This window comes from Hesperophylax consimilis, chromosome 7 (assembly GCF_061612785.1).
Source record: "Hesperophylax consimilis isolate HC1 chromosome 7, BYU_Hcon_1.0, whole genome shotgun sequence".
In the NCBI taxonomy this organism is placed as follows: domain Eukaryota; kingdom Metazoa; phylum Arthropoda; class Insecta; order Trichoptera; family Limnephilidae; genus Hesperophylax; species Hesperophylax consimilis.
Window position 1 is genome coordinate 23,083,896 of NC_142842.1, and position 288,358 is coordinate 23,372,253.

Sequence of the window (288,358 nt, forward strand, 5' to 3'; positions counted from 1 at the left end):
TTTATTAACTGGGTTAAGTAGGTTAGGTTAAAATTTTTTTTTTTCATAATTTCTAATGACTTTATGTCACCTTTTAAAAGTGTGTTGAATTGTCACTGTGTTGAGTTATCATGGAACCGTCAATAAGATATCCTGAAAGTAAAAACTAAAAGCTAGGTCTTAAGCCCAGTTGCATATACATAAAGTCTAAATATTATAAAGTTTCAGCACATGCACCATCTAATTCTTCTTCCTGTTCTATGATAAACACGTTATTTCCAGTCGGGTTCAATATCTTCAATAACTCTTGACATAATAATTCTACAGGATAGAATAGTTATGAAGCAAGTGAAGTTTGTGGTTTTTATATTTAGCATTTTTCTTTCAAGAATACGGTATTTGTTTCTTGATAGAATTGATTTTTTATGTAGATAAAACAATGTATTCATATTCTATATGTACACCCGCCAAAAATTCATCTTAATATTTTAAAGCATGTTATTTTAATTAGCGCCATCTATGGACGCAAAGTGTACAATTTGTATTACGTTTAACCTTTACTGCAACTCCATTTCTATTCCATACTAAATCGGAATGGATTATTGCATAACAATTGAATACGGAACAAAAAATAATATCCACATCTCAAAGTCAATTAAATCTATTTGGTTTAGCATTTATATACCAATAGAATACGTTGCTTAAAAATATGCACCTACTACAGTTTGGTTACAATATTGTTGATATTACAGAAGAACTAGGCTTCCAAAACAGTCCATTGTCTGTCTACAACATATCCCAAGATACTTAGGACAAGTAAATCGTCAAACTCAGAACTGGAACCTTGAGAGGCTCACGGTCGCTGGCAAAGGTTCGGCAGGAAAAGTAGAGGAAGATCAGTGTCACAAGCATCTGGAAAGTCAGTGTCTGCGGCCTTACAAGCAATGCAGGACCGTGAGAAGTGGAGAAACTTAATTCATCAGGACAATTGAAGTGGGGGTCACGCTGCTTTGTAATAAGGTGACACTCAAGAAAAGAAAGAACAAGAAAAATACATTTAATTTATGAGAGAATATCGTTTTTATTACAAAATTGTGTCAGCATTAATATCTCTTTCACCCTCTTTTCCGTTAACTCATCGAGCTTGAAAGATTCAGCTAAGAAAAAGGAGGAATTGCATCGGTTTTCATTCAGCGTTATTGCAGCAATAACATATTTGATTTGAGCACAGACCCCGAGGGAGAAGACAACGCCATCTTGTGAGAATTCTAAAAGGTCAGAGAGTTTGGGCTGAAATGCGGAACCATTCATCAAGGAAGATTTTTCTTTGAAATCCAATTCTTCGCAGCCTTTTTCTAAGTTTGCTCTTTTCCTTTCAAGGTGTTGGTGGTTTTCTTGTAAGGCAAGGCTGAAAAATTAAAACAGTAGTGATTACTTAATTCTCAACTATAATCAAGGACAAACAAATAACACACTATGTACAACCAAACCATCGCCCTTGAAATCATTCAATATTCAATGGGCAGTGAATTATTTATGTTTATTGCTATGAATAGGTTAAAAAATATGTTTATAATTATAATGTGTTTTAAAATGCGGTTTTATGTGTTTCCTAGCCAAACGTAATCTACACAAAAATAGATTTATATGTAAAATATATGACAATGTAACAAATTTTATGGATGTACAAAATTTATTAAAATATACTAAAACAAAATTATTGTGCTCTAGTCAGACACAATATAAGATTCTCACAGCCATCCGGGCAGGAAAGACATCTGGTGATGGACACTGCAAGGCTGTTCGAAACATTGACTCAAAAAGGAAGAAGCAGCTGAACCTTGCATTTTACCATCGACCAATTAATTCATATATTGATGCATTTTACCCCAAAAATTAACCGTTTGAATATGTAGAGTCGATATTTGTACGAACGAATATCTATCATAAATTGCGTGTCGTCGATATATCGACAGTATAGCTCTAGTTTCTGGTGCGCTGCGTCCCCGGTGTGTGGCTGCGTGCGTTGACAGTTCGGCGTGCGGAGTAGTGCGTGTGGTGTGAGTTATTTAAAAAAAAAATCGCAATTACGAAAACAGTGAATTGCGAGCCGTGATAAAAAATAAGCTCTGTTTCAAACTTCGTTTTGTTTAAAAATAACTTCTTATTTTATTTTTCGAAGTTATTTTTAAACAAAATTATTTTCAATTTAACAATACAATTTTTAAACAAAAAGATGGCTTGGCCATGGGGAACAGTACGAGTCCTTTGATTGCAGATATTTTTATTAATAATTTAGAAAATAAGATTTTCAATAGCGGTGCCTTGTTACTTAAAAATGTATATTGTTGGAAGAGATATGTGGACGACATTTTTTGCATTTGGTTAGGAACAGAAAGACAATTGAACATGTTCTTAAACTTTTTAAATAAAATACATAAAAATATTCAATTTACATTAGAAATAGGTAAAGATAAGAGTTTAAATTTCTTAGATTTAAATTTAACAATAATAGATAATAAAATAGATTTCAATATTTTCCGTAAAGATACGTACACTGATATTATCATACATAATTCATCAAATCATCCCTTTTCTCAAAAAGTAGCAGCTTTCCATTCTATGCTTAATAGATTAATTTCGATTCCTTTGTCGGATCCTAATTATACCTCAGAATTAAATATCATAAAACAAATAGCATCTAATAACGGCTATCCTTATAAATTGATAGTTGAAATACTAAATAAAAAAATTAAACATAAACTCTTTAAACTTTATATTTATCCTATTTATAAAGATACAAACAAACAATGGCGTAGAATTCTATTTGTAGATAATGATACTTCCAAAATTATAAATAAAAACATCCCCTTTACTATTCAACCGGCGTTTTATATGGATAACAAATTAAAAAAATATATTCTTAATAATAAAGATATTGATAGTCAAACTAAAAAATCAGGTGTTTATAAACTCAACTGTAATGACTGTAATTCCTTTTATATAGGAAAAACTAATGGAAACTTTGAGATCAGAATTAAAGAACATCTTAGGGCTTTAAAGGGAAACTGTGAATCAGAATTTGCGGATCATTTATTAAATAACGACCATACTTTCGATATTAATTCAGGTTTTAAAATACTACATTCTGGTTACAAGGTATCTCAAATCAATAATTTTGAAATCTTAGAAATAAGAAAACACGTGAATATGAAAGCAGATATTATTAATAAACAAAAATTTTTTATAAACCCCATTTTAAATATTTTCCCAATTACCCGGTCTTTCCCGTCTAATGACATTTTAATTCCTACTTTGAATAACCCTCCCCCACTCTTACCCCTCCCCGCTCCTTCTACCTCTTCTTTCTAGACCTAATTTTTAATTATAACTTTAGTATACTTGTGCTCCTGATGATGTGAACTTGGTTCACGAAACATGTTGAGATTTTGTATCGAAATAAAGTGATGTAAACTAAGTTATTTGTGTTTTAATAAAAAATAAATAATGCCATCACAAAGTGAAAAGCAGTTAGAAGAAGTTTTCTTCGAAAAATTAAACACAATTTGTTATAGCACATGTTTAGTGTAACTTCTAAATAAGTAGAACTTCAAAAAATGTTAAAAAGTAACACAGAAAAAAAGATAAATTGTTTATATTATGTAGTAACCTGTGTTTTTGTAACTCTGATAACTGCAAATTTATTTGTCGATTGATCTGGAACGTTAACATTTCTATAATATTATCATATTTCTCCAAAGGTGTGTTGATAATGTTTGCTCTGAAAGAAAAAAAATCCATATTAAATAAACAGAATTTTTTCAAAAAAACTTTTAAAATACTAACCGGACATGATGTTAAAAATATATAAAACATATGTGCGACCTCTCCTGGAATATGCTTTCCAAATATGGAGTCCTTACTTCGCAAAGGATATAAATCTGTTAGAGAGAGTACAGAGACGTTTCACTAAAATACCAAGAGCTCTGAAAGATCTACGATACGAAGATAGACTCAAGGAACTAAGATTACCAACCTTACAAGAAAGAAGAGAAAGGGGTGACTTGATCGAGACTTTCAAAACTTTATCTGGACATTACAGTTGCCCTAGCATCCAAGAAATCTTCACTACAAATAAAAATATAAATCTCCGTGGACACTCAAAAAAAATTACCAAAACGCCTTTTGCATCTAATCCTAGAAAACACTTCCTTGCAAATAGAGTAGTGGATGCTTGGAACAAACTCCCACAACATGTCATCGATGCAACAAATATAAATCAATTCAAAGCTCTATTGGATTCACATTTAGAGAGAAGACAGGACTTAGTTCAAACTTAAAACAACTCAATTACTGTCAAACTTGTTGTGAAATCAGATATAAGCGCATCAGCAGAATGCTGCCTGCTCATTACATAATAATAATAACCTCATTAAAATTTTAGTTACGATCATAAATTATGGATTCAAATTCCATTAAACTTGTTTATTTTATTAATTTCTATATGTATTAACTTAAAAAGACCGTCAACCCAGTATGCAAGGTAAATAGTAAAGTTGTTCATATGCAAATATGCATTCACTCACTTCTGTAGCTTCTTCTGTCTCTCCATCAACGAAAACAACTTAATTGTAACTTTATGACAATCCGACAATGTGTTTTTAAATGTGTTATATGCACTTTCGAGGCACATAAAGTAATCTAATACGTATTTTTGAACTTTTGAATCCATCGCAAACCACAAATAATAACATGAATGTCTCACATTCCACCCGTGAACCTGTCAACAACAACGATACAACAACTGCATGACAATTTAACAAAAATTACGATGCATTATGACAATCGATTACAACTGAACTGAACTGAACTGACAACAACTGTCAAAGTGCCAAAACAAGAATGGTTTCAGTATTACCAGTGTGAGAAATTCTCAGTCAACTTGCTTTTTTTTTTTTTTTAATTTTCTGTGTCTTTTTGAATTTTATTATTAAGTTGATATTAATTTATTTATTTACTAACGGACTATGTCCAATTAAAACATATTGCACGAAGTTAATCCTAGGAGTTAGTATTAGTGGTAGAATACTGACATGACAAAAATAGGGCACATAAGTCAAGTCAAGCAGGAACAAGATTTTGATGGAGTTTTGCCACATCAATATAAAATATTACTTGCGTAATGACTGACAAAAGTCATTAATGAGAGGGTGAGGCGGACGGCTATGCGATTTTGAGTCACGCGAATAATAGTGGCAAGTAGTTTAGTCGCATGTGTAATGTGTATGCCGATGGTATTTGAAACAAAGAATTTTATTCTTTCAACTGAACAATAATATTATTTCTGTATGGCCACATCGACTGAAGCTCGGGTGTTTCCGTAGTAGATCGGGTAATCCCGCATAGAAATTGATCAGCCCGATGTCAGGTTTATTCCGATTTCTCTTCCTGTCAAGTTTGCATGCTCGTGTTTGCGCGCCAGTATGGAAGTGTATATTACGCGCGGCGCGCACATTTTTCAAATCGAGGTCGACTTTGTTATTTTTCAAAATTGTGATGTTTCTCTGAATTGATATAACGTATTTTATATATATAATACTGGTGTTTAAAGTGTGAAGTGCTCCCGATATCACGACGAAATGAAAGGAAAGATGCACGGAAATCGCGGCTCGATGGCCGCGGACGATATTCGTGCCGAAATATTGAATCCGTTTGTACATAATGTTGAACTGGATACAACATTCGACAAAATTAAGGTAAAAATGATACCTACTTACCCATTTTATAATTTCTTTCATACAGCATTCTGGTTGTTGATTCCAATCCAATATTGACGTTTTCATGTTTATGTCAAGAATGTTTCGTTTGCGCATAACAGACATTTGACAGATAAACAAAAATATTCAAGTACCGAGGGAGCGAAAGAATTTCTCTTGTTGAATGTATGAAAGTAAATTACCCCTATTATTGGAATAATACATCATTATAAGGCAGCAGTTGAGTGGCCTTTTCGTAATGATTTCGTTCTCTTGGTCATGTTTTTGTTATTCTTTTGTGTTTGGGCGCACTACTAAATATAGCCGAACAGAAAACAGATGATTTTCTCTCCCACGTGAACTAGTGGCGTGATTTTCTTCAGTACCTACATCGTATGACCACAATATTTTATTCTCGTGCTATAAATAGTTTGTATTCGGCTTTATACATTGTACATTTATACAATCGGTACCTACCTATCTATATACACGGTGTCCGGAAACTCGTAGTACAAGCGGGAAACTGGAGAATCTACACCACATGGGAAACCCAAAAAAACATAAAGTTTTTTGATTTGAGCATTTTCAAAAAAAAAAAAAACCAAAAAAAAATATTTTTCGGCTATTTTAGGGTTAAAATTTTTTCTGGTGTTTAGGGTTGAATAACAGATGTTTTAACCCTGCAGAGCAGAAATATTTTATGATTACACCGGGTTAAATGAAGGGTGATTTCAAAATAATGCTTCAAATCCGAGTTTCTTCATTTGTTTTACTTTCAAATAGTTTTAATAGTTGGGTACTTTGATCTTCAGTAATAATTTATAAGAATTTGATTAAAAAAAAAAAAAAAAAAAAATCAACTTCAAACTCGATTTACTCGATAACGAAAGCTCAAATAAAAAAAAAATATATGAAATACGCTTTGAATTTTTATTATTAGAAATAAACATTTTTTAAATAAAACTTTTTGATTTACCTTAATTACTATAAAAGGAAACTGTTTGCATTTGGGAAATTTTTAATTTTAGCATTATAATTTTTCATTATTAAAATGAAAATTCGCTATCGTTGTATGGGATGACAGCCAAAATAATTTCTGTTGATGACATTTTCTAATTTTGGTATTTCTGATACCATACGAGTGGCTAGAAGAGACGTCATTACCAAGTACTCTATGCAAATTAGGCAGGTACTAATTTGGTCGAACTCTGAAAATAAAATAAAGGTTTTTAGGAATGTTTATAAAAAAAAATATTAAAAAAAAAACTTTGGGTTATTATAGGTTAGGTCAGTATATATTAGGTTAGGATAGTTTAAGTTAGGTTAGAATAGGTTAGATTAGATTAGGTTAGGTTAGGTTTTTTTAAAAGGAAGAAGGCTGCGAATAACCTGACAATATTTGAAAATCTCTTATTGCTATCACACTAAGCGGAATTTGTTGTTTGTTGTTTTATTTCATTTAATTACTATGGAAGATGTATTACTTCTGGAAGTTGGTTCTACAATATTTAAAATAAAATGATTAAGTAACAATAAAATTAAAATTCTTTCTTTGACTAAACATAATGTTTTTCTTATTTTTGTGGAGTGACAAATAAGAATTATGCACATAATATATAATTTTATATTTATTTAATCCTAGTTGAAGTACAACTTCTAACACAACAGATTTTCTGATGAAGTTAATCCAGCCAGTGTAAAAACTTTTGATTACATAGGGAACAATGTAAAAGAAACGTAGGTAATATGAATAAACGTAGTTAGGTTACAGTTATTCACATAAGGAAATGTGAAAGTATTGCAAAAGATAACGAAATCAGGTGATGTCTCTTTATATTTTTCTATTGTGTGTTATTTCTATAAATAATCTCCATTTTTCTTTATGTGGATATATATTTATATACAAAAGTCACATGTTTATTGTTTGCGTTCCGAATACAAAAAACAACAAAATACACGATGGATTCTTTGTTATTTCCCTTTGCGGTGGATATTTCCTTCGTTACTCATTCTATTGATAACGATAACAGATAATAACAAATACAAACATATGTGGGAATTAATAGACAAAGTGAATGCAGTACGTCGCATATTTCAATACTGATTATGGGAAGGTGGCCAAATATTATAATCTTTTGTACAGAGAAAAAAAATATTTGTATAACGTCTCGAGGAAAAGCTTTCTAATAGTTTTTCTCACACAAAGTTAATTTTCTTGCCAAGTTTTTATGTTTATTTCATTTATATGAGAGTTAAGGTTGAAATATTTTAATTTTATTTATTAATTTTATCTTACCTATTTATACATCAAAGTTTACGAATGTCTAATTAATACATTAGTGGATTTTATTTTATTGATATGGCTCCTACAATCCAGCTTGAATTTATCAATTGTTGCAGACTTTATGGTTTTCTGCAGCGAATTATAATATTTATTCCTTCGTACAGTAAATAATTTTGTGTATTGGTTTTGTCATTTTTGGTAGCCTTATTTCGTCGCACGTTCTTGTATTATATTTGCGAATGACCTTGTCGTGTATAATTTTCTTTGAAAAGTATTTTGTTAATGTATGGAAGTGAGGCATGGAACTGGCAAAGAAAGGATGAAAGTAGATTAAATGCTGTTGAAATGAGATCCCTGAGGCGTATGTGTGGTAAAACCATGTTTGATCGTGTGAGGAATGTGGAGATCCGCAAAGAGTGCAAGGCTGATGTAAGCGTAATGAGTAAGATTAAGAAAGGGATGCTTAGATGGTTTGGGCATGCAGAGCGAATGAGCGAAGATAGGAGTGTAAGGAGGATATATGATGCAAATGTGAATGGTAGCAGAAGTCGGGGACGCCCGAGGAAGACATGGCACGATCAAGTGAATCAGATACTCGAGTCGGGCCATGTCAAGAGTCAGAATAATAGAAGAGTATGTATGAGACGATGTATGAATGTGAATGAGGCAAGGAGTGTGTGCCAAGACCGAGTTGTTTGGCGGTCCGTCCTCTCTGCCTACCCCTGCGGGGAAACGGCGTGATGGTTAGTTAGTTAGTTAGTTAGTTTTGTTTATTATTTATGTATAAATATCATCGTGTTCAAGTCCAGCATTTTTTTCACGGTTAGCTCATTAATTCCTTTAAAATTATCGTCAATTTTTGAAAATTTATTGAGTATTATTCTCATCGCTCTATTTTGGAGAAGTTTTAACTTATTTTGTCATTACTTACATAAGAAAAACATCGTTTTTTTACGAACTCTTACCAAAAAATGTTTTTACGGGGTTCATCCAACTATAGTAGATCTTAGTTTGTCAGTCAGAAAAATAACACAGGTTTGCAAATTGACATTTTTGAATTTTTTTAAATGGTAATGGTTGAATTATATGTATTTCGGAATGCCGAATTCGAGAATGCCATCCATTTTGACCCATCACGTAAGGATTTTCCGCAAAGTGGAAATTAAAATATAGGCAAAACCCGCCTTACACTACTTCTATAGGGAATGTTCAAAAGAAAAAAATCATAAAATTATACAAATTTAATTAATTTTAAGTCATAATATATTTTATTTACATCATATGCAATTATAAATCTTTATAAAATATGCTTTTTTAGTTTGGAAGCTTCGTTTTGTGCTTTTTCGTTTGTGGGACGTTATATTTTCCCTATGCAGCATCCAGCAGTAGTCGCCCATCATATTTGTATCCCATCGACCTTGATACCTTCTCTCCATTTCCTTGATATCTTGGTGAAACCTCTCACCTTGCTCTTCACTAACTGCACCAAGATTTTAAATCTCGGATCAGGTCATTTATTTAATTCAGCTTGAGAAAATTGTTGAGGTCCACTGGAGTCGCCTACTTGAAACTCGTCACTAGAACTTTCTTCCGATTCACTTTCTGATGATGGCAAATCGTCCAGGCTTTGAGGTTCTTGTGGTGTAGGAATGCCAGGTCCGTGGGGGACTGGGCGGAGTGCTGAATCCATGTTTGGGTAGCAAATTTGTTTTTTTTTTTTTTTTTTGGTACTATACCCTTGCACATTGCACGAACAAAAGTAGCAGTCATCGCTGTGGTTTCGAGGCTCTCTCCCAATATATATGATTCAAAGCTGACTAATTTTATCGTCGTTTCAATCTATAAAACTTAATATTATCTTATAATAAGTTGTAAATAATAAAAAATATATATTTCGACAATAAACCCCGTTTTGCGACTTAAGATAGGCAATCCCACAGTATTTTGCGTTTTGCAGAAAAACCTTACGTGATGGAATTTTTTTTGATAATTTTCCCGAATTCAGCAACCAAAAATACATGGGAATTACCTCTTATTTCAAAGAAAAAAAAACGTTGCAGACCTGTGTAATTTATCTAGGTATATAAATAAAAATTCAAAAAATTCGATCGTTCAAAATCTTAAATCTACGAAAGTTCTTCACGGATTATTATGAAATTTTGACACAACTTGTGGGATTTTACTTTTTTTCAATTTATTATTATCTATTAAAACATCTTCAAATGTTTTAGTTAATTTTTAACGGTATTTCTGCATTTGCAAAATCTGCGGGCAATCATATTAGACACTATGCTTAGGCTTCTGCTTTGTCGTTCGATATCGCCTTCGTCAGATAGGTCTTGATTAATAATGTGCCCCAAGTATTTTACGTTCGTACATGTATTTATTCATGCCTCGTTAAGGTGTACGGGGAACATCTTACTCGTATCTGGATTTCGTAAAAAGTTATTTATATTTTCTTCTTCTAAAATTATGTAGAATCACCCCTCGAAGTGAGTGCACTTTACCCCCCGGACAGCCTGTATAAGAGTATCCATATTAATAATATTATAATTGTATTTAACTTGTCTGAGAATCTATTTTGCCCCGGTATTCTCAATACTGCAGTTGCGATTTGCGAGTCGCGACCCCACTAACTGCAATGTTTACTTATTGATCTGTACCTACGTCAAATGATCCGTGTGTTTTTTTTAGTACCATACATTACAGTGCATTATATACCACATTGAAATGTAGAAGTAACACTTTTAGTACCATACATTTCAGTGCATAATATACTACATTGAAACGTAAGAGAAACATTTTTAGTATCATACATTACAGAACGTAATATACCACATTGAAATGTAGGAGAAACATTTTTAGTACCATACATTACAGTGCATTATATACCACATTGAAATGTAGGAGATACATTTTTAGTACCATACATTACAGTGCATAATATACTACATTGAAACGTAAGAGAAACATTTTTAGTATCATACATTACAGTGCGTAATATACCACATTGAAATGTAGGAGTAACATTTTTATTACCATACATTTCAGTGCATAATAAACTACATTGAAATGTAGGAGAAACATTTTTTACTTTCACTATCATAATCATAATGATACCTAAGTATTACGAATCACACACACACACAAAATAATCTTTATATTCTCCACCTATACTATTATAAATATCTTCAATTTCCGAATATAGTCTCACTTCTTCCATTCTCTTACGTCGCGCGTCATGTTGTTGCTAAAAATACGTAGTCCGTAGGTAATGGAAAATGTACATTGTTCTCTCTCCCAGAGTTCTCTATACATGTGGTGACATAATTCTGTTCTTTTGGTGTTCTCACAGTATGTATGAAGTAGGTACTATTATGTTATATGAATTTTAGGTAAGTACCTACATCCCTGTTATAGAGTGGTTCATACACTCAATATCGCCTGGTCAAAGACTACCATTCAGAATCTAAACGTTGCTTGAAATGATTGCTTGGCTGTGTTTGGTGACTAGGTCTGAATATCCAGGTAATTCACCGTCTTCCTATTCTCCTTCCCCTTCCCATTGAACCTCACAATGCATTCCACGGGCCCCAGGCGGCGTTTTTACAAAGCCTATTATCTATACCATTTCAGTCACTGTGTCGTCTGTAATAGAGGTGCTTTTGTTTTTACAAAATCATTCAAAAAGCATGTGCCATTTCAGTCCATAGACTATGTTTTATTACTGAGATTGAAAGACTCATTACGAAAACAAAGAATAGTCTTAGGTTGGCTTAGGCTAGGTTAGGTTAAGTTTAGTCGGGTTGGGTTGGATTAGGTAAGGTTAGGTTTGGTTTGAAGAAACAAAAGTTAAGGCCCCGTAGTAAGCGTTCAAAGATGGTTGGAAATGGATAGAAATACGAATGTTAGAGGGATCGCGCTAATATTAAAAAAAACGATAATAATTCAGCGAAAATGGTGAAGATTCTTAATAAAACACGACTCGTTTAAAATAGAGCGAAAATCTCTCGACAAATGCTTTAGTTGCATTTAAAGATAAACTGCGAATTTTTTCATATCTATAACATAGTAAATAACAGAACAAAGCGTGTTTTTATTAATTTTCGGAGCTAACATTGCGATTTTTTTCTATGGGGGGAATTTCATATAATTAACGTTTCGGCTTAACAAATGCATAGATAATATCTTAAAAATAACTATTTTTTTAACTTAAAAACTTAAAGAGCGTCGATTTTTCTCTACTTTCTATAAATATAATATGTATGTATTATATATGTAAACCTTCCGGAAGAAATTCTCTAAATGATCATGAAAACCATGTTGAAATCTGTTGCGTATTTTAGAACAATTATTTTTAATTTTAACAATTTTGCCTAGGTTTAGGCGCACAAACAGTCAACGAGAGACTTGTTATAAATCGCTAGAAATTAGGTATGCGGGGCTTAAAGACTTTATTAATACGCCTCCGGATAGTTGGGAGCAGTTTGGACTATTGCACGGTATTAATAAAAATATGTTAATCTGTTTGAACCTTAAAAGGTGATATTGGCAAATCAATATTTTACTAATAATGCTCTGGCGTGAAAATTCTATTCCCAAACATTAGCAATGCTACTGTACGGATTTTAATTTCATCAGAAATCATTATAGTAATTTAAAAACGTTCTCTGAGTATTTTATCAGACAGAAGGCCACAAAATTTACATTGCCAATTTTTTTTTCGCAGTCGATTATTCTCTCGATTACTCATTCAGTTCCGGCCATGGTGAATAAAGCGTACAAGTGATTGGTTAGCAATCAAAATTTAATCTTGAATATCCGCGTTTTCTTGTGTTCACCTTTATTCTGGAAATTTTATATTCGAATAATCCATCTTTCATTATGTACTATTAGCGTAGACCCGTGAAAAATCACGGCGTACGTTTGTAGGATTTGTGAAGCCGAAGTTATTTACGAAATTATAAATCAAGAAACAAAAAAATAATTTGAGAGACAATCAAAAATTAAACTTTCGAATGAACACCGTTAGTTAGTAAATATTGAAATAATTGGTGATTCAGATTTAGATCTCTCAATTTTTGACAGATTTAATATTGAATTATTATTAAAATAAAATAATTTTGGTACCTACTTTATCGCATGGTTTCCACAATCACTTCCATTTTTAAAAATTAAAAGGTCATTGAAAGTGAATAATTTTAAGCAGTAATATTTCACATCACAAACAACTGAAATTATTATGTTTGATTAATTAAAAATACTAATTTCGGTTGTGAGTATGTCTGTAATTCCGGTTCTAAACTATACTATAGAACTTGGATTTGCTTTGAATTCAATTGTCATTTTCAAAATTAGAGCCGATTTTGTGAAAAATTCATACAAGCGATAAAGTAGGTACTTACCAAAATTATTTTATTTAGATTATGTATTTTTCATAAAATGTATTTCTTTTGTTTAATTTTTTTTACAAATATCTTTTTTTAAATTTACTAACGGTGTTCATTCGAATGGTTAATTACTGATCGTCTCTAAAATCGACAATATTTCAATTTATAAATACTCTTACAAATTCTACATTTTTAATTTCCCCTTGTTTTGTTGTTGTTCATCTTGCATCTTGTCGGTTGGCTCGTTGTAGCCGATGCGTGGCCAATGGTTGAGATGTTATTTCTTGTATCGAGCATCGAGGCGAAGTGAAAGGTGAATGTTGGAAGTTGGTACCAAAAAAGCGGCAGTGCTCGACACTGCGCTGAGTCGGCTTTTTATCTCATATCAAAACATGGAACACAGCAATTGATTCGTATTTGTTAAAAAAGTCTTCAAATTACATTAATATTAACATAGAAGTAAAAATAATAATAGTTTTATTTCCAGCTACATGAATGGTATCTACAAATGTATCCGTAATGGCGCACAGCAAAAAATAGAATATACAAATAATATGGGAACAAAATGAATCAACTTAATACTTGCAGGTTCAACAAATACAAAGAAAAGAGAAAAAAATATTACATACCTTACACATTAACAGAAAAACGTACAGATTAGCACATAATAATAATTAAACAAATTTTCGATTTATATTTTATTTTAGGGAATAAATGAAACCTCAACGGAACTGAATTTATTTCTAAGCCCACGAAGCCTTTAGACTGGAGAATGCGTGAAATACTTTGTTTTAGAAGTATAAACAAAGAACAACTCTGGAAGTCTCGTGTTACGATCTGTTTCTCGGAACATCATTAGCTCTGTTAAGTCAGGTGCATCCAATTAGTCATTAACGAATTTGTATAAAAGCACCAAATCATTCGTGGTTCTTCTGAAATCGATTAAATCAAGTAATTTCATTAAATTTGTTCAATGGGTATGAACAGTTGGAAATTGATGAACGAAAACGAATGACAAAATTAGGCACTGAAGTAAATCTGTAGGTGTTGATATCTGAAGATTTAGACGTTTGTAGTTTAGTGACGAGATCAGAATCGCCAGTGGGAGACTTTTTCGTTAACCGCGATTCCAGTTCTCTCGGATGACAGCGGAAAGAAGTCGTTAAGACGAGACAATACCCTAAAATAAAGTCAGAATCTTATCGACGTAAGTGAAGAAGCCGTGCACAAAAATATGCGACGTGCGGCCATGTGTATAGGACAGACCTGCGGTTAAATTTGCCCTATCAAATCTCCCTATCAGATCCCTCTGGAAAAATTCGAGATTTTAGTATTAGAGTTATGATTTTAAGGTTAAGGACAATTCTTTGAGGAAAAGAGGAGGTGCGATTCCTTAAGTAGAACCGGAATCGCACCTCCTCTTTCCAGTCTCCTTCTATTCCTCGTTTACTTTAGCCTCACGACATCCGACGATTTAGGAATGCTCAAGTCCCTCTGGTCCCGGGCAGTTGGGTCTCTTGTGTCTTTTGCGGTATTCTCATTAAAAGGTGGTTGGTAAATGATGATTCCAATCTTTAGATTTTTGATAGCAGATTATTATCCAAATCTTATGATGGTTTATAACTGATGAAAACTTTAGATGATTATGTGATGATCTTTATCTGCCGGTGGTTGAGAGCTGATGATCCAAATATTTCCGGTACGTAGTTTAAGCTCCGCATGTCTGGGTGATGATTTGATTCTTCCGGTGGTTGACAGCTAGTTGATGATCAAAATCTTTCCGGTACCTAGTTGATGCTCCGTATGTCTGGGTGATAGTCTGAATCTTACGGTGTTTGTCAGCTTATGATCCAAATCATTCTGGTACCTAGTTGATGCTCCGAACGTCTGTCTCGGTGATGATCTGAATCTTGTGGTTGATGAGCTAATTCTGTGGGTGTTTTAAAGATATCTGTAGGTGTTTTAAAGATATCTGTGGGTGTTTTAAAGGTATCTGTGGGTGTTTTAAAGGTATCTGTGGGTGTTTTAAAGGTATCTGTAGGTGTTTTAAAGATATCTGTAGGTGTTTTAAAGGTATCTGTGGGTGTTTTAAAGGTATCTGTGGGTGTTTTAAAGATATCTGTAGGTGTTTTAAAGATATCTGTAGGTGTTTTAAAGGTATCTGTGGGTGTTTTAAAGATATCTGTAGGTGTTTTAAAGATATCTGTAGGTGTTTTAAAGGTATCTGTGGGTGTTTTAAAGGTATCTGTAGGTGTTTTAAAGGTATCTGTAGGTGTTTTAAAGGTATCTGTGGGTGTTTTAAAGGTATCTGTGGGTGTTTTAAAGATATCTGTAGGTGTTTTAAAGATATCTGTAGGTGTTTTAAAGGTATCTGTGGGTGTTTTAAAGGTATCTGTAGGTGTTTTAACGTTTTGTCAAAACTCAAATACTTTTTTCTCTCCTCTACTTTAATATTAACTAATTATTTTTCCTTTTTCATTTGTTTCTTAGTCTTGATAATGTTTTATGTATTATGTGTCTTTTTTAGTTTATTTATATTCTCTCCTAACCATACAACTAGCACATTGTATTTAAGATTACCTGTGTGGTTTTTATTTATGTATTTTTTTCTAATAGCTATAAAATTTATTGCACACTGTATTAAATATATATTTTCAATACAATATATATTTGTTTACAAGAAGTTGCAAGAAGTAAAAGAAAACATCAATACAGGTTCTCGTGGTGAGGTGCTCGCGAAACACTGTAATTTAAAAAATATATATTTACACACATCAACAATCTGTATTCATCAATTTGTTTTTCTTGTAATATATTATAATATTCCTTAACATAATTATATAATCATTGTATTACTAACTACCTACAAAAACACGTGAAAAACTCAGCACAAGTTCTCCCAGTGGTGTGTTCACGAAACAATACAATATTTAAATGAATTACAGTAAACTTAATTCTTACTTTCTTATAACATAAGGTATACAAAATCTATATACACATATGTATAAGAAAATGTTTGTAATATTATTGTATGTGTTTGAAATAATGTAAGTGCAAATAGAAAGAACATAAATTTTAAATGTTTATTTTACAAATGAACCACCCTGTACCAAAATGTTGGTCTATCCGTCCTTATTTTATAATAAAAGTATGATTAATGATCGACAAAATATTTCCCAACAAAATATCAAGACTTTATCGGATTGTCAGAACAGGCTTCGTAAAAAGCAGAGTTCCGAAACGGTTAAAATGAAAGGCCTGGAATCTCGTGGTTTACCCGTGGTAACCACAGTTTGCAATAAGTAGAGATGAGGATAATCGAAACATTATAAGATTCGAATGATAGTTCGAATCAATGGCTGGGATAGACGAGGACGGTTTTGATGTTAGAAAAAACAAAGAATGTTTGAGTCCACTGTATATTTCTCCACTGAAGTTCTCTACTATGCATTCGTGTAGAGGGATTCGAAGGGCAAAATTTCCGGATATTGTTAATGTGGCCAGATAGGATCTTGGTACTACCCAACCACTCTCTTCCCCATCTTCTTCTCGCCACCACTTACTTCATCCTCACATAACATGTCCTTAATTTGGTAATGTAATGGCAATGATCTCTGTAATCTCACAATAACACTTTTCTGTTATTTTGTTTGTATTTCAAATATAGATTTTGTTTACATCCTAATGAATTTTGGACAGATATTGAAGTTTCGAAACATTATTTCGAATTCAACCGTTAACGGTTTAATTTAAATTGGAATATTATTTTTAAAAGATTTTTTAATCTTGAATGGTAAATAAAAAGGAATAGTGACAAAACAAAACATAATGAAAGAATAGGATTGGCTATATTCGGTTAACCGAGATATGTTAGGTTCGGTTAGGTGGGTTTTTTTTTTTTTTTTCTTCACTTTTAAGCTATGTTCTGTTTCGTCTTTGAACCATCTCGAATATACCCATTGCCAGTAACGAGTTATCGTGGTTTCTTGGGTAACCGCTGCCTTTGGATGGTAGCTGGTAAACCCAGTGGAATAGAACAGACTTCGTCATATCGCTGGCATAACTTGCGGTATCGCCATGCAACCGAAGAATAACTAACCGTTAAACCATGAAGCCAAGCAAGAGGTAACAGGCAACGCGTAACACTCCAGTTGTTTCGACACTCTTCTCGCTGTGATGCGGGTTGGATTCTATTTTCTATGCAGATTATACAGATTACATAATAATTATTATGCCTATAAAAAGAAACACATTTTTCCTGCTCATCATTCAAAATGTAGTCAAAACAAAAATTTCACGACTTTATTATTCCTGATGAGGATTCTTTTTTCAATGTGACATATATGTGTTTATTTGGATTTTCTTGTTTGCATTTGGTCAGCATTATGGTACCTACCTGCCTGAAGAAAGTTTTGAAAAAGAATAGTCATTAATTGACGTTTCTTTGGAAAAACTGTATAACTCATACTACGTAATTACGTAAAATTTTCGGTTTATAATTAAGTAGCTCCGTATTTAAGTACTTTCCTAAATACAAATCTTATGATTTTAGAGGAGATTTTGGTTTTGATTTATTGAATAAGAGAACTAACTAACCATCACGCCGTTTCCCCGCAGGGCTAGGCAGAGAGGACGGACCGCCAAACAACTCGGTCTTGGCACACACTTCTTGCCTCATTCACATTCATACATCGTCTCATACATACTCTTCTATTATTATGACTCTTGACATGTCCCGACTCGAGTATATGATTCACTTGATCGTGCCATGTCTTCCTCGGGCGTCCCCATCTTCTGCTACCATTCGCATTTGCATCATATATCCTCCTTACACTCCTATCTTCGCTCATTCGCTCTATATGCCCAAACCATCTAAGCGTCCCTTTCTTAATATTACTCATTACGCTTACATCAGCCTTGCACTCTTTGCGGATCTCCACATTCCTCACACGATCAAACATGGTTTTACCACACATATGCCTCAGGGATCTCATTTCAATAGCATTTAATCTACTTTCATCTGTTCTTTGCCAGTTCCATGCCTCACTTCCATACATCAAGGTAGGTACCAGCACTCCGTTGTGGACTGCTAACTTCGCTTCTCTGGACAATTTTTTGTTAGCGCCAACGGCGTTCAGTCCTCCATTAACGGAATTACCTGCATTTACCCTTCTTTAAATATCTCTGTCAGCCTTCCCATCTCTCGTAAACATACTTCCTAAATACACAAACTCATCCACCTGCTCCAAGTGTTCCTCATTCACAATTATATTGCACACTGTTTTCGTACTCTCTCTTTCAAACACCATTACTTTAGACTTACTTACATTAATCATCAACGCTTCCCTCATACAGACACGCAATTGCCTGAGTCAGATTTGTATTCACTCCATACTTGGACAACACCTTCCATAGCTTTTTCCTGTCGACTCGGTCGTATGCTTTTTGTAGATCTACAAAGGCACAGAAAAGTTTCTGGTTTTTTGCCAGAAACTTCTCAGTGAGCATACGCAATGATAAGATTTGGTCCATGCACCCCCTTCCACTCATAAATGCACCTTGCACATCCCATATTTTAACCTTTGTTTCCTTTCTTACTCTTTCAATCAAAATTCTACCATATAGCTTGCCAACTGAACTTAGCAGGCTAATAGCCCTATGATTCCCACATTCCATACGTGACCCTTTACCTTTGTATAATGGCATGATCACAGCCCATCTCCAATCTAAAGGCGTGTAACCTTCCTTTAAACATTGGTTAAAAATATTGCACAACCATGTGAGAATTATACCGCTACCTCCTTTAAAATATTCAGCAGTAATATTGTCAAACCCGACAATACCTTACTATTCTTCATACATTTAATCGAGCTTTCTATCTCATCCATGCTAATTTCGGTAACATTCACTCCATCATCTTTCATATCTGATTCGCCGCTGGAATACTGTCACTCACTTCGCTTTCGAAGACTTCCTCGAAATAATTCATCCATCTCTCTTTTATTTTTTCCTCATTCGTCAACATTTTTCCATCTTTCGATTTTATCACTTTCATTCTTCCGTTTTCTGGGCCACTCCGGGACCTTTTGACTTCCCTCCAAAACAACTTAATGTTTTCTTGGAAATGGTTCGTCATTTTCATTCCTTCTTCCTCTTCCAGGCGTTTCTTTCGTTCTTTCACTCCAACTCTTACTTTTTTCTCACATTCCTTATATACTTTTTTCGCTCGATCCTTCTCTTCACTGGAAGCACTGCCAGCCGCAATCAGACATAACCATGCTTTCTTCTTCTCTGAGACCAGTGCTTTAATCTCATCATCCCACCATGCATCACCTTTCTTCCTACCTTGCGTACTTATTCCACAAACCTCCCTAGCAGATTCACAAAGACACACTTTTATGTGGTTCCATGTTTCGTCTATGCTTAGACCATCCATTTCCTTCGCATTCAATCTTATCTCTGCATAATTCACATACTTACTTCTCACATTATCGTTTTGCAGTTTTTCTATTTTGACTCTTGTTTTAGTTAGTACCGTTTTCACTTTAGAGCGCCAACCGCGAAAGAGGTTTACTCTTGACACTACAAGAAAGTGGTCAGTATCGACCTCAGCCCCTCTGAAAACTCTTGTTTCCTCGGTAACAGCTCTCAACCTAGAGTCAATTACTACAAAATCAATAAATAAGAACCTAGAGTCAATTACTACAATTCAATTACTACGAGTCAATTACTACAAAATAATCAATTGAATAAAAGAAAATTATAAAAAATACTTTCTACTTATCTGTTCACAGAACTACAGAAGTTTTGTAGTAAGTTATGTTGGAATTGGAAATAGTAAGCCCCAATAACTTCTCCAACTAGTTATTTATTTATTTTTTCCATTATTTCTGGCTTTCACCCTTCAAGGGTGTTCTTGGCCATCATTTAAAATAATTGAGAAATGAAAGGTGAATTTAAATATTAATTTTATTTAAATAGGCAAATTTCAAAATTATAATGAAAATTGGAGTCGAGTTCAGACTTAGAAGAGATGAGATGTTGAATGGAGGGGAGGCAATTTTAGATAAGGCTTTATAGAAGAGAGGATATTTGTTTAGAGAGGGACAGCCAAAAAATATGTGATCTAAAGTTCCCACTTCTAGACCACAGAATGTACAATCTGGGGAGTCAAGGACGTGAAATTTAAAAAGATGGGAAGGAACGGAGCAATGTCCGATCCTCATTCGAATAAGTGAAGAAATTTCTTTTTTGGAAAAATTAGGGGATTGCTGAAATCACGGTTTTGATGGAATAATCCTTTGTATTGAGGCATAGCAGGCTCCCTTAGATTGACTAGCAATGTGCCAATACTCAGACCAAACATTGCGGGATCTATCTTTGATGATGGAAAAAATGTCAGATAGGGGAATGTGTTTTACGAGGGTAACAACAGGGTTGGACGCTCCTTGTTTTGCCAAGGCATCCGCAATATCATTACCCATGATACCAACATGTCCAGGAATCCAAATCAGAGTTACAGTTTTACCGGAGCTTTGAATGGAGGCTATCATCTCTCGAATAAGGCATACAAAGTGATCATCAGGATGAAGAAGAGGACTGGATTTAAGTTTTTGGAGGGAACTGAGAGAGTCAGAGAGAACGAGGGAATGTTCAAAATTATTTTTGATTATATATTTGAGAGATTCTATTATTGCAATAATTTAGTAATTTTTAAATAATACTATGAAAAAATAATTAATACTATGAAAAGTTATAATTTTTTTTTTCTCTAAATAGTATAAAACAAAGACGCTATTCTCGTCTGTCTGTTTGTGCTCTTAGTTCTTCTAAACTACACCACAGATTTTGATAGGGTTTTCAGTGTTTTCACTATGATTTAGGGAATTTCTTACGAAAGCTTTATTTATATAAAACATGCATGTTATGTTAAAGTAGAGATGCTAAAGTCGAGCAACGCCCGGGACACTTAGCTAGTTTCTTATTATTATAGGTATAGGTTTACGAAATAAACGTAATTCGAAGAGATCGAGATTTGAAATTTATATAAATAAATAATGATCAGAATCTTTTGAAACAAATTGTTTTGTTAGAAATGATTGATAAATTATGCAGTTAGTTGGAGGTACTCGTACCCTCGCTGTTTCAAACTAGGCGTGACAAAATAATTAGGAAACTTACTAATTTTTTGATCGTAGCCGAAAATAAACCGTTGAATTCTTCCGCATTATTCGCTGTTTCAGAACCGGATCTTTAAACATATAAATATACATATTTATGTATGTTAGTATCGCACAACTGCAGTCCCAACTACCCGGATCTGTCAATCTGTTGGAAAAGGGATACAACAGAACAGTGACAAAACGGAATATCATTAAATAATAGTGTAGGATAGGTTAGGTTAGGTTGCTGAGCAACCAACTCAGTTTTGTAAGATCTGTGTAAAATAAAATATGTATATAAAAAAAACTGGTTAAACGTAAGTTTTTTTCACCTAATTTCTCTTTTTTAAATGTTCTGTGTTGTAATTATTCTGTTTTATCATGGAACCCGGACTATGAGAATTGGCAGAATGTCGCGAGGTTGAATGAAGTCTTAGGAAGACATGGCATGATCAAGTGAATCCAATTATGAAAATTAAAAATCTGAAAGTCCCTGTAAGAAGTACGAGTATACTCGCACAGACGATATCTTCAACATGTCAATTAAACAACTCTATTTTATGACTCTACTCTATTACGATATCTTCATCATGTCAATTAAACAACTCTATTCTATGACTCTACTCTATTTGACGATATCTTCATCATGTCAATTAAACAACACTATTCTAAACCAATACTCAATTCTAACATTTTAGAAATATTTGATCTAGGGGTCAAAATCATATTCAACAAGCAAATACGAATAATTTAATTTTTGTTTGAAAGATGCCCTTGAACTATCTGTGTTTTTGTATCTATTGTGATATTTATGTGGATATTAAATAACAAAAAATAAACTTGAACAAAAAATCTTCTTATTCTATGTTCTAAACTCTACAAAAAAATTCCACCCTCATTAAAAATCACTTAAAAACCTTACATAATAATATGTTTATAATTCTTTCGCATGACAATTCAATTATTTTAATGTGTAAGTGAAATTATCAGCACGGGAGATCCCAGTTATGATATCGCTATCAAACAATTTATTACAAACTACCTGTACCCCGCCACGCGTTACTGTGGCTCAGTCTCTCTGTGCAGATATAGAAACAATAGCGCGTGTTGCTTTTAGGTCCAACAGATGGACCTGTTTTAAAAAAGCATGTTTCTCGGACAGTTTTTCAAAAAAATGCGTAATTTTTGAAAAACACACGCCTGTTCAAATGCAACATTGTGTCAAAATTTCAAAGCAATCTGTGAAGAACTTTCGAAGATTTAAGATTTTGTTATATCTATAAATAAATAGAATACTGGAGTCGGGACATAGCGTCAGAATAACAGAATAGTATGTATGAGATAATGTATGCATGTAAATGAAGCAAGGAGTGTGTGCCAAGATAGAGTTGGGAAGCGGTCAATCCTCTCTGCCTACCTACCCCGCTGTGAAACGGCCGGCACGAGGAAGTAGATGGGTTGGTTTTAAGTTACAAGATGGTTGGGTTAGGTTAGGTTAGATTACAGTTCCTACTTACTGCCTACGTACACAAAATATTATGTATTTTATCTATTACTAAAATTTCGAGATATATGAGGTGTTCAACTTTTTCTATGTGTGAATAAAAAAATGTATTTTCTCCGTTATTATACAGGGTGGGGCAAAAGTAATGACCCGATGTTCTATTGCTGTAATTTTTGAATTTTTTTTTTAAACTTTGTTACTGCTTGTTATTCCAAGTTCTTGCGGAGTAAACCGATTCATGTCTTGTCGATTTGTATTCTGCGTTTGTTTACTTCACAAATGTCAAAACTGAATTGACATTTGGCGCCATTTGCAAAAGTTATTGCGTTTTTCAATAGGGTGATTACTTTTGCCACATCTGTTATTATAATTTTATTATAAAGGTCTCGCCTAGGATAGTACCGATATGAAAGGCTTCGACAGGCGAATGTTAGTGTTATTATTTTACGTAGTCGCAGTTCAGATCACGCCGTATTTTGGCTTTCTCGTTTTATTTTATATAGTTAGGAGTGCTTGCATTTTGAATGCTTATTGATTCAAACTTTTTATCTTATTGCTACATGATTTTGTTTTCAAATAAGAGACCATTGTCATTTTGTATATATAATGTGTTTTAATTCAATTTGTTGTATTCAGTTGTGCTAGGTATACTGATTTTTCTTTTATACATAAAAAAATACATTTTATAAATATAATGTACTTGTAAAATGAAGGTACAAATATGAATAATAGAATACTCTCTTCAATAAGCCCGTAAAACATGCCGCAAAGAAGGAAAATAAAAGCTATACTTTAAAGGAAGTAGTATTGGTACCTATCAATTATGGAAATTGATTCTTAGGACGAGTTGTTTTTAGAGAATTTGAAAATTCTTCAAAATTAAAAGTTAAGTTATGTGAAAGATTTTTTCCAGTTCTGTCAAGCAACTAGCCTATAATGATATAATGACAAAACTTGAATAGAACTTTCACAGAACCCAAAAATGAACGTTTAAATTTTATGAATTGTTCAAATTCCGTGAAACAACCCGTCCTTAAACTACGATATTTTCCCGAAGGTGAAGGTGTGAAATTTTATCCCAATGAAGTTGTCTCGTAATTTTTTATTAATATTAAATATATTATATTTAAAGGGTTGATAACGACACTAAAATTAGTTTTTAGAAGTCTCCGAAAATGACGGAGTTATGACCTTTCAAAGAGTAAAATGTACGATTCAGTGCAGTTCATAATTCGAATAGCAGTTCTGCAGTACCTACTGCCGCGCGCGTACCGTGGTGTCACACGTTTTTCAAGAGGCCGGAAAAATCAACATTTTTTTCGATATTTTCCAAAAATTTCTGTCCTCTAATTAACAACATCATTATCGAAAAAAAATTAACAATTTGATTGAAATTTTTAAAACAATAATTTATTTTCTATTCAAATTTTTGTGTGGGGAAATTGAAAAACACTTTCTACAAAAAGATGAAGTTTTAAATTTTTTTTCGGGCATAATAAATATGTTCCAAAATCCGAATATTCTTTATAAATTTTCCGTAACTCCACACATAAAAATTAGTATCTATTTAAATATGTTTAAAAAGTTTCGTGAACAGAACACTCTTCTGTCTACCTTACGCATAGTTTCGATAAGATTCGCATCTCGATTCGAGTTTCCGGCATAGCTCACTGTTGGGGTGGCGCGGTGAGGGGGAGCGGGGACCAATGCCAATGCCAAGGTTGCGCCAACACACTCAGTGTGCAGTATGTATTATTGAACTCGTTCAATACACCTGTCAGTTCGTTAGTGTGTGGAATCTGTTTTCAGATGCATGTGCTTTCAATGTGAGGAAAATTATTATTATGGATTAACTATTGATGGATTGATTATTGATGTTTAAACCTCATTGAAAATAATATTGTTGAGGTTAATTTAAGAAATTGAAATATGACGGGTTTTAATTAGGTCTCAACAGCTCAATTCGTAGCGTTGGTTCTGGTAAAACTATAGGATCTGGATTCGAGTCCCACTTTCCGTATCTTTTCGTTTTCGCTATTCTTATTATATTTTTATAATTTCTTGAGATTTGTTAACATCATTTTCAATATTTTTTTTTATTCACGCCTGTTTTAAACTAGCGACTTCTGGGTTTATAGTAAATAAACTAAAAAATAATTATTGATTGTACTGATTTGTATTTGTTAGGAAATGGAAAATATTTAATTGAGAATACGTCTACTAGAAAAATGGTCAAATTCGCTCCTTGTGTGCGTAGCTATAGACTGATATCTTTAGATACACACAATACATAATATGAATGATAATAATTATAAAATTTAGTATACCAATTAAGTGCCTAAAACAATGCGATGTTATTAGTATTTAAACAAATAATTATTTTTATTGTTATATATAAAAGTAATATGGGAGTTGGTAGACAAATGTTATCATGTAATACTTTTCTAATAATACACAACCGATGTACCTCACATTTACAATGATTGGTAGGATCGATTTAGCCCAGTTTATTTTTCTGTATCCGGGTGATTTTATCCAAAAGCAGATATTTTTTTATATAAATATTAAAAAAATTATTCATAAATTAATTTCCAAATCCTGTTCACACCTAGATATTGAATGCGGTGAAATCTATATATTTATATTTGATTCGTATTTACTTTGACATCTTTAATTTCCGATTTTGAAGCGGAAAATGATTCTGTTTTAGGGGTCTTTCTGTTATTTTTGTTGTAAGAACAATTATTAACATCTTCATTAGAGTAGTTTTTTGAAACTATTATTAACCCCAAAAAGAATATTATCCAACGCTCCCCCACGCGAATTTTGAAAAGAGAAAAAACAAAGAGAAAAGGAAGAGAAGGAAGGAGATTTTTAGATCTAGTAACGAAATATAGTTAAAAACCATTTCACGCAACTTTTTTTAATTCACACTAATGCGAATAAAAAGCGCAAACATACTTTCTTAAAACTTTATATGCGATAAACTATAATACTCTTAACCTGTTTTGCTTGCACACCCGCACACTTTGCAACGGATATTATCAAACATAAATTCAAATTGTTGTAAATTTTACCACTGTTGGCAACCCTGTTTTTAGAGGTCGCGACAATCTGTGTCGAACTTTCTCCGCGGCACATTTCCTCAGTAACCGCGCTGTGGGTAAGGAACCGTAGGTAGAGTAGCTGGGTTGAGTTACATAACGTCCTCCATCTTGCCTGTCGTTGAGTTTTTAGCGTAAAATCCTATGCGATGACCAATGAGTTAGCGGGTCGAAGGGGTCTTGAAGTTAGAATTTATGCGAAGTATGTTATTATCATTTTTTTAAAAGTTTATACGTGAGATGAAAGCAGTGGTTGCCAAACAGGGACCTGTGAACGGAAAAAATATTTCGATTAATTTTAAATAATAATAATCTTTTTTTGTATAATTTGCATTTTTTGTGAAAAACCACTTCCATGGCGCTCATTATTTATTACTTTGAACAGAATAATACGGTGCATCAATTTACAAAGGATTCTTAAAGGCAAGATAGCCTAGAAAGAAGCCTCACTGAATCCAAGTTCTTTTTTTAATTTTTTTTTTTGCTTTTTTAAATAAATTATTTATTTATTATGATTAATTTGTGAATCTCGATTCCTTTTTAATTTTGGTTTAATTTTGTATTGATTTACTAATGAGTGACAGCTGTATCGCATTTCTGTAGCTTTGACCAACGGTGTCGAGGGTACTGTCGGACGATTTATGTATTGCATTTTGATTTTTAATAAATATTTCCAATGATTACGATATTATCACATTACCTAACCTAACCTAACATAGAATAAAGAATATCTAGTATTATTAATGAAACTACCGTAGATGCAAAGTTTCTCCTTTACTAGTTTAAATATTTATTGATAAATTGCTGATGACATGTTTTCTAATTGATTTTGTTGTTATATATTTTACGTTTACGAGTTTCACATTTTATACAGTATTGAGTAAGTAAAAATCCAATCAACATCATCAGATGTAAAAATGAGTTTACATCTGTCATACGGAAACGCCCATAGCCCACTTATGTTTTCAATACTTTTTCGATACCCACAAATACCTATTTATGTTACCTGAAAAAAAGGGGCGTAACGTTTATTGTGAAATCGCTTCTCTGTGTCACCTATAATTGTCCAAATTAATATCAGTAAATTTAATATTTCTTCACTTTGGAAATAGCTAAAGTTACGTCATAATATCTCACCATCTGTTGGTGATTAGTGCATAATCATCAAGATACTTTCTCCAGCCTGTATAGGGAGTCACGGAGAATTCCAAAAATCAATTTTACCCGTAAAGTAACTGAACATAAGTCGATCTAATGTGTCATCTAAAAAGTTCCATCTGGAGGATTGGACAATTATTGGACAAATCTGGCTTTCAATTTTGCTAAAAATCTGAAATTGCTTGGTGTCTCAGTGTTTGGTGGTACAATCTACAGTCGCAGACCCAACAAGATCTTTCTTCCTACCTCTTGTTCCACGAACTGAGAGAAAATAATCGTGAATCATGCCTTGCTATTTTTGCAATATTGTCATGGGAACATGCTGAACATGCTGAAAGTTATTTTGGTTACGTGTGATCATTCATTTTGTGGTGTTGTCTGATATAGCCATCCAAAAGATTATTAAAAATACTTGTAAATAATTATAGATGATTTCCAACATACCATTCATCACAATTGGCTCGTAACTGTGAGAGTTTTTTTTTGCTTTGACTACGAATTCATTAATAGTATAATTTATGGTATGAAGAATAATATAATGGCTCAGCGTTTACGATATAAATTGTTACGATAGGTTATGGTTTAATGGTTAGGTTAGGTAAGGCTAGGTTTGTGTTACTTGGTTAGGTACGTTAGGTTTTTATAGTTGGGGTAAGGTCAGGTTTTAGATGTGACTGGGTTAGGTTTTTGGTTAGTTTTTATTGCTTGGTTAGTTTAGGGTTGGGTCTCTATGTTTAAATTAAGTAATGCCTAAACTTAACCTAACCTAACCATGGGGTAGTAGGTAAACAATAATTTGAGTCCTATTTACGTCAATTTATTTTAACGAATGATCTCAAAATCATTTGTCTGTTAATGCCGCGCTTTATCCACCATAATTTAGGCCACGAATGTCTTAAAATAAAGAATGGAGTATATCTACAGCATTACTGCCAAATTCTATTTTAGACCCATTTTATTGGCAATTCGCAAAGCATAATGCAAATTTTCATTTACTTACGATTTGAATTCATTAAGTTTACTGCAAAATGCTATATTTAAGACGTCATCTATCTAATTCACTTTGTATTTCATCGTACTTATTTCTTACTTCTTTCTGTCTAATTTCGATAGCAAAACAGTTCTTGTAGTGCTTTAGCCCCTTTGATGATAATATCTCATTTGACAAATCATCATGATGCAAAATAATGCAATTTTAGTAGGGTTTTTTGGGAAACAATTTTTTCCCTACCGAGAAAACACAAGGCCTCTTAGTCTATAATAATAGCCAGGTAACATTTTAAACACCCATTTGAGGTAAAAATTGTGATGCGCAATGACGCTGTTCTATTTGTATAAAGAACAGTTACTTTAAATTCAGTAAATTACTTCATGGAAAATAAGAATCTATAAAATGAGAAAAAAAAATCATCGCTTTTTGCTCCCAGCAACCTCTCCCAGCCTCATCCCGGTTCGGCTACTCAGTGATTTGTCGACAAAGCTCTGACTTGGTATGTCTAAAGGCCTGCTACCGGGGATCTAGCACAGTGAAATCGATGACTTTACAATATCGGATCGAAAGGCTAACTAATATTAACAACAGACCGACGTTGATAAAGAGATAAATCAGCATTCGTTATACACTGGCAACATTGGCGCATCTCTATTAGAATTGAAATAATCATATTCTGACCGTGCTCGCAAATATCGCTAACTGACCACATATGCCATAGGGCTTTATCGATCGTCCGTTCTAGACCTCCAGACCCGATGGCTTTGCTTCGTACACCACTTTGGCTTTGACTCCATCACTTGGTCTACGTGACTCCAAGCTGGTCTGCTGGCTATCATACTGTACGTAACTAGGTTGACGATTGTCCAAAAAACCTATTCCTTGAGAAGCATGTCAAGCAAAAAACTGATATAAAGAGTTAGTTCATCGTTTATTTTATACATTTATCAAAAGTTTGCAAAAAGGAGAGTAAAAACTAATTTAATGTCCCTGGAGCCATGCTTTTTTCGGTAAAATTTCAACACTATTTTTTTATGTTGTTCTTATTATGTTGAAAATTTTATGACGCTAGCTATCACCATTGAAGTGTGTTTGCTGCTTCAGAAAAACGTGTGTCTGTAATGAACAATTAATTAATTAAAGTAGACCGGTCTGTGGCTGAGTTGGCATCGCGTTTGGTCCCGCCCATGCGTGGTGTGTTCAATTCCTCGGCTGGCTAAGTCCTCTATCACAACACAAGCAACATTTTACGCTTACTGTGGTGGTAGTAGGAGATTTTCAAATACTGTCAGATTATTCGTAACTCGTAACCCGGGAATGTTTGTCTTTCTTAAAAAGAAAAACCGGGAATTCCAACTTCCTACTGTTCTCCTAGAATTCCAGTTAATTAATAAAAATGCTTTAACGCTCGACTTAAGAAATTATCTAACTAAAAAGAAAAAAAACTAGATGAAATATATTTAAAAAAACATAAGTACTGCTTACGTAGATTTAAAAAGGAAATGATAAAAACTATTGAAAACAGTTCTAAAGCTGAAAATAAAGATTATGTAAATCGTTACATAAATTTCATGCGTTTTTAAAAATATTAATATTTACTTTATTTTTAGATAAACCTCCAATTATTATTACGAGTTCATCTTATGACCTCTTCTTTACCGATTTTTATTCCTTTTATTTCAAATAACTTTCATTTTTTCGCAAAAACAAGTTTATTTCTCATCGTGTGTTTTGAATAAATTCTTAAACGGTTAACATGCCGCTAAATACAGGTTATTTGAACACATTTTCACTTTCACGTGTTTCAAGTATTTATTTGTTTGCCAAATAAAATGTAAACTGGTCCATGGGCGTAGCGACCGCCCGGGGCCCCCCATTTTCAATTGTAAAATTTATTTACTAATGAAACCTACAAGAATATTACTCCTTTAAAAATTCTTTTACGGTTTTATGTTGGAATATCTGCGTATGCTCAGTTAGGTTATGTAGGTTGTGTAAAATTAGCCTAGTTTGCAGAAGTTTATATGTATGGTATTTTTGCTTAATCTTTTTTTTTAATTAACAAGGCACCTAATTAACATTGCTATTAGCATTTGAATGCAGCTTTATATCTTCCATGAAATGTAGAGGTTTTCTCTAAAGTGCGTTTGTGCGGTGAACCCCCGTTAAAAAGATGAAAAAAAATTATTGATTAAAGAAAAACTTGCATTTTAATAATATCAGTACATTATAAACAGTATGCCATTAAAATCTGCCAATCTCTCCAAGAGAGGGAAACAACCCGATATTTCCATTTGTGCGTTATAGAATCAGCACAAAATGCTTTGTACAAAAAGACAAAACAACACAATGTGCCTGAGGGTATTATCGCAAACCTATGTCAAATTAATACTATCGTTGTGCGCCGCGAAGTATAATGTTCGATGCCTCGTGACCTCCGGAAATTGACGAATGGCGCAACAGAAATTTCTGCGCACAATAAAAAAAATGTATAGCTACTCGTACATCAAAAAACTTATCTGTATCCACTTTGTAAGCAGTAAATAATGTAAAATATAAAACCATGAAAAAGCCCGGCAGGGCGTTTATAATTAGTAAATAAATCATAGGTTTTTAGTATTATACATACTCTCAGTTACTACCCGATTTCACATGAGTTTCGACGCTTTTTTTATTTATGAACAAATAAAAAATATTCCATTTTTTAATTTACAAAGCTTCATAACTCATGGTGGAAATGATGAAGTAGGTAGATGAAAATGGTGGCGTTTACCTAGAAATACCGGACAGAAATAAAACCTGTGCAAATTTAATGAAGCCACAGATTTTATACTTTATTGTTAAAATTAACATAAACATCCATTATTAATTTCTCGTATTAATGTTAATTGATTGCCCAGGCTTCCGTGATTGCTGTCCCGCCACTGAGCAGGTTCACTACGGATATTAAATACAAATTATATTATAGGACAGACTGTAAATGTGTGTTCTCACACATTCTCAAGGGGTTCATTGGTATTAATGCAATATTACTACCAATGAACCATTTTTATATACCTAATAATAATATTTTTATAGTCATCATCGACGAACTAAGCCAACTGAGGAGGCAGTGTATTTTTTCTAATTCATTTGATATCGTGAGTACCTACACCTTTGTGTCTATAAAAATATACAAGATTTCTTTTCAAATCATTGTATGAACTCGCTTTTATGACACCTCATCCATTTAGCCGTACCAAAAAAAAATTCAAGAAATAATTAAAAAGTGACAAGATTTATTGGGACAAATTATTTTTGTGTAACCTCTCTGATTTTCACTGTTGCCTACCGACTGCGGAGAAATCGAAAATAAATAAAATATTGATCACTTCAAACCCATTTAATAGCCCCGACTGAGTTCATTTCCATCTCTAGAATTATACAATTTGTTACATCACGTCAATTAGAAAATATTTGAGAGTGAATACTTAAATGATCACCTATTGTAACATTTGTCAAAATTAACGGTTTGAAACGTGTATTTTTGATACAATTAATAAGCGGATTTGGATAAAATGAAAACGTATTAAGAGCTAGAAGCTCCCATGCTTATCTTGCTTACAGTTTTATAAGTTCACCAAGGTCATTATTGGGTATTCGGCTGTCTCGTGGTTCCATCGCGGGTCTTCCCAGTTATTTGAGCCATTTTGCCCTCAGGGTGAGAGTGAATTGGAGATTATTCATTTGCTTCACATAGCTATTCTTCTTATAGCTATTGGTTTCCTAATTTTGCCGGGCCCTGTTAGTAATTCTACTAGCTCCTTCGGCGAGTTTCCATTCACAATTGAAGTTGATTGGTTCGATTGGGGTTTACACCGCTAGTTCGGTACTTGAATATATATCGATTCATTCATTCGAACTTATCTGTTCCCTCCCTCAGACGGCGACCATAATAAAATTGACATTGTATGATTGATTCATTTCACAGTGAAAACTCAGATCAAGTTTCACCAATATTCTTTGAAAAAAAAAACGAATATATTTTCGAGATCAAAAATCTGCGCTGCAGATGGAAAATCTCAAGTTATGTATCGGGTGTAGTCTAAGTAGTGCTGCGCGGTGTGTCTAAAATGGAAATGTTATGGATATAAATTCACCATCGGGTGAAGAATAACATTGTAGTTGGACGGTTCGAGTTCCTCGGTAGTTTGGTTTGCCCACCCGCCTCTGCACGCGAGTGAAATGTCATGCTAATAGCAATAGCAATGTACTTCATTAGAAAGTGAGATTTTACAGGTTAACATCTCACGGTTCGGTTAACAACATAACGGTTTTGCCGTATAGGTACTAATGATAAGTACGAGGTGTTCATATTGTAAACACTCTTTTACGACTAGAAACATATGTTTATATTATTATCTTTATACTACCTAATGAGTATTCTTATCCTTTCTCTTATCAATCAGCTTCTTGTCCTTCTTCATATCAAGGATTTGTTTAGTTAGATTCCATTATTTTCTTTACTTTATTGGCCGCCTTTATTGAGTTTTCCTAAAACGAACTTGTGGGTCCATTATTTTTGTCCCATCTATTGAGAGTTGACAGGTTATTATGTTTGGTTTAAAGTTAAAGACACGTCGGACAAACTTTTCTAATGAATAGAGCGCCAAAGCATGATATTTCTATCATGCTATGTCTGTCCGACGCGTCGCCAGCTCCTTTCGGATCATGAAAGACTTACCTCTCGGGCGGTGGGCACTGCTGTCATGCTATTATGTCACAGGGTGATGTGATGATTAAATAAAACAGTTTAATTGTTTAAATTGCACACTGATTATATATTTAACTGTCTGATCATATCAATATTTAAATTAAGACACTCACCCGAGATCGACCGTGTTATGAGCTACTCTGACTATCTAAACTTGGCTAGGTATTCTTGATGATGGGAAATCCATGACGGTGAGGAATGCATCGGTACGATCCGAGGCAAGTCGGATGCCTCTCATCCCTCCTCCGGAATATTCTGCTGTTGCGCGCTGGCCCTCTCGTGTGTTAGGCACCAATCGACATCCGCCCACAGATTTGCTCGGCGAGATTAATTAAGGCTCGGCCCAGAATATTAATAACTTGCCTGCACAAGGCCCAGGATGATGAATTTATATCCGCGACCACGGTCAACCCAGAGATGGCTCCAATTAATTGTCGATTACCATCTACCGACATGCTGATCAAAATGTCGCCGTTATGGTTTTAAAATGTGAATCACGCACTTTCTCGATAACTCCAATATCATGTTGGATATATAAAATAACAAACCCATCAGGGTAAAAATCTATCGATTCACGATTGACTGTGTTACATTCCGTAATCCGGTTTTTAAATTAATAATCTCTGCGACTGTCGTTACCGAACCGGGGTCCCGCCGGCTCTCTAACAAGAGTGAGGAAACGGCCCCCCCCCCTTTCTCCTGACCGCTCATCTCTGTGTTGCCTGTCAAGAATCATAATTAATTTATTACCCTTTCGAAATTAGCCTACCTGAGCCTACTTGAGTTTATGAAATAATATTTCATAACATTACCCCCGTCACCACACAATTGTTTGCCCCCAAACATTAATTTACCTACAAACCTGAATTATAAAAACCTATGTCGATCCCGGTACTAAAAAGAAGAAGGTAACTCAAACAATTGTTATAAAACTACAAAATAGAATAAAATTAATAAGTTATACCGAATGGGTGTGCCGCAACTCCAATCGCACCCATCCTGCGTAAGGCAGGATGGCTGGGCTTGCGAAGCAACCATTCTCCGATCTGAAAATTTACAAAAACCATAGCAACTACACTTAAATATAGAAAACTTTAACTTAAATATCCTAAAATTAACAATATCTAAATAATGTTACGTAAACGGGGTCCACAAGCACCCACAGCATTGATGAAGCTGGGTGTTGAAAAACTGACTTATCGTCAAGAACTGCCGTTGACGTTACATCTACAATAAAACAGATAAACTTAAATTAAAAATTCATATATTATTACTACAAAATTACAATTTATATATATTTATATCTCCTTCTCACATCATCCGAATATTACAACATGCACTTTGGCAACACTGTCCCTAAAATAGGGTTTATATAGCCACAATAGGCAACACTTTAGGGTGGAAAACCAGCCCTCACTTTTCACTGATTTTACGCACTGAATGTACATCTTAGGAGATGGAAAAATGTTCACTCCGGAGAGTTGTAACTAATCTACCTAATTTGGTCGCTCAGGTGAGTTCACGAAGGGAAGTTATAAATTTAAGAGCAAAACATCATCGCAAGAAAGTTTTATCTTATTTGAGAAAACTATAACCTTTACACTCTCACAGGTGTGTAAGGTGGTTTAATAAATTGAAAACGTCATCAACCATTCCTATGGATATGGTGCAATTAGTAGAGGTATACCGCCATTTTTATGAATGGTGTAATTAGTAAAGTATACAACCATTGTTTTGAATGGTGTTATTTTTGTATGAGTCCCATATGTGATGGACATATCTTATATAATAAGTATATATTTGTAATCAGTTCTTATAATTAAACATTGCACTATACGAGAAGAATTTTCAAGCAATTTATACTTAGTTTAGCTAGATAGCAAAACAAGATTAATATTTTACCCAACTTTTGCGTAGATGAGTATTTAAATTTTCCAAGTACTCAGAGTACCAAGAGGTACTGGGATGGTATACATATTGAAAGTACATAGAATAATAATATTAACGAAATATGAACATTGTTCATAAAATTGTGCTTGAAATACAAGGGGATAGTGGACAAGTATCACCATGCATTTCCAGACAATATAACCAAATACATAACATAATTTTATTCATCTGTTCTGCTGAATTGTTCTTTAACATATTAAAGCTTAATATAACGATTATTTCAATAAACACGGAAAATAATGAACTCGAGCATTATCACTAGAGTTAAATAAAAATTGTGAGAAACAATTACTACTCGTTTTTTGATTTAATCATAGATTGTCAATGTCGGGTTGCTTCAACTCGGTTGATCAGGCCGGGTTGAAACTCTCAAGCATTAAACAATATTTTATTTACAGCACTTTATAGGGATGGCCAGATCCTTCAAAGTACTTAAGAATATAGGACTATACCGGGACATTGTCCGATTTTACAATATCTTTTATATGGAAATCACCGGTAACTTTCCCATTCATGTCAGCTAATGTATAAATTAGGTCTGATTTTTTCTTTACAACAACATTTTGTACAAAGCGAGGGGCTAGTTTTTGTGCAAAGTAATTTAAAGCGTTTGATTGGACGAAATTTCTACGCCAAACTCTGTCTCCGACTTGAAAACTAACATGTTTTCTCCGCAGGTTATAATGGCTTGCTCCTTTTTGGTAAGCTTTTAGTAAAGCATCTGAGACTTGCTCATAAACTGATGACAGTTCTTCTAATCTTTGTGCGTAGATTCTCTGACTAGTACAATTTTGTGAATTAGATTCAATATCAGCTATAGGGTTACGATGCAAATCACCGTCTAATATTTGCTCCCGACCATGCATTAGAAAATAAGGTGTAAAACCCGTAGCGCAATTTACGGAATTGTTCATAGCTGATTGTATTTGTGGTAAAAATTTTGACCAATTACGGTGGTCTGATTCAACTAATATCGATAATGCGGTGCCCAAAGTTTGGTTATATCTCTCTACCACATTGTTTTGAGGGGTATAATAAGAGTTATAAAACGGAGGTGGTATATTATAATTATTCAATAAGTCCTTAAATTCTTTGGATACAAACTGACGGCCGTTATCACAAACAATGGTGCGCGGTACGCCATGTACAAGAAAGATACTTTCTTCTAAATTTTTCACAATGCTTCGCGCGGTACCTTTGCGCAGCGGAAACAGCCAGGTAAACTTTGAAAAAACATCAACACAGGATAAAATAACGGTAAAACCAGAGTAACTTCTCGGTAATGGACCTACCAAATCCAACGACAACATCTGCATTGGACGTGTAACTTTTTTAGGATGTGATGAAATACCGTTAGGTGAGGCCGTACTGATTTTATGCGCCTTACAGACCGTACAGCGATTTACAAATTGTTTAATGTCTCTGTACATATTTGGCCAAAAATACCGTAATTGTGCTTTTTTATAAGTTTTAAAAACGCCGGGGTGACAAGATCGAATAGACTCGTGAACACTACTTAAAATGTCTAATCTTTTTTCTTGAGGAATTACTTTTTTCCACGCAGTGTCTTCACACAGTGCTAAACGAGTCTTCGTGTGACGAAATAGTTCGTTTTCCCGAATTTGGAAGTTCTGAAAACGTTGGGGAAATTCTTGACAACCCTTCCAAATATTTTGATACCACTCATCTTGAATATTTTCTGAATCTATAATGGAGATTTCGGCAAGATCCATTCGCGAAAGGACATCTGGGACTATATGCTGAGTACCTTTACGATGGATTACATCAAACGAGAATTGGGATAGACGTGAACTCCAACGCGCGAGACGACCGCTGGGGTTGGACAGAGAACCTAACCATTTTAGACTTGAGTGGTCGGTTACAACTGTAAAATGAGTTCCTTCAATGTATGGTCTAAAGTGTGTAACGGAGTCTAGTACGGCTAAAAGTTCACGCTCAGTTATTCCATAATTACGTTCGTGAACGTTTAAGCATCTCGAAAAATAAGCAATAGGGTGCTCCTGTCCATCTATAGTTTGAATTAATACCCCCCCAATGCCTACGGAGCTTGCGTCACAGTGTATAGCGAAGGGTTTCGAAAAATCTGGACAACTTAAAACTGGGGCAGAAGTAAGTGCTTGCTTTAGTGCAATAAATGCGGATTCAGCTTCCGGTGACCATTTAAAATTACTAATTCCCTTTTTTGAACCAGTAATACTTGTTAAAGGAGCTGCAATGCTTGAAAATCCCTTGATAAACCGTCTAAAGTAACCGCACAGGCCAACAAATGCCCGAATTTGTTTAGCATTTTTCGGTATAGGAAAATTTTTAATACTATCAATCTTACTTGGATCGGTGCGAAGTCCCTGGGAATCTACCATATAGCCCAAGTATTTAAGCTCGGCTTTACAAAATTCCGATTTTTTTAAATTAATGGTGAGACCCGCGTCTCGTAGACGTTTGTACACCCGATTTAACAAGTTTAAATGTGATTTCAAGTCTTCCGATACTAATATAAGGTCATCTAAATAGCAAAAAACATTATCATCGAAATCAGGTCCAAACAATGCATCCGCTAGTCTTTGTAATTCGCTAGGAGCATTTTTCAAACCAAACGGCATGCGAGTGAACTCAAAGAGGCCCCGCCCAGGAACAACAAATGCTGTCTTTTCGCATGATTTTTTGTCTAAGGCTATTTGCCAAAATGCCTTGGAGAGGTCAATCGAGGAAACATATCTGGCACCGCCGAGTTTATCTAGGATACGCGCAATATAGGGAAGAGGATAACTATCACGTACCGTGACGTTATTAATTTTTCGCGAATCAAGGCAAAATCTAGCTGTTCCGTCTTTTTTTGTTACAATTATTACTGGACTGGACCATGGTGAACGAGAAGGTTGAATAACCCCTAATTTTAGCATTTCATCAACTTCTGTTTCTAATTGATTCTGCCGTGCGGGTGAGAGAGGGTAATACCGCTGTTTGATGGGTGGTCCTGTTGTAATTATTTTGTGTTTAACTAAGTGTGTTAGACCTAACCCCTTCTTTTCAAAAGAAATTGACTCTAATTTTTTAACTATTTTAGAGAGTTCCCTGTTCTCTTCAATAGTTAGGGATGAGGCTGGCCGAATAGCCCGCAACCCATTTATATTTCCTTCCGAAACAGGAAGAGTAAATCTTGAAAAAAGTTCCGGTGCGATGTGGAACTCCTTCCAAAAGTTAACTCCTAGAATAATTGAAGGCGACAATGTCGGGATGACGTAGAAAAGAACCTCCCGGGTAACTCCCTTATACGTCACCGGCAGCGACATTGTACCTTTGACAGGCTGATTTGTACCGTCAGCTGTCGATACAAAAAGATTGGACTTAACTAATTCTATTCCTAATTTGCTAAAAATCTTATGACTATCTCCACCCAAACATGATAATGTAGCGCCACTGTCCAACAGTGCGTTGTAAAAATGATTTATTATATATACATTGGCATAAGGACGACCATCGTTTTCAATTTCCATCTCCTGTGGCAGCGGGCCCACTGTTCCAGATGATGGGACTGAAAAGAACTGGTGAACTAGACGGAGCCAACTGTGCCACTCTCGCTTCCTCTGCGCAAAGGAAGGAGCGCGACAAAGGTGACTCCCAACTAGTTTTTTGACTTATGTCCATTAAAAGCACCCAGTTTTGAATTTCCTGCGACTGCGGGTTTTTTCCTACAGTCGGCCACGACATGTCCCGGTGTCTTACAATAAAGACAAATAGGCGTCTTATAAAAAGTTTTAGAAGTTCCCTGATTATTAAGATTACCGTTATTAAAAGAAGACGAAGATGGTTTATTTGAGTTGTTACCTGTATTTGATGGACCGAAATTACGCCTATTATCATTATTCTTATTGTTGTATGACTGCTTAAAAGTGTTCTGGGTATAACCAGTGCGTCTAAAGTTATTATTATTATTAAAATTTTTACTAATAGGCACAAATTTCTCCGTTTTATTCGAGCTATTGTGCACATCTGATGCTTTAGAAAATGAAGACGATGACACAAATTCTTCTGGCGGTAATGCATAAGATTCTAATTTACCGGCATAAGTTGTTAATTGCTCAAAAGTAAATATGTCTCTAGACACTAATAGATTTGAATACATCGGTAGCAAAGCCTTCATTGCTAGCCGCAGCAGTTCCTGGGGCCTTAGCATGAGAAGTCGATATAGCCCTATAGCGATACGATATCGTTAAAATACGTCATCAATGAGCACTTAACGACATATGCTAGCACGATCAAAATATAACAACCGACGATTGTTAAAATTCCTTGTCTATGGTCAAAGTAGCGACGGTATCGTTAAAATTGCGAGCATGAGAATGTATCGATAGGATAACTTCCGACCGACGGTTGCTAAAAGCCCGCCGAATATAACGTGGGGTCTTGAGTGTCAGTTAAAACTTTGGTTGGCTGTCGATATACATATATTTTTTAATAATGTCGTTCATTATGCAAAATTTCTGGTTCAATGAAAGGAGGCAGGTTAGGGAAGATCGTAGGATTGAAAGGCGTCGTTTACGCGATCAATTGAATCCGTTCGAACTTGCAGAGACGGAATTCAGACAATTGTTTCGAATATCTCGCATTATGGCTAGAGATCTCATTGATGAATTAACTCCTTTTCTAGTGTCAAAAAATACATTAGGACTTCCAGTATACATTAAAGTGAGAGTATTAAACATTATTGATATCTTAGTAAAACAATAACACAATATAAATCTATCCACCACTGGAACGACCACGTGAAATAAATAAATTTGTTTCGATTGCTGATGATAATTTTTCACAATAAAGTGATTAAAATGATCAAAAGTGAAGTTTGTTAATTAGTTGTATTATTTATGATGTTGACAGATACTCGCACCCATCAGCTTCTTTGCTACAGGGAGCTACCAACGTGGAGTAGGCCAAGATCACTTCTTGGCGATAGGGCAAACTACCGTTAGCAAGTGCATAAAACTGTTTATGAAAGCAGTTTTAGAACATCTGTACAGAAGATGGATACATTTTCCGGCTACAAATGAAGCCCGCAAGCAAGTAGAGAGTAGTTTTAGGGAAAAATTAAACTTTCCACATGTTCTGGGATGCATCGATTGCACCCACATCGCCATCGTCACCCCTTCCAGACACGAGGAGCAGTACAAAAACCACAAAGGATTTTATTCGCTGAATGTTCAAGTGGTAAATATTTTTTCAGAAATAAAACAGCCGGATTGTTGTTTTCAAATTTTATTGAAGGTTTTTTATGTTTGATAAACAGGTCTGCGATGCTACGTTGAAAATATTGAGCATCAACACACGCTTCCCGGGTACTGTCCATGACCAATTCATTTGGAATAATAGTTTAGTCAAAACTGAAATGAACAGACTATACAATCAGAGAATTGGGACATATTTCTTGCTAGGTATGTATTTCAACAACTCATTTTAAAAAAAGGCAAAAAAATCATAACTTAGTAGTTATATGTACCTATTATAATGGGTGTTTTGTTTCAATCAGGCGATTCTGGATATACACTCGAGCCTTATCTGATGACACCAATATTGAATGCAGTCGAGGGGAGTGCCCAATACAGATACACAAAGGCGCACTGTGAGGCGAGATGTTCCATAGAACGCCTATTTGGGGCATGGAAGGCTATATTCCGTTGCCTCAGGAAAGACAGAGTTCTCCATTATGAGCCCGATGCTGCTGGTCAAATAATTATTACTTGTGCTATACTATACAACATGATGAAGCACTATAAGTCAGTTTCCTTGTTGAACTATATGCATTTAAAAAAGTAAGGCAACAGTACAAAATATTAATAAATTGTTCTCTATTTTCAGATTAACAGACTATTATAATGATAATGTAGAGTTAAGAGAGGTTGAGCTGCTGCACCAGCCTGAAGATGTCAGCAGGGTTGTTGCAGCCCGCAGAGTGAGAGACGAACTAGTGCGAAAGTACTTCTCCCACGAATGATAATATATTAAACAAGGAAACTGACTTATAGTGCTTCATCATGTTCAAACATTGTATCGTATGTACCTACATTGTAAAAACAATTCACGCCTCATAGAGACATTGCAAGAGTTTGAAGAACTGCTACTAATCAAGTATACATATATGCAAAGCGCTGCATGCAATATTTCTCAAAAAGAACTTCAATAGTACTTTAAAACACTGTATTGTATGTACCAACACTGTAAAAACAATTCACGCCTCACAGAGACGTTGCGAGAGTTTGAAGAACTGCTACTAATCAAGTACATATTCATATATGCAAAGCGCTGCATGCAATATTTCTCAAAAAGAACTTCAATAGTACTTTAAAACACTGTATTGTATGTACCAACACTGTAAAAACAATTCACGCCTCACAGAGACGTTGCGAGAGTTTGAAGAACTGCTACTAATCAAGTACATATTCATATATGCAAAGCGCTGCATGCAATATTTCACAAAAAGAACTTCAATAGTACTTTAAAACATTGTACTGTATGTACCTACATTGTAAAAACAATTCACGCCTCACAGAGACGTTGCGAGAGTTTGAAGAACTGCTACTAATCAAGTACATATTCATATATGCAAAGCGCTGCATGCAATATTTCACAAAAAGAACTTCAATAGTACTAATCGTATTCATCCTCTGACTCCAACTGCAACGTATAGTTGGGCGAGTTGGCAAATGATGTTGACCGTTGTTTCGATGGTTGAGTTCGTCTAGAATTAGAAATGTTTTATTAGAGATCTTATTCATTCTACTTTCATCGTACCTCCTAGCTGGACTGCTTGCCTCTCCAAGGACAATTGTTAATAATCGTGTTCCATCCCTTGTGAACATACTTCGCAATCTCTCAAGTGACATATTAAATAATGCAATATTTAATTTAATTTGTTCAGTTTTGTACATTAAATGTTTTTAAAAGCCTGTATAGATGTATAGCAAATAAATACCTCGCCAACTGTCGTTGGAGTAAACAAACCCTTTCACGTTCCACTGCCGTGTATCTCTGAAACAAGAGATGATAATTCATTAATTTACTAACTTAATTTACCTTCTATAGTAAATTAGTTATTAGTGCCAGTGAGACGAGACCAGAAAAGCACCATGTCTATGTAGACACTGTATCTTGCCCGGTCTCGGGGTGCCCTGACAAATAATTACAAAAAGGAACAGGAAATACCTCAAAAATGTCAGCAAATCGATCCATTGAACTCTGAAATGATAAATAACAACTCATTAATTTAATTTAAATAACAATAGGTAGTCGACATACTAAAAGGAAGATTATAAATTAATTTATTCATTTTGAATTTCTCGCCAAGCTGGATTTTACATGTTTATTAAATTTTTTTAACACAAAGAATATCTAAACAAACAGATCAATAAAAACTCCACCGCGCAAAATGGAAAAATAGTACATTGGGAATAGTACAATAAATAAATTAAATAAGTCAAAGCTGGGCATTTTATTTTGTTCTACTAAGATTTAATTCTAATTTAAAAGTACAGTGCCACACTTATAAGTTGAACTTACTCACACTTATAAATTGAATGAATTTAAACATGAATTGACGCTATTTCTTTATATTTTAATCTGGCAACTTACACGTGTAGCGCTGTATTTGGGAGTGATTCGAAGAGAAATAGGAAATACCTTAAAAATATTGGAGAAATTATTAATAGCTCCCACAAGCTCCTTGGATGATTTGTTGCTAGCCTCCTGCGCCATCACCATCCGAACCCCCACATCTGGCTTGTCAGTTAGCTTCCTCTTCTTGCTCGGGCGAGAAGGGGAAGCTAACTGCGCCGTCTGCAAATCTGTGGGCCCTTCTCCAACTTCATCGGAATACTGTAAAACACACAAATAATTTTCATTGATAATGAAAGATCAACTAAATTTTGACAGAATATATTATATTAACATTTTAAGACATTAGTGACCTCAACATCCTGCATTATGAGTTCAGGTCCATCTCCTATACAGCTTTCTGGAAGTCCGCTGCCCTCAGAACTGGCTCTGCCGATGATGTTGATGACCTTCTGTGTCAGGTCAGTTAACACCGGTATCTCGGCAGTGTTTCCAGTCGTGAGGGCAGCTCGCTTGGCATCGGCGTTTTGGGCGCGCGATTTGCATTTTAAGTCACGCCATGTCTGTAAAATGTAAAAATAATGTCAGGTTAAAAGTGATTTACGGTCTTATATCAAGTGTCTCGATGATAGATTATATTAGAAGGTCAGCAAAGTTTGCTGCAACCAGTTTGTATAGGTAGGTACAAATACTCACTGTTTTCCACTGCTCGGCTGACTTAGGAGGACCCAATTCTGCCAGTTGTTCCGCCAAATTACGCCACATCTCCTTATTTTTTTGGGAACCCTGAGGTCCCACAAACCTTCCAGCCGCGAACTCCGAATGGTCAGCCATATAGCTGGTTAACAAATCCATTTGACTGGTCGTCGACCTTACTCTCTTCCTGAAATCATAATATCAGCATTTTGAATATCTTAAAATACTGCGTATGATTGAAATATTAGTAAAAATAACTTCAAAATTTTGACACAATAGAATGTAAGTATATCTCTTTGATAATAATGGAAATTCTTTCACATAAAAAGATAAATAAATAACTTACCCAGCTACCATTGCTTGCGACATCGTAAAATATTAAAACAAACACGGCGGTTAAAATGGTCACGCTTGAAATCTGACGTTTGACGTCTATTCAATTCATAGACAATTCCGTCCCAGTATTGCCAGCGTATATCGATTTGTATTTATTGCCTTATCGATGTCGTTAGAGTTATCAATAGCATTCTCATGCTAGGGAAGTCGTTATAAAATGGTCGGTAGATACGCTTAGCAATCCGATATCGTTAAGTTCGATCGATTCTCATGCTAAGGCCCCTGCTCGGGAAGTTTTGCTTCGAGCATATTGTTTAGTGCTTTCATTTTTAGCGTGAATTCTAGTACTGACATTCCTTTTTGTTGAGACATGTTAAAAAGTTTTATTTTTAAATCGGTTTGAAGGTCGCTTGCTTCAAATTGGCTAAGTAAAAGTTTTGACAGCTCGTCCCACTTCAATTCTGGGTGGTAAATGGATCTGAACCACAACAACGCCAGGCCATCCAGAAGATCAGGGAAAACGCGCACCAGTTCATTTTGAGGAAAATTCCTGGTTCTACATTTTTCCTCAATAAGTAGGAGAAATTCTCTTACGCTCGATTTCCCGTCGTATTTAATGTTCCAATTAGTAACATTTGTGGATGATGATTCTTTATAAATAATTTTTGTATGTTTAATAATTGTTGGGTTTTTAACAGTATTTAGTTCTGTCTCCGAATCTGAATCTGACGAATCCATTTCTGTACTAGCTGTTGATTTTAACGTTTTATTGTACTCGCGCGCCTGTGAACGCAGCGCGTGAAAGGTGGACGCTGGTTCGATAGATCGTGTTGTAAGTTCCTTGGTAAGGTCTTCTTTAGAGGCATTGTTAATATTTGCAATTGGAGTCGACATTTTTATCAAATTGTACGTGAAGTTCTAATATGAAAAACTCGAATTATCTCGAAAATAATCGAAAGCGTATTGACGTTCGATGAATATTTTTAGCATTGAAAAACATAAATGTAAAAAAATATATTCATGAAATATTTATAGTTTTGAATTGAAACCAAAATAATGTTAATATAAATTATTTTTATAAAAGTGGTAATTAAATTCAAGATAATCATTCGAGATAATCGTCTGTATACTCGAGGTTAAATTTGAAACGTACATTTGATTTGAATCGTTATTTAAAAAAAATATATTAGAAACTTTGGAGAAATACATTTTTTTTTTAAATCAATAAAAATAATCGATGAAATTTAGTTAAGTATGTCATCTTAATCGGTTGTTCCAAGTATAGTAAGTATCTATTGAAGTTCATAAATTAATTATTCGCCGAAATGTTGACAAATTACCCATCTACGCTGGAGTATCTATGGAAATTTTTTTTTGTGTATAACAAATTATGCATCTATGCTAAAACTTCTATGGAATTGTTGGCGTAAGAACAATGGCGATGCAATTTACTCGTGAACGGCATAATAACAATATAATATTCACCATTAATAAACATTTTTATTACATGAATTTGATATGCAGATACAAGATTAATGTTCCGAATACGTCTATCATACGTCGAAGAAAGTCTATTTAATACGTATTGAAAAATAACCGTAAACAAATAACACATGAATGAAATCTTGTTGTTTATGTCATTCTGTTGCATGAAAGATGTATTTGGTTTGTACCAGTTTGACAGTTATTTTATAGGTTATGATATGAAGATATTATGTAGATATTACATATTATAAACATTGTATTGTATGACAAATGACACATCTATGCCGAAATATCTATGTGTTAATTCCAATAATAAACAACACTACCCACTTGTTATTCATAGTATTATCTATTGTGATGACAAATTGACATACCAGTGTAAATAAAACGTTTGTCATCCATAGTATTTCGAAACGTCAGAATAACAGAAATACAACATTATATATGAGGTTAAGGCATGACTACTTATTCACAGTAAACAAAAAGTAATCTCCCAGGATAGAACGCGTCGACACGACATTTATTATGTTTAATGGTAGTGCACTAGTTTAATTTCAGCAAAACAGATGAATATAACACTATAGATAATATAAATTATGTTACCAATCACTCTACACACAATAACATGACAAAATCGAGCCAAACCACGTTGCGCGCCAAATATTATGTTTGGTTTAAAGTTAAAGACACGTCGGACAAACTTTTCTAATGAATAGAGCGCCAAAGCATGATATTTCTATCATGCTATGTCTGTCCGACGCGTCGCCAGCTCCTTTCGGATCATGAAAGACTTACCTCTCGGGCGGTGGGCACTGCTGTCATGCTATTATGTCACAGGGTGATGTGATGATTAAATAAAACAGTTTAATTGTTTAAATTGCACACTGATTATATATTTAACTGTCTGATCATATCAATATTTAAATTAAGACACTCACCCGAGATCGACCGTGTTATGAGCTACTCTGACTATCTAAACTTGGCTAGGTATTCTTGATGATGGGAAATCCATGACGGTGAGGAATGCATCGGTACGATCCGAGGCAAGTCGGATGCCTCTCATCCCTCCTCCGGAATATTCTGCTGTTGCGCGCTGGCCCTCTCGTGTGTTAGGCACCAATCGACATCCGCCCACAGATTTGCTCGGCGAGATTAATTAAGGCTCGGCCCAGAATATTAATAACTTGCCTGCACAAGGCCCAGGATGATGAATTTATATCCGCGACCACGGTCAACCCAGAGATGGCTCCAATTAATTGTCGATTACCATCTACCGACATGCTGATCAAAATGTCGCCGTTATGGTTTTAAAATGTGAATCACGCACTTTCTCGATAACTCCAATATCATGTTGGATATATAAAATAACAAACCCATCAGGGTAAAAATCTATCGATTCACGATTGACTGTGTTACATTCCGTAATCCGGTTTTTAAATTAATAATCTCTGCGACTGTCGTTACCGAACCGGGGTCCCGCCGGCTCTCTAACAAGAGTGAGGAAACGGCCCCCCCCCTTTCTCCTGACCGCTCATCTCTGTGTTGCCTGTCAAGAATCATAATTAATTTATTACCCTTTCGAAATTAGCCTACCTGAGCCTACTTGAGTTTATGAAATAATATTTCATAACAAGGTGTAGATCCAATCCACGACATCCACTTGAGTTAAATGTTCTTTTTTGCCGCCATCTTAGGCTGATTTTAGTGTCACGCCGACCGCACGCGCACCGTCGGCGCTGATGGTCGAGATATATGAACTTGTAGGAAGCGTTTTTGAATGACGCGTAGCTATCAGCGCGCAAGGTGGTCAGCGCTGATGGCTACGCGGCCGTACGCGTCGCGCGTCGGCGCCGCGTAGCTGTCAGCGCTGACGATCGCACGAACGCCTCTGCTTTCAGCGAGCGTTCTAGTGTCGAGCGGAGCAGACATCATCGCGTGTACAGTCATGGCGAATAGCGAAGTGGATACAGGTCGAGTTATCGATGAAGTTCGCCATATAACAAGACAAAGTCTCCAGCAACGGCTCTCTGCTCAATCAATGGATGAACATGGAGTCTTCGTCGTCGCCGGTTTTTATTTTTTTGGGATAGGTAGTACAAAGCAGTAATAACTAATACACTCCGCATTTTGGTCTTCGACTGTACAGTAAGGCGGTCAGTACGATACTGAAACGAGCCACGCTGAGCCTCAGCGCTGACGAACTACGCGCTGATCTATGAGCGCTGACGGTGAGCGTGACACTAAAATCAGCCTTAGGTTTTGTAGATCAGAAGACAAACATTTCTGTCTTACGACAAACCTAACAATGGTTGAACGCTCTCTCCTTCCGTCATAAAAAGCTATTGCGTGTATTATTCCTTCTCTTTTCTCTGCCATGTCAGCTGCCTTTTGTGGTATCCTAAAATATACAACTTCTTTAAGTTAGTAATTAGTTTTCTAACCTTATCAAACACATCTAGCAATTTGGCTCTATCTAGTATATTCAGTATGCGGTCAGTTGCGGAACGTTGGAACTATTTTAAATTTAAATCAAATGAAAATAACAAAGAATATGTTTATCCGAGACGCTATATACTATATAGCGTCTCGGATAATTTATTTGTAACCTATATATATATAGGTTACAAATAAATTCTTTAGAACGTGTAATCATTTTAAAAGATAGAATCCACAAATATTTGAATTATGTGTCTTTCTCTGTTTGTTTAGATTTATTAGTATTTTCTTTTTCTTCTATGATGAAAATAGCCAACTTTGATTAAACCACTATTTTTTAAATAAATTATCTACATGTTTCAAAGCGTTTGCTTCATTAGGGTACAAAGTATACTTGTATTTGTTTACCAAGTCTTGTTCACATTTCACATTATCCAATTAAGTTACCGTAGGTACAGATGAATTTGAATAGATATAATCACAAGTGTGCCAAGTTCATTTACCAAGGTAATTTAAGTTTCTTCCTCATTCCTACTCATTGCTACTTTCTTCTAAGAAAAAAATTGCTTTCTAAAGCCAGACGCTTCTTCAGTTTTTCCATGGTTGTTTCCGACTTCTTCGGTGATCCATCATCACCAGAACTGTTTTTCCATCGATTTCTCTATTCTCATTTATGGAACATCTTTCGTTTTTTATTAGTTCTCTTAATTCTTATGTAAATTCATGTCCTCGTTTGTCATCAACAATGCGAATAATGTGGGCTAAAATTTTTTACATCTGTTTTAGCGACTTGTGTTCAATTATTTTACTTCAGATGAAGGGTGTCGATAGAAAACAATAAAAGTCACACTCCTTGGTGTAACTATGCAATCTGCCATAGATGTATAATAGTTTTATTGTGCATTTACAGACTTGGTGAAAAAGATAAGATGTATGTTAACACAAAAATAACTACTGTCCGAGAAAAAGATAAATGTCCAACGCATTTTGGGAAAGAAAAATTAATGCCCCTTCTCAGTATTACTCTCATTTTTACCCTACACACTAACTTGTTGGTTTTTGACTTTGAACGATGAACACAAATGCGTCTATTTTTTTAAGTTACTTATCGATAAAAAATAGTTTTAAATCTGCGAAGGTGGGGCGGATGTGCGAAGTAATGAAGTCATCGAGACTACAGCCTCATGAATTTAGGAAATTTTGTGATAGCAAACGTTTATAAGGTCCATGTAAGTATACTTGTGCTCCTGATGAAGTGAACTTGGTTCATGAAACATGTTGAGATTTTGTATCGAAATAAAGTGATGTAAACAAAGTTATTTGTGTTTTAATAAAAAAAATAAAAAAAATAAATAATGCCATCACAAAGTGAAAAGCAGTTAGAAGAAGTTTTCTTCGAAAAAAAAAATATTATTTGTTTATAAGGTACTGATAAAGTGAGTGACATTGAAAGGCTACATAATGTATTGAACTATTTATAACGTATTATACATACTTTTTTAAATAATCTAAAATGTACAATTTTTTTATTCTTCTTTATTCTTTAAATAAATAATAACAAAGTGTGAAAATTATGAATTTGTTTTATTTAAACTATTCCCATACTATTTATAGCATTTTAAACTAAATCCAACTACCTCAACGATGACTGAATGCTGTTGAAATGAGATCCCTGAGGCGTATGTGTGGTAAAGCAATGTATGATGTGTGCAAAATGTGGAGATCCGCAAAGAATGCAAGGCTGATATAAGCGTAATGAGTAAGATTAAGGGGCGCTTAGATGGTTTAAGCACGTAGAGCGAATGAGCGAAGAAAGGAGTGTAAGGAGAATATATGACGCAAATGTGAATGGTAGCAGAAGTCAAGGACGCCCGAGGAATACTTGGAACGATCAAGAGAATCAGATACTTGCGTCGAGCTATCTCAAGAGTCAGAATAATATAAGAGTATGTATGAATGTGAATGAGGCAAGAAATGTGCCCCAAGACCGAGTTGTTTGGGCGATCTGTCCTCTCTGCCTACTCCTGCGGGGAAACGGGCGTGATGGTTAGTTAGTTAGTTAGTTTCTCCAGAGACCCTTCAAACCAACAAAATAATTTTTGTCTCGCAACGTATATTAAAAATAAATTATTTATATCGCTGTTTATTCCGCAATCAATACACCAAGGATGCTAGATGGTACTCCTTTTTTATTTTATATAATGAAAACATTGTATTTTGCATACGTTTTTTCACTATTTAAAAAATAAAGCTATTTTTAGATACTATTTTCTACTCTCGATTCGTCACTCTATCACATCACAAATATAATATTATAGTGCAATCTTAAATAAGTACCTATGTTACAGGCAACTTACTACAAGAAGATACACAAAACCCACCTGCGTAAACAATCCAAACAGCCGTTTTCTCAATATTTTTTTTAATGAATACAATATTCTTTGTGCAGTCTTCGCAAAAGGAACAAAGATTTAACCTGGTCAAAATAAATTAACGATTCTTAGTTTTGCACCTTTCCACGCGTAAGTCAAAAGCGCTGATAAAAAGCCGTTGTAATTCCCACCTGGATAAACCGTTACTTCCTTACTTCCTTCTTCCATGAGTAGGCAGTAGGTAGATTGTACCTCACGCTCTGGTTGGCCGGTCTCTGCTGTGACGTATCACACTGGTTGGCTACGTGCTTTATCCGAAGTATCGGTACTTTTTGTAATTAAAAACATGACTCCTATTCAAAGATTCTGCCAATAGACCAATTCTCGCTTTACTGGTGATAAACGTTATTGGAAAATCGTACATATATAAGGTATAATTATACCTCAGATAGATTTATACACTAAAAAATTAACACACTTACATTTTTCTAAAATGTAAAGTAAAAAATATTTTGAAACTTTCCATATTCCTTTCCAAAGAACCAACGTAACTCTTCCCAACCTCTCGTGTTGACTGTAGAAGATCCACTGAAGTGGCAAGATTCCGGACATATTTAGCGATGACTTGAAGAACTTTACTTAATTTCACGTAACAAATTATTGTTTCTCGTTTTCTGCTGTTGTTATTTTACAGACTTAGCCTTACTAATAAACGTGTTTTAAATTTCACCAACTGATGGTTGTTTATGTATGTGTAAAATTAAGAGGGTTATTGTTTTAAGTATTCGTACGAATTGTTGTACACGTTCTTTGTAATTTGATGGTTTATTATTTAATATTTTTTTATGTTTACCCTCTGTCTGTTGTATAGGTTATGTACAGTACATAATAAATAAAATCAAATCAACCATTATGGCTTGAAAATCTTTTTTCTTATTGAACGGAGTTTTGTCTAATTTTTTACAGTTATTTGTTTATATATGTCAAACTGAATTGAAAATTACATTGGGATGTCAGTAACTTGAATTTCCCTTGACCCAACATTCTCCAATAGGGTATTTTCACTGTTTTTTTCTAGAAAAAAATAATTAAAAAATCAAGCCGTAAAAAACAAAGTTTTTTTTACTAAAACACATATATTTTCAAATGCGTTTTAAAACATAAAATATTTAAAAAAAATGGTTTGACTGAGGATTGAACCCTCCCACCCAGGATCTGGAGTCGATAACTCTAACAAACGAGCCAAATTCCGATTGGATAAGACCGACATTTATTGCGTATATTAACTGATGTAACGTCATCGTATTTCAGAGCGTGTATGTTTGATTGCCACCAAAAGTTGATATTGTCATCGACAACGAGTCTATCTGCCGACTTTCAGCTCGATCGGATGTCGTGAATTGGGGTAATTTCCACTTCGATTATTACTTTCATTCACATAAATGAAAGTGAAATTCAAAGATTAAAAAATTGATTGATTAAGGTATTTTTATTAGATGAATAATTTTTCTATTACGATTTGCCTCCGAAACGACACTTTCGTTTTTATTCGTGGATTCGGCGGCGGTGACGTCACGCCGGGCGACGTTGGTGACAACCGTCTTACCAGACATTGACGGTTTCTAAGTCATAATGAAATCGTAGCTGGTTTTAGATTGCGAAAGAAAATATTTAAATTACATTTTCTCATAACGATAATCAGAACAATAAACTTAAAATCTTCTTTTAACGTTATTCGTAGTTTATGAAAATACCCCATTGGGGTGTCGTAGTCCTACTAGCTCCGGATAGCAGAATCTTGTGTTGTATTCACATACAAAGGCGAAGAAATGGCACACCAATGCTACTGACTTCCTACTTACAAACTCATATAAGGTCGTATAAAAAAATGTTTAGTTACGTCTTTTATTTATTTTTTTTCTCTTGAATAAACGGTGACCGGATCACCATCACAATGATAATTCATCACATCTTTAAAAAGTTATTTAAAGTCATGGAAAGTGATTAAACAAAAACTTTATTAACTGGGTTAAGTAGGTTAGGTTAGGTTAAAAAAAATATTTTTCATCGTTTCTAATGACTTTATATCACTTTTTAAAAGTGTGTTGAATTGTCACTGTGTTGAGTTATCATGGAACCCCTAATAAACAAACGCACATCAATAATATCTAAGAATTTCCCAAACTAAATGTGGATTGTATCAAACTGTAATAAATGCTAGCAATTGTTACGCTCAGAACAATAAATTATGCTAAATACCTAGGTATTTTTTGCGACACCATCATATTAATGCACTGAACGATAAGATTTTGCGTGCAATAATTGCAACGGGCATAACAAATTTGTTTAATTAATCTGAAGCGATTAATAATGGGCCGAATGTTAGTGATTGATGACTGATGATTGTTTGAAATTAAGAATCCATTGTGTTTTTTGTTTGGAAAATTAATGAAACGGAAAACGTATTCTTGAATGTGGATCTTCAATATAAAAGATTCAACAATACGATGATGGCCATAATTTATTCAGAGTTGAATAACCCGGTGATAACAATGATAATATCGTATCAATTAATAATAATATCGTCTTTTTTGTTGTCTGGAAAATTAAAAAAAAAAGATAATTTTATTGGTTACTCTATTTGAATGTTTACTTAATCTATTTTTATATTTATTACTAGAGTTCTACATTGAGTAGTGCATTTTGAATACCACTGAAGAGTTCTAACTGATTCCAACCGTCTGGAGCCAGTGGGACTTCATCCCCAACAAATTGGGGTATGTCGTGAGGTGAGGAGGGGAAGGAGACGGGGAAGAACTGGTACTTGGGAAGTACCCTAGATCATTGTCGCCAAACATGAATAAATCCAATGCAAAACAACATATCGATTCTGAAAATGGTGGTCTTTCACCAAATACTTAGGAAGGGTTGTTTCGCAGAATTTGAACAAATTTCAACGTTCATTTTCGGGTTCTGTGAAAGTCTTATTCTAGTTCGGTTATTATATCAATATAGGCTAGTTGCTTGACAAAACTGTAATAATAACAGAACTTGATAAAATCTTCCACAGAACTTGAAAATATACTTTGAAAATTTGAAGAATTGTTCAAATTCTCCGAAACAACCCGTCCTTAGAGTTAGAGTATCTTTGTTATGACTGTTCATCTTAACAATGTAACATTTTTCTTTTATCGGGTTCGATGACAAATCAACCCTATCCAAAAAAAAACTTACCTAACCAAGTTTTTTCACTTTTAATGACTTTGTATCACGTTTCAAAAGTGTTTTGATTTGTCACTGTTCTTATTTGTCCTGTTACCGTTCGATTAGGTATTCAAATATTTTGAATGTGGTGGAATTAAATAATTTTATAGATTTTGTACAATTTTATTCGAGAATAAGATTTTGTCAGTCTTACTGGGGGTTTATGTTAGTAATGTTTTTAAATATTCATTTATCCAGGTTTTGCGAGACATTCTGCGTTATAGAGATGATATATTCTGAGTTGCATATTTGCATTGTGTACGAAACGTGTGATGGCCGCCGTTTTTACAATCTTCTATTACCTGTTCAGAAATTGCTTTTCAGTTATATTTACGTGTAAAAGGAGTATGTTTTGAATGCAGTCACGTCATAAGTCATGCATTGCGGTAACAACATTAAATATTATGATCGTTGCGGGTCAAAGAATGAAAAAATATTTTCACTTCATTCATATATTATTATATTCATATAGAGTAATAACCGTCGATTATCAACATTATGTATAAGTTTTATTGAAAGTTTACGGTTATTCGCTTGGAATAAAGAAGAAAACTAGAAGAGCTTTGCATACAAATTTGAATGGCAACAATTGTTCCATTTAGCACACTAGCCCAGCGCTATGCCTCACTTATGCTCGTCTAATATCGTAGATCTCCATCCCATTTGAATTTCGTAAAAACAGTTTTGTATTTGAAATTTAAATCCCGATTATGCAAATATTTGGGTCACGAAACACGTGACATTTCAAGGCATTTCTTGTGTTCTTGTTTCTTCTATGGTTATTCGTATAAAAATAATATAAGATTTCTTTTATAGCACCGTTTTGTTGAGAAAATCACTTCAAGGGCACGTTACAGCTTAATTTACGTATATAACCTACCACTTATAACTTGTAACTTCTTACAGTTAACATTTATTACTAGTAGCTTACAACTTAGATTAATAACTAGTGGCTCACAACTGAGACTTGTAACTAGTGACTTAAAACTATATGTAATTCCGTTACTTGCAAACGCGGTGTAAATATTACGCGGCGCTAAGTTCAGAACAGTGAGAAACTAGACTTATTAATCTGATTACCTTGGCGTTTGTTTGGTTAAGTCGGTCTTAAACCAAGCTCAAGGCCGGCTTTACAACACCAACGTTGAAAAGGCGTGTAAGAATATAATTAGTGAGGCTCTACATTACCGAGTGAGTATTAATGCAAAATACTGCTATAATAATGTGACTTTCAACCTATGCTTACAACTATGGCAAAACTAGAGACTTACAACTAATATAATTATTTACCATTGAAAAACAAGATAATACTTATAAATCTAAACGAACCATGAAACAGCACAAGACACAGAAAAATAAAAAATATAACGGTCACAACTAGGAATCGATCTTTTGTCCTACCGGAACAGGCGTCTTAAACCGCTCGACCAATATTATGTATCGTCGTTATTACTTTTGGTAATGAAAGTAATAATAATAAATAAATCTATTTTAAAAAAAGAGGAAAAACAGCAAATTTAAACGTTCCGGATCGGCTCTAACTCCATAGCGCCCTTGAGGTGATTTCTCACAAAAACATCGTTATGCAAATTATCTAATTATTAAGCACAATTAATTATATTATAATTGATTACGTGTTTTTTTAGTTTAGTATGGGTGAACAGTGTTGTCGACCCTTTTATTAGTGTGGTTTCATATGTCATACACGGAGAAAAAATAGTATTAGTATGTACTAACAATGGTTCATGGCCAATGGTCTGTGGATTTTTTTATTACAAGATAATACATTACAAAATGATAACAAAGTAATAATGTATTATTCCCAGTGAGTTTATAAAACTCATTTCGGGAAAGAAAACATTAGAAAGGACAAGACAAATAAATAAAATACATTAAAATAAATAAACGCAGATGTTATTATGGAGTTCCAGACAAAGATTGTGTTAGTCATTAATGAAACTGCTAAGGAAAGAGCTTTTGCCAATGTTTTTTTGTTGGTTGCCGGAAGTTTTAAATTACTAGGTAATGCGTTATATTGTTTAAGTGCAATGTATTGTAAGGAGTTAATTCCAAATTTGGTCGTGTAAGTAGATGACGATAAATGTATTTGATTTTGTGATCGTGTTTTGTGCTGGTGTATGTCAGAATTAAAGACTGGTTTAGTGTTGGTGTGTGAGGAGTGTTGAATTATTTGTATAATGGCTGTGTGATGTTATACTTTGGCAGGACTGTAAAAGGAAGTATTTGTGTCTGTGAGTATATATCTTTGACATGTGTATCCCATGGCAGATTATATATATTACGTACGGCTCTATTTTGAATTACTTGTATTTCGGAACTTTTTTTTTTGGTGATGGTGCCCCAGATACTAACTAGATAACTCAGGTGGGAGTGGATCATAGCATAATATGTTGCACGCAGTAAAGATGTGGGGAGCACACCTTGGAGTCGATAAAGTACACCGGTTATCGATTTAACTAATCTTTTCCTATGTTTTCAGACTGCAATCTTCACCGTGGTTCTTCTACCATTCAGGGTGATGGTAATATGCTACCTCCTGGTGACAGCTTGGTTCCTGGCCTGCATCGGCCTCTATGGCCTTAGCGAAGAGGACCTTAGAAGTCGACCCATGACCGGCTGGAGAAGGTATGAAACATGGATTATATTTTAAAATTTCCACTTAATTTACTCAATATGCCGCCTTAATTAGTAAATAATGTATAGGTTCATTTTGGCAACTTACTTTTTAAACTAGTATGAATCAAGAGGAAGGTGAGCAGCAATGTTCATACAAAACTTAATTTTAGATTTGAGGCTAAAATACTCAACCAAAGTGATTTTTATTTTAAATCAAAAATTATAGAAAACATCAGATGCGGATGCGAGCTATTTTATTTGTTTTCAATATTATAAAATAAATGTCATTAAATAATTCGATTTTTTATTATTTCAAAGCAACAATAAGATTTTTTGTGAGTTTATCGTAATTATAAAAAAAAATAAACTTGCCAAACCTACTTTTAAATAAAATCGGTTTTGTTTGGTGTTTTGGCCTGAAATATATTTTTTAATGAATACCTGCCGCGCAGCCTGCTTTATAAATTTATATATGCAATAAAAATATTTTTAAATACATAGTATTATTTTTTTAATATGAAGAATTCTAAGACTCAATCTAATACTACAGTTATGCTACCCTAACATAAATATTTTTCCAAACGAATTAAATTTCTTTGTTATACTTTTTTGCAAACTTATGATTATTGTTATATAGATTAATGTAATAAGATTTTTAATACATATATAATATTTTTATTGCTTCAAGGTGGCATTAAAATCAAATTTGTGTCAAAAAATTGCCATATATTGAAAGCAAATTATTTCTATTGCATAATCTGTGTTCCACTGTTTTATTTAGCATTTGATATTTATTTTATATGCTAGACATATAAAATTAATTATTGTTTGTATTTTATCTGAAATTTTAGAACATGTCTTACAATTTTTGTATAAAGTAATATTGTAAATTGTTCACTTATTATTGCACCATTGCATGTTGAAATGGTGGTGGATTTTTTAATATTTTGAAAATATTAACGCAATATTGGTGGTATTATGGAATAGTTTATATGTGTACAGGAAAAGTAATGAATATTTTATGAAATATCTGTGTATAAGGCGTACCGCTGATAACTCCGTTGTAATCTTTCCCTTTCGTTCATCCGCGAATTGTATGTAACAGAAAGGGACCTCTCAGCCGCAGGACCATAAAACTAGTGTTAATAATATTTTTCCTCCTTTTCTTCTCCCCAGAGAGGTTCCTTAGAAACTACTTTATTGAATCACGAATGAGGAATGGACTCAAAAATGATTCGTATACGGGTATGTCAATCAGAGTCGAACACACTACTCATAGAGATGCATTACTTCCATACAACACGTTTCAAACTCGCTTGTCGATTTCGGAAAAGAAAATTGCAATGCGAATGAACACATATATAGTCAATATAGGTACATACGTAGAAGAAATTACACAAGAAATGCCTTGTGGGCGTGTTTCGTGATGCCAAATCATGGCCTAAATTTCCAATTCACAACTGTGTTTAAGAAATTCAAATGGGATGGAGATTTACGATATCAGGCTTGTGATATGATATAATAAGTGAGACAGAGCTCTGGGCTATTGGGCTAAACGGAACATTTGTTTTCATTCATATTTGTATGGAAGGCAGTACTTGCAAGTTTTCGTCTTTATGCTATGGGTACATGTAACTTTTCCTATATTCAAATTCAATAATCGTGTAGACTTGCTTGTTGTGCCTTTCTCGCTAATAACAATAAGGAAGCGTAATCAAGATAAAATGCCGTTTCTCAGTGACGTTTGGCAAGCACATCATTGTCGCAGTGTTTAGACATGCATCAATTCACTCAATCATATGTTCGTATTGCTTGAGTTCACTCTAATCCAATCACGTGTACGCACGCATTTCTCTGAAAATGGATGACGTTGCAGCATAAATACAAAAGAAATTTCGGTCCTACCCAATCAGGATTTGGCTCACAGTTGTTAACGCGGTTGACTCCAGTGCCTGGAAAGGAAGGTTCAATCCTCTGTCAACTAACTAACTAACCATCACGCTGTTTCCCCTCAGGGGTAGGCAGAGAGGACGGACCGCCAAACAACTCGGTCTTGGCACACACTTCTTGCCTCATTCACATTCATACATCGTCTCATACATACTCTTCTATTATTCTGACTCTTGACATGGCCCGACTCTAGTATCTGATTCACTTAATCGAGCCATGTCTTCCTCGGGCGTCCCGACTTCTGCTACCATTCGCATTTGCATCATATATCTTCCTTACACTCTTATCTTCGCTCATTCGCTCCACATGCCCAAACCATCTAAGCGTCCCTTTCTTAATGTTACTCATTACGCTTACATCAGCCTTGCACTCTTTGCGGATCTCCACATTCCTCACACGATCAAACATGGTTTTACCACACATACACATAGATCCTCAGGGATCTCATTTCAATAGCATTTAATCTACTTTCATCCTTTCTTTGCCAGTTCCATGCCTCACTTCCATACATCAAGGTAGGTACCAGCACTCCGTTGTGGACTGCTAACTTCGCTTCTTTAGACAATTTTTTGTTAGTGCCAACTGCGTTCAGTCCTCCATTAATGGAATTGCCTGCATTTACCCTTCTTTCAATATCTCTGTCAGCCTTCCCATTTCCCGTAAACATACTTCCTAAATACACAAACTCATCCACCAGCTCCAAGTATTCCTCATTCCCAACTATATTACACACTGTTTTCGTACTCTCTCTTTCAAACACCATTACTGTAGACTTACTTACATTCATCATTAACTCATTCTTCATGCATACTTCGTTCATCCTAGACACGAGAGACTGTAGATCATCTAAACTATTACTTAGTCAAACCAAAAAAAGGTTTTAAAATACATTTTTTTAAAGTTCGCAGCAGTTAAGAGCCAGATCCTGGGGATGAGGGTTCAATCCTTAGTAAAAATGCATATTTTTAATTACTAGCAAAAATATTTGTTAATAAAAATAACCCTTTTTTTATGGGGTGATTTTTTTACTTCATTAATTTTTTTTAAGTGTATGCGTCGGCGGACAGTTTAGATAGTAGTATAATACAATATCAGATGTACAAGAGGTCTACATAACACATTGACATAACAGATGTTGAATATTTTTGCTGCGCTGTACGACACACCTCCACGGTTGTAGGTGGGTAGGTACCTTTGTTTTTCCCTTTTCCCATCAATTTACTTTTAACCGCTCTGCTGATGAATAGTATTACCACACTTATAGAAAGTTCACTTTGCGTGACCAGCCATTATTACCGACAGTTTACTGTCGAGGTTCAAATCTATTACCATAAATTTGTTTCTTCCAATCTCTAATTTATTTGCGTAGGTACTTGAATAATACCTTCAGTTTTCACCAACGAGGTAAAAAGCATGTAACAACACTCAATTACATTCTCTTATTAAAGTTTTTCGAATAAGGCTTGTATTTAACAGACGCCAATTATTTGCCTTTTACCATCCTTAATAGTATTAGAAGACCAAATTGGGCTGAAAAATCATAGATTCATTAAAGGTAAGCTTTTATCTGGTGACAATTATTAGATACACTAAGGACGGGTTGTTTCGCAGAATTTGAACAATTCATCAAATTTTCAAGTTCTGTGAAGGTTCTATTTTAGGGTAAAACAAATATTTTCGCATCTCGTCGATTATATTTATTCGGACAAGGCCACCTGCGTAAACACGTTATTAATAATATTTTATTAGCAAATGGTCATACAGTCACATTTTTAACAGTCTTGATAAAAAAGCCGTACTCATTTTTCTCCGTGCACGTTCTGATGTTTGCTTTGCAAACAATGATCAAAAATATGTTGTTGCTAATTTACGTAAATTAGTTCCCATTGAATAAAATAAACAACCTTTCCTTTCCAGTGCTGATAACTGAGTTGATATCGTCTCTATTTTTTTAACATCTTTGTAAAAAAATTGTATTATTTATCCGACCGAAAATCATAAAACTATAATTGTACATCGAGTGTACCTATAGCACCGAAGCGCACGAAAATTTCAAGCACCATAAGAGAAAAGGGAATGGTTACGTTGGAGGCGTCGGTTAAAATCCAATAGGCATATTTATGTAATCATTTGTCGCGAACCGTACAGTTTTAATCGTTTTCATTTATTATCGAATGTCTTTCGATCTGGTTATTATTTTTGATATTATAGTACTCTGTGAGTACTAAAATAAATTACATCCACGTGTTTTTAATTGATTCGAGGTTGTTCAATCGATTGCCGACGCTGTGCACAATAATAACGGCATTCTTTTCATTTGACGGGCCTATTTAAATTAGCTCTTTTTCCAAATCTTTTATAATTTTTCACTAACTGTCTGTATCTGGCCTTAAATTTACCGGTCGCACAGTGATTTTTTTAGAAAGGCAAACATTCTCGGGTGACGAATAACCTAATAACATTTGAAAATCTCTTACTACCACCGCAGTAAGCGCAAAATGTTGCTTGTGTTGTGATGGAAGACGTAGCCAGCTGAGGAATTGAACACACTACGCCTGGGTTACCCCAAGCGCGATGCCAACTCAGCGACTGAGTGGTATATCCGATTTTTCATTTTTTTATGTGTTATTTAAAACGTAATACCTGAAATGGTGCATGACTAATTTCTAATGTTTTTCCACGAAATGACTGCAAACCAACAATCATTACTTTATCATATTTAGTTCCTTCTGGTGACAAGTAGTTCTAATAACTAAAGTACCGTGTTAATGTATTACTTTATGTTTGTGATTACTCTATATTTACTTCACTGAAGTGTAAATTGCTAACCCCGATACAGGTACACGATATGGGTTGTTTCATAGAATTTGAACAATTCATCAAATTTAGACGTTCATTTTCGGGTTCTGTGAAAGTCCCATTCAAGTTATATCACTATGGGCTAGTTGCTTGAGAGAACTGAAATAATAACAGAACTTGAAAAAATCTTTCACACAATTTAAAAATTAACTTTGAATTTTAAAGAATTGTTCAGATTCTCTGAAACAACACGTCCCTAGCCCTAGTGACGTTGATTTTCGTGAGAAAAAACATGATTAATGGATAGAGAAAACAATTTCTGTTATTATTTCAGTTCTGTCAAGCAACTAGCCGAATTGGCAGGACGATCGTGAAATTAGGCTGAGTTCAGTAAGTGTGTTATCCCTGGGGCAAAGTTGAGGTTAAACCATGTACGACCGAATTATAATTACACAAGATCGATGTAAGAGCAATACAAACGACCAAGGAAAATATTAAAAGCGCTCGCGGATGGAATATTTCAAAGGAGAGCAGATGATTTCTAAAATAGGGTATTTTTACGAACTATGGATATCTTCCGATAAAATTGAATGAAAATTTTCATTTGTTTTTCCTATTCTAATCATCGTTCTACATATGCATGATTTAAATATTTTTATTCACAATTATTGGTTTTAAACGACATAAAACCGCAAATCTCAACGGTTTTAGCTGTATACAACGTCATTATGACGTAAAAAACGCTACTGACTGGTTTGACGGCTGTCACCAACGTTTGCCCGCATGACGATATAAACGCTATATTTACTAACAAAAACGAACAAGTCATTTTGATTACATAATTGATTACATACGATTTAAATTTTTACAGAAAAATTTCATAAAAATGCCATCTTTATAGTAATTTTTTACTTAAGGCGATGCAATACGTCGTGTAATATTTTTAATTGAGCCGCTATCAATAACAACCCTTACGTAGATGGCGATAAGGTTTAAATTCCCGCTTAACACCATCCACCTGTTTTGATTTATGCAAGAAAAAAAGTGCCTTTTATTTTATTTTGTGGATTTTCAGGAATAAATATTAATTTTTTTTCGATCATTTTAGAAATAACTTAATTTTCCACATTATAAAATAAAATCATAGCCGAAAATGGGTTCGTAAGTAGGAGATTTTGAACTTTAAAGCAGTTTTCATAGGCCTTATACATTATTTTTTACTGGGCTTATTAAAAGACTTATCTAAAAATATTCGATTATTTCAAGGGCCATGATGTATTCTACTCGCAGTATTTAATTAAAGCATCTGAAACATTTCTAGGCGACCAAATTTTGAAACCAAAAACACATGATTTTGCATTACTACGTATGGCATCGCCTTAATATTTTTCGACAGTGAAAATATGCTATTGAGCTTATTTCTGGCATAATGACACGCTTACAACATCTTTTATCATATTTATTAACACACATCTCTTTAGTGGTGTGTTTAGTAATTAGACCCAACCTTATTCTCCTTCATATACACAATTGTAATAATTAAATACGTGTGATATAAATATCATATACGCTCCGGAACTAGAGTTTGATACAAATGTTTAGGAATGTGTTCAATAAACCTACATATTTATGCCTTTGCCCTGGTTTCACGAAGATAATGGTCAACATATTTCTAATGGTTTTTTTTAAAGCTTTGCGTGACATCAACGATTCTCATACATATAGTGAGCTTAATTAATGAATACATCTGATGTATCTAACGTAGGTAAGTGGAATATAATTAATATAATATTAAGGTTTATTTTTTTTTTACATTTCGAGAATAAAATGTGCTGCATTTCGCATTGGGAGTGTAATGAACGTGCGACTGACGTCTTGTATGAGAGGAGACGGCATGAAAGCAAGACAACAACCACTGCAGAGTTGTCCGGCCTTTCTTCAGTCTTGTACGAGAGGAGACGGCATGAACAACAACAACCACTGTAGAGTTGTCCGGTCTTTCTTCAGTCTTGTACGAGAGTAGACGGCATGAAAGTAAGACAACAACCACTGTAGAGTTGTCCGGCCTTTCTTCAGTCTTGTATGAGAGGAGACGGCATGAACAACAACAACCACTGTAGAGTTGTCCGGTCTTTCTTCAGTCTTGTACGAGAGTAGACGGCATGAAAGTAAGACAACAACCACTGTAGAGTTGTCCGGCCTTTCTTCAGTCTTGTATGAGAGGAGACGGCATGAACAACAACAACCACTGTAGAGTTGTCCGGTCTTTCTTCAGTCTTGTACGAGAGTAGACGGCATGAAAGTAAGACAACAACCACTGTAGAGTTGTCCGGCCTTTCTTCAGTCTTGTATGAGAGGAGACGGCATGAACAACAACAACCACTGTAGAGTTGTCCGGTCTTTCTTCAGTCTTGTACGAGAGTAGACGGCATGAAAGTAAGACAACAACCACTGTAGAGTTGTCCGGCCTTTCTTCAGTCTTGTATGAGAGGAGACGGCATGAACAACAACAACCACTGTAGAGTTGTCCGGTCTTTCTTCAGTCTTGTACGAGAGTAGACGGCATGAAAGTAAGACAACAACCACTGTAGAGTTGTCCGGCCTTTCTTCAGTCTTGTATGAGAAGAGACGGCATGAACAACAACAACCACTGTAGAGTTGTCCGGTCTTTCTTCAGTCTTGTACGAGAGTAGACGGCATGAAAGTAAGACAACAACCACTGTAGAGTTGTCCGGCCTTTCTTCAGTCTTGTATGAGAGGAAACGGCATGAAAGAAAGACAACAACCACTGTAGAGTTGTCCGGCCTTTTTTCATTATCACATGTAGATAAGTTTGTAGATTTGACAAAAAATGAACCATATGTTTCAATAGGCACTGAAATAGCTGTTTTGGAATTTTTAAAAATTATTTATTCATTCATTGTCAGTTTGTACATGTGTAGTATATATTAAAAATACAACCAATTATAGATTTCCTCCTTGTGACTTTAGCTATAATAAGACAATATACAAAAATAAAAATAATACAATTTATAAAAAAATTATGTAACACAATGTTCGCTCATGACAAGTTAGAAAAATATTTATTTTATTGAACTTATTCGGGTAGTAATTGAAGACAATTGGATTTGAGTCCAAAATACTTAACCAAATTGAATAATTAGTTAAAAAAAAATTTAAGTTAACTTTTTTTTCCAAAGTAACAAAGATGTTTATAAACTAAACGTTTATTAACTACGTTTTTATTAGGCACTAGGCGTAAACCCACGCGTATGAAACAGCGTGTAAATGCATTTTAAGAACGAGGTATTATAAAATAATAGCATTAAATATAAATGCCTTTTAATAGATAAAATCCACGTGGTTTCATTTAATCTATTTTAATGTTACGTGTTTACGGTCAAATTCAACGTAATAGTTTTTTATGGGCGACTACAGTACTGTCCGTTTCTTCTCGTTAAATACTGTGAACGTAATACTTACATCTTTTTTTAATGGACTTAATTTTTTTTGGATTGGACTATGCAAATTTTTTTAGGCGAGTCTTAGAAAGTAGGGTCGATCGGTTGTACCTATTAGGTAACTACCTACCTTGCCAGATGTTACAAACTGTGAAGAGTGTAGGCTGTAGGCCCTTAAATTTTGACAGATTTATTATCCAATTTCAAGACGTATGCGACATATTTTTGATTTGAAATGTGATTTATTACCTTTCAAGTGGAAATGATTGCGATGCTTCAACATATCTATATATAAGATTGTTCGTTTGATTTTTATACAAATGTATAGTTTTATTCGGAGATTGATGGAATTTCGCACACAAAACAAAACAGAAGAAAGGTCGGCTGCATGAGATTTCGAAAACTATCCCGCACCCCCTTTCCCACCCCACCCTTTAATTCAGAATTTATACTTCTTGATGAAATTTTGCGCATTTGACGGTCAAAATAAGAGGAAAATTTCTGTCCACATCTGTCTTCGAAAAACTCTGCGTAAAAGCCCGGGCGGCGCCGGGGACTTCAGCTAGTATTTAGAATATTTAGTCCATTTATATTTAACGTTCAATTGTTAGGGCGAAGCTTAATGCCGAATCACAATTTTGATTAATCTTTATAACGAATTGGTGTACATTATGAAAACCAAAAATGCTATGCTTTAGTTAAATTGAAGGTTTTCCTATCGCTTCGCTTGAGTAGAATACAAATAAAAATATATATTTCTCAATAACAAAACATAAATGCAAACTACTACAAAAAATATTTTTTCAATAGAAATTTATGAACACATAAAGGAAAAATACAGTTTTATAGCTAAGATTATCTGTGACAGTTTCACTTGATCAACTTTTTTGCTTTCTTATAAAATTATTTACAAAATAAGTAAAAACCAGTTTTTTTTGCTTAAAATCGAACATTTCTAAACTCCGTTTGTCAAGCGATTTTAATGCCTATTACTTACGATATAAGATATACCAAGAATATACATATTTTTGGCTTGTAGCTTCCTCTTAACGTTTTGCTGTCGTGCTCGGTAACGATGACAAGTTTCCCAGATTATCGATGTGCTTGTGTTATGAGGGCTGGAACTGATCTAAATAGCTAAGTACTAAACCTTCATCTTTCTTATGGTTCCATTGGGTCTGTCATTTGAAGCTCTAGTGCGGTTTAACATTAAAAAAGGGGTTGGGTTTCATTACGTAGTTTTCATTATTTCGCCGGAAATTAGAGTAAAGTACTTACTTACATTATTATTTTAATAGTAATTAGATATACAATTTGTTTAGGTTTATACAAAACTAATGCATGTGTATTTAAAATATTATTTTATTTGCAGCCGGTATGTATCATTCGATTCGGTTAGAATAACAGTTTGCAGCCGGTGGGTATTATTCGTTTCGGCTAGAATAACAGTTTGCAGCCGGTGGGTATTATTCGTTTCGGTTAGAATAATAGTTTGCAGCCGTTTGGTATCATTCGTTTCCGTTAGAATAATAGTTTGCAGCCGGTTGGTATCATTCGTTTCGGTTTGAAAAATAATTTGCAGCCGGTTAGTATCATTCATTTCGGTTAGAATAATAGTTTGCAGCCGGTGGGTATCATTTGTTTCAGTTAGAATAATAGTTTGCAGCCGGTTAGTATCATTCATTTCGGTTAGAATAATAGTTTGCAGCCGGTTGGTATCGTTCGTTTGGGTTAGAATAATAGTTTGCAGCTGGTTGGTATCATTCGTTTCGGTTAGAATAACAGTTTGCAGCCGGTTGGTATCATTCGTTTCGGTTAGAATAATAGTTGAGTAAATAAAAATAATAACCCTTTTAGATTGGATTCTAAAAAACATCTTGCGGCACATTTTTATTTTTCCATAATATTAGATAATTATTAATGTGGAGAAGAAATCGTACATCGTAATGCCGATCTATATTCTAATTCGTGATCATGAGATAGATATCCATAATTTACAATAATATTTTGATTCCGAATATGATAAACATATTATACAAGTTTTTCTTGTTTCAATTTGTGTGTGTTTTTATGGAATGTTTATTTAAATTTTCCCACCTGCTAGAAATCGATATGTTTTTAAAAATATACACCATACATTTTTAATTATTATTTTGAACGAATTTTAATAGAATTCCTCATACGTTAGGCCATTTTGAAAGCTGTTCTATGTACTTGCTTAGATTTTTTCTGCTACTGGAAGCTACGTTGTGACTTCCCTTTCTGTTACATGAGTCGGTTTTGAGAAAGATAGAGAAATTACAACAGATCTGTGAGGGGTACGTAAAAGCTTTTTAGGTTAAGTTTTAGGGCGCTTTACAGAGCTCGAAAGGGCCAATTTTAAACTTAGATGTTTTTATTGAAGCTTTGTTGCCGTAGAACCTAGAACACAGACAGACGACTGGTGTGCATAGTAGTTTATGTGGGAAGGGATCGAACAATTGGAAAGGACGGTAGGACGACCGAGCCTTTCAACGAGCTGCCTGTTGACACCTAAGAGTATCAGTTCCACGGTTGAGACATTTACGAGTAGGTCCATCCTACTATCTAGGCACGCGTTTCCCGTGTATTTATCTGAACATATTGCGATGTGAAGATGAAGAAATTAAGGTACTTACTACATCTTTTTCGATTAATTACATCACGAAGATAGCCAACATGTTTGTATCTTCCAGAATGCGACGTTTACATATTGCTCAATAAAATTTTGCCTTCAGGCGCATTCCCACAGTTCGTATTTTCAAGTTTAGTGTAGTTTCCCACATTTGCAGATTCGACCCTACAATAAAACAATTCATTGGCCTGGTATTTTTATAAACATATTGCCTTGTTTGTATCATTTATGATTTAAGAATTAGTGACATTTTACTGCAAGCAGCGGCAGCTTTCAAATAGGGCTGTTCGCTTTATATTTTATGATCACCCTAGTTAAACCATTATGCCTAAAAATATTTGCCAATACCTTTCCCACCCCTGTCCCATAGTAATAAAAACCCCAAATAAAGTTTCATGTCCCTTAAAATAATCCCTTTAAAATATTTGTATTGTTTAAGTCACGTTTGTATCATTAAGAATAGTTTAGTGCATTTTATTTTATGTTAAGAATGTTGTTTGCCAACGAGCGGGTGGAACATCTTTATTTTGGTAAAATGTCCTTCAGAATTTAGCTTAAATACAGATACCTCCCAGAAAAAAAAGGCAGTATTGCAGTGTTGCTATGACGGGTAGGTACAGACGTACCTACGCAGTCAGTCGTGAGATAATTACTAGGTTTATGTAAACCTAGGGAAAACTGAAGAATAGAGGAAACTAGACCTTTATTTCTTTCAGTTTAAGTTTTAGCAGAGGAAAATAAGATCCTCTGCAATTATATTGTGAATTAATAAATTTATATGTCAACAAGAAGAAGTGTTTTCCTGCATTCCATCTGACGGCGTGTTCTCGTACCACGATAGCAGAAACAATGTTTCTTACAGCTATAAAACTATATTCACATATATGGTTAGATTAAATTGATATGTATGCATTTTTTTTATTCTAAGTGATTATTTTAACGACACGGTCTATTTTATTAGATTTAATTTCTTATTTTATGAATTTTAAATCGAAGATTTGATATATAAATAAAAAAAATGAAAAATGCATCTCTTCTACCATAAAACAATTAACCGAAGGTCCACCATACAACTCTATCTTAACAAGAACTATTTGCTTCATTCACAGTCGTGTGTCGTCTTCAAAATACTTTTCTGTCATTTTGACCTTAAGGCGATGCCATACGTAGTAATGTAAAATCATGTGTTTTTGGTTTGAAAATTTGGTCGCCTAGAAATGTTTTAGACGCTTTAATGAAATACTGCGAGTATAATACATGTTGGCCTTTAAAATAATCGAGTATTTTTTAGATAAGTCTTTTTATAAGCCCAGAAAAAAATAATGTATAAGGCCTATGAAAACTGCTTTAAAGTTCAAAATCTCCTACTTACGAACCCATTTTCGGTTATGATTTTGTTGCATAGTGTGGCAAATTAAGTTATTTATAAAGTGATCGAAAAAAAATTAAATATTTATGCCTGAACATCCACAAAATAAAACAAAAGGTACTTTTTGAATATGTTTTTTTCTTGCATAAATCAAAACAGGCGGATGGTGTTAAGCGGGAATTGAAACCTTATCGCTATCTACGTAAGGGTTGTTATTGATAGCGGCTCAATTTGATATATTACACGACGTAGTGCATCGCCTTAAATATTATGGTCATTGCGGTCAAAGAATGAAAAAATATTTTCACATCATTCATATATTATTATATTCATATAGAGTGACAACCGTCGATTCTCAATATTATAACTCCGATCCGACTCAATTTTTCGATTCACTTATTCGTGCCTCGGCCATCCCCAACCTTTTCTACTATTCTTATTCGTGTCTTATTCTCCTTACACAATGCATTGGCCCAACATGTACGAGGGTAGTCTGAAAAGTTTCCAACCTAACAAACAAATGAAACATTTATTTTCTATTACAAATTCTTATTAGTCTATACACTTCTCCCAGCGATGCTCTCATCTCCCGTGCAAATAATAATTGGTGTCTTTCTCTGCTAATAGTACCTAATTACTTCTAATAATTCCGGCAATCTTATTAAAAGTAATATAAAGTTGATAAAGTCCAGTTACATGGGCCCATAGACATATGAATATTAGTAGACCTGCCCTAAGTGATTAAAAGCGTATTATCCCCACTCCCCATACCGGTTCCATTGGAGTCGGCTGTGCTCGCGTATGGCCTCAAGTGAAATTTGAAAACGTGACGTCATCATTCTTGTGCGAACTATGGTCGAGGCATCATCGGTTCATTTTACGAAATAACACGGCAAAATGTTGACCTAATGCTATGAAAACTTGTAAAAATAGATGTGAAAAAGAGAATAAACCCAATTGTCGTATTACATTCCATATATAAGCATTATTTTACTTTATTTTAAGCATATTCACATCGTATAATATGAATCAGTTGTTACTATCACATCGAGAAACGTCTGGACGCGAAACACAAAGCTGGTTGGTTGCTGGGAAGTAAATTATGAACATTTATAAAAGTGTCTTAACTAAATACTTAAACGAAATATTCGACTCTGAAAATAGAACCGAATTTTTTTTGCCGAATTTGGACTTCGCAAATTTGTTCATAACGTGGCGAGTAATTTGCGCTCCCATGTTAAAATGTCTATTCATTCAAAAGCAGATTTTACTTTTAAGAAGTAAATGGTGATATTATAATGCGAGATGCCTATTTACTGTCAGATTGATTTATTGACGAATCACAGTCAGCTTCACTCCCTTCGTTCTTCAACAGTTGATTTTACCCCTCGCCATTATCTTCTCGTCTATTAATTCCTATGTCTGTGCATGGGCCTAAGATTTCCCCTTTAACGGTGTATGACCAATGTTTATTAGTTTATTAAAAAGAAAGTACGCGGGGTAATAAAACTAAACATTCCACGGTTATTGTCACTTTCGATGTCGAAATTTCGGCCCATTTTCATGTTCAAACAGTGAAGATGTGGGCTTGTAAATGTTATAACTTAATCACACTTATTAAATGACTTATGGGCGTGAAAACATTTTTATCACTATAGAATCAAATTAGATTTCGAGATAATATCATAGTATTGATTTAGGTACCTAGCTCTTATAAATAAATTTATTCCTAGTGATCAAAAAATTATTACCTACCTTTTACATCATGTAACAGACAGTGCTGTTGTTGTCTTATTTTTTGACAGCTGAATGGATATTTCAAAGCTTGGAGCTTTTATGAAAAATTCATTTATTGAAAATGATTAAAATTTAAGATGTCCTAATTTCGTGATGCCAAAACTCACCGTTAGAAAAAATTTGACTGTTTTCAACAGTTTTTCCGCAGAATGACTTCTACAGTTATTTATTTAATTATACTCTTCTTTTGTGTATTCGCATCAAGGATAACATACAATACTAGTACATTAGAGATTGATGAATTTAACGCAAATTTTGCTTTTAATTGTGGTTTACCTACTTCTAAGAATTTTGCGAAATTTGTCAGCTATACCTGTATTTTAATATTGTCAAATTGACTATCCTAAAATGGGAGTTTCCTAGAGTAGCCTTTATTGAGTCAATATTCACATAGTTTTCTATTTATTAATATGAAACTAATTATTACGTCAAGCACAATGCGGTTTAAGTTTATCATTTTGTAATTTTATTATTATTTCCGTGGTAGGGACCATTATTAGAAAGTTGCGTCAAGAATTTATGAATTTATAAAAAACATACCATTTTCGTAATGCAAGTAGAAAACTCAGCAAATGTGAATAGGAAAAACATATAAATACAAAAATGCTAATGCTCCGTTTTGATCTCATTTTTGTATATTTCATTATAATTGTTTTTTGTTTTAATATATTTATTGCATTTATCTCTTTCCAGCATGATTACTTTATGATTAATAGTAATTGTTGATTGAAGTACTTTTTTTTTTTTTTTTTTTACAGTAATACCGCACAAGAGTCCCAACTGCTCCCGTCTGGAGCCAGTGAGACTATGGCATCCCCAATTGGGGTATGTTGTGAGGCTGAGGGTATTGGGGAGGGGAGGGAGATGGGGAAGAGGAAGGTGGGGAAGTACCTGGCTATTCAGATCTGGTCACCAAACACGGCTAAAGCCATTTCAAGCAACGTTTCAATTCTGAATGGTGGTCTTACACCAGGGCGATACTGAGAGTATCTTCCACTCTGGAACGTGCCGCAAATATACTATATATTATTTTAAATGAATTAATTGTGAAATAACACAAATTAATCAAATAAAATTTATTTGCGCACGCCGGGTTCGAACCCGCGACCTTCGGATCTGTAGTCAAAAGCGTATACCACTAGACCACGCCGGCCGTCACTACCACTAGTACATATTGAATTATTTGGCGGGTTGGAAATAAGCGACGTGGCTCAGTGGTCCAGAGCGTCTGACCGGACATCAGCGGGTTCAATTCCCGTCGGCGGCATTTATTTTTACTCGGGAGATATTTTCAATTTGTATTGATATTACAGGCGACTAATTATTGCTTATAATAATTTATTATTACTTATCTAATTATCACATTCACTCATTCTCTTTATAAATGCTTGTATTACACTTAGTTTATAAATAAATTATCAGTTTTTGAGCAATGAATCCTAAAAGGGGGGACAAATACATTTTTTAATTTTAATTTTATTTACTAGATAATATATTGAACAGAGGCGTTTTTTATGAAGAAATTAAATCGTTAATTCAAAACTACATCAATTCATAATGTTTGTTTTTACCCCTTTACTAATGGGCGTGTTTTAGATATTGTGCAGCTGAGAAACAACGATAACTCTACATTAAGGGTTGGTTATCGGTCGTGGAAACACGTTTATTAGTAAGGCCCAAAATCTTACATTATATTGTTTTCACTTTATAGAAAATAACTATAACGTATTGGTCACCATGAAACAGACAGTTGCCTAGTATAGTGATTCAATGTATGAATGTCGTGTAAATGTCAATTAAATTCCACGTATTTTATAAATAAAAATATGTCTACATATACCATATATTGTTAACATACATTTCAATATCCTCTAATTTCCATCAGTAATTTTTAACATCCAGTTTCCCACTACAAAGCTTGCATTTTTACCTTCGATATAAAAAAATATTAATCATCCCGTGCGAGCGGATACAGCAACAATCATAGACATATGAATATTAGTAGACCTGCCCTAAGTGATTAAAAGCGTATTATCCCCACTCCCCATACCGGTTCCATTGGAGCCGGCTGGGCTCGCGTATGGCCTCAAGTGAAATTTGAAAACGTGACGTCATCATTCTTGTGCGAACTATGGTCGAGGCATCATCGGTTCATTTTACGAAATAACACGGCAAAATGTTGACTTGTGATATGAAAACTTGTAAAAATAGATGTGAAAAAGAGAATAAACCCAATTGTCGTATTACATTCCATAAGTAAGCATTATTTTACTTTATTTTAAGCTTATTCACACCGTATTATATGGATCAGTTTTAGAAACATATACTATCACATCACAATGTAGAGATTCTCAAGTGTGCTCATCGTTGTTTACTGGGGTAAGTAAATTATGAAACATTTGTAAAAGTGTCTTAACTAAATACTCTGAAACTAACTACGACTCTGCAAACAGAAGAAATTTACTTTGCCGAATTTGGACTTCGCAAATTAGTTCATAACGTGGCGAGTAATTTGCGCTCCCATGTAAAAATGTATATTCATTCAAAAGCAGATTTTACTTTTAAGAACTAAATGGTGATATTATAATGCGAGATGCCTATTTACTGTCAGATTGATTTATTGACGAATCACAGTCAGCTTAACCCCCTTCGTTCTTCAACAGTTGATTTTACCCCTCGCCATTATCTTCTCGTCTATTAATTCCTATGTCTGTGGCAACAATAGAATTTGATGGTATGAATATATTTTTCATACATAGTTGTGAATTTATCCAGACGATTGACGGGTTACTTCTCGGGCTATAAATGAAAGTGTGTATCGCATAGACAAAGATAATTTGACATTTTGAACCAGGCAAGTAGTCTGCACTTGCCTTTGTGTTACTACTCGTCGCTGTTACCAATTCTTGACTAGCCGATGTGACCTTCTGCTTCTGCAAAATGCGTCTATTCGAAGTATATTTGACCTTCACGAATTCGATCACATCTTCAAATATCGCGCGCGTTTACACTGGCCTCCCAACAAAGCGCTTCGCAAAAGACATATAATACACTTCTACTATACCCTTTAGAAATAAATATCGATTCTCCTTACTATCTTGTAGTCAATGTTTGTTGTATGGGCTCAGCTAATGAAATAATCCTTGAAATCCCTACCCACCTCCCTGAATCAGGGTTTGCATAGACCTACCATCTGAAACGGGTGACCGTTAAAACGTCACCTCCTGACGGACTCCTTATATTACCACCAGCTTAATCTGTTTACGTCCAACGTATTTTATTTCCTTTTCCTACCCCATCCCTTCCCTATAGAAGAACATTACCATAAGATTTTACTGGATTCTTGCACTTGATAATAAAGCATTATACATAACAAATAATTATAAACAATAATTAGTCGCCTGAAATATCAACACAAATTGAAAATATCTCCCGATTAAAAATAAATGCCGCCAACGGGAATTGAACCCGTACCTTCTGATGTCCGGTCAGATGCTCTGAACCACTGAGCTTTGTCGGCTTATTTCCAACCTGCCAAATAATACAATATGTACCTCAATCAACAATTACTGCTTATTATATTTTTTTCACCTGTAAACAACCATATTTATTTTTGTAGGAAAGGCTTTGTTAGTGCTAAATTTCCCACTAGATGGCGTCGAGACATATTATATCTACATTTGTTGGTGAAATATTTTGACTTGTCAAATATTATTATTTTTAATAATAAACCAATTTTTATAAGACAAGGTTTTATGCATAGCATAAAGGATAACAAATAATTATAAGCTATAATTAATCGCCTGAAATATCAATAAAAATTGAAAATATCTCCCGAGTAAAAATAAATGCCGCCAACGGGAATTGAACCCGCACCTTCTGATGTCCGGTCAGACGCTCTGGACCACTGAGCCACGGCCAGATATTTCAGGCGACTAATTATGGCTTATAATTATTTGTTATCCTTTATGCTATGCATAAAACCTTATCTTATAAACATTACTTTATCAATAAAAAAAAATCACTACACATAAAGATTTTTTTTAATTATTGAGGTTAGGCTCTAATTACTTACCGTGTGAAATCCGCTAAAAAAGCATAAAATTACTTTGAAAACCATCAAAATTTTATATTATTGCTGTGAAATTGTTTTAATGATTAACTTGGGTACTGGGTATTATACGAATCAATGAATAAACATTTTGTTTGTCTTGAAATCCCTTTCATTATTATTATTCTATTCGTATATTGTGCCTGTGTTTCCTTTCAGACCCCTCTCTTCTGTAACAAAAATAATTTGTGCGCATTTAAATTCAATCCCCCCTTTACAAAAGTGTATGCGTCATCGACTACCAATGTACGTAGATACGTATTCTTACCTTTATACTTTTCAGTAAGCTTAGATCATCTATGAAGGGGACAAAGAAACCGTAGCTTTTAATTCATCTCTTTGCCCTCGACATTTATTTTGGCCGATCTTCAATGGTCCTTTGTAATCCCTTTGTATGTCCTTTGTATTTAGGTCCGAGACGATTGTAAAGCCTCAAAGACAGCCGTAACTTTACGTGATTATGTTGTATTTTGAGAAAAAAACTGGAAAATGATAATCAGTCACTGAAAGAGTTATATCCAGACTTGCTCCTTACAAAAGGTTGGAATAGGAAAAAAAATATTTTCAACAATTATTGTTGTTTTATTTTTTTTTATATCCTATGGGCTTTTCACATTTGTTACATGAATTGGTTACAATTTTGCACACGAGGGTTAGTAACCGACAATAGTTGCTATTGGTGCATGAATATTGGATAATTTTTTTTTTAATTGTCTAAAATAATATTTCCACAGGAAAATTGCTTAGGTTTGTTTTAAACCTAGAATTTATGTTAAAAATTTAGATATAATTTCGCATACAATTCGTTTGCTAAACTATGTAGGCGAGGAATTGGCGAGTTGGCATAATTTGTTTGTTAACAGTGATAATGAAAAGGTTCCTCATGCCTAGTGCGTCGAATAGGTACTCTTATATTAGCTGTTATCTTATGTCAGCAGTTCGAAACCGAGCTCCAAAATTTAATTTAAAAAAAACGTAAAAAACAATGTTTTTTTTTCTTTTTTGATTGAGGATTAAACCTTCCTCCCAAGGGACTGACTAAAGTGTGTGTTTGCGTGAATGTCATTGATAGAATGCGCATTGTCATCAAAAACGAGTATCTATATTTGCCGAGTTTCAGCTCGATTGGATGTCGGAAAGTTGGCTAATTTCCACTTGGTCGAGGAGTAAGGCTCTCGAAAAGCAATTTGAAGGTCGCGGGTTTAAATCCCGGCGTGCGCAAGAACATTTTATTTGATTGATTTGTGTTATTTCACAGTTAAATCATTAAAAAATAATATAAGTTATATTTGCGGCACGTTCCCGAGTGGAAGATTTTCCCAGTATCGCCCTGGTGTAAGACCAGATCTGATTAGCCAGGTACTTCCCCACCACCCTTTTCCCCATCTCCTTCCCTTCCCACTACCATCAGTCTCACGGTATGCCTCAATTGGGGATGCCATAGTCTCACTGGCTCCAGATGGTTGGGAGCATTTAGGTTTATTGTGCGGTATTCACTTTACAAAAATCATTTATTTATTCATTCATGCAAGAAAACAAAATCGTAATTCAAATAGAATTACGATTAATATTATTGATACAATTATTTATTTTATTTATCGATTCATTGCAAAAGTTTACCAAACCGGACATTGTTTGCAATAAATAAAGGTGCGTGATTTAAAATTCATAATTAATATAATTAAATAATTCCGGTGCGTTTGGTTAATTGCGCTAAATACCGAACTTACCTACTTTCCCGGGGTATTCAGTTTAACGCGCTTAGGTTAGGTTGTCTCAAACACCATCACGATTTTATCGACAGCTGAAATGAGCCGAGAATCGCCGTTTAAAGCGGATCATTCAAACTTTATATGGTGCTAATCGTAAATTTGGTGGTCATTTATGTGCTGGAGTTTGAAACACCCCTGCCTTATTGATTAAATTACAGGCATATTTTTGTAGATGCTTCAATATCTACCTTTGTATATATTTTTTCAATCCACCATCTGGCTGTGTTTTATGTGGGAAGAGGCACCAGATTGCGGATTAATGAAATGGAATATCATTTTTAGAACTGCTGGCTGAACTAAAGGGTGATCCTAGTGGTAGTAGGTACGATGTTCGATTCTTCGATATGAATCGATACTCTTGAGTAAATATTTTTTTCATGATTCGTTCAATTTTTCTTGTAATGTTTTTTTTTCTTGTAAATACAGATTTAGTAATCTTATTATATAAAAAAATCAATATATGTTGCATTACATATATTTTACAGTTCATGCCTAAAATTACTCTCGAAACCCTCAAGGCCAATCTTGAAAATGTCAAAGAGACCTAGAGAAGAGGTCATTTAGCAGCACCATACTTGTCATGCTATGCTGTGCCAGCACGTCCGTTCTGCCATGTACAATAAAAGCAGGTCGCGGTGTCCACACTGGCAGTAGTTGTTCGGTACAAATAATTTATGTAATTCCGGGAAGTATGTAATTTGTTCCAGTAATTCTATGTTCTTTTTGCTGTTATGAGGACCAAACAGCGTATGCTACATCCATGACCGATTCATATTACAAGAAACGAGCGCGGTCTGCGAACGAAATTAAAATTCATTTCAACTGGGGAGGTAGAATATTACTAATACCCACTAAAAAGTGCCATTTACGTGAAATTTTAAAGATGCTTTAAAAACTAGATTTTAAAGTATATATACTAAATAACTTAAATTCTTAGATTTTCATACTAAATTAAACGATTAAGGTTCATTTACATAGATATCTCATGATGTGAATCAGTTCACTTATGTCTGTTAAATAAATTGATAAGGTTAAAAAGGGTAACTACCTAAATTAAATAAATACAAGTTTGTCCAAATTAATATTACAAATAGGCATATTTTGCAGAATTTAGGATCTGCGGACTATCAGAGAAATAAAGGTTTTAATTTTCATTCTGATATGGCGATTGCTATAAAAGTTCACAAGTTCTTAAAAATAAAAAAAGTAATTTTATACAATATTAATGTACAAAGCATTTAGTTCGATTAATTTCGAGGTTTACGTTCGTACATTATAATACGAGTATTATTATGAGTCGTTCAAACTCGAATATCACTAGTCACTCCCAGTCAGTTACATGCCCGGAAACACGTTGACTTTATGCCTACCCTCCCACACTGAAAAAATAATAACGCCTCTGATTCAGTATATTTCGTGTTAGAAATTTCTTATAATATAAACAAAAGAGGGTGTTCCCTCGTAGCAGTGCGATACTTACGAGAGAATTTTACAGAACTTATATGAAAGTGATTTTATTCGCATGTCGTGAGCGAATGTAAGCCAGTAAGACAATTGCGTTGTAAATTTGTTTTTTATATCCTTTCATTAATCAAATATCTTCGCAATAAACCTGTTATAATGGGTGATTTCTTCATGGGAGTCATGGTCAACCTCTGCACAGCAGTGGCGTAACATGTTACGTTTTTTGTTGGGCTTGCTTCAGGATTTACAATTTTTTTTAATTGCTTAATGTATTTATAGATGTAAAGTTAAATGTTTGTCTGAAAATACCTGCTAAACCACTCAGGTTCAAATAAAAACACTATCGAAAAATAGTGGCATATTAATATCGGCGTCTTTTTCTAGCCAACAGACAGTGTTGCCATTGTGGCAGCTTTGTTTTCGTGCTGTGAAACAAAAAAAATTAATTAATAAAATTGTTGGATATAGCTACGACTTGAGCTATTTTTAAAGACCCGATCAAAATAGGTTGGTACTTTCAAACCTTCCTTTTTGCTTTCTCCTTCCTCAGCTCCATTTCATTCTTCATTTAGCTATAGGGTTTTCCAATAAGAGGTGTTATTTTGAATAGCCTGCTATTTCGGTAGATGTTACTTTTGAAGCTGTCATTTTTGATATTTGACAAGTAAAAACTACGCCATTAATAAAAATGGAACGATACACGCTTAAACAACGCATTGAAATTATTAAAATTCACATGGTGAAAATTTGGCATAGACGGTTCGTAAAACTCGAACATTTTTGGGTCGTCGTGAAGCACCTTGTTGGACCGCAATACAGAAATTGGTGGAAAAATTCGAGTTGTTGGGACAACTTAGTGATGTGAAGAATAAAACCCGTGCACGTTGCTCAAGAACAGCCGAGAATATTGCTGTTGTAGCCGAAAGTGTTGAATAAAACCCAGGTTTGTCCATTCCTCGTCGTTCTTTGGAATAAGGCATTCCACAAACGTCATTACACCGTATTTTGTATGCAGATTTGTGTATTAAGGCTTATAAAGTTTAGTTAACACAAGAACTTAAGGTGGCCGATCATCAACAACACCTCTAAAATAAAATAACACCTCTTATTGGAAAACCCTTATATAACATTTTCTTCGGATATATAAAAATTTTGTGTAAGTTCACGTCAAAATGAAAATAAATCTCTTAAACCTTCCTACTAGTTTTACATGAAAATCTTGTTGTTAGTGTATTTACTTTAATTATAAAAACGCTCAGGCGACTGTTTGCAGAGGGGCGACGCCAGTGACCAAAAATTAGCCGAAAATTAGTTAGGTACATTATTCAGGTCATTAAGATTCCGCAACAAGTTTGACGCTCGTTTTATCTCAATAATCATTCGTTCTCGCACGATGTAAAAAAAGGTTTTATAAATAATTACAACCGATGGGTAATACGTATTACTAAACCTCTTTACGCCACTAACCTAACCTAACCTGGGAAGTATGAATAAGCTGCGAAGCCTTAGTAATTGAATGTCTAGCTACTGCAAATCAATGGTAGTTTTTTAGTCGGTTATGTCTTATTCTAAGCAACCCCCTTTACGAGCACAGGTTGGATATCGATCACCTATTTAGTTCTGTTTCTCAGAAGACAGGGATTTTGTAATGTGTAACCACTTTTATAAGAAAACTAGTGCAGACCCCCGAAAATCACGGAATATTTTAATTGTACAATTTGTGAAACTAAAAGTATTTATTTAAAAATAAAATAAAATTTCAGGCCAATTTCCTTTTCTGAAAAAAACCATCAGAAATTTACTTTTAGAATGAACACGTTTTTTAAACTTGAAAAATAACGACACCTTTTAAAAATTTAAACAAAATAATTACACATTTCACATATAGGATTATTAATTAATAAAAAAAAATTTCCTGCTTTATCGCTTGTCTGAATCGTTCCCAAAATCAGTTCCAATTTTGAAAATCAAAACAAATCCCAGTTCTAGAGGTCATTAAAACGGAGTTATATCGTGACCAACACCACCGAAATCAATGTCGGATTCTGTCTAATAGTAGACGATGTACGTTAACATTTTTTTTTACTGTAATACATTTATTTTGCAATGTTTTAAAAACAAAACAAATAATTAAAATTGTTTGATTCAGGATTGAACCTTCCCCAGTGACTGGAGTCAACCGCGCTAACAACTGCGTCAAATGTCGATTGGGTAGGACCGACATTTATTTCGTAAATTAACTGCTGTAATGTCATCCAATTTTAGTGAAATGTGTATAATATATGTCCGCGCATATATGCGGAATTGACACCGAAAGTTGATACAATGCATTGTCATCGACGGCGAGTCTATCTGATGAGTTTCATCTCGGCTCGGTCTCTTGTCGGGAAATGGGTTAGTTTCCACTTTAAAGATTTTCATTAATTCATTCACGAAGACATAAGTGAAATTCAAATAGAAGTACCTGTTTAAAGACGTATCGTTTATGCAATAGGTACCTACCTACCTAGTGTAAACTTTGGAATATTTTGCAGCTAAGAGTGAATGAGGCTTCAATGTAAAATGAACCCTGTGTAGTAGGTACCTAAAATACAGGGTTTTCCAATAAGAGGTGTTATTTTGAACAGCCCGCTATTTCGGTAGATGTTACTTTTAAAGCTGTCATTTTTTGACATTTGACAAGTAGAAACTACGCCATTAATAAAAATGGAACGATACACGCTTCAACAACGCATTGATATTATTAAAATTCACTTGAGTGAATCAAATGTAAATCATCTTGAGTGATGAGGCCCATTTCCACCTCGGTGGCTTCGTCAACAAGCAAAATTGTCGCATCTGGGGCTCGGAAAACCCAAGAGTTATTGTTGAAAAGCCTCTCTATCCTCAACGTGTGACTGTTTGGTGCGGTTTATGGTCCGGCGGAGTCATTGGACCTTACTTTTTCGAAAATGAGGCTGGAGCAATAGTTACGGTGAATGGATTGCGCTATCGAGAGATGATTAATGATTTTTTATGGCCGGAATTGGATGGTATTGATCTGGACAACGTTTACTTTCAACAAGACGGCGCTACGTGCCACACAAGCAACGAAACCATATCACCTCAAATAAGTACCGTGTTTATCTATGCTTATTAATCATTATGAATTGATAGTCTAACATAAATACCACGTAATCTTTTAATATTCCAGTAGATAACTACATTTTACATTATGTTAGAGGAGAATATTTTACTGTCCAGATTTTATGGGGTTGACATGAACATGTTAATAGAGAATCGACGAGGACAGATTTCAACGCTAAATACGTATTGTTCATAAAGATTAAAGATTCTTATTGGTTATTGGTTATGAAAGACTTCGCTGTTTATGTTTTAAAACTATTTATTTTCATAACAGAATGCGAGTATTTGCATTACGCACCTACCCTCCATTCTTGTATAACATCGAACGCAAAGTTGTATAAATATCAAATGACAAATGGTACAAACAATCGTGTTTTTGATTTTAGTAGATCTAATATCTATAGTGTTTATTCAAGAGAAAGTAATTTCAGGTCTGTGGAATGTAACATCATAATTTTTAAGATCACAGAATCTACGTACGATCATAATTTTGAGAGCTCGGTGCCTCTCTCTTCTGTTACGTCATACGTCGATTATTATCGACGTGTTAATGGCGATGGGTCGAGATACAACGGAGGTCTCAGAGGGATTCCTTTAACTAACTGTCCATTCCTCTTCCCCATCAGTGAAAGCTACCAATGTACATTTATTATTATTACTTTATTAACACCCTTTTAGGGGCTTTTACATAGCAAATATTATATATTAATACAGTACATGATTATTATACATAACTAAACTGCCTCAGTAACAATCTTTTGTATTTTTGTATTAGTGATAAATTAAAGATGTTCATGGACTCGGTATAATTATTCCCCTCCATAAGTATTCTGGGCAATTAGGATTACATATGGTAGTTAGTACCATAATGTTCATTGTTCTGCTGCTGAGAATAGCGCTATTTCCTCTTCTTTGGTTACATCTGTCGATTATTAATATGTTGACTATCGATTATTACGTAATCAACGCGTCGCTTTCGAGGTACGAGTAGGTATGATCGCCCTGCTTAACTGACACCAATACTTTTTTCAAAACTGACATAAATTAGACACAAATTCTAGGTATGATTCCGGGGTTGAGATTGCCTTTGCATCCCCTGTTTCTGTTACTTGGTCGATTATAAACGTGTCGATTATCGGTGTGTTGATTGTCAACGTATTGTTAATCGACGTGTTGATTGTAAATTAGTCGATTATCAACGTGTCGATTATAGGTGTGTTGATTGTCAACTTGTCGATTATTAACGTATTGTTTATCGACATGTTGATTGTAAATTAGTCGATTATCAACGTGAAAATTATCAAATTTCGATTATCAACGTGTCAACTATCAGCGGTATGCTTTTAAAATAGATAATAGAAACAAGGAGACGGGCTATAAACCACTATTATTATGAAACTACGCGCACAAAAGTATAGCTGATGTCGTTCACCCGGTGACCCATACAACTGCAAATCTTATCTACGTCTACTCACAGCGGCGCCTCGCCTTCGTTTCTACTTACACACCAACGACATTTGTCGTGTCTCGGCATCAGTCAGCACGCTCCCCTGCCATATCTCCCTATGTTTCTATTATCCATGCCTTTAACTGACTTAAGTTGGGGTGTTTCACATAAATTCAAATGTCCAGCCAGCGTCAACAAATTTTGATCAGCACAAAAACACAACTGTCATGTTGTTATGCTTGTCAGCTTATCACAATTTTATCGAGCTGAAACTGAAATCGATCTTGTACGGGGACCTTTTAAATGTCAAAAAACATTAATTACATTTGAATTTGTGCAAATCATCCCAATCCAACTTTCCATTTCCTCTTGAGGATAGGAAGCTGCCCGTGTGCGCCCTGATGCGCGCCATCTTCTACACGGGCGGGTTCTGCATCCGCACGACGGGCACGCAGACCACGCAGGCCGAGGCAGCTGTGCTGTGCGTAGCCCCGCACTCGAGCTTCTTCGACGCGCTCGTGCTCGGCTTTGCGCGCGTGCCGAGCGTCGTCTGCAAGGCGGAGGCCGCCACGCTGCCCTTCTTTGGAAGTACGAATGTCTGCTAAAACTGCCCGCCTTGTTGCTTGCTCTTTTGTGGCTGTTTGGTTTGTTTTGTTGTGATTGCCACTTGAAAAGATCATCAGAAAATAGAAATCTCTTTAAATGCTTAGTTTTTGCTTTCCATGCCTCTTCATACTTTCATCCTACTGTTCTTAAACTTATTTGTCTCACGTAGCTCTCTGTCGAAAGTGCATTTGTTAAGATCTGCCCTCCCGCTAACGACCATTTGTATTAGGTAAATTTTATAACCTTTTATTTGAAAAAGATGATCACCGATGTCGTTGCAGTGATCAAATATGGCAGGAACCACGAAGAGTGGAGGAGGCTTGACAAATAAGGAAATTGGAGTTGGGAGTCGCGATCCTTCCGTTGTATCATGGTTCCATGACAAATCATAACACTTTTGAAAAGCGATGTAAAGTCATTGATGAAAAATAACTAGCGTAAAAATCTAACCTGGTTTTTTTCATCAGTGTTCTGATTTTTCCGGTTACCATATAACAATAAACTTTTGTCGAACACTCAGCATGACGAAGGCATAGCGTACTTAAATACCAATCAGTGTTAAAAACCAAATCAATTTGTATTGCAAAGGATTTTTACCGAAACTTTTAAAAATTCTGACGCTTTTTTCAAGTCTTAAATGTTGTATTTGCAATTCAATTTAGTTTTGCTTTTATGTTACAATATTATGTTTCTGCTTTCAATAATACTGTTAGTTTGTTTTAATGTTATCCTTAATGTATTTCATTGTAGCTTTCTTTGCTTTTCTAAATAATTCATTACCTTTTATAGTGATTTATTTTTAGGGTACTATCCCGTGTTGCGCTACCTCTTTCTGTAGCCAACATTTCGAACAACATTACAGTGTCAATCATCAGGACAGATGTGAGAGAGAGTGACAGATGATGGACACTGTAACTATGTACCTACACCTCGAGGCAGATGTGAGAGAGAGTGACAGATGATACCCCAAAAGTACTTTGGCCGTGAAGATCTCATAGCATAACGTTCATTACCTTGGTTGATCTCGCTATCCCTTATCCCTATCTTTATAGGTTTATTATTGTTTGTGTCGGTTTTATTACCTTTGTGAATCTTTTATTTAAAATTCAACATATTGTTTGCCATTATTCATTACTTGTTATTATTACATTTATTACATTACATGTCAAAAACATCATTGACACCTTTTTTCACCCTAAAATAATAATCTCCATCTATATAGCATACTTTTTTTAATAGATATTTTGTTTACTTTTACAGCTAGCAATCAATCACTTTGTGGTTATTTGTAATTATAATTTGAATATAATTATTTTTTTGGAAACCACTTTATTAAGTATATACCAACTAGTTTCGGTTCAGACATTAATTTTTACACCCATAAAAGTAATTTTATAAAAATTATCATATTGTTTATAATGTATTATTTACGTAATAGATTGGGATGATGCGTTCGACGACTAAATCACTGATGTGCGCTAACTGTTCGTAGATCGTATTTTATTACGGTTCAGTTGCATTTTTTTGCCTTTGATATGGACTGCTTTGATTCAGGTTTTAATTTGATCACACTAACCGAGCCCGGCCATTAAAGTTTCTTATGCGATTTTAGAGTGCTCCAGTTCAATATATTATCCAATCACTCTGCATTAGCTGTGCTGTAAATAGAACTACATAAGTTGTTTTTTATTATAGGAGACGGTTGACGTAAGTTACCGTGAGCATCCTGTCTCCCATTTTACCTCATTCCTTTCACAGTAATCCGGTCTCTTTTATAAAGTTTACCAGGGTTATATCGGATATGTGGCTATGTCTTTTGGTTCTTCAAAATGTCTTCCCAGGTATCTGAGCCTTGTTCCCAACAGGGCGGGACATTGGCACCAAAGGTGAATTAGAGTTGCTTCATCCTCTTCACATTTCCTGGATCAGTTGGTATTTTTCACATCCAACAACTGCATGTGTCTCCTGAGATGGCATTGTCCCTTTAGTAGTCCTACCAGTTCCCTCAGTGAGTTTCTGTCCATATTAAGAAGTTGTCTGGTTCGCCTTGGGTCTGGCATTCCGGGTGCCCTTTCCCATTTCTCCCAGTGCCGGGATTTGACCCACCGTTCAATATGTATTTTGGTGTGGCAAGCTGCTACTCCTATAACCGGCTTGGATCCCGCAAGTGATGCTTTCACCCCCTTTCCTTGCTAGTCCACCAGTAGATAACTTGTTACTTCTTGTGGTTAAATTTATCAATACAGTATTTCATTTGGTAAACTTTTTTTGCGCTACGGTAAAAGTTCCGAAATTGGCCAAAATGAAAGGCAGCCGTTCGCAATATACTCTAATTGCTGAATGCTTCTATGCACCGAAGGTAAACATAAAAAACATTTTGTTGGTTACTATCGATTTACAGCTCAATTATAATCGTCATGATGGATTCGTAATTTGACCCGTTATGAACGAGCGCATGATACAATTTTATGAAATCGTACTTACGGGTTTATCATTGTACTCGTGTATAGCCTGTTGATTTATTTATGTTTTTTTAATGAAATTTTCCATCAATTTGCATAATACATAAAGGTTATCTTCGACTCACTAAAAATATATTATATTTTCCGTGCAATTTTATATCTGCTATTTAACAAATTCATTATTTCATGTCGAAAGCTCAATAAGTGTTATTGCAGAGCTTATCTATCTATCTAATAAACTTCTGATTATGAAGCCTTTGTGTACAACGTTATTCATAAATATCCCACACCGTACCTATTTTTGTTGCGTGTATCTTTTCATTATGACAAGTATGTATATTTCTCATAAAGTTTCTAATTGAATGGTGACTTCATTGTTTATTAATCATTTACCCTTTTAAAATAACTTTCACTCTCTGTTTATCTTTTACAAACATATCACATGCCTAATCTATATTTAAGATTGCTACTGTTATTTATTAATATTTATTCTTTTTTGTTCCCCATTAAAATAATCGGTATAATTATAGTTTTTCCAATAAGTTATGATATTATTAAAGTTTTTGCAGCTCTTGTAAACGTTGTCTGTAAGACGATTTGTATGCTTTTCTGATTATTTGTGCATATGTGCATCACGTGTCGTGCACGTTCTCTTACAATCTCTTTCGTGTGAATGTTTTTAAGCGAATGTTCTACTAACCACTAATAACCTTTTTATTGCATTACCCCATTACCATTACCTGTATAAAAACGGGTGCCTATTTTTTTATAAATGATGCTTGTTAAAAACACACTACACACCGATCAATAATTTCGTTCATATCTCCCTGACTGATTGAGACCACAATCGCTCACTCCAAATTTGCAATTATTATTTTATCATTAATATTTAATTAAACTTCGCAATGACATACTCGTTGAAACAATGTGCTGAAAATGCATAAACATAAAATCAAACAAAAAGTTTCAGCCTGGATCAAAACAAAAGGTATAACACAATTTTTCCAGAACTTAATAAAAACAAACCATTCATAACCCAACACCATTTTTTACATTAAATTATATTAAGAATTTGTTTTTCTTGTAATATTAAATATTTTTTATCTAATAAAATAACGTCGGTAATACGTTGTAATACGCATTCCGATGAACACCTCAGCAGAGCTTCTCATGGTTAGGTGTTCACGAAAACAAATACCATTTACAGAACTCATCATTCCTACCTTACACTTTACAATATAAATAATGTAATATGTAATACTATTTTCGCTTGATTTAACTGTAAACTCGATAGAAACAATTATTTCTACTTTTTACATAAGTTCTAAGTAATTGGATTGAAGGAAGAAAGCGATAATTATGATTCTGCCAATAATCTTTTGGATTCGGTAATCCATGTGAAATATTTATTCTAATAAAACTGGTTTTCTCTATTCCCATTTCTCGGAATAATAAGCAAGCAGCGGGTTGGGTCGGATCTCAGATCAAACTATTTACTTTCTACAAGCCGTATTTATAATAATAGTATCTTTGTAGTCGGATACATCGTGACCAACCTTTCCAATGTGAACTTAATTGATTTTATTATTTTTAAATTTATTTTCTACAATTTTGGTGATTTTCTCAACTACCATACTATGCTCATTCCCGCATTATTGTAGTCGTACACGAGTTATGTAAGAATATCAAAATAATATTTTGTAGAACAATAATAAAACATAAGGGAAAAGGAAATTGTTTTGGTAAAACAAAAATTTAAAAATGCATATTATTATAGAAACCAAATTAGAATTGTGTTTCTTTATTCATAAAAATTTAAATGATTGCAGTTTTTTGTTTTCTACAGCCACCATACTAGGCACATGCCAGTATTATGGTAGCCATATTTCTTTAGATTACAATGTTAAGATGTTAGGATATACATAAATAAGAGAGAGAAAAAAATATATAAAAATAAAAATAAGAAGAAAACATATGAATATAATGGAATAAAAGAGCAGTTAATTTAATTTAATGACACGAGACATTATTTGCAATAGTTCCTTCCCTTTACCAATAGCCTGAATATTTTTTATATAAAGATGTTCAGTTTCCGATTTTCTGGTATCTATATTGAGTGAATTGAATATCTTGGGAGCAATATAGGAAAATTGTCGCTGGGCAAATGCTGTTTTTGTTGGAGGAATTACACATTTTAGGTGTGACTAGTAACGCGTATGAATATTTTGTTGTGTTTTTTTGATGATATTTTTTTCCATATGTACATATATAAGAATAGTCTTAATGTATAATTGACAGTAAAAAATATATATTAATATATAAATATATATATATATTTTTTTTTTATATATATCTTAATGTATATTTTCTATAAAAATATTTTATAGAAAATAGAAATAAAAATATTAAAAGAAACATTAAAATAAATGCAAAATTATCCCAAATTATTATAAATCACAATTTTTTTCTTTAAAACAGTTTTTTTTGTATTAGGCAATTCACCCTAAAGAGAGTGCTATGTTTAAAATAGGTTAATCTTGGTACGTACTTATCTAGAAATTTATTTACGGTCACATGAATTTAGCGATATAATAAATTAACGAGTTAATTCTTTAAAGAGGGCTCGCCTCCTTTCAAATAGCCAATGTTAAACACAGATAGTAAAAAAGGATATAGAATTGGTGATTAATTTTGGGTTTTTATGACCTGTTGCGCTTCCTTCTTCTTTAGCCAAAGTTTCGGACAGCGTTAGAGTGTCCATCATCAGGGTAGAGTGTCCATCATCAGGGTAGAGTGTCCATCATCAGGGTAGAGTGTCCATCATCAGGGTAGAGTGTCCATCATCAGGGTAGAGTGTCCATCATCAGGGTAGAGTGTCCATCATCAGGGTAGAGTGTCCATCATCAGGGTAGAGTGTCCATCATCAGGGTAGAGTGTCCATCATCAGGGTAGAGTGTCCATCATCAGGGTAGATTGTGGCGAAATTGATGTACGTAGGAGTCGTACAAGCGTTAATCCTCTTAATTTATTTTTTTTGTTGTTGTTTAGTTTTGGTTTCTAATACCTGATACCGAGATCACTACTAAGCTTAGTCCCGTCGGCCACCTTAATCTTAACAAATTTAATCGTTCCTCGCAAATTCAATTGCACATGCTTTTGTTATTTTGGATATTTTGGAATTTACAATTGGATTTGCGTTTCTATTAGTGGGATTTTATTATGAACAATAATTCGAATAAAATACTTATTTGCGGGATACGTTCACAGTGAAACTAGCTACCAGACTTTACTTAAGATTTCAATAATATTTTTAAGATTCCCAACTGCCTGGAGTAGGGCTATATCATCTCTTTACGAAAGTAGGGAGGGGAAATAGATGAAGTGGAATAAACCAGGGGCTCTATTCCTGAATCGAGGGCGCTCGTAATCGCCGTCGAAAGTACGTTCGTTGGTCGTCGTTGCTATTCCCGAAATTGGTCGAAGGTACATACTTCGACGCCAAACGTCAAAAGTCATTCCACACAACAACTACTGGGTATAACCAGTAGAAACAGGGCAGCGAGTGGTAGGTTGTTTCTATGGAATTGGCTGTCAAAATCTAGTCTAGCTGTCAATTTTTTTTTACCGCGCGGATTCCGCAAATGTAAAAGTGGGTGAAAATTTCCCACTTACTAAGTCTTTATCGGAGCTTACAAGCTCAATTAAGAGTTGCTTTTGGCAATTTGTAATATGTCCCGCAGCCATTTCTGTTTTGAATAACGAATAACTGTTGTCTGTTTGACAGTCACACCATAGAAATCCCAAAAACATCAGGAACATAGACAATATTCACAGGGGTGCCAATATAATCATCTCTTCTACCAACTTCGACCGTTCGACGCTCAAGAATACGTAAAATTGAAACATTCGAAAAAGTTAGCCGCGACGACTAGTAGTTTTTCACTCGAAGACGGCGCAATATAAAACGATTGATCGTTTAACTCCAGAATCGCAGGCCAGGGAGAAGAGAAAGGTTGGCAAGCAGATCATGCCCGAGATATCCATTAGAGAGTTTTTGCTGATTCATATGGTCACTCAGATGGACGGCCAAGTTCGACATTCACTGCTGATAATTAACTAACTTACTCCCTTTTCGACGTTAGGTTAGTAAACTAGCTGAAGTCCCCGGCGTTGCCCGGGCTTCACACAGAGTTTTTCGAAATCAGATGTAGACAGTAATTTTCTACTCATTTTGAACGTCAAGTATCCAAAATTTCATCAAGAAATATAAAAATTCCGCTTTAAGGGGGTGGTTTTTCGAAATCTCATCTCATCAACCTCGGAATAAAACTGAAGATTTGTTTATAAAACAAACTCACACGGGACACTCATCTTTATATATTTAGATTGTATATAATATCTTAGGGCGGCGTATTAAAAAAAAAACAGACATAGCTAGGTACTGCATACAAACATGTATTACTTTGTATAATGACTTATTACGGTCAATGCGATACACGTTTGTATTATTAGTACCGTAATCGCTATAGTTAGAATGTCAAAGACGTGACTGATAATGGTACGTAGAAAACAAACTTATTGTTCTCGCCGTGATAATATATAACACTGCCAACTTATGCGATATCTTTATAAATATTTAAATAAGACGGCATACAAATGGATATTATTTTCACCAATGGTGCCATCGCGTTCAATGGTAAATATATTTCTACGGTGGTAACCGTAATCATTAACGTTAGAACTTCAAAGCCGTAAATAATGACACGTAGAATACGACGTTTTTTGTTCCCATGCCGCTCGTTTTTTTAAAAATAAGTAACCTAATTTGATAATCGTACCACGTCCAAGAATAAGGTAACCTTGTTAATGTTCAGTACAGGTGTGATAAATTGGCAACATTCCAGTTCTATTCACTTATGTTTTTTTTTTAATTTTAAGGCGTCATTCATCAATACCAGTTTTAATGAGATTGTCGTTAGGGTGATGCATATTCTGAAATGAATTAAAATTCGGGAGTGGCCACCTTTTTTTGCGCTAGTCGCGATTCGCGATATATGGTTGAAATCTCCTCGTCGCATTGGCCTAAAAAATATAAATAAGCGTATTTTTTATTATTCTGACAAGCTCAGGTCCAATTTTAAAAAAAATGATTGAATAATTTTCAGTTTTTTAAGAACTGAATTTAACACACTATAAAATAAAATTTAAAAAACTGGAAATAATGTTTGTTTGAAATACGATACCTCAAAGCATTTTTACAAGCCTAATCATGTTTATGCTGCATAAAAAATTTCTCTATCAAAATTTAGGCAAATATGTGTGTGCAATTTTTTTTTCATATTTCAGAAGTTTTTCGGGTCTTACAATTTTTACATTTTGTAGTAATGCAGATAACTAAAATGCATTATGCCATAAAATTAATATTCCTAAAATATAGATATTGAAGTTCTCTATAAAGTGTATGTGACATTGTACTCTAAACTCAGCTAACTTGTGGAATATGTATCTCTGTGGAAACGACGGGACACGTTGCGCGACGCCTTCCGACATAATAGCGCCGCGGCGCCGCTATGAATGTCAGAAGTGGCGTGACCAGTCGATAATGATGTGTGTGTGTTGTGTGCATTGCTTGCGACCTTACTACGCTTAGTGGTCACTAGTCATACGATGCAGGCATCTTCAACACTCATTCCCAAACTATTCAAAGCTGTTAAATATGAACTCATTGTTATTAAATAATGAAAATCGTCAAATTTAATAGCAATATTGGAGTAAATCTTTCCCATAAACATTCTAAATTTAAAACTATTAGCTCTTAGAGCTCCCGCAGACGAGAGACTTTAGACGCGGAGACAGTTGAGTTGCAACAGATGCGGGCATAAAAATCCATTTCGGTATATGTATCGGTAGTTGCTATGGGCGCACACGAGACTTTTTAGTTGCGGCTGCCGGCAACCGCAACTTTCTCCACGGCTGAACGATTATATCTAAAATTTTTGGGGAGTGCTCCGAATTCAAATATTACACATACTTCCACATTTCCTCCAAGTCCTTCATTTTCAAGTTCTGTGAAGGATTTAACATGTTCTGTCAAGCAAATATTTTTTTTTTTTATAACAGAACTTAGATAGGACTTTTGCAGAACCCGAAAATTAACGTTAAAATTTGATGAATTGTTCAAATTCTCCGAAACAACCCGTCCTTAGACATTACTAGTAATTCTAATAGAACCATTGTTCATTTTCCAAATCTTCTTGTTCCTCAATCCTGCAATTAATACTTAGACGAAATAGTTGCCGTAACTAAAGTCTCTCGCGTACACACTCTATTTGAAGACGGCGTGACTGCGACGAAATTGTGGTGCAATTAAAGTCTCTCGTCTGTGGGCTGTCTTAGTTTTATTATTTTTTGTGTTCTAGTTCCTTGAAAGTTGCACCTATCAGATAATATCTAGCCGTATCTCAGACTTAACTTCCTCCTGAGTACGCGAGTGTGACTACAACAACAACAAAAAATCATTATTCAACACATCGTTTGACATTCCTTGATTGTTTTCACGTCCGACATCGATGAGTACATTATTAATTTCAATTATTACAAGGAGGGTTGTGCCTTGTAATTTCCTATGAAAAATTAATGTTCTTCGTTCATGTGATGGGAAAATAAATTATAGGCTGGCCTAGGCCACTTCATAGGATAACAATAGCCTTCTGTCGCCGCCAATGTCAATATTAAACATTGCTTTTATTAAACTTCTAAAGAGTAGGGTCTTATTTAAACTATACATTATTCATAGCAGTAAATCTGTTTCTTTCAAAGCCGCAAAAATATTTTAAAAGATCACCAACTAAAAATTGAGATAATGCAGCATATGTTTTTGAGATCAACAAGAGTAGCATAGCAAAGACAATATTTATGTCGTTAATAATCGAGGAAAAAATACTGGTCCCAAATGGGTCCCCTGTGGAACACCGCTGAATGTTACAAATTGGTATTAAGTGTATTTAATTTTGATATTTAGAACCGATATTTTTCTTTTCTGTAGATAACTTTAAAACATATTTAAAACGAGAAAACTTCTATCTTATATGAGGTAGTGTAGTTTATCCCGGTATCTCTTGTTAGCTTAAACTTTTGTCCTTACGATAGAGAAATATTCTTCCGACACTATTCCAAACTTAAAATATATTTTGTGGTTAAAACAAAATATAACCTTTTAAGATGTCGTATTTCTTGACTAGCTGACGTGTTCCCGGCGTTGCCCGACTTTTCTCTACTTTCTATAAATATAATAAGCAAATATTATATATTATACTAAGACTTCCGGCAGAAATTCTCTAAATGATAGTGAACCCTATCAAAATCCATTGCGCAGTTTTGAAGAACTGAGCGCATAAACAGGTAGACGCGGAAAGTGGCTTACTTTTATATTATTTTAAGATTTTATCTATTTTTTTTAGTCCTGAATAATTGTATATTATGTAATTATTTTATGTTATGTTATTTTATTCTTTGTAAATTTGGTGGCGGTTTTAGTTTAGTGATTTGGTATTACACCACATACATAATATCAATATGATATTACTTATCCTTGAAAAGGCCCTTCGCAAACTACTTCCTCCGGAACCCCTTGATTCCTCCCATTCAAATAATTGGAAGCCTTAATCCCATATACATAATATTATGCCTTCACTTCAGCCCTTTTCTTGGAGCAGTATTAAATCAGAAAATTGAGCTAATATGTTCAGTCGTGTTACTGATTAACCAGGTATCTTTTTCAATGAATAGGCAATTAATTATAACTACTATAATAATTAATGACGAGGACTACTTACTCTAAAATAACAGCTTGTAATAATGAAGCAAATAATTGATTAACTAAAAGTGATAAAGCATGCATTGGTAGGAAATTTAATCAAACTGTGAAAGAAGAAAGTTTTACACATTATAATATAATACTACGTTAAAGCGCCATTTTCGAGAAATAACAGTTTACATAAGGGATCTGAAAAAAAGCTAAAAAATATTACTTAATTATTACTAAAAAAACACGCGAAAAATTGTTTTTAATTTTTATAAGAAACCGGGTTGTGAATGAGTTTAAAATTTATGCGATTCACTGTCAAGAATTTAAAAGTAAAAAATACACACAATGTCCATTTTTAGGTTTCGAGTGTCATTCAGATATTGTCGATTTTTTTATCCATCTTATTTCATGTGGGAGTTTATTCCAAACCTTAACTTAGGACCTGATAATCCGAAAGCCAACTGTAATAATGTCCCAGTTTCTAGAGATAATGTAATTTGTAAAAAATGTGGTGTTGGTTAAAGATGATTGTTGTAGCGTCGAAAGTAGTGGATTGTTTGGTGGTTGGATAAAAGAATATAAGCCGAAGGAAAAAGTTTTGATTTTGTAGCCAAACTTGGATGGGTTTGTACAAAGGGATACCCCAGCAAAGGGGCGAAGATGGATAACATGCCTGTATAACTCAATTGGTGGTTTAACAAAAAAGCAGGAATATAACTCCTGTGGTGGTTGAAGGAAAAAATGTTGAACTTAAATGGTCATTGAACAAAAATATGTACATAATACTAATCTAACTCAAGGTGATTAAAATCCAAATAAACTCCAGTTGTGGTTGTGGAAACTGGACATGTGTATAACTCAAGTGATGGTAAAAAAGGCATTAAATATCTATCTCAATTGGTGGTTGGATGAAGTCCACTGATGAGAAACAAAGTAAAATGAAGTTTATGTCTATTTGTGGTTGAAAAAACATTAAAAAAGTCTAACTGCAGTGGTGGGCAAAGTAGAACCATAACTTCCAACGGTGATTAATGAAAGGGGAGACAAAACACAAGCGGTGGTGGAAGAAAGGGGATGTTCAACTCCAGAGCAGTAGTTGATCAAAAATGGATAAAACAGGAATTTAACTGTTGACCATTTGTACCCAGAGCGATGCGGCCGGTCCTGTGCACCATCGGCAAGTGGTCCTACCTGGCGGGGGGCATGGCCATCACGATCAAGGGCAAGCAGGTGAGCCGTCACGAGGCGCCCATCCTGGTGGTAGCGCCGCACTCCACCTTCCTGGACAGCTGCATCGTCTACGCCACGCGCATGTCCTCTGTCATCGTGCGCCGGGAGAGTATGGACAACTACGTTGGAAGTAGGTTCAACTGATTGCTATGTAGGGGGTGACAGTGAAGGACAGAATAGAGGAATCATAAAATACATCCAAATCTGTAATACCACCATAGGAACATGTGACATTAGTCTTGAAAAAGTTATCTTCATAAGTCGTCTAAATATTTATTTGGTTTCTCACTTCCACTTCATAAGTCTTCTAAATATTTATTTGGTTTCTCACTTCCCGTCACTATGTTACTTTTTTAATAACATTATTGTTGAGTTCTGATTCCGTAACTAGCATGAACGAATTATGTATAAATAGTGAGTTAAAGACGTATGTAAGTAAGTCTAAAGTTTTTGAAAGAGAGTACGAAAACAGTGTGCAGTATATTTGTGAATACTTGAAGTAGGTGGATGAGTTTGTGCATAATAGTACATAACCGAGAGATTGGAAGGCTGATAGAGATATTGAAAGAAGGGTAAATGCAGGTGGACTGAACGTGGTTGTCACTAACAAAAACTGTCCAAAGAAGCGAAGCTAGCAGCCCACAGTTCTGGTACCTACCCTGATATATGGCAGTGAGAAAAGGAACTGGCAAAGGAAGGATGAAAGTAGACTAAATGCTGTAGAAATTAAATCCCTGAGGCGTATGTGTGTAAAATCATGTATGTGGTAAAATTTTAAGCTGTAATATATTTTTTCGTTTTAATTAGGTACCTACTTTGTTCGTAGCAATTATTTTTTACGATCCGTTAACAGAAGGTATCACATATCTGTTTTGATGTAGGTTCAGTACATGTAATCGGAATATCTACATCCAAAATTGCAATCCTTTTTTACATATCACACTTTACCAAATGAGTTTCTTGACTACCACTTTTAATTTCTAGCTATCACACAGCTGCCTATCTGCAGGCTTTATGATTAATTTTGAACATTTCCGAGCATTTAGAAACATCATTTGGATTTCTAATTCACTTGAATAAATTTGAAAACATACTTAGATTATTTAGAGATGGACATTATGATTAATGCGAATAATAAATAACTCCAGTATTTTGCGATGTACGCGCAGATAACACTAAAAAATATACCACTGCTAAACTTATGTGCAAAACTAGCAGAGCTTTAGAATAATATTAGTTGTGATTTAATATTAAATTACGAAGTATTTATCTCGGCGTCACACATGCTGCACTTGATGTAGTTTCCGTGGTTAATAATTCAAGCATAAAATTAACTCAAAACATGTGCGTTTTGCCTTCAAATTACCTTCGCAATCAATAACACTACTAACTTTACCTAAAAATTTCTCATTTTGTCGACCTTTTTCCAATTTGAATTAGCATAGTGTTTTAATAACCAATTAGGTCTTCCAATTAGATGAATTAAATGAAATTAGAAAGATTAAAAAGGAGAGTATTTAAATTTTATAAAAAATTAAGGCATTTAATATGTATACAAGTCAAAAGAGCCCAAGCGACGGATGACCTAAATCGGATGCACGCTATCGTCGACCCTACTGCAGTGTGAAATGTACGAAAACGTCAATCAAATGAAAATTATTTGACAATATGTGCATGTTTTTAAGTATCTTGTGGACCCGGATATTTTGTTTATTAAATCAGTTCTTATCAATACAACAACAACGACAACAAAAACTTCCTTAAAAAATACGGGCTTGGGAGGAATACACAAATTTCTTTCCTCCAGTTTTAATTTATTTTTATGCAAGACTACATATAGTATCAGTGAAAAACTTAAAACGGTCTTAAACCAGGCTCAAGGCCGGCTTTACGGCCGAACGTGCAATAATCTAACCATTAACAGCCATTGTACTTGCCAATGACTAAATAAAATACTAAATATATAATAACATTATTTACTGAAAATAAGAATTACATATTTTTGAATTCTAGAATGTTACCTATTTAATAAATTTTTTAATTAATAAAATACGTACAATAATTCAGGTTTTACAATAATTAATTTGTTATTTTATGAATTAAGATTTATACTACTCTTCCGTGAGATGCATTTGCTTGTGGATGGAAGAGGAGTGTACATTTGAAAAAAATACAGTTTAACAATATATTACATGCATAATTTAATTTGAACAGAAATTATGCATGTATTATATTGTTAAAAAAATACAGTTTAACAATATATTACATACATAATTTCTGTTCAAATTAAAAATTAAAAAAATAAATAAATATATATATATTTGTAGTTAATGTTTGTTTGTTTAACATTGTAATCATGATCGTGAAACTAAAAGCCACTCATATTTATGTTTTTAGAGAAGAAAAGATAATTGTGGACGTAAAATAAAATTTTACCGGATTATTTGTACGATTTTCTTGTTCAATAGGGGAAGCTATTTTTTTGTTTGTTAAAGATATTTATTTATAGATTTAAATATTTGTATTTTATCGTTGATACTTCTGATTTCTTCTGGTAATTTATTAAAGAAATATTTTTCATATTGAGTATATTGGTGTTGGGCAAAATAAGTGTTGAATTTAGGGCACGCCAATACAATATATTTATGTCTAGTACGATTTTCATTTACAAAGAGTTTTTTTCTCTTTTATAATTTGGATAATTGAATTGTTCACACGCATATTGTTTAATTGTGTCTGCTTTTGCCTTTGTTGATCTTCATCTTAGTACCTACATATATAAAATATTAACAATCATTTAAGTCAGTGACAAAGTAGTTTATTTAATTAAATTATCAATAGTTACCTTTTTGTGCTAATGGGAACAATTCTAATCTAGTCTAGCTTCTTGTAAGTACTTTTAAAATATATACTTGAATATTTCAGAATAAATGGTCGCTTTAAGGGTAAACTTAAAAGAATTCGTAATCTAGTCTTTCATAGATGGCGCTCATGTAATTATTTTATCCACAACTTTTTTGTAAAGTTTTATCTTAAATGCTGTAACCTTCTACATACATATGAAAAAAAATTTGTCACCGTAAAAAAAGAACTAATAAAAAGGCTAATGTCTCAACACCACAACATTGATTATTTTGAGCTTTCGATAGTAATGATTGGGTCAATTTTAAATAAGATATTACTGATTACAGAATTGATAAATTACACGCAACCTGTTTACGTGTGGAGAGATGACCCCAACTCCCGTCAGAACACCATCCGGGAGATCATCGAGAGGGCCACTTCACCTGATTGGCCGCAGGTGAGACATATAATATTATGCTCATAAGAGTTCATTGGCAAAACAGAAAATAAGACTTAACTTCTAATTTTATCATGTTCCATTTTGTAACTGTTCTGTTTTATCCGGTAACCCATTCTAATTGGCTATGGGGAGGTTAAAAGCTCGGTGGACCCAGTAAAGCTAATGTTTCCTGAAGGAAACACTCTATCTCTTTCTCTACTCATATCTACAGGTAACTAAATGAAAGGTAGAGAGAAACTCTTACAATTTTTTTAAATGAGATGTGTACATTTTCTAAAAATGAGTTTTTTTTTATTTTTAATTTACTCAATTAGGTTCATAGAATTTTTTAAAATAAAATTAGAGTATATAGATACCTACTCCACTTTCTATTTAATTTATCCAATTAGTTTGTATCTACCAATGAAATGTGATTGAAGATAATTACTACATATAAACATGACGAACGCAAGAAAGTGATTAAGTCCTTTCTTTTTAAGTTTTTAATATGTAGACAGCATGTATAAAATGATTGATAATTATTTATACCACATTAACCTCATCTGGTTGTCACATAATATATGTGAGCCATAAAGTTTTACTAACACATACATTGTGACAAAATGTGACATGTGGTTTTTTGTTGAAACCGATCATTGTGATCTTATTTTATTCATCGGGTTTATAATGTTGCATGCATATAATGTTAATGCATGCGAAAATATCTGAATTCCAGAAGAATTGATTTTCTTTTCAAATTTTTATAATATAAGATAACTGTACAAAATAGTTCAGTGACAAGAGACAAAACAGAACATTATAATATAAAAGGTTGTGTTCAGTTAGTTTAGATAAGGTTAAGTACTTTTAATTCCGTAACTTTTTAAAGTGAAACATCTATTGACGTGCCTAGGGTGTAAACCGACTCTTGTGTAGCAAGCGTGGCAAGACGGGACAACGCTCTTACATGGCACGATGCTTTATTCAGCAAGCCTCATAAAGCATCGTTCCATGCAAGTTCCATTACTGGTTGGCTCTTTCTGCCCGGCTGCCAAAACTATGTGCGGTATATTTGCTTCTATTCTCACTAAAATTGGCAATGAATCTATTGTAAATGATAATGATTTTTTAATCTATCTATAGTATAAATATAAAATGTAAATGTAAGTTTGTTCAAAATCTTTAATCTCCGAAAGTTCTTGACCGATTGCTTTGAAGTTTTGACAGAATGTTGCATTCGAATAAGCGTGTGTTTTAATACCTATATAATATAGATGTCACCTATGACAGGTAAAAACATGATTTTTTTAAATACAGCGCCATATGTTGGACAAACATGCGATTAAAAAAAACACAGAGCGAAATGTTGGACAAACATGCTTTTTAAAAAAAAACACAGCGCCATATGTTGGACAAAAATGCTTTAAAAAAAAAACAGTGCCATATGTTGGACAAAAACGCTTTAAAAAAAAAAAAACAATATAAAAAAACATATGTTGGACAAATATGATTTTTTTTTTTAAGTGCCATGTATTGTACGTAAAAGCAACACCCGCTATTGTTTCTCTATCTGCACACACGGCAGAGCCACAGCAACGCGTGGCGGTGTGCAGCTAGTATGTAATATATTTCTCTGTGTACATTTCAATAATAATAAAGTAATTGTTTTATTATCAAAAATGTAAAGACTTTTTTACTTGCCAGGCGTCATTTGAAAGCTATTTTTTTTGTGTTGTCCCTGTTTTGTTTTGACACCCTTCTGTTTTGTCGTGGAACCATACATAAAATATAATTGATAATAAAAACACAAATGAATATTACATTTGTGATTTCAGATTCTCATTTTTCCTGAGGGGACTTGCACCAACCGATCTTGCCTCATCACCTTCAAGCCGGGCGGCTTCTATCCAGGAGTACCAGTTCAGCCAGTAACAATCCGCTATCCCAACCACCTCGACACTGTCACCTGGACGTGGGAGGGACCCAGCGCGTGAGTCACTCCTCATTCGCTTCAACCATAGAATCTCGGCCCATCAGCGATTGAATTTATGCTGGGTTTGATCAGCCGTCATATATAACAGTCATCAAAATGAGCAAGAAACCTGACGTGCCGAGAGCGAAGTAAAAAAAATTTATTGTATTGATGGCCAATTTGATTACAATGTATATTAAGCATTACAATAGACGGATAACCATTCATTGGATAATCGACACCTCTTCCATAGGTCACCCAAAGTGGTTCGCTACTTTTGGTGACTTAGCAGGGGTCCCCTGGTTCATGGGGTGAGGTTTGGCGGTGGATGCATATGCCCATCAAGTGTGTGGCGGTCTGGATCGGGAGAGTCTGATTTCATCTCTCTACTCACCACAGGGGGAGGAATCCGTCACTCCTGGACATACTGTCCCCCAGATTCCATCCCACTCCTCATCCCCTTCTTCCTTCCCAGTACCTCATCTTCCTTATAATTTTCTTAAAAGGACTTCCACACAGCATCCCCACAGATAAATAATTTCTCCCGGGGTCTCCTGTATGGAACTAATATAAAAAATTTAAAAAAAACAATGTTAAATCTGACAGGGTTTTCAAACAACTTGGCCTTAGGCCTGGTTGTTTTGTTCCTTTCCTGTAATACATGGTTCGACTCGCAGTTTTTTCTCCTACTATATGCAGCATAACATGAACATTTTTGACTAAACGTAGTGAAGTCCTGTTTTAACTCAACTGTGTTTGTGCGTTCCATTTCCGATTTCGAAAATCTGCTAAATCCACTTTATTATTCAAGCAAGCCTTACTTAGATTAGATGACTAACTTTGACTAGGAGGCTAAGTTTGACCTAGCTTTTCAATATGTTCCAATCTGCCTAAATAAAGTTTGATAAAAGAATTATCATTGTGATGGCATCGTTTCTTACATTATAAAACTTTTTGACGCAACTATCTTCTAGTCTAGCATCGATCAAAATATTAGCTACAAAATGGCCAGTTGCATTTTTTTTTGCTTTACAAAATTTCACAGGTACGATTTCAATTATTTGACCATCAATCAATATTCAATTCAAGTATCTAATGTAGCAATTGTGAGGTACTTAGCTTAGTGAAACAATCATAAAACAATATTGAGGTGATTTGCAATTCGCTCACTACTCGGTTGTTTTTCTGGAATGTTGCCAACGGTATCTGATTGTATTTGCAATGACAAAAATACTAATCAATCAGTTCGTCTGACTTATAACATTGGGCACTTTCACCTAATCTTGTTGTAGGTATCTACATGACTTTTTAAGTGAAACTTTTTGTCACGCAAAAATAATGCAACTCAAATAATAAACATGTTTAGTGTCCATTGATTGCACACACTTTTTGCACTGTTTTTGTTTTGAAAACGTTAAATAGTTGGACTAATGAATTATTCAATACAACCATTTGTTAATATTTTTGCTTATTAACCCCTCCAGCCTCTTAGGGTCATATATGACCGGGTGTCCAGATTTTATTAAATTTTTTTTTTTTTTTCTATTATGCAGAAATACATAATTTTTTTGACGTTAGAAAGATTACTAATAATTCATTCCAGTTTATACTGGAAACCATTAATAAAATCCTAAAAATAACCAAAATGAATAATTCACATTTCGCTCCGCTATCGTAAAAATCGGTTTAACTTTAAAAATTATTTCTTATTTTTTATTATATGAACGAGATAAAAGTGAACTTACAGTTTTCTTATAAATTCCCCAAACAAAACGAATGTGTTTTCGAAATATCGAGTTCTCTCAATTTTTCTAAGATTGGAGTAAAAAATCAAGTAAAAATGTGGTTAGCGTTTTTGAAAACATTTTTCACATTTCATATTAAAATTTATTATTTCGAAATAGTTATGTTTATTTTAAATGCAAATGCCGGAAAGATAATTTTATCTAGTTTCTAAAAAAGTATTTGTTTTTACAGAAAATTAAAAAATATGATGTATATCGCGCCTTTGAAATACACAGAAAACATTGCAAACTGAACAAATGTGATGAAAGTACTGAAGTGTATTGTCGTGATTTTTTTTTGGGGTATTATGCCGTGTTGCGCTTCCTTCTACTTTGACCAACATTTCGGACAGCGTTACACTATCAGTTATCTGGACAGATTTATTTATTATTTATTAACGCCCTATTGGGCTTTTACATAATAAGTTGACAGTATATGTATATAAGTGTAACATGTACATGGATAAAATAGCTAAATATAATTTATTCATAAGGTAATTAGAAAATAATATGGTAAAGTAAATGTATGAAGGTATAAAAAAGTATGAAGGCTAGACCTTTTTTTTTAAAGCTAATAAATACTACAAGTTAATACTTAGCAAAAAGGTCTAAAATTAGTTGCCTTTTGAAACTCTCAAAGTTATTAACACCAAATATGTCGATAAGTTTACAATATTTGTTTGCAAGGTGATGAATTCTTGGAATTGGTGAGTACAAAGAGTAGTTAGTATTGAGGTTATTGTTACATTTAAAAGTGTCTATGCTTCGAGTTTGTCTGGCAGGTACATTCATATAAATTAATTCCAATAATTCAGGGCTGTCAATGAGAGATTTGATAATTTTGAATAAAAATAATATATCAGTTAGAACTCTTCTATCCGATAGTTTGAGAAGTCTGGTTTCGGTACGTAAGTTATTATAATTTATAAATTCGATGGGAATATTCATTTTAAAATTGATGTACCGAAGAAATTTATTTTGTACCTTTTCTAAGGCTTGAGAATGGACTTTGTAGAACGGTGACCATACTGTTGAATTATATTCTATTTTACTTCGTACTAATGAGCAATATAAATGTTTTAAAGTTAACACATTTTTAAACTTTGCCCCCATTCTCAAAATAAAACCGAGCATTCTCATTGCATCGCTAGTAGTTTCATCGATGTGTAAGTTAAACTGTAGACTTTCGTGGAATAAGATACCGAGATCTAGAATCTGTGAAACTCGAAGAAGATTAGCGCCATTAATGAAATAAGAAAAATGAAGAGGATTTTTACCTTTGTAAAAACTAATAATCTGGCATTTACTAATATTTAGTTGCAAATCATTTTCTGAACACCAAGCAAATAGTTTATTCAGATTCGACTGCAAAATAGCGCGATCATTATCATCTTTAATTATTCTGTAGATCTTCAAATCATCAGCAAATAACAGAACTTTGACTTTGCTAAAAATATTTACTATGTCATTGATGAACAAACAAAATAATATTGGGCCCAGATGAGATCCCTGCGGTACTCCACTTGATGCCGCAAATTTGTAAGAAGTGAATGAATCAACCTTTACCGCTAAGTACCTTCCCAACAGATAACTCTTAAACCATTCAAACATGCTCCCTCTCACTCCCAACAATTTTAATTTACGTATTAAGATTCTGTGGTTTACTTTATCAAATGCTTTACTGAAGTCAGTATATATGGAGTCAGTTTGATATGATGTGATAAAGCCATTAACGATATCATTAGTGTATAATATTAAATTGGAAAGCGTTGATCTTCCTTTAATAAATCCATGTTGAATTGGTGAGATTACTCGTTTAAATTGAGATATCAACTTGTCTAGTACTAGGCTTTCGAAAAGTTTGGGTAAAGTAGACATTATGCATATTGGCCTATAATTTGTTACTTCGCTCTTATTTCCTTTTTTGAAAATAGGCGTCAAATGACTAAACTTCCAAAGGTCAGGAAACACACCTGATGAGAGTGACTTCATAAATAACTTATGTATGGGATGTGACAATGAATGCATACAATTAACTAGGAATCTAGGTGGAACTTTATCGGGTCCTGAGGATTTGCGGGAATCGAGACTCTTCAGCTTAGACATAACGTCCTCTATAGTTACTGTACAGTCAGATATATCAAGGTTTTCAACCAAATTAGAACAAGAGTACTTACTGTCTACACTATTACTAACATATACACCACCAAAAAACTCAGCAAACAGATTAACAGTTTCCTGTAAATTTTGTGATTGTTTACAATCGAATGACATAGTACTAGGTATATAAGTTCCATTTTCTTTTTGGGATTTAATATATTTCCAAAAGAAATTTGAGTCCTCTATGAGAGAGCTTTCGACAACACTCATGTAACTGTTATAACATTTAGTAGAGAGCTTATTACATTCTGCCCTCATTTTTTGAAAGGCAGTATAATCGATAGCCAGGCGACTTTGTTTGAACCTCTTGTGCGATATTTTTTTGACGTAAATTAAGTCAATCAGTTCTTTTGAGAACCATTTCGGAAATTCAGTTTCCCTATAAACTGTCAAAGGTACAAAATTTTTGATTGCAGAATTAACAATGGAGTAAAATTTTACAAGCTGTACATTAATATCAGCATCAGTATCTAAAAATGACCAGTCACTCTGTTTAAGAAAGTTAGAAATTTGAACATAGTCTGCTTTTTTGAAATTGCGAGTTTCTTCTATCTTTTTTACAGTGGGAATTGGTTTAAGATTAGACATACATATTTCTAGTGGCGGATGGTAAACATCGACGGGCAAAAGTATTTCTGTGCTTCTCACAACACATATATCAGACACATTAGACAAGACCAAGTCCAATGTACGGCCACCTATGTTATGAACACAATTACACTGAGTTAGTCCCAAGAACAGGGCCATATCTCTAACTTCACGAATTTTAACATTGGAACAATAATTGTCAGTACTTATATTACACCAGTCGTAATGTGGGAGGTTGTAATCACCAACTAGAAGTAATTTTGTATGAGGGTATTGGGCGCAAATTGATTCAACCTCTTCACAGTGATTGCTGTAGCATTGAACGTCAGAATTTGGAGGTAGGTACGCACATCCCACTATTATTTTTCCGCCAGAAGTGTTCACTTTGACAAAAATTTGCTCGATGCTTGGGTTCTTCGTGGATATTTTTGAGGAACTGAGATTTTTTGAGATAGCAATGGCTACACCACCCCCTCGTGTTTTGGCACTTGTTTTAGAATTTCTGTCCGTGCGGTATATATTAAAATTAGGGAAGCCTAATTCAGCAGATTTAATTCCCGAGTCAAGCCATGTTTCGGATAGAAAGAAAATATCACTGCTGATGGTTGCTGCCGATGCTACCAAAATGGGAAGTTTGGTGCGGATCCCTCTCACATTTTGATAATAGCACTTTATTATTTGCTGTCGTAGTTTTTTGGTACACAGTAAATTGTAATGTAAAATTGTAAAATTGTAACAGATGTGTAAATTGTAGTGAAATGTGTGTTTAATTATCTACGAGCGATACTGTATTGCCATCTCCAATTGTCTTAGGGGTCGGTATTTCAGTATAATTAGTGAAAATTAATATGGTTTTCGGCCTTTAGTTTTGGTGTAGCCATCGAGTATCAACAAGTAACAACACCAATATTTGAATTGAATAGCTTGGTGTTTCCTGGCCTCTTTTCCTCTTGCCCCTCTCCTTATTTTTTACGCCGGCCTTTTGAGCGCAATCTATCCCACCACATGTCACATTTTGTCACAATGTATGTGTTAGTAAAACTTTATGGATCATATATGTGACAACCAGATCAGGTTAATGTTTGTGTGTATGAACTTGTAATAATACAGTGTTTTATATTTCCAGTTTGAAACTCTTGTGGCTGACCTTGACCAGAGTGCATTCGGCCTGTGAGATAGAGTTCCTGCCCGTGTACTACCCAAGTGAGGCAGAAACCAAAGACCCTAAGCTCTACGCTAGCAATGTCCGCAATGTCATGGCTAAGTGAGTTCAAAATGCCTACTTACGTTCTCACACTAAAATTATCTTGCTCTTTTAAATTATAATAGTTGGCAACAAAGGTTCATTGTACAATTAATTTAAGACGATCTCATATTCCAGATGTCCTTCGAATTCGGAAGGGGCGCGGCCTATTGGCATGGGTAATAGAAAACTTAAGAACCAATAAGAGAAAGCCGAACCCCAGACTTATATTTGCCCCTTATTTGCCCAATTACGCCCATAAACGCACACTGGTAAAATTTGTCAAAAATACGGTATAATATAATATCGGCGTAATGCATAACTCTTCCATTTATCAAATTTTACAGGAGGCACAAAAAACTGTTTTTTAAACTCTTCGTTTTTTTATGCGACATCTCACAAAAGCGCCTCTGTCTGTACAAATATATTTATATGTGTTGTATGGTATATATGTTGTATATCGCCACTGGTTGGGCAGGGTTGCAGGGCGGATTAATGAAGAGGTTCAAGGAAGGGTTTTATTAATGCGGGTCTTGAAGAAAGAAATGTACTTAAAATTTGTACAGTTTTTTGTAATAAAATTATGCAACATTTTTTAAATATTTTTTTATTAAGTAAATTTTTAGGTGGGTCCTAATATATAAGGTAGGTTATCTATACCAACATAATAGAAATAACATTCCAATAACATCACAGTAATGTTTTACAATACAGAATTAGAATCATTCGCTTTGGTTGGAAGAGAAGTGTTCATTAATGCGAACATTTTGTTAACAGTTAAATAATGGACGGAATGTAGCGAAGCCGTGTTTTAAGGAGATGCACTACGTCGTGTAATATTTTAAATTGAGCCGCTATCAATAACAACCCTTACTTAGATGGCGATAAGGTTAAAATTCCCGCTTAACACCACCCGCCTGTTTTGATTTATGCAAGAAAAAAACATGGCCAAAAAGTGCCTTTTATTTTATTTTGTGGATGTTAAGGCATAAATATTAAATTTTTTTTTGATCATTTTATAAATAACTTAATTTACCACATTATACAATAAAATCATGTACGAAAATGAGTTCGTAAGTAGGAGATTTTGATCTCTAAAGCAGTTTTCATAGGCCTCATACATTATTTTTTTCTGGGCTTATAGATTGATCTAAAAAATTCTCGATTATTTCAAAGGTCAAGATGTATTCTACTCGCAGAATTTGCCTGGAAATTTGTTGGATGAAATACTTACCCAAATTTAATTTAAAATAAACCAAATGCTACGCAAAGACAAATTATAAACATAAAAATGAAATAAAAGCCGAGGTGAAGTAAATCACAATAATAAATGCCAATTGTCTCAAAATTTTATTTGGAAAAGAATCAACTATGGTATCAATCTATCGATCAAAAGTTTGTCTTATTGGAGATTTACATCATTATTCTGGATAATTGTGATCCCTAAAAAGTATCTTAGGACTCTCATGGTCTTTTTTTAAGCCATTTAAATGAACTCACTCGAAAAATGAACAATTCCAAAACCTGCATTGACCATTTAGAATAAAAAATAAAACACAAGCAATCTGTAATGCGTGTAATTTAATGTAATGCAATCTGTAATTGAATTGAAAGCTATTTTGTATATATAATTTACAATCTCGAACCCAAGTGACGGTTTTATTTCGTTTTATATGCAACTTTAAAATTGAATTTTAAAATAAAATTATATGTAATCGATAAAAAAGTGAAATGACAGTTTAATTTTAAAAATTCTTAAGTAAAGGAATGTGTTTTCAAAATGTTTAGTTTCATAATTTTTTTAAGTTTTTCTACACAAAACACACGGGTAAGTTTTTTAAGCCAATATTAATACCAAAATTTAATTATTTATGAACACAAATTTTGATTCCTACTACACATCTAAAAGATTATTGGACCTAGTTTTTAGAACAGTTTTTTTTGGCGAAAAGTTATAAAATAACTATTTTATCGGAATGATTGTAAAATTCGGAATAATCTAAAAAAATACATTCCAAATGAAAGCTTCTGGAATGGTCCATGTTAAGAAATTTCTAATTTCAGACGGGTTAAAATAGGCCGTCGATAATAGAAAAATCTGAAACAAACCGTAATGCCGTCGATCAAATAAAGTATACTGATAAACTTCAAAATATTGATAATACGAGTGCATATAAATGATACATGGAATAAGTTCATAGATTTGATCCAACAAATCTTAGGTCCGATTCCAAAGAAATTGTAAAGAATATTTCGCATTAAATATAGACATTAAAGCCGAAATTACATTACAAAACTAGTTACGCAGAGGTAGTGTTATGACATTAGTTTCACTGCTAGTTTCACGTATAAACATATAGTTTCATCATGCATGCCTCAACATTTAGAATCGCATTAAGAAAATTAAATAAAAATAACACTGAAAGTGCCCATAAGAACTCCATCAAAAGGAATTTTTAACAACTTGAATGTTTTCAGTATTATGAAACTCTACTAAACGATAAATAAATTTTATTCAAAATTAAAGTACCTTACACTAAAAGGAGGATAACGTTGAAAAATTTGACGCGACAGCAGAAATCGACGCGACAGAAGAAGTTGACGCGACAGCAGCAGTTGACGCGATAGCAGATGTTGATTTCGTTGACGGTATGGACTCCGAAATTAAAATTTCTGCACTAGATTGTTCATCGAAGTCGAGTTTACGTTTAATTAATTTCCTTTTTAATGTTCTCCGTTCTTGAGCTTGTAGGATTTGATCTGATTCTCTAATGGGCATATTTCTTTTGAATCTAGAATCTACAATTTCTGGTAAAACACACTCCATATAAAAACGAACTAATTTTTCTTCCATTTGGTCTGTCCAAAATATATCGTCTTTTTTAATGTATTCCAATTTCAATGGCACATTACTTCCTGACCACACGCCAAAAAGACATATACTCTTTCCAGTTACCCGTAATTGACCTTGAATCTGGTAGTACCATGCATGGGCTTTATTGACGCTCCCGTCCTTCTTCCAAAAAGTGACCTTCTTTCTTTTAATCGCCTCTTCTAGTCCGAGTTTGAAGGCTGTAATGGGGCACTTTACTTCAACCACCATATCGTCTGTTATTCTGTCCGGCGTAGCCCCTAAAAATGGTATATTGCTATCGATAAACAGACCACAAGGCTTTATTTGAATACCTACTTGCATGCTTAATTCGGTTAAGGCAATTTTTTCATTCCGGATACCATGACTGATACTAGTTACATGGGACATGTTGTTTGCAATAATCAAACTACGAACAAGAGGGCCACAACTCGTACTCTCTTTTTTTTTTATAACTCTCCCAAAATTTGACGCCGTCAGCATCATGCGTCTGTGCTCACGCCATTCGTTAGAATCCCCTTGAAGAATAGTAAGTTCTTGAATTTGATTCCTTACCTGTTGTTTTTCGACCAACAAACTTAAAACAAGTTTTTTCCCTTTTTCCAATTCATCCAGTTCCATATCTACTTGTGCACTTGCATTGCCATATTCTTTGTTGCCCTTTTTAGGGTCAGTATGCCGAAACCTATTCTTTTTTCTAATAAAATTTAAATTATATTGCGTTTTTTTGTAACGTTTCTCTTCAATCTTACTAATAACATTAGATTTGGGACTCCTACCCAAGATTTTTTTTTGCAATGTGCTTATTGGCCTTCGAGTGTTAAATGATACAACCGCAGCATGGCAGCGGGCTTGATAGGACTGTCTACAGGAATAATTTATACGTTTTCCGCCTATAAATTTAGCAACTATGCTATTATATCTTTCAACAACATTGCTGTCAACGTCATGAATTAAACTTCGAGAGTGAGAAGCGACAGAGTTGTTGATCAAACATAGTCGTACCCAAATTGGATTACATTTTAAGTCCGACACAATATTTTTACCATTTGGCTTTGGTCCCGAACAAAAATAAGTTTTGCACTTAGCGTGATCACCAAATACATGACTTGTAGAGTTGATTATGTCAGAAAAGAGGTTATTAATTTTTTCAGATAATGGAATTGGCTGATTTTTATTGTACTTAATAGCCGAAGTAACAGCAGTTCTAAGGGACATTATTCGTTCCACAGTAATAAAATTTCGTAACTTTTTAGGATATTTAGTGTCAATTGTCAAGGCTCGTAATTTGTTGCAATAATTCCTTAGAACATGATTCCTGCATTCAACCTTCTCTACGGTATAATCGGTGTAAGGTCGAGCAGCAAGAATTTTAGAGTAAGTACTCGAATCACCATCTGAAATTATTCTAGCAAACAATAGATTGTACATAGAAATTGAACGCTTAAATCCTTCGAGTATGATGTCAGTTTCCATGCCTGAAGAAGACCCCGAATAATTTTTGTAACATACATGGTCTGAGACGGTTTTTTTCTTTCTTTCTTCAAAAGAACAAATCGAGCAAAATTTATTGCGAACCGCCATAAATAGGACTTTACCCGTTTTCCTGCCAACGATTGCAGCAGCACCAGATAACGATGAATAGTTTGACCTGTATGACCGTTTACCCCAACAACCGTCTGCTATTACATCGATCATTGGAACACCATTTTGATCTAAACGTCCTTCCTCTATAGCTGCATCACGCTCTTCAGCGGCAGCATCTGTCATTACATCTACAGAAGTATCTTCCCATTGCTTAGATATATTTTTATGAAATTTTTGGTAAGTAACTTGTGACATTGCTGGAATATCCAAAGCGCCTAAAAGCTCTTGCAATTGAGAGAAACCCCCCCCTACGGACATAATTCCTGCGACTGCAGAATTATTAACATCCAATTCAACACGATCCATATTATTATGATTTGTCGCAATCGGGAATCTTTCGTTACAAAAATTACACCTAAATATAATTTTCGATGATAGACCACATCTCTTTTCACCTACAACCTTTAAATTTTCATTGCGGCATCCTAATTTGGTTCCGTGTTCAAAAATCTTTTTTAGTTGATCAATCACGAACATGATGTCGACTATCCGAAGTCCACTTATCTTGAAGTCATCTTCAACAGAAGGCGCAGTTTCAATCTAAAACAAATAATTGTGATTGTAAGCACTCTCTGTTGAATGTATGGTTTGGTTACTCTACATGCTGCAAAATATCTAAACAATTAGTATCTCACCACAAACGAATGATTTTCGAAATCCGTGTCATCTGTCTCCTCGAAACAAGAGCTTCGTTTTTGATTGAGTTTTCGTTGCGGTGGCATATTCCCTCTGACACAATTGTTCTGCAATTAAAAATATATTTTATGACTTTTGCATGCATTTTATATTTTTATTTTTAAAAAATATTACAAGTTATGTACATACTACTTTAAATAGTAAACACTTAAAAAAACTTAAATAATATCAATATAAAAGAACCCTAAACTATGTTGTTCCTATTAAATTAACTATAATAATAATAATAATAATAATATTAGGATTAAATTTCAAACTAGGATCAGGAAAATTTTAAAATGCAATCTATCTGCTAAAAATTTAGTAAAAGCAATAAATACTTGGGCAATACCTCTATTAACGTACTCATTTGGCATAATTAAATGGTCTAATACAGATTTAGATAACTTAGAAAGATTAATTAAAACTACGCTAACAAAGTTTAATTGCCATCATCCAAATTCAGCTATAGAACGAGTTAATTTACCTAGAAATTTAGGAGGTAGAGGTATAGTCAAAATAACTTCTTTGAAACATAATCAGGTAGAAATGCTAAGAACTTTTTTCCATAGGAAAGCTCATAGCTCAGAAATGCACAAAATAATTTGCAAGGCAGATAGAAATATTACACCTTTAAATTTATACGATGAGAATGCCAACATTTTTATAAATCCCAACCAGGAATTATTAGATTCCTGGTCAAATAAAATTTTACACGCAAAACACTTCAATTATCTCAACCAAACGTATGTTGACAAAATTTCGTCAAACAAATGGTTGAGTATTGGAGAGTTGAGCGCAGAAATAGAAGGATTTATGCTTGCCATTCAGGATAGAGTCATTAATACTAAAAATTATAGAAAGCATATAATCAAAGATACAAATCAAATTGATGATTTGTGTAGAAAATGTTTGGCTTTTCCGGAAACTATAGAACATATTATATCGGGATGTTCTATATTAGCACCGTCCGAGTATACATTTAGGCACAATCAAGTTTTAAAAATAATTCACCAAAATTTGGTAATTAAACATAACTTGATTGACTGCCGTAATGTAGTACCATATTATGAATACGAACCAAATTCATTTTTAGAAAACGAATTTTATAAAATATATTATGATAAAACTATACTAACAGACCGAGCGATTAGTCATAATAGACCCGATATAGTTTTACATGACAAAATTAAAAAATAACTTATATCATTGATGTCGCTATTCCAAATTCCTGTAATATTCAAAAATCTGTTAGTGAAAAAATAAGAAAATACACAGATTTAGGAAATGAAATAAAAATAATTTGGCATTCTCAGACTATAAAAATATTACCATTCGTTATTTCGGCTACTGGCATTATACCTAGCTCTCTAATTAAAAATTTAGGCGTATTAGATCTATCAAAAAAATTATATATAAAGATGCAAAAGTCGGTCATTTTGAATACATGTAGGATAACAAAAGATTTTTTAAATATTTATGTTGAGGGATCAGTAGGATTTATAGGCCCTGTTAGAAGTTCTACCGAGCCGAACCCTCTGATATGAAAATATCTGGAGTCTGTGAATTATTTTCCCATTTGATCTCTGGTGAGTTGACGTGTTGTTCTTGTATTGTTTTGTATTTATTTTGCTTATATAATGCACTTACATAATGTTGATTGACTAGATGATCATTTGTGGAAAAGTGAGTGGAAGGGTTAAGTTTTTCCTTTGGGGAACCCGGACAACTAAATCGAAAGTTAAAAAAAAAAAAAATAATTGGATAATTTGTAGAGCGCCGTTTTTGTGAAAAATCACCTCAAGGGTATCAATGAACATTCAAAATAATTCCTAAATAAACTTTAATAAAAAATAACGTTACTATACATAACTCTACGAATCTATTGATATAACTGTTAATTTATACTCACGCTGTTAATTTAACCAATTGATTTTTTTTTAAAGAAATACAATATTCACGGGTTACGAATATCCTGACAATATTTGAAAATCTCCTACTACCACCATAGTGAGCCAAAACTTTTGCTCGAGTCGTGAGTGAGGACTTGTTGATCCGGCCGAGGAATTGTACACGGGATGGCTGACCGGTCATTTAGTCTAACTGTTAATTCATAATAATGGTAGAAGTCTTATCACTCTGTACTTTCCCCTCGAGCGATAAGCCGACAATAGGCTAAGGCGATTAAAATCCCAGGTAATAAACCACTTAACCGTAAGCATACATCTTTGCTAAATGGTTCTAGGTTATTCCAGTAATTTTTTAAGTAAACATTGATGATATATGGAAAATCGGCAATTATAAAAGCTTAAATAAATATAGAGTCAATAACACGAAAGCTAAATTTTTTTAATTTTGTTATCATTATTCCGTTTATTTCTGTATTATAATTAATATAGTTCACTCACCACAAGAGAATGATTTTCGAGATCCAAGTATTCTGTGTCCTCGAATAACGAGCTTCGCTTTTGATTCAGATTCTGTGTCTTGATCTGCAATTAGAAAGAAATTTCAATACTTGTGCATATATTTCACATCTCTATACATAATATTGTATTTACGGTGCCCCAATTAAATTTACTAATAATAACTTTGATTGCTTGAAATTCGTTGGGACAACATAGGCAAACATCGATATTTATATAATATATAAATAAATGAAAATAACCAAATTTAACTTTAATTTAGTATTCATCAATAGCTTAGCAGTAAAAACCTTCTCTTTGGGCTGTAGTTTTGGTTTAAATAAGAATTTATATTTGATCATTTCCTCGGAAAGTAGGAATTTGGCAATAAAAGTTATTTAAAAACATAAATCTTCTGTAGAGATTTCATATACATAATTATTTCCTCTGCCAGTGTCGACGTTAAAATGATTACATCAATCTAACAGCGGGAATTTAATAAATCAATTTTGTTAAGAATGAAAATGTAAATGGAATTCTCCAAAACGTGAAAATCGTTTTCATTTAATTTATACGGAAAATGAAACGAATAAATAACTACTAAATAATTTACAATTTCGTTAAATTTCACCACTGTGCGTCGCTTTGGTACGCAAAAGCCCGCGAGATTTAAAATTGGTAAACACTCGTTGTTTTGTTCAGCTGCGTTATTTACAAATTTTTGGCAAAGACATTATTGCATGGTTGTTTTCCAAATAGTATTATCATATAAATCGACTAAATTAAATAAATTACAATACCTAATTATAGTTAGGAATTAGGTGTAAAAAAAATACTTACTTGTACATTTTCATTGACAGATAAAAAACCCTCGGAAACAGCAGTATTTTTTAATTGTTTTTTTACGGAAAGATTACGTAGAGGCCTGTAAAAAAATTTAGATACATTACATTACAAAAGACCCTGCATACATTGAAAAAATAAAAAATAATTCCAACTCCATGAGTATATCTTACCTAATAGTCTAATCGTGTTCGATAATCGATGATGACCGATTTATAATAATTTTTTTGTATATTTAAATAATGATTGTAACTTATTTTATCGTGCGTTCATTTGCAATGTATATTTGTTATTATTCTTTATGTATATCTGTTTGATTTGTAAACATAACGTAAAATAAACAAATATTTCTTATTATATTATTGTTTCTAGGTATAATTATGAAAAAAAATATTTGAACTTACCCAAACATTCCAGCATGTTTTTTATTTCTTTTTAGGCTACTGAGCGTACCCTGTTTTTTAATGTCTTTCCTCCCCATTGTATAAAACTAGGAATTTAAAAAAAAAAACGATTACACGTAAACTGATTTTAGTTGAAAATTTTCAGAGAACAGAGCGGCACTAAGATAAAGAACGTCTTTATAGCGCCAGCGCTGGGCGTTAACTGAATACAAAAGCGTCTAACCCTTACGTAGACGGCATAGAGTTTATTTCACAATGGCAAATTCAATGTTTACCTCCCCGAAAATCGATCAATATTCGTGTAAAAATGAACAACGCGAAAATGCATATTTTGTTTATTTTGTGAAGTTCTGGTACATATATGAAAATTTCCTTCGATTATCAAATAAAAAAATGAATTTCCCACATTATACAATAAAAAAAAAATCCGAAAATGGGTTTGTAAATGGGATATTTTGCACTAGACAGTTTTTTTTAGGCCTGATACTTTATTTTTTTCTAGGCTTATAAAAGGTCTTATCAAAAAAATGATCGATTGCTGACAAGCCCAAGATGTGTTCTACTTGCAGTATTTAATTAAAGCATCTGTAGTATTTCTAAGCAATCAAATTTTCAAACCAAAAACATCTGATTTTGCATTACTTGGTATTGGATCGCCTTAAGTTAAGTCAATAACCAGTTCAAAAAAGGAATCAAATTCATTAAAATATTTTTTAATCATCGCTTTACTTTTTTGGTGTATTTTGTATTTTACTTATGTTTTGGAGTCTAATAGAAAAAATATCTACTAAAATTGATCAGCTGGGCGATGTTAATTTATCGTTAAATAGCTGACGTGTACCCGACGTTACTGGGGGTTATGCTTAGAAGACATCATGTACTTTTCTGTAGGCCTATTTAGATATACAATTCCGTAGTACATTATTTTGATGTATCTCATAGGGTTTAGCCAGCGTTAGCAATTTAAGCGCCCGAAAATATTCTTTTACGACTTGATTACAAAACATCGACTTTTCTCTACTTTCCAAAAATATAATATGCTTGTTTTATATGTATATGTAAACCTTCCGGATGAAATTCTCTAATTGATAGACAAAATTGTATCAAAATCCGTTGTGTAGTTTGGAAGAACTATGCGTACAAACAGACAGACGCGAGTAGCGACTTTATTTTATTCTATTTAGAGACTAGCTAACTGGAGTAAAGTTTTGAGTTTGTGAATTCTAGTGTAAGATGGTGATAATATTATTCTAAAGAATTGAAAAGTTTACTTTTATAAGTTTTTGTTTTACTTGATCGTGCCACATCTTCCTCGGCCGTGCCCGACTTCTACCATTCACTACTGTATCCCACATTGGTACATTGATCGTATTGAAAATATCTAATACAAATTTAGTAAACACCTATCTTATCACTTTAGTGATCATCGGTTTGACCCTACCGCTTTATATAAACCTCGAAAAATTTCTGATGCCCTATTCTTTTACAAAATCGTGAACAATCTTATTGATTCATCATATCTGTTAGAAAAGATTGCATTTTGTCGCCCTGAATATAACACCAGATTGAACGACTTATTTAGAACACCACACTGTAAAGCCAAATATGCACAAAACTCTTTAAGAGGAAGCTACAAGCCAAAAATGTGTATATTCTTGGTATACCTTATATTGTAGGTAATAGGCATTAAAATCGCTTGACAAACAGAGTCTGGAAACGTTCGATTTGAAGCACAAAACTGGTTTTTATTTATTTTGTAAATAATTTTAAAAGAAAACAAAAAAGTTAATCCAGTGAAACTGTCACAGATAATCTTAGCTATAATACTGTATTTTTTTAAAGTTGTTTCCTTTACGCGTTCATACATTTCTATTGAAAAAATATTTTTTTTGTAGTTCACATTTATATTTTTATTGAGTAATTAATTTTTTTATTTGTATTCTACTCAAGCGAAACGATAGGAAAAACTTCAATTTATCTAAAGCATATTTTTTGGTATTCACAGTGTACACCAATTCGCTATAAAGATCAAAATAGTGATTTAGCATTAAGCTTCGCCAACAGGACGTATCTGTAAAACTCACAATGCCTCTAGAGATGTACACATTTTCAAGTGTAACTTGAAAACATATAAAATGCAACTTAGTAAACTGATAACTTAATATTTTATTTTGTGAAATAATTCTATCATTGTAGTTTATTTTATTGTTTTTAGTATAATCATGCGAAAACTGTACTATTATGTACTACTAACTGTCTTTACTTATTTTATAACATTTTGTAATTCTTTGTAATGTTTATTTATTTTTATATTTCTTTGTAATTTGTAAATTTATCGTGTAGGTACAAATACTAAATCAATAACTAAACTTAATGGCACTTTATTGGTCTAGAACATATGAATAATTACTGTTTATGCTTAAATGTACGACTGTTTCTTACCTAAATAAAAATATCAGATTTATAAAGAATATTTCATCAATCAAAATTCACCCCTTAGATGGCATAAGCAATAGATTCAAAACAAAGGGCCTAATAGCCATTACAATGCTAAGAACGACAACGGCTCAGCACCAATACTTGTATTTAGGTGTGAGATGGTACAATATATTGTTGTCCAAAAACATAAATGAAGGTAACCGAAACTTTCAAATATTCAAAAAGCAAATTAACTCCCTGAAATTGGATAATGATATCGCACACCCAGATGAAGAGTAGTACAACTCAAAATACCTCTTTTTTCAGGAACAGCAAAAAATATTTTACTAGATTTTTATGTGACCGATTAAAAATATTTTTATATAATGTTGTATGTTATTTTACTAGGATATTTATTTGCTCCATTACTTATCATCAAATACACGTATCACTTGTTTATTAATTAATTTCGTGTTATTTTAGTATTCGTGACTAAATCATTGTTTAATAATTTTATCAACTCAAATTAATCAACTATTATGAATTAGTAAAATTAAAATTACTTACTTTTGTAAACAAAACCGGAGTATGTGGAGTTGATATGTAGAACGCCCGAGAAACAAGATAGGTTCAATCACGAATACCAAATCAACTAAAATAATTCACGCTTTATGACTGCAGTTAATCACGAATACAAAACTAAGTCGAAATAATCCAGTCTTTGTGCGTATTGACAGCACCCTACTGCTGGTATGTCGTAATTGGTGATGTGTTACTGTTGTTGGTGGTGGGTGTACGTGGAGCAACTCAGAAAGACTAACTTACATTGCCATCACATTATTATTGATAGAGATTTTAAAACAGGTGTCTTTGTAGTTTGTGTAGTTTTCGACGCAGATTCCGAAAATCGCAATAACTCAATTTTGAATTATTTCGAGTTGTGCTACCCTTTATCTAGGTGTGCGATATATTGTACCCTTTATATACCTTTACTTAATCTAGCATTTAAAAAATAAAAAACTTTGTCTATTGTTATAATATTAATTCTATAATTATGTTTGTAGTTAATTTGAATATTTAATTTGTATTTTGAATTAAGTTTGAAGTTATTTCTTAAGTATTTGAATATTGTTTACACATCGCCTTTTAAGCATTATTTTCTTTTGTATATATCCTCCCATAAACTTTTTATTTTGCGTACTGTTATAATTTCAAATCTGGTATTATTTTGCAATGAATAAATAATAAAAATTTATTTTTATTTAAAGTACAGCAACATCTTTAAATTATAATAAATATATAAATGTACTTAATGCTATTTTTCAGGGCTCTCGGAATCCCAGTGTCAGATTATACGTACGACGACTGCCGGCTGCTTTGCCGAGCCAAACAGCTAAACATTCCTCATTCCACCTCTCTTGTGGAAGCACAGACCAACAGAAAGGCTCTTGGGTAAACTTTTATTTTTATTTTATTTAATATATATATAAGTATGGTTACAAAATATATTTATATTCGCAGTCTCACCAAATAAGAAACTGGTTCTTGTGCTTGGTGAGCGAGTTACACTAATTATAGGGAAAATAGAGTAATTATTATTTTTTGGTAAACTAATGTTTAAGACAAGATTTTTGTATGCATAGCACAAAGGGTAACAATTATTTTATAAGCAATAATTATTAGCCTAAAACACTCATCCACATTGAAAAATCTCCTGCCGTTGGCGTCATGTATCCTTTATCAGGAGATTTTTCAATGTGGATGAGTGTTTCAGGCTAATAATTATTGCTTCTAAAAAAAATAATAAAAAAATAGAATAACATTATAGTAGGGTAAGGTAAGTATATATGTACATATAATAGGAACAATATAAATTTCTGGATTATCTATATATGTAGTTGTACACATATAGGATTCTGTTACATACTAATTATTGAGTAATTAGGAATATCTAAATACAGTGGAGATGAATAAGAATAGAATAGAAGTGGATATGATAATAAATATAAATAAAGGGAAAAACAGGCAATTATTTAGTTAATTATTTCTGAAAGTGTAACTTCAGTTTTAGTTTAAGTATGTTAATATCCTTTAATTTCTTTATTTCAATCGGAAGGTTGTTGAAATACTTTATTCCTAAATAGGTAAAGTTATTTTGTATTTGTTTGGTATTGATATCTTTTTGATAGGTGCGTTTCAAAGTTTTTGATTAAATTATCTTTATAAATTTGGATAATTGCATTTTTCTTGAAGATATCCTCTACTCGTGGCACCCCGAAAGCTGCAAATAGCGTTTCTGTTGGATATGTGAAGGGTTTCTTGAGGATTACTTTGAGGATTAGCTTCTGAACCACTTTGATCGGAGTTAGAATCTTATTGTATGACCCCCCCCATCCAATAATTCCATATTGAATTAACTACTGGATTAGTGCGTAGTATACTCTTTTTAGGTTACTTCGTTTTAAAATATTTCTTAATCTTCCTCTACAATATTTAATTTTATTCATATTACTATTAAGTTCTGATAGTTTTTAGCTTATGTTTATTGTAATGGCTATTCCGGCATTGAAGCAATTATCAGGAAACAAAATAATATGATGTTCTACAAATTAAACACAAAAAATATAAATACAATGATAATAATATTTTCTTCATGATATTTCTTTTCTTATAACTAGGGAGGACCTGAGAAATTGTTTTTGGGAAAAGCGGCATTATATTAAATGAATACGGCGTTGCCTACTTTTTTACTGAAATTGCAGTTAAAAAGTAGGCAACGCCGTTTTGTTTATTTTTCCAAGTCAGTATGTTTGCTGTGTTTTTAATGTAAAGTTAGCTGCTTTTCTCAGGTATACAAGCTTGTCAAAACCATAGGAAAAGTGTGTTTTTAGTATATTTGCCTGAAAATTGTGAATACTTTGTTATCTCATGAAAATGGCAAAATTCGCATGTAAAAAATTACTTATGGCTCAAACATTTGCAAAGAGAATGTGCTAATGATAATATTAAAATACCACTGATCAAATCTGTATTTGATTAGTTAAGTGGCACTACTTGTTGAAGCATACGCAGTAGCTAACTTTGCCTCCACTCCTCGTGGTTCTGGGCTGCGTGGAGAGCTGCGGACACTGACGTACCGGATGCCAGTGATACTTGGTCACTCCACCGTATTGGTGACTTTCTTATGCTTCTCCAAATGTTTTGCAAGTGACTATGAGTTTCTGCAAGTTGGAGTCCTCAGTTTGGTGAGCAATGTGTCCAAAGTATCCACCTATAAACCAATACAAAAACTACTTGTTGAATGGATGTGTTATAACCCCTGGGCCCACAATTATGATGGTTAAATTTTCTAAAATATGTTCCTTATTATTTGAATAGTGCTTTGTTCTTTGAAAAAATATTATGAATAATTATTGTGATTGATTTTTTGTGTATCTCGTTGCAGCCTGGACGCCATTCGCAAGGAGTGCTCCCTGCTGGACAAGGGGGGGCGCTTGGCGGGCACGGCTGAAGGGGGGCAGCCCGGAGTGGGCTTGAGACAATTTTGTGAGAGGCTCGGGGTCAGCGAGGGGGACCCTGCCAGTCAGGCTCTGTTCAACGTCTTTGTGGAGGTCAGTCAGAAATCAACAAATAATTATTATAACATGAAGGATTCTTCTCTGTTCAAATTAAAACCTACTTATTTTGTATTCATATTTTTACTGTTTCGGTCAGAGCTTAGTTTCTTAAGACGATGCAATGTGAAGTAATACAAAATCATGTGTTTTTGAAGTAGAAGTACACATCTTGGCCTTTGCTGTAATCAAGCATTTTTTTCACAATCAACTCAAAATATAATGAATCAGGCCTATAAAAAAATATTGGAAGTGCAAAAGCTTGTACTAATGAATCCCTTTTCAAATATGGTTTTATTGTATAATGTGGCAAATAAAGGTATTTAGATTATGAATGAAAAATTTTTTATACTTAAATAATGTCATTAATGTACGGAGTAATAAAGATATTTGGCGAATTTCTAGAAGAAAACGTTAACAAATTTATACTTAAATTATGAAAACATGCAATTGTTTTTTATTTTTTTTAAATAATACATAATGTATAAAGATATAGATTAGGACATATATAAATATTTATGCCTGGCAATGTTTTTTTGCATAAATACAAACAAGCGGCCAGTGTTAAGTGGTAATTTCAACTTTATCGTCATCTGCGTAAGGAGTGCGTGATTTCGCCCAATTCTGAATGTTACGCGACTAAGTGGATTGTCTTAGCTGTGCCAAAAATTATGTAATGTTGTGCATTGTACATTTTTCACCCGGAAATTCATCATTTATTTGTTTTATTTTCCAGAAAACAACTGGAGAAGTAGATTGGAGAGATTACCTGATGAGCGCTGCTTTCCTGTCACTGCCAGGAGCACAGACATCAGAAATACTAAGTTATGCATTTAAGGTAAGTACTTTTCTCAAGATCAAACTGTTTGTCATTTGGCACCGTGACTTTTAAAATATTGTTGATTCAATATCTCCACTGTTTACTGTCAAAATTGCACAAATCATTTCCACAAACATTGCCAAACCTTCTACCATTCTAAAATTTCTTATTCATCTCTTGGTCCTATTGCTTTTACCTCCCAAACAATTTATTTTTGCTAATAATCCACCCGTCAAAATTTATTTTTCTTAATTCAGAATACATTAAAAATTATACACAGTCCAGTAAGAAGAACCAAATTTATTGGCATTGATGTATACCTGACTTTTCTTGTCTTACCTCTTGTCAAATCATCATGTATTGTAAATACAATATTTGTATTTCAGATTTACGATGACTCGGGTGTTGGGCGCCTATGCCAGGATGATGTGATCATTGCGCTGTCTCGCTGTGCTGCTCTCGCTCACGAGGAGGGCTCCGCCGCCTTCCAGCAGGTGGACATGGACGCCCGCGGCTGGATCACTTCAGGTTACTAGATTATTATCTATTACTTAGATATTGTGCTCATTGCACTGTCTCATGAGAAGTTGTATGAATTTGAATGCAGCTGGGAGTGAAGAAGGAGAAATAAAGACACAATTTATTGCGAAATTTGCTATACTATGTGAAAAATGTGTTTACTTGTCACCTGCAAACCATGTTTTAACTCTTTGTGTGTCGGCGCTACGTTTTCACCTCCCGCCGGCTGATTCTATTTTCTTAGTAACTTTCATTTTTTTTTTAAATAATGTTTTTGTATATTGTACTGTCTTAACAGATAATGTGTTTATATATTTATAGAAATAGTATATAATCTACCGTAAGTAGTTTCCCCAGAATAACTACTTATGTTCAGAGAAATGATTTTTTTATTATTGTGCCTATCGGCAAAGGCGGTAGACAAGAGGTTAAGTTAAGTTAGGACGGGTTGTTTCGGAGAATTTGAACAATTCTTCAAATTTCAAAGTTAATTTTCAAGTTCTCTGAAAGATTTTTTCAAGTTCTGTTATTATTTCAGTTCTATCAAGCTACCAGCCTAAAATGATATAACAATAGAACTTAAATAGGACTTTCACAGAACCCGAAAATGAACGTTGAAATTTGATGAATTGTTCAAATTCTCCGAAACAACCCGTCCTTAGTGTAAGAGAAAGAATGTCTAAATATATGAAAGAGACAACCGAGTGTAAATGGGACAGCATGATAGTGCGTATTCTAATAAAAGAGTATGCCTGTTGTGTTTCATCGTCTTTATTATCCTACCTTCCGATCATGTAATTTCTTATAGTAACGCTTATTATACCAGTTAAATTCTACTGTATTCTTTACCTATCAAACTAAATTAACTTGGTAGTGATCGCCATTATTCCAAGACAAACAATCACCACAGTTAGTCATTTAGTTTTATTTGAGAAGCTCAACGTTCTGAGATGTGCTTAGCACTATATTGACCCCGAGGCTGAGCCACTGGTGCGGGCCCTACCGGGGGGGAGTTCGGGGGGTATCCATAATCCACAGGGGTCCGTCTCTAAAGAGAAGAAGCCGAAACCTTTAAAATTTATTATTAAATTGTAGAAAATTTTACTGTACCGTATTTAAAAGTTGATGAAATAGAAGATGAGATACAAATTAAAAGAATTGAAAATCGCTAAGGTATTCTATAGCAACTATATTGAAAGAAGAGCACAATATTGAGATTCATGTCTATGTTCCCAAATATGCAAAAATCAAAATGCATTGATTAGAAATTGTAGTCATTACATAAATAACTTAACTTGGAAATAGCTTAGTGCCTAATTAGTTTGCTCCTACACTTCAAACTGATGAAGCTACTTATAAAATCTTCACAACTTAACATTAAACAATTTGTGAAGCGACCCATAAGCTGCAGTCTTGATAGCTTTTGCATAAATACGGTCCTGACTAGAAGAACGACTTCGTCCAGTTAACCACCCCAGACGAAATTGGGAAACCAATATCAGAGGCTGGACTTGAATGGATGGAGGCCGCTGAAGTAGCACAAAGACTAGGAAAGGACAAAGAAAATTTTGATTTAGTTTTTCCACTTTAACAACTGTATTTTGTATGCTTTTCTTTTCAGAGGAATTCTTCAAGTTTGCCGAGAAGAAACCAGAGTTTGCTTTCCTCTTCCATTCTGAAGACGTCATCTCCAAAGTGAAAACGCAATGAACAGTGAATACTGGTTGGTGTTTGTGTAAGATACGAGAAACTCTGAGAAAGATATCATCATGCATTTGTAAATAGCTCATCTTCTTCACAGCGAGATCCGAAAAGACAATGTTTGTAAATGTAAGCGAAAGCCCTTCGGTGATTATAAAAACGTAAATAATTATTTTTGATGACTAGAAACTTAATGTTCACAAATCTCTTTAATGATCTGCTTTGGAAATGCATAATTTTAAACATAAATGCTTTGGTACTTTTTGATATTTGAACTTAATGACTTATATCATCTTATATTATACATACCACTAAAGCTCTACCTTGCAAAATGCTTTGAAAAATTTTTTTTATTTGAATTTCAAGTCTTTATATTTATACTTATTTACATACATACATACAAACTTCCTAACCTGACATAATTGTAAAATATCATGTTTTTTCAATGCAACTTATTTCTCCTGTGTAATGATTCATATCTTGTAGTTTTTTCAATGTATATATTTTTAAGAAAACTAGAGAATGTAATTTTGTTAATTTGCATATGAATGAAGATTTAATATTTTTCCATTTAGGTGTAATTAGAGATTGAACGTACTTAATTGTGTTAAGAAAGAGTATTATTTTTACTGTACACGGTGTTCGGAAACTCGTGGTACAAGCGGAAACTGGTAAATCTACATCAAATAGAGGACCTAAAAACATAAAAATTCTAGCATTTTGATTATTTTTTTTTGGTAATTTTTCCGCAAGTAAATGGTTACAAAAAATTTGGAGTGGGTTTTGTCCTTCGACACATTTTAAAAGAAATTCAATGGCCGATACTAACCCCCTAGCAACCAGTTTTGTTCAAATTTGACCTAAAAGATATCAACTCGATTTACTCGAAAACAAAAACTCAATAAAAAAAAGTTATTCTACAAAATTGACTCCAAAAGTGATGTATATTCACCAGTTTCCCGCTTGTGCTACGTGTTTCCAGATACCCTGTATATGTTATATCACCCTATTCTGGCAAAAAGCATTAACTCTTGTAGAAACTATAAAAAGTCAATATTTATTGCTAAAACAAGAGTGATATAAATATTATGCACGACTCGTAACTTTTTAGTGTGTTCGAGTGCTAAGATCGAAAAACATAGTTAAAAGATATTCTGATGTTGGATATAGTAAAAAAAAATTGTATCAAGATTTTCAGCAACATCAGGACAACACCACACAAAAAGACGAGTTAAAAAAAAAACTTTTCAACATCAATAATGTTGTATTTCTCAATCTAAGCCTTATAGCTACTAAAAAGTTACGAGCCGCCACTGATTTGTAAAGTATTTCATAAATATTGTGTTCATAATCCATTGGTACTAAAATAATTTTGATCATTAAATAAAGATCATACAGAATGAAATACAAAATCAATTTGAATTTCATTCATCTTCTTTATGGGTATATAACATACATATTTATAAATGTGTAATTAAGTACATAACATGTCATATATGAACCAAAAAAAATTTCAAGTCAAAAATGAGTTTTTGTTGGTGTGAGTATGTGCAGGGCCGGTCTTGTAGAAGCGCAATTGGAGCAGCCCGCTCCGGGCGCCGACTTGCCAAGGCGCCAAGGAGACAAGGAGACAAGACGCTGTTAGTAACATAACAACTAACACAGTGCCCTTAGCGATTTTTAATAGCGCCAGGCGCCGTTTGGCCCAGGGCCGGTCATGAGAATGTGAATATAATGTATTAGAAACTCGGATTTTTTATAATATGCAAGATTTTTTAATATGCATAATGACGTGAAAACATTATGCTACCTTTTTTGTTATTTGTTTTTGGGGTGTTATGCCGTGTTGCGCTAACTCCTTCTTTAGCCAACGTTTCGGACAGCATTGCAGTGTCCATCATCAGGGCAGATGTGTTATTTAATAAATAATAACACATCTGCCCTGATGATGGACACTGCAATGCTGTCCGAAACGTTGGCTAAAGAAGGAGTTAGCGCAACACGGCATAACACCCCAAAAACAAATAACAAAAATACTTTTGGCCGTGAAAATCTTAAATCATATTATGCTACCTATTCAAATGACATTATTGTTTGGAAATGACACGAAAACATTGTGCTACTTATTCAAAAGACATTATTTGTTTGGAAATGACATGAAAACATTATGGTACCTATTCAAATAACATTATGGCTTGGAAATGACATGAAAACATTATGCTACCTATTCAAATGACATTATGGCTTGGAAATGACTTGACAACATTATGCTACCTATTCAAATGACATTATTGTTTGGAAATGACATGAAAACATTATGCTATCTATTCAAATGACATTATTGAATTTTTTCCACTTTTTCTATTAAAATTTACTAAGCTTATACGCAGCCTTTTTTTAAATGGAACCGAAACCATTTAATTTTAAAAATTATCGACAGTTTTCTGATGAACAAATTTTCCAATGTTTAACATTTTGCATAAATCCAATCTAAAAATAGTAAATGTAATAGTCTAAAGCTGAGATGTAAATTTTCTTTACCTTTAGGCTGTGTTCAAATGTATGAGTGATTTTACCTCCACGTGGCACATATTTCGTCTCGTCTCGTCTCTCGTCTCGTAAACCAATAATTAATACTTTTTAAAACTGTAATTAAATATATTTCACATGATCATTATTTGTGAAAACCTTGGCTCAAACTACGCATCCACATCTTATCTAATCATAAATAATTCAAAATACCTACGTCTATTTGCATTTCAATTTATGAATCACATTTTTTTATTGTTATTTGAAGTTTATACAACAGATAAACAACCCCCTTTGACTGGATAAGCAATGTATATATCTTATGTATCTTTCCAAAAACTATTTTATGTTTCAATTAGTAAGGTTTTCATATACACTGTCGTTTATCAATTGAATAAAATTTTCACCATGTTTTTTAGTAAGACTGATTGTGTTCAAAAACACATAAATTCTCTAAAACACGAAACAAGATATAGCGTAACACACACTGTTAGCAAATCTCAAAAAAGACATGTATTATTAATGTTTAACAACTTTCTTAATATATTTATTTTTATTCCAGCAACACGAACTTATCAAAAAGTACTACCTAAAGCCGTACCGAAAATTCTCTAATCCTCTATTGCGCCTGCGTGCCGAACAAGACCGTTTGAATCTACGCGGTAAATTTGAAACGAGCTGAAGGGGAAACCTTTCTCGGGAGCTTAAAAGCCTAACCCAAAATAAACAAATGAATTTATTGAACATGTTTCTAGAGATGTCGCTAGAGATATGAATGGGGAATTTTTACAGCAAGGGCTCAAACCTAGAAATGACTTAAGAGGGCTCAAATGCGAGCGCGATGGTCGATGCTTCCCGCCGGCTGAGGCTTAAATTGTTTATTGAAACTGATTTACGGGTAGATTAATACATTTCTATATTGTTATCATACTTATGTCTTATCATTTTATTATAATCTCTAAATATTAGATTATTGAATCTCCTCATATTTTTTATTCAAATGACAATAATAAAATAACACCTTAAAAATTTTAACAAAAATAAGCACTCTCTTTTAGAATTGAAAACTTCTTACACTTTATCATTAATGTAGATAAACTGACTGAAGTTATATTATGGTCGTTTCCGTATGCCCAAAGAAAACTCAATGTTTTCTAAGTTCTGCTGGATTTTAAACATTTTTAAGTAACGAAATGAATGTCTCATATAAATAAGTTTTCTGCCAATTTGTCATAGATCACATAACATCTTTTGTCATAGATCACATAACATCTTTTGTCATAGATCACATAACATCTTTTGTCATAGATCACATAACATATTTTGTCATAGATCACATAACATATTTTGATCATATATTCAGTGTATCAATGTGGCATTTGAAAATATCGCCTACCCACTTATTATTGTTAAAATACGGATACAATGTAAATTATTAGGGTATAATAAAACGTCCAATGTTTTAATATGTACTTAATTTCATTATGGGGGTGTTTCACCATCCTCTTGATAGCTTATCTACAGGATAATGTTTAAATAAATAAACAAATAAATAATCGCAACATGTAGAAAACTCGGTTAACTATCCAATACATACATAGATACTATTCATAGACTCGAGCACCGAATAATAAACTCGGACTTTATCAATAAATAAATTGTAAAATGTATATTGAAAATATACTTTATCCTATGGATAAGCTATCAAGAGGATGGTGAAATACCCCCTATGTCTGAAACATCAGTTATTTAATGTTAATTTTAATTATTATTGTAAATTATTTTGTTATGTTTGTGTTTTTTGTCTTTGTACTTAAACTTGTATCACAAAATTGTATTATTGTACATTATAAATTTTAAGATAGGATTTTCATGGTCGTTTAGGTGTTGTAAAATATATTTATACAATAAAAAAAATAAAAGCAACACCCGACCGACCGAATGGCATAAAAATGCGGAACTGCTGTAATACTTTTTAAATATCCAAAAATTCTTGGATTAGAGCTTCCAAAACTTAACTAAACTAATGATTTTTTTTAATTAACATTTGCCGCCAACCAAATAATAATTTGTTCAAATAAATCCATGCCTCTAGCATTACTCACATATATTGTTAAGGTGTTTTATAAAAGAACACAAATAATAATATGCAAGACTGTTGAAAAGAGTGATGTCCACCTAATGATATCATCCAATTTCCGTATAAACGGGTTTCCAAATGAAAATTCTTCCTAACCATTCTTTCAACAATGCAACCATATCCATAAGTAAATCTAAAAAAATGTGCTTTTTTAATTTTCATAAACAGGTTTCCAGATTTTTTCATATTTGAAACAAAGTGAAGTCCACTGGATGATAGCACTGCTTATGCCTATTATGTTAGTGTAAATGTTAATTTTAATACAAAATACATATTTCTAATATTGTAAGTTACCATTTTCTAGAGTTAAGAAAAATTTGATGTTAGGCGATAGTATGTTTATCTATTTTACAGCCAATTATAATAAAGTGTGAGTTGATTGCGTAACATTTCATTAAATGTAGTCAGTTATTACAAATGTTTGTATTGTATTAAATTGGAAATTATTACTTACTATGCAAAACAATTGCAAATGATAATGCGCACAGAGACCAATCAATTATTGTCTATAAAACCTGAACCAATTGGTAAACTTTTAATCTTAATCGTCTAAGGAGGGTAAAATCTCTAAGAGAATCCATTTATCGGAAGAATGCTTCAACGACTTGCTTATGATACTAAGTATTTTAGGAATATGTACATATATAAGCTTTAAAACAATTTTTTGTAAGTTTAATATTCATATATGAATTTGTTTGTTTTGGTTTCATTTTGAATGAGAAACATATCTTATGAAATTGCGGTACTTCTATTATCAATAAATATTTCTATTCATTCGCTCCCTTACAAAGTTGGCAAACTTCTTCCAGAGTTTTGATTTTTTAAACCTGATATTTCTTCCGTTTTTTAAAGGCTCCAAGCCAGTAAATTATTTAATTTAATTTTGTAATCACATCACAATTATTTTGTTATTTGTCTGTATTTCAATACAAACTACTTACCCTAGATTTACTGTCAACTCTGCCATTTGGCCGTGTTCAAATGTTTCGAGAAACTCCTTATGTATAACTTTCATTGCTCAGTGTTCATCCTCATCTCAGACCTTGTGATTAAATGAATCCAAAATTGTTGTCCGCTCGCGGTGTTCGACTACCTACTTTGATTTAAAGTTACAGCGTGTTGAATATGGGTGACAAAGCTTTCCAAGTTTAGATGTCGGAGTTTTCCAAGCCTTCACTGTCCACGGCTGATAGTGAACCTGTTAACCTTTACAACGCTGGTCTTTTTAACGCAATCTATCCCATCACGTGGCGTATTTTGAAACAAGTTATATGTTTTAATGAAACTTCCTGGATCACATATGCAATATCCCCGTACAGGGATAGCCGCAGATGGATCACAAATATGACAGACGCGTAGATAAAGCTAAATAATAATCGTTTTGCATTATAACAGATTTAGTATGTTTTAATTCAATGTGTTGTTTCGAGAAAATCATTTACAAACTTAACTTGTTGAATGGTTTGTCTTGCAATGTTGTACTTATGATTTTATTTTAGCAAAAAAAATTTGTTAATATCCTTACTCTTGTTTAATTTGTTGAATAATTATAGTCTCTATTTATTTAATCTGCCTTTTATTCCGAAAAACCTTATCCATTACTAAACATGGTGTCCGAAAACTAGTGTGATACAAGTGAGAAACTGGTAAATCTACATTACATTTGGAGTCGATTTTGTGTAAACCTTTTTTGATTTGAGCTTTCGTTTTCGAAAAAAAACAGTAAAAAAAAAAAACAGTAGCCACGGGGTTACCATTAGCTGTTCATTTCTTTTAATGCGTCGAACGTAGATCCAGCACCAAAAGTTTTGTTTAACCCTCAGAATGCTGAAAAAAATTAAAAAATTAGCATAAATATCTTTTTACATAAAGTCAAAAAGCTTGGATTGAAAAGTATTTTGGGGTTTTTTTGTGATGTAGATTTACCAGTTTCCCACTTGTACCACTAGTTTGTGAACACTATATATAATTATTTGACTATGTTCACAACAACCCCATGTGGGATGTGTTGTGAGTACGAAGGGAGTGGGTAGGGGAAAGTGGAGGGAAGAAAAGTACCTTGCTATTGATCTAGTCACCAAACATAGCTAATGCCATTTAAAGCAATGCTTGGATGGTGACAATCTGAGAAGAATGACAAGTTCCAATCTTTCTTCTTTACCGACCTTCTGGGGTTCTTTGAATATATTTTTAAATAATTAAAAGTGTCCAGTTTTGCCAATCTTTGGTATCTGGCTTCTCACCTTATTTATGAGCAACTTCTGATCATCTTTGGATGCAGACGTAATTGGACCTGGGCAGTAGGGGACCCCAATATAATATAGAGGCGCTATATTTGTCAAATATTCCCGTGAAGTAATACATACGAAGCGTTTATTTGACAGATCTGCCTGCATCTGTCAAATATTAAAAAAAATATATGGTGCTAACTGCAATTTGATGAAAATGTTACATTTAAATTTCCGCAGTACACGCCAACCTTCCCGAATTATAAAAAAAATAAAATAATAATATACATGGTGTCTGGACACTCATAGAAGCGGGAAACTGGGAATCTTTGATTCTGGGAATCTTCAACCTAGAATTTTTTCTTTATATCAGATGTTGGGGAGGGTTGTGCAACCCCACGAGTTCCATAGAATATATTAAAGTAAAAATAAAAATATTGGAAGGTAATATATAGAAAAGAAACATAATAAAATATGTACAAAAAAAAATATGATGAAGAAAAAAAAGAAAATTAAAAAAACTACACTTTTAGACATCTATGACTGGAATTGGCTCCATCGCTTTTAAATTCTATAGCTGGTGATCCGTTTTCTGATTAGGTCTCAGAATCCGGGAACGCGACCTTTTTCGAACATCTCAGTGACACTCAAAAGCATTCGGTACGCAGTGTGGATATACAGACTGGTGAAGCTATAAGCTGACGCAACCCATTTTTTGTATATATATGTATATGTATCTTCCAGAATGCGACTATTACATATTGCTCAGTAAAATTTAACCTTCAAGCCAGTTCCCACAGTTCGTATTTTCAAGTTTAGTGTAGTTTCCCACATTTGCAGATTCGACCCTACAATAAAACAATTCATTGGCCTGGTATTTTTATAAACATATTGTCTTGTTTGTATCATTTATGATTTAAGAATTCATTTTATTTCAAGCAGCGGCAGCTTTCAAATAGGGCTGTTCGCTTTATATTTTATGATCACCCTAGTTAAACCATTATGCCTAAAAATATTTGCCAATACCTTTCCCACCCCTGTCCCATAGTAATAAAAGCCCCAAATAAAGTTTCATATCCCTTAAAATAATTCCTTTAAAATATTTGTATTGTTTAAGTCACGTCTGTACTATTAAGAATAGTTAAGTGCATTTTATTTTATGTTAAGAATGTTGTTTGCCAACGAGCGGGTGGAACATCTTTATTTTGGTAAAATGTCCTTCAGAATTTAGTTTAAATACAGATACCTCCCAGAAAAAGGACAGTATTAGAGTGTTGCTATAACTGGTAGGTAGAGACGTACCTACGCAGGAGCGAGTGTTGAAATAACTGGTAGGTACATGCGTACCTAGGCAGTCAGTCGTGAGATAATTACTAGGTTTATGTAAACCTAGGGAAAACTGAAGAATAGAGGAAACTAGACCTTTATTTCTTTCAGTTTAAGTTTTAGCAGAGGAAAATAAGATCCTCTGCAAATATATTGTGAATTAATAAATTTATATGTCAAAAAGAAGAAGTGTTTTCCTGCATTCCATCTGACGGCGTGTTCTCGTACCACGATAGCAGAAACATATGGTCCTTCGAGCCGCATCGGGAACAGCAGCATCATGGAAGCGGGACAACACACAAAGACGTCATCTGTCTGCGGCAGCAAGGCGGGAACCAGCAGGAGCTGGATGGAGGCTCAAATAAAAGCTTCAGCAACCAAGGTGCACATCACGAGACAAAAAGCCCGCCTACTTACGGAGATGGCCGAAGCAAAGATGGCTGCAGCAATGTCAATATTGGAAGCAGAGGAGCAACATGCGGCGCTCGTTTTAGAAGCTGCATCAAGGACTTCGCAACGGACTCTCGAGGATAGAGTCAATGACTGGGTGGACCAGTCACATCACAGTTCATCATCAGAACTTGAAGATCACGATGAACAGCCTCTTCGAGTTCAAATGGAGCAGCAACAGGAACTGCTCCATGATGGGCGGTTATCACTACAACCGCCCACAAGAACTGCACAGCAACAGCCCTTGGCAGGGCAGACTCTCCCATCGCAAATGGAGCCTCGGGTAGAGCAGGCTCATCCGCTGCAATTGGAACAGCGGTTGGAGCAGAACAAGGGTGGGCGGTACGCATTACTCCCACCAAAAGAATCCTCAGGGCAACAGCCCTTGGCAGGGCAGACTCTCCCGTCGCAAATGGAGCCTCGGGTAGAGCAGGCTCATCCGCTGCAATTGGAACAGCGGTTGGAGCAGAACAAGGGTGGGCGGTACACATTACTCCCACCAAAAGGATCCTCAGAGCAGCAGCCCTTGGCAGGGCAGACTCTCCCATCGCAATTGGAGCCTCGGACAGAGCAGGCTCTTCCGCTGCACTTGGGACAGCGGTTGGAGCAGCAGCGGCAGGGCGGGCGTTACGAGCTACTCCCACCCAGAGGAACATCGCATCAGCCGCCCTTGGTAGGGCAATCTCTTCAGCTGCAGTCGACGCAGAATCAGCAGCCAAGCAGTAGCTGCTGGGAGCTGCCTACATCAGAGCAGCCATTCAACTTAGCAGAGCAACGCGACGGGCAACAGTGGCCAGAGTCGCAGGGCCGATTCCAGGGACCAACACCTGCTATAACTGAAGACCGTCTCGCGGAATCAATTGGTAAGGCAATGTCTTTATATAATACCAGGCCCAAAGTCAATGATCTTCTCACATTTAACGGCAATCCAGTTGAATGGATTGCGTTCAAATCAATATTCCATCATACCACAGACTTTTTAAAAGTATCTGACAGCAAAAATTTATATACATTACAAAAAGCGTTAAAAGGAGAGGCGCGTGACGCGATTTCTTCCCTTCTTATAATTTTTGGCGCAAAATCATCACCTTGTTCGGCGCGATTCGTAAAAAATAAAAACGCGGATCAATTTTTATCTCAGTATCCCCAGGCCTTCGAAGCAATAAAAACAAAACATTACATGAACGACTATTTAGATAGTGTAAATTCAGTAGAAAGTGCGACGAAATTAATACTAGATATTACATACATACATGCTCAAGGCGGGTTTAAGGGTGGAGGTGAATGCGAAATTACCTACTACAACCATTTAGTCAGTCAGTAAGATATACATTTTTTACGGAATTTCTAGTTTTAAGACATTACCTACTACACAATTTTTAGTCAAAAGATTTACATATTCCACGGAATTACTAGTTTTAAAAGCAGCATAAATATTTGTATTTTATACATTTTCATAAATTTAACTGGTAATTTTTGTAGACATGCAGTAGGTACCTAATAAAGATAACAGTCGCATTCTTAGCCTATTTTGTGAAGTATCTTCACGGGAGGAGGTATGTATCTTCCAGAATGCGACTATTACATATTGCTCAGTAAAATTTAACCTTCAAGCCAGTTCCCACAGTTCGTATTTTCAAGTTTAGTGTAGTTTCCCACATTTGCAGATTCGACCCTACAATAAAACAATTCATTGGCCTGGTATTTTTATAAACATATTGTCTTGTTTGTATCATTTATGATTTAAGAATTCATTTTATTTCAAGCAGCGGCAGCTTTCAAATAGGGCTGTTCGCTTTATATTTTATGATCACCCTAGTTAAACCATTATGCCTAAAAATATTTGCCAATACCTTTCCCACCCCTGTCCCATAGTAATAAAAGCCCCAAATAAAGTTTCATATCCCTTAAAATAATTCCTTTAAAATATTTGTATTGTTTAAGTCACGTCTGTACTATTAAGAATAGTTAAGTGCATTTTATTTTATGTTAAGAATGTTGTTTTCCAACGAGCGGGTGGAACATCTTTATTTTGGTAAAATGTCCTTCAGAATTTAGTTTAAATACAGATACCTCCCAGAAAAAGGACAGTATTAGAGTGTTGCTATAACTGGTAGGTAGAGACGTACCTACGCAGGAGCGAGTGTTGAAATAACTGGTAGGTACATGCGTACCTAGGCAGTCAGTCGTGAGATAATTACTAGGTTTATGTAAACCTAGGGAAAACTGAAGAATAGAGGAAACTAGACCTTTATTTATTTCAGTTTAAGTTTTAGCAGAGGAAAATAAGATCCTCTGCAAATATATTGTGAATTAATAAATTTATATGTCAAAAAGAAGAAGTGTTTTCCTGCATTCCATCTGACGGCGTGTTCTCGTACCACGATAGCAGAAACAGTATATAATCTGCCTTATATATATATATATATATATTATAATTATAATATAATAAATAGGTATAATTTTATTTTTTTTTGGCAACTAAAGGGTTAAAAAAACTTTTGGAGCCGGGTCTACGCTTCAACACATTTTAAAAGACATTAAAGAGCTGATATTAAATCCCTAGCAATCTTTTTTTTTCAAAATGGAGTCGAATTTCCAACATGACTCGATTTACTCGAAAAATGAGAGCACAAATCAGAAACGTTTTGCCACAAAGTCGACTCCAAATGTGAAAAAGATTGACCAGTTTCCTGCTTGTACTACGAGTTTCCGGACTTTGCTAATCTTTTTAATTACCATTTTAAATAAGTGTTTTTGTGGTATTGATACGGGTTTAACTCAGGCGTTATGATTTGTAACCATTGATGTATTTTAGTCAATGTTTGTGACTTTACTTATTTTATAAATCAACTCCATGTACTTTTTTTATTTTTATAGTGAATACCTCACAAGAGTCCCAACTGCTCCCGTCTGGAGCCAGTGAGACTATGGCATCCCCAATTGGGGGATGTTGTGAGGCTGAAGGTAAGTGGGGAATGGAAAGAGGAAGGTGGGGAAGTACCTGGCTATTCAGATCTAGTCACTAAACACGGCTAAAGCCATTTGGAGCAACGTTTCAATTCTGAATGGTGGTCTTACACCAGGGCGATACTGGTAGTATCTTCCACTCTGCTTACCATTGTTACTAAAACAAATAGTTGACAAATACTATATTTTTATTTTTCTTTTACTGTTTGAATCCACAATATTTCTAATAATTACATTTTTTATTTATTTATAATGATACATAATGCATGATATATAATGCAGTGTTGTGTATAAAAGAGGTTAGTTCCGCAAAGCTGCCACATGGCTTATGGCTGATGGCTGCTTAGAGCTGCTTGTCTGCCGGTTTCAATTAATAAGAATAAGGAGAAGAATTGTACATATTACATTCATAGAAAACGGGAAAATATTATTTTTAATGTGTCAACACCATAAGAATCAACAGTTTTAGACTGGGTAATTATAAAAATATTTATTTTTTACAGATACATGAATTTTTCGAATTATATTTTTACGTTTGGGTTTTTTAAATTGGGATTCTCATTTTCCTCAAGTGAAAAGTTCTCAAAATCACTGGTACATAATCATATACTTATTAGATATTGGTGGAATTTTCAGACCTTTGTTTTCCGTAAAACGTGTGCTGTGCCCGATTATCCATAATAGTAAAGTAACATAGGAGTCCTTTAATATTGTAAGTAGACCCTCCGAACAAAACAATAGTTGTACATTGCTTCTTTGTCTGTATATATTAGGTATGACAATTTTTTTCACAATAGCGGTTTGTAAATTTAATTGTAAAATGTAGGTATTTGTATATAAGTATTGCTTGTATTTCCCCTTGTTTGTATTCCGTAGGTATCTAAGGATAGATTTCACCAAAGAAAAATGAAGAAGTTTAAATGTCCAATTGGGCAATATAATTTTTAATTATTAAAAATTATTCGCTATAGCTCTTGGCTGACTACATTAATTTAATGTAAAAGCCCACTAAGGCGTTAATAAATGATAATACAAAAAACAGAAAAATGGTTCGACGGCCCAAGCACCAGCCAGTGCATGCCACTGAACTTAAGTACCTCTACAAGTGTTTAAGGACCACCCAGGCTGATGGTAGAGTAGAACATGAGAAGGACCCTAAGGACATTAGTCAATTATTGTATTATACAAAACGACAAGTTTACTACAAATGGATCTTCCTTGTTATTATACCCTGACCAAACCATATGGTGCTCAAACTTTTTAAAATTGAGAATTCCAATAGTTTTTTCATGTGAATTTGATATTATCTGTAAAATAGATAGTTGCGTAAATACTGAGGTATAGATCTTTAGGGGTATCTATGTAGGCAAATAAAAGTAGAACTTTCGAAACACTGATAATTCTTTGAAAACAATTTCTTTAGTACCCACAACAGCGCCACCCTAACTGCAAAAATAATTAAATACTTACCTTCCCATATCGATCTGTATCTGTAATTTGATGAAGGCAAATGTCCACACAAATTAACTATGACTTGGTTCCGAAATTTGAAAAATAAGAAAAAATGGCCTGATTCGACTTTCACAGGGGTGATATTCAGATAGATGCTGTCTTTATACTGTTGGGATAACTCATTTACAAACAATCGGGCGCAATTATTATTTTTTACGAATAAATTTTGATGAGTACGGCAAAATGGTCTTGGGTAAATATCAAATGCAATATTTGAGAAAGCATTCCTGACCACAATGTTTACTGATAACTACGAGGTACTTACAAAAAAGAACATCGATTTGGAAGCCAGGGTTAATGTACTGGAGGACCGTCTTGAATTCCAAGAGAGAGCTCTAATGGCCAACAACTTAGAAATCAGAGGAATCCCGGAAAATAAAGGAGAAATATTACAAGACGTCATCTTTAACATATGCCAAAAAACTAAGTCCAACATCCAAATCAAAGACATAGACGCTATTCATCGAGGAGCAAAAAAAATAAATAACAAATATCCGAGAGAAATAATAATCAAACTCAAATCGAATATGGCCAAGGAACAACTGTTAGCGGATGTGAAAACATTTAACAAAAACAACCCGAATTTGGAAGACAAATTAAATACCTCTAACATTGGTATTGCTGGACCGACTTCTAGAATCTACGTTTCCGAGCAGCTGACATTTCGGGGCAAGCAACTATTTTGGAAGGCTAGACAAGAAGCGAAAGGGAAGGGGTACCGGTTCAGGTGGACACGTGCGGGCCAGATTTATGTTAGACGCGATACAGGTTCTAATGCAATATGCATATCTGATGAAAGCAAGCTTGCAGCGATGTAATACAACGGAAAGAATCAAAATTTCGAGGTATGTACCGTCTCGCTCGTTGGCAGGTATATGCAACAAAGCGTTAACTCGGCGATACAGCGAAGCTATCAGTCCCCAATGTACTATCTACCAAGATGTAAAACGATTAGCGTTAATTAATTACTTCACTAAAAAATTGTACGAACACACCCCATCCCGCCCATTTAAACTTATTATTTTGTTACCATCAACATATAATAAATTGCTATCACGACGTTTCAGCGACTTTAAACATTCTGCATTATTTTATCAAATGACTGTCAACTTATTTCCATACTCATCTATCTATGCAACTACATTGGGAATAGTCTTTAATTTTAATAACATATTATTTGAACGCTGTTTGATATTCTTCAGTCAACTAACTTTTAATTATGTTTGATTTACCTTGTGATACTAGTAACCATTCAGGTATATTCTGTACCTCGAATATTATTGATAGCTTGAATAAGTTAAAAAACTATGATTGGGGCTCCTACAGTCTAAAGATTATACATCAGAATATTAGGAGCATATCTAAACTTGACGATTTCCTAATTTTCTTAGATCAATTCAATAACGCATTCGATGTAATAATCTTATCGGAATGCTGGATAAATAAAGAATACACCTCAAAATTAATTAATAATTACTCAGAATATCACACTAGCATAAATTTAAATAAATCAAGTGGAATTGTAATTTACATCAAAGATGGTCTACAAACTCAAGTCGATGAAATACCACTACCACAAGCAAACTGTATGAAAATCGTATTGAACAATAACTTATGTATTTTCGCAATCTACAGATCACCCTCTTTCCAAAATATTGACACTTTTTTGAATTCCCTACAATCAATCATCAACAACTCAAAACAATTAGAACGGCAAATAATTTTAGGCGATTTAAATATTAACACGATTCCTGAGTACCATCGTCAATCCGATGATTATCTGTGTCTGTTAACGGAAAATGGGTTCATGCAAACAATTAACAGCCCTACTCGAGAACAGGGTTCAAGTAAATCTTGTCTTGACCACATTAACGTTAAAAAAATTAAACATTGCGACTCATTTGTTATTCACACCACAATTTCTGACCACTACACTACAGCTCTCTGTCTTAAAAATAAGCCTCCCACCGCAGCCAAAATTAAATACATACCTCGAATAAACTACCTTAACCTACTTGAGGACTTAAATTCAGAAAAATGGGAAAACGTTCTAAACCAAAGAGATACTGACTCAGCAATGACGGAATTCATCACCAAGTTACATGATTATATATCCAAACACACTAGTAAGAAACTCATATCCAATAAACAATTAAAACTTACACCATGGATCACCCCAGGCCTTGTCAAATCAATTCATAGAAGGAACCAACTACACAAAAAGGCGAAAAGTAGCCCAGAGAATAATATATTACAAACTCGCTATAAAAAGTATAGGAACTTGTGTAAAAAATTAATCATTTCAACTAAAGAAAACTATTTTAAAAACATTATTTACGAAAATAACTTTACACCAAAAAGGCTATGGGAAGCATTTCGCAATATTACTAAAACCAAAATCAATAAATCATCTGAAATTAAATCACTGCACATTGATAACACTATCACGTCAGACCTAAAAAAGATAGTAAATTTTGCAAATAACTATTTTACGTCAGTGGGAACCACTCTGGCACAAAAAATTCTCGATAAAATCAACACAACTGAAACTGATCTCGCTAAGGAAACAGGCCGTAATCCCGAGCATAAAATAGATAACATTCGAACTACGACACACGAAGTGATGAAAACTATTGACGAACTTAAGTCATCCAATGCGTGTGGCCCAGATAAGATCTCTACAAACCTGTTAAAAATTATAAAATCAGCCATAGTATCACCCATAACGTTCATTTGTAATCTAAGTTTTAACTCTGGAAAATTCCCCAACCATTTAAAACAATCAATTATTATTCTACACCACAAAAATGGGGATAAATTACAGATCAACAACTACCGACCTATTTCTTTGATCAACTCTGTGTCTAAAATTATAGAGAAAATTGTTAAGAATCGGCTCACCCTATACCTAGAAAACAAAAACATTCTTTCCAATAATCAATACGGTTTCCGTCCTGGTTTAGGCACTGAAAATGCTATTGCTAAATTGACAAACATTATCTCTAATAACATAGATAGAGGTACAAAATGCATTGCGCTCTTCCTGGATTTAGCTAAAGCATTCGACACTATCTCTCATAAAATTCTGTTAAAAAAACTACAGCGCATTGGTATACAAGGACAGCTCTTCAATCTGTTGTGTAGCTATTTAGATAACAGGAGCCAAAGAGTGCTTATCAACGACACTATAAGCGATTCAGCTAATATTAAATTCGGTGTACCCCAAGGAAGTACTTTAGGACCACTTTTATTTAATATATATATTAATGATCTATGTAACAGTTCCTTTGCTGACCACATCATCACCTTTGCTGACGACACAGTTTTATTATTTGAAGGCAAAAGCTGGAATGCTGTTCACAGTAAAGCAGAAGTAGGTTTAAATAAGGTTAAACAATGGTTAGACAACAATCTCCTCACTCTTAACTTAGATAAAACCAAATTCCTCCGTTTCAGTGCAACACAAGCAGGAAAACCAAAAGAAATACACAACATCCTTGTACACCATTGTAATGACCAAACCACTTGTAATTGCTTAAACTTAGAATGTGTCGATAGCATAAAATATCTTGGAATCATGATAGATAAATCTCTGAGATGGGACGAACATATAGTCTCAACTTCCATAAAGATCAGAAAACTTACTCATCTATTCATGGCTGTTAGAAATATTCTTCGCGTAAAAGATCTGAAACAAATGTACCATGCATTGTGTAACTCTTTGCTAGAATATGCATCCTTGGGATGGGGCGGCTGTTCCAAAACAATAATGGACCCTCTCGCAAAAGCACAAAAATCACTTCTAAGGGTCATCCTTAAGAAACCCTTCAGGTATCCCAGTGATTTATTATTTGGAGAGATGCGAGTTCTTGATGTACGGCAACTATACATAAGAAAAATTATTTTACACACACAAAAACACCGACACCAATATTCATCCATTGATCATCTCCACAACACCCGCCATGCAGGGAGGAATCCAGCAATCATACCCGATACATGGAAACTGAAAAGTGCAAGCACTTTACGGAAATGGGTTAGCAATTGGCTTCTAGACATGGGGAGAGTCAAGAGCGAACATATGCTAACGCAATCTCACATACCTAATATGTACTAAAAAGTCTAAGTTATGCAAAAAAAAAATAATATATATGTATGTAAGTATATATATGTATGTATATGTGTGTGTGTGTGTATATGTATGTGTGTGTGTGTTACATGTGCACACACATATATGTGTGTGTGTATGTACACACACACATGTGTGTGTGTGTATATGTATATATATGTATATGTATATATATGTATATGTATATATATATATATATTTTGCTCTGTTTTTTATTATCCTTGTGATATAACGAGTGTTCTTTGATTCTTGTAAAATAACGACTAGCCATTTCAAATATAAATTTTGAAATTCCCTTGAAATGCTCTATACAAATACATTGGATATTCATATGTCATAATTTTATTCTGGTTTATAAATGGGTTTTTTTTCTATAACTTACTTATGGTACTTACTAAAAATTAAATAGTCATAAATACAATGTGAACTAATATGTCATATATTGATTTAAAAATGTGGAAACTCTATTATGCAATTGTTAATAATAATTGTGTAATTTCTAAAATGCAATTGTTATGTTCTACAAAAAGACCTGAAAAGAATTTCAAAATTGTGATCGTCTTCTGAATGCAATTATCGATGTAATTAAATGTAGTAATTCTTTGAAAAAAAAAAGGACTTAACTCCTTATCTAAAATATTAAAATCCACAGTTCCGAACCCCTGCAACTACAGGAAGGTAGCGAGAGGTACCTAATGTACATAGGTACTCGACTCGTACCACAGCGCTTCGGCAGTTTGGCACTGTATGAGTGGTTTGGTATATTTATGGGCACTGTGATTAAATGTACTCGTGTTATTGAGGTTATTATTGCAATTTTGGAAACATATGATCACCTTACTTATTTCTTCTTTGTAGTATATATTTTAAATTATGTATATATTCTTTCTCATCTTAAATATTTGATAGAACATATCTCACTGTACCTTTTTACTATTTCCTTGTTAAAAATATTATGAACTGAATATACAATTTGGCTGTCCTGAAACGGGTATCATTCCCAGTTGGACAGACAAAGGATCATTTTGAAATGTATTGTAATATATATGTACATCTATGAATAAATAAATAAAAAAAAATAAAAAAATTAAAAAATTCGAAACGTAATACAAATGTCGATATTTGTATGGAGTAGGCAAATAAGACATTCATTATCAAATATAAAGAAAAAAAATGGAAGTTAGAGTGCTTTAAGCTACGAGCTTTTTAACCTTTGAAATTTTTAAGGATTTAAGCTTTTTACGGTTTGAGCTTTTAACACTTGACACTTTAAGCTTTTAAATTTTGAAGCTTTAAGCTTTATACGCTTTTAGCTTTGAGCATTAAGCTTTGAGATTAAAGCTTCGTGCTTTAAGCACTGAGCTTTTAAGTTTCTGTCTTAACATTGAGTGCGTGCATTTAGCAGCTGTCGAAGATGAGTTATATTTATTTAAAATGCCTAGATATTCTTTTCTTAGAAATAATTTATTACTGATTTGATATTATAATATAAAAATTGAGGTTTATAGTCATTAATAAGTAATGGTTAACGCGATGATATTTATACAAAAATAATAAACAACCTATTAACAAAATACTTTTCAAACAAAATTATATAGAACGAGGACATTCACAGACATAACACAAGGACGTGCAATGAAATTAGGCTACCAGAGGACCAAGCAAATTCACAAAAGAGTTAGAAAGTTAGCATACAAAAGAATGAAATATTATAATATGCTACCGAAAACTATAAAGACTGCTGGATTGTAGGAACGATATTAATCAAAAGTAAATGAAATAAATAATACAATGGAACTCTGTTAAATAACAAAAATGTTATTGAAATAAATAAAATAAATGTATTTGTATATAAGTAATAATAAAATAATAAGAATAAAATCAAGCTAGGTATAGACCTAGTTTGATAAAATCGATTTCAATCTAGACCTAGCTGGATATAACCATTTTATACCTATACCTAGCTGGGTAAGATCATTTTATAACTATACCTAGCTGGATTAGATCATTTTATACCTCGACCTAGCTGGATAAAACCATTTATACCTAGACCTTGCTGGGTGGAACCATGATTATATTAAGACCCAGTCGAATAAAATCCCTTTTATACCTAGATATTTTATAAATAAATATATATATATATATATATATATATATATATATATATCGCTGCATAAAACGTTTGATTACCTAGACCTAGCTGGATAAAACTCCTTTACACCTAGACCTACCTGGAAAAACTCTTTAATAAGTAAAACAGTAAGTAATAAGTTTTATACCTAGGTCCTAGACCTAGCTGAAATTTTTTTAAAATCAAGACCTAGCTTGATAAAACCCTTTTATATATACATAGACTTATATGGGTTTAAACCATTTGTATTTTGACCTTTCTGGGTGAAATCATGATTATATTTAGACTTAATTATGAAAACCAATATATACCTAGATATTTTACAAATAAATGGCTAAATGAAATAATTTTATACCTCGAACTAGCCGGGTAAAACCATTTTATACTAGACCTAGCTGATAAAACTATTTTATAACTATACGTAGCTAGAAAAAAACTATTTTTATTTAGAATTAGATTGATAAAACGTATTATACATAAACCTAGCTTTAAAAATCCATTTTATACGAGGACCTAGCTGGGTAAAACAATTTTAACCCTAACCTAGTCGGATGAAACCATTTTAAAAATATATATTACAGGATAAAATAGTTTTATAACTTGACCTAGCTGTATAAAACCATTTTATACCTAGACCCAATTGGAATATTTTTTTATAAGTAGACAAAGATTGATTAAACTTATCTATACTTAGGGCAAGCAATAAATAACAATTTTATACCTGGACCCAGATGGGTAAAACCATTTTAAACTTTGACCTAGCCGGATACCCTAACATATAATGTAAGATAACCTAACCTAACCTAACCTAACCTAACCTAACCTAGACCCAATTGGAATATTTTTTATATGTAGACAAAGATTGATTAAACTTATCTATACTTAGGGCTAGCAATAAATAACAATTTTGTACCTGGACCCAGATGGGTAAAACCATTTTAAACTTTGACCTAGCCGGATACCGTTTTATAAAAAGATATAGCAGGATAAAATGATTTTATACCTCGGCAAAACCCGGAAAAACCCTTTTGTACCTCGACCTAGCTGGGTAAATCCATTTTGTAGCTAGATCAAAATGATAAAATATAAAATATCCAAAAACAAGCAGTTGTTGAAATATCGTCATTTTTACCGGCACGACTCGGGTTAGAACATTTGAAGCCGTTTTCTCCGGATCTAATGGAGTGAAATTTTGGATTGGTACTGAGAAATATGGTCTGAAAATGAACCAATGATAAAATCGCCAAAAGCAAGCATTTGTGGAAATTTCATCATTCTATCAGGTACAAATGCAAGACTTGGGTTAGAACTTTTAAAGATGTTTTCTCACGATCTACACAACCAAATGGAGTGTAATTTTGGATATGTAATAAAATCTACAAACACCAGCATTTGTGGCATTATCATCATTTTTCCGGGCACAAAAGTAAGACTTGGGTTCGAACTTTTGAAGCAGTTCTTGATTTCGCTTGAGACCGTGATTTTAACCACGATTCAAAATTTAAGCCCTTTCGGCGTCACAGAACCAGAAAATATAGCTTTTTATGTTCGAATCCAAGTCGTCAATTACCCGTAAAACTGATGATTTATCTAGAAATGCAATTTTTTTGCAAATATTGTAATTAATTTCGCATAATTATTCCGAAATTTCAGCCCTTTCGGCAGAATAGAACCACATAAAATGGCACTTTAAATTCAATCCAAAGTCTTCAAATAGTGACCGTAAAAGTTTTGTTTTTTCTAGAAATGCAACTTTTATCAAATATTATTATTGTTTTCACTTGAGACCATGATTCAAACAACGATTCAAAAACTTAAGCCCGTTCGGCGGAATAAAACCAAAATAAATGATATTTAAAGTTCGAACCTAAGTCTTCAAATAATGCAATAAGACTTTTCTAGAAATGCTACTTTTTGAAAATATTTTTATTGATTCCGCTTGAGAATATAATTTAAACCACTTTTCCAAAATTTCAGGCCGTTCGGCGCCATAAAACAAGAAAAACAGCATTTTAAGTTCGAATCCAAGTCTTCGAATGGTGCCCGTAAGCCTGAAGATTTTTCTAGAAATACTACTCGTACTTATTGCAAATATTTTTATTGATTTCGCTTAAAATTATGAATCAAACCAAGATTCAGAAATTTCAGCCCGTTTGGCCTTACAGAACCAGAAAAAATAGTTTTTAATGTTCGAACCTAAGTCTTTCAACAGTGTCCTTAAGAATTCCGATTTTTCCAGAAACGCAACTTTTTTAAAATATTGTAAATGATCGCTTGAAACCATAATTTAAACGACGATTCCTAAATTTCAGCAAATGTCAGATTTTTTAAATTTTTTTTTTTTATATTAACTCCACACAGGAGGCCCTGAAGAAAATAATTTCCCTCAGGGCCTATGTCATCTTTGGGGATGCTGTGTGGAGGGTCTTTTTGTGGACAGGAAGGAGTGAACATGGGTCTTGAAGAGTCCCGTGTTGTAGGAGGGAGAAAACACAGAGGCCGGCAGTTCGTTACACAGCCGAGCTGTTGAACTTAAGAACGAATCGTAGAAGCGACCCGTTCTCATGTGACAAATGTCAACCGTGTACAAATGTTGGGCGCGCGTTTGGCGTGTATCCCGATTACGCACCGGTGCCGAAGGGATCAATGACGCTAGTTCCTCAGAGCATCTTCCATTGTAATACCGATAGAACAAGGACAGCATACCTACCTGACGCCTGTGCTCTAAAGATTGCAGTCCGTTTGTTAAGATTGGGGAATCTATCAAACGGACCGCCCGTTTCTGCACAGATTCAAGGGTTTTTTCAGGTATTTAGGGGCTCCGGACCAGAGATGGCTGCCAAATTCGACAGTAGGGCGCACTTGCGATTTGTACAGGGTCAGCAGTTGTGTACTATAAAATTATCTGCGGGCCCTGTACAGTACGCCCAGCTTCTGAGAGGCCAACTTTACTCTGGCTTCGATGGAGCCCCCGCACCTGAGCTGGTCACTTATAGTTACACCAAGCATATCAATGGAAGGCCTGTTCGGAAGATTGCTTCCGTTGAAGGAGACTAGATTATCATTTGGATCCCTTTTAGACATAATCAGACAGGATTGGGTCTTTGAAACATTGAAATCGACGAGATTATTTTTACCCCAGGAGGTAATACTCTCGAGATAACCGTCCATTCTTTGCTTCAAAGCCCTCCGAGCCGTTGGAGTTTGTGTGCCCTTTGGGGGCTGGTCAAACAAAAAGCTATAATGAACTGTACTGTCATCCGTGTGACAATGAATCGGTGCACATGTCAAAAGGTCATTGATGTGCAACAAAAACAAAGTCGGAAACAGAACCGATCCCTGTGGGACACCAGCATTTATAGAGTGTGAGGAAGAGGTGAAACCGTCAGCAACTGCCTGAACGACCTATCCCTTAAAAAGTCAGCAATCCACGTACACAGGGATGCGGGAGGTCCGTAAGAGGGCAATTTGTTGACAAGTCCTCGGTGCCAGACCCGGTCAAAGGCCTTGGATATGTCTCGTGCGACTGTTTGGGTCTCACCGTGACGTTCCAGGCACCGCCCCCAAACATGCGTCACATACGCGAAAAGATCACCGCACGAGCGGTTCCGCCGGAATCCGTATTGACGGTCGTTGATAATTTTGTTCTTCTCGAGGTATGTGAGCAGTTTGTCGTTGATCACACGTTCCATCACTTTGGACAGAACTGATGTGATCGCTATGGGGCGGTAGTTGACCGGGTTGGAGCGGTCACCTTTCTTGGGAATAGGGTGAATGACCGCTTTTTTCCAACCAGTGGGCACAGTAACACACTTCAGGGGTGGAGTACATCCCGATGCCGGATCCTCAGCTTTTTCATATAGAAGCCGCAGTGAGGAACCGATGGCGGAACAGCACCTCGGTCGTCGAGGGTCGAGTTTTCCGCAAACATTTTCCCTAATAGGTTGGCCTTTTCGGTGGCAGTCTTTGCTAGTGATCCGTCAGGTCTGGTAAGAGGTGGCAAACTGGGTTTGCGAAAATTCCGACCTATTGAGCCCGCAAGCGACCAGAATGCTCTGCTGCCATGCGGGCAGGCAGCCAGCTTTTTGCTGATCTGCAGGTCGTGTTCGAATTTTGACCTATTAATGATTCTCTTGCATTCCTTTGCCGATGTGTTGTATGCTGATCTGCTTACGGGCGTTCGAGATGTGTTGAAGGCTCGGTAAGCCGCGTTTTTTCGTCGAACTGCTTCGGAGCATTGTCGACTGAACCACGGCTTTGAGCCCACACCAGTTTATTTAGTAGTCGATTGTATGAAGCCATCCATCGCCGATTTGATGACTTCACCAATCTCCTGAGCAAATCTTGAAGAGTCTAAAGTCCGAAAACAAACAGCTGACCACGGAAAAGCGTTGAAATGGGCCCGCATACCGAACCAATCTGCTGACCAATAGTGCCACACTTTTCTCCTCAGCCTCTCATTGGTTGGTCTTAGGTTAACGGGGATTGATGTCGTCACTAGGCAGTGGTCGGATGATCCCAGAGGCGCTGTGACGTCAATCTTATAACCGTGTGGCACAGTAGTTAAGAATAGGTCTAACAGATTGGAGCGGTGAGTTTGGACATCAGGAACCCTTGTAGGCTCCTGAACCAGTTGCTCTAATCCGTAGCAAATGGCAAAGGATTCCGCCTGTTGGCCAGCCGAGTCCGTTGGGCCTGAGAACTTTAACCATGGTTCGTTATGAACATTGAAGTCCCCCAGAACATTAAACTCGGCCGAAAGGTAGCGGGGCAAGAGATCATCAATAGTATCGCTCAAATGTTTGAAGAGTTCGGAAGTGTCTGATTCGTTATGGTTCGGTGAACGGTATAGACATGCGTAGAATCTTGCCGTACTGGCAAGTTTGGCGCCATAGAACCAGAAAAAATGGCATTTTAAGTTCGAACCCAAGTCTTCAAATGGTGCCAGTAAGCAATGTGATTTTTTTAGAAATGCTACTTTTTGCAAATTTTTTTATTGATTTCGCTTAAGATTATAAATCAAACCAGGATTCCGAAATTTCAGCCCGTTTGGCCATACAGAACCAGAAAAAACAGTTTTTAGTGTTCGAACCTAAGTCTTTAAAAAGTGTCCGTAAGAATTCCGATTTTTCCAGAAACGCAACTTTTTGAAAATAGTGTACATAATTTCGCTTGAAACCATAATTTAAACCACTTAACCAAAATTAAAGCCAGTTCGGAGCCATAGAACCAGAAAAAATAACATTTTTAGTTCGAACCCAAGTCTTCAAATGGTGCCCGTAAACCTGATGATTTTTCTAGAAATGCTAATTTTTGCAAATAATTTTATTGATTCTGCTTGAGACCATGTTAAAAACCACTATTCCAAGTTCCGTTCGGCGGGATAAAACCAACATAAATGATATTTAAAGTTCAAACCTAAGTCTTCAAATAAAGCAATAAGACTGATAACTTTTCTAGAAATGCTACTTTTTGAAAATATTTTTATTGATTCCGCTTAAGAATATAATTTAAACCACTATTCCAAAATTTCAGGCCGTTCGGCGCCATAGAACCAGAAAAACAGCATTTTAAGTTCGGATCCAAGTCTTCAAATGGTGCCCGTAAGCCTGAAGATTTTTCTAGAAATAATACTTTTTGCAAATTTTTTTATTGAATTCTATTGAGACCGTGATTTAAACAATGATTCCAAAATTTCAGCCAGTTCGGAGAAATAAGAACAGAAAAAATATCATTTTTAGTTCGAACCCAAGTCTTCAAATGGTGCCCGTAAGCCTGATGATTTTTCTAGAAATACAACTTTTTGCAATTATTTTTATTGATTCCGCTTGAGACCATGATTTAAACCACAATTCCAAAATTTCAGCCAGTTCTGCGCCATAGGAACAGAAAAAATATCATTTAAATTTCGAACCCAAGTCTTCAAATAGTGCCCGTAAGATTTTAGTGCATCTGATTTTTCTAGAAAAACTACTTTTTGCAATAATTTTAATTGATTTCTCTTGAATCCATGATATAAACCACTTTTCCAAAATATCAGCCTGTTCGGCGACACAGAACCAGAAAAACGGCATTTTAAGTTCGAACCCAAGTCTTCAAATAGTGCCCGTAAGACTTATGATTTTTCAAGAAATGCTACTTTTTGTAAATATTTTTATTGATTTCTATTGAGACCGAGGTTTAAATCACAATTCCGAAATTTCAGCAAGTTTGGCGCCATAGGAACATAAAAAATATCATTTTAAGTTCGAACCCAAGTCTTCAAATGGTACCCGTAAGCCTGATGATTTTGCTAGAAATTATACTTTTTGCAAATATTTTTATTGATTCCGCTTGAGACCATGATTTACACCACTTTTCCAAAATTTCAGCCCTTTCGTCGCCATAGAACCAGATAAAACGCCATATTAAGTTCGAACCCAAGTCTTCAAATAGTGCCCGTAAGCCAGATGATTTTTCTAGAAAAACTACTTTTTGCAATAATTTTTATTGATTTCTCTTGAATCCATGATAAAAACCACTTTTCCAAAATATCAGCCTGTTCGGCGACACCGAACCAGAAAAACGGCATTTTAAGTTCGAACCCAAGTCTTCAAATAGTGCCCGTAAGACTTATGATTTTTCAAGAAATGCTACTTTTTGCAAATATTTTTATTGGTTTCTATTGAGACCGAGGTTTAAATCACAATTCCAAAATTTCAGCCCGTTCGGCGCCATAGGAACAGAAAAAAATATCATTTAAATTTCGAACCTAAGTCTTCAAATAGTGCCCGTAAGACTTATGATTTTTCAAGAAATGCTACTTTTTGCAAATATTTTTATTGATTCCGCTTAAGACCATGATTTGAACCACTTTTCAAAAATTTTAGCCAAGTCGGCGCCATAGAACTAGAAAAAATTGGCATTTATGTTCGAACCCAAGTCTTCAAATAGTGCCCGTAAGCCTGATGATTTATCTAGAAATGCTACTTATTGGGAATATTTTTATTGATTTCGCTCAAGATTATGAATCACACCACGATTCCGAAATTTCAGCCAGTTTGGCGCCATAGGAACATAAAAAATATCGTTTTCGCTTAAAACCACAAATAAAACCTTTTTAAAAAAATTTCAGCCAACTCGGCGCCATAGAACCAGAAAAAATTGAAATTTTAAGTTCGAAACCAAGTCTTCAAATGGTGCCCGAAAGCATGATGATTTTTCTAGAAACACTACTTTTTGCAATAATTTTTATTGATTTCTCTTGAATCCATGATAAAAACCACTTTTCCAAAATATCAGCCTGTTCGGCGACACAGAACCAGAAAAACGGCAATTTAAGTTCGAACCCAAGTCTTCAAATAGTGCCCGTAAGACTTATGATTTTTCAAGAAATGCTACTTTTTGCAAATATTTTTATTGATTCCGCCTAAGACCATGATTTAAACCACTTTTCAAAAATTTCAGCCAAGTCGGCGCCATAGAACCAGAAAAAATTGGCATTTATGTTCGAACCCAAGTCTTCAAATAGTGCCCGTAAGCCTGATGATTTTTCTAGAAATGCTACTTATTGGGAATATTTTTATTGATTTCGCTCAAGATTATGAATCACACAACGATTCCGATATTTCAGCCAGTTTGGCGCCATAGGAACATAAAAAATATCATTTTAAGTTCGAACCCAAGTCTTCAAATGGTACCCGTAAGCCTGATGATTTTTCTAGAAAAGATACTTTTTGCAATAATTTTTATTGATTCCGCTTAAGACCATGATTTAAACCACTTTTCCAAAATTTCAGCCCGTTCGTCGCCATAGAACCAGATAAAACGCCATATTAAGTTCGAACCCAAGTCTTCAAATAGTGCCCGTAAGCCTGATGATTTTTCTAGAAATACTACTCGTACTTATTGCAATTATTTTTCTTGATTTCTCTTGAATCCATGATAAAAACCACTTTTCCAAAATATCAGCCTGTTCGGCGACACAGAACCAGAAAAATGGCATTTGAAGTTTGAACCCAAGTCTTCAAATAGTGCCCGTAAGACTTATGATTTTTCAAGAAATGCTACTTTTTGTAAATATTTGTATTGATTTCTATTGAGACCGAGGTTTATATCACAATTCCAAAATTTCAGCCAGTTTGGCGCCATAGGAACATAAAAAATATCATTTTAAGTTCGAACCCAAGTCTTCAAATGGTACCCGTAAGCCTGATGATTTTTCTAGAAATGATACTTATTGCAATTATTTTTATTGATTCCGCTTAAGACCATGATTTAAACCACTTTTCCAAAATTTCAGCCCTTTCGTCGCCATAGAACCAGATAAAACGCCATATTAAGTTCGAACGCAAGTCTTCAAATACTGCCCGTAAGCCTGATGATTTTTCTAGAAATACTACTTTTTGCAAATATTTTTATTGATTTCACTTGAGACCATGATTAATACCACAATTCCAAAATTTCAGCCCGATCGGCGCCATAGGAACGGAAAAAAATATCATTTAAATTTCGAACCTAAGTCTTTAAATAGTGCCCGTAAGACTTATGATTTTTCGAGAAATGCTACTTTTTGCAAATATTTTTATTGAGACCAAGATTTTAATCACTAATCCAAAATTTCAGCCAGTTTGGCGCCATAGGAACATATAAAATATCATTTTATGTTCGAACCGAAGTCTTCAAATGGTACCCGTAAGCCTGATGATTTTGCTAGAAATTATACTTTTTGCAAATATTTTTATTGATTCCGCTTGAGACCATGATTTACACCACTTTTCCAAAATTTCAGCCCGTTCGTCGCCATAGAATCAGATAAAACGCCATATTAAGTTCGAACCCAAGTCTTCAAATAGTGCCCGTAAGCCAGATGATTTTTCTAGAAAAACTACTTTTTGCAATAATTTTTATTGATTCCGCTTGAGACCATGAATCACACCACTTTTCCAATATTTCAGCCCATTCGTCGCTAAAGAACCAGATAAAACGCCATATTAAGTTCGAACCCAAGTCTTCAAATAGTGCCCGTAAGCCAGATGATTTGTCTAGAAAAACTACTTTTTGCAATAGTTTTTCTTGATTTCTCTTGTATCCATGATAAAAACCACTTTTCCAAAATATCAGCCTGTTCGGCGACACAGAACCAGAAAAACGGCAATTTAAGTTCGAACCCAAGTCTTCAAATAGTGCCCGTAAGACTTATGATTTTTCAAGAAATGCTACTTTTTGCAAATATTTTTATTGATTTCTATTGAGACCGAGGTTTAAATCACAATTCAAAAATTTCACCCCGTTCGGCGCCATAGGAACAGAAAAAAATATCATTTAAATTTCGAACCTAAGTCTTCAAATAGTGCCCGTAAGACTTATGATTTTTCAAGAAATGCTACTTTTTGCAAATATTTTTATTGAATCCGCTTGAGACTATAATTAACACCACTTTTCCAAAATTTCAGCCCTTTCGTCGCCATAGAACCAGATAAAACGCCAAATTAAGTTCGAACGCAAGTCTTCAAATACTGCCCGTAAGCCTGATGATTTTTCTAGAAATACTACTTTTTGCAAATATTTTTATTGATTTCACTTGAGACCATGATTAATACCACAATTCCAAAATTTCAGCCCGATCGGCGTTATAGGAACGGAAAAAAATATCATTTAAATTTCGAACCTAAGTCTTTAAATAGTGCCCGTAAGACTTATGATTTTTCGAGAAATGCTAATTTTTGCAAATATTTTTATTGAGACCGAGATTTTAATCACTATTCCAAAATTTCAGCCAGTTTGGCGCCATAGGAACATAAAAAATATCATTTTATGTTCGAACCGAAGACTTCAAATGGTACCCGTAAACCTGATGATTTTTCTAGAAATTATACTTTTTGCAAATATTTTTATTGATTCCGCTTGAGACCATGATTTACACCACTTTTCCAAAATTTCAGCCCGTTCGTCGCCATAGAACCAGATAAAACGCCATATTAAGTTCGAACCCAAGTCTTCCAAAAGTGCCCGTAAGCCAGATGATTTTTCTAGAAAAAATACTTTTTGAAATTATTTTTCTTGATTTCTCTTGAATCCATGATAAAAACCTCTTTTCCAAAATATCAGCCTGTTCGGCGACACAGAACCTGAGAAAACGGCATTTTAAGTTCGAACCCAAGTCTTCGAATAGTGCAGTAAGACATATGATTTTTCAAGAAATGCTACTTCTTGCAAATATTTTTATTGATTTCTATTGAGACCAAGATTTAAATCACTATTCCAAAAATTCAGCCCGTTCGTCGCCATAAAACCAGATAAAACGCCATATTACGTTCGAACCCAAGTCTTCAAATAGTGCCCGTAAGCCTGATGATTTTTCTAGAAATGCTACTTATTGGGAATATTTTTATTGATTTCGCTCAAGATTATGAATCACACCACGATTCAGAAATTTCAGCCAGTTCGGCGCCATAGGAACAGAAAAAATAACATTATTAGTTCGAACCCAAGTTTTCTTCAAATGGTGCCCGTAAGCCTGATGAGTTTTCGAGAAATGCTACATTTTTCAAATGTTTATATTGATTTCGATTGAGCCCATGATTTAAACAAATTTTTAAATATATCAGTCCGTTCGGCGCCATAGAACCAGAAAAAAATTGCATATTAAGTTCGAACCCAAGACTTCAAATAGTGCCCGTAAGCCAGATGATTTTTCTAGAAAACTCGTTTATGCAAATATTTTTATTGATTTCTCTTGAATTCATGATAAAAACCACTTTTCTGAAATATCAGCCTGTTCGGCGACACAGAACCAGAGAAAACGGCATTTTAAGTTCGAACCCAAGTCTTCAAATAGTGCCCGTAAGCCTGATGATTTTTCTAGAAATGCTACTTTTTGCGAATATTTTTATTTATTCCGCGTGAGCTCATGATTTACACCACTTTTAAAAAATTTCAGCCCTTTCCTCGCCATAGAACCAGATAAAACGCCATATTAAGTTCAAACCCAAGTCTTCAAATACTGCCCGTAAGCCTGATGATTTTTCAAGAAACACTACTTTTTGCAATTATTTTTATTGATTTCGCTTAAAACCATAGTTAAAACCACTTTTAAAAAATTTCAGCCAAGTCGGGGCCATTGAACCAGAAAAAATTGGCATTTTAAGTTTAAACCCAAGTCTTCAAATGGTGCCCGTAAGCCTGATGATTTTTTTAGAAATGCTACTTCTTTCAAATATTTTTATTAATTTCGCTTGAGACCATGATTCACACCACTTCTCCAAAATTTCTGCCAGTTTGGTGCCATAGGAACAGAAAAAATATCATTTATATTTCGAACTCAAGTCTTCAAATAGTGTCCGTAAGACTTATGATTTTTCAAGAAATGCTACTTTTTGCAAATATTTTTATTTTATTCCGCTTGAGACTATAATAAACACCACTTTTCCAAAATATCAGCCCTTTCGTCGCCATAGAACCAGATAAAACGCCATATTAAGTTCGGACCCAAGTCTTCAAATACTGCCCGTAAACCTGATAATTTTTCTAGAAATACTACTTTTTGCAATTTTTTTATTGATTTTGCTTGAGACCATGATTTATACCACAATTCCAAAATTTCAGCCCGTTCGGCGCCATAGGAACAGAAAAGATATCAGTTAAATTTCGAACCCAAGTGTTGAAATAGCGCCCGTAAGGTTGATTATTTTTCCAGAAATACTACTTTTTGCAATTATTTTTATTGATTTCTCAAAAAAAACCACAAATAAAACCTTTTTTAAAAAATTTCAGCCAAGTCGGCGCCATAGAACCAGAAAAAATTGAAATTTTAAGTTCGAAATCAAGTCTTCAAATGGTGCCCGTAAGCCTGACGATTTTTCTAGAAATGCAATTTTTTGCAAATAATTTTATCAATTCCGCTTGAGACCAAGAATTACACCACTTTTCCAAAATTTCAGCCCTTTCGTCGCCATAGAACCAGATAAAACGCCATATAAATTTCGAACCCAAGTCTTCAAAAAGTGCCCGTGGGCCAGATGATTTTTCTAGAAAAAATACTTTTTGCAATTATTTTTATTGATTTCTCTTGAATCCATGATAAAAACCACTTTTCCAAAATATCAGCCTGTTCGGCGACACAGAACCAGAGAAAATGGCATTTTAAGTTCGAACCCAAGTCTTCAAATAGTGCCCGTAAGACTTATGATTTTTCAAGAAATGCTACTTTTTGCAAATATTTTCATTGATTTCTATTGAGACCGAGGTTTAAATCACAATTCCAAAATTTCACCCCGTTCGGCGCCATAGGAACAGAAAAAAATATCATTTAAATTTCGAACCTAAGTCTTCAAATAGTGCCCGTAAGACTTATGATTTTTCAAGAAATGCTACTTTTTGCAAATATTTTTATTGAATCCGCTTGAGACTATAATTAACACCACTTTTCCAAAATTTCAGCCCTTTCGTCGCCATAGAACCAGATAAAACGCCATATTAAGTTCGGACCCAAGTCTTCAAATACTGCCCGTAAGCCTGATAATTTTTCTAGAAATACTACTTTTTGCAATTTTTTTATTGATTTTGCATGAGACCATGATTTATACCACAATTCCAAAATTTCAGCCCGTTCGGCGCCATAGGAACAGAAAAAATATCAGTTAAATTTCGAACCCAAGTGTTGAAATAGCGCCCGTAAGGTTGATTATTTTTCCAGAAATACTACTTTTTGCAATTATTTTTATTGATTTCGCAAAAAAACCACAAATAAAACCTTTTTTATTAAAAAAGCCAGTTAGCAAAAAGCCAAAATTCAGCCAAGTCGGCGCCATAGAAAGAGAAAAAATTGAAATTTTAAGTTCGAAACCAAGTCTTCAAATGGCCCGTAAGCCTGATGATTTTTCTAGAAATGCAACTTTTTGCAAATATTTTTATCAATTCCGCTTGAGACCATAATTTACACCACTTTTCCAAAATTTTAGCCCTTTCGTCGCCATAGAACCAGATAAAACGCCATATTAAGTTCGAACCCAGGTCTTCAAAAAGTGCCCGTAGGCCAGATGATTTTTCTAGAAAAAATACTTTTTGCAATTATTTTTCTTGATTTCTCTTGAATCCATGATGAAAACCACTTTTCCAAAATATCAGCCTGTTCGGCGACACAGAACCAGAGAAAACGGCATTTTAAGTTCGAACCCAAGTCTTCAAATAGTGCCCGTAAGCCAGATGATTTTTCTAGAAAAAATACTTTTTGAAATTATTTTTCTTGATTTCTCTTGAATCCATGATAAAAACCACTTTTCCAAAATATCAGCCTGTTCGGCGACACAGAACCTGAGAAAACGGCATTTTAAGTTCGAACCCAAGTCTTCGAATAGTGCAGTAAGACATATGATTTTTCAAGAAATGCTACTTCTTGCAAATATTTTTATTGATTTCTATTGAGACCAAGATTTAAATCACTATTCCAAAAATTCAGCCCGTTCGTCGCCATAAAACCAGATAAAACGCCATATTAAGTTCGAACCCAAGTCTTCAAATAGTGCCCGTAAGCCTGATGATTTTTCTAGAAATGCTACTTATTGGGAATATTTTTATTGATTTCGCTCAAGATTATGAATCACACCACGATTCAGAAATTTCAGCCAGTTCGGCGCCAAAGGAACAGAAAAAATAACATTATTAGTTCGAACCCAAGTTTTCTTCAAATGATGCCCGTAAGCCTGATGAGTTTTCGAGAAATGCTACATTTTTCAAATGTTTATATTGATTTCGATTGAGCCCATGATTTAAACAAATTTTTAAATATATCAGTCCGTTCGGCGCCATAGAACCAGAAAAAAATTGCATATTAAGTTCGAACCCAAGACTTCAAATAGTGCCCGTAAGCCAGATGATTTTTGTAGAAAACTCGTTTATGCAAATATTTTTATTGATTTCTCTTGAATTCATGATAAAAACCACTTTTCTGAAATATCAGCCTGTTCGGCGACACAGAACCAGAGAAAACGGCATTTTAAGTTCGAACCCAAGTCTTCAAATAGTGTCCGTAAGCCTGATGATTTTTCTAGAAATGCTACTTTTTGCGATTATTTTTATTTATTCCGCGTGAGCTCATGATTTACACCACTTTTAAAAAATTTCAGCCCTTTCCTCGCCATAGAACCAGATAAAACGCCATATTAAGTTCAAACCCAAGTCTTCAAATACTGCCCGTAAGCCTGATGATTTTTCAAGAAACACTACTTTTTGCAATTATTTTTATTGATTTCGCTTAAAACCATAGTTAAAAACACTTTTAAAAAATTTCAGCCAAGTCGGGGCCATTGAACCAGAAAAAATTGGCATTTTAAGTTCAAACCCAAGTCTTCAAATGGTGCCCGTAAGCCAGATGATTTTTTTAGAAATGCTACTTCTTTCAAATATTTTTATTAATTTCGCTTGAGACCATGATTCACACCACTTTTCCAAAATTTCTGCCAGTTTGGTGCCATAGGAACAGAAAAAATATCATTTATATTTCGAACTCAAGTCTTCAAATAGTGTCCGTAAGACTTATGATTTTTCAAGAAATGCTACTTTTTGCAAATATTTTTATTTTATTCCGCTTGAGACTATAATAAACACCACTTTTCCAAAATATCAGCCCTTTCGTCGCCATAGAACCAGATAAAACGCCATATTAAGTTCGGACCCAAGTCTTCAAATACTGCCCGTAAACCTGATAATTTTTCTAGAAATACTACTTTTTGCAATTTTTTTATTGATTTTGCATGAGACCATGATTTATACCACAATTCCAAAATTTCAGCCCGTTCGGCGCCATAGGAACAGAAAAAATATCAGTTAAATTTCGAACCCAAGTGTTGAAATAGCGCCCGTAAGGTTGATTATTTTTCCAGAAATACTACTTTTTGCAATTATTTTTATTGATTTCGCAAAAAAACCACAAATAAAACCTTTTTTTTTAATTTCAGCCAAGTCGGCGCCATAGAAAGAGAAAAAATTGAAATTTTAAGTTCGAAACCAAGTCTTCAAATGGCCCGTAAGCCTGATGATTTTTCTAGAAATGCAACTTTTTGCAAATATTTTTATCAATTCCGCTTGAGACCATAATTTACACCACTTTTCCAAAATTTCAGCCCTTTCGTCGCCATAGAACCAGATAAAACGCCATATTAAGTTCGAACCCAGGTCTTCAAAAAGTGCCCGTAAGCCAGATGATTTTTCTAGAAAAAATACTTTTTGCAATTATTTTTCTTGATTTCTCTTGAATCCATGATGAAAACCACTTTTCCAAAATATCAGCCTGTTCGGCGACACAGAACCAGAGAAAACGGCATTTTAAGTTCGAACCCAAGTCTTCAAATAGTGCCCGTAAGACATATGATTTTTCTAGAAATGCTACTTCTTTCAAATATTTTTATTAATTCCGCTTTAGACCATGATTTACACCACTTTTCCAAAATTTCATACCGTTCGTCGCTATAGAACCAGATAAAATGCCATATAAAGTTCGAACCCAAGTCTTCAAATAGTGCCGGTAAGACTGATGATTTTCAAGAAATGCTACTTTTTGCAAATATTTTTATTGATTTCTATTGAGACCGAGATTTTAATCACTATCCCAAAATTTCAGCCAGTTTGGCGCCATAGGAACATATAAAATATCATTTTATGTTCGAACCGAAGTCTTCAAATGGTACCCGTAAGCCTGATGATTTTGCTAGAAATTATACTTTTTGCAAATATTTTTATTGATTCCGCTTGAGACCAATATTTACACCACTTTTCCAAAATTTCAGCCCGTTCGTCGCCATAGAACCAGATAAAACGCCATATTAAGTTCGAACCCAAGTCTTCAAATAGTGCCCGTAAGCCAGATGATTTTTCTAGAAAAACTACTTTTTGCAATAATTTTTATTGATTCCGCTTGAGACCATGAATCACACCACTTTTCCAATATTTCAGCCCGTTTGTCGCCATAGAACCAGATAAAACGCCATATTAAGTTCGAACCCAAGTCTTCAAATAGTGCCCGTAAGACTTATGATTTTTCAAGAAATGCTACTTTTTGCAAATATTTTTATTGATTCCGCTTAAGAACATGATTTGAACCACTTTTCAAAAATTTCAGCCAAGTCGGCGCCATAGAACCAGAAAAAATTGGCATTTATGTTCGAACCCAAGTCTTCAAATAGTGCCCGTAAGCCTGATGATTTTTCTAGAAATGCTACTTATTGGGAATATTTTTATTGATTTCGCTCAAGATTATGAATCACACCACGATTCCGAAATTTCAGCCAGTTTGGCGCCATAGGAACATAAAAAATATCGTTTTCGCTTAAAACCACAAATAAAACCTTTTTAAAAAAATTTGAGCCAACTCGGCGCCATAGAACCAGAAAAAATTGAAATTTTAAGTTCGAAACCAAGTCTTCAAATGGTGCCCGTAAGCCTGAAAATTTTTCTAGAAACACTACTTTTTGCAATAATTTTAATTGATTTCTCTTGAATCCATGATAAAAACCACTTTTCCAAAATATTAGCCTGTTCGGCGACACAGAACCAGAAAAACGGCAATTTAAGTTCGAACCCAAGTCTTCAAATAGTGCCCGTAAGACTTATGATTTTTCAAGAAATGCTACTTTTTGCAAATATTTTTATTGATTCCGCCTAAGACCATGATTTAAACCACTTTTCAAAAATTTCAGCCAAGTCGGCGCCATAGAACCAGAAAAAATTGGCATTTATGTTCGAACCCAAGTCTTCAAATAGTGCCCGTAAGCCTGATGATTTTTCTAGAAATGCTACTTATTGGGAATATTTTTATTGATTTCGCTCAAGATTATGAATCACACCACGATTCCGAAATTTCAGCCAGTTTGGCGCCATAGGAACATAAAAAATATCATTTTAAGTTCGAACCCAAGTCTTTAAATGGTACCCGTAAGCCTGATGATTTTTCTAGAAATGATACTTTTTGCAATTAATTTTATTGATTCCTTTTAAGACCATGATTTAAACCACTTTTCCAAAATTTCAGCCCTTTCGTCGCCATAGAACCAGATAAAACGCCATATTAAGTTCGAACGCAAGTCTTCAAATACTGTTCGTAAGCCTGATGATTTTTCTAGAAATACTACTTTTTGCAAATATTTTTATTGATTTCACTTGAGACCATGATTAATACCACAATTCCAAAATTTCAGCCCGATCGGCGCCATAGGAACGGAAAAACATATCATTTGAATTTCGAACCTAAGTCTTTAAATAGTGCCCGTAAGACTGATTATTTTTCTAGAAATGCTACTTTTTGCAAATATTTTTCTTTATTCCGCTTTAGACCATGATTTACACCACTTTTCCAAAATTTCATCCCGTTCGTCGCTACAGAACCAGATAAAATGCCATATAAAGTTCGAACCCAAGTCTTCAAAAAGTGCCCGTAAGCCAGATGATTTTTCTAGAAAAAATACTTATTGCAATTAATTTTCTTGATTTCTCTTGAATCCATGATGAAAACCACTTTTCCAAAATATCAGCCTGTTCGGCGACACAGAACCAGAGAAAACGGTATTTTAAGTTCGAACCCAAGTCTTCAAATGGTGCCCGTAAGACATATGATTTTTCTAGAAATGCTACTTCTTTCAAATATTTTTATTAATTCCGCTTGAGACTATGATTCACACCACTTTTCCGAAATTTCAGCCAGTTCGGTGCCATAGGAACAGAAAAAATATCATTTATATTTCGAACCCAAGTCTTCAAATAGTGCCCATAAGACTGATTATTTTTCTAGAAATGCTAATTTTTGCAAATATTTTTCTTTATTCCGCTTTAGACCATGATTTACACCACTTTTCCAAAATTTCATACCGTTCGTCGCTATAGAACCAGATAAAATGCCATATAAAGTTCGAACCCAAGTCTTCAAATAGTGCCCGTAAGACTGATGATTTTCAAGAAATGCTACTTTTTGCAAATATTTTTATTGATTTCTATTGAGACCGAGATTTTAATCACTATCCCAAAATTTCAGCCAGTTTGGCGCCATAGGAACATATAAAATATCATTTTATGTTCGAACCGAAGTCTTCAAATGGTACCCGTAAGCCTGATGATTTTGCTAGAAATTATACTTTTTGCAAATATTTTTCTTGATTTCTCTTGAATCCATGATGAAAACCACTTTTCCAAAATATCAGCCTGTTCGGCGACACAGAACCAGAGAAAACGGCATTTTAAGTTCGAACCCAAGTCTTCAAATAGTGCCCGTAAGACATATGATTTTTCTAGAAATGCTAATTCTTTCAAATATTTTTATTAATTCCGCTTGAAACTATGATTCACACCACTTTTCCAAAATTTCAGCCAGTTCGGTGCCATAGGAACAGAAAAAATATCATTTATAATTTCGAACCCAAGTCTTCAAATAGTGCCCATAAGACTGATTATTTTTCTAGAAATGCTACTTTTTGCAATTATTTTTCTTTATTCCGCTTTAGACCATGATTTACACCACTTTTCCAAAATTTCATCCCGTTCGTCGCTATAGAACCAGATAAAATGCCATATAAAGTTCGAACCCAAGTCTTCAAATAGTGCCCGTAAGACTGATGATTTTTCAAGAAATGCTACTTTTTGCAAATATTTTTATTGATTTCTATTGAGACCGAGATTTTAATCACTATCCCAAAATTTCAGCCAGTTTGGCGCCATAGGAACATATAAAATATCATTTTATGTTCGAACCGAAGTCTTCAAATGGTACCCATAAGCCTGATGATTTTGCTAGAAATTATACTTTTTGCAAATATTTTTATTGATTCCGCTTGAGACCAATATTAACACCACTTTTCCAAAATTTCAGCCCGTTCGTCGCCATAGAACCAGATAAAACGCCAAATTAAGTTCGAACCCAAGTCTTCAAATAGTGCCCGTAAGCCAGATGATTTTTCTAGAAAAACTTCTTTTTGCAATAATTTTTATTGATTCCGCTTGAGACCATGAATCACACCACTTTTCCAATATTTCAGCCCGTTTGTCGCCATAGAACCAGATAAAACGCCATATTAAGTTCGAACCCAAGTCTTCAAATAGTGCCCGTAAGACTTATGATTTTTCAAGAAATGCTACTTTTTGCAAATATTTTTATTGATTCCGCTTAAGACCATGATTAAGCCATAAAACCAGATAAAACGCCATATTACGTTCGAACCCAAGTCTTCAAATAGTGCCCGTAAGCCTGATGATTTTTCTAGAAATGCTACTTATTGGGAATATTTTTATTGATTTCGCTCAAGATTATGAATCACACCACGATTCAGAAATTTCAGCCAGTTCGGCGCCATAGGAACAGAAAAAATAACATTATTAGTTCGAACCCAAGTATTCTTCAAATGGTGCCCGTAAGCCTGATGAGTTTTCGAGAAATGCTACATTTTTCAAATGTTTATATTGATTTCGATTGAGCCCATGATTTAAACAAATTTTTAAATATATCAGTCCGTTCGGCGCCATAGAACCAGAAAAAAATTGCATATTAAGTTCGAACCCAAGACTTCAAATAGTGCCCGTAAGCCAGATGATTTTTCTAGAAAACTCGTTTATGCAAATATTTTTATTGATTTCTCTTGAATTCATGATAAAAACCACTTTTCTGAAATATCAGCCTGTTCGGCGACACAGAACCAGAGAAAACGGCATTTTAAGTTCGAACCCAAGTCTTCAAATAGTGCCCGTAAGCCTGATGATTTTTCTAGAAATGCTACTTTTTGCGAATATTTTTATTTATTCCGCGTGAGCTCATGATTTACACCACTTTTAAAAAATTTCAGCCCTTTCCTCGCCATAGAACCAGATAAAACGCCATATTAAGTTCAAACCCAAGTCTTCAAATACTGCCCGTAAGCCTGATGATTTTTCAAGAAACACTACTTTTTGCAATTATTTTTATTGATTTCGCTTAAAACCATAGTTAAAACCACTTTTAAAAAATTTCAGCCAAGTCGGGGCCATTGAACCAGAAAAAATTGGCATTTTAAGTTTAAACCCAAGTCTTCAAATGGTGCCCGTAAGCCTGATGATTTTTTTAGAAATGCTACTTCTTTCAAATATTTTTATTAATTTCGCTTGAGACCATGATTCACACCACTTCTCCAAAATTTCTGCCAGTTTGGTGCCATAGGAACAGAAAAAATATCATTTATATTTCGAACTCAAGTCTTCAAATAGTGTCCGTAAGACTTATGATTTTTCAAGAAATGCTACTTTTTGCAAATATTTTTATTTTATTCCGCTTGAGACTATAATAAACACCACTTTTCCAAAATATCAGCCCTTTCGTCGCCATAGAACCAGATAAAACGCCATATTAAGTTCGGACCCAAGTCTTCAAATACTGCCCGTAAACCTGATAATTTTTCTAGAAATACTACTTTTTGCAATTTTTTTATTGATTTTGCTTGAGACCATGATTTATACCACAATTCCAAAATTTCAGCCCGTTCGGCGCCATAGGAACAGAAAAGATATCAGTTAAATTTCGAACCCAAGTGTTGAAATAGCGCCCGTAAGGTTGATTATTTTTCCAGAAATACTACTTTTTGCAATTATTTTTATTGATTTCTCAAAAAAAACCACAAATAAAACCTTTTTTAAAAAATTTCAGCCAAGTCGGCGCCATAGAACCAGAAAAAATTGAAATTTTAAGTTCGAAATCAAGTCTTCAAATGGTGCCCGTAAGCCTGACGATTTTTCTAGAAATGCAATTTTTTGCAAATAATTTTATCAATTCCGCTTGAGACCAAGAATTACACCACTTTTCCAAAATTTCAGCCCTTTCGTCGCCATAGAACCAGATAAAACGCCATATAAATTTCGAACCCAAGTCTTCAAAAAGTGCCCGTGGGCTAGATGATTTTTCTAGAAAAAATACTTTTTGCAATTATTTTTATTGATTTCTCTTGAATCCATGATAAAAACCACTTTTCCAAAATATCAGCCTGTTCGGCGACACAGAACCAGAGAAAATGGCATTTTAAGTTCGAACCCAAGTCTTCAAATAGTGCCCGTAAGACTTATGATTTTTCAAGAAATGCTACTTTTTGCAAATATTTTCATTGATTTCTATTGAGACCGAGGTTTAAATCACAATTCCAAAATTTCACCCCGTTCGGCGCCATAGGAACAGAAAAAAATATCATTTAAATTTCGAACCTAAGTCTTCAAATAGTGCCCGTAAGACTTATGATTTTTCAAGAAATGCTACTTTTTGCAAATATTTTTATTGAATCCGCTTGAGACTATAATTAACACCACTTTTCCAAAATTTCAGCCCTTTCGTCGCCATAGAACCAGATAAAACGCCATATTAAGTTCGGACCCAAGTCTTCAAATACTGCCCGTAAGCCTGATAATTTTTCTAGAAATACTACTTTTTGCAATTTTTTTATTGATTTTGCATGAGACCATGATTTATACCACAATTCCAAAATTTCAGCCCGTTCGGCGCCATAGGAACAGAAAAAATATCAGTTAAATTTCGAACCCAAGTGTTGAAATAGCGCCCGTAAGGTTGATTATTTTTCCAGAAATACTACTTTTTGCAATTATTTTTATTGATTTCGCAAAAAAACCACAAATAAAACCTTTTTTTTAATTTCAGCCAAGTCGGCGCCATAGAAAGAGAAAAAATTGAAATTTTAAGTTCGAAACCAAGTCTTCAAATGGCCCGTAAGCCTGATGATTTTTCTAGAAATGCAACTTTTTGCAAATATTTTTATCAATTCCGCTTGAGACCATAATTTACACCACTTTTCCAAAATTTTAGCCCTTTCGTCGCCATAGAACCAGATAAAACGCCATATTAAGTTCGAACCCAGGTCTTCAAAAAGTGCCCGTAGGCCAGATGATTTTTCTAGAAAAAATACTTTTTGCAATTATTTTTCTTGATTTCTCTTGAATCCATGATGAAAACCACTTTTCCAAAATATCAGCCTGTTCGGCGACACAGAACCAGAGAAAACGGCATTTTAAGTTCGAACCCAAGTCTTCAAATAGTGCCCGTAAGCCAGATGATTTTTCTAGAAAAAATACTTTTTGAAATTATTTTTCTTGATTTCTCTTGAATCCATGATAAAAACCACTTTTCCAAAATATCAGCCTGTTCGGCGACACAGAACCTGAGAAAACGGCATTTTAAGTTCGAACCCAAGTCTTCGAATAGTGCAGTAAGACATATGATTTTTCAAGAAATGCTACTTCTTGCAAATATTTTTATTGATTTCTATTGAGACCAAGATTTAAATCACTATTCCAAAAATTCAGCCCGTTCGTCGCCATAAAACCAGATAAAACGCCATATTAAGTTCGAACCCAAGTCTTCAAATAGTGCCCGTAAGCCTGATGATTTTTCTAGAAATGCTACTTATTGGGAATATTTTTATTGATTTCGCTCAAGATTATGAATCACACCACGATTCAGAAATTTCAGCCAGTTCGGCGCCAAAGGAACAGAAAAAATAACATTATTAGTTCGAACCCAAGTTTTCTTCAAATGGTGCCCGTAAGCCTGATGAGTTTTCGAGAAATGCTACATTTTTCAAATGTTTATATTGATTTCGATTGAGCCCATGATTTAAACAAATTTTTAAATATATCAGTCCGTTCGGCGCCATAGAACCAGAAAAAAATTGCATATTAAGTTCGAACCCAAGACTTCAAATAGTGCCCGTAAGCCAGATGATTTTTGTAGAAAACTCGTTTATGCAAATATTTTTATTGATTTCTCTTGAATTCATGATAAAAACCACTTTTCTGAAATATCAGCCTGTTCGGCGACACAGAACCAGAGAAAACGGCATTTTAAGTTCGAACCCAAGTCTTCAAATAGTGCCCGTAAGCCTGATGATTTTTCTAGAAATGCTACTTTTTGCGAATATTTTTATTTATTCCGCGTGAGCTCATGATTTACACCACTTTTAAAAAATTTCAGCCCTTTCCTCGCCATAGAACCAGATAAAACGCCATATTAAGTTCAAACCCAAGTCTTCAAATACTGCCCGTAAGCCTGATGATTTTTCAAGAAACACTACTTTTTGCAATTATTTTTATTGATTTCGCTTAAAACCATAGTTAAAAACACTTTTAAAAAATTTCAGCCAAGTCGGGGCCATTGAACCAGAAAAAATTGGCATTTTAAGTTCAAACCCAAGTCTTCAAATGGTGCCCGTAAGCCAGATGATTTTTTTAGAAATGCTACTTCTTTCAAATATTTTTATTAATTTCGCTTGAGACCATGATTCACACCACTTTTCCAAAATTTCTGCCAGTTTGGTGCCATAGGAACAGAAAAAATATCATTTATATTTCGAACTCAAGTCTTCAAATAGTGTCCGTAAGACTTATGATTTTTCAAGAAATGCTACTTTTTGCAAATATTTTTATTTTATTCCGCTTGAGACTATAATAAACACCACTTTTCCAAAATATCAGCCCTTTCGTCGCCATAGAACCAGATAAAACGCCATATTAAGTTCGGACCCAAGTCTTCAAATACTGCCCGTAAACCTGATAATTTTTCTAGAAATACTACTTTTTGCAATTTTTTTATTGATTTTGCATGAGACCATGATTTATACCACAATTCCAAAATTTCAGCCCGTTCGGCGCCATAGGAACAGAAAAAATATCAGTTAAATTTCGAACCCAAGTGTTGAAATAGCGCCCGTAAGGTTGATTATTTTTCCAGAAATACTACTTTTTGCAATTATTTTTATTGATTTCGCAAAAAAACCACAAATAAAACCTTTTTTTTTAATTTCAGCCAAGTCGGCGCCATAGAAAGAGAAAAAATTGAAATTTTAAGTTCGAAACCAAGTCTTCAAATGGCCCGTAAGCCTGATGATTTTTCTAGAAATGCAACTTTTTGCAAATATTTTTATCAATTCCGCTTGAGACCATAATTTACACCACTTTTCCAAAATTTCAGCCCTTTCGTCGCCATAGAACCAGATAAAACGCCATATTAAGTTCGAACCCAGGTCTTCAAAAAGTGCCCGTAAGCCAGATGATTTTTCTAGAAAAAATACTTTTTGCAATTATTTTTCTTGATTTCTCTTGAATCCATGATGAAAACCACTTTTCCAAAATATCAGCCTGTTCGGCGACACAGAACCAGAGAAAACGGCATTTTAAGTTCGAACCCAAGTCTTCAAATAGTGCCCGTAAGACATATGATTTTTCTAGAAATGCTACTTCTTTCAAATATTTTTATTAATTCCGCTTGAGACTATGATTCACACCACGTTTCCAAAATTTCAGCCAGTTTGGTGCAATAGGAAAAGAAAAAATATCATTTATATTTCGAACCCAAGTCTTCAAATAGTGCCCATAAGACTGATTATTTTTCTAGAAATGCTACTTTTTGCAAATATTTTTCTTTATTCCGCTTTAGACCATGATTTACACCACTTTTCCAAAATTTCATCCCGTTCGTCGCTATAGAACCAGATAAAATGCCATATAAAGTTCGAACCCAAGTCTTCAAATAGTGCCCGTAAAACAGATGATTTTTCTAGAAAAACTAGTTTTGACAATTATTTTTATTGATTTCTCTTGAATCCATTATAAAAACCAATTTTCCAAAATATCAGCCTGTTCGGCGACACAGAACCAGAGAAAACGGCATTTTAAGATCGAACCCAAGTCTTCAAATAGTGCCCGTAAGACTGATGATTTTTCAAGAAATGCTACTTTTTGCAAATATTTTTATTGATTTCTATTGAGACCGAGATTTTAATCACTATCCCAAAATTGCAGCCAGTTTGGCGCCATAGGAACATATAAAATATCATTTTATGTTCGAACCGAAGTCTTCAAATGGTACCCGTAAGCCTGATGATTTTGCTAGAAATTATACTTTTTGCAAATATTTTTATTGATTCCGCTTGAGACCAATATTTACACCACTTTTCCAAAATTTCAGCCCGTTCGTCGCCATAGAACCAGATAAAACGCCATATTAAGTTCGAACCCAAGTCTTCAAATAGTGCCCGTAAGCCAGATGATTTTTCTAGAAAAACTACTTTTTGCAATAATTTTTATTGATTCCGCTTGAGACCATGAATCACACCACTTTTCCAATATTTCAGCCCGTTTGTCGCCATAGAACCAGATAAAACGCCATATTAAGTTCGAACCCAAGTCTTCAAATAGTGCCCGTAAGACTTATGATTTTTCAAGAAATGCTACTTTTTGCAAATATTTTTATTGATTCCGCTTAAGAACATGATTTGAACCACTTTTCAAAAATTTCAGCCAAGTCGGCGCCATAGAACCAGAAAAAATTGGCATTTATGTTCGAACCCAAGTCTTCAAATAGTGCCCGTAAGCCTGATGATTTTTCTAGAAATGCTACTTATTGGGAATATTTTTATTGATTTCGCTCAAGATTATGAATCACACCACGATTCCGAAATTTCAGCCAGTTTGGCGCCATAGGAACATAAAAAATATCGTTTTCGCTTAAAACCACAAATAAAACCTTTTTAAAAAAATTTGAGCCAACTCGGCGCCATAGAACCAGAAAAAATTGAAATTTTAAGTTCGAAACCAAGTCTTCAAATGGTGCCCGTAAGCCTGAAAATTTTTCTAGAAACACTACTTTTTGCAATAATTTTAATTGATTTCTCTTGAATCCATGATAAAAACCACTTTTCCAAAATATTAGCCTGTTCGGCGACACAGAACCAGAAAAACGGCAATTTAAGTTCGAACCCAAGTCTTCAAATAGTGCCCGTAAGACTTATGATTTTTCAAGAAATGCTACTTTTTGCAAATATTTTTATTGATTCCGCCTAAGACCATGATTTAAACCACTTTTCAAAAATTTCAGCCAAGTCGGCGCCATAGAACCAGAAAAAATTGGCATTTATGTTCGAACCCAAGTCTTCAAATAGTGCCCGTAAGCCTGATGATTTTTCTAGAAATGCTACTTATTGGGAATATTTTTATTGATTTCGCTCAAGATTATGAATCACACCACGATTCCGAAATTTCAGCCAGTTTGGCGCCATAGGAACATAAAAAATATCATTTTAAGTTCGAACCCAAGTCTTTAAATGGTACCCGTAAGCCTGATGATTTTTCTAGAAATGATACTTTTTGCAATTAATTTTATTGATTCCTTTTAAGACCATGATTTAAACCACTTTTCCAAAATTTCAGCCCTTTCGTCGCCATAGAACCAGATAAAACGCCATATTAAGTTCGAACGCAAGTCTTCAAATACTGTTCGTAAGCCTGATGATTTTTCTAGAAATACTACTTTTTGCAAATATTTTTATTGATTTCACTTGAGACCATGATTAATACCACAATTCCAAAATTTCAGCCCGATCGGCGCCATAGGAACGGAAAAACATATCATTTGAATTTCGAACCTAAGTCTTTAAATAGTGCCCGTAAGACTGATTATTTTTCTAGAAATGCTACTTTTTGCAAATATTTTTCTTTATTCCGCTTTAGACCATGATTTACACCACTTTTCCAAAATTTCATCCCGTTCGTCGCTACAGAACCAGATAAAATGCCATATAAAGTTCGAACCCAAGTCTTCAAAAAGTGCCCGTAAGCCAGATGATTTTTCTAGAAAAAATACTTATTGCAATTAATTTTCTTGATTTCTCTTGAATCCATGATGAAAACCACTTTTCCAAAATATCAGCCTGTTCGGCGACACAGAACCAGAGAAAACGGTATTTTAAGTTCGAACCCAAGTCTTCAAATGGTGCCCGTAAGACATATGATTTTTCTAGAAATGCTACTTCTTTCAAATATTTTTATTAATTCCGCTTGAGACTATGATTCACACCACTTTTCCGAAATTTCAGCCAGTTCGGTGCCATAGGAACAGAAAAAATATCATTTATATTTCGAACCCAAGTCTTCAAATAGTGCCCATAAGACTGATTATTTTTCTAGAAATGCTAATTTTTGCAAATATTTTTCTTTATTCCGCTTTAGACCATGATTTACACCACTTTTCCAAAATTTCATACCGTTCGTCGCTATAGAACCAGATAAAATGCCATATAAAGTTCGAACCCAAGTCTTCAAATAGTGCCCGTAAGACTGATGATTTTCAAGAAATGCTACTTTTTGCAAATATTTTTATTGATTTCTATTGAGACCGAGATTTTAATCACTATCCCAAAATTTCAGCCAGTTTGGCGCCATAGGAACATATAAAATATCATTTTATGTTCGAACCGAAGTCTTCAAATGGTACCCGTAAGCCTGATGATTTTGCTAGAAATTATACTTTTTGCAAATATTTTTCTTGATTTCTCTTGAATCCATGATGAAAACCACTTTTCCAAAATATCAGCCTGTTCGGCGACACAGAACCAGAGAAAACGGCATTTTAAGTTCGAACCCAAGTCTTCAAATAGTGCCCGTAAGACATATGATTTTTCTAGAAATGCTAATTCTTTCAAATATTTTTATTAATTCCGCTTGAAACTATGATTCACACCACTTTTCCAAAATTTCAGCCAGTTCGGTGCCATAGGAACAGAAAAAATATCATTTATATTTCGAACCCAAGTCTTCAAATAGTGCCCATAAGACTGATTATTTTTCTAGAAATGCTACTTTTTGCAATTATTTTTCTTTATTCCGCTTTAGACCATGATTTACACCACTTTTCCAAAATTTCATCCCGTTCGTCGCTATAGAACCAGATAAAATGCCATATAAAGTTCGAACCCAAGTCTTCAAATAGTGCCCGTAAGACTGATGATTTTTCAAGAAATGCTACTTTTTGCAAATATTTTTATTGATTTCTATTGAGACCGAGATTTTAATCACTATCCCAAAATTTCAGCCAGTTTGGCGCCATAGGAACATATAAAATATCATTTTATGTTCGAACCGAAGTCTTCAAATGGTACCCGTAAGCCTGATGATTTTGCTAGAAATTATACTTTTTGCAAATATTTTTCTTGATTTCTCTTGAATCCATGATGAAAACCACTTTTCCAAAATATCAGCCTGTTCGGCGACACAGAACCAGAGAAAACGGCATTTTAAGTTCGAACCCAAGTCTTCAAATAGTGCCCGTAAGACATATGATTTTTCTAGAAATGCTAATTCTTTCAAATATTTTTATTAATTCCGCTTGAAACTATGATTCACACCACTTTTCCAAAATTTCAGCCAGTTCGGTGCCATAGGAACAGAAAAAATATCATTTATATTTCGAACCCAAGTCTTCAAATAGTGCCCATAAGACTGATTATTTTTCTAGAAATGCTACTTTTTGCAATTATTTTTCTTTATTCCGCTTTAGACCATGATTTACACCACTTTTCCAAAATTTCATCCCGTTCGTCGCTATAGAACCAGATAAAATGCCATATAAAGTTCGAACCCAAGTCTTCAAATAGTGCCCGTAAGACTGATGATTTTTCAAGAAATGCTACTTTTTGCAAATATTTTTATTGATTTCTATTGAGACCGAGATTTTAATCACTATCCCAAAATTTCAGCCAGTTTGGCGCCATAGGAACATATAAAATATCATTTTATGTTCGAACCGAAGTCTTCAAATGGTACCCGTAAGCCTGATGATTTTGCTAGAAATTATACTTTTTGCAAATATTTTTCTTGATTTCTCTTGAATCCATGATGAAAACCACTTTTCCAAAATATCAGCCTGTTCGGCGACACAGAACCAGAGAAAACGGCATTTTAAGTTCGAACCCAAGTCTTCAAATAGTGCCCGTAAGACATATGATTTTTCTAGAAATGCTAATTCTTTCAAATATTTTTATTAATTCCGCTTGAAACTATGATTCACACCACTTTTCCAAAATTTCAGCCAGTTCGGTGCCATAGGAACAGAAAAAATATCATTTATATTTCGAACCCAAGTCTTCAAATAGTGCCCATAAGACTGATTATTTTTCTAGAAATGCTACTTTTTGCAATTATTTTTCTTTATTCCGCTTTAGACCATGATTTACACCACTTTTCCAAAATTTCATCCCGTTCGTCGCTATAGAACCAGATAAAATGCCATATAAAGTTCGAACCCAAGTCTTCAAATAGTGCCCGTAAGACTGATGATTTTTCAAGAAATGCTACTTTTTGCAAATATTTTTCTTGATTTCTCTTGAATCCATGATGAAAACCACTTTTCCAAAATATCAGCCTGTTCGGCGACACAGAACCAGAGAAAACGGCATTTTAAGTTCGAACCCAAGTCTTCAAATAGTGCCCGTAAGACATATGATTTTTCTAGAAATGCTAATTCTTTCAAATATTTTTATTAATTCCGCTTGAAACTATGATTCACACCACTTTTCCAAAATTTCAGCCAGTTCGGTGCCATAGGAACAGAAAAAATATCATTTATAATTTCGAACCCAAGTCTTCAAATAGTGCCCATAAGACTGATTATTTTTCTAGAAATGCTACTTTTTGCAATTATTTTTCTTTATTCCGCTTTAGACCATGATTTACACCACTTTTCCAAAATTTCATCCCGTTCGTCGCTATAGAACCAGATAAAATGCCATATAAAGTTCGAACCCAAGTCTTCAAATAGTGCCCGTAAGACTGATGATTTTTCAAGAAATGCTACTTTTTGCAAATATTTTTATTGATTTCTATTGAGACCGAGATTTTAATCACTATCCCAAAATTTCAGCCAGTTTGGCGCCATAGGAACATATAAAATATCATTTTATGTTCGAACCGAAGTCTTCAAATGGTACCCATAAGCCTGATGATTTTGCTAGAAATTATACTTTTTGCAAATATTTTTATTGATTCCGCTTGAGACCAATATTAACACCACTTTTCCAAAATTTCAGCCCGTTCGTCGCCATAGAACCAGATAAAACGCCAAATTAAGTTCGAACCCAAGTCTTCAAATAGTGCCCGTAAGCCAGATGATTTTTCTAGAAAAACTTCTTTTTGCAATAATTTTTATTGATTCCGCTTGAGACCATGAATCACACCACTTTTCCAATATTTCAGCCCGTTTGTCGCCATAGAACCAGATAAAACGCCATATTAAGTTCGAACCCAAGTCTTCAAATAGTGCCCGTAAGACTTATGATTTTTCAAGAAATGCTACTTTTTGCAAATATTTTTATTGATTCCGCTTAAGACCATGATTAAGCCATAAAACCAGATAAAACGCCATATTACGTTCGAACCCAAGTCTTCAAATAGTGCCCGTAAGCCTGATGATTTTTCTAGAAATGCTACTTATTGGGAATATTTTTATTGATTTCGCTCAAGATTATGAATCACACCACGATTCAGAAATTTCAGCCAGTTCGGCGCCATAGGAACAGAAAAAATAACATTATTAGTTCGAACCCAAGTATTCTTCAAATGGTGCCCGTAAGCCTGATGAGTTTTCGAGAAATGCTACATTTTTCAAATGTTTATATTGATTTCGATTGAGCCCATGATTTAAACAAATTTTTAAATATATCAGTCCGTTCGGCGCCATAGAACCAGAAAAAAATTGCATATTAAGTTCGAACCCAAGACTTCAAATAGTGCCCGTAAGCCAGATGATTTTTCTAGAAAACTCGTTTATGCAAATATTTTTATTGATTTCTCTTGAATTCATGATAAAAACCACTTTTCTGAAATATCAGCCTGTTCGGCGACACAGAACCAGAGAAAACGGCATTTTAAGTTCGAACCCAAGTCTTCAAATAGTGCCCGTAAGCCTGATGATTTTTCTAGAAATGCTACTTTTTGCGAATATTTTTATTTATTCCGCGTGAGCTCATGATTTACACCACTTTTAAAAAATTTCAGCCCTTTCCTCGCCATAGAACCAGATAAAACGCCATATTAAGTTCAAACCCAAGTCTTCAAATACTGCCCGTAAGCCTGATGATTTTTCAAGAAACACTACTTTTTGCAATTATTTTTATTGATTTCGCTTAAAACCATAGTTAAAACCACTTTTAAAAAATTTCAGCCAAGTCGGGGCCATTGAACCAGAAAAAATTGGCATTTTAAGTTTAAACCCAAGTCTTCAAATGGTGCCCGTAAGCCTGATGATTTTTTTAGAAATGCTACTTCTTTCAAATATTTTTATTAATTTCGCTTGAGACCATGATTCACACCACTTCTCCAAAATTTCTGCCAGTTTGGTGCCATAGGAACAGAAAAAATATCATTTATATTTCGAACTCAAGTCTTCAAATAGTGTCCGTAAGACTTATGATTTTTCAAGAAATGCTACTTTTTGAAAATATTTTTATTTTATTCCGCTTGAGACTATAATAAACACCACTTTTCCAAAATATCAGCCCTTTCGTCGCCATAGAACCAGATAAAACGCCATATTAAGTTCGGACCCAAGTCTTCAAATACTGCCCGTAAACCTGATAATTTTTCTAGAAATACTACTTTTTGCAATTTTTTTATTGATTTTGCTTGAGACCATGATTTATACCACAATTCCAAAATTTCAGCCCGTTCGGCGCCATAGGAACAGAAAAGATATCAGTTAAATTTCGAACCCAAGTGTTGAAATAGCGCCCGTAAGGTTGATTATTTTTCCAGAAATACTACTTTTTGCAATTATTTTTATTGATTTCTCAAAAAAAACCACAAATAAAACCTTTTTTAAAAAATTTCAGCCAAGTCGGCGCCATAGAACCAGAAAAAATTGAAATTTTAAGTTCGAAATCAAGTCTTCAAATGGTGCCCGTAAGCCTGACGATTTTTCTAGAAATGCAATTTTTTGCAAATAATTTTATCAATTCCGCTTGAGACCAAGAATTACACCACTTTTCCAAAATTTCAGCCCTTTCGTCGCCATAGAACCAGATAAAACGCCATATAAATTTCGAACCCAAGTCTTCAAAAAGTGCCCGTGGGCTAGATGATTTTTCTAGAAAAAATACTTTTTGCAATTATTTTTATTGATTTCTCTTGAATCCATGATAAAAACCACTTTTCCAAAATATCAGCCTGTTCGGCGACACAGAACCAGAGAAAATGGCATTTTAAGTTCGAACCCAAGTCTTCAAATAGTGCCCGTAAGACTTATGATTTTTCAAGAAATGCTACTTTTTGCAAATATTTTCATTGATTTCTATTGAGACCGAGGTTTAAATCACAATTCCAAAATTTCACCCCGTTCGGCGCCATAGGAACAGAAAAAAATATCATTTAAATTTCGAACCTAAGTCTTCAAATAGTGCCCGTAAGACTTATGATTTTTCAAGAAATGCTACTTTTTGCAAATATTTTTATTGAATCCGCTTGAGACTATAATTAACACCACTTTTCCAAAATTTCAGCCCTTTCGTCGCCATAGAACCAGATAAAACGCCATATTAAGTTCGGACCCAAGTCTTCAAATACTGCCCGTAAGCCTGATAATTTTTCTAGAAATACTACTTTTTGCAATTTTTTTATTGATTTTGCATGAGACCATGATTTATACCACAATTCCAAAATTTCAGCCCGTTCGGCGCCATAGGAACAGAAAAAATATCAGTTAAATTTCGAACCCAAGTGTTGAAATAGCGCCCGTAAGGTTGATTATTTTTCCAGAAATACTACTTTTTGCAATTATTTTTATTGATTTCGCAAAAAAACCACAAATAAAACCTTTTTTTTAATTTCAGCCAAGTCGGCGCCATAGAAAGAGAAAAAATTGAAATTTTAAGTTCGAAACCAAGTCTTCAAATGGCCCGTAAGCCTGATGATTTTTCTAGAAATGCAACTTTTTGCAAATATTTTTATCAATTCCGCTTGAGACCATAATTTACACCACTTTTCCAAAATTTTAGCCCTTTCGTCGCCATAGAACCAGATAAAACGCCATATTAAGTTCGAACCCAGGTCTTCAAAAAGTGCCCGTAGGCCAGATGATTTTTCTAGAAAAAATACTTTTTGCAATTATTTTTCTTGATTTCTCTTGAATCCATGATGAAAACCACTTTTCCAAAATATCAGCCTGTTCGGCGACACAGAACCAGAGAAAACGGCATTTTAAGTTCGAACCCAAGTCTTCAAATAGTGCCCGTAAGCCAGATGATTTTTCTAGAAAAAATACTTTTTGAAATTATTTTTCTTGATTTCTCTTGAATCCATGATAAAAACCACTTTTCCAAAATATCAGCCTGTTCGGCGACACAGAACCTGAGAAAACGGCATTTTAAGTTCGAACCCAAGTCTTCGAATAGTGCAGTAAGACATATGATTTTTCAAGAAATGCTACTTCTTGCAAATATTTTTATTGATTTCTATTGAGACCAAGATTTAAATCACTATTCCAAAAATTCAGCCCGTTCGTCGCCATAAAACCAGATAAAACGCCATATTAAGTTCGAACCCAAGTCTTCAAATAGTGCCCGTAAGCCTGATGATTTTTCTAGAAATGCTACTTATTGGGAATATTTTTATTGATTTCGCTCAAGATTATGAATCACACCACGATTCAGAAATTTCAGCCAGTTCGGCGCCAAAGGAACAGAAAAAATAACATTATTAGTTCGAACCCAAGTTTTCTTCAAATGGTGCCCGTAAGCCTGATGAGTTTTCGAGAAATGCTACATTTTTCAAATGTTTATATTGATTTCGATTGAGCCCATGATTTAAACAAATTTTTAAATATATCAGTCCGTTCGGCGCCATAGAACCAGAAAAAAATTGCATATTAAGTTCGAACCCAAGACTTCAAATAGTGCCCGTAAGCCAGATGATTTTTGTAGAAAACTCGTTTATGCAAATATTTTTATTGATTTCTCTTGAATTCATGATAAAAACCACTTTTCTGAAATATCAGCCTGTTCGGCGACACAGAACCAGAGAAAACGGCATTTTAAGTTCGAACCCAAGTCTTCAAATAGTGCCCGTAAGCCTGATGATTTTTCTAGAAATGCTACTTTTTGCGAATATTTTTATTTATTCCGCGTGAGCTCATGATTTACACCACTTTTAAAAAATTTCAGCCCTTTCCTCGCCATAGAACCAGATAAAACGCCATATTAAGTTCAAACCCAAGTCTTCAAATACTGCCCGTAAGCCTGATGATTTTTCAAGAAACACTACTTTTTGCAATTATTTTTATTGATTTCGCTTAAAACCATAGTTAAAAACACTTTTAAAAAATTTCAGCCAAGTCGGGGCCATTGAACCAGAAAAAATTGGCATTTTAAGTTCAAACCCAAGTCTTCAAATGGTGCCCGTAAGCCAGATGATTTTTTTAGAAATGCTACTTCTTTCAAATATTTTTATTAATTTCGCTTGAGACCATGATTCACACCACTTTTCCAAAATTTCTGCCAGTTTGGTGCCATAGGAACAGAAAAAATATCATTTATATTTCGAACTCAAGTCTTCAAATAGTGTCCGTAAGACTTATGATTTTTCAAGAAATGCTACTTTTTGCAAATATTTTTATTTTATTCCGCTTGAGACTATAATAAACACCACTTTTCCAAAATATCAGCCCTTTCGTCGCCATAGAACCAGATAAAACGCCATATTAAGTTCGGACCCAAGTCTTCAAATACTGCCCGTAAACCTGATAATTTTTCTAGAAATACTACTTTTTGCAATTTTTTTATTGATTTTGCATGAGACCATGATTTATACCACAATTCCAAAATTTCAGCCCGTTCGGCGCCATAGGAACAGAAAAAATATCAGTTAAATTTCGAACCCAAGTGTTGAAATAGCGCCCGTAAGGTTGATTATTTTTCCAGAAATACTACTTTTTGCAATTATTTTTATTGATTTCGCAAAAAAACCACAAATAAAACCTTTTTTTTTAATTTCAGCCAAGTCGGCGCCATAGAAAGAGAAAAAATTGAAATTTTAAGTTCGAAACCAAGTCTTCAAATGGCCCGTAAGCCTGATGATTTTTCTAGAAATGCAACTTTTTGCAAATATTTTTATCAATTCCGCTTGAGACCATAATTTACACCACTTTTCCAAAATTTCAGCCCTTTCGTCGCCATAGAACCAGATAAAACGCCATATTAAGTTCGAACCCAGGTCTTCAAAAAGTGCCCGTAAGCCAGATGATTTTTCTAGAAAAAATACTTTTTGCAATTATTTTTCTTGATTTCTCTTGAATCCATGATGAAAACCACTTTTCCAAAATATCAGCCTGTTCGGCGACACAGAACCAGAGAAAACGGCATTTTAAGTTCGAACCCAAGTCTTCAAATAGTGCCCGTAAGACATATGATTTTTCTAGAAATGCTACTTCTTTCAAATATTTTTATTAATTCCGCTTGAGACTATGATTCACACCACGTTTCCAAAATTTCAGCCAGTTTGGTGCAATAGGAAAAGAAAAAATATCATTTATATTTCGAACCCAAGTCTTCAAATAGTGCCCATAAGACTGATTATTTTTCTAGAAATGCTACTTTTTGCAAATATTTTTCTTTATTCCGCTTTAGACCATGATTTACACCACTTTTCCAAAATTTCATCCCGTTCGTCGCTATAGAACCAGATAAAATGCCATATAAAGTTCGAACCCAAGTCTTCAAATAGTGCCCGTAAAACAGATGATTTTTCTAGAAAAACTAGTTTTGACAATTATTTTTATTGATTTCTCTTGAATCCATTATAAAAACCAATTTTCCAAAATATCAGCCTGTTCGGCGACACAGAACCAGAGAAAACGGCATTTTAAGATCGAACCCAAGTCTTCAAATAGTGCCCGTAAGACTGATGATTTTTCAAGAAATGCTACTTTTTGCAAATATTTTTATTGATTTCTATTGAGACCGAGATTTTAATCACTATCCCAAAATTGCAGCCAGTTTGGCGCCATAGGAACATATAAAATATCATTTTATGTTCGAACCGAAGTCTTCAAATGGTACCCGTAAGCCTGATGATTTTGCTAGAAATTATACTTTTTGCAAATATTTTTATTGATTCCGCTTGAGACCAATATTTACACCACTTTTCCAAAATTTCAGCCCGTTCGTCGCCATAGAACCAGATAAAACGCCATATTAAGTTCGAACCCAAGTCTTCAAATAGTGCCCGTAAGCCAGATGATTTTTCTAGAAAAACTACTTTTTGCAATAATTTTTATTGATTCCGCTTGAGACCATGAATCACACCACTTTTCCAATATTTCAGCCCGTTTGTCGCCATAGAACCAGATAAAACGCCATATTAAGTTCGAACCCAAGTCTTCAAATAGTGCCCGTAAGACTTATGATTTTTCAAGAAATGCTACTTTTTGCAAATATTTTTATTGATTCCGCTTAAGAACATGATTTGAACCACTTTTCAAAAATTTCAGCCAAGTCGGCGCCATAGAACCAGAAAAAATTGGCATTTATGTTCGAACCCAAGTCTTCAAATAGTGCCCGTAAGCCTGATGATTTTTCTAGAAATGCTACTTATTGGGAATATTTTTATTGATTTCGCTCAAGATTATGAATCACACCACGATTCCGAAATTTCAGCCAGTTTGGCGCCATAGGAACATAAAAAATATCGTTTTCGCTTAAAACCACAAATAAAACCTTTTTAAAAAAATTTGAGCCAACTCGGCGCCATAGAACCAGAAAAAATTGAAATTTTAAGTTCGAAACCAAGTCTTCAAATGGTGCCCGTAAGCCTGAAAATTTTTCTAGAAACACTACTTTTTGCAATAATTTTAATTGATTTCTCTTGAATCCATGATAAAAACCACTTTTCCAAAATATTAGCCTGTTCGGCGACACAGAACCAGAAAAACGGCAATTTAAGTTCGAACCCAAGTCTTCAAATAGTGCCCGTAAGACTTATGATTTTTCAAGAAATGCTACTTTTTGCAAATATTTTTATTGATTCCGCCTAAGACCATGATTTAAACCACTTTTCAAAAATTTCAGCCAAGTCGGCGCCATAGAACCAGAAAAAATTGGCATTTATGTTCGAACCCAAGTCTTCAAATAGTGCCCGTAAGCCTGATGATTTTTCTAGAAATGCTACTTATTGGGAATATTTTTATTGATTTCGCTCAAGATTATGAATCACACCACGATTCCGAAATTTCAGCCAGTTTGGCGCCATAGGAACATAAAAAATATCATTTTAAGTTCGAACCCAAGTCTTTAAATGGTACCCGTAAGCCTGATGATTTTTCTAGAAATGATACTTTTTGCAATTAATTTTATTGATTCCTTTTAAGACCATGATTTAAACCACTTTTCCAAAATTTCAGCCCTTTCGTCGCCATAGAACCAGATAAAACGCCATATTAAGTTCGAACGCAAGTCTTCAAATACTGTTCGTAAGCCTGATGATTTTTCTAGAAATACTACTTTTTGCAAATATTTTTATTGATTTCACTTGAGACCATGATTAATACCACAATTCCAAAATTTCAGCCCGATCGGCGCCATAGGAACGGAAAAACATATCATTTGAATTTCGAACCTAAGTCTTTAAATAGTGCCCGTAAGACTGATTATTTTTCTAGAAATGCTACTTTTTGCAAATATTTTTCTTTATTCCGCTTTAGACCATGATTTACACCACTTTTCCAAAATTTCATCCCGTTCGTCGCTACAGAACCAGATAAAATGCCATATAAAGTTCGAACCCAAGTCTTCAAAAAGTGCCCGTAAGCCAGATGATTTTTCTAGAAAAAATACTTATTGCAATTAATTTTCTTGATTTCTCTTGAATCCATGATGAAAACCACTTTTCCAAAATATCAGCCTGTTCGGCGACACAGAACCAGAGAAAACGGTATTTTAAGTTCGAACCCAAGTCTTCAAATGGTGCCCGTAAGACATATGATTTTTCTAGAAATGCTACTTCTTTCAAATATTTTTATTAATTCCGCTTGAGACTATGATTCACACCACTTTTCCGAAATTTCAGCCAGTTCGGTGCCATAGGAACAGAAAAAATATCATTTATATTTCGAACCCAAGTCTTCAAATAGTGCCCATAAGACTGATTATTTTTCTAGAAATGCTAATTTTTGCAAATATTTTTCTTTATTCCGCTTTAGACCATGATTTACACCACTTTTCCAAAATTTCATACCGTTCGTCGCTATAGAACCAGATAAAATGCCATATAAAGTTCGAACCCAAGTCTTCAAATAGTGCCCGTAAGACTGATGATTTTCAAGAAATGCTACTTTTTGCAAATATTTTTATTGATTTCTATTGAGACCGAGATTTTAATCACTATCCCAAAATTTCAGCCAGTTTGGCGCCATAGGAACATATAAAATATCATTTTATGTTCGAACCGAAGTCTTCAAATGGTACCCGTAAGCCTGATGATTTTGCTAGAAATTATACTTTTTGCAAATATTTTTCTTGATTTCTCTTGAATCCATGATGAAAACCACTTTTCCAAAATATCAGCCTGTTCGGCGACACAGAACCAGAGAAAACGGCATTTTAAGTTCGAACCCAAGTCTTCAAATAGTGCCCGTAAGACATATGATTTTTCTAGAAATGCTAATTCTTTCAAATATTTTTATTAATTCCGCTTGAAACTATGATTCACACCACTTTTCCAAAATTTCAGCCAGTTCGGTGCCATAGGAACAGAAAAAATATCATTTATATTTCGAACCCAAGTCTTCAAATAGTGCCCATAAGACTGATTATTTTTCTAGAAATGCTACTTTTTGCAATTATTTTTCTTTATTCCGCTTTAGACCATGATTTACACCACTTTTCCAAAATTTCATCCCGTTCGTCGCTATAGAACCAGATAAAATGCCATATAAAGTTCGAACCCAAGTCTTCAAATAGTGCCCGTAAGACTGATGATTTTTCAAGAAATGCTACTTTTTGCAAATATTTTTATTGATTTCTATTGAGACCGAGATTTTAATCACTATCCCAAAATTTCAGCCAGTTTGGCGCCATAGGAACATATAAAATATCATTTTATGTTCGAACCGAAGTCTTCAAATGGTACCCGTAAGCCTGATGATTTTGCTAGAAATTATACTTTTTGCAAATATTTTTCTTGATTTCTCTTGAATCCATGATGAAAACCACTTTTCCAAAATATCAGCCTGTTCGGCGACACAGAACCAGAGAAAACGGCATTTTAAGTTCGAACCCAAGTCTTCAAATAGTGCCCGTAAGACATATGATTTTTCTAGAAATGCTAATTCTTTCAAATATTTTTATTAATTCCGCTTGAAACTATGATTCACACCACTTTTCCAAAATTTCAGCCAGTTCGGTGCCATAGGAACAGAAAAAATATCATTTATATTTCGAACCCAAGTCTTCAAATAGTGCCCATAAGACTGATTATTTTTCTAGAAATGCTACTTTTTGCAATTATTTTTCTTTATTCCGCTTTAGACCATGATTTACACCACTTTTCCAAAATTTCATCCCGTTCGTCGCTATAGAACCAGATAAAATGCCATATAAAGTTCGAACCCAAGTCTTCAAATAGTGCCCGTAAGACTGATGATTTTTCAAGAAATGCTACTTTTTGCAAATATTTTTATTGATTTCTATTGAGACCGAGATTTTAATCACTATCCCAAAATTTCAGCCAGTTTGGCGCCATAGGAACATATAAAATATCATTTTATGTTCGAACCGAAGTCTTCAAATGGTACCCGTAAGCCTGATGATTTTGCTAGAAATTATACTTTTTGCAAATATTTTTCTTGATTTCTCTTGAATCCATGATGAAAACCACTTTTCCAAAATATCAGCCTGTTCGGCGACACAGAACCAGAGAAAACGGCATTTTAAGTTCGAACCCAAGTCTTCAAATAGTGCCCGTAAGACATATGATTTTTCTAGAAATGCTAATTCTTTCAAATATTTTTATTAATTCCGCTTGAAACTATGATTCACACCACTTTTCCAAAATTTCAGCCAGTTCGGTGCCATAGGAACAGAAAAAATATCATTTATATTTCGAACCCAAGTCTTCAAATAGTGCCCATAAGACTGATTATTTTTCTAGAAATGCTACTTTTTGCAATTATTTTTCTTTATTCCGCTTTAGACCATGATTTACACCACTTTTCCAAAATTTCATCCCGTTCGTCGCTATAGAACCAGATAAAATGCCATATAAAGTTCGAACCCAAGTCTTCAAATAGTGCCCGTAAGACTGATGATTTTTCAAGAAATGCTACTTTTTGCAAATATTTTTATTGATTTCTATTGAGACCGAGATTTTAATCACTATCCCAAAATTTCAGCCAGTTTGGCGCCATAGGAACATATAAAATATCATTTTATGTTCGAACCGAAGTCTTCAAATGGTACCCATAAGCCTGATGATTTTGCTAGAAATTATACTTTTTGCAAATATTTTTATTGATTCCGCTTGAGACCAATATTAACACCACTTTTCCAAAATTTCAGCCCGTTCGTCGCCATAGAACCAGATAAAACGCCAAATTAAGTTCGAACCCAAGTCTTCAAATAGTGCCCGTAAGCCAGATGATTTTTCTAGAAAAACTTCTTTTTGCAATAATTTTTATTGATTCCGCTTGAGACCATGAATCACACCACTTTTCCAATATTTCAGCCCGTTTGTCGCCATAGAACCAGATAAAACGCCATATTAAGTTCGAACCCAAGTCTTCAAATAGTGCCCGTAAGACTTATGATTTTTCAAGAAATGCTACTTTTTGCAAATATTTTTATTGATTCCGCTTAAGACCATGATTAAGCCATAAAACCAGATAAAACGCCATATTACGTTCGAACCCAAGTCTTCAAATAGTGCCCGTAAGCCTGATGATTTTTCTAGAAATGCTACTTATTGGGAATATTTTTATTGATTTCGCTCAAGATTATGAATCACACCACGATTCAGAAATTTCAGCCAGTTCGGCGCCATAGGAACAGAAAAAATAACATTATTAGTTCGAACCCAAGTTTTCTTCAAATGGTGCCCGTAAGCCTGATGAGTTTTCGAGAAATGCTACATTTTTCAAATGTTTATATTGATTTCGATTGAGCCCATGATTTAAACAAATTTTTAAATATATCAGTCCGTTCGGCGCCATAGAACCAGAAAAAAATTGCATATTAAGTTCGAACCCAAGACTTCAAATAGTGCCCGTAAGCCTGATGATTTTTCTAGAAAACTCGTTTATGCAAATATTTTTATTGATTTCTCTTGAATTCATGATAAAAACCACTTTTCTGAAATATCAGCCTGTTCGGCGACACAGAACCAGAGAAAACGGCATTTTAAGTTCGAACCCAAGTCTTCAAATAGTGCCCGTAAGCCTGATGATTTTTCTAGAAATGCTACTTTTTGCGAATATTTTTATTTATTCCGCGTGAGCTCATGATTTACACCACTTTTAAAAAATTTCAGCCTTTTCCTCGCCATAGAACCAGATAAAACGCCATATTAAGTTCAAACCCAAGTCTTCAAATACTTCCCGTAAGCCTGATGATTTTTTAAGAAACACTACTTTTTGCAATTATTTTTATTGATTTCGCTTAAAACCATAGTTAAAACCACTTTTAAAAAATTTCAGCCAAGTCGGGGCCATTGAACCAGAAAAAATTGGCATTTTAAGTTCAAACCCAAGTCTTCAAATGGTGCCCGTAAGCCTGATGATTTTTTTAGAAATGCTACTTCTTTCAAATATTTTTATTAATTTCGCTTGAGACCATGATTCACACCACTTTTCCTAAATTTCTGCCAGTTTGGTGCCATAGGAACAGAAAAAATATCATTTATATTTCGAACTCAAGTCTTCAACTAGTGTCCGTAAGACTTATGATTTTTCAAGAAATGCTACTTTTTGCAAATATTTTTATTTTATTCCGCTTGAGACTATAATAAACACCACTTTTCCAAAATTTCAGCCCTTTCGTCGCCATAGAACCAGATAAAACGCCATATTAAGTTCGGACCCAAGTCTCCAAATACTGCCCGTAAGCCTGATAATTTTTCTAGAAATACTACTTTTTGCAATTTTTTTATTGATTTTGCTTGAGACCATGATTTATTCCACAATTCCAAAATTTCAGCCCGTTCGGCGCAATAGGAACAGAAAAGATATCAGTTAAATTTCGAACCCAAGTGTTGAAATAGCGCCCGTAAGGTTGATTATTTTTCCAGAAATACTACTTTTTGCAATTATTTTTATTGATTTCGCCAAAAAACCACAAATAAAACCTTTTTTAAAAAATTTCAGCCAAGTCGGCGCCATAGAACCAGAGAAAATTGAAATTTTAAGTTCGAAATCAAGTCTTAAAATGGTGCCCGTAAGCCTGACGATTTTTCTAGAAATGCAATTTTTTGCAAATATTTTTATCAATTCCGCTTGAGACCAAGAATTACACCACTTTTCCAAAATTTCAGCCCTTTCGTCGCCATAGAACCAGATAAAACGCCAAATAAATTTCGAACCCAAGTCTTCAAAAAGTGCCCGTGGGCCAGATGATTTTTCTAGAAAAAATACTTTTTGCAATTATTTTTATTGATTTCTCTTGAATCCATGATAAAAACCACTTTTCCAAAATATCAGCCTGTTCGGCGACACAGAACCAGAGAAAACGGCATTTTAAGTTCGAACCCAAGTCTTCAAATAGTGCCCGTAAGACTTATGATTTTTCAAGAAATGCTACTTTTTGCAAATATTTTCATTGATTTCTATTGAGACCGAGGTTTAAATCACAATTCCAAAATTTCACCCCGTTCGGCGCCATATGAACAGAAAAAAATATCATTTAAATTTCGAACTTAAGTCTTCAAATAGTGCCCGTAAGACTTATGAATTTTCAAGAAATGCTACTTTTTGCAAATATTTTTATTGAATCCGCTTGAGACTATAATTAACACCACTTTTCCAAAATTTCAGCCCTTTCGTCGCCATAGAACCAGATAAAACGCCATATTAAGTTCGGACCCAAGTCTTCAAATACTGCCCGTAAGCCTGATAATTTTTCTAGAAATACTACTTTTTGCAATTTTTTTATTGATTTTGCATTAGACCATGATTTATACCACAATTCCAAAATTTCAGCCCGTTCGGCGCCATAGGAACAGAAAAAATATCAGTTAAATTTCGAACCCAAGTGTTGAAATAGCGCCCGTAAGGTTGATTATTTTTCCAGAAATACTACTTTTTGCAATTATTTTTATTGATTTCGCAAAAAAACCACAAATAAAACCTTTTTTTTTAATTTCAGCCAAGTCGGCGCCATAGAAAGAGAAAAAATTGAAATTTTAAGTTCGAAACCAAGTCTTCAAATGGCCCGTAAGCCTGATGATTTTTCTAGAAATGCAACTTTTTGCAAATATTTTTATCAATTCCGCTTGAGACCATAATTTACACCACTTTTCCGAAATTTCAGCCCTTTCGTCGCCATAGAACCAGATAAAACGCCATATTAAGTTCGAACCCAGGTCTTCAAAAAGTGCCCGTAAGCCAGATGATTTTTCTAGAAAAAATACTTTTTGCAATTATTTTTCTTGATTTCTCTTGAATCCATGATGAAAACCACTTTTCCAAAATATCAGCCTTTTCGGCGACACAGAACCAGAGAAAACGGCATTTTAAGTTCGAACCCAAGTCTTCAAATAGTGCCCATAAGACTGATTATTTTTCTAGAAATGCTACTTTTTGCAAATATTTTTCTTTATTCCGCTTTAGACCATGATTTACACCACTTTTCCAAAATTTCATCCCGTTCGTCGCTATAGAACCAGATAAAATGCCATATAAAGTTCGAACCCAAGTCTTCAAATAGTGCCCGTAAGACTGATGATTTTTCAAGAAATGCTCCTTTTTGCAAATATTTTTATTGATTTCTATTGAGACCGAGATTTTAATCACTATCCCAAAATTTCAGCCAGTTTGGCGCCATAGGAACATATAAAATATCATTTTATGTTCGAACCGAAGTCTTCAAATGGTACCCGTAAGCCTGATGATTTTGCTAGAAATTATACTTTTTGCAAATATTTTTATTGATTCCGCTTGAGACCAATATTTACACCACTTTTCCATTCGTCGCCATAGAACCAGATAAAACGCCAAATTAAGTTCGAACCCAAGCCTTCAAATAGTGCCCGTAAGCCAGATGATTTTTCTAGAAAAACTACTTTTTGCAATAATTTTTATTGATTCCGCTTGAGACCATGAATCACACCACTTTTCCAATATTTCAGCCCGTTTGTCGCAATAGAACCAGATAAAACGCCATATTAAGTTCGAACCCAAGTCTTCAAATAGTGCCCGTAAGACTTATGATTTTTCAAGAAATCCTACTTTTTGCAAATATTTTTATTGATTCCGCTTAAGACCATGATTTGAACCACTTTTCAAAAATTTCAGCCAAGTCGGCGCCATAGAACCAGAAAAAATTGGCATTTATGTTCGAACCCAAGTCTTCAAATAGTGCCCGTAAGCCTGATGATTTTTTTAGAAATGCTACTTATTGGGAATATTTTTATTGATTTCGCTCAAGATTATGAATCACACCACGATTCCGAAATTTCAGCCAGTTTGGCGCCATAGGAACATAAAAAATATCGTTTTCGCTTAAAACCACAAATAAAACCTTTTTAAAAAAATTTCAGCCAACTCGGCGCCATAGAACCAGAAAAAATTGAAATTTTAAGTTCGAAACCAAGTCTTCAAATGGTGCCCGTAAGCATGATGACACAGAACCAGTAAAACGGCAATTTAAGTTCGAACCCAAGTCTTCAAATAGTGCCCGTAAGACTGATGATTTCTCAAGAAACACTACTTTTTGCAATTATTTTTATTGATTTTGCTTGAGACCATGATTTATACCACAATTCCAAAATTTCAGCCCGTTCGGCGCCATAGGAACAGAAAAAAATATTATTTAAATTTCGAACCTAAGTCTTCAAATAGTGCCCGTAAGACTTATGATTTTTCAAGAAATGCTACTTTTTGCAAATATTTTTATTGAATCCGCTTGAGACTATAATTAACACCACTTTTCCAAAATTTCAGCCCTTTTGTCGCCATAGAACCAGATAAAACGCCATACAGTTCGAACCCAGGTCTTCAAAAAGTGCCCGTAAGCCAGATGATTTTTCTAGAAAAAATACTTTTTGCAATTATTTTTCTTGATTTCTCTTGAATCCATGATGAAAACCACTTTTCCAAAATATCAGCCTGTTCGGCGACACAGAACCAGAGAAAACGGCATTTTAAGTTCGAACCCAAGTCTTCAAATAGTGCCCGTAAGACATATGATTTTTCTAGAAATGCTACTTATTGGGAATATTTTTTTTGATTTCGCTCAAGATTATGAATCACACCACGATTCCGATATTTCAGCCAGTTTGGCGCCAAAGGAACATAAAAAATATCGTTTTCGATTTAAACCACAAATAAAACCTTTTTAAAAAAATTTCAGCCAACTCGGCGCCATAGAACCAGAAAAAATTGAAATTTTAAGTTCGAAACCAAGTCTTCAAATGGTGCCCGTAAGCCTGATGATTTTTCTAGAAACACTACTTTTTGCAATAATTTTTATTGATTTCTCTTGAATCCATGATAAAAACCACTTTTCCAAAATATTAGCCTGTTCGGCGACACAGAACCAGAAAAACGGCAATTTAAGTTCGAACCCAAGTCTTCAAATAGTGCCCGTAAGACTTATGATTTTTCAAGAAATGCTACTTTTTGCAAATATTTTTATTGATTCCGCCTAAGACCATGATTTAAACTACTTTTCAAAAATTTCAGCCAAGTCGGCGCCATAGAACCAGAAAAAATTGGCATTTATGTTCGAACCCAAGTCTTCAAATAGTGCCCGTTAGCCTGATGATTTTTCTAGAAATGCTACTTTTTGGGAATATTTTTATTGATTTCGCTCAAGATTATGAATCACACCACGATTCCGAAATTTCAGCCAGTTTGGCGCCATAGGAACATAAAAAATATCATTTTAAGTTCGAACCCAAGTCTTCAAATGGTACCCGTAAGCCTGATGATTTTTCTAGAAATGATACTTTTTGCAATTATTTATTTATTGATTACTTTTAAGACCATGATTTAAACCACTTTTCCAAAATTTCAGCCCTTTCGTCGCCATAGAACCAGATAAAACGCCATATTAAGTTCGAAAGCAAGTCTTCAAATACTGTTCGTAAGCCTGATGATTTTTCTAGAAATACTACTTTTTGCAAATATTTTTATTGATTTCACTTGAGACCATGATTAATACCACAATTCCAAAATTTCAGCCCGATCGGCGCCATAGGAACGGAAAAAAATATCATTTGAATTTCGAACCTAAGTCTTTAAATAGTGCCCGTAAGACTTATGATTTTTCGAGAAATGCTACTTTTTGCAAATATTTTTATTGAGACCGAGATTTTAATCACAAATCCAAAATTTCAGCCAGTTTGGCGCAATAGAAACATATAAAATATCATTTTATGTTCGAAACGAAGTCTTCAAATGGTACCCGTAAGCCTGATGATTTTGCTAGAAATTATACTTTTTGCAAATATTTTTAATGATTCCGCTTGAGACCATGATTTACACCACTTTTCCAAAATTTCAGCCCGTTCGTCGCCATAGAACCAGATAAAACGCCATATTAAGTTCGAACCCAAGTCTTCAAATAGTGCCCGTAAGCCAGATGATTTTTCAAGAAAAACTACGTTTTGCAATATTTTTTATTGATTCCGCTTGAAACCATGAATCACACCACTTTTCCAATATTTCAGCCCGTTCGTCGCCATAGAACCAGATAAAACGCCATATTAAGTTCGAACCCAAGTCTTCAAATAGTGCCCGTAAGCCAGATGATTTTTCTAGAAAAACTACTTTTTGCAATAATTTTTTTTGATTTTTCTTGAATCCATGATAAAAACCACTTTTCCAAAATATCAGCCTGTTCGGCGACACAGAACCAGAAAAACGGCATTTGAAGTTCGAACCCAAGTCTTCAAATAGTGCCCGTAAGCCTGATGATTTTTCTAGAAATGATACTTTTTGCAATTATTTTTATTGATTCCGCTTAAGACCACGATTTAAACCAATTTTCCAAAATTTCAGCCCTTTCGTCGCCATAGAACCAGATAAAACGCCATATTAAGTTCGAACGCAAGTCTTCAAATACTGCCCGTAAGCCTGATGATTTTTCTAGAAATACTACTTTTTGCAAATATTTTTATTGATTTCGCTTAAGACCATGATTTTAACCACAATTCCAAAATTTCAGCCCGATCGGCGCCATAGGAACGGAAAAAAATATCATTTAAATTTCGAACCTAAGTCTTTAAATAGTGTCCGTAAGACTTATGATTTTTCAAGAAATGCTACTTTTTGCAAATATTTTTATTGAGACCGAGATTTTAATCACTATTCCAAAATTTCAGCCAGTTTGGCGCCATAGAACCAGATAAAACGCCATATTAAGTTCGAAACCAAGTCTTCAAATAGTGCCCGTAAGCCAGATGATTTTTCTAGAAAAACTACTTTTTGCAATAATTTTTTTTGATTTCTCTTGAATCCATGATAAAAACCACTTTTCCAAAATATCAGCCTGTTCGGCGACACAGAACCAGAAAAACGGCATTTGAAGTTCGAACCAAAGTCTTCAAATAGTGCCCGTAAGCCTGATGATTTTTCTAGAAATGATACTTTTTGCAATTATTTTTATTGATTTCGCTTAAGACCACGATTTAAACCAATTTTCCAAAATTTCAGCCCTTTCGTCGCCATAGAACCAGATAAAACGCTTGAGTTTTCGAAATTCGAAATTCCGCTTGAGACCAATATTAACACCACTTTTCCAAAATTTCAGCCCGTTCGTCGCCATAGAACCAGATAAAACGCTAAATTAAGTTCGAACCCAAGTCTTCAAATAGTGCCCGTAAGCCAGATGATTTTTCTAGAAATGCTACTTATTGGGAATATTTTTTTTGATTTCGCTCAAGATTATGAATCACACCACGATTCCGATATTTCAGCCAGTTTGGCGCCAAAGGAACATAAAAAATATCGTTTTCGATTTAAACCACAAATAAAACCTTTTTAAAAAAATTTCAGCCAACTCGGCGCCATAGAACCAGAAAAAATTGAAATTTTAAGTTCGAAACCAAGTCTTCAAATGGTGCCCGTAAGCCTGATGATTTTTCTAGAAACACTACTTTTTGCAATAATTTTTATTGATTTCTCTTGAATCCATGATAAAAACCACTTTTCCAAAATATTAGCCTGTTCGGCGACACAGAACCAGAAAAACGGCAATTTAAGTTCGAACCCAAGTCTTCAAATAGTGCCCGTAAGACTTATGATTTTTCAAGAAATGCTACTTTTTGCAAATATTTTTATTGATTCCGCCTAAGACCATGATTTAAACTACTTTTCAAAAATTTCAGCCAAGTCGGCGCCATAGAACCAGAAAAAATTGGCATTTATGTTCGAACCCAAGTCTTCAAATAGTGCCCGTTAGCCTGATGATTTTTCTAGAAATGCTACTTTTTGGGAATATTTTTATTGATTTCGCTCAAGATTATGAATCACACCACGATTCCGAAATTTCAGCCAGTTTGGCGCCATAGGAACATAAAAAATATCATTTTAAGTTCGAACCCAAGTCTTCAAATGGTACCCGTAAGCCTGATGATTTTTCTAGAAATGATACTTTTTGCAATTATTTATTTATTGATTACTTTTAAGACCATGATTTAAACCACTTTTCCAAAATTTCAGCCCTTTCGTCGCCATAGAACCAGATAAAACGCCATATTAAGTTCGAAAGCAAGTCTTCAAATACTGTTCGTAAGCCTGATGATTTTTCTAGAAATACTACTTTTTGCAAATATTTTTATTGATTTCACTTGAGACCATGATTAATACCACAATTCCAAAATTTCAGCCCGATCGGCGCCATAGGAACGGAAAAAAATATCATTTGAATTTCGAACCTAAGTCTTTAAATAGTGCCCGTAAGACTTATGATTTTTCGAGAAATGCTACTTTTTGCAAATATTTTTATTGAGACCGAGATTTTAATCACAAATCCAAAATTTCAGCCAGTTTGGCGCAATAGAAACATATAAAATATCATTTTATGTTCGAAACGAAGTCTTCAAATGGTACCCGTAAGCCTGATGATTTTGCTAGAAATTATACTTTTTGCAAATATTTTTAATGATTCCGCTTGAGACCATGATTTACACCACTTTTCCAAAATTTCAGCCCGTTCGTCGCCATAGAACCAGATAAAACGCCATATTAAGTTCGAACCCAAGTCTTCAAATAGTGCCCGTAAGCCAGATGATTTTTCAAGAAAAACTACGTTTTGCAATATTTTTTATTGATTCCGCTTGAAACCATGAATCACACCACTTTTCCAATATTTCAGCCCGTTCGTCGCCATAGAACCAGATAAAACGCCATATTAAGTTCGAACCCAAGTCTTCAAATAGTGCCCGTAAGCCAGATGATTTTTCTAGAAAAACTACTTTTTGCAATAATTTTTTTTGATTTTTCTTGAATCCATGATAAAAACCACTTTTCCAAAATATCAGCCTGTTCGGCGACACAGAACCAGAAAAACGGCATTTGAAGTTCGAACCCAAGTCTTCAAATAGTGCCCGTAAGCCTGATGATTTTTCTAGAAATGATACTTTTTGCAATTATTTTTATTGATTCCGCTTAAGACCACGATTTAAACCAATTTTCCAAAATTTCAGCCCTTTCGTCGCCATAGAACCAGATAAAACGCCATATTAAGTTCGAACGCAAGTCTTCAAATACTGCCCGTAAGCCTGATGATTTTTCTAGAAATACTACTTTTTGCAAATATTTTTATTGATTTCGCTTAAGACCATGATTTTAACCACAATTCCAAAATTTCAGCCCGATCGGCGCCATAGGAACGGAAAAAAATATCATTTAAATTTCGAACCTAAGTCTTTAAATAGTGTCCGTAAGACTTATGATTTTTCAAGAAATGCTACTTTTTGCAAATATTTTTATTGAGACCGAGATTTTAATCACTATTCCAAAATTTCAGCCAGTTTGGCGCCATAGAACCAGATAAAACGCCATATTAAGTTCGAAACCAAGTCTTCAAATAGTGCCCGTAAGCCAGATGATTTTTCTAGAAAAACTACTTTTTGCAATAATTTTTTTTGATTTCTCTTGAATCCATGATAAAAACCACTTTTCCAAAATATCAGCCTGTTCGGCGACACAGAACCAGAAAAACGGCATTTGAAGTTCGAACCAAAGTCTTCAAATAGTGCCCGTAAGCCTGATGATTTTTCTAGAAATGATACTTTTTGCAATTATTTTTATTGATTTCGCTTAAGACCACGATTTAAACCAATTTTCCAAAATTTCAGCCCTTTCGTCGCCATAGAACCAGATAAAACGCCATATTAAGTTCGAACGCAAGTCTTCAAAAACTGCCCGTAAGCCTGATGATTTTTCTAGAAATACTCCTTTTTGCAAATATTTTTATTGATTTTGCTTAAGACCATGATTTAAACCACAATTCCAAAATTTCAGCCCGATCGGCGCCAAAGGAACGGAAAAAAATATCATTTAAATTTCGAACCTAAGTCTTTAAATAGTGTCCGTAAGACTTATGATTTTTCAAGAAATGCTACTTTTTGCAAATATTTTTATTGAGACCGAGATTTTAATCACTATTCCAAAATTTCAGCCAGTTTGGCGCCATAGAACCAGATAAAACGCCATATTAAGTTCGAACCCAAGTCTTCAAATAGTGCCCGTAAGCCTGAAGATTTTTCTAGAAATACTACTCGTACTTATTGCAATTATTTTTCTTGATTTCTCTTGAATCCATGATAAAAACCACTTTTCCAAAATATCAGCCTGTTCGGCGACACAGAACCAGAAAAACGGCAATTTAAGTTCGAACCCAAGTCTTCAAATAGTGCCCGTAAGACTTATGATTTTTCAAGAAATGCTACTTTTGCAAATATTTTTATTGATTTCTATTGAGACCGAGGTTTAAATCACAATTCAAAAATTTCACCCCGTTCGGCGCCATAGGAACAGAAAAAAATATCATTTAAATTTCGAACCTAAGTCTTCAAATAGTGCCCGTAAGACTTATGATTTTTCAAGAAATGCTACTTTTTGCAAATATTTTTATTGATTTCTATTGAGACCGAGGTTTAAATCACAATTCCAAAATTTCACCCCGTTCGGCGCCATAGGAACAGAAAAAAATATCATTTAAATTTCGAACCTAAGTCTTCAAATAGTGCCCGTAAGACTTATGATTTTTCAAGAAATGCTACTTTTTGCAAATATTTTTATTGAATCCGCTTGAGACTATAATTAACACCACTTTTCCAAAATTTCAGCCCTTTCGTCGCCATAGAACCAGATAAAACGCCATATTAAGTTCGGACCCAAGTCTTCAAATACTGCCCGTAAGCCTGATAATTTTTCTAGAAATACTACTTTTTGCAATTTTTTTATTGATTTTGCTTGAGACCATGATTAATACCACAATTCCAAAATTTCAGCCCGTTCGGCGCCATAGGAACAGAAAAAATATCAGTTAAATTTCGAACCCAAGTGTTGAAATAGCGCCCGTAAGGTTGATTATTTTTCCAGAAATATTACTTTTTGCAATTATTTTTATTGATTTCGCAAAAAAACCACAAATAAAACCTTTTTTTTTAATTTCAGCCAAGTCGGCGCCATAGAAAGAGAAAAAATTGAAATTTTAAGTTCGAAACCAAGTCTTCAAATGGCCCATAAGCCTGATGATTTTTCTAGAAATGCAACTTTTTGCAAATATTTTTATCAATTCCGCTTGAGACCATAATTTACACCACTTTTCCAAAATTTCAGCCCTTTCGTCGTCATAGAACCAGATAAAACGCCATATTAAGTTCGAACCCAGGTCTTCAAAAAGTGCCCGTAAGCCAGATGATTTTTCTAGAAAAAATACTTTTTGCAATTATTTTTCTTGATTTCTCTTGAATCCATGATGAAAACCACTTTTCCAAAATATCAGCCTTTTCGGCGACACAGAACCAGAGAAAACGGCATTTTAAGTTCGAACCCAAGTCTTCAAATAGTGCCCGTAAGCCTGATGATTTTTCTAGAAATGCTACTTTTTGCGAATATTGTTATTTATTCCGCGTGAGCTCATGATTAACACCACTTTTAAAAAATTTCAGCCCTTTCCTCGCCATAGAACCAGATAAAACGCCATATTAAGTTCAAACCCAAGTCTTCAAATACTGCCCGTTAGCCTGATGATTTTTCTAGAAACACTACTTTTTGCAATTATTTTTATTGATTTCGCTTAAAAGCATAGTTAAAACCACCTTTAAAAAGTTTCAGCCAAGTCGGGGCCATTGAACCAGAAAAAATTGGCATTTTAAGTTCAAACCCAAGTCTTCAAATAGTGCCCGTAAAACAGATGATTTTTCTAGAAAAACTAGTTTTTGCAATTATTTTTATTGATTTCTCTTGAATCCATTATAAAAACCAATTTTCCAAAATATCAGCCTGTTCGGCGACACAGAACCAGAGAAAACGGCATTTTAAGATCGAACCCAAGTCTTCAAATAGTGCCCGTAAGACTGATGATTTTTCAAGAAATGCTACTTTATGCAAATATTTTAATTGATTTCTATTGAGACCAAGATTTAAATCACTATTCCAAAATTTCAGCCAGTTTGGCGCCATAGGATCATATAAAATATCATTTTATGTTCGAACCCAAGTCTAAAATGGTGCCCGGAAGCCTGGTGATTTTTCTAGAAATGCTACTTCTTTCAAATATTTTTATTAATTCCGCTTTGGACCATGATTTACACCACTTATCCAAAATTTCAGCCAGTTCGGCGCCATAGGAACACAAAAAATATCATTTATATTTCGAACCCAAGTCTTCGAAGAGTGCCCATAAGACTGATTATTTTTCTAGAAATGATACTTTTTGCAATTATTTTTATTGATTCCGCTTGAGACCATGATTTACACCACTTTTCCAAAATTTCAGCCCGTTCGTCGCCATAGAACCAGATAAAACGCCATATTAAGTTCGAACCCAAGTCTTCAAATAGTGCCCGTAAGCCAGATGATTTTTCTAGAAAAACTACTTTTTGCAATAATTTTTATTGATTCCGCTTGAGACCATGAATCACACCACTTTTCCAATATTTCAGCCCGTTTGTCGCAATAGAACCAGATAAAACGCCATATTAAGTTCGAACCCAAGTCTTCAAATAGTGCCCGTAAGACTTATGATTTTTCAAGAAATGCTACTTTTTGCAAATATTTTTATTGATTCCGCTTAAGACCATGATTTGAACCACTTTTCAAAAATTTCAGCCAAGTCGGCGCCATAGAACCAGAAAAAATTGGCATTTATGTTCGAACCCAAGTCTTCAAATAGTGCCCGTAAGCCTGATGATTTTTTTAGAAATGCTACTTATTGGGAATATTTTTATTGATTTCGCTCAAGATTATGAATCACACCACGATTCCGAAATTTCAGCCAGTTTGGCGCCATAGGAACATAAAAAATATCGTTTTCGCTTAAAACCACAAATAAAACCTTTTTTAAAAAATTTCAGCCAACTCGGCGCCATAGAACCAGAAAAAATTGAAATTTTAAGTTCGAAACCAAGTCTTCAAATGGTGCCCGTAAGCATGATGACACAGAACCAGTAAAACGGCAATTTAAGTTCGAACCCAAGTCTTCAAATAGTGCCCGTAAGACTGATGATTTCTCAAGAAACACTACTTTTTGCAATTATTTTTATTGATTTTGCTTGAGACCATGATTTATACCACAATTCCAAAATTTCAGCCCGTTCGGCGCCATAGGAACAGAAAAAAATATTATTTAAATTTCGAACCTAAGTCTTCAAATAGTGCCCGTAAGACTTATGATTTTTCAAGAAATGCTACTTTTTGCAAATATTTTTATTGAATCCGCTTGAGACTATAATTAACACCACTTTTCCAAAATTTCAGCCCTTTTGTCGCCATAGAACCAGATAAAACGCCATACAGTTCGAACCCAGGTCTTCAAAAAGTGCCCGTAAGCCAGATGATTTTTCTAGAAAAAATACTTTTTGCAATTATTTTTCTTGATTTCTCTTGAATCCATGATGAAAACCACTTTTCCAAAATATCAGCCTGTTCGGCGACACAGAACCAGAGAAAACGGCATTTTAAGTTCGAACCCAAGTCTTCAAATAGTGCCCCTAAGACATATGATTTTTCTAGAAATGCTACTTCTTTCAAATATTTTTATTAATTCCGCTTGAGACTATGATTCACACCACTTTTCCAAAATTTCAGCCAGTTCGGTGACATAGGAACAGAAAAAATATCATTTATATTTCGAACCCAAGTCTTCAAATAGTGCCCATAAGACTGATTATTTTTCTAGAAATGCTACTTTTTGCAAATATTTTTCTTTATTCCTTTTTAGACCATGATTTACACCACTTTTCCAAAATTTCATCCCGTTCGTCGCTATAGAACCAGATAAAATGCCATATAAAGTTCGAACCCAAGTCTTCAAATAGTGCCCGTAAAACAGATGATTTTTCTAGAAAGACTAGTTTTTGCAATTATTTTTATTGATTTCTCTTGAATCCATTATAAAAACTAATTTTCCAAAATATCAGCCTGTTCGGCGACACAGAACCAGAGAAAACGGCATTTTAAGATCGAACCCAAGTCTTCAAATAGTGCCCGTAAGACTGATGATTTTTCAAGAAATGCTACTTTTTGCAAATATTTTTATTGATTGATTTCTATTGAGACCGAGATTTTAATCACTATCCCAAAATTTCAGCCAGTTTGGCGCCATAGGAACATATAAAATATCATTTTATGTTCGAACCGAAGTCTTCAAGTGGTACCCGTAAGCCCGATGATTTTGCTAGAAATTATACTTTTTGCAAATATTTTTATTGATTCCGCTTGAGACCAATATTAACACCACTTTTCCAAAATTTCAGCCCGTTCGTCGCCATAGAACCAGATAAAACGCTAAATTAAGTTCGAACCCAAGTCTTCAAATAGTGCCCGTAAGCCAGATGATTTTTCTAGAAATGCTACTTATTGGGAATATTTTTTTTGATTTCGCTCAAGATTATGAATCACACCACGATTCCGATATTTCAGCCAGTTTGGCGCCAAAGGAACATAAAAAATATCGTTTTCGATTTAAACCACAAATAAAACCTTTTTAAAAAAATTTCAGCCAACTCGGCGCCATAGAACCAGAAAAAATTGAAATTTTAAGTTCGAAACCAAGTCTTCAAATGGTGCCCGTAAGCCTGATGATTTTTCTAGAAACACTACTTTTTGCAATAATTTTTATTGATTTCTCTTGAATCCATGATAAAAACCACTTTTCCAAAATATTAGCCTGTTCGGCGACACAGAACCAGAAAAACGGCAATTTAAGTTCGAACCCAAGTCTTCAAATAGTGCCCGTAAGACTTATGATTTTTCAAGAAATGCTACTTTTTGCAAATATTTTTATTGATTCCGCCTAAGACCATGATTTAAACTACTTTTCAAAAATTTAAGCCAAGTCGGCGCCATAGAACCAGAAAAAATTGGCATTTATGTTCGAACCCAAGTCTTCAAATAGTGCCCGTAAGCCTGATGATTTTTCTAGAAATGCTACTTATTGGGAATATTTTTATTGATTTCGCTCAAGATTATGAATCACACCACGATTCCGAAATTTCAGCCAGTTTGGCGCCATAGGAACATAAAAAATATCATTTTAAGTTCGAACCCAAGTCTTCAAATGGTACCCGTAAGCCTGATGATTTTTCTAGAAATGATACTTTTTGCAATTATTTATTTATTGATTACTTTTAAGACCATGATTTAAACCACTTTTCCAAAATTTCAGCCCTTTCGTCGCCATAGAACCAGATAAAACGCCATATTAAGTTCGAACGCAAGTCTTCAAATACTGTTCGTAAGCCTGATGATTTTTCTAGAAATACTACTTTTTGCAAATATTTTTATTGATTTCACTTGAGACCATGATTAATACCACAATTCCAAAATTTCAGCCCGATCGGCGCCATAGGAACGGAAAAAAATATCATTTGAATTTCGAACCTAAGTCTTTAAATAGTGCCCGTAAGACTTATGATTTTTCGAGAAATGCTACTTTTTGCAAATATTTTTATTGAGACCGAGATTTTAATCACAAATCCAAAATTTCAGCCAGTTTGGCGCCATAGAACCAGATAAAACGCCATATTAAGTTCGAAACCAAGTCTTCAAATAGTGCCCGTAAGCCAGATGATTTTTCTAGAAAAACTACTTTTTGCAATAATTTTTTTTGATTTCTCTTGAATCCATGATAAAAACCACTTTTCCAAAATATCAGCCTGTTCGGCGACACAGAACCAGAAAAACAGCATTTGAAGTTCGAACCAAAGTCTTCAAATAGTGCCCGTAAGCCTGATGATTTTTCTAGAAATGATACTTTTTGCAATTATTTTTATTGATTTCGCTTAAGACCACGATTTAAACCAATTTTCCAAAATTTCAGCCCTTTCGTCGCCATAGAACCAGATAAAACGCCATATTAAGTTCGAACGCAAGTCTTCAAATACTGCCCGTAAGCCTGTTGATTTTTCTAGAAATACTCCTTTTTGCAAATATTTTTATTGATTTTGCTTAAGACCATGATTTAAACCACAATTCCAAAATTTCAGCCCGATCGGCGCCAAAGGAACGGAAAAAAATATCATTTAAATTTCGAACCTAAGTCTTTAAATAGTGTCCGTAAGACTTATGATTTTTCAAGAAATGCTACTTTTTGCAAATATTTTTATTGAGACCGAGATTTTAATCACTATTCCAAAATTTCAGCCAGTTTGGCGCCATAGAACCAGATAAAACGCCATATTAAGTTCAAACCCAAGTCTTCAAATAGTGCCCGTAAGACTGATGATTTTTCAAGAAATGCTACTTTATGCAAATATTTTAATTGATTTCTATTGAGACCAAGATTTAAATCACTATTCCAAAATTTCAGCCAGTTTGGCGCCATAGGATCATATAAAATATCATTTTATGTTCGAACCCAAGTCTAAAATGGTGCCCGGAAGCCTGATGATTTTTCTAGAAATGCTACTTCTTTCAAATATTTTTATTAATTCCGCTTTGGACCATGATTTACACCACTTATCCAAAATTTCAGCCAGTTCGGCGCCATAGGAACACAAAAAATATCATTTATATTTCGAACCCAAGTCTTCGAAGAGTGCCCATAAGACTGATTATTTTTCTAGAAATGATACTTTTTGCAATTATTTTTATTGATTCCGCTTGAGACCATGATTTACACCACTTTTCCAAAATTTCAGCCCGTTCGTCGCCATAGAACCAGATAAAACGCCATATTAAGTTCGAACCCAAGTCTTCAAATAGTGCCCGTAAGACTTATGATTTTTCAAGAAATGCTACTTTTTGCAAATATTTTCATTGATTTCTATTGAGACCGAGGTTTAAATCACAATTCCAAAATTTCACCCCGTTCGGCGCCATAGGAACAGAAAAAAATATCATTTAAATTTCGAACCTAAGTCTTCAAATAGTGCCCGTAAGACTTATGATTTTTCAAGAAATGCTACTTTTTGCAAATATTTTTATTGAATCCGCTTGAGACTATAATTAACACCACTTTTCCAAAATTTCAGCCCTTTCGTCGCCATAGAACCAGATAAAACGCCATATTAAGTTCGGACCCAAGTCTTCAAATACTGCCCGTGAGCCTGATAATTTTTCTAGAAATACTACTTTTTGCAATAATTTTTATTGATTCCGCTTGAGACCATGATTAATACCACAATTCCAAAATTTCAGCCCGTTCGTCGCCATAGAACCAGATAAAACGCCATATTAAGTTCGAACCCAAGTCTTCAAATAGTGCCCGTAAGACTTATGATTTTTCAAGAAATGCTACTTTTTGCAAATATTTTTATTGATTCCGCTTAAGACCATGATTAAGCCATAAAACCAGATAAAACGCCATATTACGTTCGAACCCAAGTCTTCAAATAGTGCCCGTAAGCCTGATGATTTTTCTAGAAATGCTACTTTTTGCGAATATTGTTATTTATTCCGCGTGAGCTCATGATTAACACCACTTTTAAAAAATTTCAGCCCTTTCCTCGCCATAGAACCAGATAAAACGCCATATTAAGTTCAAACCCAAGTCTTCAAATACTGCCCGTTAGCCTGATGATTTTTCTAGAAACACTACTTTTTGCAATTATTTTTATTGATTTCGCTTAAAAGCATAGTTAAAACCACCTTTAAAAAGTTTCAGCCAAGTCGGGGCCATTGAACCAGAAAAAATTGGCATTTTAAGTTCAAACCCAAGTCTTCAAATAGTGCCCGTAAAACAGATGATTTTTCTAGAAAAACTAGTTTTTGCAATTATTTTTATTGATTTCTCTTGAATCCATTATAAAAACCAATTTTCCAAAATATCAGCCTGTTCGGCGACACAGAACCAGAGAAAACGGCATTTTAAGATCGAACCCAAGTCTTCAAATAGTGCCCGTAAGACTGATGATTTTTCAAGAAATGCTACTTTATGCAAATATTTTAATTGATTTCTATTGAGACCAAGATTTAAATCACTATTCCAAAATTTCAGCCAGTTTGGCGCCATAGGATCATATAAAATATCATTTTATGTTCGAACCCAAGTCTAAAATGGTGCCCGGAAGCCTGATGATTTTTCTAGAAATGCTACTTCTTTCAAATATTTTTATTAATTCCGCTTTGGACCATGATTTACACCACTTATCCAAAATTTCAGCCAGTTCGGCGCCATAGGAACACAAAAAATATCATTTATATTTCGAACCCAAGTCTTCGAAGAGTGCCCATAAGACTGATTATTTTTCTAGAAATGATACTTTTTGCAATTATTTTTATTGATTCCGCTTGAGACCATGATTTACACCACTTTTCCAAAATTTCAGCCCGTTCGTCGCCATAGAACCAGATAAAACGCCATATTAAGTTCGAACCCAAGTCTTCAAATAGTGCCCGTAAGACTTATGATTTTTCAAGAAATGCTACTTTTTGCAAATATTTTCATTGATTTCTATTGAGACCGAGGTTTAAATCACAATTCCAAAATTTCACCCCGTTCGGCGCCATAGGAACAGAAAAAAATATCATTTAAATTTCGAACCTAAGTCTTCAAATAGTGCCCGTAAGACTTATGATTTTTCAAGAAATGCTACTTTTTGCAAATATTTTTATTGAATCCGCTTGAGACTATAATTAACACCACTTTTCCAAAATTTCAGCCCTTTCGTCGCCATAGAACCAGATAAAACGCCATATTAAGTTCGGACCCAAGTCTTCAAATACTGCCCGTGAGCCTGATAATTTTTCTAGAAATACTACTTTTTGCAATTTTTTTATTGATTTCACTTGAGACCATGATTAATACCACAATTCCAAAATTTCAGCCCGATCGGCGCCATAGGAACGGAAAAAAATATCATTTAAATTTCGAACCTAAGTCTTTAAATAGTGCCCGTAAGACTTATGATTTTTCGAGAAATGCTAATTTTTGCAAATATTTTTATTGAGACCGAGATTTTAATCACTATTCCAAAATTTCAGCCAGTTTGGCGCCATAGGAACAGATAAAATATCATTTTATGTTCGAACCGAAGACTTCAAATGGTACCCGTAAGCCTGATGATTTTTCTAGAAATTATACTTTTTGCAAATATTTTTATTGATTCCGCTTGAGACCATGATTTACACCACTTTTCCAAAATTTAAGCCCGTTCGTCGCCATAGAACCAGATAAAACGCCATATTAAGTTCGAACCCAAGTCTTCAAAAAGTGCCCGGAAGCCAGATGATTTTTCTAGAAAAACTACTTTTTGCAATAATTTTTCTTGATTTCTCTTGAATCCATGATAAAAACCACTTTTCCAAAATATCAGCATGTTCGGCGACACAGAACCTGAGAAAACGGCATTTTAAGTTCGAACCCAAGTCTTCAAATAGTGCAGTAAGACATATGATTTTTCAAGAAATGCTACTTTTTGCAAATATTTTTATTGATTTCTATTGAGACCAAGATTTAAATCACTATTCCAAAAATTCAGCCCGTTCGGCGGCATAGGAACAGAAAAAAATATCATTTAAATTTCGAACCTAAGTCTTCAAATAGTGCCCGTAAGACTTATGATTTTTCAAGAAATGCTACTTTTTGCAAATATTTTTATTGAATCCGCTTGAGACTATAATTAACACCACTTTTCCAAAATTTCAGCCCTTTCGTCGCCATAGAACCAGATAAAACGCCATATTAAGTTCGAACGCAAGTCTTCAAATAGTGCCCGTAAGCCTGATGATTTTTCTAGAAATGCTACTTATTGGGAATATTTTTATTGATTTCGCTCAAGATTATGAATCACACCACGATTCAGAAATTTCAGCCAGTTCGGCGCCATAGGAACAGAAAAAATAACATTATTAGTTCGAACCCAAGTTTTCTTCAAATCGTGCCCGTAAGCCTGATGAGTTTTCGAGAAATGCTACATTTTTCAAATGTTTATATTGATTTCGATTTAGCCCATGATTTAAACAAATTTTTAAATATATCAGTCCGTTCGGCGCCATAGAACCAGAAAAAAATTGCATATTAAGTTCGAACCCAAGACTTCAAATAGTGCCCGTAAGCCTTTCTAGAAAACTCGTTTTTGCAAATAATTTTATTGATTTCTCTTGAATTCATGATAAAAACCACTTTTCTGAAATATCAGCCTGTTCGGCGACACAGAACCAGAGAAAACGGCATTTTAAGTTCGAACCCAAGTCTTCAAATAGTGCCCGTAAGCCTGATGATTTTTCTAGAAATGCTACTTTTTGCGAATATTTTTATTTATTCCGCGTGAGCTCATGATTTACACCACTTTTAAAAAATTTCAGCCCTTTCCTCGCCATAGAACCAGATAAAACGCCATATTAAGTTCAAACCCAAGTCTTCAAATACTGCCCGTAAGCCTGATGATTTTTCTAGAAACACTACTTTTTGCAATTATTTTTATTGATTTCGCTTAAAACCATAGTTAAAACCACTTTTAAAAAATTTCAGCCAAGTCGGGGCCATTGAACCAGAAAAAATTGGCATTTTAAGTTCAAACCCAAGTCTTCAAATGGTGCCCGTAAGCCTGATGATTTTTCTAGAAATGCTACTTCGTTCAAATATTTTTATTAATTTCGCTTGAGACCATGATTCACACCACTTTTCCAAAATTTCTGCCAGTTTGGTGCCATAGGAACAGAAAAAATATCATTTATATTTCGAACTCAAGTCTTCAAATAGTGCCCGTAAGACTTAAGATTTTTCAAGAAATGCTACTTTTTGCAATAATTTTTATTGATTCCTCTTGAGACCATGAATCACACCACTTTTCCAATATTTCAGCCGGTTTGTCGCCATAGAACCAGATAAAACGCCATATTAAGTTCGGACCCAAGTCTTCAAATACTGCCCGTAAGCCTGATTATTTTTCTAGAAATACTACTTTTTGCAATTTTTTATTGATTTTGCTTGAGACCATGATTTATACCACAATTCCAAAATTTCAGCCCGTTCGGCGCCATAGGAACAGAAAAGATATCAGTTAAATTTCGAACCCAAGTGTTGAAATAGCGCCCGTAAGGTTGATTATTTTTCCAGAAATACTACTTTTTGCAATTATTTTTATTGATTTCGCAAAAAAACCACAAATAAAACCTTTTTTTTTAATTTCAGCCAAGTCGGCGCCAAAGAAAGAGAAAAAATTGAAATTTTAAGTTCGAAACCAAGTCTTCAAATGGCCCGTAAGCCTGATGATTTTTCTAGAAAAAATACTTTTTGCAATTATTTTTATTGATTTCTCTTGAATCCATGATAAAAACCACTTTTCCAAAATATCAGCCTGTTCGGCGACACATAACCAGAGAAAACGGCATTTTAAGTTCGAACCCAGGTCTTCAAAAAGTGCCCGTAAGCCAGATGATTTTTATAGAAAAAATACTTTTTGCAATTATTTTTCTTGATTTCTCTTGAATCCATGATGAAAACCACTTTTCCAAAATATCAGCCTGTTCGGCGACACAGAACCAGAGAAAACGGCATTTTAAGTTCGAAACCAAGTCTTCAAATAGTGCCCGTAAGACAAATGATTTTTCTAGAAATGCTACTTCTTTCAAATATTTTTATTAATTCCGCTTAAGACCATGATTCACACCACATTTCCAAAATTTCAGCCAGTTTGGTGCCATAGGAACAGAAAAAATATCATTTATATTTCGAACCCAAGTCTTCAAATAGTGCCCATAAGACTGATTATTTTTCTAGAAATGCTACTTTTTGCAATTTTTTTATTGATTTTGCTTGAGACCATGATTTATACCACAATTCCAAAATTTCAGCCCGTTCGGCGCCATAGGAACAGAAAAAATATCAGTTAAATTTCGAACCCAAGTGTTGAAATAGCGCCCGTAAGGTTGATTATTTTTCCAGAAATACTACATTTTGCAATTATTTTTATTGATTTCGCAAAAAAACCACAAATAAAACCTTTTTTTTTAATTTCAGCCAAGTCGGCGCCAAAGAAAGAGAAAAAATTGAAATTTTAAGTTCGAAACCAAGTCTTCAAATGGCCCGTAAGCCTGATGATTTTTCTAGAAATGCAACTTTTTGCAAATATTTTTATCAATTCCGCTTGAGACCATAATTTTCACCACTTTTCCAAAGTTTCAGCCCTTTCGACGTCATAGAACCAGATAAAACGCCATATTAAGTTCGGACCCAAGTCTTCAAATACTTCCCGAAAGCCTGATGATTTTTCTAGAAACACTACTTTTTGCAATTTTTTTATTGATTTTGCTTAAGACCATGATTTATACCACAATTCCAAAATTTCAGCCCGTTCAGCGCCATAGGAACAGAAAAAATATCAGTTAAATTTCGAACCCAAGTGTTGAAATAGCGCCCGTAAGGTTGATTATTTTTCCAGAAATACTATTTTTGCAATTATTTTTATTGATTTCGCTTAAAACCACAAATAAAACCTTTAAAAAAAAATTTCAGCCAAGTCGGCGCCATAGAACCAGAGAAAATTGAAATTTTAAGTTCGAACCCAAGTCTTCAAATGGTGCCCGTAAGCCTGATGGTTTTTCTAGAAATGCAACTTTTTGCAAATATTTTTATCGATTCCGCTTGAGACCATGATTTACACCACTTTTCCGAAATTTCAGCCCTTTCGTCGCCATAGAACCAGTTAAAACCCCCTATTGAGTTCGAACCCAAGTCTTCAAATAGTGCCCGTAAGCCAGATGATTTTTCTAGAAAAACTCCTTTTTGCAATAATATTTCTTGATTTCTCTTGAATCCATGATAAAAACCACTTTTCCAAAATATCAGCCTGTTCGGCCGCACAGAAACAGAAAAACGTCATTTGAAGTTCGAACCCAAGTCTTCAAATAGTGCCCGTATCCTGATGATTTTTCTAGAAATGATACTTTTTGCAATTATTTTTATTGATTCCGCTTAAGACCATGATTTAAACCACCTTTCCAAAATTTCAGCCCTTTCTTTGTCATAGAACCAGAAAAAACGCCATATTAAGTTCGGACCCAAGTCTTCAAATACTGCCCGTAAGCCTGATAATTTTTCTAGAAATACTACTTTTTGCAATTTTTTTATTGATTTTGCTTGAGACCATGATTTATACCACAATTCCAAAATTTCAGCCCGTTCGGCGCCATAGGAACAGAAAAGATATCAGTTAAATTTCGAACCCAAGTGTTGAAATAGCGCCCGTAAGGTTGATTATTTTTCCAGAAATACTACTTTTTGCAATTATTTTTATTGATTTCGCAAAAAAACCACAAATAAAACCTTTTTTAAAAAATTTCAGCCAAGTCGGCGCCATAGAACCAGAAAAATTTGGCATTTATGTTCGAACCCAAGTCTTCAAATAGTGCCCGTAAGCCTGATGATTTTTCTAGAAATGCTACTTATTGGGAATATTTTTATTGATTTCGCTCAAGATTATGAATCACACCACGATTCCGAAATTTCAGCCAGTTTGGCGCCATATGAACATAAAAAATATCGTTTTCGCTTAAAACCACCAATAAAACCTTTTTAAAAAAATTTCAGCCAACTCGGCGCCATAGAACCAGAAAAAATTGAAATTTGAGGTTCGAAACCAAGTCTTCAAATGGTGCCCGTAACCCTGATGATTTTTCTAGAAACACTACTTTTTGCAATAATTTTTATTGATTTCTCTTGAATCCATGATAAAAACCACTTTTCCAAAATATCAGCCTGTTCGGCGACACAGAACCAGAAAAACGGCAATTTAAGTTCGAACCCAAGTCTTCAAATAGTGCCCGTAAGACTTATGATTTTTCAAGAAATGCTACTTTTTGCAAATATTTTTATTGATTCCGCCTAAGACCATGATTTAAACCACTTTTCAAAAAAATCAGCCAAGTCGGCGCCATAGAACCAGAAAAAATTGGCATTTATGTTCGAACCCAAGTCTTCAAATAGTTCCCGTAAGCCTGATGATTTTTCTAGAAATGCTACTTATTGGGAATATTTTTATTTATTTCGCTCAAGATTATGAATCACACCACGATTCCGAAATTTCAGCCACTTTGGCGCCATAGGAACATAAAAAATATCATTTTAAGTTCGAACCCAAGTCTTCAAATGGTACCCGTAAGCCTGATGATTTTTCTAGAATTGATACTTTTTGCAATTATTTTTATTGATTCCGCTTAAGACCATGATTTAAACCACTTTTCCAAAATTTCAGCCCTTTCGTCGCCATAGAACCAGAGAAAACGGCATTTTAAGTTCGAACCCAAGTCTTCAAATAGTGGACGTAAGACTTATGATTTTTCAAGAAATGCTAGTTTTTGCAATTATTTTTATTGATTTCGCAAAATAACCACAAATAAAACCTTTTTTTTTAAATTTCAGCCAAGTCGGCGCCATAGAAAGAGAAAAAATTGAAATTTTAAGTTCGAAACCAAGTCTTCAAATGGCCCGTAATCCTGATGATTTTTCTAGAAATGCAACTTTTTGAAAATATTTTTATGAATTCCGCTTGAGACCATAATTTACACCACTTTTCCAAAATTTCAGCCCTTTCGTCGCCATAGAACCAGATAAAATGCCATATAAAGTTCGAACCCAAGTCTTCAAATAGTGCCCGTAAAACAGATGATTTTTCTAGAAAAACTAGTTTTTGCAATTATTTTTATTGATTCCGCTTAAGACCATGATTTCAACCACTTTTCCAAAATTTCAGCCCTTTCGTCGCCATAGAACCAGATAAAACGCCATATTAAGTTCGGACCCAAGTCTTCAAATACTGCCCGAAAGCCCGATGATTTTTCTAGAAACACTACTTTTTGCAATTTTTTTATTGATTTTGCTTAAGACCATGATTTATACCACAATTCCAAAATTTCAACCCGTTCGGCGCCATAGGAACAGAATAAATATCAGTTAAATTTCGAACCCAAGTGTTGAAATAGCGCCCGTAAGGATGATTAATTTTCCAGAAATACTATTTTTGCAATTATTTTTATTGATTTCGCTTAAAACCACAAATAAAACCTTTTAAAAAAAAAATTCAGCCAAGTCGGCGCCATAGAACCAGAGAAAATTGAAATTTTAAGTTCGAACCCAAGTCTTCAAATGGTGCCCGTAAGCCTGATGATTTTTCTAGAAATGCAACTTTTTGCAAATATTTTTATCGATTCCGCTTGAGACCATGATTTACACCACTTTTCCGAAATTTCAGCCCTTTCGTCACCATAGAACCAGATAAAACGCCATTTTAAGTTCGAACCCAAGTCTTCAAATAGTGCCCGTAAGCCAGATGATTTTTCTAGAAAAACAACTTTTTGCAATTATATTTCTTGATTTCTCTTGAATCCATGATAAAAACCACTTTTCCAAAATATCAGCCTGTTCGGCGACACAGAACCAGAAAAACGGCATTTGAAGTTCGAACCCAAGTCTTCAAATAGTGCCCGTATCCTGATGATTTTTCTAGAAATGAAACTTTTTACAATTATTTTTATTGATTCCGCTTAAGACCATGATTTAAACCACCTTTCCAAAATTTCAGCCCTTTCTTTGTCATAGAACCAGATAAAACGCCATATTAAGTTCGAACCCAAGTCTTCAAGTAGTGGACGTAAGACTTATGATTTTTCAAGAAATGCTAGTTTTTGCGATTATTTTTATTGATTTCGCAAAAAAACCACAAATAAAACCTTTTTTTTTAAATTTCAGCCAAGTCCATAGAAAGAGAAAAAATTGAAATTTTAATTTCGAAACCAAGTCTTCAAATGGCCCGTAAGCCTGATGATTTTTCAAGAAATGCTACTTTTTGCAAATATTTTTATTGATTTCGCTTGAAAACATAGTTAAAACCACTTTTAAAAAATTTCAGCCAAGTCGGCGCCATTGAACCAGAAAAAATTGGCATTTTAAGTTCAGACCCAAGTCTTCAAATGGTGCCCGTAATCCTGATGATTTTTCTAGAAATGCTACTTCTTTCAAATATTTTTATTAATTCCGCTTGAGACCATGATTCACACCACTTTTCCAAAATTTCAGCCAGTTCGGTGCCATAGGAACAGAAAAAATATCATTTATATTTCGAACCCAAGTCCTCAAATAGTGCCCATAAGACTGATTATTTTTCTAGAAATGCTCCTTTTTGCAAATATTTTTCTTTATTCCGCTTTAGACCATGATTTACACAACTTTTCCAAAATTTCATCCCGTTCGTCGCCATAGAACCAGATAAAACGCCATATAAAGTTCGAACCCAAGTCTTCAAATAGTGCCCGTAAGCCAGATGATTTTTATAGAAAAAAGAGTTTTTGCAATTTTTTTTATTGATTTCTCTTGAATCCATTATAAAAACCACTTTTCCAAAATATCAGCCTGTTCGGCGACACAGAACCAGAGAAAACGGCATTTTAAGATCGAACCCAAGTCTTCAAATAGTGCCCGTAAGACTTATGATTTTTCAAGAAATGCTACTTTTTGCAAATATTTTAATAGATTTCTATTGAGACCAAGATTTAAATCACTATTCCAAAATTTCAGCCAGTTTGGCGCCATAGGAACATATAAAATATCATTTTATGTTCGAACCCAAGTCTTCAAATGGTGCCCGACCATGATTTAAAACACTTTTCCATAATTTCAGCCCTTTCGTCGCCATAGAACCAGATAAAACGCCATATTAAGTTCGGACCCAAGTCTTCAAATACTGCCCGAAAGCCTGATGATTTTTTAAGAAATGCTACTTTTTGCAAATATTTTAATTGATTTCTATTGAGACTAAGATTTAAATCACTATTCCAAAATTTCAGCCAGTTTGGCGCCATAGGAACATATAAAATATCATTTTTTGTTCGAACCCAAGTCTTCAAATGGTACCCGTAAGCCTGATGATTTTTATAGAAATTATACTTTTTGCAAATATTTTTATTGATTCCGCTTGAGACCATGATTTACACCACGTTTCCAATATTTCAGCCCGTTCGTCGCCATAGAACCAGAAAAAAAGCTATATTAAGTTCGAACCCAAGTCTTCAAAATGGTGCCCGTAAGCCACATGATTTTTCTAGAAAAACTACTTTTTGCAATTATTTTTCTTGATTTCTCTTGAATCCATGATGAAAACCACTTTTCAAAAATTTCAGCCTGTTCGGCGACACAGAACCAGAAAAACGGCATTTTAAGTTCGAACCCAAGTCTTCAAATAGTGCCCGTAAGCCTGATGATTTCTCAAGAAAAATCACTTTTTGCAATTATTTTTATTGATTTTGCTTGAGACCATGATTTATACCACAATTCCAAAATTTCAGCCCGTTCGGCGCCATAGGAACAGAAAAAATATCAGTTAAATTTCAAACCCAAGTCTTCAAATAGCGCCCGTAAGGTTGATTATTTTTCCAGAAATACTACTTTTTGAAATTATTTTTATTGATTTCGCTTAAAACCACAAATAAAACCTTTTTCAAAAAATTTCAGCCAAGTCGGCGCCATAGAACCAGAAAAAATTGAAATTTTAAGTTCGAACCCAAGTCTTCAAATAGTGCCCGTAAACCTGATGAGTTTTCTAGAAATGCTATTTTTTGCGAATATTTTTAGTGATTCCGCTTGAGCTCATGATTTACACCATTTTTCCAAAATTTCAGCCCGTTCGTCGCCATAAAACCAGATAAAACGCCATATTAAGTTCGAACCTAGTCTTCAAATAGTGCCAGTAAGCTTGATGATTTTTCTAGAAATGCTACTTATTGAGAATATTTTTATTGATTTCGCTCAAGATTATGAATCACACCACGATTCCGAAATTTCAGCCAGTTCGGCGCCATAGGAACAGAAAAAATAACATTATTAGTTCGAACCCAAGTTTTCAAATGGTGCCCGTAAGCCGAATGAGTTTTCGAGAAATGCTCCATTTTTCAAATGTTTATATTGATTTCGATTGAGCCCATGATTTACACCAATTTTTAAATTTATCAGTCCGTTCGGCGCCATAGATCCAGAAAAAAATTGAATATTAAGTTCGAACCAAAGTCTTCAAATAGTGCCCGTATGCCAGGTGATTTTTCTAGAAAAACTAGTTTTTACAATTATTTTTATTGATTTCGCTTAAGACAATGATTTATACCACAATTCCAAAATTTCAGCCTGTTTGGCGTCATAGGAACAGATAAAATTTCATTTAAATTTCGAACCCAAGTTTTCAAATAGTGCCCGTAAGCCTGATGATTTTTCTAGAAATGCAACTATTTGCATATATTTTTATTTAATCCGCGTGAGCTCATGATTAACACCACTTTTAAAAAATTTCAACTCTTTCATCGCCATAGAACCAGATAAAACGCCATATTAAGTTCAAACCCAAGTCTTCAAATACTGCCCGTAAGCCTGATGATTTTTCTAGAAATTCAATTTTTTGCAATTATTTTTATTGATTTCGCTTAAGACCATGATTTATACCACAATTCCAAAATTTCAGCCTGTTTGGCGCCATAGGAAAAGAAAAAATATCATTTAAATTTCGAACCCATGCCTTCAAATAGTGCCCGTAAGGTTGATTATTTTTCTAGAAATACTACATTTTGCAATTATTTTTATTGATTTCGCTTGAAACCATAGTTTTAACCACTTTTAAAAAATTTCAGCCAAGTCAGCGCCATAGAACCAGAAAAAATTGGCATTTTAAGTTCAAACCCACGTCTTCAAATGGTGCCCGTAAGCCTGATGATTTTTCTAGAAATGCTACTTTTTGCAAATATTTTTATTAATTCCGCTTGACACCTTGATTTACAGCACTTTTCCAAAATTTCAGCCAGTTTTGCGCCATAGGAACTGAAAAAATATGATTTATATTTCGAACCCAAGTCTTCAAATAGTGCCCGTAAGGTTGATTATTTTACTAGAAATACTACTTTTTGCAATTATTTTAATTGATTTCGCTTGAGACCATGATTTATACCACAATTCCAAAATTTCAGCCCGTTCGTCGCCATAGATCCAGATAAAACGCCATATTAAGTTCGAACCCAAGTCTTCAAATAGTGCCCGTAAGCCACATGATTTTTCTAGAAAAACTACTTTATGCAATTATTTTTCTTGATTTCTCTTGAATCCATGATGAAAACCACTTTTCCAAAATATCAGCCTGTTCGGCGACACAGAACCAAAAAAACGGCATTTTAAGTTCGAACCCAAGTCTTCAAATAGTGCCCGAAAGACCTATGATTTTTCAAGAAATGCTACTTTTTGAAAATATTTTTATTGATTTCTATTGAGACCGAGATTTAAATCACTATCCCAAAATTTCAGCAGGATCGTCGCCATAGAACCAGATTAAACGCCATATTAAGTTCGAACCCACGTCTTCAAATAGTGCCCGTAATTCTGATGATTTTTCTAAAAATGCTACTTTTTGCGAATATTTTTATTTATTCCGCGTGAGCTCATGATTTACACCATTTTTCCAAAATTTCAGCCCGTTCGGCGCCATAGGAAAAGAAAAAATATCAGTTAAATTTCAAACCCAAGTCTTCAAATAGCGCCCGTAAGGTTGATTATTTTATCAGAAATACTACTTTTTGAAATTATTTTTATTGATTTCGCTTAACACCACAAATAAAACCTTTTTCAAAAAATTTCAGCCAAGTCGGCGCCATAGAACCAGAAAAAATTAAAATTTTAAGTTCGAACCCAAGTCTTCAAATTGTGCCCATAAGCCTGATGATTTTTCTAGAAATGCAACTTTTTGCAAATATTTTTATCAATTCCGCTTGAGACCATTATTTACACCACTTTTCCAAAATTTCAGCCAGTTTGGCGCCATAGGAACAGAAAAAATATGATTTATATTTCGAACCCAAGTCTTTAAATAGTGCCCATAAGACTGATTATTTTTCTAGAAATGCTACTTTTTGCAAATATTTTTATTTATTCCGCTTTAGACCATGATTTACACCACTTTTCCAAAATTTCATCCCGTTCGTCGCCAAAGAACCAGATAAAACGCCATATAAAGTTCGAACCCAAGTCTTCAAATAGTGCCCGTAAGCCAGATGATTTTTCTAGAAAAAATTGTTTTTGAAATTATTTTTATTGATTTCTCTTGAATCCATGATAAAAACCACTTTTCCAAAATATCAGCCTGTTCGGCGACACAGAACCAGAGAAAACGGCATTTTAAGTCCGAACCCAAGTCTTCAAATAGTGCCCGTAAGACTTATGATTTTTCAAGAAATGCTACTTTTTGCAAATATTTTTATTGATCTCTATTGAGACTAAAATTTAAATCACTATTCCAAAATTTCAGCCCGTTCGTCGCCATAAAACCAGATAAAACGCCATATTACGTTCGAACCCAAGTCTTCAAATAGTGCCCGAAAGACTTATGATTTTTCAAGAAATGCTACTTTTTGCAAATATTTTTATTGAATTCTATTGAGACCAAGATTTAAATCACTATTGCAAAATTTCAGCCAGTTTGGCGCTATAGGAACATAAAAAATATCATTTGAAGTTCGAACCCAAGTCTTCAAATGGTACCCGTAAGCCTGATGATTTTTCTAGAAATGATACTTTTCGCAAACATTTTTATTTATTCCGCTTTAGACCATGATTTACACCACTTTTCCAAAATTTCATCCCGTTCGTCGCCATAGAACCGATAAAACGCCATATAAAGTTCGAACCCAAGTCTTCAAATAGTGCCCGTAAGCCAGATGATTTTTCTAGAAAAACTTGTTTTTGAAATTATTTTTATTGATTTCTCTTGAATCCATGATAAAAACCACTTTTCCAAAATATCAGCCTGTTCGGCGACACAGAACCAGAGAAAACGGCATTTTAAGTCCGAACCCAAGTCTTCAAATAGTGCCCGTAAGACTTATGATTTTTCAAGAAATGCTACTTTTTGCAAATATTTTTATTGATTTCTATTGAGACCAAAATTTAAATCACTATTCCAAAATTTCAGCCCGTTCGTCGCCATAAAACCAGATAAAACGCCATATTACGTTCGAACCCAAGTCTTCAAATAGTGCCCGAAAGACTTATGATTTTTCAAGAAATGCTACTTTTTGCAAATATTTTTATTGAATTCTATTGAGACCAAGATTTAAATCACTATTGCAAAATTTCAGCCAGTTTGGCGCTATAGGAACATAAAAAATATCATTTGAAGTTCGAACCCAAGTCTTCAAATGGTACCCGTAAGCCTGATGATTTTTCTAGAAATGATACTTTTCGCAAACATTTTTATTTATTCCGCTTTAGACCATGATTTACACCACTTTTCCAAAATTTCATCCCGTTCGTCGCCATAGAACCGATAAAACGCCATATAAAGTTCGAACCCAAGTCTTCAAATAGTGCCCGTAAGCCAGATGATTTTTCTAGAAAAACTTGTTTTTGAAATTATTTTTATTGATTTCTCTTGAATCCATGATAAAAACCACTTTTCCAAAATATCAGCCTGTTCGGCGACACAGAACCAGAGAAAACGGCATTTTAAGTCCGAACCCAAGTCTTCAAATAGTGCCCGTAAGACTTATGATTTTTCAAGAAATGCTACTTTTTGCAAATATTTTTATTGATTTCTATTGAGACCAAAATTTAAATCACTATTCCAAAATTTCAGCCCGTTCGTCGCCATAAAACCAGATAAAACGCCATATTACGTTCGAACCCAAGTCTTCAAATAGTGCCCGAAAGACTTATGATTTTTCAAGAAATGCAACTTTTTGCAAATATTTTTATTGATTTCTATTGAGACCGAGATTTAAATCACTATTCCAAAATTTCAGCAGGATCGTCGCCATAGAACCAGATTAAACGCCATATTAAGTTCGAACCCACGTCTTCAAATGGTGCCCGTAAGACTGATGATTTTTCGAAAAATGCTTTTTTTTGCAAACTTTTTATTGATTTCGTTCTAGATTATGAATCAAACAACGATTCTGACGGTTCGAACCCAAAATTTCAAATGGTGCCCGTAAACCTGATGATTTTCCGAGAAATGCTACATTTTTCAAATATTTATATTGATTTCGATGGAGCCCACGATTTAAACCAATTTTTAAATATATCAGTCCGTTCGGCGCCATAGAACCAGCAAAAAATTGCATTTTAAGTTCGAACCCAAGTCTTCAATAGGCGGTAAGTCGAGAGTTTTTTGTAGAAATGCTACTTTTTGCAAATATTTTTATTGATTTCTATTGAGACCGAGATTTTAATCACTATTCCGAAATTTCAGCCAGTTTGGCGCCATGTTCGAACCCAAGTCTTCAAATGGTACCCGTAAGCCAGATGATTTTTCTAGAAAAAGTACTTTTTGCAATAATTTTTATTGATTTCTCTTGAATCCATGATAAAAACCACTTTAACAAAATATCAGCCAAGTCGGCGCCATAGAACCAGAAAAAATTGGCATTTTAAGTTCGAACCCAAGTCTTCAAATAGTGCCCGTAAGCCTGATGATTTTTCTAGAAATGCTACTTATTGGGAATATTTTTATTGAGATCGCTCAAGATTATGAATCACACCACGATTCCGAAATTTCAGCCAGTTTGGAGCCATAGGAACATAAAAAATATCATTTTAAGTTCGAACCCAAGTCTTCAAAAAGTGCCCGTAAAACTTATGATTTTTCAAGAAATGCTTCTTTTTGCAAATATTTTTATTGATTTCTATTGAGACCGAGGTTTAAATCACAATTCCAAAATTTCAACAGAAAAAAATATCATTTATATTTCGAACCTAAGTCTTCAAATAGTGCCCATAAGACTGATAATTTTTCTAGAAATGCTAATTTTTGCAAATATTTTTATTTATTCCGCTTTAGACCATGATTTACACCACTTTTCCAAAATTTCATCCCGTTCGTCGCCATAGAACCGATAAAACGCCATATTAAGTTCGAACCCAAGTCTTCAAATAGTGCCCGTAAGCCAGATGATTTTTCTAGAAAAACTTGTTTTTGAAATTATTTTTATTGATTTCTCTTGAATCCATGATAAAAACCACTTTTCCAAAATATCAGCCTGTTCGGCGACACAGAACCAGAGAAAACGGCATTTTAAGTCCGAACCCAAGTCTTCAAATAGTGCCCGTAAGACTTATGATTTTTCAAGAAATGCTACTTTTTGCAAATATTTTTATTGATTTCTATTGAGACCAAGATTTAAATCACTATTCCAAAATTTCAGCCCGTTCGTCGCCATAAAACCAGATAAAACGCCATATTACGTTCGAACCCAAGTCTTCAAATAGTGCCCGAAAGACTTATGATTTTTCAAGAAATGCTACTTTTTGCAAATATTTTTATTGATTTCTATTGAGACCGAGATTTAAATCACTATTCCAAAATTTCAGCAGGTTCGTCGCCATAGAACCAGATTAAACGCCATATTAAGTTCGAACCCACGTCTTCAAATGGTGCCCGTAAGCCTGATGATTTTTCGAAAAATGCTTTTTTTTGCAAACTTTTTATTGATTTCGTCTTAGATTATGAATCAAACAACGATTCTGACGGTTCGAACCCAAAATTTCAAATGGTGCCCGTAAACCTGATGATTTTCCGAGAAATGCTACATTTTTCAAATATTTATATTGATTTCGATGGAGCCCACGATTTAAACCAATTTTTAAATATATCAGTCCGTTCGGCGCCATAGAACCAGCAAAAAATTGCATTTTAAGTTCGAACCCAAGTCTTCAATAGGCGGTAAGTCGAGAGTTTTTTGTAGAAATGCTACTTTTTGCAAATATTTTTATTGATTCCTATTGAGACCGAGATTTTAATCACTATTCCAAAATTTCAGCCAGTTTGGCGCCAAGTTCGAACCCAAGTCTTCAAATGGTACCCGTAAGCCAGATGATTTTTCTAGAAAAAGTACTTTTTGCAATAATTTTTATTGATTTCTCTTGAATCCATGATAAAAACCACTTTAACAAAATATCAGCCAAGTCGGCGCCATAGAACCAGAAAAAAATGGCATTTTAAGTTCGAACCCAAGTCTTCAAATAGTGCCCGTAAGCCTGATGATTTTTCTAGAAATGCTACTTATTGGGAATATTTTTATTGAGATCGCTCAAGATTATGAATCACACCACGATTCCGAAATTTCAGCCAGTTTGGCGCCATAGGAACATAAAAAATATCATTTTAAGTTCGAACCCAAGTCTTCAAAAAGTGCCCGTAAAACTTATGATTTTTCAAGAAATGCTTCTTTTTGCAAATATTTTTATTGATTTCTATTGAGACCGAGGTTTAAATCACAATTCCAAAATTTCAACAGAAAAAAATATCATTTATATTTCGAACCTTAGTCTTCAAATAGTGCCCATAAGACTGATAATTTTTCTAGAAATGCTAATTTTTGCAAATATTTTTATTTATTCCGCTTAAGACCATGATTTACACCACTTTTCCAAAATTTCATCCCGTTCGTCGCCATAGAACCGATAAAACGCCATATATAGTTCGAACCCAAGTCTTCAAATAGTGCCCGTAAGCCAGATGATTTTTCTAGAAAAACTTGTTTTTGAAATTATTTTTATTGATTTCTCTTGAATCCATGATAAAAACCACTTTTCCAAAATATCAGCCTGTTCGGCGACACAGAACCAGAGAAAACGGCATTTTAAGTCCGAACCCAAGTCTTCAAATAGTGCCCGTAAGACTTATGATTTTTCAAGAAATGCTACTTTTTGCAAATATTTTTATTGATTTCTATTGAGACCAAGATTTAAATCACTATTCCAAAATTTCAGCCCGTTCGTCGCCATAAAACCAGATAAAACGCCATATTACCTTCGAACCCAAGTCTTCAAATAGTGCCCGTAAGCCTGATGATTTTTCTAGAAATGCTACTTAATTGGGAATATTTTTATTGATTTCGCTCAAGATTATGAATCACACCACGATTCCAAAATTTCACCCAGTTCAGCGCCATAGGAACAGAAAAAATAACATTTTTAGTTCGAACCCAAGTTTTCAAATGGTGCCCGTAAGCCTGATGAGTTTTCGAGAAATGCTACATTTTTCAAATGTTTATATTGATTTCGATTGAGCCCACGATTTAAACCAATTTTTAAATATATCAGTCCGTTCGGCGCCATAGAACCAGAAAAAAATTGCATATTAAGTACGAACCCAAGTCTTCAAATAGTGCCCGAAAGCCAGATGATTTTTCTAGAAAAACTAGTTTTTGCAATTATTTTTATTGATTTCTCTTGAATCCATGATAAAAACCACTTTTCCAAAATATCAGCCTGTTCGGCGACACAAAACCAGAAAAAACGGCATTTTAAGTTCGAGCCCAAGTCTTCAAATAGTGTGCCCGTAAGCCTGATGATTTTTCTATAAAAACTACTTTTTGCAATAATTTTTATTGATTCCGCTTGAGACCATGATCTATACCACAATCCAAAAATTTCAGCCTATTCGGCGTCATAGGAATAGAAAAAATATCATTTAAATTTCGAACCCAAGTCTTTAAATAGTGCCCGTAAGATTGATTCCTTTTCTAGAAATAATACTTTTTGCAATTATTTTTATTGATTTCGCTTGAAACCATTGTTAAAACCACTGTTAAAATATTTCAGCAAAGTCGGCGCCATAGAATCAGTAAAAATTGGCATTCTTAGTTCGAACCCAAGTCTTCAAATAGCCCCCGTAAGCCGCATGATTTTTATAGAAATGCTACTTTTTGCAAATATTTTTATTGATTTCCCTTGAGACCATGTATAACACCCTTTTTCAGAAATTTCAGCCCGTTCGGCGATATAATTCCAGAAAAAATGGCATTTTACGTTCGAACCCAAGTCTTCAAATGGTGCCTTTTAGCCTGATGATTTTTCTAGAAATGTTACTTTTTACAATTTTTTTATTGATTTCGCTTGAAACCATGATTTAAACAGCTTTTCCAAAATTTCAGCCCGTTCGACGCCATAGAACCAGAAAAAATTGCATTTTAAGTTCGAACCCAAGTCTTCAAATAGTGCCTGTAAGCCTGATGATTTTTCTAGAAATGCTACTTTTTGCAAATAATTTTATTGATTTCTATTGAGACCGAGATTGAAATTACTATTCCAAAATTTCAGCCCGATCGTTGCCATAGAACCAGATTAAACGCCATATTAAGTTCGAACCCAAGTCTTCAAATAGTGCCCGTAAGCCTGATGATTTTTCTAGAAATGCTTCTTATTGGGAATTTTTTAATTGATTTCGCTCTAAATTATGAATCAAACCACGATTCCGAATTTTCAGCCGGTAAAAAAAAGTTTTAAATATTCGAACCTAAGTCTTTCAATAGTGACCTTAGAATTCCGATTTTTCCAGAAACGCAACTTTTTTAAATATTAAACATGATTTTGCTTGAGGCCGTGATTTGCACCACTCTTCCTAAATTTCAGCCCGTTCGGCGCCATAGAACCAGAAAAAACGGCATATTAATTTCGAACCCAAGTCTTCAAATGGTGCCCGTAAGCCTGATGATTTTTCTAGAAATGCTTATTATTGCAAATATTTTTATGGATTCCGCTTGAGACCATGATTTTTACCACTTTTCCAAAATTTCAGCCAGATCAGCACCAAAGGAACAGAAAAAATGTCACTTTTAGTTCGAACCTGATGATTTTTCTAGAAATGCTTATTATTGCAAATATTTTTATGGATTCCGCTTGAGACCATGATTTTTACCACTTTTCCAAAATTTCAGCCAGATCAGCACCAAAGGAACAGAAAAAATGTCACTTTTAGTTCGAACCCATGAAAACGCTGCCCGTAAGCCTGATTATTTTTTTAGAAATACTACTTTTTGAAATTATTTTTATTGATTTCGCTTGAAACCATGATTTAAACCACTTTTCAAAAATTTCAGCCTATTTAACGCCATAGAACCAGAAAAAATGGCATTTTAAGTTCGAACCCAAGTCTTCAAATAGTGCCTGTAAGCCTGATGATTTTTCTATAAATACTACTTTTTACAATTATTTTTATTGATTTCGCTTGAAACAATGATTTACACCACTTTCCAAAAAATGTCATCCCATTCGGCGCCATAGAACCAGAATAAACGGCATTTTAATTTCGAGCCCAAGTCTTCAAATGGTGCCCGTAAGCCTAATGATTTTCTAGAAATCTAACTTTTTGAAAATATTTTTTTTGATTTCGCTTGAAACAATGATTTAAACCTTTTTTCAAAAATTTCAGCCTGTTCGGCGTCATAGAACCAGAAAACAATGGCATTCTAAGTTCGAACCCAAGTCTTGAAATGGTGCCTTTAAGCCTGATGATTATTCTAGAAATGCTACTTTTAACCATGTTTTTATTGATTTCGCTTGAAACCATGATTTAAACCTATTTTCCTAAATTTCAGCCCGTTCGACGCAATAGAACCAGAAAAAAAATCGCATTTTAAGTTCGAACCCAAGTCTTTGAACGGTGCCCGTAAGCCTGATGATTTTTCGAAAAATGCTACTTTTGGCAAATATTTTTATTTATTTTGCTCTAGATTATGAATCAAACCACAATTCCGAAATTTCAGCCTGTTTGGCCTTACAGAACCAAATAAAAATAGTTTTAAATACTCGAACCTTACTCTTTAAAAAGTGTCCTAAGAATTCCGCTTTTTCCAGAAACGCAACTTTTTTAAAATACTAAACATGATTTTGCTTGAGGTCATGATTTGCACCACTCTTCCAAAATTTCAACCCGCTCGGCGACATAGAACAAGAAAAGGTGGCATTTAAAGTTCGAACCCAAGTCTTCAAATGGTGCCCGTAAGCCTGATGATTTTTCTAGAAATGCTACTTTTTGCAAATATTTTTATTTATTCCGCTTTAGACCATGATTTACACCACTTTTCCAAAATTTCATCCCGTTTGTCGCCATAGAACCGATAATACGCCATATAAAGTTCGAACCCAAGTCTTCAAATAGTGCCCGTAAGCCTGATGATTGATGATTTTTCTAGAAATGCTACTCTTTGCGAATATTTTTATTAATTCCGCGTGAGCTCATGATTTACACCACTTTTAAAAAATGTCAGCCCTTTCCTCGTAACCCTGATTATTTTTCTAGAAATACTACTGTCTGCAATTATTTTTATTGATTTCGCTTGAGACCATGATTTATACCACAATTCCAAAATTTCAGCCCGTTCGTCGCCATAGCTCCAGATAAAACGCCATATTAAGTTCGAACCCAAGTCTTTAAATAGTGCCCGTAAGCCACATGATTTTTCTAGAAAAACTACTTTATGCAATTATTTTTCTTGATTTCTCTTGAATCCATGATGAAAACCACTTTTCCAAAATATCAGCCTGTTCGGCGACACAGAACCAAAAACACGGCATTTTAAGTTCGAACCCAAGTCTTCAAATAGTGCCCGAAAGACCTATGATTTTTCAAGAAATGCTACTTTTTGAAAATATTTTTATTGATTTCTATTGAGACCGAGATTTAAATCACTATCCCAAAATTTCAGCAGGATCGTTGCCATAGAACCAGATTAAACGCCATATTAAGTTCGAACCCACGTCTTCAAATAGTGCCCGTAATTCTGATGATTTTTCTAAAAATGCTACTTTTTGCGAATATTTTTATTTATTCCGCGTGAGCTCATGATTTACACCATTTTTCCAAAATTTCAGCCCGTTCGGCGCCATAGGAAAAGAAAAAATATCAGTTAAATTTCAAACCCAAGTCTTCAAATAGCGCCCGTAAGGTTGATTATTTTTCCAGAAATACTACTTTTTGAAATTATTTTTATTGATTTCGCTTAACACCACAAATAAAACCTTTTTCAAAAAATTTCAGCCAAGTCGGCGCCAGAAAAAATTAAAATTTTAAGTTCGAACCCAAGTCTTCAAATTGTGCCCATAAGCCTGATGATTTTTCTAGAAATGCTACTTTTTGCAAATATTTTTATTGATTTCTTTTGAGACCAAGATTTAAATCACTATTCCAAAATTTCAGACCGTTCGTCGCCATAAAACCAGATACAACGCCATATTACGTTCGAACCCGAGTCTTCAAATAGTGCCCGTAAGCCTGATGATTTTCCTAGAAATGCTACTTAATTGGGAATATTTTTATTGATTTCGCTCAAGATTATGAATCACACCACGATTCCGAAATTTCACCCAGTTCGGCGCCATAGGAACAGAAAAATTAACATTTTTAGTTCGAACCCAAGTTTTCAAATGGTGCCCGTAAGCCTGATGAGTTTTCGAGAAATGCTACATTTTTCAAATATTTATATTGATTTCGATTGAGCCCATTATTTAAACCAATTTTAAAATATATCAGCCCTTTCGGCGCAATAGAACCAGAAAAAAATTGCATTATAAGTTCGAACCCAAGTCTTCAAAAGGCGCCCGTAAGTCAAATTTTTTTGTAAAAATGCTACTTTTTGCAAATATTTTTATTGATTTCGCTTGAAACCATGATTTAAACCACTTTTCGAAAATTTCAATCTGTTCGGCGCCATAGAAACAGAAAAAATTGGCTTTTAAACTTCGAACCCAAGTCTTCAAATGGTGCCCCGTAAGTCTGATGAGTTAACGAGAAATGCTACATTTTGCGAATATTTTTATTAATTCCGCGTGAGCTCATGATTTACACCACTTTTAAAAAATGTCAGCCCTTTCCTCGTAACCCTGATTATTTTTCTAGAAAAACTACTGTTTGCAATTATTTTTATTGATTTCGCTTGAGACCATGATTTATACCACAATTCCAAAATTTCAGCCCGTTCGTCGCCATAGATCCAGATAAAACGCCATATTAAGTTCGAACCCAAGTCTTCAAATAGTGCCCGTAAGCCACATGATTTTTCTAGAAAAACTACTTTATGCAATTATTTTTCTTGATTTCTCTTGAATCCATGATGAAAACCACTTTTCCAAAATATCAGCCTGTTCGGCGACACAGAACCAAAAAAACGGCATTTTAAGTTCGAACCCAAGTCTTCAAATAGTGCCCCTAAGACTAATGATTTTTCAGGAAATGCTACTTTTTGCAAATATTTTTATTGATTTCTATTGAGACCGAGATTTAAATCACTATTGCAAAATTTCAGCCAGTTTGGCGCCATAGGAACATAAAAAATATCATTTTAAGTTCGAACCCAAGTCTTCAAATTGTACCCGTAAGCAGTGGCGGCCAGCTTATATGTGCTCCCGAGCGCCGAACAACCAACAAGATTTCCGACATGACTAATCACAATACGAAACTCGGTTCGGTTATAATATCTCATTCAAAAGGTACCTACTCATTAAGCGCGCTTAACTTGCAGACCGACATTGACTTGTGCCTATGTTCGTAGCAGTTCGTTTTCGATTGCGATCCAAAATTTAACTGCTTTGTCGCATATTCTGTGGAACAGTCGAAAGCGTGGATACCAGTTCATACTATTCTTTGCAAATAATACCATATCATGGACGGCGTTCGGGGTTTTACCACCACATCAGAAGGAACGGTTTATTCAGTAGAAAGTTAAACTAAAACGCGTATGTTTAATGTTATTGTCGATATCGTGGTTTCAATTTACCATCTGCTATTTTCAGCGAATGTTTCGCTACTTCGATACAAGCATTTAAGATAAAATTTGTCATTAAGAGATGAGTGATGGTCAGATTACTTATTATCAGTTTAGTCAGTAGGTACTCGCCGTTGACGGGCACGGTCTGTTGAATTTAAAAAAATTCTTACTCTGCGAAAGTTTTTAAGTTTAATTGCAGGTTATATCGATCTTGTATATCAATTATTAATAAGGTATATCAATTGCAGGTTATACTAATTTATGATTACTTTTGTGTTTGTTCAAAGTATAAATTAAGAATGAGTTTGAATGTGGAATACATTAAGAACAATAGGTCGAGTTTTGAAAACAAAGTGATAATAAAAAATGCCGGTCCACCTAAAATCTGAACTGATAATAAAACAAGAGTGAAAATCTGGATCGAAGAAGTTTACTCGATCATTTAACAAAACAATGTATAACAAAGCTTCGTAGCTCTGTGCATGTGATCAATTGAATTTTTTATTTTGTTTTACGTGTTTAATTTACGACGTTGATTCAGTTTGGACAATCAGCGGTGTTACTGATGTAACTCACCTTTCTTAAAAAATCAAAAAACATAATTCTTGTCATTTACATTTACAAAAAGTTTTGAGCTTAAAGGTTTTAGGAAAAGTTGACATCAGAATGCAATTGGATTCAGGCTACCGTGCCTAAGTTAAACACCATAATGAGCTATTTAATAAAAATCGATACAGGTCAAATTTCCCAGAACATGATTTCAATGTGACGTTTGAAACGTATGACTTCCTAAATAAAGTTCAGTAAAAGTGAACTCTGTGCAATTTACGCCCGCGACGATTTTTCAAAAGCTAACGGCGCTTTATCAATTTTACAAATTTTTTATAGTACTTGTTTATTAGAAGACTTTCCCGAGACTGCTAAATTACTAAAACTTTTGTGCACCATTCATGACCTTTGGAATGACCTCAGTTGAAAGCTAAAGATGTTTCTCAACGTTAAAAAGAATAAAATCTTTTTTAAACACGTTGAGCCAGGACAGACTGAACGCACTATCAGTGTTAAGCATTGATAGAGGTCTTCACTAAACAAAAGGAGCAGAGAATATAACTTCTTTATAAATAGGTATGTACCTTTATTTAATTTATTTTATGACTTAATGTTATAATCCGGTGAACCCCCATATATGTTGACCACCGGCCGCCACTGCCCGTAAGCCTGATGATTTTTCTAGAAATGATACTTTTCGCAAATATTTTAATTGATTTCTATTTTTATTATATAATAACTATTCAAAAATTTCAGCCAGTTTGGCGCCATAGGAACATATAAAATATCATTTTAAGGTCGAACCCAAGTCTTCAAATGGTACCCGTAAGCCTGATGATTTTTCTATAAATTATACTTTTGCAAAAATTTTTATTGATTTCTCTTGAATCCAGGACAAAAACCACTTTTCCAAATTATCAGCCTGTTCGGCGACACAGAACCAGAAAAACGGCATTTTAAGATCGAACCCAAGTCTTCAAATAGTGCCCCTAAGACTAATGATTTTTCAGGAAATGCTACTTTTTGCAAATATTTTTATTGATTTCTATTGAGACCGAGATTTAAATCACTATTGCAAAATTTCAGCCAGTTTGGCGCTATAGGAACATAAAAAATATCATTTTAAGTTCGAACCCAAGTCTTCAAATGGTACCCGTAAGCCTGATGATTTTTCTAGAAATGATACTTTTCGCAAACATTTTTATTTATTCCGCTTTAGACCATGATTTACACCACTTTTCCAAAATTTCATCCCGTTCGTCGCCATAGAACCGATAAAACGCCATATAAAGTTCGAACCCAAGTCTTCAAATAGTGCCCGTAAGCCAGATGATTTTTCTAGAAAAACTTGTTTTTGAAATTATTTTTATTGATTTCTCTTGAATCCATGATAAAAACCACTTTTCCAAAATATCAGCCTGTTCGGCGACACAGAACCAGAGAAAACGGCATTTTAAGTCCGAACCCAAGTCTTCAAATAGTGCCCGTAAGACTTATGATTTTTCAAGAAATGCTACTTTTTGCAAATATTTTTATTGATTTCTATTGAGACCGAGATTTAAATCACTATTCCAAAATTTCAGCAGGATCGTCGCCATAGAACCAGATTAAACGCCATATTAAGTTCGAACCCACGTCTTCAAATGGTGCCCGTAAGCCTGATGATTTTTCGAAAAATGCTTTTTTTTGCAAACTTTTTATTGATTTCGTTCTAGATTATGAATCAAACAACGATTCTGACGGTTCGAACCCAAAATTTCAAATGGTGCCCGTAAACCTGATGATTTTCCGAGAAATGCTACATTTTTCAAATATTTATATTGATTTCGATGGAGCCCACGATTTAAACCAATTTTTAAATATATCAGTCCGTTCGGCGCCATAAAACCAGCAAAAAATTGCATTTTAAGTTCGAACCCAAGTCTTCAATAGGCGGTAAGTCGAGAGTTTTTTGTAGAAATGCTACTTTTTGCAAATATTTTTATTGATTTCTATTGAGACCGAGATTTTAATCACTATTCCAAAATTTCAGCCAGTTTGGCGCCAAGTTCGAACCCAAGTCTTCAAATGGTACCCGTAAGCCAGATGATTTTTCTAGAAAAAGTACTTTTTGCAATAATTTTTATTGATTTCTCTTGAATCCATGATAAAAACCACTTTAACAAAATATCAGCCAAGTCGGCGCCATAGAACCAGAAAAAATTGGCATTTTAAGTTCGAACCCAAGTCTTCAAATAGTGCCCGTAAGCCTGATGATTTTTCTAGAAATGCTACTTATTGGGAATATTTTTATTGAGATCGCTCAAGATTATGAATCACACCACGATTCCGAAATTTCAGCCAGTTTGGCGCCATAGGAACATAAAAAATATCATTTTAAGTTCGAACCCAAGTCTTCAAAAAGTGCCCGTAAAACTTATGATTTTTCAAGAAATGCTTCTTTTTGCAAATATTTTTATTGATTTCTATTGAGACCGAGGTTTAAATCACAATTCCAAAATTTCAACAGAAAAAAATATCATTTATATTTCGAACCTTAGTCTTCAAATAGTGCCCATAAGACTGAGAATTTTTCTAGAAATGCTAATTTTTGCAAATATTTTTATTATTTCCGCTTTAGACCATGATTTACACGACTTTTCCAAAATTTCATCCCGTTCGTCGCCATAGAACCGATAAAACGCCATATAAAGTTCGAACCCAAGTCTTCAAATAGTGCCCGTAAGCCAGATGATTTTTCTAGAAAAACTTGTTTTTGAAATTATTTTTATTGATTTCTCTTGAATCCATGATAAAAACCACTTTTCCAAAATATCAGCCTGTTCGGCGACACAGAACCAGAGAAAACGGCATTTTAAGTCCGAACCCAAGTCTTCAAATAGTGCCCGTAAGACTTATGATTTTTCAAGAAATGCTACTTTTTGCAAATATTTTTATTGATTTCTATTGAGACCAAGATTTAAATCACTATTCCAAAATTTCAGCCCGTTCGTCGCCATAAAACCAGATAAAACGCCATATTACGTTCGAACCCAAGTCTTCAAATAGTGCCCGTAAGCCTGATGATTTTTCTAGAAATGCTACTTAATTGGGAATATTTTTATTGATTTCGCTCAAGATTATGAATCACACCACGATTCCAAAATTTCACCCAGTTCGGCGCCATAGGAACAGAAAAAATAACATTTTTAGTTCGAACCCAAGTTTTCAAATGGTGCCCGTAAGCCTGATGAGTTTTCGAGAAATGCTACATTTTTCAAATGTTTATATTGATTTCGATTGAGCCCACGATTTAAACCAATTTTTAAATATATCAGTCCGTTCGGCGCCATAGAACCAGAAAAAAATTGCATATTAAGTACGAACCCAAGTCTTCAAATAGTGCCCGAAAGCCAGATGATTTTTCTAGAAAAACTAGTTTTTGCAATTATTTTTATTGATTTCTCTTGAATCCATGATAAAAACCACTTTTCCAAAATATCAGCCTGTTCGGCGACACAAAACCAGAAAAAACGGCATTTTAAGTTCGAGCCCAAGTCTTCAAATAGTGTGCCCGTAAGCCTGATGATTTTTCTAGAAAAACTACTTTTTGCAATAATTTTTATTGATTCCGCTTGAGACCATGATCTATACCACAATCCAAAAATTCAGCCTATTCGGCGTCATAGGAATAGAAAAAATATCATTTAAATTTCGAACCCAAGTCTTTAAATAGTGCCCGTAATATTGATTCCTTTTCTAGAAATAATACTTTTTGCAATTATTTTTATTGATTTCGCTTGAAACCATTGTTAAAACCACTGTTAAAATATTTCAGCAAAGTCGGCGCCATAGAATCAGTAAAAATTGGCATTCTTAGTTCGAACCCAAGTCTTCAAATAGCCCCCGTAAGCCGCATGATTTTTATAGAAATGCTACTTTTTGCAAATATTTTTATTGATTTCCCTTGAGACCATGTATAACACCCTTTTTCAGAAATTTCAGCCCGTTCGGCGATATAATTCCAGAAAAAATGGCATTTTACGTTCAAACCCAAGTCTTCAAATGGTGCCTTTTAGCCTGATGATTTTTCTAGAAATGTTACTTTTTACAATTTTTTTATTGATTTCGCTTGAAACCATGATTTAAACAGCTTTTCCAAAATTTCAGCCCGTTCGACGCCATAGAACCAGAAAAAATTGCATTTTAAGTTCGAACCCAAGTCTTCAAATAGTGCCTGTAAGCCTGATGATTTTTCTAGAAATGCTACTTTTTGCAAATAATTTTATTGATCGAGATCGAGATCGAGACCGAGATTGAAATTACTCTTCCTAAATTTCAGCCCGTTCGGCGCCATAGAACCAGAAAAAACGGCATATTAATTTCGAACCCAAGTCTTCAAATGGTGCCCGTAAGCCTGATGATTTTTCTAGAAATGCTTATTTTTGCAAATATTTTTATGGATTCCGCTTGAGACCATGATTTTTACCACTTTTCCAAAATTTCAGCCAGATCAGCACCAAAGGAACAGAAAAAATGTCACTTTTAGTTCGAACCCAAGTCCATGAAAACGCTGCCCGTAAGCCTGATTATTTTTTTAGAAATACTACTTTTTGAAATTATTTTTATTGATTTCGCTTGAAACCATGATTTAAACCACTTTTCAAAAATTTCAGCCTATTTAACGCCATAGAACCAGAAAAAATGGCATTTTAAGTTCGAACCCAAGTCTTCAAATAGTGCCTGTAAGCCTGATGATTTTTCTATAAATACTACTTTTTACAATTATTTTTATTGATTTCGCTTGAAACAATGATTTACACCACTTTCCAAAAAATGTCATCCCATTCGGCGCCATAGAACCAGAATAAACGGCATTTTAATTTCGAGCCCAAGTCTTCAAATGGTGCCCGTAAGCCTAATGATTTTCTAGAAATCTAACTTTTTGAAAATATTTTTTTTGATTTCGCTTGAAACAATGATTTAAACCTTTTTTCAAAAATTTCAGCCTGTTCGGCGTCATAGAACCAGAAAACAATGGCATTCTAAGTTCGAACCCAAGTCTTGAAATGGTGCCTTTAAGCCTGATGATTATTCTAGAAATGCTACTTTTAACCATGTTTTTATTGATTTCGCTTGAAACCATGATTTAAACCTATTTTCCTAAATTTCAGCCCGTTCGACGCAATAGAACCAGAAAAAAAATCGCATTTTAAGTTCGAACCCAAGTCTTTGAACGGTGCCCGTAAGCCTGATGATTTTTCGAAAAATGCTACTTTTGGCAAATATTTTTATTTATTTTGCTCTAGATTATGAATCAAACCACAATTCCGAAATTTCAGCCTGTTTGGCCTTACAGAACCAAAAAAAAATAGTTTTAAATACTCGAACCTTACTCTTTAAAAAGTGTCCTAAGAATTCCGCTTTTTCCAGAAACGCAACTTTTTTAAAATACTAAACATGATTTTGCTTGAGGTCATGATTTGCACCACTCTTCCAAAATTTCAACCCGCTCGGCGACATAGAACAAGAAAAGGTGGCATTTAAAGTTCGAACCCAAGTCTTCAAATGGTGCCCGTAAGGATGATGACTTTTCTAGAAATGCTTTTTTTGCAAATATTTTCATTAATTTCGCTCAAGATTATGAATCAAACCACGTTTCCGATATTTCAGCCAGTTCGGCGCCATAGGAACAGAAAATATAACATTTTTAGTTCGAACGCAAGTCTTAAAATGGTGCCTTTAAGCCTGATGATTTTTCTAGACATGCTTCTTTTTACCATTTTTCTATTGATTTCGCTTGAAACCATGATTTTAACCACTTTTCAAAAATTTTAGCCCGTTCGACGCCATAGAACCAGAAAAAATTCTCATTTTAAGTTCGAACCCAAGTCTTCTAATGGTGCCCGTAAGCCTAATGATTTTTCTAGAAATCTAAATTGATATAATATTTTTATTGATTCCGCTTGAAACCATGATTAAAACCACTTTTCAAAAATTTCAGCCTGTTCTGCGCCATAGAACCAGAAAAAAACGGCATTCTGAGTTCGAACCCAAGTCTTCAAATGGCCCCCGTAAGCCTGATGATTTTTCTAGAAATGCTACTTTTTGCAAATATTTTTATTGATTTCGCTTGAGACCATGATTTACACCCTTTTTCCGAAATTTCAGCCTGTTCGGCGACATAGCACCAGAATAAACGGCATTTTAAGTTCGAACCCAAGTCTTCAAATGGTGCCCGTAAGGATGATGACTTTTCTAGAAATGCTTTTTTTGCAAATATTTATTAATTTCGCTCAAGATTATGAATCAAACCACGATTCCGATATTTCAGCCAGTTCGGCGCCATAGGAACAGAAAAATAACATTTTTAGTTCGAAACCCAGTCTTAAAATGGTGCCTTTAAGCCTGATGATTTTTCTAGAAATGCTACTTTTTGCAAATGTTTTTATTGATTTCGCTCTAGATTATGAATCAAACCACGATTCCGAAATTTCAGCCCGTTTGGCATTACAGAACCAGAAAAAATAGTTTTTAATGTTCGAACCTAAGTCTTTAAATAGTGTCCTTAAAAATATCAAATTTTTTCAGAAACGCAACTTTTTGAAAATATTGTAAATGAGAAATCATTCAAGTGAAACTTGAAACCATAATTTACACCACGATTCCAAAATATCACGCTTGTTCAGCGCCTTAGAAGCAGAAAAAAGGCTTTTAAAAATCGAACCCAAGTCTTCAAACAGTGCTCGTAAGACTTTTGATTTTTGTATAAAATGTTAAAACAAGCTGTTTTTGAAATATCATCAATTTTACGGGCACAAACGTGAGACTTGGGTTCAAACTTTTGAAGCCGTTTTCTCAGGATCTACACATACCAATAGAGTGAAATTTTGGATACGTAATAAGAAATATTGTCTGAAATATCACCACTTTTACGGGCATAAAAGTAATACATGAGTTCGAACTTTTTAAGTCTTTTTTTCATAGAAAATCTGAAGAAAATAGCATTTGTGGAAATACCATTCGAACTGGCACAAATGCGAGACTTGGATTCGAACTATTAACGCTGTTTTCTCGGGATTTACAAAGCAGGACGACCTGAAATTTCGGATTCGTACTGAAAATTATGGTCTGAAGTTTAATCAACGATAAAATCTGCAGAAAATAGAATCTATTTTTTGAATATTTATAGCTGGAAAAATTATTTTATACCGAAACCTAGCTGTATAAAACACTTTGTGTTGATCCACCCTTCTACATTTCTACCCACGTTAAAATAATGATGATTTCTTCTGCCTGATCTGTAAAATGTTGTCACATCCTGGTCACTGTCCTTCGATTTTCCTAAGCTGTTGGTGGCGCCCTTTAGAAGGCATACCTTAAAAGGAAACCCTAGCTAAGCCTTTCGATCCCCGTATGGAGCATACAGTAACAAGTTCTTAAGAGTTATTTTCGCAATAATGCTCTTTTTCAGCTTTGTGTTTTTTTTGGCTTTGAAATTCATATGAGATATGAACGAGCTATTAATGCATATGTTTGTGGTAATCCAGTTTCGTTTGAATTAGAGTGAGTGATCTCTTTACCATTGAAATTTTCAAAACTTTTCTTATAAAACCGTGCGTTTAACCTACTCTCGTCCCCTACAGTACGCATAACTCTAATACAGTAGTAATCACTTGTATTTTTTTTAATCTTTCCGACCTTAAATAAATCCGAGAGCAAGAAATAGTTTCGTTATTGCACAAATTAGTATAATATAGTACCTACCGACATGCATAGAGCGTCGGTTTTCGGGGAATTCCCTGCCATCTCAGCTCCGGGGTCGCCTCCATCTGTTTTATTATATATTAATTTTGTTACTCGACACTTAATCTTTTAAAGGGAAGGAATGAGAGGGGGGGAGAGGAAGGAGAAGGGGTAAGCTATATGATCGAAATATTATTCAAACTACGTTGGCTCCTCCACTGACCAATACGATAACGGTGAATGGTGATCAGAAATCAAACGCTGACTCCGACGCGGCTAGACTATACCCCCACCGCTGGCAACCCATTTCATAAAGGTACCCTGACCTATTGTTCTATGGCGGATCTGTTCACGTCCGAGAGAAAACTAATTAAGTCATCACGCCATTTCCGAAATCCCTCCAACGCCCATACCTCCGGACGATCTACTTTACTGGCTCTAGATGGGGAAGGTAATTGCATCCCATATCATGATGCTAACGCGGAAAGTGTGTCATGTAGGTTTCGTCTGATGAAGCTCAAACTCCCACGTGCTGTCAGACCTACACTCCACCTCAAAGCAGCTGTTGTAATTCCGCCAAGGGAGCGTTCCAGTTGGCTTACATCAGCTTCCCGGTCGACACCATTGGATAATGTGATAGCGCTGCGGACTTATTCTTACGTGATATCACGTCGTCGCCCCCTCCATGTGGATTTTACAGACACCCCAAGGTGTCTCCATCCTAGACGCCCCGACCGCGAACCATGTTCCCGTTCATTACAAGGCGGCATCACAATTTTTCATTCTTCTCTCGCGCCCGTCACAAAACACGGTCCCGTCAGAGGGAATAGTTTTCAACATCCCGCTAGTCCGCTCCGTCCGCGTTGGCAACCCCTACCACATGATAGCGTGAGAAAAAAATCCTTCTGACTAGTCCATATTTGTGGGATACGAATTTACAGCGTCACTATCTGATATTAACCAACTATGAAGTTTAATCGTGGTTTAAATTCGGGAATGAGGTAAGGTTTGCGAATGATACTACCGAGATAATATCGGACTGGTTGAGAAATCCTGAAAAATTGACATGTTGGTTTTATATACATATTAAAATGGATTAGTGGTAATTGTTAGTCAACAGATGTCAGCATCGCTCGTTCTAAGTTAAACCGGAACACCTCAATTGGAAATGAAAAACACTTACCCTAGACTCTATTTCATGTGCGCAAATTATCAGGCGCGGACTGGAAAGCGGTTCCCGATTCCCATAGAGCGCTCTCTATATAATGCTTTAGTGAAAGCTGTTTTTTGAAGTGTGAATTCCGGACCTTTTATTTTAAAATGCTATTGTGTCCGCAAAATTGCTTTAATGACTGTCGTTTGCTTCCCTGATAGACGAATGTCTCTTTATACTGACCAGTCTAACCCGAGAAATGCCCATTGCAATCACCTTTGACTGAGGTCACAATCTAACGTAGACTTGCAGCAGTATCCCCTACCGTCTACAGTTGTTTATGATGTGGTACGCTTCGTTTTTAACGCTTTCACAAGCTTAGCTTTGATCATCAATTTGCCTCTGATAATAATAAAATAATAGCAGTAATTGGATGACTTGCACAGCGCCGTTCTTGTACAAAATCACCTCAACGGCGTTGTACAAACCTATAATACATCTCTTCAGTGAACTACGTCACTACTTAGCTATTTATGGAGACAATATACAGTACAACACTTACCTGGTAGGTCACTCGAGATTAGCACTCAATTAACATTATATAATTGTTCATTAGCGAAATTCAGATACAGGATCTAGGACATGATTGATAAAATTGAATATAACTGGACTAGACTTTCTCTTAGGAATGGTATATTTCGATGATTCACTCCCCCCCCCCCCTTTTCTACGTGAACCCAACACTCTTCCGCGATTTTTGTCTCCAACTTCCGATTTTTTTTCCTGATTGTACGTAATTTTATTGCCAAATATTATTGTACGCTCCTTCTTTTGGGCGGGTTTTTTTCCATTTAATCGGGGGTATACCTCCGTTTTGTCTCTTTCATCCACGAAAAGACATAAATAACTTATAATGTGCCAACCATCACTTGAAAATGTTAAAAAAAAGCTATAATTTTTTTTATCTCTTGCCATTAATTTTAATGGATTTTCTTCTCCTATACCCACCATGTTAAAGTCTAATGGGCACTTTAGACAAAAATTCTTGTAAATCTTTCCACTTGAATTTTAAAGAAATCTGAAATCTTTTTTCTCGAGTAACAGATCTGTTGCAACCAAATCTCGCGCCGTTCCATGTGATGCTACGCGTTTAAAAAGGGTTGTGGACCCCTCAAAATGTCAAGTTGATACGCCTTGAGTTTAGCTAGTGCGTTCACCTAATCATTTGGTGGGAATATTTTCAAGGTCGATGTCATATAAATCAAAGCTCAACTTTTAAACATCCCTTTGTCCTGTCAAAGTCGCACCTCCCCTTTTTCCTACCTGTAATACGATTGGGCAATCCAGTTCTTCTGTTGCAATCCCAATGGAAAACTCCCACCCACGTATGCAGTTCCCTATGATTCATATGCGCCTGTTCCGATAGATGGCTCTACTATGACGGTTTATATCATTTACCTTGGGAAAGACCTTGGTCCATCACAACTTTTATACCTAGATCTACCTGGAAAAAAACATTTTATTCTTCGACCTAGCTGGGTAAAACCATTTGTACCTATACCTAGCTGATTTAATCATTTCGTACCTATGTCTACCTGAAATGAATTATTTTTTACCTCGAACTAGCTCGGTAAAACAATTATTTATCTACTTTTATGGTCTACGCCAACAGCCCAGCGTCGATTCAAGACCTTAAAGATGGAATTCGTGAGGCTATCGAGGACATAAGGCAGCCACTTAGCGATTTGGTTATGGAAAATTTCACGTTATATACAATTGTATATAACGTGAAATTTCGTTGTAGTAAACAAGCTCATGGAAAGATGCAACCTCAGACTCTCAGAGACAGATCTCGGATTGTAGGGAAGAGTTGAAAAAATGTTGTTTCTAAATATCTATAATATTTTATTGTGATTATAATAAATGCATTATTATTCATTGTTATATCAACGGTGACCAGATAACTCATCAAATACATTTTGTTACCATGGGCCGGGAAACTACATAATAATCGTGTCTAGGATGAACGAAATGTTTATGAAGATGAGTTAATGATGAACAAGTAAGTTTAATATCATGGTGTTTGAAAGATAGAGTACGGAAACCGACTGCAATATAGTTGTGAGTGAGGAATGCTTGAAGCGGGTGGATGAGTTTACGGATTTAGGAAGTATGTTTACGAGAGATGGCACAGCTGACAGAGATGTTGAAAGAAGGGTAAATGGAGCGCTGAACACGGTTGGCGCTAACAACAAATTGTCCAAAGAAGAGAATGTAGCATTCCAGCACAATGGAGTGCTGTTACCTACCCTGATGTATGGCAGTGAGGCATGGATCTGGTAGAGGAAGAATGAAAGTAGATTGAATGCGGTTGAAATGAGATCACTGAGGAGTATGTGTGGTAAAACCATGTATGATCGTGTGAGAAATGTTGAAATCCGTAAATAACGCGTTAGATTCAGAAAGGGACGCTTAGATGGTTTTTGGCATGTTAGAGCGAATGAGCGAAGAAGGGATTGTAAGGAAAATATATGAAATGTGAATGGTAGCAAAAGTCGGAGACGCCCGCGGAAGACATGGCACGATCAAGTGAATCAGATAGTTAAGTCGGGCCATGTCAAAAGTCAGAATAATAGAGTATAATGAATGTGAATAAGGCAAGGAGTAGTGGGAGTAGTTTTCCTACATACCTACTTAGTGCAGTTAACATCTATCAAAATATCTCCCGATTTATATTGAAAATTGAAGTAATTTATAGTGAAAAATAAAATAAAAAACTATAGTAGTGAATAATCAAAGTTTAATACACAAAAGAGTGAATTTAAAATAAACAATATAATCAATTTAAAAACCTATCGGTCTTTTGAAATCTAATTTGTCAACACCATTTTTAAGTTTAAAATAGTGCAAAAACAATAGCCATCTTACTATAAACGTACTGCCCAATGCTTCTTTTGTTGACATTTTCGTACATTTGTTACTAAAATTTTGTTTATTTTTGTCTACCGGTCCTGACACAACCGTGTCATTAACTTTTCGTTTTTGAGTTTAAATTTAATGTTATTATTATGTTAAGTTTACATATATGTATTTTTTTAAATTATGTTCTTGTAAAGCTGCACATCTTGATACTTGATACAGGAATGCCCTAGTGAGTGCAGAGTATGTTTTTTTTATGTTATAAACTGTTTTTTGAATAAATAAATAAATAGTAAAAGTGAACAGTGTTTCCCCACTGCATCGAATTGCATCAAATCATCTGCTCATAAATTCAATATAAACAAAATAAAAAAGTGACACTTAAAAATACATAAAACATTCGTTATAATTTAAATAATTATTTGATTTATTATTCTCGTACTACACCATCTATCGACCAGTGGACAAAACGTAATCAGTCACCTACCGAGCAATATATTTCAAAAACTAGAAGTAAGCCGATATATGTCACTAGATTGTAAATTTAATAAAATTTATTATAAATATAAAATTTAATATGTAAAAATTATCAATATCAAAGTCAAACCATCTTTAAAAAATGACCCCGAAAAGTAATATGGTTCAAAAATTTGAAAGCTTCAAAGAACAATTATTACAAACAATGACTGATAGAATTGATCTTCAACTGCAAAATTTTATAAAAAAAAGAAATAAATAAACTATTTTTGGATAATATTATATTAAAAATATATTAAAAACGATAAACAAGACCTAGTTAAGAACGTAGAATTCTGCTCGAGCAAAATTGATGATTTTGAAAAAGAAATTTAAAAAAACAAACGACCACCAAAAAAAACGAAGCCAAAATTGATGAATTGCAAAAAGAGGTTAGAACCCTCAAACCATCTGTCAATCATATCCAACAGAGCGCGCTTGAAAATACTATCGAAATACAAGGAATTGAAGTGAAGAAAAATGATAACGTACAAAAACCCATTGAACTACTGATGTAGGCGCTAGACTTATTAAAAATAATTCTTTGATAAGCTACTACAATCCGGCCAAGCAAATTATTTCTATCCAATACAATTCAAAAGAAGCAAAGGAGAATTTCATTAGACAAAAAAATAAAGGAATTCTCATCCCTAAAGAAATTAAATACCTACTCGGAGTCAACGCAGAAAAATTTCATTAATGACAAGCCTACCCCACAAAATAGGCAGCTCCTGTGGTTGGCAAAGTCGACAAAAGCTTTGGGATACAAATATGTATAGACGAAGGACGGACAAATTTTACTAAGAAAGAGCGACGACTCCCCTAAAATACGAATTAAGGATGCAAACGACATACCATTACAGTCAACATGAACTGGGACAAGATGAAGAAATCTTATCAACTTGACTACTAATAATTAATGCACAACAAAAAACCAAAAAATGGAAGACATATCAGACAATAGATAACACATCACCAATCCCAGCGAATACAAAAATGTAATAAAGACTTGGATCGTTACCATGCCACAAATACTGCTATAACATCCTACCCGCTGTAACTTTACAAATTCTTAATTTTTATTTATTTGTTTTTTTTTTTAATTATATATTTTGTAAATACGGAATTATTTGTTTTATAAATATATTCTTAATATTTTAAAACATAATTTTATAATTTATAATCTTAACTGCATAATAAAACATAATTATACCCACGAACTGGCGATCCCTATATGGAATTTTTTGATATTATACCTACATATATGCATACTGTTGTATTATATTTTTTGTTTAATTGTATAATTGTTTTTATTTTTTACTTAATATAAAATTTATACATTTATATGTATGTAACAAAAAAAATGTATTAATAAATAAATTTAAAAAAGTAGGTATGTGCCAAGACATGGAACTGGAGGAAGAATGAAAGTAGACTGAATGCGGTTGAAATGAGATCCCTGAGGAGTATGTGTGGTAAAGCATCTATGATTGTGTGAGAAATTTGGAGATCCGCAAATAATGCGTAAGATTAAGAAAGGGACCCTTAGATGGTTTGGGCATGTAGAGCGAATGAGCGAAGAAAGGAGTATAAGGAAAATATATTATGGAAATGTGAATGGTAGCAGAGGTCGGAGACACCCGCGGAAGACTTGGCACGATCAAGTGAATCAGATAGTTGAGTCGGGCTATGTCAAGTGTCAGAATAATAGAGTTTGTTTGATACGATGTATGAATGTGAATAAGGCAGGGAGTATGTGCCAAGACATTATATTATTATTTATTCTTATTATTTTATGTTTCAAAGTATCTGTCAAATTAAAATTATACTACCAACCATGTAAAAGCCCTATGGGCGTTAAATAAATAAATAAATAAGACCGAGTTGTTTGGCGTTTTGTCATCTCTGCCTACCCCTGCGGAAACGGCGTGATGGTTAGTTAGTTATATTTTATATTAATGTAATAAATGTATTATTATTCAATACGGGTAGTATTAATTACATTATGTAAACTAACATAATATTTTGTTTTATTATGTTCTGTTTAGTCCGGTTATCTGTAGGTACAATATATTATGTAGATCATGTAGATTATGTAGATATTATGTAGAACCACAAAAATTGAGTACCTATGTTCGATAAATTTTGATTCAAAAAAACGCGTGGAGATGGCGCCACTTTCTTTAGCGGCTCGCAAGCGGACGCTTACAGCTGATCAATTTAAACTCAAAATTTCCCAACCATAGTATCGCTTCTCGGCCTGTTGGCTAAGATCAAAGTGTAGTATCTGTTCTTATCAGCTTAATATCTGATAGTTCCCGCAATGCGGGACCAGTATATTAAACTGATTTTTGGAATGTGACGGGATGTTCGGGGCTTGCTCCACTCTTGTCGCGGGTTGGCCCGGCATTGCAGTGCCGCCGGGATCGGCCCATCTTAATGTTTTCAAATTGAAGGTACCATAGATGGTAGATGGTTCCTGTTAGAGGTGATCAGGTGAGGCGCATACCTGATTCCAAAATACTCATGAGTATTTTATACCGGGACTAAATATTTTTAATAGATACTTTTACCAGGTATTTTTGACAAGTATTTTTAATAGGTATTTTTAGTAGGTATTTTCGATGGGTAACTTTTGTTGGGTATTTTTAGTATGTATTTATTGTTGGCTCTACACTCGCGCGCGAAGTCGCGCCGTGAATTCACGCCGCGATCCGCGCGTGAACTGTGTCCATCCACATTCCACACTCGCAAAGTTTCAGTCTTGTTCGCGACTTAAAACCGCAAACCCTTTGTCGCGGGCCAAAAAACCGACAAAAATCGGGGAATGGCGCGAAGCGCGAACGCGAAGATTGCGAAGGCGTGAACAAGATCCACACTCGCGTTTCGCGGCCTTCGCGGCCGTTCGCGCCGCGAGTGTAGAGCGCGCTTTAGATAGGGAATATTTGTGTAGTAGGTATTTTTTGACGGGCATATTCGACTGGTATTTGATCAGATATTTAGCGACGGGAAAAATGTGGGGAATTTTTTCTCGAAATATAGCTACCCCCCCCCCATGGTTTTTGAAAACTTATTGTGGGGAATCACATATGAATATTTTGCTTGTGCGGAATTTTTTTTCAATAAAGTTCCGTAACAACCCCCCCCCATGGATTTTCAAAATTTGGTGGAAAGTAGCGATTTTGTTTTTTTTTTACCCAGTAACGAAAAGTACCACCTCTAGTTCCTGTAGTAGTACGAACTTACTGTGTACCAAGGAATACCGGTGACAAAATACTGAAAAGTATTTAATACCGACCTGGGGATTGATTCAGTATAAGTAGTTTCTAAACTGCACTCACATATTCCCCACATTTTTTTACGTAAGCTTGATTCTCCCATTAAAATCGGGGGGGGGGGTTGTTAGAGAATTTCTGTGATACGTAATTCCCCACTAAAAAAATTTAGATATGTACTTCCCTACAAAATATTTCAAATCAATGAAAGGGGGGTTGTTACAGAACTTCTGAGAAAAAAATTTCCACACAAAAATTCATATGGTGATTACCCACAATAATTTTTCAATATCCATGGGGGGGGGGGGGGGGGGTACGAAATTCCCTGTCGAAAAGTTCCCCACATTTTTCCCATCAAAAATACCCACCAAAAATACCTGGTAAAAGTACCTATTAAAAATATTTAGTCCCAGTATAAAATGTTGCGAGTATTTTGGAACCAGGTATTTTAACAGGCATTTTTAAATAGGTACTTTTAACAGGTATTTTTGAGATGTGAGAAAGGTTTTAGAGTTTGTTTTGACTTCAGTAGTATATGTGAGAGAGACAGAAGATGAGGGAGATAGAAACACCTACATAACCCGCTGTAGTAGGTAGTTTGGATCTCTCTGTCCACAGCTCTACTTAGATACTAAACTCTGTAAAGTACTCGTTGTTACAATATAACATTATCAGTACCAAACCATTAACAGATAGGTACTTTTAATAGGTACTTTTAACAGGTATTTTTAATAAGTACTATCAACAGGTACTATTAATAGGTCTTTTTAACAGGTATTTTTAAGAGGTAATTTGTATAGGTATCTTTCGTACCCGTAGTCGTACCTAGTAACGAAAAAAATAACGGCAAAGCACCAGAGCCAGCCCCCCCCCCCCCCCCCCCCCCCCCCCCCCCCCCCTTGGATTTGGAAAAATAAAATAACTATTTGAGTCCAGTTACAAAAAAATACCTGTTTTCTAAATTTGCTAATTCCCAACTATACATAATTTCTTTCGTATACCTTTGATAAAAATAATACTCCCAGCTGCCCGAATCTGGATTATGGCAGCCGTCGAGTACGTTGTAAAGCTGAAGGTAAAGAGATGCGGAGGAGGAAGTTGGACTGTTTTTCCGATTATTCACATTTTGTAACTAAAGACATTCCAAACAACATATTTCGATTCATAGTAGGTACTATATCACCAGGGCGAAACTGACAGTATCCACTGTCTGATGTCTGACCTATTTACCCGATATTTAAATAATAACACGTTTCACATTGTTCCCTTTTATCGATGTAGTTGAAAACATTAACACGAAGGTAGGAACAAATGACCTATATTGCAATTTCGAACAAACTTCTGTTGCCAGGGGAACCTACGAATACGAATTTTTATTTGTCAGGAATTTTACCCGAAGTCTGTCAGTGCAAATAGGACCACGAATGTGTTAAATCTAATATTTTTCATTCAAATCTTATATGTGTGTCCTTATCTTTGGCGATTAAATCCTTTTAATTGTTACTTACAGGATTGCTGACGTGAAATTTATATGAATTTGCTATAAAATTTATGGATTTGTGACTTTAAAACGCGTAAGTACGATTTATTTACATTCTTATTATCAAACAACGGTTCAAGATTGATCCCAAAAAACGACTTTCGAGTTATTACTCTAAATAATATTCGTCCCTCTGCAACACTTTTAACCGTGAACATCTCAATGCCACTTATTTGAATTAGTTTATATCTTGATTTTTTTTATATTTGAATACCACACAAGAGTTCCAACTGCCAAAGCCAGTGGCATTTTGAAAGCCCTAATATTTTGGGTTAGGTTAGGTTAGACTAGTTTTGGTAAAATTTCGATCGCGCTGGCCTCGCTTATTATGAATATTTTTTAGATAAAACCTTTAGATTCACCTTAATTACTGTACGACACAACTTTTAACCTTCGGGGAGGTGGAAAATATTGCAATAAAAATTTCAATTACGTAAAACTAAAATTAGCTTTCGTTTTGTGAAACGAGACCGTCCATTTTCAAACTTTTCTTTGTTTATTGTCAAATGTCATTTTGTTTTGTTGGTATTTCTGTTACTATAGGACAAAACGAACGGCTAGAAGTAGCTAGAGACAATCGCGCGGGCGTTTTTTTTAATGTTAAAAAATTCCGTCAAATTAGTCTTTACCTAATATGCATGCATTATGTGCGTTGTGATTGAAATTTATTAGCTGGATTTTATTTTTTTACGTTCAAATTTTATTTAAGTAAACTATATCTGCGATGTTGAGCGGCTACGCTAAGTTTGTAATACAAAAGAAAGTGCGCCTTTTATAGCGCCTGCTCGCGTCAAGGCAAGAAAAACATCCCAGTTTTCAAGTAGTTTAGCGGCTACGCTAGGTTTGTGTAACATGGTTTGTGATTCAAAAGAAAGTGTCCCCTTAATACCGCCTGCTCGCGTCAGGGCAAGAAAAACATCCCAGTTTTCAATTAGTTTAGCGGCTACGCTAGGTTTGTGTAACATGGTTTGTGATTCAAAAGAAAGTGTCCCCTTTATACCGCCTACTCGCGTCAGGGCAAGAAAAACATCCCAGTTTTCAAATAGTTTAGCGGCTACGCTAGGTTTGTTGTAGTTTTATATATATATATAGATATATATTTTATATTGATATATATATATATCTCAAAAACCATGTTACACAAACCTAGCGTAGCCGCTAAACTATTTTAAAACTGGGATGTTTTTCTTGCCTTGACGCGAGCAGGCGGTATAAAAGGGACACTTTTTTTTGAATCACAAACCATGTTCCACAAACCTAGCGTAGCCGCTAAACTATTTTAAAACTGGGATGTTTTTCTTGCCTTGACGCGAGCAGGCGGTATAAAAGGGACACTTTTTTTTGAATCACAAACCATGTTCCACAAACCTAGCGTAGCCGCTAAACTAATTGAAAACTGGGATGTTTTTCTTGCCTTGACGCGAGCAGGCGGTATAAAAGGGACACTTTCTTTTGAATCACAAACCATGTTACACAAACCTAGCGTAGCCGCTAAACTAATTGAAAACTGGGATGTTTTTCTTGCATTGACGCGAGCAGGCGGTATAAAGGGGCATTTTCTTTTTCATCATAAACCATGTTACAAAAACTTAGCGTAGCCGCTCAACATCGCAGAAATAGTTTACTTAAATAAAATTTGAACGTAAAAAAATAAAATCCAGCTAATAAAATTCAATCACAACGCACACAATGCATGCATATTAGGTAAATACTAATTTGACGGAATTTTTTAACATTAAAAAAAACGCCCGCGCGATTATGTTTCTAGCCACTTCTAGCCGTTCGTTTCGTCCTATAGTAACAGAAATACCAACAAAACAAAATGACGTTTGACAGTAAAGTTTGAAAATAGACGGTCTCGTTTCACAAAACGAAAGCTAATTTTAATTTTACGTAATTGAAATTTTTATTGCAATATTTTCCACCTCCCCGAAGGTTAAAAGTTGTGTCGTACAGTAATTAAGGTGAATCTAAAGGTTTTTATCTAAAAAATATTCATAATAAGCGAGGCCAGCGCGATCGAAATTTTACCCTAGTTTTAGTTAGGGTAAACTTATCGAATATCACTGCATGCAAAAGCTCTTTAAAAAAAATCACTTGATTTCAACTTATAAAAATAATGGTGGTTTCCATATATTTATGTCGCGGGTTTAAGTTTATAAGTGCTTTTGTACTACGCGTTCAGCGTTATTCAACAAGTATATCTTTAGTTAGGTTATGTGTCTTGTTTGCTTGTTATTTTTCTTCACATTTCTTCAATGTTCTTCTGTTTTGTTATGGAACCCAAAAGTGTTGTGCTACAGCGTGAGAATTCCGATAAAATAAGTTCCTCGTGAGGTGCGACCACACCGAGTTCCTCACCGCAACCATCAACTTCACTCAAATTGATTCCCTTTGATAAAAAAAAATATACATCATAAAATTATCTGTCAATCGGTGTGGTCTCGTGAGAAAATTATTACGATTTATACATTACCAATGATTCTGAGTGCTTTGATTAGAGTTTTTGTAATAATTTGCATTTCACCTACTGTTAGATTTATAAGTATAATTAATAGTTCACCTACTGCCTATCTATTACATGTTTCCATGAAGTTTATGAGTTTAATCTGTTTATCTGGCATTGTAATAATTATTTTTTTTCATGAAATCGAAATTGCCGTAGAAATTTCGATGGTGAAATTTTTTAGGTCCATCTCGACATGAAATTTATTATATTTTTTGTTGTCATGAAATTAAGTATCTACCTTTAGTCAATGATCTTACCTACATAATAATTAAGTAGTCCTTGTAGTCAATCCACATAAGATGTTGATTTTCTCCAAGGGTTTCATTTTATGAGACAACATCATTTGCTGGCTGCTATCAAACTCCTCATCTTAAAACCATTGTTTTGGTATGAAAAAAACACAGATATTACGATAAAAAATAGCCTTTTTGCTCAGCGAGATAAGAAGCAAAGAAGAACACCATAATGTCGATAATTTTAATCACTTTGGGAGAAGGCATTGTTCAGAATGATAGGTAAATCGTTTCAGCCACGGTTTGTGACCCTGAATAAGGTTTAGAATCCACCACCGCGTGTCTATCTGCCTGGTAATCAAACAAAGTGTTCACAAAGAGCTAATAAATGTAAATTTTAATATTGTTAATGCGAGATCAGTTCATCAAAGTTTAAATCATTTTGTACCGTTCCAGATTCCAGATTAGAAATATTTTCATTTTGAATTATTTTATGAAGAAATATGTTTTCCGTAAACGGTGATTATCTGTAATACAATACCTGTAACCGAATAATAATAGATAACAATAATAGAAACAATGGGAGATATGGCATTGAAGCGTTCCGACTGTCGCCGAACTACGACCCATTTTATCGCTTATGTCTTAAATCAGTGTGGTAATCACCAGAATTATCCTTCTTCCTATACTTAATTTATTATTATTACTACTTAATAATTATCTACTTAATGTACCTACTTATTATATATCATCTTCTTAATTTACTTATTATTATCGAATTTACATTGTCTACTTAATTTATTTAATTATTATTGTTACTACTTAATGTACACTTATTACTATCGACTTAATATTATCTACTTAATTTATTTACTTATTATTGTTACTACTTAATAATAATCTACTTAATGAACTTATTATTTACTATCTTTTTAATTCAAGTAATATTTTTTTATCTACTTAATGTATATATTATTTTTTATCTTTTTAATTTTCTTTTTATTATATACTTAATTTATTTACTTCTTATTATTTACTTGCTTGTTAGTATTTACATTTTCTTATATTTATTATAATTTATATATTTATTGTAATTTTTATTAATAACTAGCTGCATCTCGCAACGTGACTTAGGACGGGTTGTTTCGGAGAACTTGAAAAATTCTTCAAATTTCAAAGTTAATTTTCAAGTTCTGTGAAAGATATTTTTAAGTTCTGTTTTTATTTCAGTTCTGTCAAGCAACTAGCCTATAATGATATGATAACAGAATTTGAATAGGACTTTCACAGAACCCGTAAATGAACGTTGAAATTTGATGAATTGTTTGTTGATGAATTCTCCGAAACAACCCGTCCTTAGTCTGCTGTTTAAAACGAACACGTTTTTACCTGTCACAGGTGACGCCCATATTATATAGGAAAATAAAAACATACGCCTATTTAAACGCAACGTTGAGTCAAAGTTTCATAGCAATCGATGAAGAAGTTTCGGAGATTTAAGATTTTCAACAAACGAATATTCACATTTTTGTTCATATAGATAGAAGATTATTCACACTATCCTTCTTATCATTGTCAATACGGTCACCCTGGGATTCTGGTACTTTGTTATACTTATTTAGTCGGTAGAATGTTATTGTTGCCAACTTTAAACGTACTGCCCGGCTGTTGTACTTATTTTGTTGTAATAATTTTATTGGTTTATATTTTCAAAATTATATTAAGCTTACACGCATTTAAAAAAATATATTTACTATAATTGTACTGCTGCACATTTGGCTGCATATCTTGACACAGGAATTCATTAGTGAGATAAGCGTCTTATGATTTTATTGTAAAATACTATTTTTTGAATAAATAAATCTACACGGACTATTAAAGCGGCCACGCAATGAAAGTTATGCGTTTAGTGCTTAGGTAGAAATTTAATAAAGAGCAGCAGTAATATGAACATGTGACGATTTTGGCGACACTCTTGCGCATGCGGTTTCATGGCCCATCTCCCTTGTTTCTATATACATATTTTATCTATAACTGAAACCTATAACATTCGGGTAGGTACAAATATCTGCTGTGATGTGAGTGGAGTCCAAGATTCTAGATGTTCACAGACTCTTTACAGCTCTCAATAGAATAGAACAATCTGGAGCAGGCATCGTCTAGCCCTAGCCAGCGTCTAGCTCTAGCCACTCAACATCTAGTCTAGCCAAGTAGACAGGTTCTCTTATGACCGTTGTAGTCTTGTATTTTCGTCGGTAGCCATGTACTTAAAAAAAACTCCAGTACTGTAAAATGGGGTGACTTTGTCAATTTTCAACTTAGAAGTACTTAACTTTCATAAAAAAATTGTATCAGAAAATTTAACGTCATATTCATAACACAATTTGTTTAATCTATCGAAATATATTAGAAAATAAATGGTGATCAAAGTTACTTTTCGGAGTGGAGTGAATGATAAAGGTACCATGATTAATATGAGCTTATTGCAATGATGTACCAATCCCCATACAATTTTGAAAAATAAAATGCTAATTCTATATACAATATATAATATACTATATACTTATACAGGTATACCGAAAGACACCGATATACTTTACAATATAAATGACACAATACTATTATAATCGTCGAGAAATTTATAAAATGTAATTACATTTTTCTGCTACTGAAAATATCTAAAAAACAGCTTCACTATTCAACCGATATATGTTTGAATATAAATCAAAACATAACTAATTATATAAAGTCGATCATAAAAGAAGTCATTTTGTGGTTAGACATAGTAATTAAAATAAAACAATTACTTTGTTTATAAACATCATTTTTTTTATAACGGACTGGTTTCGCTTAGTACAGGCATCTTCAGGGGATAAAATTAAATTAAATCAGTTTAATTCTATACCCTGAAGATGCTTGTACTAAGCGAAACCGATCGGTTATAGAAAATTAAATAAATAAAATTTCGTGGTTATAAACGAAGTAATTGTTTTATTTTCATATTATATTTTTGATAAATAAGATATGTGGCTTTTTGTAGTCATTTTATCAAACAAATTAAAATTAATATTAGTCATATTGTGGTTTTGTTACACTTCTTTCAATTGACACGGAGCCTACAAATTAAAATTTATTTTTAATGGTTTTTGTCTGGTCCTAGCCAGGAGTGCCAGGAATTACGACTGTTAGTGTTAGTAGGTCAAGGAGTCTAGACTGAAGTCCCGAAACAAGGGAGGAAATAAAATCCCCATTTTGTAAGTTAAATTATATTTTATGACTCTAATAGTTTTACTGGGTGAAATTTTTCATGGGATATAGAGTGAATTGAAGTAGTTACCCATCATTACTTACCAACCGCGCAATATATTGGTGCCGCTCGTTTGTCATTGTTAATAGAATGAGTTTTGTAGCTTATCGAGATTGCTCTAGCAAGAACATGTAAGTATTACGTAACATGTTATTATTAGGTAACATGTAATTATTACGTAACATGCAATTATTACGTAACATGTTATTATTACGTAACATGTAATTATTATGAAACATGTAATTGTTACGTAACATTTAATTATTACGTAACATGTATTTTTTTTTTTTTTACTTTATTTATTTTCATTTCTTTACATATATTATACATAATAATAGACAGTAAATAATAACATAATATATATTACCAAAATTGTATACACAAGAAATGAAAACCCACTAAGGCACTGCCTGAGTGTGGGTAATATAAAACCATTACTATATTTCAAGTACCTAAGTATAATAACGTAACTTTTTAATCTTAATCTTTTGAAGCTTTGTGGTACATATTATTGAAATGACGTTTTTATAGTAGGTTGAAACGTTGTTTTTTTTTTAATTGAATACCGCATAAGAATCTCAACTCCTCCCAACACTCTGGAGCCATGGCATCCCCTATTAATTGGGGTATGTCGTGAGACTGAAAATTAAGTGTACTAACTATTTAAATGCAGTAAATTTATTATTTATTGTATTAGTTAGTGGTAGATACTTTCAGTATCGACGTGGTGTAGGACCACCATTCAGAATCGAGCGTCGCTTGAAAAGGCTTTAGCCATGTTTGGTGATCATATCTGAACAGCCCGATAGTTCCCCACCTTCCTGATCCCCTTTTAACAACCTTCAACCACATAACATACCCCAATTGGCGATGCCATGGTCTCCCTGACTACAGGCGGTTGGAAGCAGTTTGGACTCTTGTGGGTCAATCACATAAAAAAATATATCCGTTGTCCGGAAACTCTTATAACAACCAGGAAACTGGTGAATCTACATCCGGATTTCCGGACATCGTTTATTAGGAATTTTACTTCAAAATACAAAAGATTTATTTCTCTAAACTATCACCGTCAGGATTTTAACTTTAGAATTCAAGCGTCTACATCTCTGCATTTCTCTTAGCGCGGCGCATAAGGCGCAAGCTTTAATTTTCAAAGGTAAAAATAAATGGATTCCTCGCATTCTCCATTCTCCACTCTACTCCACACTGCGCTTCCTTCCCGCTCCTTTGTGGAGTCGGAAGCAATAAGCTGCAGGAGTTTCCGCCCGGAAGTGGGATGCTCGAGGACGGCGCGAAATTGAATTTCCGGTTTTAAGAACACTGTCGGAGGGACAATGCTCCATTTTTAAACATAATGCACTCGCGGAATGTATTCGTGAAAAACGATACGGGCGCAGGTACTCTACAGAAATATATTCTATGGATGGGCAAAGCGAAGTTATTGCATCAATGGAATTTTTAGATGAAAGATCTTTGTATCACAGTTTGAATGAGGTACAAATATTAAGGTCCTTTTCAAATGTTTTATTAGTTAACTTGTTATACTGCTATGTTTTATTTTCAGACTTGAAAAATGTCTCAAGATCCACACGAGGGCGGGGATAACACTTCTGAGCACAATGAAGAAGAACGTTATCTCAATACTTTTCTGAAAGTGAAATATGCCAAACCAGACGAAAATAACGTCAAACCGACCACGTCACTTCAAAAAATAAAGCGATGTAGAAATCAAGAAAATTCCCAGTATTATTTCACCATCGGTAGAAAGGAGACAACTCATATTCGTGATGTTATAAAAGAAAAGACTCCTTACGGCCATCCTTTGATACTCAAGGAAGAATCATTTAAAGCTTACTCCAAAGCTAAAAATAAACAAGTCAGAGAGGCAGAAAAGAAACTGCGATACTTCGAGCGAGACAGCTTTAAGTCCAGAGAAACAAGAGACATAAGAGCTCGAGTGTACGTTGAAGAACCTCCCGATGATGTCCACACCGTGGTAGACCTGGACCCCGAGTTCTACTCCCTCATTGAAGGACGACCGATAGAATATCCCTTTGATAAAACCAACTATATGAATGACATACGGGAGACCACACTATTCAAACTGCAAGCCGGGTACAGAGAAGATGAAGTTCTCCGAATCAATGAGAACTTCGCGGACGAAGAGGAAAAGTACAACGAAATATGCGAAAGATACAACGAATACGTCGACAGCTTTGAACAATTCCTTTCCGAAGACTACAAGAAGTCCATCGCGATGCTCAACGAATCCGAAGAACTGGCCAACACTCTGCAAAAGAAAAACGATGAATTCAAGCACCTGTCAGTTGAACTCGGTATTAAAAGGCGAAGGGTGTACGTACTCGAGGAAAAGATTCGCCAGACGAAGATGTTCCAAGAGTTCCTTTATACAATCTCGCCGAGGAGTTGGTGCGACAATCACGGTATCGTGAGGCATAGCAAGGATTCGAGAGTTGCTTTAGAAGAAAGCGTAAAAGATCTATCGAAACCACAATCGGAAGGCATGTTTGCCAAGTTTCAATTGGAGTCCTTAGACGGGACTATACCATCTCTCATGCATTTGATCAACCGTTTCAAAGAAGATCAAATTGACGCTCGACCACCGCTGCTGTACTTCATAGAACCTAAGCAATTGTTCAAAATATTTAGACGCATCGTGATGCAAAATCTAAAGAGTTGGACACACGCAGAAAAGCTGTCAGAAAATCTAGCAAAGCTCAGGGAAGGTGTGCTCGTGGTGAAGGGTCGCATTCAACAAGAGAACGAGGAGGTGGAAGACATCATTAACGACTTGAATACGGAGATAGAGAAAGAAGAACGCAGAGTTTTAATGTTGAAGGAAAAGGTGAACAAAATCATCCACACGCACTTCTATGATGCTGTCGCTTCAGAATATGCAATGCGATTTCATCTATGTGTCAAAGACGTTTATGAGAAGCTCATTGTGAGTACTGTTACCTTCAGTACCTTCCTGATGCTTAAAACTCTTCAAACAGAGTACGAGTCCATCATCATGCGACTGGATGCGCTGGACCCTGAAGTTGTTAATGAAGTGAAGAGGGAGACCTTCGTGAAAGACCGAATCGCCATGCAATTAGCCGAAAAGGCCAGCATCGAACTGAAGAACCTGGAAAAGGTGCACCGAAGGTTGAGGAAGGACTTTGAACCTCCATTCGTGAAGGTTGGGAAGCCAGTTATGTTTAGATCAACCTTCAAAACATACAAGCCAGTGAAGAAAGATGAATTTGCTTTGTAAAATCATGTAAGATTAGACATAATAATTATGTCGACGAAACGATATAGGTGTTCGTGTAATATTGAATATTAAGAAGTAGGAGTTGAGTTCCAAAAAAACACAGTTCAGGTTATTTCAAATTTTCGTTCCAATTGATGATTATTAAATCGTCGATCGTAAACAATTAATATGTTTTAATAGTAACGCCGTTTCTAGGTGCGTTTCAGCTTTTGTTCAAAGCATGATCAGCTGATCACAATTTGTTTAAAAACACTTTAAAACGTACTGAGAAAGTATGAATTATATCAATATAAAATTCAAAATGGCGCTGATCGACGATTCGATACATATGTTATGAGAGTTTGAAACAACCCAATCTTAACGTTTTGGACTAAATACTTCAAATAAAATATACGTGATTATTGATTACGCCCACAATAAAAAAAATAATATACGCGTACAACGCAAAATAAAAGTTGTTGTTGCGTTATTGTAAACAATTTAATGTTTTTAAAATTGATAAAATGATATTATTCAATGTTGTTTTTTATCTGTAATACACGTTTTGGATATTGCATTACATAACACATTCATATTATGATGGTCTATTTACTGTTATATACATATGCTACATTACAGCTATTTAAAGTTTTATAAATCGAGTAAAAGTTGTTTACCAATAACGATTGACTACTTATCCATGAACGTATTTTGCAGATGTTGTAAAAATCCTGGATAAGTGAGATGGCTTACAATAGAAATCCAATATATTGTATTTGGCAAAAGTTCCAGGTACCAGGTGTTCCGAATATCATTCTGTACCTTTCGTTAACAGTACCTACTCGCATATTAAAAATCACTAAAGTTGGTTCTTTCACTTCGCTGGATTCACAGGTAAAGAAACAGCGGCGTTTTAGAGGTGGGTCCTATGAGTACTTTTCGTTACTTGGTACAATGAGTACAGGTACAGAGAAATACCTGGTAAAAATACCGGTGACAAAATACTCAAAAGTATTTAATACCGACCTGAGGATTGATTCAGAATACGTAATTCTAATGCACTCGTATAAATTCTGCCCACATATTCCCCACAAATATTTTACGTGAGTTTGATTCCCCCTTTTATTTTTCTAAATCCATGGGGGGGGTATTAGAGAATTTCTGTAAAACATAATTTCCCACCCACAAAAAAATTCAAAATGAATGCTCCCCACAAAATATTTGAAATCCATGGGGAGGGGGGTTTTTCCAGAATTTCGATGAAAAAAATATCAAATACCCATCAAAAATACACTTCGAATGTGCCCATCAAAAATACCTACTAAAAATACCCATCAAAAATACCTACTAAATACCTATTAAAAATACCTATCAACAATACCTGGTAAAAGTACCTATTAAAAATATTTAGTCCCGGTATAAAATACTCATGAGTATTTTGGAACCAGATATTTTGGAGATCTGTCACATGTACAAAGTATCGCATGGAAATACCCGGTACTTTTACTGGGTACGATAAATACGCCTCACCTCTACGGCGTTTCGCTTTGGGTTGATTTATGAAGAAGCATAAAAAAGCGAATACAGGTGATAATTTAGCGGAGGGTTGGTAGTAAAACTGTTTCCTATAAAATTTCCTGAAACGTAAGGAACAATTCATATTTTAGGTCGTATAATATGATTTGTTTTTATCTCGTTGAAATTAACAAATAAACCCAGGCAGTAAATTTAAAAAAAAACTTCTGTATTACGAGTTACCTAGACAACCTATCAGTTATTCACGTTTGCATGATTTTTTTAATGGCGCAGACCTGTGAAAAATCACGAGATATTATAATTGTAGGATTTGTGAAACTGAAAGTATTTATTAAAAATATATGGGGAAGAGTAAGGTGGGGAGGTGCCTGGCTATTCCGATCTGGTCACCAAACACGGCAAAGCCATTTTAAGCAATGTTTCAATTCTGAATAGTGGTCTTATACCATGGCGATACTTAGAGTATCTTCCACTCTGGAATGTGCTGCAAATATACTATATGTTATTTTAAATTGATGATTTGTTGTATGGCGAGTGCGGGTATGGGTAATACCTACTGAATGTACATTGAAGTTCTCTAATAACATGATTGAATGGCTAAATATACTGAATATTGAAGGGAAATAATAGAATGTTAGATATCTATTTCCAGAGACGTTCGGGCCCTTCTGTAATGCTGTAGAAATTAGATGTATGAGTGATAAAATCATGCAAAAACTGTGGGGTCCGACAAGAATGCAAGGATGGATATAAGATTAAGGAAGAGACGCTTGGATGGTTTGGGCATGTAGAACGTATGCCCAAGAATACGAAGACTTGAGTCGGGTCCGGGTCATTTCAAGAGTCAGAATAACAGGATAGCAGGACAATAAGAGTGTGTACGAGGCGATATATAAATATGAATGAAGCAAGGAGTTTGCGCCGAGACAGAGTTGGGTGGCGGTCTATCCTCTATATATGCCCCTGCGGAAACTGCGTGAGAGTCAGTTAGTTATATTTATCGTGGCTTCGGATATCCCCACTCCCCGCCACTGGGGGGTTGTGAAGGATCATTTGTTGCCATGGCAATTGGGGTTTACGAAAGGATAAGCTAACAAAGAAGTAGGTATCACAAATATAATTCAGGTAAGTATTGATTGGTCTTGCGAAATGAAGAAGATAAAATTGTAAACTAATATGTGTATCTCATATTGTTAGAATTTTAGAAAATATAATACTTTGACGCCTTGAAAATTAGTTTTCCTAAAATATCAATATAACAAAATAATAGTTTTTTTCATGCTGTTCAATTCTAGATTTTGATAGAAGCTTGTTGAAATCTACTGATAACAAAATAAATGGTTTTACGTTGTCATAAGAACATTATTTTATAGCGTTTAAAAAACTATTGTTCACTGCGCGTAGCGAAGGCTTGTTTTAACTCAATCGTTTTGTATTTCGGGCAAATTTGAGAGATATTCTTCACAGTCAACAAACAACCGTATTTTTAATGGGAGATATATATCCCAGCCCAACATGGTATCATAAAAGTTATACTTTATCCGTTTGTATTACGGTGAGGAAATATGATTAGAAAGATAGAATATCGCTCTTTCAGTTTGCATTAAAATTGTTAAGATAAATACTCACAAAAAATAAAAAATAATTGTATAAAACAACATTCAGAATTTAAAAAATATTTGTCAAGGCTTGCATTTTTTAAATAAATTAATGATAATAATAAAGTAATATATTAAACGTACAAAGCAAAATGATTATAGCTTTTATAATACCTTTGTCTAATTAAATATCTTTTTTTAGTTTCGTGTAGTAACTACAGTTTACACTATAGAAACCATCAGTAAGTGACTTTAAAACCTTTGTCTTTGTTCTCGTTCAAATTTATTTATATGTTTAATTGCATACGTTGGTTTGTAATACTAAACTATGAAAGGATCTTTCATCTGCTTTCGAGAACAGTATGTTATTTTGAAATATGTTCAAAAACAGCGAATTTTTTTGAAATAGAAATTAATGTGAAAATATTTTCCGCGCAATCTGCATTCTGACAATTCTCATATTAGAAGTGCATTGCAAGATGTCAGAGGCTTTAGGGGTTAAATTTGTTCGTACGTTCACTACATAAAAATTGAACTACATAAAATACCCGAAGAGAGGACTTGTCATTTTAATAATAAAAAAAATTGTCCAAACGGTAGCACAAAAATGGCTGTCAAGATGGCGGCAAAGCCTGACTGTTTCCATGGTTATTATTCAGTGGCTTGACATTTTATTGACGTTTGGGGGGAAACAATTTTTTTCTGGCAAGCCCAGGACCATGTCAAGGAAATCATATTAATAATCAATTTTAAAAACGTGGATACACAATTGTTCATTTTGTGTATTTTATCACTCCATCTAAAAGACATAATTATACCGACATATAATTTTGGACATTGCTATATCCATCGAGTTATATTCAAGTATGACGAAACGTTCTTCAAAATTTTTTGAACATAGAAGAGTTCTTGGTTGACTTCCAACCTTCAGGTTCGCATAGCTAGAACTGGAATCCTGCAAACCTGCACTTATATCACAAACATGTTATACATATACCTGTGAAATTGTAAAGTACTTAACAAAACGGATAGTAACGCAACTTGTTAACTTTACAAAAAACAGTTTATTTTTAAACAAGTTCTGCTGTGTAATTATTATTAGGTACGCTTGACAGCTGTTTCGTCCTCTGAAGGCATTATCAAACGCCCTTATTTAACGGTTTTTTTTTGTAAATTTGATAAAATTAATTAATTGATACAACTTTAAAATAAATTGTTAAACCAAAATATATTAGCCCCGGGCAGCGCCGCATTTTCGCTGAGCCTCTGTATTTTTATTGTTCATTGCAAATATTTTTACGACGGCTGCCCGTTTTGTGAAAAATAAATTTAATTTAGCCAGTTATTTTTTCATAAAGAATAAGATTAATAAGATTAAAAAATCACCGAGGATCTTATTCTTTATTCTTTATTAACAAAAGCACACTTAAATATCGTACGCCAAAAGATCTGTAAACGATCAAATATTTTTTTACAATCCTGCTTTCCTCGTCTTGCACTTACCTTTGAAATGATACTCCTACCGTTTTTTATTCGAATAAAAGCTTTATACTCGTTGACTGAACACTTCGCGGCATCTTAATCGTTCATTTATTGAACTTTATACTGTTTTTAAGTTAATATTTTATAATTAGCCGACTGACAGTTTGAAAGAAATAGACTAACAATAATGGCGGCAACCGTAATTCTGGACCATACTCTTTGTTCTGGACAAACAATTGGAATTTGACGATATGTTTAAAAAAAAGAACTTAGGCGATGAAACTATTCTAGTCTCTGTCTAACATGGGATGCGCGATGGCAAGAGCAAGATTATCCACGGTGGTATTACCATAGTCAAGACATCCTCAAACCTAGTTTCAAAATCTGAATAGAGGGCATTTAAATGTTGAACGTAGGTTGAAACGTCGTCTTAATGGCAGTTTGTCTGTGACAAATTGGGGAACTTGGAAAATTCGCCCCGTCCAATATTTTGCTTCATTAGTTTAACTCTGGCAAGAAATGCTGATAAGATGGACTTTATTTTAATCAAATTTAGACTGTCGCCTTGTAACTGCAAATTAACCATATTAAATTTTGTAAATAAATCTGTTAAATAGGCGATGTCTGTTTTCCACTTCATTAAATTGTCTTTTAAAATTTTATCTTAAGTATCCAGAAATTCTAAAATAGTCTCAAAAAGTGCAAAAAATCTTGTCAAACATAAGCCTTTCGACAGCCAGCGTACTTCAGTGTGAAGGAGTAATTGATGAAAGTGTTCGTCATTTTCTTCACACAACTGCGCAAATAACCGCGTATTCAACGCGTTGCTTCGGATTCGGTTTACTGCATCAATGACTATTTGAAGAGATTCATGTAATCTAACACTCAGATTTTTAGCAACTAAATGTTGTCGATGGATGACACAATGTATTGCTAACACCCCTGGCACATTTTGTTTTAAATAGCTTATAAATCCACGATAACGTCCAACCATGGCAGGTGCTCCATCTGTAGCTACTGACATTATATTTGATAAAGGGATTGCTTTTTCAATGAAGTAATCCTTCAAAACATGAAATATTGATTCACCTTTAGTGTCGGTTAAGTGTAAGTAAATAGGTACTATCAGTGTATGTTGAGATCCACTATCGTGGACCCCCATTTTCATTTCATGGACCCCCAATTTTTTTTTCCCTGACGTAGACCCCTTGCAGGTTGTCATAGACCCCTGGGGGTCGATATAGACCACTTTGGGAATCACTGTATTAAATAGACAAGAGAAAATTAAAATATCTTTTTTGGTGAGGTCTAATGTTCACAGAACTAGTTTAATACGAGCTAAATAAATTTCATGTTGAAAAAAAAAAGAAATTAGGTTTAGATTAGTTTTTTGGATATGTTTAATTCCAGTATATTATGTAATTTAAGTATGTGTAATTTTCTCCATGTGCAATGCCATCCGTTTGTAATTCTGGCATCTGATACGTGAAATTCACGCCTATTTAATTCCTTGATGTAACCATCAACTGTTACAACAATGTGATTATGAATAGTTAAGTAATAACATAGATCACTGTAGAAATGTATTATAAGTTTGTACAGCGCCCTTGAGGTGTTTTTGCACAAAAACAGCGCTATACAAGTCATCCAAGTATTATTATTATTATTATTAAAACCGTGTAAAAACAGAATCGACTACATTACTATACGAGTACTACCTGCGGACTGGTCCTATGTCATATGTTCCGTGCGACATGCTTGTTCCTAATGCTACCGCCACAAAAAATGCACACTGATGCTGAAACTTTTTTTTATTATTTGCAACCCCTCTCCGAGATGAGTTGAGCAACCCCTCAAGGGTCTGCTCTGTGCCAAGCGGGGGCGAGGGTGGGGGTGTTCACTGAAGGGCAGGGGTGTCGAACTGAGGGCGGCTGCCGTGGGAACGTAATGGCGGAAGAACTACCTCAATAGCCTGCATAAAGTGCAATATTGTCATGAATGGGAACGTGCCGGTAAACAAAGGAACTATATTTATGCCGTATGCAAGAATAAAGGGTTTCTTGAGCACAATTTAAAATCCCCCTTCGGATAATTTTGTAAATTTTGATCTATTTTATGATGAAAGAATGTTCGGATATACGGGGTGTTTAAAGACGTACCTGACTTACTCCTGGCCTTATTTGTAATAGAAATGTAGAAATTTTGCTCTCGGTGACATTCGGTGTTACTGTTGTTTAAAAAAAAATCAAAAAAAGAAAATCACTACATTCAACAAAAAACAAAACTGAATTTAGTTAAAAATGTACAATATTCCATTGTCAAATTAGAGACATAATTAACCTAAATCATTGTTATACAATTTTTTTAAATCTTTCGTCTATTCGTGCTATATTGTGGCTTAAAATTGTGAGTCAGCACACATATTAATCTGAATATAACAGTAGTGGAACATGCTCATAATATTTAACTGAAATTGTTATTCCCAGATATCTAAAGAAATACGGTCAAAGAAACTTAGAATACAATGTCCCTAACATGTTACAAAAGTAAAAAAAAATTGTAAACAGATTTTCTGAAGGAGATGCTTGCTAATAAAATTGTTATGTAGAAAAGACTTTTGTATTATCTGTTTATATGTTAATATTAAAAAAAAAATGAAAACGTCGCGTCGCACGAATACATCAGACATAGTCGCAAGTCGCAATTCATTATTGACGACTCCGCAGTCGAACGGATTTCTTGGCCCTGGATATGTAGGTCACAGGTCCGAATCCCGAGTATAACAAAATCTACTATATTTCCATGAGTGGTAGATGCTCTCAGTAGCTTCTCTAATCTTTTTCCCCTCTCTACTCCCTTTAACCTAAAAACATACCTGCATAAAGTGCAATATTTTCGTGAATGGGAACGTGCCGATAAACAAAGGAACTATATTTATGCCGTATGCAAGAATAAAGGGTTTCTTGGGCACAATTTAAAATCCTCCTTCGGATAATTTTGTAAGTTTAGTATTTTTTTGAAATTGAGAATGCCACAGCCCCACCGGCTCCAGGCAGTCAGTTACTCTGACTTCATATCACTCCGGGGACTCAGGTGCAGTAGACAATAAAAAAGGGTGGTAATGGGTGCTAATGATATAGACAGATCGCTAATAATAACTAACAATGCCCCAAGAGCCGACAATAAAGCCCACCTTCAGTCATTTGTTCAGGCTATTGTCAGGCCACTGAGTGGGCTTCGAGACAATGCAGTGAATTGGGACGCACTCTTGGAAGGTCCTTTGTGGATTAAGGTTAATTAGATACAGTGCATCGGATATTAATTTGATATATAGAGACAGGGCAACGATGTGTTCAAATTGTCCAATATCTTACGTGCTTGGTTGACTGTCCCCCTGTAGTTAGTGCAATTCTGTCCAGTCTGTCATTCCTATTCTAGGTTCTATCTAGGACAACTGCATCCCTTGGAAATTGCTTTAAGGCAATTTGATATTTTACCGTGACACTTTATAGTGGATAGTTAGAATTACAAAAATAAAAACACAAATTAATCCAATACTTATTTTAATGATTTTTTCAAAATTTTAGTTCAATTAAACAAATGTGGTCCCTTATTATTTTAGATGGTAGATAAACAAAACATGGTGCATCGGAGAATGATTTCAATTTAATTACATATAGAATTCACTTGAATGTTTGAAAACATTGTACACTTCTTTACTAAGAAGCCAGGTAGAGTATAATTTGTCTATTTGGTCCCCATTGTATAAAACGCATTCTGCATCGGAGAATGATTTCAATTTAATTACATATAGAATTCACTTGAATGTTTGAAAACATTGTACACTTCTTTACTAAGAAGCCAGGTAGAGTATAATTTGTCTATTTGGTCCCCATTGTATAAAACGCATTCTGCATCGGAGAATGATTTCAATTTAATTACATATAGAATTCACTTGAATGTTTGAAAACATTGTACACTTATTTACTAAGAAGCCAGGTAGAGTATAATTTGTCTATTTGGTCCCCATTGTATAAAACGCATTCTGCATCGGAGAATGATTTCAATTTAATTACATATAGAATTCACTTGAATGTTTGAAAACATTGTACACTTCTTTACTAAGAAGCCAGGTAGAGTATAATTTGTCTATTTGGTCCCCATTGTATAAAACGCATTCTGCATCGGAGAATGATTTCAATTTAATTACATATAGAATTCACTTGAATGTTTGAAAACATTGTACACTTCTTTACTAAGAAGCCAGGTAGAGTATAATTTGTCTATTTGGTCCCCATTGTATAAAACGCATTCTGCATCGGAGAATGATTTCAATTTAATTACATATAGAATTCACTTGAATGTATGAAAACATTTAGCCCAGTCAATGAAGGTTTTGTGTCGGAACTAATTCTCCGGAAGCTGAATTTTTCACAGATGTTAGAAGACCTTTAGACATGTATTTTTACAAAAGTCCCCGACTTTCCCCCTTGTGCTTCCTTCCCCACCCCCTCTTGAATATATTTTTCAAAGTCTTTCGGAATACGCTAATATCTCCTTAATGGTTTTATAAAATCAGATTATTTATTTTTTGTTTAGTTTTTAATTAGTTATTCTAAAAAATTGTATTATTTTATTTTTGCGAGAAAAGCTATACAATCTCTACAATTTATTAGTAAAGGAAAAATATCAGTTTTTAAAATAGTATTTCAGAATATATTTCCACATAACTTTTTTCTGAGCCTGTTAACGAAAAAAAAAATCTACAAAACTTGTAGGCAATATTTTTAGCTATAAAATAGTGTATATAATGATGGGTTTCAACTTATAATAAGGCACGTAGGCTGTTAATAAGGAGCACGGCGCGCGGCGGCTCGAGCGCGCAGCGGTTCGCGGCGCAGCGTGAAATTACAAAAACCTAAGGAAAGTAATGATTAATTCATGTTTTTTTTATAACAAATTCGTCTAACTTTGAAGAGTTTTATTGTTATTTACCAGTTTTAGTTCGGAGGGGAGGGGGTAATATAAATATTTTCCCCTGCCCAATGAAGCGCTTTCATTATCCACCAACCACCGTGCCCCGGTCTGGCTAAACAGTCATATTGTGTTGTATGATTGTTTGTTACTTATTATTTAAATGAAGTTATCTGGGAAATTTATGGGAATTAGTTTACGCGTCCTCAACAGTAACTCACATGCTCCATCGACATGAATATTCTCGGGCAAACAGAGCCTACACTTTAACAGCAGCGTCTCTTGTCCACGTAATGAGAGAAGAATACCGAGATATTGATGGGAAATTAAGATAATAGAAAACATTTTTTTTTTTTTTTTTTTTTATTATTTAACATTATAAATGATAACAATATGCAGACTTATAAATAATTTGTTCATTATTATTCTATTTCTCCATAAGTTGAGCTCCAGGAGCTCGTGTTTATGGGAGGAGTCTTTACATTTAGTTCTAATGATTTTTTAAACAATAATCAAAAACTTTTGAAATAAATACAAACATAATATTAACATAGGTACACAAATTAGAAAATTGTTTTTTTAAAGATAATTAAAATAATTCATCTTTTTACAGATTAAGTAAGCGTGAGGAAATTAAGGGTACAATATATCAAGAAAAATTTAGAAAAGTAGTCTTTTTTAAAGACAATCAAATTAATATATATTTTTTACAGATTGAGTAAGTGTAAGAAAATTAGGGGTACAATATATCATTATCCAATTTTAGGGACTTAATTAACTTTTTGAATTGTTCATAATTCACAGTTTCTGTTACACTAATTTTATTTTTGGACAATAATATATTGTACCATCTCACACCTAAATACGAATAGTGGTGCTGAGCCGTGGTCGTTCTAAGCATAGGAATAGCTATTAAGCCATTTGTTTTGAATCTATTGCTTATGCTATCTGAGGGGTGAATTTTATAAATAAAATATTCTTTATAAATTTGATATAAGGCGATTCTCTTATACAATTCTGTTATAGATGGTACATTAAATTCCTGAAATATCTCTAAAGTAGGGGAGTCATATGGTTTTCTAAGGATGATTTTTATAATTATTCTTTGAATTGTAATTATGGGCTGTAAAGAAGCCTTAAAAGCCCCTCCCCACCCAATAATCCCGTACTGCAATAAGGACTGAATTAATGCATAATAGACAATTTTGATAGTTTTCTTATTTAAAATATTTCGTATATTATAGAAAATATAGATAAGTTTTCTTATTCTTTCAACAGTGAGATTAATATGGTCTTTCCATTTAACATTTTTATCTATTAAGATACCAAGATATTTTATATTGGATTTATGATTTAGTTTCGCGCAGTCCGTATTACATGTACCGTCATTTACACAGTTTTTAGAATGAATTGTTATGTTAATTAGGTTATTTGGCACATCTTCTTGTAGAGTGAAAGGAATACAATATGTTTTTTCTGTGTTAAGTGATAATAAATTGCCATCGAACCAATTTTTTATAACCTTCATATCCTGATTCGCTGCATTGGTAATTTCGTTCCATGTCTTTTTTTCGATAATTATTGCAGTGTCGTCAGCAAAGGATATAAGTTTACCATTAAGTGATAATTTAAACATATGGTTAACGTAAATTATAAATAAAATTGGTCCAATAACAGTCCCTTGGGGAATTCCAAATTCTAAAGTTTCATCTACGCTAAGTGAGTTATTAAGTTTTACTTTTTGGTTTCTTTGAGTTAGATAGCTTTGCAGCCAATACCTTACATTACCAATAATACCGATATCATTTAATTTATTAATTAGTTTTGTATGGGAGATACTATCAAAAGCCTTACGTAAATCAATGAAAATGCCAAGGCATTTATTTTTTTTATCTAATGCACGGTATATAGTTGAAGTTAGTTCGGCAATGGCATCATGAGTGCCTAGTTTCTCTCTAAATCCAAATTGGCTAGGACTAATTATTTTATTATTTTCAATATAGTATAAAAGTTGCTTTTTTACGATCTTTTCGAAAATTTTTGCAATGTTTGAGACAACAGATATGGGTCGATAGTTTGATATTTCTTCAGGGCTGCCAGATTTAAAAACGGGTGTTACAATAGATTTTTTATAAACGGAGGGGAATATTCCACTATTTAAACTAATATTTATAATGTGTGTAATTGGAATTAATAATTCATTATAATTTTTCAACATTTCTACTGTGACTCCATCAAACCCTGGTGCAGATGCACCTTTTAATTCACTTATAATATTTTTTATGTCATCTGTTGTTACCGGTTTGAAAACTGACAGATTATTTTGTTTGTGACAGTCCTTTTCGAAATTATCTATTTTATAATTTTCATCAATCCGTGTAGCTAAATTTTGTCCGACGTTAGCGAAATATTTATTGAAGGCATTAGCACATTTTGTCGGTTCCATTAGGGCATTAATAGAATTTTTTCCGATATTAATTTTTTTAATTTGAGTTTTTTTGTTTTTTCTACTATTTATTTCATTTATTGTTTTCCATATATGTTTTACATTTTGTTTAGCCACATCAATTTCATTTTTGTAAAAGTTTTCTTTAGTTGTTTTTAGTAAACAGGTTAATTTGTTCCTAAATTTTTTATAATCTGTGTATATTTTTTTATCTAAGGGAAATTTCTTTGTCAAGCGATATAACTCTTCTTTTTTTCTAATAGACACGATTAAGCCATGTGAAATCCATGGTTTTATTTTTTTGAATTTTGATTTAATTTTTATGGTTTTAATATCTGTTGATGCTGTAATATAATTGCATAGTATATTATCAAAAATATTTGCGCATGTTTCAGCACATGTTGATTCTAATACGGAACGCCATGTTTCTGTTTTTATTTTTAGGCTTAATTTATGATGGTTTAGTGAATTTTTTGTAAAAGTATTGCATTTTGAATCAATATAATTATTAATATTAAGTTTTTGTATATAGATGCAAGTGTGATGATCAGTAATATTATTTTTTAATATTATCGTGTGTAATTTGTCGGTATCTTTAGTGTTACTCCATATGTGGTCGATACAAGATGGACGTTGACCCGTAATTTCTCTAGTATATTTATTTATACACAATATGAAATTCATTTCCGTCATATAATTGATAAATTCAGTTTTTATTCTGTTACTATTTTCGTTTGAAACATCTATGTTGAAATCGCCGATTATTGTTATGTTCTGTTTATTTTTTTTTGATAAGATAATGCTTCTCAATTCATCCATAAATGTGTACTCGTTTGATCCGTGTGTTCGGTAAATTGCAATAATATTAAAACACATTTTATTTACATTTAGTTTAATATCTAAGCAATTAACTCGCTGCATAGGTACTTCTTCCACTGCGATGTTTGAATAGCAAGATTTAACAAATACAACAATACCACTATTTCTATTAATAGCACAAGATGTTGCGAAGTAGGTATATTCTGGTATGCAAAATTTATTGTATACGTTGGTGAATGCTTCCGTTAAAACTATAACGTCCGGTTTATGATTTAGTAAATTAATTGAGAGTAAAAATTCATTGAAATTTTGTTTCATTGATCTGATATTTAAATGGAGTACAGAGAATGAATTTGTTATTTTATCCACGATTTTATTACAATCTTTTAAAGTATGACAAATATATTCTGAAATATTAAGCGTTTTATCTAATTCCTCAGTGAAGAAATTATTCATTTTAAAAGAAATAAGGAAATAATATTGTTATAACTAATTGTCAAAAATGAATTTGATTTTGATGACAAACTATAAATTAGCAGCATATGTTCACGGATAATATCAAGGTTGACTTGAAATAGTTTTGGTGACAATATTGAACAACTTAGCATTATATTACTATTGATGATATTATGAAGATGATACATACTATGTAGTATATTAATTTTGTTTTGTATAAATAATATTTTACAAACATTAACACTTTGAGAGTAGGCTAATATTTTAATGTTGTGTTTTTGTCTTAAAATTTTACAGAAATAGTTAATTAAATATTTTTTGGATATTACTGATAAATCGTTATCTCTTCGATGGTAGATTAATAACATTGAAATGTTTCTCAATTGTTCGAAAGTTTTAATATTAATAGCTAAATTGTGCGAAAAGTCAGAAAAGTGTGAAAAGTCAGAAAAAAAGCGTATTTGAAACAAAAATATAAAATTTGGTATTGAGTTTTTAATCTTGTTAAGAATTTTAAAGTTAGTTATTAAGAATGTTAAAGTAGGTACATACCTATTCATAATTTATACGCCCTTGGGCAATAGTCATCATTTTTTTTAAATACATACAATTTTTGCTATTTGCTTTATGATTTGTATCGTTTGTTGACTTGAAAGTGTTGTTTTGGAAATCACAATTTTTGCATTTCTCTTCTTTGTTTTTATTGGGACAGTCTTTCCAAGGATGGTCCATGGCGCAGTGCAGGCACGAAGCATTCTTGTCCTTATTAAAGCAGTTGACAGCTGAATGTCCAAATCTCAGGCAATGGAAGCATTGCATTATTGGATTAGCATCCTCCACCCGCACTCTGTGGTATCCAATATTAATTTTCTCTTTAGATATGAGATATTTCCTAAGTTTTCCACTTGTTTCGACTATATAGTTTGTAAGATTGTTTTGTCCTTTTGGTTTAAGCATTTTTACTAATTTTACTGAGTTTTTCGGATTTTCATCCATGATGATTTTAATTCCATCATTTTGGGTTATTAATGATTCTATTATTTCTTCTTCTGATAGGTCGATAGGTAGGTTTCTGATGAATAGTTTAGGATTTTTTTTTTCTAATTCTTTCGCGATCATAGTATTTTTGAAGACTATATTTATTTCTTCTGTTAGTTTTTTTGCGTGATCCTTTTTGGGGCAAGAGATGATTAGTTTCTTATGTGATGCTTTTTGTACTCCATTTACTGCAATCCCCAAATGCGATGTTTTAATTTTTTTAACTATCATGTCTCGAATATCATCAGATGTTGTATTAGTATTTTCACTTGCAATTATTAATGAGTATTTGGCCTCTGGTATAGGTATTGAGAGGGTTGACTTGTTGTACGTAGTATTAGTTGATTCCTTTTTTTCCTTTAAATAATTTTCAATTTTTTCTGAATGTTTTTCTTCATTTAATATAAGTTTATTTTGTAGCTCAATTATTTTTTCTTGTAGTTGAAGTTTTTCCTTGCACCATATTTCCTCTAGCTGGTGTATATCTTGTTCTATGTTACTCCTTTGTTTTGCCTCTTTGACAGATGAGCATTTTCCTATTTCAATTTTAATTGAGTCAATTAATGATTGGACACTTCGGTCCATAATGAGTTATTTTTTTTGCGGGCTGTCTGGTGACTAAACGCAGCCAGCCTGCTTTATTTTTGCAACAACAATATGTTAAACTGGGTATCACTGTGGTTTGTGGTTACTGAGTTTATCGAAATTTCTGTCCGTGCGAGCTGCACGGCAGCAGAAACTAGACTGAATATGTATCAAGATTTAGTTACGTGGAAAAAAGATATGGAGGAGGTTAATAATGATGACAATCTAAGAGACGATTCCATATACTGAAGCAAGTGAAGACAGGATTAAGGAATCATCGAGTAGGACTGCCAAGTTGTGGCTTTACCTTCTACATTGCATCGACCTCATGCTTAGATTTATATTTGCAGAGAAGTCTGGGAATCGGAAAATGCACCTAAATACTATTGTTAATATGCTTCCATTTTTCCACCCGGCAGGACATTTACCATACGCAAAATCAACACATATGACCCCTAACTACATATTTGTGGGCATTCACATAGTAATATGTTGAATGCTTTCCGATTCCCCACATTTTCTTACCGTCGTACATTGTTTTACCTTACATAGTCATCAATAATGTAAGGATATAGACTGTAAGAACTCACCTCATCTGCCATTGCCTTGGAAAACAATATATATAAACATGTGTGTAATACATACCTATGCATTATTTTAGATTCCGAATTTAATTTTCTTTCTCATATTAAAAACATTAAAAATGCTTGGCTTCATTCTCCGTAAAGGCAGACTTTAAAAACTTATCAACATTAAAAATTTTATGTTCTTCTTTAGTTCGAAGTAGAACTTATGTTCAAGAATTATTAACTATAAACACTGTGTACGGTGTAGAAACTACAAATTACAACCACTTTATGAAGGAATTAAAATTCTCGGAGGGAAGACTTGTTAACTGTTAATGTAATTATATACAGCCCTGAAAACTCACCCTAATTAACTTCCATTTATAACAACCAAAACTATTCGTTAGAAAGTTCTTTTTAATTTATTTTTTGTATGTTTTTATTTAGTTATAAAATATACATTTTTATATCTAGCTATAAACCTTTAATAGCTACTAACAACTTATTTGTATGACATTTAGGCACACTTTACACTACATCTAAAACATATTCTTTATAGTATTTATGCATAGCCCACAAAAAGCAACTAGGCTTTTAGCTTCTTTAACATCTGTTCGTAGTTCATTAAAAATCGTAAATCTTTTAAAATATAGAATATTTTGGGTTCTCGACAAATTTGTTTTCGAAAGTCCAAAATCTCCACGGTTTCTTGTGGGGTAGCCAATATATTTACATTCCTAAACATATATTTCGGGAGCAACTTATTTTTGAGCTGAAATATAAATATTATGGTAATATTTATTAAATATTAATATTAATTGCAACAGCAATATCAGGTGTGAGTCATTTCACTTGGCAATACTTTCGTAGAAATAGTGAAAGTGTTCAACTGCACGGAAAATGGTTACAAGAAGGCTATAATAACATATCTCAATATTAATAATAATAATAATTCACTTTAGCATAATACTATTCTTCTGCATTGGTTCTGGATAAAATACCAAATTTTACTTCATGATACGATTACTGATGCACTAAATTATTATGTACGTGTATCATAATATAATATAATAATAATATATGCTTGAAAAAGCTCGCATGAGCGTAAAATATAATTAAATAATATGTACACCGTAATAAATCAACTTTAAGTGCTTTTAAAAAAATCACAAGTATACCCACTATAAGTGTGGGATTTTTTGTTTAATAACATTTTTTACCTATATATGATTATCGTTATTTTTATAGTATTTATAAAACAGCTTGTTTTTTAAAAAAAATTATCCATGTATAATCAAATCTACATAATTTTTTTTTAATAAACACTAAATAGATACGGAAATGTTGCAGATGTTGCACAATCAAGTCAATCAAATACTCTAGTCGAGTCACAAGCAAAGGCGGCTCGTGACGTTTGAGTGTGTTAGTGTGCTAAGTTTGAAAAATTCGACATTATTAGTGTTGTTTAGTCCAAAAAAATGTTTTAATTTATTTTCGAAAATTTGATTTTTAATGAAGATTTTCAGGAATCTTCAGTTATGCCGTGCGTACCACGGATTTCCTGAAAATCTTCATACAAAAAACAGAAGAAGAAGTTTTCGGCTACAACAATATCAATAATGCCATTTTTTGTAATTAGCACTCTTTTACACCCAAAGGTCACGAGCCGCCACTGGTCACAAGTCAAGCCGCATCAAGAGTCAGAATAACAGAAAGTATGTAAGAGTCGATGTATGAATGTGAACGGGCCGAAACAAAGTTGTGTCGGTCTCTCCTCCCTGCAGACCCCTGCGGAGAAGTGGCGTGATGGTTAGTTAGTTGGTTGGTTTATTCGTAATAATCATTATTTCCACGATGTGACGTTATAACTCCCACATTTCTTACAGATGCCTATTTCATTTGCTCCCACAACGGATGCAGCATCCAGTTACAATTGGTCACACCTGGTTCGAGAGTAAGTTCCACAAAAGCAGCGTGGGAGTTTAACATTTTCAGATACCACTTTCCATAGAACAGGAAAGCAATAAATTAAATGTAACAAAACCAAAGCAATAATTTCTGCCTAATAAAGGCATACCGCTGATAGATCCATTGTATCATCTCTCCCTTTCTCATAAACCACGTAAGTATCAAAAAGAGATGTTACAACGGAGTTCTAAGCGGCAGGAGCATATCCTTGTTTTGTGTAATGAGATTTCTGTTCCATAAGAATGATACTAATCATAATAATATAATTTGTATAGGATGATTTGTAAAGGGCCGTTTTTGTGAAAAATAAATTTAAAGGCGCTATACAATGAACAAGAATTGGGATCTATACTGATTCACAAGACAAAAGATCTTTCGTAATTGAAAATAAAAATTATTTATCTGTTCAAGAAAGAATTTCGATGTGTGTAATTTTTTCAACAATTTCTCTACTGGTGACCTTCCTACATAAATAAAAATAAATGCTCAGTAAAATCAAAATGGATCACATTTCATATCACAAAAAATCTATTTACTTTCACCATTATCTCGCTTGTACCATGGGTTTCCAGACACCGTGTGCATTATATATTATATTCGCCAAGTTTGTTGTTCTGAAACATAACTACAAATACTTAATTTGTTTAATTTTGTTCTATTCAAGGGTAAATTATAATTTAAATAGATTAGTTTTATAATTCGATACAATCAATGTTGCGATTGTAATATTGCCGGCGTTAGAACAGAACAGGCGACCTCTGTGCCGTGGGTCGAGAAGCTCTCCACTGTTCCGCTGACGCCGAGATAAAATTCTTTGTAAAATATTCGTATGCAAAAAAATATGATGAACTACTTGTTGAACAACATGCTCGAATAATACCCATCACGAGTAAATAAACACATACTTACTGTAATCAGTATTTAATAATGTTAGTGCCGAGTCGAGAACAATTCAAAAGTGAGTTGAATAAATTGATGGTTTGCGACATGGCTACGCGCGCAGACGAAGTTCGATTCCCGAACATGTCCGAATATATCCGAACTTCGTTCGTGCACAGTCGGCCCTACTCGCGAACGGAATCGGTTTATATAAAACAGACTACTTTTTACTTTACTCGTTAGTAATATGCATCCGCGAGTAAAAATGACGCTTCTCTTACAACATATTCATTCCGTGTTTTGAGGTAAGTGTTTTATATTGTTGTGAAGTGCCATTTTGGTTGATCTCAAGACCGCCCGCCATTTTACACCGAATTGTTTGCTTGGGGATAGTTCACTCACTACCCGTGAGTAAAATTTAATATCCATGTAAGAAGTGACTTTCTATTCATATGGCAACATCCCAATACTTCGGAAGAGTTGTATGAGCAGTGTGATGATGTGCCTACAATTTACGATATGATTTTAATAGAATCTCGTTTCATGAAGACATTACCAAGCGCCATTTGATAGTTTGATACGGAATTTGTATTGTTCGGTTCAACGCAAATACTCAGATCTTAAACCGAATATTCTTCTTGATTCATAAGTAGACTTATTTTGATTTTGAGTATTATTGAAGTTCTTTGTGTATTGTCTTGTTTAACTTATTGCAATGGCTGAACACCGAAAAAGAAGTGCCGTTTGGAGGAATTTCACGCCATTGCACAGAGATAAAGCCAGATGTGACATTTGCTGCAACGAGTACTCGCACAAAGGCGGTTCAACAACGAATCTATTACGACATTTGGCTCACAAACACCCCGAGATACAAACTGTATTGAATGAACGAACCAAAGATAAATGCATCATCAGAATAGCGAAATCGAAGGAATCTGCGGCGGGGTGCTCGAGTGCAGAGTCGCCAATCGAAAGAAGATCAGGTAAGAACATCGATAGAAACATAGTTTTATTTGATACTAGCACAGACATTGTAATTAATTGCGGGATTTGTGAAGCTGAAAGTATTTATAAAAAAATGTATTTGCCTCCGGATCATTATTGCCTTTCAAAAGAAGAAATTTACCTTTCGAATTAATATTAGCGGCTAACGTAAATTACCATATCTGTCAAACATTTAAACGAAAGAAAGATGCATTCAATATGAAGAATAATTAATTAATATAATAATGTTGGTACCTACTTTATCGCTTTTCTGATATGATTTAAACTTATCAACTCCGATTTCTAAAATGTTAAGTTCATTTAATGTGAATAGTTTTAGCAGGAATACGCAATCATTTCAAGAATCCATCCTAACCGACAACCGTAATAAGTGTGTTTAGTACTTGGTCGGTGTATTATATAGATTTATCTACCTCATTCCAAGGCGTCACACTGTACTCAAATGCAATTAATCTACATTTACCCAGTATTAGGCACTAGAGGTGTTTTTGCACAAAAACGGCGCTATACAAGTCATCCAAGTATTATTATTTAATAATGTAAATATATTTAGGGCTCTAGGAGGGTATTTCACCACCTCTCCACGAGCTTTCAAATCCACTATCCATAGGATAGAGTAAATAATTTCGTTTTAACGATTTATTTATAAACTCAGAGTTTACTATTCGGTACTCGAACCTGTGAATAGTCGCATTATTATGTTTATAAGTATCTAATAAGTTGGCCGAGTTTTCGACGTATTCGAACGACTGGAACGATTGGAATGATTTGAACGATTCGAACCTTAACAAGATAGTAAAAATGTACTCCAGACGTAGAACAATACTATTTATTGTTTTTATTGTAATGTATTATGTTGAAACTGTTATAAGCTTATAAGAAGAAACAGTTATTATGTAAATAATAGCAGATAAATACATTTTTCATTTGTAAATTAGAGTAAATTAATTTCTATCGCTTGGTTTTACATTTCACAATATATTGTGTCGACTAACGTAAGAGTTCAATTTTGGAGGTTTTTTTCTTCAAGTGGGATGTCACATCATGGTCTGTTTTTGATAATGACCATAAACTAGTGAATTACCCAGTCATGGCTTCGATGCGTGTAGAAGAGTAGAGTTCTCATACTAACGAGTAAACATACCGTAATGATTATATATGTTATTATAAATCACGTAGACAGGCAGGGGTGAAATTAAACATCCCTGAGAAGAGCAATTTCAATGCGGCCGTATATTGTGTATAGTGAAAGTTCATAAAACAAAATGGTTCATCATTTCACAAATGAAAAAAATAAGTGTTCAATTACGGCCCTCAAAGATTTGGATAAATCGAAACGACAAAATCATTAACACCCCTCTCTTTTTTTTTCATTTTTCAGATGATTGTGTCATTGCCAACACACGAGTTCATCGCATTAAAACAAACGAATCTACAATTGACGACAAGTTACAATTTCTATGCCAGGATGCAAAAATCGAGACTGAATATATCGACAGAGAAGACGGTGTAATTACAGATAATGACGACATTCAGGACGATCAAGATGACATCATCCAACATGAAGCACTTCTAATGGAAGTAGTTTCTGAAGACCCCTTGACCGAAAATAGCAGAATGGAGATTCAATTCGTGGACCAGCACCAAAAGAAGAGTAAATTCAAAAGTCAACCCAAACATAAAAAAAGTGTGGAGGTTAATTCAATGTACGAAATTCAGAAATTTTTGAAACAAGATGCTGATTCTCAAGATGACGAGGATTCTACTTTCTTCAGATCGATCTTGCCTGCGGTGAGGAGATTGACGGAAGATCAGAAGTTGGAGTTTAAGGGAGAAGTTTTGTCATGTTTACGTAAAATAAAGCAAAAAAACCAAAGAAATTAATTCATTCAGTGGTCAAAGCCATTAGGACACTCGGAAAAGTGTTGTTTTTTTTGTTTTTTTTAGTGTGTTGTCGTGCCGGAGGTTGACAATCAAAACAATTTCTTTATTTTTAATATGATTCCACAAAATAGTTTTCGCAACTTTGAGAGAGAAGGGGGAAGCATTCTTTGAGGAATATGTACATATAACTATTCAGTTCTGCCCAGAGTTCTGTGTTACCTCTACGTATAGTTTTAACGAGTGCACTCTTCGAACAACGTTTATAGCCCAACTTTTTTCTTTTTTTGATAATTGTGCCATTTTTCATTTAACTTTTTTTAAATAGTGTTTTGTTAACATTATGTGTGTTAATATCCGTTGTTTCGGACGGCTTATTACAATATAAGTAGGTAATACACTAGAGAAGGACATTGACAAGGTCCAAAGGTAACCCTGAATGTCATAGGTGGTGAAAAATTGCCTTTGGTCTGAATAGTACAAAATTGTTATTTTGTATACTTACCTATATTTTTATAAATAAACTTGATTTTTAACCGTGTGTTAATGATACAATAACGTTTTGTCCCTTTTATTTGTTAAAATATAAACCAAAAAATTAACGACACGCTGAATAGAAATGATTATAAGTATTTGGTTATGTTAAGTGGCTTATCCACAGTTATCCACAGATGAAAGCCAGAAACGATAAGAAAAAAAAATTCATAATAACAATATTATGTTTGCTTTTCTTTGAACTTTAAAAAATTACAATAAACACATTAAAGTATTGTTTTTACAAAAGAGACAAACAAAATAAACATTGCAATGAATCAAACTCGGTTACAAAGTGTCGACAATAAATCTCAATGTCTTGTCTTTGGTGTTTAGTATTTTTTTTATTTGTAGAACTGAATTTAAATGTTGAAAACATTTTTTTAAGATTACGTTTATTTAAAAAAATATGTCGAATGATTTTTTATTACAATGATGAGGTTTTATATTTCAGTGTAGTTGTGTTGGATGTGAAATAGACAATAACACAAAACCATCATAATTTTATATTTCAGTGTAGTTGTGTTGGGTGTGAAATAGACAATAACACAACCCACCATAATTTTATTACAATGATGAGGTTTTATATTTCAGTGTAGTTGTGTTGGATGTGAAATAGACAATAACACAAAACCATCATAATTTTATATTTCAGTGTAGTTGTGTTGGGTGTGAAATAGACAATAACACAACCCACCATAATTTTATTACAATGATGAGGTTTTATATTTCAGTGTAGTTGTGTTGGATGTGAAATAGACAATAACACAAAACCATCATAATTTTATATTTCAGTGTAGTTGTGTTGGGTGTGAAATAGACAATAACACAACCCACCATAATTTTATTACAATGATGAGGTTTTATATTTCAGTGAAGTTGTGTTGGGTGTGAAATAGACAATAACACATCCCACCATAATTTTATTACAATGATGAGGTTTTATATTTCAGTGAAGTTGTGTTGGGTGTGAAATAGACAATAACACAACCCACTATAATTTTATATATGAGTGTAGTTGTGTTGGGTGTGAAATAGACAATAACACAACCCACCATAATTTTATTACAATTATGAGGTTCTATATTTCAGTGTAGTTGTGTTGGGTGTGAAATAGACAATAACACAACCCACTATAATTTTTAATCCTTGGGCAATTTTGGGAGATATTCTTCACAGACAAGAAACAACCATAGTCTTTTTGGGAGATATATATATCCTGACACGGTCTCATAAAATTTATGCTATCTCATTTCGTATTACGGTGAGAAATATGATTTAAACGGTGTCAGAAAGAAAGAATACCGCGCTTTCAGTTTATTAAAAATAAAAAAAAGAATAATTTTTTTTTAAATATTGTACGAAACAACATTAGCATTTGTAAAATATTTGCTGAGGCTGGAAAATTATTAATAATGATTGTTATAAAACGAAAATAAAATTGACATTAACTATTATAATAACTTTGCCTAATTACATATGTTTTTTTAGTATCATGTAAAGTAGTCACTACAGTTTACATGATAAAAATCATCGGTAAGCGATTTAAAAAATTATCTTAGTTCACGTTCAAAATTTTTATATTTTTTTAAATTATATAACGCTTAGATTTTAGTATTGATTTGCAATACTAAAATCTAAAAGAGTCTTCTATCTGCTTTCAATAAAGTATTTTATTTTAAAATACTTGAAAAAACAGCGAATTTTACTGAAATCGAATTAAATGTGAAAATATTTTTTCATAAATATCAGACGTACATTGCAAAGTTTTATATAAAAGAGTCTTCTATCTGCTTTCAATAAAGTATTTTATTTTAAAATACTTGAAAAAACAGCGAATTTTACTGAAATCGAATTAAATGTGAAAATATTTTTTCATAAATATCAGACGTACATTGCAAAGTTTTATATAAAAGAGTCTTCTATCTGCTTTCAATAAAGTATTTTATTTTAAAATACTTGAAAAAACAGCGAATTTTACTGAAATCGAATTAAATGTGAAAATATTTTTTCATAAATATCAGACGTACATTGCAAAGTTTTAAAGGCTTTAGGGTTAAAAACGAAATATATTTTTTAAATATAAATACACGAAGAAAATAAAATTTAAAAAATAGATTTACTGTCTTAGAACACAGTGTAAAGCATAGTTTAAAAATATAATAATTTTTTTAGTAATAATAAATATGTGGACATTTGTAGACTTTTGTACAAAAACAAATCCCTTGAATTTGATGGCAAGACCAGATGTCAATTTTGTTTTCGTATCTTGCTGTGTGAGAAATAATAATAATAAGCAGAATAAACAGCTGTCAAAACCCCGCCATAAATCAACAGGTAAACATATGTGACACTTTAGGTAGCTGCAGGTACCTTGAATTATTGAATTATAGGTGACTGCGTGGGTTACCAGACGGCACAGGCAGGCACTGCTGAATAATGAAATATATATCTTTTTTAAATTCTGACTTCTTGCGCAGTTTGTTATCATAAAAATAAAATTTACACACGTCACCTGGTAATTAAGAAATAAACGTACCACTTTGCAGACATAACAAGGAAACATATCATAGGTACCGAAAATAAGTAAATAATATGTACAGGTACTTCCATAAAACTCAGGCATCCCGTGTTCATGGGGTGAGGTTTGTCCATGCCCGGCCATCATCAGAGAAGCCGGATTATTGATCTAAGTTTTTTCATTACTTTGAATAAACAAAAAATAAATAAAATGTTAAACGAACTAAATTGGATTGTAGAGTTGTTTATACCAAAAAATTAATGAATAAATAAATATTATCTATTAAGAAGGGTCACTAATGAAGGAAATTAAAAATAGATAATAAAATCATCAGTAAAAAATAAATCTGCAATTTTTAACTTCCAACGTCATGTGCCTTATTTAAGCCTCGACTCGGTAATCTTAGTACAACTAAATTCAATTTTCACAAAAATGACACTAAATGTAGCGAGATTTTGGGTTTGGTGCCGTCATACTTCCATCAACAGAGGCGAATTTATTTCATTTAATTTGAAATACTTTTAAAAAAAGTCTGTTACTGAGAATAAAGGGGGAGAAAAAATACTATCCCAAATTAACATCAATATCAGAAGTTTCTTTACCTCCAAAATTAATCAAAATTATATTGAAATTGCATTTTGTTTTAATATCTAGTCATAATCGATGCTTTCATCAACATTCACCTATTCATTGAATTAATTATATTCGTATCTTGTCATTTTCTGAAAAATAATCAAGGGAAACTGTTACAAATAATCTTAGCCGGGAGGTGAGAGGGTCTTCGCTAGACCGAGCCCCCGCACGGGGTGCAAGAATTGCATTTTTTAAAACGAAATCAGTTAATTGTCCCATTATATTACTACGACACCGTTTTTTGCTCATTGGCTGACTGTCTTTTAAATACTTTTAATTATATTTTTTGTGGAAAAATTAGAGTGACGATCAGAAGTTTAACTTTCGATAGAACATCGTTGGCATAAATAAATCATCCACTAGATCGATATCTCCGGGCTTTTTGTGTAAAACAAATTGGTCCTAAAAAACCATAGATATGCCGATACATTGAAATTCTCATTCGGACCCTACTTATTATATTATACACGAATATACACGAATGAAAAACTCTGAAAGTTTATTCTATAGACTTTCAGACTTTTTCATTGGTGGATATAGTTAGGAATTTATATGACGTCACAATATTACTGTTCCAATTTTTGAACGGAGTTATATCCCCCTGATCGTTAGTATACTGAATAGTAATTTGTCAAAATTAAAAAAAAAACACATACACGTTTAAAATATAGAATTATATTAATAAAAATGAAATGATTGTCTTGTTATATGTTGGTATCTACCTACTTTATCGCTTGTCTGAACAATCAGTTCTAATTTTGAAAGTAACCATTAAATTTAAATGAAATTTGAGTTTATTGAGAAAATTTTCACACGGGAATAACTAACATTTCACGCACATACAACAGAAATAAGTGTATATGTGACAAGTGTGTCAACTGTGATTTAAAATATTCACCAGCGGCAAACTCACTTTCATGTACCTTTTGGAATTAATAATATTAGTCACGCATCTGTCCCTTACTGTCTGCACATGTGACATATTCCATCTTTTTTACCACCATCTCTGCCAGAGGAGGTGTAGTCACGAAGAACAAGGGAGTTGGGGGGCAAGAACGGGGAAGGAGGGTTAAACTGCGACAGGAAACACGAAATCTAAAATGGATTTGGGGCTGGTTCGGACGGGATCGGAACCGAACCCTCGGGGTTTCCGTTCTGTGTAAATTGAAATGGCCCTCAAACGATTTCGACTTGTTTTGTCTTTTGGCTGAGGTCCAAATATTAAATCAGACAGATTTGAATATTGAATTGAACGTAAGACAGTGAATTATTATTACACAAAGGGAGTCACTTTATTTTTTCAATTTACTTTCTTATATTCAGATGTCTGTTACTGAAAGACATGATAAGATGTGAATTTAATTCTTTAAAAGTCCAATGTCTAAAAATCTTCGATTTCTTTGAAGTCCCCGGCGTTTAAGGGCTTTATTGAAAAGGGGGTGATTATGGTGGGGATAGAATCTCACGTGGACCGCGAACTTGCTTTTGTTTTGAAGGTCTAACTAACTAACTAACCATCACTCCGTTTCCTCGCAGGGGTAGGCAGAGAGGACGGACCGCCAAACAACTCGGTCTTGGCACACACTCTTTGCCTCATTCACATTCATACATACTCTTCTATTATTCTTAATTGGTTTATTCTTGTGAAATCTACTTAACTAGAAAACCAGTCAGTTAAAGTATTACCTATTTTACAAATACATTTCATTTAACAAAATAATATATTAACAAATGAACATGTATTACATTTATATAAATTTCGACTACCATAATACGGTGTAATAATACATGGGTCTAGTGTGGTAGTCGAAAAGCATGTAAAAAAAACTGTATACAAATATATTTTACGAATAAAAGTGACTCTTGACATGGCCAGACTCAAGTATCTGATTCACTTGGTCATGCCATGTCTTTCTCGGGCGTCCCCGACTTCTGCTACCATTCACATTTGCATCGTATATTCTCTTTACACTCCTTGTGTGCAAAATATCACCAATCTCGGAATAAAACTGTAGATTTGCATTAAAATCAAATCCACGCCGTCTGCCCGCCACAGACACTCTGTGTCTCAGCTTCACTGCACAGCTCAAAGATGCAAATATGTTTTATAATCATAGATAAACAGGCCGTCCTTGAAATTATTATGACTTACTAGTATAAACCCTTGAAAAATCAGTAGTAAATATCGTAGTCTAAACGATTGAAAAATCAGTTCCAATTTTATCGCTTGTACGAATTCTTTATCCAATCAGTTCCAATTTTTAAAATGACATTGAAACTGATTTTACGCAGGGCTAACGCACAGAAAATCGAAATCAGTATTTTTGATAATGACTCAGCAGTCGCGTGAAACATCACCAGATATGTGCAAAATGGGTACCCAAAACCATTTGAAATGCAAAATGGAAATGGGTCAAAACTTTTCCATTTGAAAATGCAAAATGCAAAATGGTTTTTAGAAAAGCATTTCATATGCAAAATGCAAAATACCTATTTTCAAAATGCATTGAAAATGCAAAATGGTTTCTCAGGTCAAACAATTAAACTAATTATAGAATTTTGAAACAATTTTGTCATTTAATAATGGACATCAATGTAGAACAAACATATTACATGATGGTAAATCCAAAAACACCACGACTACAGATTCTGAAACCACAAAAAATTTGCGCGGGAATTATGTTGCCAACGTAAAAACATAGAAACTGCTATCTAACATTTAATATTACAGCGTCATGGCCCCATGTTCAGTATTTGAATCAGTATTTTTGTAATTGTATCACTCAATTGCCAGGGCTCCTACCAGGGAGCAACTTGACAAATGTAAATTATCTCTCATAGCGAGGCTGAGGAACGACTGATATTTGAGGCTTATGAAAAAAGATGAGCGGAGATAGTAGGAAGAATGTTGCAAAAAATCATTTAAAATGGAAAATGCATTGAGAAAAGCATTTAAAATGCAAAATGCAAAATGGTTTATAGAAAAGCATTTAAAATGCAAAATGGAAGATACCCATTTTGCATTTTGCATTTCCATTTGAAATGGATTTATTTGAAATAAAGCACATCTCTGAACATCACGCGATAGTCTTAATTCTCGAAAAATCATTCCCAATACAAAATAGCAATTACAATAAGTTTATCTCTTGTTCAAATTCTTCGAACAAACAGTTCAAATTTTAAATTCCACTGAAATTCTGACGTTAAATTCCAACCAAATTTGAGTTCATTTAATAAGATTTCACGCAGGACTAACGCACAGGCAACCGAAATTAGTATTTCTGATGATAGAACTGTCCGATCTTACCCGCTTGGGAGGTAGGGACGGATCGGGTCCTGTTCCAGAGGCCTGTCGTCCGTGTCCGGACACCGTGTCGGCGCCGCTACCAATGCTATAGACACGCCAGACGGGCTTTATAAGGAAACTGACTGCTATTCCCCATCGCGTCATCCGCTTTGCAAATAAAGCACATTGAAATTATCTAACAAGACTCTAGTCTATAATCTTCACTGTACCGATTATCATACACGGTGTTTGGTTCGGACACCATTACACAGGATGTATTATCCAAATTCTTGGACATTTTAATATTCAAAATAACAATAATAAGGGGACGTATGATACGGTGTATGAATTTGAATGAAGCAAGGAATATGTGACAAAACCAAATTGTTTGGCGGACAACCCTCTCTGCCTACTCTTGCGAGGAAAAGGCGTGATGATTAAATAGTTTGTTATCTGGATACACTTCAGCTTTTTTGTAGCAAAAAAAATTAGTTTGTATTTTGTGTTCTGGTGACAGTTTTTTTCAACAAAATTTATTGTGTACCTAGGTATCTTAAATGTTTTTTGTTCATAATATCCGTTTATGAACACAAGTTATTAAATTATTATTACGTGGCCATATTTTTTTTAACATCTAAATTTATGACAGTAATAATTCTATGAATTTGCTAAAAAAATAACTAATTTTACCTTAATTTAATTTATATATTCTCAACAAATAAAAGTACAAATACAAAAGTATTTATAATACAAAGATATTGTAAATTATCATCTACGTTAGGAGTTCATCTGTGTTGTGTCGGACTTGATTTACTCAATGGTAAATTATGTACTTTTATCATTTTACATTTTATAATTTATCAGTTGAAAAAAGGTGTACTTAATACTTGTTGTAGTATAATGTATGAGAAAAATAATAATTTTAAATTAAAATCGACTTCATAGTTTTAACAAAATTACCATATTATGTTATAAATTAGGTAACCAAATTATAACATAAATATGAGGATTGCAGCCAGTTCTATGTGGGTATTTCCACATCCTCTTGTCAGATTATCCGTAGAATAACGCATGTTTAAGATTTATTATTTATTTATTTATTAAGTTCGAGTTTAGGCCGGGTTCCCACTACGCCGGACCGGCAGATCTGCCGGAAACCGGACACCGGACAAGAGTATTCACATTATACCGGAGCCGACAAGAAAATCGGACAGTCAAGTACTCACCTCAGTTGAATTTGGACCAGTGCGCATAATGGAGTACGAAAAAGTACGAAATTGTTGTGTTGTGGTGGTATCTTAATAGAAGGCAAAATAAAATAAAACATTGGGTGCATCCTATTTTACTGGAAAGATTTTCACTTGGAACATTTGAAACATTAATATGTGAACATAGAAGTGACGAATCAAAGTTCTTCAATTATTTTCGAATGACAGCAACCACGTTTGACAATTTACTGGGACGACTTTCAATAGGAGTACGAGATACAAGTTTCAGAGAATGTATTTGGCCAGAACAAAGATTAGCCATATGTCTAAGGTTATGATAATTAAAAATGCAAATAACTTATTTAAGTATTTATTTGTACTCAAACTTTCTTCAAACTTAAAACCCTTCAAAATCTAAGTATTCTTGGGAGTCTTGGGAATTTCCGGAATGATTACTAGATGCTGTTGGCGAAGCTGGAAACGGATTGGAGGACGAAGATGAACTTGATGGTATAGGTGTTGTTGCCTGTTGATACGTAGAGTATCCAGAGTGGTGTTGATATTGCGTAGGTGTTGCCTGTTGATTGACACTTGTGCAGTATTGTCCGGTCATCTGATTAGAATCACGCCAATTCCTACTTTTAATTTTTTGGAACATTGTCAGGACGCTAGCTTGAAATTCTAAAGTCTCTTCGATATTTAAAGGGTTCAAGATAATTCCTTTGAAAAAAGACAGATGATGGTTTTCCTTTTCTGGCTTTATTCTGGAGCACGAGCGGGGCGAGCGGGGACAGCCGGATACCGGCACAAACTCGTTCACATTACTCCGGTCCGGGGGTTCTACCGGCACTTTCGCAGTGACAAAACGCTCGGTAAAAATGCCGGGCTCGGCAAAAATGCCGGACCCGGGATAATGTGAATAGCTACATATAAATTGTACAGCCACTAGCCCTTCCGGCAGTTTTACCGGTCCGGCAGATCTGCCGGTCCGGCGTAGTGGGAACCCGGCCTTACTATTCGGTACTTGAACCTATAAATGTAATGTTGCTAAATATCGGCTAAGTTAGCCGAGTTTTCTACCTGTTTCAAGTATTTATTTGGTTATTTAAATATACGTTATCTCATTGATAATCTATGAAGAGGATGGTGAAAAGCTCCTAGATGTTTTAAATTGTGTAGGTCGCTGCATTTATTATTTACTAAAATAAATATATCTTTGTAATGTCTAATGAAATTAAATATTTGTGATTTTATTCGTCCGTATAGAAAAAACTAACAAATGAGATAAGCCTAATGTTAACCGAAACGACAACAGATGGCAGTAACGCATGGCTTGTATGAAAATAGTATCGCGGTAAAGCGCTCAAGATACTGATCGGTATTCAGCCCACAAGCATCACATGTCAGGATGGCCGAGCGGTCTAAGGCGCCAGACTCAAGGCAAAAACCTTACTCGCTGATAGCGAGTTCTGAGCTCTTCTGGTCCTCTCTGAGGGCGTGGGTTCGAATCCCACTTCTGACAAATATTTTTTGTTTTTTTTTATGATTGTTATAAATCACTTGGAAATATTTGTGTTTCTTTTTATAGTTAAAATATCTCTTATCGGAGATTTTTTTAGTATTGATCTTTCTTATTGAAGTTGTCTATTTCTTAGAACGGGTTGTTTCGGAGAATTTGAACAATTCATCAAATTTCAACGTTAATTTGCGAGTTCTGTGAAAGATATTTTATAGTTCTGTTATTATTTCAGTTCTGTCAAGCAACTAGCCTATAATGATATAATATCAGAACTTGAATAGGACTTTCACAGAACTCGCAAATTAACGTTGAAATTTGATGAATTGTTCAAATTCTCCGAAACAACCCGTCCTTACAGTGTAATTTCTGTGAAATATCATGGGCGTAAAGATAAATATGTCAAACTGTACGAAAATTTTAGATCTAAATGTATACAATATTTATGGATTTATAAAATTAGTATTAAAAACAATTTAAATTTAAAATCAGAAACCTTCTCCGATGCAAAATTAAAAATTTACAAAGATAATATTCCAAATAAAAATACACCTTTTAAAAATAATAAATTACTCAGACAAACGTTAATACCTCAACGATAAAATATGTTTTTCAATTCATTACCAGAAAGTATTATAAATATAGATAACAACAAAGATTTTAATATTCACGTTAAAAAACACATTCACGTTGAAAATATAAACTGAATACTTTTGGCATATACATAAAAAACATAACAAACTAAATGACACAACCCCCATTCACACAAGCCTACATAGCTTTATTATCTTATGTATAAACTCAAGTGAAATAATTAAAATATCTTCGTAAATTATGAAACATAATTTTTTTTATAAACATTTTGTTTAAATGTTCAGATGGCTAAAAGCGGAAAGAACACTCTACATTCCTACCTTTTTTAAATCGATGGAGTGTTTTTGAATCCATATTATATGTATCTACAGTGGCGACGCCTTTGACTGCTTAGCCAAGTACGTATTTGCGATTACGATAAAAGTATAAAATGTAATGAACATACGACCGCAGTCTTGTATGAGAGAGACGGCTCAAAGCGAGACAACTACAGGCTTATAAAAAGTATGCATGGTTGTCCGGTCTCTCTTCATTATTACCTGTCATCCGAGACAATACATTGTGTTAATTACAGTTATTGACCAAAATTCCGCCATCCTAATATCACAGTAAAAAGGAAAAGACATCACAAAAAATTGTAAAGATGAAATGACACAGTAATAAATGGTATAAGTTTTATATTGTACTTATTTTAAACGCAAACTACAGAACACATTTGGTATATCTGTGAAAATCGTGAGGAAATCTTCAAGCACTTACTCATGTATGTAGGTATATTTATTTTCTCTCCCCGGGTTTGAACCCTCGACCTCTAGGTTAATATTTTTCAATAAAATTCCGAGCAAAAGATAGAACTTGTCCTCTTCGAGAGATGCTCCAGTAACCTTTGGTAAAATAATATATTATGGTGGACCAATTCAGCGTTTATTGTGTCACTCACAATAAAGTGGGATAGCCTTGTCGGGTGCAAACTCTGCAGCGTGCAACACGACTCATGCAAGGAATATCAAACAAATTGAACAGAAATAATATTGCACATGAACACAATCCCCCTTATCTGATAATAAAATTGTTTTAAATTTTACACAACTGACAAAGCAAACATTTACCCTACATTAATGGTTGTTTCCCAGTATTTGTCAATATTGAATACTTCCTTAAAATAGTTACGTAAAATAATAGCTTTTTAATAGCTTTAGGTATAATAGCTTTATGTATAATAGCTTTATGTATGATAGCTTTATGTATAATAGCTTTATGTATAAAAGCTTTATGTATAATAGCTTTATGTATAATAGCTTTATGTATAATATCTTTATGTATAATAGCTTTATGTATAATAGCTTTATGTATAATAGCTTTATGTATAATAGCTTTATGGATAGTAGCTTTATGTATAATAGCTTTATGTATAATAGCTTTATGTATAATAGCTTTATGTATAAAATAGCTTTATGTATAATAGCTTTAGGTTTAATAACTTTAGTTATAATGTTTTTCAAAAAAAGTTGCTGCATAAAGTATGTAAATAAATATTTAAATTATATTTATAAAGTTTTAAATACCTAATATACCTGAATACCTACATTTTAATTAGTCGTTTCAAGTTCAGAGGTGAAACACAGTAAATTTTCACGGTCTCGGCGGTTTAGCGTGTCACGTTCTCAATTAACCGTTAGATTAATTAAATACGCACTTATATTATTATCCACTATCTGACTATTTACTATCTCGTGATCTCTCACGACTCAATTTTTTATTATTAAATATCTACCGAACTAGTAATAACTGGTATGAATTACGAGCATCTAAATAACTCCTATGAACATAATAAAAATACCAAAGGCAGTGATTCGAGTGTGATATGAACACATTGTGCAAAACAAAATAGTTACCCTCTCCCAATAAACTATGGCTTACCCTAAGGAAGTGTCTTGAGACCTGTTTATTTGTAAACATGAAAAAAAATTGTACAAAAAGTCGTTAAATTAACTCTTTATTTGATTCATGGTAGAAGAAGTCGGGGACGCCCGAGAAAGACATGGCACAATCAATTGAATCAAATACTTTTGTAGAGTCATGTCATGAGTCAGAATTACAGAAGGGCGAGTGAATTATAAAATAATATGAGCGTGAATAAAGCAAGTGTGTTCCGAGACTGTGTGGCGGTCTATCCTCTCTGCCGGGTAGTTATGTAGCGAGTGCAACATGCACAAATTGGCAAAACAAAAGAGTAACCCCCTTCAAATGGACTAAACTAAGGCCATCCCACAGGGAAGTGTCTTTGGACCTATGTTATTTGTAACATGAAAAAATCATTAATTTCTTTATTAGTTATGATAATTAAAATAATATGCATAATAAATATCTGAACATTATAATTGCTTAGAGTTTAGACGTCTTTGGATAAGAATTTACCTTCATAATTTCTATGCGAGTAGATAAATACCGACTAAATAATTACCTGGTCGTCAATTAATTAGCTTATTTATGTGAATGTTCTGAAATAGTCTTGCCGGGTCGCCACAAAGGTATAATAATAATGCAACCTTATGGCCCATAATGTGAAGAAGCATGCTACAAATCTCACTCAGTATTCAGAATGCAATGTTAATTATATTTAACATGTGCATTTGGCGGCCACCTTCAAAGGAGGAAAATCTTTATCGTTTTCAATGGAGAGATCATATTATCGAATCGAATTTGATTGTACCTGCATAACTTTAGTATTCAAAATCTAAACGTTTTGCTGATTTTCGAGGAAAGATAGGTAGGTAGTTTGATTTCAAAATAAGGACAGGCTCTAGAAGGTAAGTTTCTAACTGAGAACACATAAACCAGAAACCTATTAGATTTAATATATTCTTATCATTTTATCTAACACGAGAACCGCAATACTGTTGCCGTACTAAAAACCGAATTGAAGCACTGTCAATTATTTGACCTCTCATAGTAAATTGTGTGTTCTTTAGTTTTCGAAGCGTTTTTAATTGCTTATTTTTAGACACTGGGTGTCTAAAAACTAGGGGCAAGGTGATTAGTACTCTGCCAAACTAAAAATATATGTTTTTAGGCGTGGAAAAGTACTGAGATTAATAAACTACTTAGAGATAAATAACGGATTTCTACAGGTGGTAAATAAGAACCATAAACCAAATATATATTTAAACACAAATATAGATCGGTTTATTTGGTTCAAATGGCCCCGTTCCCAGTTCCCATTAATGCGTACTGGGTCTAATTCCTTTGCTGACTATGTACTTCATCATTGTACAAGTATGATTGTCCGCTATAATGATAGTAGTATGATGAAATGAAGTTTCAGTAGATTCCGAAGAAAACTTAATAAGCTCACGCTATTGTAGGCAATAATTCCTTTTTGGGTAAGGCAAATAGGCAATATTATCCCCAAGCGAACACACGTATAATTATATATATATATATATTTATCCCCTCTCGTACTATGTTGATCTCGCGCGACGGTACGCCAGGTATATGTTGATCCGTTTGCATTTGTTGATCCACCCCGGATATGTTGATCCACTACCCAAGCTGGCATACATATGTAAATCCCTACAGATCAACTTGTGTCATCGAGATTTTGCTGTAAGCCACGCCCATTTTTCGGTCGCATATACATTTTACACGATTTATTTTGTTGATCTATATATTTCTGACAAACTTGACCGCTTGCATGTGTTGTAACTTGTAACCGCCAATTTCGCGCGCGTTGTGGTACTTTTTAGATTCCGTTAGAACATCCATATTCTATGAAAATGACTCTGTACTTAAAGAGGATAGACTGCCTCACGCGTATTTATATTGAAATGGAACTTTCAAAAACGTCAAATCCATGCTTAAAAAATCTTTTGAACTTGATTAAACAAAAATGTTACTTCAATGCATCATTTACTACGTTTCGTGACTTAGCAGGGGTGCCCGGGTTCATGGGGTGAGATTTGTCTAAGTCATTTTATAAGAGAAATTTTGAATATTGATTGAATAAAATTTTATTTTAATGTATCTTTTACCATCTCTCCCGACGTAAGTTTCTTGTAATGATTAAGTTGAAACAAAGCGTAATATCCATAATATGTGCCTATTAAAATTGCGGTGATTAGATTGGTGAGAATTTAATTTTTCAAATTTTAAATTGAAATTGCTGAAAAATTTATTCCAATTTGTTTTTTACTAAACATGGCTAAAGTCATTTCAAGCACCGATTCCAACCAACGATGTTTTAGTATATGTTCGTCAATCAACAGGAGCCATAATGTCTGTACATCAGAGCCCTCGAGAATTATTACAATTATGTGTACCGCCGCCCCGGGAGCCAATATATTAGATAACCAATACACCTACCATTAGTCACCGCCAACGTTTTAGCGAGATAGTTGTTTATTTTTTGTATTTTTTTACATCGTCTCCACACAGGAGGCCCTGAGGAAAATCGTAACCCTCAAGGCCTATGTCATCTTTGTGAATGCTGTGTTGGGGGTATTTTGAAAGAAAGGAAGGTCAGTGAGTTCTGGGAAGGAAATAGGTATGGATGGGTGGTTAGTATTCTGGGGGTCAGTGTGTTCGAGTGATAAACATAAGATTCCAACTCTCCTACTGCGTTGCAAGGCGATGCGTTGAAAGAGGATTAATCGATCCAGCCCACCACACATTTGGTAGGCAAGCGCATCCGCCGCCAAGAACCGAACAAACCTCACCCCATAAACCCGGGCACTCCTGCTAAGTCACCAAACATATCAAACTACTTGAGGTGGCTCTCGACTAGCAATCCGTAGGTCGCGGGTCCAAATAAATTTTATTAAAATTAATTTGCACTATTTTACAATTAGTGTTTGGTTATATCTGAATAGCCAGGTACTCTCCCACCTTCCTCCTCGTCATCTCCTTTGAGGTCTCCTTTGAGGATGCCATAGTCTCACTGGCTCCAGACGGAAGTTTTTGTAAGTCTCCATATTCAAATTCGGCGGTATGATTTTTTTATGTGACACCTCTCACTAGAGCGCCCCTGTCTTTACACGTTAAATACATAGAAACTATGTCGCCAACCGGTTGGGCAGCGTTATGAGGCGGGTTAAGGTAGGGGCTGTAGGAATGAATTTATTAATGCGGGTCTTAAAGAGGCCCGGATTATATTGATAGCTCGTTCCACATGCGAGCCGACTTACGATAAAACGAGTCGGAGAAACGACCCGTTCATATATGTATAGATAACATCAACTTAACTGTGAACGTGTATTCCGCTCGGTCCGTCGAGTATCAAGCACGTGCACGGTGCACCGGGGATCAATGCTGCTAGCTCCTTTTAACAGGTTCTAATAAAATATCTGTAGCATAGACACAGCATACGCACATTTTGTCATACATGATTTTACCGTACATATGCCTCAGGGATCTCATTTCTACAGTATTCAGTCTACTTTCAGCCTTCTTCTGCCAGTTCCATGCCTCACTTCCGTATATTAGGGTAGGTACCAGCACTACATTGTGGACTGCTAGCTTCGCTTCTTTGGACAGTTTTTTGTTAGCTCCAACCTCGTCCAATCATCCATTAATTACCCATTATAACCAAGAACCCGGCAACCCCTACTAAGTCACGAAGCGTAATCAGGAGAGATGGTAATAGATGCAAGTTCAAAATTTCCCATATAACATTATGCCTTTTGCTGCCATTTTGGATTTTGATGGTCAAAAGGTATCCCTCAACCAGTCTCTTTCGATCCGGCCCGCCACGCAGTAGGTATTTTTTATGGATTTGATTTTTGCGAAAGTTTCGTTTCAATCTAAATACGCATACATTTCTTATAAACAATTCAAGCAACATATATTAGGGTAGGTACCAGCACTCCATTGTGGACTGCTAGCTTCGCTTCTTTGGACAGTTTTTAGTTAGCTCCAACCGCGTCCAATCATCCATTAATTACCCATTATAACCAAGAACCCGGCCTCCCCTACTAAGTCACGAAGCGTAATCAGGAGAGATGGTAAAAGATACAGGTTCAAAATTTCCTACATAACATTATTCCTTTTGCCGCCATTTTGGATTTTTATGGTCGAAAGGTATCCCTCAACCAGTTTATTTCGATCCGGCCCGCCACGCAGTAGATGGGAAAACGCATCCGCCGCCAGGACCTAGACAAACCTCACCCTATGAACCCGTGTACCCCTGCTAAGTTATGATTTTTTTATGGATTTGTTTTTGCGAAATTTTCGTTTAGATCTAAATACGCATACATTTCTTATAAACAATTCAAGCAACACACGTCATTTTGATTTGAAACGGTACCATTTCACAGTCATTTCATTCGATATTCGACTCTAGAGACTAATACTTTGAGTTCAATATCACAAAAGATTACGGAATCACATAAAACCTTGTGATGAACAGTCCACCGATTGCCCCTTG

General features: G+C 34.1%; 5 protein-coding genes and 2 non-coding genes across 7 annotated transcripts; 5 read left to right on the top strand and 2 right to left on the bottom strand.

The window, feature by feature from the left end:
• Window positions 1–1,041: 1,041 nt before the first annotated feature.
• On the bottom strand, window positions 1,042–4,854 carry LOC149422504 (uncharacterized). The gene is made up of 3 exons (XM_089633840.1): window positions 4,566–4,854; window positions 3,650–3,760; window positions 1,042–1,387 (listed from the first exon to the last, which is right to left on the bottom strand). The coding sequence occupies exons 1-3, from the start codon at window positions 4,709–4,711 to the stop codon at window positions 1,042–1,044; spliced, it is 603 nt and encodes a 200-aa protein (XP_089489966.1). The 5' UTR covers window positions 4,712–4,854.
• Window positions 4,855–5,476: 622 nt separating this feature from the next.
• LPCAT (lysophosphatidylcholine acyltransferase) lies at window positions 5,477–123,429 on the top strand. The gene is made up of 11 exons (XM_089633580.1): window positions 5,477–5,735; window positions 55,744–55,889; window positions 82,209–82,417; window positions 97,126–97,235; window positions 99,053–99,207; window positions 104,848–104,985; window positions 117,555–117,680; window positions 119,674–119,839; window positions 120,579–120,680; window positions 121,049–121,190; window positions 122,803–123,429. The coding sequence occupies exons 1-11, from the start codon at window positions 5,619–5,621 to the stop codon at window positions 122,889–122,891; spliced, it is 1,500 nt and encodes a 499-aa protein (XP_089489706.1). The 5' UTR covers window positions 5,477–5,618; the 3' UTR covers window positions 122,892–123,429.
• LOC149422506 (uncharacterized) lies at window positions 41,573–43,945 on the bottom strand. The gene is made up of 7 exons (XM_089633841.1): window positions 43,697–43,945; window positions 43,351–43,537; window positions 43,008–43,217; window positions 42,721–42,915; window positions 42,247–42,279; window positions 42,017–42,072; window positions 41,573–41,782 (listed from the first exon to the last, which is right to left on the bottom strand). The coding sequence occupies exons 1-7, from the start codon at window positions 43,717–43,719 to the stop codon at window positions 41,692–41,694; spliced, it is 795 nt and encodes a 264-aa protein (XP_089489967.1). The 5' UTR covers window positions 43,720–43,945; the 3' UTR covers window positions 41,573–41,691.
• Window positions 123,430–238,539: 115,110 nt separating the features above from the next.
• On the top strand, window positions 238,540–238,732 carry LOC149422507 (U2 spliceosomal RNA). The gene has a single exon (XR_016302480.1). It is a non-coding gene; the product is annotated as a U2 spliceosomal RNA (small nuclear RNA).
• A 9,997-nt stretch (window positions 238,733–248,729) lies between these two features.
• Window positions 248,730–250,433, top strand: LOC149422508 (cilia- and flagella-associated protein 100-like). Its single transcript, XM_089633581.1, has one exon. The coding sequence runs from the start codon at window positions 248,730–248,732 to the stop codon at window positions 250,431–250,433; it is 1,704 nt and encodes a 567-aa protein (XP_089489707.1).
• Window positions 250,434–269,226: 18,793 nt separating this feature from the next.
• Window positions 269,227–272,257, top strand: LOC149422509 (uncharacterized). The gene is made up of 2 exons (XM_089633842.1): window positions 269,227–269,742; window positions 271,146–272,257. The coding sequence occupies exons 1-2, from the start codon at window positions 269,475–269,477 to the stop codon at window positions 271,646–271,648; spliced, it is 771 nt and encodes a 256-aa protein (XP_089489968.1). The 5' UTR covers window positions 269,227–269,474; the 3' UTR covers window positions 271,649–272,257.
• An 8,972-nt stretch (window positions 272,258–281,229) lies between these two features.
• Window positions 281,230–281,349, top strand: TRNAL-CAA (transfer RNA leucine (anticodon CAA)). Its single transcript has 2 exons — window positions 281,230–281,267; window positions 281,305–281,349. It is a non-coding gene; the product is annotated as a tRNA-Leu (tRNA).
• Window positions 281,350–288,358: the final 7,009 nt, after the last annotated feature.

Coding starts and splice junctions, on each gene's coding strand:
- LOC149422504 (XM_089633840.1), bottom strand. CDS start 4,711: ATGGATTCAAAAGTTCAAAAATACGTATTAGATTACTTTATGTGCCTC. Junction 3,761..4,565: donor AGACAGAAGAAGCTACAGAA/GTGAGTGAATGC, acceptor TTTTTCTTTCAG/AGCAAACATTATCAACACAC. Junction 1,388..3,649: donor TCAGAGTTACAAAAACACAG/GTTACTACATAA, acceptor TTAATTTTTCAG/CCTTGCCTTACAAGAAAACC.
- LPCAT (XM_089633580.1), top strand. CDS start 5,619: ATGAAAGGAAAGATGCACGGAAATCGCGGCTCGATGGCCGCGGACGAT. Junction 99,208..104,847: donor ACGTGGGAGGGACCCAGCGC/GTGAGTCACTCC, acceptor TTATATTTCCAG/TTTGAAACTCTTGTGGCTGA. Junction 119,840..120,578: donor TGTTCAACGTCTTTGTGGAG/GTCAGTCAGAAA, acceptor TTTATTTTCCAG/AAAACAACTGGAGAAGTAGA.
- LOC149422506 (XM_089633841.1), bottom strand. CDS start 43,719: ATGTCGCAAGCAATGGTAGCTGG. Junction 42,916..43,007: donor TCATAATGCAGGATGTTGAG/GTCACTAATGTC, acceptor TGTGTTTTACAG/TATTCCGATGAAGTTGGAGA. Junction 41,783..42,016: donor CTCCAACGACAGTTGGCGAG/GTATTTATTTGC, acceptor TTCTAATTCTAG/ACGAACTCAACCATCGAAAC.
- LOC149422508 (XM_089633581.1), top strand. CDS start 248,730: ATGTCTCAAGATCCACACGAGGGCGGGGATAACACTTCTGAGCACAAT.
- LOC149422509 (XM_089633842.1), top strand. CDS start 269,475: ATGGCTGAACACCGAAAAAGAAGTGCCGTTTGGAGGAATTTCACGCCA. Junction 269,743..271,145: donor GCCAATCGAAAGAAGATCAG/GTAAGAACATCG, acceptor TTCATTTTTCAG/ATGATTGTGTCATTGCCAAC.